Source organism: Leguminivora glycinivorella, chromosome 21 (genome assembly GCF_023078275.1).
Source record: "Leguminivora glycinivorella isolate SPB_JAAS2020 chromosome 21, LegGlyc_1.1, whole genome shotgun sequence".
Taxonomy (NCBI): domain Eukaryota; kingdom Metazoa; phylum Arthropoda; class Insecta; order Lepidoptera; family Tortricidae; genus Leguminivora; species Leguminivora glycinivorella.
In genome coordinates, this window is record NC_062991.1 from 14,917,900 (window position 1) to 15,206,257 (window position 288,358).

A 288,358-nucleotide genomic window follows, 5' to 3' on the forward strand; every position below is an offset into this window, starting at 1 on the left:
TATTAGCTTGCTTAACTTTAAATGTGAGTGTCCAACTAAAAGGGTCCTTATCCTTCAAGTGCAATAAGGACAGTTTTCTTTGTAATTTCATTGAAAATTCGTCGTTATTGTAAAAAAAGCATACTTTTGGACATGGAATGTCACATTTTTTTTTTTACAAATTATGTATCGACGCTACAAAGTGAAAGTCAAATATTTAATGTTATTTCGAAATTACTTTGAGATTATTTATATTTTTTTACTTCATTTTTAACTAGTTTCTAGTTGCGTGTTTGAACTTCAACGCTTGTGTAAAATAATTATAAATTGTGGTTATGTATAAAAATATACCTGAATTAAGTTAGTTTAATTTTTTTTTCCTGTAGGTAGGTATTACTATGTGATCGACCTTTTTTTAAAATTTTTACAAAATTTTACAAGACTTACATTATTAGAGTGGAAATTAAAACGTGGCAACATCGTACTTCGCAGTATCGTCCCGTTTCCTCACACATATTTATTTGAAAGGGATGACACTACAATGATGGCACTATTTAATTTTTACTGTTTTGGTCAGTCTATAATTTGAACATAGTACTGTACTGACTGTAAAAAAGAAAACACTAGGTTCGTAAGAAAAAAATGTATTCTCTGCCTGTTCTTTTCTCACAAAAAAAAAAATTACACTCATGTATGGTAAGTTGGTAAGTTTTTTTTTACCTACTTTTGTTTTGACTTATTTTTTATAATGAGTTTGTATATTTATTGTTGATGAAAAAATGTTGGTAACACTTCAAATGCGTTTGTTTTTTTGACTTTCATGGGGTATATTTTCTTACATAACCACTGTCATGTGCAAAATTATTTAGTAAATATTCTTTTATATATCTATTATTAGTTTCTTATCGTTTCCGTCCATGTTATTTTTGTAAATAATGTTTAGAATAAGCATTTTTCTTACGTTCTCGGCACAGAGGTGATAAATCAGTACCTTGACTTCGTGTGTGGCCCAAACAGTCAACTAAAACTGCTGTGTCAAAATACTACATTTTGACTGTTTTTCTTGTAAAATATGTTTATATAATAATAACGAGTCACCGTCTGCCGGAAATAAAATTGGATACCGTTTTATTAGGCAGGCGTCCGGTTTTTTATCCATAGCCCAGTATTTAGTCCATCACTTTCATCAAAATAGACCAGTTCATTTTAGATTCCATTAACTCTCAAATAGTCCTTACACCCTGGCGGGTGTTGCCTCTGCGTGTGTCCCATGATACGGGCAAGGGCAACATCCGCTCGGTGTACCCCTTACATTTCATTAAAGTATCGAAAGGGCCTCTACGTGTTGGCTTCGGCCCCGCGCACGCCTCCCAAAGGTCCGGAATACCATTGTTCCGTGATGGGAAAGACTTTTTAAATAGAAAAATAACGCTTATTAACTTTTGGCCGAACAATCATTTAACTACTTGTGTACATACAAAATAGACGCGATTTATGTCTCATAATACATTAATCACCAGACAAAAAATGGCGCACTACGTCGGAAACCGGTCATAAGTTATAACCGCCCGCGTGTAGCGATAACCCGCTACTATGCAAAGTTATTTTGGTTTAAATATTATTTAATGTTAAATTTAAAATCTATATTGGAATGAATACTTGTTCTCTTTGTCATTTAGAATTCAGTGCAAGGTTAATCGCTCTGACTTTTATCACAATTTTTTTTATAAATATTATTCTGGGACCGGAAACTACGAAGTCAAGCTACTGATTGCAATAAACTGTGTTCTTAGTCCAATAGCTTGCTTGTAAGGGGCATCCTACAACAATGTTGCTTACTACATGCAATTTTTCTAATACTTCTGAAGACGCTAAGAAAGCGAAGTTGTGTACAACCTTTCATGACGGCAACAAATTGGCAGTATTTTCTCGAGCTTTACGGACTTGATTGAAATAGCTACCATACATAAAAGCATGTCGTAAGCGACATTCTCGTGGAATGCCTTAACAGAACATACAGTGTAGAGAAGCGCCAAAGACTCGTGTACGTCTTGCCCGGTGAAGTATTATGTAAAGCAATAAGTTCTCGCCAAAGATTGTTACAAATTGGTTGCTTTTTGGAATTATATTATACTAGCTTTTGCTCGCGACTTTGCTCGCGTTAGAAAGAGACAAAAAGTAGCCTATGTCACTCTCTATCCCTTAAACTATCTCCACTTAAAAAATCACGTCAATTCGTCGCTCCGTTTTGGCGTGAAAGACGGACAAACAAACAGACACACACAGTTATTTCCCATTTATAATATTAGTATGGAAGCACTATAGTGTAACAGGAAATAATTATAATACCCAATTTATTAACCCCTTTACAAAAATTGACTAATGTTTTAAATCAATTATATGACACAGAAAAAAGTCATACAAAAACAAACTTCTTGGTATGTTGTATCATTTCATAAGTTGATTCTATGTATACTTTTTTAATGTAAATATATTTTTGTAGTTTCAATTTTAGATAAATATATTATGTGATATCTAAAGCCAAAAAGCAACCAATTCAAACCAGCCTCTCCCTACTCATACTTGAATAAAATAATTTGTGTAGTCCTTATTTATTAAAACAATTATTAATAGTTATTTTGAACTGCTTTATTTCTAAAAGCATATCGAGTTAAGTGATAAATCTCACTTCATTGTAAGGATAGCTGACTTGTTTAATTTGTACTAAGATATATATAAGGCAAACGCACCAGTACGAAATAAAGGCATATGAGTTTATATAAATATATATCTTTTATTTATTTAAAAATTTATTTTACCATCCTTCACTCAAAAGCGAATTGCATCAACCACATTTGAAGACCATCATCGTCACGCAGCAGGCGTCTATGAAACTTCCCATACAATAAAAATTTAACAAACGCTTTAACGATGACAGAGGGTTTGATGCAACCGGCCCTAAGTCGATATAGCGACCGATCTCGCCACGGTGACGTCGCCCGCGCTTACGCCGAACCCCTTGCGCCTATTGTCCTCAGAGTCGTCGGCAACCGAGAAGCGCCCGCAGTATGCGTCGCGCTCTCGACTTTTAAAGCTGTGCTACTTTGACAACACACTTGTAATTGAACACAGAAACATGTCGAACGCTATATCGACTTAATACGTTAGTAACCCGCTGTGAAATAAATTTTTAAATATGTCCATGAGTTACGGTGAGCTTTATCAGGCGGACCTTTTATTTACTTCACATCGTGAAACGATCCTTCACTCAAAAGCGAATATCACGGTACGCTCAAACTTCAGACTGCAGTATTACCGCGTAGTTTTACCAATTCCCAATGGTTCACTATTGGGATTTTTTTCCCAATAGACTTACTGATTGTAAGACTTTGCTTTTTTAACACTACGAAACCAGACGCGACAACCTGTTTCGACGGCCGTGGTCGCGGAGCTGACGTCCCAGCAAAGGAGTCCCAGGTGTGACTGTGAGTGCTGTGTGTCGTGCGGTTTCAATAACTAAAAGTTTGTTTGTCTACCCCGAACATTTATATAAATTAATATCGATTTTGTTTTTTACCTCCGGTTTTGCGGGCATCTATCCGCGACCACGGTAACTAACAAACCTAACCTACCTATTGCCTAGCCCTTACTATTAGGGAATAGCCTAAAAATTTTACCAAAAAATCTCGTCTCACTTTGCCGGTGGAAAGCCTAAAAATTTTACCAAAAAATCTCGTCTCACTTTGCCACCTTAAACATTGTGGCACTTGTTCAATGAGTATTATTAGAGAGTAAATTTATGGTCTTTTTGTGGACTATTCATAAGGGTATTTATCTTTTAAGGGCCATTACGGGGTCAAAAGAATTTTGGCCAAGATGAGACACTCTGACAACACTGATTGTCCTATGTGTGGTGAAGAGAAAGGGACCGTCAGTCATCTAATGTGTGAATGTCACGCCCTCACCAAACAAAGAATGAAGAGTTTTGGAACAGGTTACCTGGAACCAAAGGACTTCAGAGAGCTACCCATGGGCCTCATCATTCGATACGTGGAGATGGTCGAGAAGCTTCTGAATTGCTGAAGGATCTTAGGATCGTAGGGGGTAATTGCACAAAAGATCCCGATGGGTCGAAGTGTATCCATAAGGGCCTCTGCAGATTTAGGTAAGATGAGGTTTAGCCTTACTTTAATGCGAAATGCAGACTATTCTTAACCTGGACAACCTCCATGTAAATCAAATATACTTATTGTAAGTTCCTTTATTATTAACTATGCTTTAGTATGTTAGTTTGGGAAACGTAAAAGCTAAATTTGACCCACTTCCCGGTTTCCGATATAGCTGAAATTTTGCACACACACACATATGTAAATTACGTGACAATGCTATGTTATGGTATCATAGAGCTGATCTGATGATGGAGCAGAAAGGTGTTCATAGGAACTCTGTTATGAACTGTCGTATCCCCATTGAGTAAGGGGTGTTTAGAAACGTCTCGGAGAGCAGTAGATGACTGTCGAAAGAAAGGTACAGTCGGCGATAAAAGCTTGTGCCAAAAATTAAATTTTTGCAAAAAAACTTATATATTTTAATAGATTTAATGTAAACTTTAAATTATAACTTGACGGATGGTTGCTTTATCATTTGTCTTGTGGAGTAAATTTATGACAGGGATCCACCTTTTTGCACTTCTTCTTAGCGTTGGCCGACTGCTCGCAAGGGTTGTGAGGGTTGTACTTCTTCTTGCATTTCTCTTTTTCAGCTGAACCGCACTTGTTCTCCTCCTCCTCCTTTTTTTTGCAATCCTTGTTTTCTGTGGTGGGAGTGGCGTGTTCAGACATGTTCCAGTTTCAATGAGGCTTTTATAATCGGGTTGTTTTACTGCGTTGATTTTATTGGAGATGATGATTTGCGTTGATTTTATTGGAGATGATGATTTGATAGTTTGGATGTGACGTTTGAGTTCAAAGATAATAGAATTTCTGTTTGTTGATATCATAAACGTTTTTCGACGATTTATCTAAGTTCTGCGCTATGTATTGCATAGTGAACCATTGTGGAAGTAAATGGAAACCGAAATCCGACGTAAAATTTCACAAGTAAGTACTTATTTTACAAAAATGTTCATAAACCTCGCTGGCAATAAATTTTCTGCTATTTTGCTTGTAATCTTGGTTAGTTCTTATCATTATATTGTTTTCATTGTCTCAAATTATATCAAAATTCCCACGAATAGGTTTAGAACGATAAATATGACCTTTAAAGAAAAATAATGCTATGTGTGATTTTACGACTAGGGTGACCAATCTTTTTTCTTGCATGGTATTTACTCTTATTGAATGGAGCTAAATCTATCAACTTGGTACGGTTTCTATGTTCATAGTTCATATCACAGTATAATAATACCAACTTTATTGTTTATGTCTTTACAATTAACATGAATAATATTAAATTTTTCAGTGTTCCAAAAGATGAAGGAAGGAGGCAGCGTTGGCTGTCGATTGTACCGATAAAAGGAAATGTTTCAGAGCGTTCGACAATTTGCAGATTTGCACTTTAAGCCTGAAGATTATGACACAGAAAGAAATTTTAAAAATCGGTCCAGTAACGACGGAGATATCGTGGCATAAACATTAAATTGAGATACATATATATACAGGGTGTCCCAAGACCATGGGACATGAAGGGAAAGTACCTAAAATATCACAGATAGGATATATTGCTGAAAGAAGACTTTATTTTATTTTTAAAACTTGGTAAAACTGCATTAAAAAAAAATTTTTTTTTTTTTTAATGTATGGACAAATTTTATGGCTAAGGAGTCTGCCATGTAAAATGTTAAAATTCATGGTCTTCCTTTTATCTCCGACACTATGTTATTTAGAGAAAGATAATCTTTATGATGAAGCCTATCGATCGGTATGACAAAATTACAGGATGTTTTTTTTTTCTCGTGTAGCGGGTTTGATTCCCGGTTTAACCATGTAATTATTTAAAAATCTATGAATGGAGTTTTACTTAGTTTTAAAAATAAAATAAAGTCTTCTTGTAGCAAAATACCCTATCTACGATATTTAAGGTACTTTCCGTTCATGTCCCATAGTCTTGGGACACCCTGTATATATATATATATATATATACATGCGAAGAGAATTGAAATACGTACGAATTGAGAACCACCTTCCTTGAGATTTGGGGCGGCGCTTAAAAATAAAGATACTGTTTTAAAACGTCCTAGTATTTCATTATTTCCCCATTGACAAATACTTCCCTTATATTTTTGTGGCTATTCCCACTAGTTACCACCAAGTTTTTACCTGTCCTAACTACTGGGATTTTCCCCACATTGTCAATTACCACACCGGGGTTGATAGCTACTGGGATTAGTTTTCCCAGTAGTTACTACCAAAATATTATTGTGATAGTTTAAAGTGACTGAAACATTTTTTAATAAATACAGGTGTCAGTAAAAGAAAAGTTATATTTTAAGCCTCGTGTTGCAACACTCACCACGCTCTTATTCTGGAACGGTTCTGAAAAAAAAATCCCAGTAGTTTACCACTGGTAAAAACTGTACCGTATTTTGTGGCGTAAGGCAAAGTAACTGCAGAGTGGTATAGAAATGGACCTTATTGGCGGTTGACAAATTAGTAAGATGCATTAGAGTAATTCCGAATGACAGAAATGTTCAGATAATTCCGAAAGGGGAATCTTGATATGACGGAAATAATGGTGATTTCTATGCGACTTTCCTAATTAGACGACTTTCGGAATTGCCCTAATGTACCTTACTTTTTGAGTTTGTGAGGATGGATGTTCACTTTCGTGATAAAACGATTGATCGGATTTGAATTTAATAAGTTACAAAATTAATCAGTCGTATAAACGTAATACGTCAAATTCCGCGGGATATCCCTAATGTATGCTTAATCATGGACACCCTAAAGAAAGAGATGCAAGACCGGCGTGACGTAATTCAAGGTCAAATTTTCTGGCTTCAACGTAATGTTCGGCACGCAATATCCATGGTATATAATATTCTTGGTAGATATCATAGATTTTTTTTTTCAAGATAAAAAATTTTGTTTCTTGACGAAAGGTTACAACTTTAGACAAACTTTAGAACCCCTCTTTACCAATATTTATTATTTTTACATGATTTAGACAGTAAATTGGAAAAAAAAACCATAGAAGTAGAATATACTCTGTCAAACAAGCGAAATATAGGTATCCTTTTCTCTAGCACCATAAGGAAAAGGATGGATATAGTTTTCTGTGGGTCTGTGGAAAATTCTATGCCAATGACAGACTCATAGCTGACAGCATACCAAAAGTAAAAAAAAATGTCATCTAAATAAAAAAACCAAACAAAAAACATGTTTACAAAATTCAAATTCAATATATACGAAACAACAATGAAAAACTAACTAAAAATAAGAACCATGTCAGGGCACGATTTCTCCAACCCCCACGGCAACAGGCCACAATGTCACACCGCAAAGAAAAATTGCACAACAACATCAGCAGACCCTAGAAGGAGATGTAATAAAACGTGTAAGCCTAAGAACCCACTAAGCAGTGCTGACACTTCGGAAAAAACTGAACAGACTGCACCCAAGAAACCGTGCAAGCCAAATAAGTGCCACAAACATACGCCTAAGTAATAGAGATTTATTTGAAGATGAAGACTAACTCAAAATCAGCAGACCCAATGAAACAAAGATAACATAAGAACCAGAAGGATATGTAAGCCTGTAAATCTGCGATATAGTGCTGACACTGGAAAGATCTGAGCATACGAAGCAATGTAAACCGAATAAGTGTCACACAAACAATCAAACATACGCCTAAGTGATGAATATTTATTTGAAGATGATGAAAGATAGTTCAACATGTGCAAATAAACTAAAGAAATGTAAGTTATGAACACGCTACCCAGAAAAGATTTAGATATATTTGAAGATGATGATGATGAAGGAAGAGTAAGCCTAGAAGTCCTTCGGAAAGATCTGAGCATAAGAATTAACGCAAGCCAAATAAATGCCACAAACATACGCCTTAGTAATAAAGTTCTATTTTAATATGAAGAAGATGTGAATATTATCAGCAGAGCCCAGAAAGAACCCTAGAAGCAAGCTTTGCAGCTCCAAGAATACGGAAAATTCTTTGCCTAAAACACAGTGTAAGATACGATACGTCGAACATGCAATAAATCAATTTACTTAATATTTTGTATATTTTTTATCTTTCGCCCGGAAAGGGTCATATTACAACATTACAAGCCCTGCGGAAAACAAAGTTACCCTTTCCCGGTTTTGTCGAAAAAAGCTACGCTCTCGAAAAGCCTAAGTCACTCTCCATCTCTTCAACTATCTCTACTCTCTCCGTGGAAGACGGACAAATAGACAGACACACACATTTTTCCATTTATATTATTAAGTCAAAATAATATGAGGTTGACCGATTTGGGCACCACGGCCTTTCCTGCCAACGAAGCGCTGGCCGCTTCTCGAGGCATGCTGCCCTCAACGACGTGATCCGCCAGTCTCTTGCGTCAGTCAATGTGCCGGCCCTTTTACAGCCGACCGGCATATCCAGGACGGACGGTAAGAGACCGGATGGGATGTCGTTGGTTCCGTGGAATATGGGATGGGTGCTGGTTTGGGACGCAACTTGCGTTGACACACTGGCCCCGTCTCATCTCCACCGAACCGCTGTGAGGGCAGCGGCAGCAGCAGAGGCGGCCGAGAAAATAAAGGTAGGAAAATACAACGGTCTCGGCGCCGAATATATTTTTATTCCTTTCGGCGTCGAGACCCTTGGTCCGTGGGGCCCTGGCGCTCTGAGTCTCTTCAAGGACTTATCGAAGAGACTAAGAGACGCCACCGGCGACCGAAGAGCTGGCAGCTTCCTCGCTCAGCGTATTAGCTTGACAATCCAGCGAGGAAATGCTGCCAGCGTCTTCGGTACTATGCCACAGGGGCCGTTTTTAGATTTACTTTAGTTTAATTTTAGATTTAATAGTTTAGTTTTATTGTAAGATAATTTTATGTCCCTAATGTTTTATTATAATGTATCTAAACTTAAATAAATAATTTTATATGGAAAGTACTAGGGGTGCTGCCATCTATATTATACTAGCTTTTGCCCACGGCTTCGCTCGCGTTAGAAAGAGATAAAAAGTAGCCTATGTCACTCTCCATCCCTTCAACTATCTCGACTTAAAATATCACGACAATTCGTCGGTAAAAAGGACGGACAAACATACAGACACACACACTCCCATTTATAATATTAGTATAATAAAGCTTTTACATATGGCAACTATTTTGACAGTTCTGTATAGGAAAAGTAAGTGTTGCTATGATGAAAAAAAAATTGTTTTGTCAAGCTGTAAAATGCATGCCAGATTTTTTTTTTATTATGTCTGTGAGGTGTGTGACATGCTTAAAACCAAACTTGAAACCATGGAGAATAGAGGTATTCTCTATTATCCATATTTAAAACGCCACAGAAGACTGACACACCAATAGAAATTCCCAAATCATCCCCAAATGTTAGTTTATTTTTCCAAAAGATTCTTCCGAAGAAATCACAAAATAACTATTCCAAAAATGTTCTAAATTGAAGTACAAAGCAACAGGATCAGAACAACTATCACTAAAATGCCAAACCCAGAAAAAACTGAAGAGAATCCATGCGAGATTGATTTTAACTGTGCAGGGGCAGCGAACAAATCCGATGATAAAAATAGTCCATGTGAAGTGAAGATAGAAAAAGGGGAATCTCCAAAGGGATCCAAGGATGAAAAACAGTCAGCCAGTAAATCATCATCATCAGTAAATGCAAAGAACCGAGATGATGAACAAGCAAGGATAATCAAGCAACCATGCCCAGGTTCGTTTTATTTCATCATCATCATCATCATCATATCAGCCGAAAGACGTCCACTGCTGGACATAGGCCTCCCCCAAAGATTGCCACAATTTAATAAAGAAATATTGCAAGACATAAATAAATATTAAAATGCCGGTAAGAGCGTGCGACTATCAATCCGGGGGTCGTGGCTTCGAACCCCGGCTCGTACCTACGAGTTTTTTCGGAACTTATGTACTTAATGTCATTTGATATTTCGAGTTGGAAGGTGTGGCAGTCCTTTCGTAGAACTAGTGCCTACGCCAAATCTTGGGATCTTGTCAATGGACCCCATGATCCCATGAGCCGTGGCGAAACCCGGTATAACGCAAGAAGGATGATGCAGGCAGTCTTATTATCCCATCGACATAAGCATTTGCATCAGATTCACCCCACGTGTGGATAAAATGCAACTTATTCATCCATTTTTGAATAAATTTAAATCGATACGACCTTCAAGAAAAGAGCGTACACTTCTCTTAAAGGCCGGCAACGCACCTCCCACACACACGCACACTCGCACGCACGCACGCACGCACGGCATCCTACTAGTATTTGGTGTACTAGTTATTAATTACATTTCTTTATTATGTATCTTTATCCGTACTAATATTATAAATGAGAAAGTGTGTGCGTCTGTTTGTTTGAGCGTCTTTCACGGCAAAACGGAGCGACGAATTGACGTGTTTTTTTTAAGTGGAGATAGTTGAAGGGATGGAGTGTGACATAGGCTACTTTTTGTCTCTTTCTAAGAGCGAAGCTGCGGGCAAAAGCTATTTCCAAACAAATATTTTTTATTTCCTTAACATCTTATTTTCACCTGTGGTCTGACAATACATCTTTTCAAGCTTTATTAAACATGTAAAATCAGGTAACTCACGTAAAATTTTAGAAGGTTGCTCGACATGTTTCGCTCCCTAACGAAGAGCATTTTCATTGAGCACGCTCGATGCCGATGGTAGTCCGACGCAGACTGCCTGCCGCAGCTCGCTGCGACCGTCATTACTTATACATGTTTATGTCAGTGTCTCACAGTAGTTTTATCATTTCAAGCTTTATCAATTTCAGATCAATACACTGCACCAACATGCGAAAAAGAAAGAACGATGCCTCCAAACCCACGCCAAGCATTTTCAAAAAAGAAAGGGAAAGAGACAGATGATGAAACCCCTAAAGAGGATGCCAAAGATGCGTGTGTACCGGACCCTTGTTTCAAAGCCCTGGAAGATCCAAAAGCAAAAAAAGATGAGGATGAGAAAAAGCCATGTTAAAGTTACATTCGTAGGTTTCAACGTGGAATAGGACAATGTAAAGGAAAAGTTAATTATACTTTTGAAGATATATAATTTGTCATTATCGTACCTCTTTTTCTTAAAACCTATTTTAAAAATCCCGCTATTGATATGTTGCGTTCCATGTTTAAAGGGTCCACGTGTTTTATGTGCTAGAAGGAATTTTTAGCGTGGAAAGTCACATGTAAAGTTGTTGTAACTTAATAATAGATGGCGCTGCATTCTAAAATCTTGTGCCGTACCCGAATGGCATTTCTGCGACGTGAAACGAAAACGAAACGTAGGAGCTCTGTCGCGCCAATATGCACGAGCGATAGAGATAGATATCTACGAGCGTTTCGTTTCGTGAGCGTTTGTGCCTTTCGGCTACGCACCCTTGACTGATAACTCTATACCATACCAATGAGAATAGAGTCTTATATACTTAAGTCTTAAGTTTGTCTTAATATATAAGTTATATAGGTCTTTGACCATACTATTCAATATACTCTATGGATGTAAGTATTAGACTAAGAGCACTGCACCCTAGACTTCAGCCGCTAGACTTTCCAAATTTCTCAAGGATTTATAATCGATCCGGACACCATACTTACTTTAGTTTAGGTATATTTTTAGGTATTTTGAAATTCATATCCTTTCTCGTATATCGTAAAATGGAACGCATATCCATTAGCGACAGTACGTAGGGTAGTTTTTTCGAATTGATGGCTGCTCATTGCCCTGTGCGCAAGCTCGTTCGTCGCGAAAATCAAAAACTCGCTATAATTGTCGATTGAGGTGATCAAGGCCCTCACCGCGACGTCTCCAGCACCAGCCCGCCATCGAGGAGAGTCGGTGCCAACCAGCTGTTCGCCGAGCGGAGACAGGGTGAGTTGGGTTCTCGATTTGATTCGCGTTCACTGACATAGATTGTTAGATTCTCTCAACTACAATTTCCCTACTCGAGGGCGATTGTACAATGTAATTACATACATACATACATACATATAATCACGCCTGTATCCCATAAAGGGGTAGGCAGAGCACATGAACTACTAAGTTTCAGTGCCACTCTTGGCAAAAAGGGGTTGAAAGAAATCCAAAAACAATACAATACAATACAATACAATGTATTGTAAGAATACAATGTAATTTTGGGATAATAATAGAATTAGTATCGACGTTTTTTTTATGAGATACAAGTGTGATTGTATGTATGTAGATATGTGTATTTTCTAACGTGAATAACTTTAAACTTACATTTTATATTTTTAAATTTTATTATTGACTTGCTAGCCCAGCTAAAAGCATAGTCCATCTTGACTGAACTATAGATATGTAAGTAAGTATACATGGACTAACGACTTTGTCATCTTAGAATTTACTTGACTTATTGCCGGTTGCATCAAACCGTCTGTCACCGTTAAAGCGTTCGTTAAACTTGATTGAATGGGAAGTTCCATAGACGTCTGCTGCGTGACGATGATGTCGCACACCTAGATCAAAACAGTATTAACTCAAAATTTATGTATTTTGAGTTACTAGTATATTCGTAATCTACGAAAAATGCCGCGTAAGTCAATAAAACCGAACCAAAAATGCTGCAGAAACTCGCCGAGAGATGGCTCTGTAGGGCCCTTTAACTGACGCGGCGGCGCCTCACCCCCTCCCGCAAGACCGTCGCATCGTCAGTTGCCGACTGACCACAACGTTGACTACATGCTACTGGTTTTATTTAAAAGTGTAGTATTTCGAGTTGAAACGATTTATCTGAATTGATAGTGTGTTTATTTAAGTATTATTACGAGTTGCTGCTGTTTTGGTGATTTGACGCCGTGCAACCAATGAGTTTAAATTAAAGTTAACACTGTTTAGATGACCCAGGCAAGTTATTTATTTTTAATTATTTCGAGTTGCGCCTTTTTTCATGCTTTGAGTTTTTGATTTTGAATTGCATCAGTTTTGCAAAATCATAATTTAAAGTTTATTTTCTTTTCAATTAATAGGGCTAGATCCCCCCTTTAAGTTACCTAAAACCGTGTTATGACTATAGAACATAATTAAATTTATGGCATATTTTTTAAATTGCTATTTTTCTTTAAAATGAATAATTTATGAGTTAATACGCTTTTCATGGTTAAGGTGTCAACATTAATTATTATAAATGCTTGTTTTAGGAAAATAAAAGGCCGTGAACGTTTATTTGTGAAAATGGTCACGGAAACTGGAAAAGAAAATATTACCCGTAATATTCCTTCTTATGACACAGAATCACAACAGATGAAAGACACATTAGAAGACGATTTACCTGTGTTCACTGCTCAATCGGAACCAAAACTATCAGCCGACTGTGATGTCATGTTCCCGATCATTCCGATAACTCCTAAAACTCGTCAATCGGCCAGGAGTGCTTTTAATCACTCGCAGATAATTTCCAGGGAATTGCAGCGAGATACACAGAAAAAAATCCTTTTTCTACTCCCGAACTGTTATTCGTCATTTAAAGGGTCGTGCACAGATTTTTCAAACCCTGCATAAAAGTCTATTTTATTCCCCAAAGCCAGCGTCCGTCGGCTTTCCGCGCATGCGCGCAGTATTGAAAAAACTGAAAACGAATTGTTTGCCTCTGTAACTATGGCAACGGATTGTTAAAAAGATATTGCGCGCATGCGCGGGAAGGCTTTGGGCAGCTGAGCTGACAGTGCAAACCTTTGCGTCAAAATACAGGAAACAGTGTGAATTTCACGAAAGTTATTCAAGATAATTACTTAAAAACTAAGTGCCTGGTCGTAGAAAAAGTATTGTATGCAACGGTGTTTAACTGAGTCAAAAAATACTCGTGGCGTCTTAATAACAATTTTCGGCTTCGCCTCAAATTGTTATTGTTACCCACGCCACTCGTCTGTTTTGACCTCCATTAAACGACTTTTGCATAAAATACTACTATCGGCTGCGAAAAAGAAAGACATACAATATTTAATTGATATATAATATATATGCTATTCCTGGCCAATATTACGAATCCTATTATAAAAATGTTTTAGAGTACGATATACTTATCTAATAACCTATTCTTGATTTAACTATTTTATAAAGTTTTTAATTTTGTTACTAGTAGGTACTGTTGATTTTGATTACTTTTTTATCTCGTTTATGCCATAGGTATTATGAGACTGCATTGATTGTAAGAGTACTTTATGTTCTAATACAGTAAGGGTTTTATTGTTAATAAATCTATAAGGTTTAGGATCTCTAACGCCGTGTCTTGCGTGGGCGACGGTCGCGCGACCGTCGCCGTCGCGTCTCATACTTCCATATCGATAAGGTTTCATTTCGTATGCGTCGCATCGCCGTCGCGCGACCGTCGCCCACGCAAGCCACGGCTTAAGTATAAAGTAAATGCTTGTAATCATTTTATTTTTTTCCGAAAAGTCTACAGTAGTGTTGTAATTGTGATAATTAGTATTTAAAGCATTTTAGTTTATCTATAACTCAAAAAGAAGAGAGTACATTAAGTATTTTTTCTACAATTAAGGTAAGAATATTGTTACGATTATCGTAGAGGTAACATAAGTTGATAATAAGAAATAATAAATATATTGTATAACAAAATATAAAGTTTTTTTTTATAATTTTCCTTATAAACCATTCAACTCTAACTTGTACTCCTATTTTGATGAATTGTGCACTGACATATTAAATTGCACCAAAATAAATTAACTCTAAAAGTAAGGTGCAAAACAGTTTTAACTAAAAATTATTAAGACAATGAAACGTCATTAATTCGTAAAAACTGTAACAACTAGGAAAATGCATTTGTAGACTCACTTACTTAATTTAAAACTATTTACTAGAAAACAATTAACCTATGAACTAGACCTGTGACATAAAATTTAACTAAAGAGCTTGTATCTTAATTAGTTTTTCCAAAACAACATTTTTATCTTTTTTGAAAAAAGTGTTTTTTTGAGTTAATACTCTTTTGATCTAGGTGTGCGATGTGTCTGTCAAATGTGGCTGATGCAACTGGCCCTTAATGAAATAAATCTGAGCTATCAATTAAAACACGTATAATGTTTTTATATTATCATTTAATATAGTTAGAGTTAATTAATACCACCAATATTCTTACGTTACGAGTACACAAAACATACACAAATGTACCAGCACTGTAAAATCTGTAGGTAAGCGAAACACCAAATTACACATACTTTCATACACGAAATTAAATTAAATTAAATTAAATGATCACCAAAATCAGTATACCAATTTAATGTAGGTAAAGGTATAAGGCACTGGTCCCACCGCGAGATAGTAAGCTATGAGCTATCGGCTATAAAAACGAACAAAAGATAATCACTCCCGTGCAAATAAAAGAGACACGACGATGTTTATAGTTACTCGCCCAGCGGTGAGCTATCAATATCGCCGTGTCTCTTTTATTTGCACGGGAGTGCTTATCTTTTGTTCGTTTTTATAGTCGATAGCTCATAGCTTTCTAGCTCGCGGTGGGACCAGTGCCTAAAACCAAGGATGATTTATATAGGACTGACAATCTTCATACTAAGAATCGTAGCTACTTCTATGTTTTAGCGCCACCTATTGAATAATATCATAACTACACTGAAGATTCATACAATTTTTTTAAGTAAATGTGTATTTAATTGAGGTGATATCATGATATTAAAATATTCTTATAAATAATAAAAACGCGTAAAAATATTTGGGGACATTATGATTTTCGCCATTTCCAGGCTGCAAAACAGTGTCATGGTATATATCGTCCTTGGTTATAACCAAAAACATTTTCTTTTAGTATCTTATTAAAGCAAATGATACCTAAATAATCCCAATTACCCGATTGTAAAGTAGTACCATATGTCGCTACTGAAAAAAGTTATTTAACCAACTATAACAAACACTACGATTCAGCAAATAAATATGGCGGTTGCGAGTTCGAATCTCACATAACGCAACGATTTTTTTAGTATGTTTACCATGCGCAGTATTGAAAAGCAACACATCACGAAGTTTCACTTCTCCCGCGCGGAGGAAGTCCACGCACGATTTTTCTTTTTAACCCCCGACGCAAAAACGAAGGGGTGTTATAAGTTTGACGTGTCTGTCTGTCTGTCTGTTTGTCTGTCTGTCTGTGTGTGTGTCTGTCTGTGGCACCGTAGCTCCCGAACGGATGAACCGATTTAGTTAGTTTTTTTTTCTGAAAGCTGAGTTAGTCGGGAGTGTTCTTAGCCATGTTTCATGAAAATAGGTCCACTATGACGCAGTCGGGGTTTTTTCCAAATTTTAATTTTGTGATTAGGTTATTATTTTCGCTCTTTTCCGACACCGGCACAAGCTGCTCTGCACTCTGCAGGAGTCTTGAAGTTTTTCCCGTCGTTCACGTCACACATGCCGTAGTCGACGGCTCGGCATTTGCCTTTTTTCCTGATGAAGACTATCCTGGAAAAAGGACCAAAATATGATAGCCGCACCGATGCAAAATGTTATATTATCTACAATATCTACATCCATATCATAATTTCATTATGAAACTATTAAGAGTGACAAAGAAATGGCTTAATTTAGAAATCTATATGCTAGTACATTTTATTTTCTTACTTTAAGATATCGGCAACCGACACTAAAATCGCCGTTTATAGAAATTGTCAACAATGTAAACAAACTATTTTATAAAATATCAATATATTAGCGCAATTTTATTATTTTAAAGGTTGAGGAATGAGGAACATAATGTGAGATGAATTGATAAAATAACACATAGATTTAGCCAGTATCTGATGAGTTAGAATGTAAATTTTTTGACTACAAGGTTTGTTACATTGTTCACAAATTTTATTGACGGCAACTTTAGCAGTCATATTTGCAAGAAGCATCAAATACGACCCTGATTTTGGTAGTGACCTTGTCCTCGCAAATCACGGCATGATGAGCTAACTAGATTCCTTTTGTTTTGGTCGGTTTCTGTCACGGGAACTATGTAACCAAGCTGTTCTAGATTCTCTTATCACTTCAGAGTATCGTACTTTGAATAGTGGATCCCTACTGAACTTTTTTTCTAAAGTGTGTAACCTTTTGACAGCTGTCTCAAGTTAATTTCCTGAGCAGATTGCCAGTTATAATTTAGTGTTTGTATAGTTATTTTGAAGTATTTTAAGTTTATAATTGTTGTTAAATAAAGAACATCAACCGATAGGTACTCTAATTACATTTAAAACAACATTCTGTCACAAATAAAGAAGGATAATATGCAATTTAACTACCTGTTTTCAAAGAACAAAGTAAACCTTTACTAGTTAATGATGTGGTGAAAAACAAATAACCATTTTCAGGATGTTTAGGCTAAGTTTTGTATTATAATATATCTTGATGGATACCTTCTGACATCACTAGTACATGGTCCTTTTCTTAGAGGTTCATAGCACTTAGCTGTAGCATCTGTGAACACACAAGCAACTATAATAAGAGTACATAATTATATTATATAATACAATATCACATTGTGTATTCAGGGCGGAAAGTGAAGGATTACGAACGAGAGGCTGTTTTAAGCCCGACGCCGAATGTGGAGGGCTTTGATAACTCGAGTTTGTAAGCCATCCGTAATGTACACAATGTTTTTCATCACACTCGCGGAGTGATAAGCAAATCTTAATTGTGTGTTCGCGATAAAAGCAATAACTATACACCGTACACCCGAATAACCCGAAAATTTTAACCACGCATTTTTAATGTAAAAATAAACAATAGTAATAATTAGTAAAAATATATGACTTCTGTAATTAGTGGAGAAAAAAATATTTTTTTGTACTTTTTTTAGATTTTTGAATACTTTTACATGGGTTATGATAAGCTACAATCAAAAAAATTTGTTGAGGGGTTTGTTCCAATTTTTTTGAGTAGGAGGTTTTTTGCAATATTTTTTCTTTTTTTTACTAATATCTGTAAATAGGTAGAAAAAGACTTGAATACATAGTGGTGTAGTTATGAAGAAAAACAGTTTTAGAGAAAGATGTAATTATCTCTGAATCACACACATATTTCATAACATTATAGTCTCTAAATATGGCCAATACACTGTTAAAATCTGTCTGGTTATTCAGGCCCATATTATTTGTTAAGTTTTTATGTGAATTGGTTAAAATATGACGATATTTGAATTGGAGAAAATACCGTTGGTTAAGGGTACATACAATCACGCTGTATCCCGTAAAGGGGTAGACAGAGCACATGAAACTACTCAACTTTCAGTGCCACTCTTGGCAAATAATTGAATGAAAACAGCTTTTATCTCTGCCAAAACCATTCCTTCTTCATTACTATATACTTTCATACAAGCTTACTTATACTTACTTTCACACATGCTTTCATTAAACAGAAGATTAAATAACAAAAAGCAAATTATTAACTTAACAAACATTTTTTTTTAATTAGCACCTGCGTTGGCTCCGGTTGAAGTTCAGTTCAAATATGTATTGTTATCTATTCACTTCAACTTTTTTATAATTTTCTATTTAGAGGTAATTCGTTTTTTTTGTATTTTTTTGCCTAATAATAGTTATTAAGGATTTGCTGTGACAAAAGCCTATAAAGATTATCAATTAACTTCGTTTATTTATAATTATCGTAATTATATTAAATTTGTCCTTCTGGAACTAATAAACGTGCGACCACACCGCTGCTCAAATGACGGCGACGGTACGGAAACGCACGACGTGTAACATACGAAAGTCCGTATCTTGAGCAGCCGTACCGTCTGCGTATTTTGAGCAGCAGTGTGGGGAGCATGTGGTAAAAACGGTACGGATACGATGCGTCACTGCAATTCCGTACCGTCTGCGTATTTTGAGCAGCGGTCTGTGGAGCATGCGGTAAAAACGGTACGGATACGATGCGTCACTGCGATGCCGTACCGTCACCGTTTTTTAAGCAGCGGTGTGGTCGCACCTTTATGCAGGAAAAATCAGCCAAGTGCGAGGCGTACAACGCCCAGTGTAGTGTTCCGTAGCTACCCGTCCGTCACAATAAGTGTTCCCACTTAAGAGTTAAAAAACAATTTTATTCGACAATTAATTAATTATTTATTTATTATTATTTATTAATTCACCTCATACCCGTGCGGAACCCATCAACTCAGAATAATCCTTAACAGCGAGAAGTAGCTCAAAGTACAGCGCCATCTCTCGGGAAATAGGTTACTAATATAACTACAACCTAAACGGATTCCTTATTTTTAATTTATTTATTGGGTTTTCTGTGGTAATTTTCGATTGCGTAAACCGATTTTGATATTTTTTTTATTTAAAGAAAATGCATACTTTCATGACAATAAGTATAAAATTTCTTAAAATGTATTTTTCAGATTTTTTTAGTATTTCCAGTGTATAGACAGCTACAGTCTAAGAAAAAAACATACCTTAGATCCATATAGAAATAGGTACGGTGGCCTAGATTGCGTTACACCTTTGGGGAACGCTCGGCTAGATGGCGCTAATATTATTATTTGACATTTTAATATATACCAAGCTAAGAATATGGGCCAAATTATCAAAACTGAGGTTTAAAAGTTTTAAGCTTGTGTCGAGAGATGGCAGTCTATGCACTATGATTACATATTATATTTTGCCAGTTGCATATTTTAGTTTGGTATTTCCAAAGAGGACCGAGTATTATAGAGAGTTACTGTCAAAATCAAAAGTCCTTAGGCTGCCAGTGCCAGAGACTGGTAGACAGTAATGGCATTTTTAGCCTCGTATAAACAGTTTTTGAAGACAGACCAGCGCTGGCTGCCAGCACTGGCAGGAATAGAGCGCCGGCCTATTTTTGAAGCCAGTGACCGTTGCCCGCATGCCCCGCAAGTCCCGCAATCCCCGCACCAGTGCTAGGAGCGTGTAGACACATCGTGAGCGTCTGAATGGCGGGTGTACATCAAGCAATCCTGGTGTGGTATATGTCAGGAGTTAGTGCTAGCAATGTGCCAAATGTGCGCCAAAATTCGAGCAATATGCTCTTTGAACTCCAGAGATATTTATGATATTAATGACACCCGCCATTCTGACGTCAGGTTGGCGGGTGCACTTCCAGTTCTAGCTAATGGCTGCCTACTCAAGGGTGAAAGTACTGCCTAAGGTTAGTGCTCGCAATGTGATTCCACATGTATGAAACACAAACTAATTCAGAGAGCCGTTGAAGAGTAATATGGGATTGAATAAATATATCTATAAGTATCACTTTTTTGTCAAAAGCGCCTGCATGTTAATGCTGCATTGCAGGCAATGAACATTGCTATTTTATTTCAGCAGGCGTTATAGATATATTTTTTCAATCCCATATTACTCTTCAACGGCTGTCTGAATTAGTTTGTGTTTCATACATATGGAAGCACATTGCAAGCATTAACCTTAGGCAGTACTTTCACCCTCAAATAAGCAGCCATTAGCTAGAACTGGAAGTACACCCGCCAACCTGACGTCAGAATGGCGGGTGTCATTAATTTCTTAAATATCTCTAGAGTTCAAAGAGCACATTGCTCGAATTATGGCACACATTTGGCACATTGCTAGCACTAACTCCTGACGTATACCACACCAGGACTGCTTGATGTACACCCGCCATTCTGACGCTCACACTTTGCCACCGAATGAAACACAAATGTTTTACCACACAACGTACAAAATACTGGCTATAAAACATCAAATTAAATCAAATCCATCAATTCATTCAATATTTATGATTCAAAATCATCATTTATAGGTAAAATCTATCGGCGTAGAAACTCTAGGTCCATGGGGTCCCAGTGCGAACAAGTTGTTCACAGAAATCGCGAAGCGCCTGGTTGAGGTAACTGGTGACCGAAGAACTGGCGACTTCCTCGCACAACGTATCAGTATTGCGATATAGCGAAGAAAATGTCGCCAGTATCCTTGGTATAATGCCTCAAGGGCCCATTTTAGACTTTAGCTAGCTTTTAAGTTTAGTCTTATTTACTTATAAATAATTATGTAAATATAGACATCAAGTTAAAATTTGTATGATATTACTTTGCACTCTTGTGGATAAAATGCAATATTGCTATCTGTTTTCGAATAGCAAAGAGAGCCTTTACCAGTTGGTGCGGTGAAAATATCTTAATGTAATGACGACCGGCCTGGCTTAGTCGGTAGTGACCCTGCATGTTATGCCGCGGTCCTGGGTTCGAATCCCGGTAAGGGCACTTATTTGTGTGATGAGCACAGATATTTGTTCCAGAGTCATGGATGTTTTCTATGTATACAGGGTGCCCGGTAATTAATGGACAACCTTTTAACCACCAAGAGGGCACCTTATACTGGTCCAGAAAATCGACTTTAAGGTTATTAAAAGTCGCCTGGTTTTCGAGATCTGGACCAGTATAAGGTGCCCTATTGGTGGTTAAAAGGTTGTCCATTAATATCCATTGAAATTTTAAAAAGTGTTAAAATCTCGAAAACCAGGCGACTTTTACTAAACCTTAAAGTCGATTTTCTGGACCAGTATAAGGTGCCCTCTTGGCGGATAAAAGGTTGTCCATTAATTACCGGGCATCCTGTATAACTATGTCGCTTAGCGCCCATAGTACAAGCTATTCTTAGTTCTAAGTCATTGATGTATCATTAGTACTAGATACACAGTCAGGCGAAAAAAATGGCTACAGTCAAACTCTAGATCTTACGAAAAAGTACAGAGTTGGTGACTTAGTCATTCGCCGACCGGCGTCGAATGACAATGTCGTCGTGCTCGGTTAAGAATTGTAAAAATAGCACAAAAAAACACAAGAAAGACAGTGGGATGAGTTTTTTAACGTAAGTAATTCAAATGTATTGACAAATTATGTATAAACTCGATGCAATTTCGTGTTTTAGAATAAATTTAATTAATTGCAAAAATAAAGGATTTTCATGGAACAAAAAGGTACGGAGTCGCTATTATTTTATTTACATCTACTTACATGCGTTTTCTTATACATGTGCCTATTGACGAAAAAGTAGGTAGGCAGTGTTCAGTAGCCATCAAATATATGGCAACGAACGAGATGTTCAAAAATAGCTGAACATACACTCACACGTTTTCTGATATCTTTGAGTAACTCGTACGTTGCGATATATCTGACTGTATATTTTTAAAATACGTGTAGCAAACTTGAAATGGCAGATTTCATCACTTTGTCTCGTATGTACTTTAATAGCGTTATATTTTAATTCAAGATTCCCTCGGGATCCCAAGGTGGTGACAACACCGTCCGTCTACATTACTAATTAAAACTTAACCAAATATACTCAAAATAAACTAAGAAATGCCATCAGCATCCTCGGTTAAGTGGCTCTAATATAGGCCTATATTAGAATTAAGTTTTTAGTTTCATTTATACTGTAATTACTCTGTATCTATTTTGTTAGGAAGTATTAGTTTCAAGACTCATGTCTACTTGCTATCCCGAATCCCTTCATTATCGTAATTGGAAGAAAGTATACCTACCAGTGCACAAATTACTTATTCACATCACCTTCCGTCCTTAAATGGACTTTTTCTTCCCCGCTAGGAGAGATCAAAGTAGTACTTTTCTTCCCTGCTAGGAGGGATCAAAGTGACACTTTTCTGTTCAAGAACATTTATTTGCCGGTATAAAATATATTTCTTTGATAAACTTGTTGATTTGTTGAGTAATTATCTCATCATCCCCCTAGCGTTTTCCCGGCCTATGCCTCAGCTCAGGGAGAGCCTAGGGGTCCGCTTTGCTGAGTTATTATCTAATAGTATTAAATAAATCTGTTTCATCTCTATGTTCCTTCATTTTTCTCTTGGGTGGTGTGAAAAGCAGTATGTGTCACACGGTAGCAAAATTATTTTCACCTTGGGCGTTATTAACACTTGAATCCCTCATTAAGCTCAGGATTCCATTTTAGAATCCCTCGCTACGCTCCGGATTCTATTATATAATCCTCCGCTACCTTTAGCATTCAATGTACGCCCTCGCCGTAAATTTATCATTTTGCTCCCCTGAGCTTGTATTTATCGAAATAAATATTGTTGCCGGTTTTACAGGTGGTTAAAGGTTTTCACGATTGTTGTATGGGAGCCCCCTTAAAAAACATATTTTATTTTATTTTTAGTATTTGTTGTTATAGCGGCAACAGAAATACATAATCTGTGAAAATATCAACTCTCTAGCTATTACGATTCTTGAGATAAAGCCTGGTGACAGACAAACAGGCAGACGGACGGCTAGACGGAAAGTCTTAGTAGTAGTCTTAGTATAGGGTACCGTTTTTACCCATCGGGTACGAAACCATAAAAAAAGATTATATTTACAATGAAAACCTAGGTATACTGCCAATTTGGCAAACAAGTGAATTTGTTTATTATAATAGATGTCTTAAGATAAACTTAGATGTGTAAATAAACTTATTTTGTTATAAGAGATAATTAACTAATATTATTTATGCGACTCCATGCATCCGATATTCTGATGACTTGTAGTTTTGATATTGATTGTTTTTCTAATGACGTTTCAGTAGTTGCCAGTATCGCGGTGATCGGACGAAAACGGTTTATATGTTACTTATTTGAAAACTCGTATCGAACGGTTCACGAATTTGATTCTTACGGCTTACATAACAAATTCCGTTTTCAAAAAACAGATATATTTTGATTTTAGGTTTAAGTTAGCGTTATTTGCACCTATCTGAATTGTTGAAAGTTGGAATGTCATTTGAGGCCATTTTTTTCGACTTTTTTGTTCGGGACTGTGTGTCTATAGATATTTAGTTTAAGTTCTAAGTTGATCTGTGTAAGATGTACCCAATATTTATTTATTTAATTTATTTATTTAATCTCTATAAATGAAACCTTTATTTACATGAACATATTTACATAATTATATAAGAAACTAAGACTAAACTTAAAAGCTAACTATTATAATAAGCCCTTGACGCATTGTACTAAGGATACTGGCGACATTTCAATTCTGATACGTTGTGCGAGGAAGTTGCCAGCTCTTCGGTCACCACTTAATAAATAGCTCTATAAATAAATTCAGCAATAATAGTTATTTATTTAATTGAACTTATTGTCCATATCTGGATCTTTTCCGACGCCGTCACAAGCCGCTCTGCACTCCTCGGCAGTCTTGAAGTTTTTCCCATCATTCACGTCGCAACCACCATAGGAGATTGTTCGACATCTGCCGAACCTCCTATCGTAGATAACCCTGCAAAAAGTCATACTATATTACATACATACATACATACAATCACGCCTGTATCCCATAAAGGGGTAGGCAGAACACAAGAAACTACTAAAGCTTCAGTGCCACTCTTGGCAAATAAGGGGTTGAAAGAAAAAGAAACTGTGACATACTATAGTAGCATTACAAAAGACGATATATAATGTATGTAAACTTAATAATGGTCTTTCAAAATAATGTAAAATCCGTTTAGTCACGGGACAGGCTCTGCCTAGTGTGATACACTAACCGCCTTATTCATAAACGTACACTAAAGTTATCAAGCCGATAAAGTTCGTTTGTCCCTTTCTATCACACCAATACGTCGGAAAGGGCCAAACAAACTTTATCGGCTTGATAAATTTAGTGGCCGTTTTATGAATAAGGGGGTAAATATATGACTAACTAAATGTCTTATTTTTGAAATAAATTTTACTCTCTCTTACTCTCTTTAGCACACAGTCTAAGCTCGTGTATGTGAACGCGTACTAGTGATGTGCAAGTTGCGAAAACTTTCCAAAAAAATCTTAAATTTCATGAAAAATTCACGAAAGTTTCAGGAAAAATAAAGGGAATTTAAATTTATGAAATGGAAAGTTTCCATCAATACAATTGTCCATACCAAGAATGGAATGTTTCCGAAGTTTTCCTATGTGAAAATTTCAGAAATTTGGAAACTTTCCGTCGGCACATCAGTAACGCGTACTATGCTTGTATGAGTGTCGCAGGTCGACTGTTAGCGTTTTTGACAGACGGTAACTGTGAGGTAACCGAGAGGGGGTAGGCGGCACTTTCAGCGGGGAGCGGGAGTGGCCATACTGTACGATAGTACTCTTTATTATACTGTGCTCGTGCGTTTGTCCGTCCGTCTGTTACAGCCAATTTTCTCCGAAACTACTGAACCAATTAACTTGAAATTTGGTACACATTTATGTTAACCTATGACCCAAAGAACATGTACAAATAAGCTTATAAGCTTCTCAAAAATATTTATTAAATATAGAAAAAAAGCCCTTCTCATGGACTAAGACTATTTATATACAAAATTTCAACTAAATCGGCTCAGCTGTTCAAGCGTGTAGGGATAACACACACACACACACACACAGACATAGTTTTACAATTATAATATTAGTATTGAAATCACTTACTGTCACACAAGCGTTCATTGAACAGTAGATTAAATAATATAAAGCTAAATATATAAACTTGATAAACATTTCTTTTATAGATTTGCACTTGCGTTGGCTCCGGTTGAAGTTCACTTCAAAATATGTATTGTTATCTATTTATACTTCTAAGTATATTTATTTCATTATTTTGCAATCAATATGTTTTTGCCTTATAGTTGTTATAAAACTGCTTTATAATGGATTTGCAGAAACAAACGCCTGTAAAGATTTTTAATTAAGTAACCTTATTTAATTATTTTTATTAAGTATCATAATAATATTAATAGTGTCCTTACCGCACAAATAACACAAGAAACAATGGGCCAAGTGCGAGTCGGATTCTTTTTTTAAACGAAGGCTTTTCAATCTGTCATTTTGAAATGAAAACAATCATCATAGTAATTATAACAGGATTTTTTTCAATACCTCAATGGCCTAGAAAGGCCACAAGAAAATTAAATGGATTAAAAAAATTTAATTATTCCAAAGACCATAAATAAATAGATAAGGAAAGGAACTAACCTAACCACAAAATTAAAATTTTGAAAAAACCCCCGACCGCGACATAGTAGACCGATCTTCATGAAACATGGCTAAAACACTCCCGACTAACTCAGCTTTCAGACAAAAAAAACTAAATCTAAATCAGTTCATCCGTTTGGGAGCTACGATGCCACAGACAGACACACACACAGACAGACAGACAGACAAATAGACAGACAGACACACACAGACAGACACGTCAAACTTATAACACCCCGTCGTTTTTGTGTCGGGGGTTAATAAAAAGGAATTAAATCCAATATTTGTATTATTTGTAATAATTTGTGGAATAAAGGTTATAAATATAATACATATATAAAATAAATAACTCCGTAAAAACAAATGAATTCCAATAAAAAAACATACCTCTAAACAATGTTGGTTTTTAATGAAATATCTGATGCCGGTATTCATAATTGCCCGTTTGGTGACGGGTTAAGAATTTCACCACCCCCTTTCTTCCCGTGGGTGTCGTAGAAGGCGACTGTGGGATATGGGTTAAATTGTGGCGTAGGCGAGAGGCTGTCAACCTGCAATGTCACAGTTTCGTTTTCTTTCAACCCTTATTTGCCAAGGGTGTCACTGACCCCTTCATGGGATACAGCCATGATTGTATGTATTGTATTAATAATTATTTAGTGATTGGTGCATGATAAAAAGACGACCGTTTTTCTATGAAACGAGAAGAACTCGCACGAAGCGCTTTGCTTCTTCATTTCTTTTACGTACTGCCAAGGAGTGGAACAGGCGAGAGGACTAAAAAAACCGGCCAAGAGCGTGTCAGGCCACGCTCAGTGTAGGGTTCCGTAGTTTTCCGTATTTTTCTCAAAAACTGCTGAACCTATCAAGCTCAAAACAATTTTCCTAGAAAGTCTTTATAAAGTTCTACTTTTGTGATTTTTTTATGGTTCAAAAGTTAGAGGGGGGACGCACTTGTTTTTCCTTTAGGAGCGATTATTTCCGAAAATATCACTAATATTAAAAAACGATCTTAGTAAACACTTATTCATTTTCAAATACCTATCCAACAATTTATCACATGTTGGGGTTGGAATGAAAAAAAATATCAGTCCCCACTTTACATGTAGGGGGGGTACCCTAATAAAACATTTTTTTCCATTTTTTATTTTTGCACTTTGTTGGCGTGATTGATATACATATTGGTACCAAATTTCAGCTTTCTAGTGCTAACGGTTACTGAGATTATCCGCGGACAGACGGACGGACGGACAGCCAGACATGGCGAAACTATAAGGGTTCCTAGTTGACTACGGAACCCTAAAAACGAATAGTCCGTCAGTTATATTAAAAAATTTTAGACACGTATTTTTTCTTTTTTATCGTAAACGAAAAATGACGACGGTACAGCACTGAAATAGGAAACCTATATATAGGTCTATGCGGTACAGTGCGTTAAAGTTTCGCGTGACGTCACGCCTAGGTACAATTTTACTTAGAAGTGACGTCACAAGCCCCCACTCTGGAACGTTGATGCTTTATATCTTTGTATTTTTTCATTCATTAGAAAAATCGAAAAACATATATTCAGTATTTTTGGACGATCTAAGTGACGAACTAAACAGAATGCCATATTTTACGTAGTCGTCATCCCTATTCATGCCGGTTTCTATATTTTCCAGCTCATATAACTTCAAATAATATAAACTACCAAGAGTGATACAAATCAAGGGTGAACTCATCTTCTGGGCGAGCTCTCTTCATACATCGTAGGCCACGTCTTCGCCTCGGCTTATCTGTGACCATGTGTATCATAATCCCCTTTTTTTTTTCATCTTCCTTGCGTTATTCGGGCATTTACCACGGCTCATGGGACCCTGGGATCAGCTTTGACAACTATACTAAAACTAGCCTTTGCCCGCGGCTTCGCTCGCGTTAAAAAGAGACAAAAAGTAGCCTATGTCACTTTCTATCTCTTCAAGTATCTGCATTAAAAAAATCACGACATTTCGTCGCTCCGTTTTGCCGTGAAAGACGGACAAACAAACAGACACACACACTTTCCCATTTATAATATTAGTATGGAAGTATGAAAGTATGGCTATTAGTTGAATAAGTAAACAATAGCTCAGGTTGCTGCAGCTGCAGCGCAGCACGGGTTCGGTAGATGTTCTACGTTTTCGCAGAACTAATTTTGGCCGAATTTCATTTGACAACTAACGGTCAACCAATCAACTAAGAACGTATAAAGAACGGTTAGCAACTTCTTTGGAGTGTCGGCCGGCCGCGTCTCGGTCGATTACGTCAATCAAATTTGAAATTTGATTAGAATAAAATCAAAATTCCAACGACTCAAATATCAGTCTGGCACTGGAGTATGTTACCATAGACAGAAAAAAAAATTCAGTCGAATTGAGAACCTCCTCCTTTTTTTGAAGTCGGTTAAAAAATATCTAGGTACTATCTATGTATCTCACTATGTCACCTGTCAATAATGAAAGAAAAACACAAAATGTTTTTTATTTAATTTAAACTTATAAACCCAAAAATGCCGGATCCCAATAGGAAAATCTCCACTCCATCTCAAGAATCGCCATGTGCGGAGATAAAACTAGCTTGTACTGGACGGCTTGGAGGTGACGATAAAAATAAAACCTGCGAAAAGACTATCGAAATTGAAAAGGAGGCGACAGACAATAACAAAACCCAAGACCAAACCAAAAAAACTAAAGACACCAAAAAGCGTAAAACTTCAATAGACACGGAACAAGCTATATTGAATAAAGAACCGTGCCCTTCAGGTCAAGGTCAGTATACTTGTATGTTTGTCATCATCATCTCACGTCTGTATCAGAACTTGGGGTCTTTTTGATTCTTTATTTGTCATGCCTTTTTAACCTAGACCCACAACTTACTCGTAGTGTCGTTACTGAATACTTAGAACAACCCAGCAAATTGGAACTTGTCAACCGTTTCAAAAGTGCAACACTCTCTATATACGTATACTAGCTTTTTCCTGCCGCTTTGACCGCGTGCTAATCTAATCTTGTTTTCCCATAAAAACTTTCGACCCCCATTTCACTCCCTTTTTTTTACTATCCTATAATTGTGTCCCACTGCTGGGCAAAGGCCTCTCCTTTCTTCCGCCACCCATCACGATTTGCCGCCTCCTCCTTCACTCCCTTAGGAGGTAAATTTTTAAAAATCCTTTCTTAATGCTCATTTACAAACTAAAAGGATTTTTCTGCCAAATTTGAAATCTCTAGAACCAGCGGTTTCGGCTGTGAGTTGAGATATAATTCATTTATTGCATTTGTAATCATGTGTTTCACAAGACCTTACAATAGGCTATTTATAGCAAAAGATCACACGCACGATATACAGCAATATACTTACTTAACTAAGACTAAAACTATAACTATTTACATAAAATGGATTTTTTAAATAACATGCATTTTAAGCAACGTTACACGGACATGTAGCGGCAAAAATAATTTTGAAATTGATAAAATTTATTGGTACATTTTAATTCAATTTAATTTATAGACATTTTCATTTTTAGGTTTTACTTAATTAATACTAATAAATAATACTTCATTAATGGAATTAAAAATAGGTATCCCGAAGACGTGAGTTTAAGTCAGACAGAAAGTTTTCCATTTTAAATGGAGTCTTAAGATTTTGTGTGGATTAAGTTTAGTACGTTATGATACTTATTTGAAATGAAATGAAATGAAATGAAATATTTATTTTCCAAGTAGGCATATTACAATGCGCTTATGAACGTCAAATAAAGCTACGCCGGCTCTATAACCCTACTCCTCAGCCTCGAGAAGATTTCAGTCCCCCCTCAGTTGGAGGGGGGTATCCACTATGGGACCGGCAAGAAACTCGGCGGGCCACTTCTTTTCAAAACATTACATCTTATAATTAACATGCATTAAAAAACAAGATACAATTTAATCAGCAAAAGTATTCATCAAAAAAAGAAATATTAACAGACTAGGTACCTACTCTATGGAAATTCATTTCAATAAATTATACAAAGTACAAAGCTACTATGATTAATAAGAGATGTTAGAGATGTATAGAGTCTCTAAGTGTTAAAGTACATCTAAAAAAAGAAAAATTATACATGATGAAGATGAATTTATTAAATTCAATATTAAAAGACATGGCAATATTGTTGTAGGTATGTAAATTGATTCTGTTTTCTTATTTCAAGGAGTCGGCTGTCAACTAGCAAGACCAGATCACTCAGAAGACCCAATAGCCAGAATAGATAACAAAAAACCCGGGTGTATAGATTTTGAAGCGTGTGACGAAGACGAGGTCCAAACTGAGAATAATAAAGCAGAAGAATCTGGATGTATAGACTTCGAAGACTGTAATGAATATTTGAAGGAAGAAAAAAGAAAATTGAAGGAAAAGAAAGAAGAAGAAATAAGGAAGAAAAAAGAGTTGGCGGCGAAAGCAAAAGCAGATAAGAATAAAAAGGAATAAATTTGCTTTGATTGGACGCGATTTGTTATTATTTGCGGATTCTTTTTTATATTAAACAGCAGCCAAACTGAAACACCTAAAGGCATATAAGATGAGGGTGTGCTCACTTCTTGGATATTTTAAGTCTATTTCGGTCTAGAATAACCTAACTTAACCACAAAATATTTTTTTTGAAAAAACCCTGACATGGTGGACCGATTTTTATGAAACATGGCTAAGAACACTCCCGACTAACTCAGCTTTCAAACAAAAAAAACTAAATAATCTAAATCGGTTCATCCGTTTAGGAGCTATGATATCACAGGCAGACACACACAGAGACAGACAAACAGACAGATAAACAGACAGACAGACAGATACGTCAAAGTTATAACACCCCGTCTTTTTTGCGTCAGGGGTTAAAAACCAGGGCTATTGATACAGTCAACCTACGATAAGTTCGCAACAATGTAGACAGTCTCGCCGGTGCAACTGATTTTTTGTACGTCAAACTTCGATGAAATTAAGACGATCACTTAACCACTTAACTCTTAGGGCAAACTTATCGTGGGCTCTATTGACGGCGGAGTCTAGTAACACTTTGAGTCGCCATCGCTAAGCCAGTGAAGTAAACTAGTACTTATTGATATTGATGAACGGCTGGCTTAGTAGGCTTATGAAACCAATGGTCATAGATTAGACACTCGGTAAAGGCTTTGTCTCATAAAAGACTGATAAACATAGATATTGTTTCTTAGGTTATGTCTGTAAAAGGTTGTATGGTAGGGCACAGTACAGCGGATATCATCTCGCTCGAATCTAGAGCAGAGCCCGACTGGGGAAGTACCTCCGCCTTACAGAAGACCACAGCCAAATATCACTAGACCCTACCCAAAGTGTCGTGTTACTGCCGGTGAGTAAGGCTGCCAGAGCTCAACGAGGGTGCGGTGTGCTGGTTATGGAAGGACCTACGGAACTAATTTGTTCCGTCTATTGTCCTTTGAGTCGTCGGCAACCCAAACCCTCCTTACAACCTGTACACTCCTTTTTTGCTGTGTACTTAACACAGCAAAAAGAGTGTAGGTACAAGTCTCTAATGGGTTGGCCACGCGCACGTGACAAGTGAGTTGCAGGCGTCCATAGGTGACGGTGACCGTTTCCCACTAGGCGGACCGTATACTGGTTTGCCACCGACGTAATATTAAAATAATTTTTAAGAAAAAAAACCGCTTTCCTTTGGGCTTCTGGTGATAAATACTTTCAAATTTTGGATTATGTTATCAATTCGTCTGTATATTTTTTAATGTTTGTTATTCGATATCTCCATCATTTCTGAACCAATTTTGAAATTTGGATGATTCTGAAGTACTTACAGATGAGAATGAATCATCAGAACGGAACTCTAACCAGGGGCGGCTCACTCTCCATCAGCAGATCCACTGCATCAAATGTCACTGTTCTGGACGTAAGTGCATGCTGTTCTTATAAAAATACCAAAGTTACTATAAGTGTGCCGTTCAGATTTGAGGAGTTCCGTTCTGACCATCATCAGCAGTTCCACTGCACCAAATGTCACTGTTCTGGACGTAAGTGCATGCTGTTCTTATAAAAATACCAAAGTCACTATAAGTGTGCCGTTCAGATTTGAGGAGTTCCGTTCTGACCATCATCAGCAGTTCCACTGCACCAAATGTCACTGTTCTGGACGTAAGTGCATGCTGTTCTTATAAAAATACCAAAGTCACTATAAGTGTGCCGTTCAGATTTGAGGAGTTCCTTCGATTTCTCCAGGATCCCATCATCAAAACTGGGTTCTGAGAAAAATGGGACCAATCTGTATGCATATACATTCAATCAAACAAAATTTTCAAAATCGGTTCAGTAACGACGGAGATATCGAGGAACAAACATAAAAAAAATAAAAAAAAAAAACAAAAAAAAATACAGACGAATTGAGAACCCCTTCCCTTGAGATTTGGAAGGCGGTTAAAAAACCGGCCAAGAGCGTGTTGGGCCACGCTCAGTGTAGGGTTCTGTAGTTTTCCGTGTTTTTCTCAAAAACTACTGAACTTATCAAGTTCAAAACAATTTTCCTAGAAAGTCTTTATAAAGTTCTACTTTTGTGATTTTTTCATATTTCTTAAACATATGGTTCAAAAGTTAGAGGGATCTCCGAAAATATTAATATTATCAAAAAACGGTTGTAGTAAACCGTTATTCATTTTTAAATACCTATCCAACAATATATCACACGTTGGGGTTGGAATGAAAAAACTTTTTATTTTACCACTTTGTCGGCGTGATTGATATACATATTGGTACCAAATTTCAGCTTTCTAGTGCTAACGGTCACTGAGATTATCCGCGGACGGACGGACGGACGGACAGACAGACATGGCGAAACTATAAGGGTTCCTAGTTGACTACGGAACCCTAATAGGCCCACATACATAAAAAAAATATCAAACCTCTTCCTGCTGCGTAAAGAAGTCGAAGAAAAAAGTTAATAATCAAGAACTTGGCAACCAAAGATTGGCAGCTTATTTTGACTTAGACGTTTCAGTTAATGGAATAGATTTTTAACAAAAATCCTGACAATGTTAAAAACGTAGTAAATAAACATGTTTACCTCAAATCTAGCACAAAAACTTACAAAAATTCTATAAATAATCCTTTAATTCCTTTGTTTGCTTAGTTATTAAATTTTGCTATTTTTAATTTTTACTCATAACAATATTACAAGACAATCAAATCAAAATGGTACTTTCTGTCCAATATTCATCTCATACTGTAGAAGATAATTTAGAAAACGTGCCAGAAGAAAAAACTAGTGATACTGAAAGTATCGACACATTGAAGATGAACACAGAAAATGAATTGCCTCCTAGTGATCTTGAACGCCTAAAGACATTCACCCATAAAGTAGCAAGATGTGCAGCCAAATCGTTCTGCGAGACTTATGTTCGCCCTTTGGTCATCAATAATCCCAAACCATTACCATGTAAATCAGAGGCTATAAATATTCATAGGCAAGAAGATCATTTAGATACTACATTAAATCCAGCTGAAGATCAAGCCGAAACAGATGATCCGAAACAAGAAAATAAAGAAAACGAAGTCACATCAGTACAAAATCAAAGAAGGGACATGGAAGAAGAAATGTATAGAAAAGCAGCAGTAGTCAATCCGATTAAAACTGAAGACCCAATAGCTGCCACAGTTAACCTATTACAAGAAAAGGGAATGGTTACATTGAATAAAGAAAAACCTAGTCTGTCCTTTGATATTGCAAATATTCTATCGTATATACCTTGCAAATCTTTGTATGCTTCTTGTGACCAAAAAGATGAAAACAACGAAGACTTGAATGAATTAAAAGCAACTGAAGAAATAGAGTCCTTTGATATTAATTCTAACGGTTCTCAGTCCAGCACTTTAAAAAAAAACAAAAGGTGATGAAGATACAAACGATAATAAAGAAGAAGCGTCTCCACTCAAAGAAGAATGGGAGTAAATACACTAAAGTCACAATTATAGAGCAACTTTACGTTGATGAGTATTTTTTGGGAATAACAAATAGAACTTGCAATAAACTAACAATATTATACCGGCTTCAATATCAATCCGTATGGACCTCACTCAGTATTTAAAATAAATAAAAAGTAATAATGGTAATGACTAGAAAATTAGGAACGTGTTAATAATATTCAAATAAACCTTTAAACACATTATGATTTTAATTTATTTGACACATATTTAAATACAGTCTGCACAAAAGCTATTAATACAGCCAAAGTGCCAAAGATATACAGAACTGTTTCGCCTGTACATTAAGGTGGGTATACATATTTTTGGCACTTTGTATTCACAGCTAGATTTCTGACAGTAAAAAAGTTCGCAAGAAATGAGATGTTCGTAGATGAAGCTTTTTAACTTTTTGACCGCCAATAGACAACTGTTATTGTTATCGTACAGTCAAGTACAGAGAGATGTATCCATTTTTTCACCTTATTGCATTGTAATAAGGTGAAAAAGTGTATACATCTCTTTGTAGTCGACTACGTCTTTCCAAAGATAATTCAACTTCAGTTTTCTGAGTCATCCGAGGAAGTATCCGAAACCGAACTGCAATTTTGCCCAGAATGCTCTCCAACAACACTTCTGTCGCCGAATAATCTAAATATTGTAGACTTTAAAGCGGTAAACAAGCCTCTTGTTGGCGGCAGAGCAAATGTATCACATACTGGTACTGGAGAAAATATTCTATTTATTTCAGAGCACGGTCTTTCTCTCATTACACTTTTCTCACTAATCCTATCAAGATTTTGTTTTTTACAGTCTCTGACTTTCTGTTTTTCCGCATCACATTCAGAAATATTATCTTCCGTTTTGAATAATTGCATTGTAATAAGGTGAAAAAGTGTATACATCTCTTTGTAGTCGACTGTACAGTCTTTCCAAAGATTCTAAAGACAACTACATAACAGTCGTCAGCTTCGTGCATGCATAAGAAACTTACGCGTTAGTCTGTAACGATCAATGTGCCATAATTAGCACGCCTAACGAAGACATTTAACTGTCCGTCGGCGGAAATAATTCGTGTATAGGCGAATTTTGGCATAGTTGTAGGGAATGGTGTTCTAATCCACATACTCAAAGTACTGATGGGTAGGGGAGGAGCTAACGGGTGGAGGGGGGTGTAAAGGTCCCTTTTTTTAGTTTTTCGCGAATAACTCTTAAACTGTGGCACATAGCAAAAAATGTTCTGAAACACAAGTAATCTTCATAATATTCTCTACAAAAAAGTCTTATACACTTTTTATCTGGGACCAATCATTGATGAGATATGGAAGGAAAAAGATGGACAATAAAGGAATAAACTCATTTGTTTATGAACAATACGTTTATTCTTATAGAGACGCGGTAGCGTGTCAAGCCAGGTTCAAGTAACAAAAGTAGCAAGCAGCACCGTGTGTAATATTACACGAACTGTTTGGAGCCACATTTGACCCCCTTCTAACTCAAAAACTATTTCACATAAACGTGTTATAATGCAACGTAAAAAGAAACCAACGCGCGTAGTAAAGTATGAGCTATAAGCGCTCCTCAATAAGCCCGGTACTAGCAGCCCGCCTTAGTGCGTTTTCACATTATCCGATCCGATATCGGATGTCGGAAGGATTTCAAAGGCAAAAATCCAAGACGGCGCCTTAAATGTACGTGATATCGGTTCTACTTCCGATATCGGATCGGATAATGTGAAAACGCACTTACCCCGCGCGCGCGCGCAGCCCTTTATAAGCCACCGCGCGGCCGGCGCTCTCTCATCCCAGTCGTCCTCAAAACGTCGACGTAAGTGCGTTTTCACATTATCCGATCCGATATCGGATGTCGGAAGGATTTCAATAGTAAAAATCAAAGATGGCGGCTTAAATGTATGGGATATCGGTCCTACATCCGATATCGGGTCGGATAATGTGAAAACGCACTAAGACCGCCCCACAAGGATGGGGCGCGACCAGATACAGCCCTCACAGCGCCCAGCGCGGAAGGGGCTACTCACACCCCAGCAGGGGTGTTGAACGACATTACAGCAGCGCTCTCTCAGTTTGTCTCGCGCAGCGATCCGATCACATTGTAGCTGACTTGACGAGCAAAGCATCACGACCGCCCGGTATTGCTTTGATGGGATAAATTCATAAATAAAATTCCTAACTATCTTCCATCTCTACTTCGATGGGAGCTCCGTTAGTGCATGCTCCCGAGCATACACCACAGACACTGGAGCAGGCAATTCCTGCTTTTCGGCAGCCGCATCGCACCCCACACTCAGTCTTGCATCGGCAAAATATAGTTTTGAGAATGGTGTCAGGTGCCACTGGGTCGTTGGTTGTCACTAGCTTTAATATGCCATCGCCTCTTCTAGTTCATCCCCATTCAGTAGGTGGTAAATAAATTGTACGTTAAATACAAAAATATTTGTACGCCTTTTTTTTCGGATTCAATAAGTAAAATTTTCCTAAAATAGAGGTAAGTTTAGCACGTGCATTCAATATTCAAGCAGGCGTACAAATATTTTGTATTTAACGTACAATTTATTTACCACCTACTGAATGGGGATGAACTAGAAGAGGCGATGGCATATTAAAGCCAGTAACAACCAACGACCCAATGGCACCTGACTCCATTCTCAAAACTATATTTTGCCGATGCAAGACTGGGTGTGGGGTGCGATGCGGCTGCCGAAAAGCAGGAATCGCCTGCTCCAGTGTCTGTGGTGTATGCTCGGGAGCATGCACTAACGGAGCTCCCATCGAAGTAGAGACGGAAGATAGGAATTTTATTTATGAATTTATCCCATCAAAGCAATACCGGGCGGTCGTGATGCTTTGCTCGTCAAGTCAGCTACAATGTGATCGGATCGCTGCGCGAGACAAACTGAGCGAGCGCTGCTGTAATGTCGTTCAACACCCCTGCTGGGGTGTGAGTAGCCCCTTCCGCGCTGGGCGCTGTGAGGGCTGTATCTGGTCGCGCCCCATCCTTGTGGGGCGGTCTTACGTCGACGTTTTGAGGACGACTGGGATGAGAGAGCGCCGGCCGCGCGGTGGCTTATAAAGGGCTGCGCGCGCGCGCGGATAAGTGCGTTTTCACATTATCCGATCCGATATCGGAAGTAGGACCGATATCCCGTACATTTAAGGCACCGTCTTGGATTTTTGCCTTTGAAATCCTTCCGACATCCGATATCGGATCGGATAATGTGAAAACGCACTACCGCGGGCTGCTAGTACCGGGCTTATTGAGGAGCGCTTATAGCTCATACTTTTACTACGCGCGTTGGTTTCTTTTTACGTTGCATTATAACACGTTTATGTGAAATAGTTTTTGAGTTAGAAGGGGGTCAAATGTGGCTCCAAAAGGTTCGTGTAATATTATTACACACGATGCTGCTTGCTACTTTTGTTACTTGAACCTGGCTTGACACGCTACCGCGTCTCTATAAGAATAAACGTATTGTTCATAAACAAATGAGTTTATTCCTTTATTGTCCATCTTTTTCCTTCCATATCTCATGAATGATTGGTCCCAGATAAAAAGTGTATAAGACTTTTTTGTAGAGAATTTTATGAAGATTACTTGTGTTTCAGAACATTTTTTGCTATGTGCCACAGTTTAAGAGTTATTCGCGAAAAACTAAAAAAGGGACCTTTACACCCCCCTCCACCCGTTAGCTCCTCCCCTACCCATCAGTACTTTGAGTATGTGGATTAGAACACCATTCCCTACAACTATGCCAAAATTCGCCTATACACGAATTATTTCCCGCGAGATAGGCTTCATTGAGTGTGCTAAATCGCTATTACCTGGCGACCAGTGCACGACATAGTCCTTTGCCGTTTAGCACTGCAAAACTTCATAGTCTTCTTTTTATACTAAGATTTATTTAAACTCATGTGGGTGTGTTTAGTAAAACGTCCCACTTCGTCGGTTACCATCAAGGCGAGATTTACTTGTATCTTTATATGAATAACCTGAAAAACCGGCAATCGACAAAGTGGGACGTTTTCTCGTGCACATTCATAGGCATTAAGTCAAAGATAATAGAAGAAGATGTCTTAGTCTATGCATTAAGTAAATACATCAATTCTTGATTCAAACACAAATCAGTCCGTCTGTACAGTACCGTCGCCGTTTTTTAAGCAGCGGTGTGGTCGTACCTTAAGAAAACCAATATTTTTTTAAAGTAACACTATGCCGTGCATGCGATGTTTACGACTGACAACCAAGTGTCAAAAGTGACTTGACTCAACACAATAATGGATTTTCTTTAACACTGTTAAATTACCGTTAAAATGCAAAATTTTGTGCAGACACACCAAACATCGTTTTTAGTTTTAGATGAACTAGAATCTCCAAACTATTATGCTTCCTATAAAATACAGAGAAGAGGATAGCCTTCTAAGTGATTTTTCATTTCATTCAACTTATGATAAAGAAACACAAACAGATCCGAAATGCAGCAACGAATGTAAAAAACAAGTAATTGTTACAGAACCTGGTGTTACTGGGCAAGATATTGAAAAATTATTTGAGTACCGTGATGTTCTTAATGACACAGGAATTATCGATAAAGAAATTCGTATTGAACATATTAAACAACACAAACCAGGCGTCCTAAGTGCGCATTCATCACAAGGGACTTTCTTCGTTGGTAATATTCTTACGCGGGAACAAGAAGATTGCACTGGAGCAACCCTAAGTAAATATTGGAAATTGGACGAAAGTATTGAAAAAGAATACTTCAACCGTGGATACGTCTATATTCCATGCATTGAGGCAGAAGAAGATAAAAAAGATGAAGTTTCGGATACAGTGTGTATATTTATACCTAATAAAGAAACGCAAGAAAGTGTAGATGTAGAAAATAATGATGATATAAGCAACAATAAACTTATTGAGATATCTATAAGTCATCCTACGAATAAGTCTTCCTTTCTTTTGAAATCAAAACCAAGTAAAGAAAAAGTATCTGCACACATAAGCTTTATAGGTATCGCAGTAGAAGATCAAGCAATTCGTATTGACATAAGCAATACGGAAAACATGTCAGATAAAAAAAGTAGCAATGAACCTTGCGACCGGATTGAGCGTCTAAGCCGTTTGGCCCACGGAGTAAAGGATTGCGTTTCTAATACTCTATCGGCCATTGCAAATCCTATCTGTAAAGACATATGTAAGAAGCCTAAAGAACTTAGATACGAATGCAAGAAACAAGACGTAACTGAAGAAAAGATAGTCAAAATACATGAAATTCCCACATCGGAGTCTCTAAAAGAAAAACCAAAAAAAGAAGGAATATTGCCCAGATTAAAAAAATCTTTATCCAGCTTAGTTTGTACCGCTGCTCATCACGGTAAAGATAAATCAAAATCTTCCACTGAACCTCAAATCGAAAATCCACCCGAGAGTAATAAAATAGAAGAACAAAAAAAGCCTTCTTCTTGTAAAATCGAAAATCCACCCGAAAATAAAAAAAAAGAAGAAGAAGAGGATCATTCTGTTCCGAACAAAGTAGGTGGTCCAGCAAACAAAAATCTCTGTCCGTCTCCGCCAAAACCTCGGCAGTGTTGTTCTGACACAGAATCTACAGGAACATTGGAGGCGCGACCAATTACACCTCTCGTTAATGAAATAAGCCCAAACAATGAATTTGTTACTGAAGATTACATATTTAATAACAATATAGAAGTAGACAAAGAAGATACAATAAAAAACAATGAGAATAATTGTGACCCATTTACAGGAGCGTCTAATGCAATGGATGATTTTACTAGTTTCAAAACAGAAGATAATATTTCTGAATGTGAAGCGGAAAAACAGAAAGTCAGAGACTGTAAAAAACAAAATCTTGATAGGATTAGTGAGAAAAGTGTAATGAGAGAAAGACCATGCTCTGAAATAAATAGAATATTTTCTCCAGAACCAGTATGTGATACATTTGCTCTGCCGCCAACAAGAGGCTTGTTTACCGCTTTAAAGTCTACAATATTTAGATTCTTCGGCGACAGAAGTGTTGCTGGAGAGCATTCTGCACAAGATTGCAGGTCGGTTTCGGATACTTCCTCGGATGACTCAGAAAACTGAATTTTGGACAATTTGAGAATTAAAAAACTTTTATAGACCGTGATTACCTTTTTTTTGCCTCCGCACCCGATATTTCGACGCAGTTGAATACGCGACGGCTGCGTTCACTTTCAGCGTTACCACTGGTCGCATTCACAGTTGACAGCACGCTGCCTACGCAACTTTGATATCCATCCATCCGCTTTCTTCAGTTTTCAAATATCGGGAGCTCGACAAAAATCAAAAAGGTAATCACGGTCTATATCCCGGTCAATATAACATACATACAATAACGCCTGTATCCCATATAGGGGTAGGCAGAACACATGAAACTACTAAAGTTTCAGTGCCACTCTTGGCAAAAATGGGTTGAAAGAAATCCAAATTGTAACATTGCAGTGACAGGTTGCCAGCCTCTCGCCTACGCCACAATTTAACCCATATCCCATAATCGCCTTCTACGACACCCACGGAAAGAAATGGGGTGGTGAAATTCTTAACCCGTCACCACACAGGTCAATATAAGTCCAATGAAAATAAACGTGAATCACTCAAAACTCTTATTAAAAAAAACTGTCTTCGCGTAACCATTTTTAAGTTCATGTATGTTGCAATAATCCACCTTTCAAGATGTTAGTTTCATAAAATTATTATAACTGTTTTTGAGTTGTCTTTTATTATGCGTAACGCCTTAATATGCGGGAAATTATTTTGAGCAATATTGCCATTATTTTCTGAGATAAAACAGAAGCTAATTTTAGTGTATATCTTAAAATCTAAAATAATATCTCAAGGACTGTTTTATGGTCTTCTACATAGTTTCTAAGTTAGAATAATTTTGTTTGAATTGCATGTTTGCAGAAAAGACTAATTCTCATTCGAAACGAAGCATTTTGAAATCGTTGGCCCTTCTGCGTAGAGTACTAGCGCAAATACTTCGATTGAATTGAAGAATATCAAGGAAATCACAAACTATTTATACGCAAATGTTTTAGCTGCATTGCGAACTGTTGAACCTCAATTTGCTGAAACTCGATCGTATCTCGAACCGAGTAGGCCTTCAGTGACACGACTGGTAACATGAGATTTATGGAGATTAGAAATATTGATGAGATTATGCGTTCAGTGGCCTATTTCACAACAGTTACAATTGTCACCTGACTGTGCCACTTGTGCCACTTTGCCGTTCATTGCCTGTTCAACAAGGTATTTGATTGACGCTGAGTAATAATAGATAGATAGATAGAATACTCTTTATTGGCACACCTCAGCAAAAGATACAGTGGAGACAAAACAAATAATTATAAATAGAGGCAGACAACAGGCGGTCTTATCGCTAAAGAGCGATCTCTACCAGACAACCTTTGGGTAGCGGAAATAACAAACATAATCAAAAGAGTAGGTGCTTCGAAATAAAAATCATAATTATTCTAATGTCCAACACACAAATAATGTTACATATCAACCCAGAAATAGGCACATAATTGTTAGTATCCAGTGCCAATGTCTCGGTGAAATACCCCACAGCTGAAGAATATTTTAAAATTAGTTGAACTAAAAAGGTCTTACAAAATTACCAACCAGTGTCCAGACATTGTGTGAAAAAAAATCTGTCAACTTCACTTATTATTCATCCGTCATTCCCTTTGATCACTTCTTCTATTTCTAATTTTACAAAATTTCCAAAAAAATGTCCGATAATAATTGTCATAAGAACATCACCTGTGTACCTTGTAACGACATTATAGAAAAGTTAAAAGATGATCCAAAAAAAGAAAACGATGGGAACTGCGCGAATTGCATATGTGGAAAAAACTGCTCGAACACAGACAATATGAATAGAAAGGAAGATCAACCCAAAAACTAAAAAGGTATAATGAATAACTATAATTTGCTAGTAATGTGTTGTAAGTACTATCTATTTTGTCACATTGATCCAGATGTGAATCTTGGCCTCCGAAACGAGAGCCCGCAACCTGTCCGGATCCTGCGCGGCCTCCTGCCAGTCACTGAAGCTGTAAAGCTGACGCAGATCCGCCACCACACTGTCACACCTCGGACACTGGCGATCAAATATATTGAAAGAGGCGCATTCCTAGCACACAGTCTTAGCTCGTGTAGGTGAACGCGTACTATGCTTGTATGAGTGAAATATGACAAGTCGACTGTTCGTGTTTTTGACAGGCGGTAACTGTGAGGTAACCGAAAGGGGGTGGGCGGCACTTTTAGCGGGGAGCGGGAGTGGCCATACTGTACGATAGTACTCTTTATTATACTGTGACACTGTCCTCTCAGCGATACCTAGCTGCAGGGTTAGCACATGATTGCCGCGAGATGACTACCCGTCCTTATGTCATTAGTACGGTTAGAAAAAGGGGAACTACTCTTGCGGCGATCATGTGCTAGCCTACTGGTCCGACCCACAGGACGGTCACCGGTGAATTGTACACTCCTTTTTGCTGTGTTCTTAACACAGCAAAAGGGAGTGTACATGTTTCTAATGGGGTGGCAACGCGCATGTGACACTGTTTGAGTTGCAGGCATCCATAGGTTACGGTGACCGCTTTACATCAGGCGGACCGTATACTTGTTAGGAACGCTCTTAAATAGCCCGGTCATCTCTCATTCTAAGCGTAGTAATGATTATTTGACATTATTTGATTTGAAAATGCACAGACGACATTTCATTTAAATTATACATTCCGTAGTTTTTTTCTTTTTTAATAAATGGGTAAGCCCATTTCGTTGGCATAATCTAACTATCCTCGTTGATAGGTGTCAAAAATAACTAGTAACTCATTGCAAAAAAAGTATTTTTTAGAAAAAAAAAATATTTTTTTATTTTAAGTGCCAGTGCCAAAAAAAAACGAAAAAAAATTACACAAAAAATTTTTTTGGCGAAATTAGCTTGACGTCATATAACATTTCATCTTTATTTTGCCCTTAGAAATATGTAGTTAAAATCTTTCGGTTCTCTTATGTTACACCCTGTTGACAATGGTGAAGGAAATGGACTCCAGGTAGCAAGCATCTTTTTTTTTTTTTCAGGGTAACAGTACTTATCCTTTCTGTTGCAGAGTCGAAAACCATCGGAATTGGAACCTAGATCATGGAATTCGAAGAAATGGTAAAATAGTTGGAAAAGCAAAATCTAAATTAAAGATGACTGTGTAATAAATAGATTGGACTTGTTATAAGTTGTTTTAATTATGAAGGCGACGACTATCCTTAACGCATTCATCGTCACCCTCTTCCCACTTTGCTGTGTGCCTACTGATGTGCCGACGGAAAGTTTCCAAAATTCTGAAATTTTCACATAGGAAAACTTCGGAAACTTTCCATACTTTGTATGGATGGAAACTTTCCATTTCATAAATTCAAATTCCCTTTATATATATCGTGAAGTTTCGTAAATTTTTCAAGAAATTTGAGATGTTTTTGGAAAGTTTCCGCAACTTGCACATCACTGTGTGCCCCAAACGCACATGTGAGTTCAATCGACTATTGCCCAGTGCCTCCAACGCACATACGATTTCATACTAATACAGGAACACTTCAAAATATAATATGCGTCTAAGGCACGGGATGTAAGTCACTACATACTATGAATTTTTTTTATTTTTTTTTTATACTACGTCGGTGGCAAACAAGTATACGGCCCGCCTGATGAATGACGCGTCTGTGCGTTGAAGGTTTTGGGTGAGAGAAACGGAAACGCGTATGTGTCGCTTAGCTTAACTTCAAACTCTGGTAAATCCATTCTGCTAAAAGGTTGAGTCTTTTTCAGATTATTATATATTTTTATTTTGGGTGTCCAGCACGATGGCGTCCAATCGGTTTTCCCAAGTAGGCCCGACTGCCCGATCTTCTCCCATTCTCTCAAGGTGACCTAGCCAATGGAGACTACGTGCTTTGGTTTCACCTGTTATATTTGGCTCGGCTACCAGTTTTCAATTTCGGAATTTTTGCGGATCCTCCCAACTGCCATCGTCTCTTTCATTCGTTGGGCGGATAGAGTGGAGGTTGATCTCCGTGAGTTCGGCGTCGGCGAAAGCTGGCGCGATGCCGCTCAAGACAGAGCAAAATGGCGTGCTCTTGTGTTGTAGGCCAAAACTCATTTTGGGTTATCGCGCCAGCCAAGTAAGTAAGTATATATTTTTATACATTATCAACCTTAAAGCAGAATGTATTTACCAAGAGCTTGAAGCGACACATATACAGAGTGGGGCCTGTAACAAAGGCGAATAATTGAACTCTAGGCTATTCTCCTTATACTGATCAACATTTGTTCGGCGACTTTTAAAAATAACTTGTATTTTAATTTTTATCACCCTTGAAAGTTTTTTCTAAGGGTCCCCCCACATCTAGCGTCTCGCGAGCGTCGCGTCGGGCCAACTGTATGGAAAAAGACGTCGCGTCGACGCGACGTCGACGCCGCGTCAGGCTTTGCCCATACAGTTGGCCCGACGCGACGCTCGCGAGACGCTAGATGTGGGGGGACCCTAAGAGTTAATGTATTGCGAATTCTGTTAAGTCTAAAGTGTGACAGACAACGTCAATGACAACAATAATGGCGTACATTGAAGCTAATATTTATTTTGTATGAAAAATTAAAAATTTTAGGACTTCATAATTTTTAAAAGTCACTGAACAAATGTTGATCAGTATAAGGAGAATAGCCTACAGTTCAATTCTTCGCCTTTGTTACAGGCCCCACCCTGTATTATGCGTCGAAGGCACTGAATGAAAGTCACTACATAATTATGAACGCGTCTTGTGCGTTGAAGGCACTGGGTGAAAGCAACGAAATCTTTAGTTGCCTCTTTTATTTCGCACGTGCAAAGTACGGAGACGGTTGGTATATCACAGCACCCATATCCAAGGAAACCCTAAAAGCTTTAACCGGAATGAGGTACCTTCTAAAACGATGTGATTCAATGCTCTTTGCTGAGGTGTTCCCCATGCGCTACTTCAAGAAACAGGTTTTAGGGTTTTCAAAGGTCGGCAACGCATAAGTGGCTCCCCCGATGCAAAGAGCATTAAATCACTACGTCGGCAACACGCAAGTCTGGATTTTCAGGCGTCGATAAGCTACGGTGACTGCTTACAACCAGGTCAGCCATCCTTTTTTGTTACCAATGTGTGGCACAAAAAATCTAATCCATAGACAATATTCTTTAGTCTAGACCTTCGTCATAATGACAATTGATATTTGTTAAAAAAAACTTAAATCTAACTTGTCAAAACATGGCCGAAAAGCAGGGCAGCTCAGGCGGACACATCAAACCCATCTCACCCGAGGCTCTTCATCCGTGCTCCAAAAAAAAATTTCCAGAAAAAGGTGACATCCTAAGATTGAAAAAATGCGACATACCTCCAGACCCGGAACCGATACTACCGACCCCGTGCCAAATACAGATTAGGGAGCAGAAGTTAAAAGCAGGGGTGATATTCTGTCCAAAACCCCCGCCGGAACCACATCCACCCGTACCTGAATGTGAGGCTATCTGTATAGAAAAAGTTAAAAACCCTCCCATTTCCGTCCCACTAAAAGAAGTGCTACCCAAATGTCCTGTGCAGAGAGTAGAAACTGGATTCGCAAGATGTAATAAGATAAGAGACGCCACAGCCGCTCACGAGGACCCACCGTGGCCTGGCTGCCCTCCCGAACCACCCCCCATACCCCCTAAGTTACCCACACCTTGTGAAATACAGACAAAAGAACAGGCCGAAGCGAGGTGCAAAGCAAAGTATGCACATTATTATCCACCACCTAAAAAGCACTGAAGAAATAATATTTTGAAAAAAAAAAAACCCTATTGGTAGGTAACCGAGAATGTCTGATTCTCAAATAAATATTGGACTAAACGCCCTAACAAGGGTTTTTTATATTGCAAATATGCCTGAAGAAAAGAAAGTGATACACGATGATAATCTTGAGGACGATATTGAAGAACTGAAAAAGGAATTACACCAAAAAATGGAGAATTTAAAAGAAGTTGACCATGGAACCGACTACACCGTTGTACAAGAATACTTGAATAATAAACAAATTACCAGAAAATAAAGCAATTACGAATTATTTGTCTTTCTTATTTATGACTACCATGTAAGTAATCAAACTTGTAATGTCTGTAATTAGGTTTTCCCCTCACTAGCTCGGAAACACATGTTTTGTCCTTTAATACCAGCGGGTAAAAACGCATTTTATCCACTAGTGGGTAAAGTAATTTGACCTTGAATAAAGTCAAATTAACTGCTTTAAAATTTATAAAAGTAGGTGAATCTAGTAATAAAGATGATTTACCACCTGTGGAACTACTGGAAGCAGTGATAAACGCATTTTTTGCGTTGTAGTTTCCTCGCTATTAGTGAGGGGAAATTAGGTTTTTTTATGTACATATATGTGATATATGTAGGTATTACACCGATTAGCGAACCTTATCACATTAGTCTGCGCAGCGCGACCTTTCTTGCCCGCCAAATATCATTTTACATTCAAAACTTGAAACCCACACTTTTTGTTGTGTACTTAACACAGCAAAAGGAGTATACAAGTTTCTTATGGGTTGACAACGCGCATATTGAGTTGCAGGCGTTCATAGGTTACGGTGACCGCTTTTCATGAGGCGGACCGTATGCTTGTTTGCTACCGACGGGGTATATAAAAAAACAAGGAGCTAATTTTTGATTTCAACTGCACTATCATTGCGTATAACATTCTATTCTATTCAACTACCTAGTAGCCTTAAGGTACAGCGGGGCAAATATCGACTGGGGGGCAATTGTAACTAATCCAATTTTTTCATGTTTTACAATGTTTTCATTATTAAATAGAGTGTCAACCGTGTCAATAGTGTAATAATGGAAAAAAGAGTCAGTTGCAATTGCCCCCCAGTCGATATTTGCCCCGCTGTACCTTACCTTATTCTTGTAAGGCAAATTGAAAACGAGTGGTCACTACCATAAGATTCCCGTGTATGCCTTAGCTTGTTTATCAAAAATAGCACTTCACCATTTTCCACAGATCGAGAAATGGAAATTAAAAATCATCTACAGTATGCAGCACACGCTGCAAAGAGGGTGCTGTGAAGGGTGTTTAAGTAAAAGGTAAGAACAAATTTGTTGCAACAATTTTATTCACAATAACAATACCTCCATACAAAATACAACATAAATATACATTTACATAAAACTCTTCCAAGCAAGCAAACTGACTAGACTTGCATCATTAAAATTAGAAAAATACCTACATTGGTTGAAATATTACATAACAATAATAAATATACGGTATCATTTAAATTTCAATAGCAATAAATACAGAATAATATAAATTTTTACTAATATGAAGTAAACATTTTGGCACATTTTTACTATATAATAAATATTTTATGGGGCCACATTTTTCACAGTCCGACACTTAAACACATACTTCTGTAATAATTAAGGCACATACCCATTAGGTACATATCATTATTAGTCAATAAAATATTCATAATTATTATTTACAATAAAATCTCAGGCATTTGCGAAAAGCGATCAAAAAACTAGAATCATCTAAAATTCACTTTTAAAATTTAGAATATTTTTAAGTTTGAAAATATCCATGGCATTCAAAATATTAAAATGCTAAAGTGCTTAAAATTTAAAATAACATTACAAGCTACGCTGTCCGTTAAAATCTTTTGCAAAATCTTCCAAAAAACCCGGGCCGGGTTCAAAAAAGGGTAACACAAACCCTTTGAAAGGGTAAGCCGAGTGCGGTTACCACACCGCACCGGTGGAGGGTGATCCAAGTATAAAAGTACAAAATATCATTTTCTCTGAGGCGGCTGCATCGGGGGCTGATGGAAGGGGTGGTACTGCCTTGAGAGTATGCTCTCCTGAAAATAAAATACGGCTTATCTGCATAGGTTCTTTTACAAGAGAGAAATAAGTTACATGACTCATGAGAGATTATTATTATTATTTTTTTTTTTCTTCAGACACAATAGTTACATTGATATTACAGTTTACAAAATACCGCCAAACTGCAAAACAGTTTGTTGGCAGTTATGTTTGCTCTTGATTGATTACTGAGTAGGTACAAGTTGTGTCAAGTTATACATAATATCATGCAATGTTTAAATCATCATTAATAGCTATACTAACTAAGCATGCAACGTTAATTGTTTAAATTAATTCTAATTTTACGCTATAGGTACTGAATGACGCCTTCAGGGCCAGCAAAGATAGGTCCAATTATTATAGATTAGATATATGTTACGGATGAAAAAGGGACCCCGACCTCCCTATTAGTCATCAAATCATTCCAGCTCCCTACAAGTCATTCCGGCGCAAAACTACCCAACTCACTCGAACCTTTCTCCCATTGAATTGCGATGGATAATCTTTGCACCAGTTAGGTGTTTTTGTCAATACTTTAGACACAGTAATACAAAAACACATGCGAAATATACAATGAAAGCATCAGTCAACATAATCACCCCCTTCCCCCCGCGTCATTCCAGGCGCAAAGGTGCCCAACACGCTCCCAGCATTACCATGTTAAATCGCGATGGACGACCTCTGCACCCTACGTAGCCGAATGGCACAAACGCTCACAAAACGAAACGCTCGTAGATATCTATCTCTATCGCTCTTGCGTATTGGCGGCACAGCCAGACTACCTTTCGCGGCGTTTCGTTTTCGTGTCGCGTCGCAGAAATGACATTCAGCTACGTCACCAGGGTGGCTAGCCGAATGGCACAATCGCTCACGAAACGCTCACGAAACGAAGCGCTAGTAGATATCTATCTCTATCGCGCTTATCGCGGCCAGGCCCCGTAGCCGAATGGCATTTCTCCGACGCCAAACGAAAGCGATACGCCGCTGGCTCTGTCGCGCCAATACGCAAGCGCGATAGAGATAGATATCTACTAGCGCTTCGTTTCGTGAGCGTTTCGTGAGCGTTTGTGCCATTCGGCTAGCCACCCTGGAATGACCCGGAGCGGGAATCCGGGCCCCTGTTCCTCAAACGGTTGATACATTGGTTTCTAGTAGACACTTACCACGTTGTTAGGCAGCTGCTGTGATCTGTTCATCTGCCGCTCTTGCAAAATGATAAGATTCGCAGCGCTGTGAAAAAAGTTCAATTTTAACAAACACGACTCAAAAGCAAACTTAAAACTCTTAGAACAAATTAATTTATTGTCATAGAAAATAATTTAATTTGTATTTTTATTAGACACATTACTTTTTACAGACACAGACACAAATAATAAATAAAATAGTAGTGTGTCTACTAAAAATACAAATTAAAATATTTTCTATGAGAATAAATTAATTTGTTCTAAGAATTAGCACGGCAGCGCCATCTCTCTTCGCTAACTCGTAATCACATGGGGTTGATTCAGTTAGGAGGTCGAACTAGTTTCGGTTCTACTTCAGAGATGGCCGTGGGGGCGCCATAAGCCTTCGGTAATTGTGTCATATACTTGAAAATTTCGACCCTTGCCACCGTGTCCGAATGGCCGAGTGGTTTAGGCATCCGTCGCGATAACGGAGGACGTTGGTTCGAATCCAGCTTTGAACACTTGGAGGCCTTGGTCACTTTTTCTTTGTATATGACATTTATTTCAGATCAAACTTAAAACATGAGACAGTTTACATTATTAAACCTAAGATTAAGTATACAACATCCCATCTAGTTCAACCATTTCCGCCGGCTGTAACTTTTACCAGACACTTGAAAATCTCTCTAACTTTGTCCTAATTTTTCAAGCTATACGGCACGCGGAAATGACCAGGAAATGATGATATCAGTTCCTTACAGTATTTTCTAACACATGTATAAAAATCAGCCTTGATTGAAGGAAACTTAGGTTTTAAAGAAAAAAGCCTTGTAGCAAAAAAAATGGCATACCAGTCGAATAAATATGCAGACATTAAACGTACTAACTCCCATCCCAAAATATAATCCTTGAGAAAATTAGGAAGGTCAGTGGCCCGTTTCTCGAAGCTACAAGTTACAATTTACAAGTGGTAGTCACTGTCTAATAGGTATGACAGGTTGAAGAGAGTCTTCTGCTTGTAAATTGTAATGTTCAGCTTTGAGACATGGACCACTGTACACTGGTGGCTTAGTCTATAATGCCTTCTGACTAGGCTTGTGTCGTTCACGAACTATGAACTGTTAGGAATAAAATCCCATCAATGACCGAAATGAACTGAATCTTTCCGTGCTCTGTGAATCGGTCTTTGCTCATTTAGTTCAGTATAGGATCGGCGAGCGCGAGCGGTTCGGAACGAGAGTTTGCTGCGCCAACCGGGAGAGCTACTTAGCAGAGCAACACAAAAACGTCAAGTTTTCATAGTAAGCTTCGGTTACTTACAACCTTTCGGCCCGGAATGTTATTTATTATCTGTGGACTATTCGTATCATTTTGACACTATTCGTTCCCATTCGTTCTGATCTTTTCGACCGCAGTGGTCGCTGGTCTGGCTGAACTAAATGAGCAAAAGACCTAAAAGAGCGAACTAGTTCGTGGGAGCGATTGAACGAGATCGGAGCGCTCCGATCAACGAACGAAACGGCACAAGCCTACTTCTGACGCATCTCATGCGAACTAGACAAACGATTTGGTGCAAAGTTACCCAAGTGGACAAAGTCAAACGACATTTCCTTACGTGTCCATCGCCTCCTGAGAGAGGCCTAAAGCCTCCTGCATCTCATGTGAGGTACTCTGGAGAAAATCGCGGTCGCAATATTTGCCGAGACCCTGGTCTGTCAAAACCTGAAACAATATAAGAATTATTTTAACTTTTCTGTTTTTCAGTTTTGTGTAATATCGTCACTACTTTGAAAAAAACTTGTATCTTCGTCTGTCAATGAAAAGAAAATTGTAGTAAGTATGTATGGAATGCATATAGACTTACTGTGTTTTAACTTTGAGGAGAAGCATGAGATACGAGATTTTTTCAAAGTAGTGACGATATTTGTGTTACAAAATACGAGTACGTCATACTCCACGGCAGCGCCACCTTAGCTTTGATGAACATAAGTATATGGGAGAATATCTATACAAACCCCCTTATTCATAAACGTACTCTAAAGTTCTCAATCCGATAAAGTTCGTTTGTCCTTTTCCACTGATACGTCGGAAAGGGACAAACGAACTTTATCGGCTTGATAACTTTAAAATACGTTTATGAATATCACGGAAAAACTGTTTTTAATATAAGTCTAATTCTAGACTAGTTAAAAAAATATCTAAAATTAGGGATTTCGTAAGCTAGGTCAATATAAAATTGTTATAGAATTATTTGAAGCCATATATGTGCCTGTACCATATACAGTAATTGGTATTTTATGGTGGCGCTGCTGGGGACTATGCTCTACAGCAGAACCACAATGTATTAGAGAGCACACAACGAAACTAGTAATATAGATATTTTTTTAACTAGTCTAGAATGTTATAGACTTTGTATAGATATTCTCCCATATACTTATGTTCATCAAAGCTAAGGTGGCGCTGCCGTGGCACTACTTAAATAGAAATGAACGCCCAATATAAAGAAAATTTCACGAATTCCACATCAGGGACAATAGCGATCAAATATATGAATGAGGCGCGTTCCTACGCACACTGTCTAAGCTCGTGTCAGACGAACGCGTACCATGCTCGTATGAGTGAGATAAGATAGGTCGACTGGCGTTTTTGGCAGGCGGCAACTGTGAGGTGACCGAGAGGGGGTGGGCGGCACTTCCAACGGGAAGCGGGAGTGGCCACACTGTACGATAATACTCTTTATTACTTACAAGCTCTTATTTACTTTCACTTGTCCCGTTGTCTGTAATCAAATCTTGAAAATTAAATTTGACCCACTTCCCAGGCCCCGTAGCCGAATGGCATTTCTCCGACGCCAAACGAAAGCGATACGCCGCTGGCTCTGTCGCGCCAATACGCAAGCGCGATAGAGATAGATATCTACTAGCGCTTCGTTTCGTGAGCGTTTCGTGAGCGATTGTGCCATTCGGCTAGCCACCCAGTTTCCGATTGAGCTGATATTTTGCACAGACACATATGTAAATCACGTGACAATGCAATATTATGGTATCACTAGCTTTTACCCGCGGCTTCGCCCGCGTAATAAAAGTATTCTTATTGAAACGTTTACAAAAAATAAGATTTTCATTTGGATCCGTAGATTTCTTTGTAGGTACATCTGTCCGCGATTATTTCGATTAAGGTAAAGCGGGGCAATTCTCGACTGGGGGGGACGGGGGACATTGTAACTGATCTATTTGCTGTACGGTCAGCCAAGAAAGTGGTTTCCCACTTTTCGACTCTATTGATCGAAAAGTGGTAAACCACTTTTTTGGCTGACTGTACCTTACACATATTACTATTGTTTTAAAAGAAATTCTTGCAATGATTGTAGAATTGTTACACAGCGACCACAGCGTAGTAGGTACGAATATGTATGTATTTTACCTATATAAATATTTATACTGGGGAAACTTCATACAACCCACATAGCCAGTATCTCGATGCTATGGTCGGTAGGGTAAAAAGTACTTCCTTGCATTATCGCTTACAATTTTTTCCATTTTGCTTATACTTATTGCAAACGTAAACATATAAAAGGCAAGCAAACAACGATCTTCTTACAGCACATTGAATGTAATAGTTATTACGGATGCAGGATACTCGCCGATGCCTACTTACTAATCCCTTCCCACTGAGCCACCTGCATTTTACACTGCCTAGATATCGATTGCCGACCGATTATTCCGACCCCAATCCCTATTCTTATCCCCGTCCCTATCTCTATCCTTGTCCTCGTCCCCGTCCCCGTCCCGTCCCGTCCCGTCCCTGCCCCCGTCCCTCCCCTATCCCTATCCCCGTCCCCTATTCCTATCCCTATTTCTATCCCTATCCCTAACCCTAACCCTAACCCTATCCCTATCCCTAACCCTATCCCTAAACCTATCCCGTCCCCGTCCCCGTCCCCGTCCCCGTCCCCGTCCCCGTCCCCGTCCCCGTCCCCGTCCCTGTCCCTGTCCCTGTCCTTGCCCCTGTCAAATTATCATGCTAGGAGGTGAACTTTGAAAAATCCTTTCTTAGTGCTCCTCTAAGGAACTTCCGTGTCAATTTGAAATCTCTTGAACCAGAAGTAAAGATGAAAACTAAAGCTATACTTATGGCTATTTTGGATATTTTAACCCCATTTCACAACAACAGGGGAGAAAATCTCTTTTCCACGTCATTAGATTTTAAAATCGTTGTATTTATCGTGATCAGCGACCTGATAAACCATAAAAACGATACCCATATTGTGTTTTTGACTTTACCCCCTTTGCACCCAGTTAGGGGTCAAATTTTCAAAAACCTGAAACATGTACTTAGTCATATTAGTTAGGAATCCTCCTGTGAAGTTTCAAATAAAATAGTCAAACTAATCTTGTTTCCCCATACAAACTTTGAACCCCAATTTCACCCTTTTAAGAGGAGAATTTTGAAAAATCCTTTCTTAGTGCTCCTCTACACCAAATAAGGAACCTATGTGCCAAATTTGAAATCTCTAGGACCAGCGGTTTCGGCTGTGTGTTGATATATTATGTCAGTTAGTCAGTCAGTCAGTTTCTTCTTTTATATATTTTTTGATATTTAAACCCCATTGCACTACACCAGGGGAGAAGGTATTTCACTTCCGCCTCGTTAGATTTTAAAAACGTTGTATTTATCGTGATCAGCGACCCAATAAACCGTAAAAACGATACCCATATTAGTTTTTTGACTTTATCACCCCCTTTTCACCCTTTTAGGGGTTAAATTTTCAAAAAACCTGAAACACGTCTTTAGTCATATATTTTTAGGATCCCTCCTGTGAAGTTTCGAATAAAACAGTGAAACTAACATTGTTTCCCCATACAAACTTTGAACCCCCATTTGACCCCCTTAGGAGGCGAATTTTGAATAATCCTTTATTAGTGCTCCTCTACAGGAACCTACGTGCCAAATTTGACATCTCTAGGACCAGCGGTTTCGGCTGTGCGTTGATATGTCAGTCAGTCAGTCAATATCTTCTTTTATATATTTTTTTGATATTTAAACCCCATTGCACCACATCAGGGGAGAAGGTATTTCACTTCCGCCTCGTTAGATTTTAAAAACGTTGTATTTATCGTGATCAGCTACCCGATAAACCATAAAAACGATACCCATATTGATTTTTTGACTTTATCACCCCCTTTTCACCATTTTAGGGGTTAAATTTTCAAAAAAGCTGAAACACGTATTCAGTCATATGTCATAAGGAATCTTCCTGAGAAGTTTCGAATAAAATAGGCAAACTAATCTTGTTTCCCCATACAAACTTTGAACCCCCATTTGACCCCCTTAGGAGGTGAATTTTGAAAATTCCTTTCTTAGTGCTCCTTTACCCTATATAAGAAACCTACGTGCCAAATTTGAAATCTCTAGGACCAGGGGTTTCGGCTGTGCGTTGATATGTCAGTCAGTCAGTCAATATCTTCTTTTATATATTTTTTTGATATTTAAACCCCATTGCACCACATCAGGGGAGAAGGTATTTCACTTCCGCCTCGTTAGATTTTAAAAACGTTGTATTTATCGTGATCAGCGACCCGATAAACCATAAAAACGATACCCATATTGATTTTTTGACTTTATCACCCCTTTTCACCATTTTAGGGGTTAAATTTTCAAAAAACCTGAAACACGTATTCAGTCATATGTCATAAGGAATCTTCCTGAGAAGTTTCGAATAAAATAGGCAAACTAATCTTGTTTCCCCATACAAACTTTGAACCCCCATTTGACCCCCTTAGGAGGTGAATTTTGAAAATTCCTTTCTTAGTGCTCCTTTACCCTATATAAGAAACCTACGTGCCAAATTTGAAATCTCTAGGACCAGGGGTTTCGGCTGTGCGTTGATATGTCAGTCAGTCAGCTTCTTCTTTTATATAATATTTAGATGGAGCTGATCTGATGATGGATCAGAAAGGTGACTCTGTAATAAGGAACTCTGTAATTAAATGCCGCCGTATCCCCAGAGAAACATCTCGGAGAACAGTAGATGACTGTTGAAAGAAAAGTACAGTCGGCGATAAAAGCTTGTTTTTCTTTTTAGGGTTCCGTACCAAAAAGGTACAAAAGGAACCCTTATGGTGCGACTCTGTCCGTCTGTCACATTTCTAAATATCTCGAGAACTACTTACGCTATCGACTTGAAATTTGGAATAGTTATGAACATTGTTAACCTCTACAAAATTAAAGGATTATTTTTTTTATTTATTAATATTAACTATACAAAATGGCCTTCATATTTGAAAGGGGGGCAAATTGTAAATGTCAAGTAACTAGGTCAAGTGGGGTATCGTTAGAAAGAGCTCAAATTTTATATATCAAAACTATTTTTTATAATTTTTTTGTTGTGGAAAAAAAAAGAATTATGAAGGAAAACGTAAAAAAAATACCGTCCCCCCCCCCCTTATCTCCGAAGTTTACCAACATAAATTTACGAAATTTTCACCAAACATGGCTATTATAATGAACATTACAGGAAAAATAAAATTAGTATGAATAGGAACGTTTGACCACGATCACACCTGATGGTGAGTGATGATGCGGTCTACAGTGCCAAAAGTGTAATTTTAGCGAATGTTATTTTATTTTAATACTGTGATTAGGTACTGGATGCGGATGGCAATGGACCGACAAGCGTAGAGGAATGGAGAGGAGGCCTATGTCCGAAGACGGGCGCTTTAAAGGCTGCTATAGATAGATAGATAGGTACAAAAGTGTGAAAAGATGTAACATTTGGAGCCCTAAAATACTTACACGAGCAATAAGCGTCTCCGCCGGGTTCTCCACACAATAAGGCACGTTGTTGTTCGGGCTCGACCTTTGGTCATGATCTGGAATGTTACAAACAACCACTATGTTACACATGTTGTCTGGACTCGATCGCCTGCAACCATTTCATTACATGGCGCGATAATCAAAATTGATGCTACCTCCAAAAAAATCCAAGATATAATCTGACTAAATAGAGTAAAAATTAAAAAGTGGCAACATCGTAGTGTCGTCCCGTTTTCTCACATATATTGATTTGAAACAGATGACATTGCAGTGTTGCCACTTTCTAATATCTAGTCTTTTTGGTCAGGTTGTAAGTTGGTAGGTTTTTTTGTCAGCCTCGATGATGAAAATTTTGATGAAAATATCATTTTAAACGTCAAACTTCGATGGCATTATGATGTTTACCCCTTGCAACATCCTTGCAAAGGTAGGTCTATTAAAATCAATGGCAACTTTTCTTGGGCTCATTCTAGTCAGCAATAACGATTACCTTGTATCGACATTATCAGATTATTTTTTTTTCTACTCCCGTACTATGCCGTGTTATTCGTGAGTTACAAGGTCGTGCATAGAACTTTAAAACCCTATATAAAAGATGTCAGGACAAGTCTATCTAGTCTATACCCTGAAAACATTTAGTAGCAGTAGCACGATATAGCTGTTACAGTTCAGTAAATACATTGCTACCAACTTAACAAACCAATTCGCAGAGTCGAGACTCCTTCGTTTTCTGCTGCGTTCATTGGCGACGCGTCGAATCGCATTCAAATGTATGAGAACTCGATTCAACTCGGCTCGATTCGTCTTAGTGGCCAGGCTTCAAAGAACCATACCATAGACAGTTTTATTTTCATGTTTGCACTCAAACTGCATATTCAAAATGGTAGGCGGTCCACTAGATAACTAAGATGACTGAAAGTAGGTATTTGTTGATTTATAATTTTCTTTCAAAATAAGTGCTTGGTCGTAGAAAAAGTATTGTATGCAACGGTGTTTAACTGAGTCAAAAAATATTCGTGGCGTCTTTATTAACAATTTTCGGCTTCGCCTCAAATTGTTACCCACGCCACTCACCTTTTTTGACCTCTTTTAACCACCAGTTGCATAAAATACTATATAAATATAAGTACCTATTACCACCACTCCAGGAAAATAAAATAAAATAGAAAGGTAACGTACATTATTGTTTGGATTATTTGTTAAATTTTTGTTAATAATTTTAGTGCAATCGCCACAATAAAACAGTTAAATAGTTATTTGTTATACAAGAGAGCAAAGTTGTATTTTAACGCCGAGTGTGGAATTGAAAAACGAGCAAGTGAAAGGATTCTATATTAGTTGAACCACGAGCGAAGCGAGTGGTTCGAGAATAGAATCCTGAACTTGCGAGTTTTTTTAACACACGAGAAGTGAAATACATTTGCACCCGAGTGTAACACAAAACTTTTCCCCTCACTACACCGTGTTTCACATAACACTAAAAACCTGAAAACCGTTTGTTCAGAATCGAGAGTAGAATCGATTGAACTATATCTTGATGGGGGTAATATTTTTTGTTTTAATTTGTATTATTAGTTATTGTTTACGTGTCCATTCTACAAATAGGTAATACAACATTGTGCATATCATATTGCTAGAGGTTGTATAACTTTTTCAGTATTTATGGGTATTAATACTGGCTGGTTACTTGGACGATTATTTTTTCCGCTACGAGTTTGACGTTGTGCGTCACTTTAATTTTAAAGTTTATCATAAGTCATAACAAATTGAACTCTTACCTAATTACAACCTTGTCATTTAGAATGTTAGGTTTAAATTTGCTTACTACGTCACCTGTCCAATTTGAAGTTTACTGTTTACTGTGACACAGTTTAACGTGCTTTACAGTGACATAGCTGTCTTTTGGTAAACCTTATGTCGTTGCAGTAACGTACACAATTAATCAGTTTTAAGGTTTACGATGGTAGCTAGCAATTATTTTATTGAGTGTAGAGTTAAAAGTCGAGTAGAGCTGCACAGAAAATTAAATATTCAATTTAAAAAAATAATAATCATCAAAAAAATAAAAATCAGTTGGGGTGTCTAAGGTTTTGAGTGATACCGGAAACACGGTGTATAGCGAGGAAACTACAACGCTAAAAATGCGTTTATCACTGCTTCCAGTAGTTCCACGGGTGTTAAATCATCTTTATTACTAGATTCACCTGCTTTTATCAATTTTAAAGCAGTTAATTTGACTTTATTCAAGGTCAAATTACTTTACCCACTAGTGGATAAAATGCGTTTTTACCCGCTGGTATTAAAGGACAAAACACGTGTTTCCGAGCTAGTGAGGGGAAAACACTTTTTGCTGTAAGTAGAATGTAAGTATTAGTACATTTAATAATTAAAATACTTACATTATGACATGAAGCAATAATGAAAATAAATATTGAAAAGGTACAAGACAATAAATTAGAGAGGTAGGTACATAAATTTGCATAGAGAGTGATTCGTTTTTAACAACAAAAACTCACCCAAAGATACCCATCAGACAGCATTAAAACTTTTAGAAGCTTTTGTTTTGACATTTTGACTGGTATCTGTTCAGATATATAATCAGTACCGCCATTTAAACAAAAGATGTGGCGCCATCTAATCAAGAACACATTTTTCTTACGCCGTGGCTTGCGTGGGCGACGGTCGCGCGATGGTCGCGCGACGGCGATGCGACGCATACGAAATCAAACCTTATCGATATGGAAGTAGACGATGCGATGAGACGCGACGGCGACGGTCGCGCGACCGTCGCCCACGCAAGATACGGCGTTAGTGTTTCCGAGGTAAACTTAGACTTTATTTTATTATAAAGAGTTCTTTCAAATTAGTGAGTTTTCGTTGCTAATAAATTGAGATATATAATTATAAATATAGTAGGTAGATATATAATCACAACACACTAAAACTTACGTCGGCCTCTCATCGTCTGGATTAAGTCATTCGAAGTTTTTCTGCGAACATTTCATCTTCCTTAACTACTTGCTTGATTTTAATGTGCCATGATTGAGCTCATTTCAATACAATAAACCACAAAAACAAAGACGAAATAAATTACATAATATTCTTAAGCAATTAAATATCGAATATAAGACATGACAACAACGACAAAGCTAAAGCTAAATATTGCCTTGGTTACTATTTACACTACTAATCAACAATAATTCAAACTAAAAGTATTCTTTATAAATAGTTGCGCCGTAAAGACAATCGTTCACGCGGTTATATAGACGATAAACTACTTACTATAATAGAACCCTTTAGAACTTAAATAATGAATTTATTATAACAGAATAACTTTAGTGAGACATATTTATAATATGGTCACGATTCTATTCACTCACGTTTATTGTATCGCTGGAGCAGACTAGCTACAGACCGGAAAGGATGGACAAACATGGAGGAGGCTTTTACCGCCACAGGCGGTCCTTACATTTAGTGACAATTTTATTGGCAATGAAAAACAAAAAAAAAATATATATAGACATAGTAATCAATAATTTGACCAATGCATGCTTACCAGTTAAAATTATTATTAAATTTATTAAATCATAAGTATATTTAATGTGACATTTGAAAAATATCCAAATGTAAGAATGAAATAAAGCTCTTTTTTTTTATTGGCGACAAGTTTCGAATCATGCGGTGATCCTTCGTCAGACAAGAGTATTCACAGCGGCTACACTTTTTTTTTTTTTAATACTACGTCGGCGGCAAACAAGTATACGGCCCGCCTGATGTAAAACGGTCACCGTAACCTATGGACGCCTGCAACTCAAACAGTGTCACATGCGCGTTGCCACCCCATTAGAAACTTCCGTGCCTTGTTTTAACCCCCGATGTAAAAACAACGGGGTATTATAAGTTTGACGTGTCTGTCTGTCTATCTGTCTGTCTATTTGTTTGTCTGTGTGTGTCTGTCTGTGGCATCGTAGCTCCCAAACGGATGAACCAGTTTAGATTTAGTTTCTGTGTTCTTAGCCATGTTTCATGAAAATCGGTCCACTATGTCGGGGTTTTTTCAAAATTGTATTTTTGTGGTTAGGTTATTGTGTCGCTAAGAATGATACGATAAACGTGAGTGGGACCGTGCTTTTTCAATATTTAAAAAATAATAACTTACTCGATAGCATGGAATATCTTCTCAGAGTCTTTCCCACGAAGTAGCGGCTCCATCGCAATCTCTTCGTCGCTCGGATCATGGTCGTCATATTTTCTAAAGAAACAAGTTTTTTATTCAATTATTTCAAAAATAGAGGTACAAATTATTAAAAGTTAGGCTGGTTTTAGTGTCACACGGACCGACTGCGCGGAGCGATCTCCATGACTAAGTGCGTTTTCATATTATCCGATCCGATCTCGGTTGTAGGAAGGATTTCAAAGGAAAAAAATCAATGATGGTGGCGTAAATATATTGGTCCGACATCCGATATCAGATCGGATAATGTGAAAACGCACTAATTGGTAATGAAGTTGATGTTGTCGTCCGCGCGGACCCCTCCGCTTTACTCTAAAACGCTTCTTTTTACATTGTTAGTCCAGTAAGGATCGCTCCACGCGGTTGGTTCACCAGCCTTAGAGGACTACATATGATGCTGAAAATCGCAACCAATGACAGTCATAGTGTTGTGTTCCTGGTTCCAGCCGGTGAGTAATGTTGTCAGAGCTTAGCGAGTTTTAGTGACGACTACTTGCTAATAACACCTCAACTAAACTGCTGGCGGCATAAGCTATGGATATTCCTTAATATCAGGCAGACCGTATTCTTGCTTAGCACCGACGTAGTATTAAAACAAATATCTGGGCGGTTCTATTTTATTATATCACGGTTTTAGATAAAAAAAGTTATAAATACCAAAAAAAACTTTATTTTTGGCCGGGATTCGAAACCCTGATACCCGCGATGTCCCTGCGAACATTATACCGACTTTTTACGACTGAGCTCCGCTCAGCCGACGCGCGATCGGCGAAATTAACGACCATATTTTGCGTTTACTAACGCGAAAGAAAAGCGCACGAAAACTCGAAAATTCGCGTTTTCCGGGATCTGGCTAAGCCAGATCGATTTTTCACCCCCGCAAAACCCCCACATAACAAATTTCAGCGAAATCGTTAGAGCGGTTTCCGAGATCGTCGGTATAATAATAATATTTATAAATATAGAAGAATTGCTCGTTTAAAGGTATAACATTAAGAAATATTCGATTTTGGACTTACGATGTGTCTTCTTCAGGTATTCGGCCATCCATTCCGAACTCTCGTCTCATCATTGAGCCCAAATCTTGTTTTTGTTGAAGATCTGGAAATTAAAAATAATACTGTTACTGGATTAGCAGAAAATAGGTCATTGGTCATTGCCTACGACTAACTATTTTCAAAAAAGCTACATAAAAAAAACATGAGTTCCTAGTATATACAAATAAGTGATTTCTATGTTGTCGAATGTTTATAGCGACCCTGCGGCTCTCCACCCAAGGCGGAGACGGAATTCGTCGGTGGTTTTAGACGGTACGAGGGCTGCTACTTATGTTTCCGGAATGGGCCATTTACAGGAACAATATTGAATATGTTTATATAAGAAATAAAAATAGAACTCTTTGCAAGTAGAATACAGTTTTTTCATATATCTATCAGCCGGTTTTACATTGTAGCATCATTTTTAAAAATGATTGTTTCATCTTCAACGGATTTACTAGTGAAATTTTTCGGCTGATGTTTTCTTTTACGATTTTCCTTGGGTTTACTCAGAAATATCGCATAGATCGGATTTTTTCAACTTTCTCGTAGTCCTAGACTGGTTAGTTCGTCATCGCCCCTAGTTCCCCAGACTGAGTGGCATTCTTAATTGCGTAAATGCATTTCTCCGACATTAAAAAATATTACAAATAGGTGATTTAAGTGCTAGGTAGATATGATTAAAAACCAAAATAATGCGAGTCGGAAAATTGGACTCGTGATTCGGAAGGCCAAGATTTAATGGACATCTGCAACAATCGTTAGACTAATTACATTAATTTTATATTCTTCGATCTTAAAATATGACTTACTAAGTTTAACAGTCTTTGGTGTCCTTTCCGGCGGTTTGTGCATCTCGACCCGCCGGTGCCTGGAACCCCTGAAGCTTTGCAGCACTCCGAACAGCGGATGGGTTCGCTATAGGGATAATAATCAAATAAACTTGGTTGCATTTGAAACATAATAAAACCTAGTAGCTCTGTTAGCTGAAGACACCTAGTTACAAAATGTTAAAAAAATATTAAGTAATGTGACAGACAGACAGACGGACAGAGCGGCACCATAAGCGTTTCTTTTGTACCTTTTTGTTACGGAACTCTAAAAATAAACACTCAGTTGCGTGAGTCGTTAAATCATTTTGTTGCCAAATTCCTCAATTTTGAAAAACTAATCCTCACAATCGGTTGGAATTTTCGATATGTATAAGAGAACATCCACCTACGCTCCAGTCAGCGAGTAAATGAATGATTGGGGTACACTCTTACATAGCTAAACTTTCCCTACACTAAGCAAAACGATTGTCAGTAGGGCAGTAGGCCCTCTGCGTTGTTGCCATGACTCGGGGAAGGGTAGAATCCCTGTTTCTTGACTTTGGCTCCATATATCTCAAAGGTTTGGAACACAATCTGTTACATACATACATACATACAATCACGCCTGTATCCCATGAAGGGGTAGACAGAGCACATGAAACTACTCAAGTTTCAGTGCCACTCTTGGCAAATAAGGGGTCGATATAAAACGAAAGTGTGATATTGCAATGACAGGTTGCCAGCCTCTCGCCTACGCCACACTTTAACCCATATCCCACAGTCGCCTTCTACGACACCCACGGGAAGAAAGGGGTGTTGAAATTCCTTAACCCGTCACCACACGGGCTCACACACAAATTGCTCCACACGGGACACAAATTGTTCTGCGATGGAAACTACAGTATACAAAATTTAAACTGAATGTACCCGATGCGTAGGCTCCACGGCTTCAGCCACCAGCTCATCGAGGTTCCCTGATATGGCCCTCTTTAGCTCTGGACCCGCCTCGTGCAGGGTCCGCAGACCAGCCTGCAGCGTCATCTGATTCGTCTGGACTGACTCTGCTGCTGCTTGCTCCTTCCTTTTCCTAAACCTTTGGTGGGAAAGAGATGGAATTAATTATCTGTAGTGAAGGAGGTGATGTTAGTGATATATGAGAAGTAGGAAATGATAATGTACTATTGGTTAAAAACGCAAAAGGAGACGATGTCGATGTTTGTCTATTAAATAATAGTAATTTCATAACTGATTGTTAGAGTGATGATGTTGGATATAATAAAGATAAAAAGTTATGCGATCTTTAGATAGTAATCGAAATCCCTGATACATTACAAGGTACAATTAGGAAGAAAAATGAATTTTCATAATCAGTATAAAAAATTAAAATTAAATAGTATTGTGTGTGTGTACATGTCTTCTCTGTGTCAAGTATTTACAATCAAATGCAAAATTCGAAAATAACTAACACGATATAATGAGAATCAAATAAGCGAGTCGAAACATGCAGAATTTGGAAAGCACAAAACTTGAACTCACCAAAACACTCAAAACCAAGGGAAATATAAATGTGTGTAAAGATGTGCATTTTTAAAAGCAAGTGATTGTAAACAACAAAAAGATAACACTGAGAAAATATGCTTCTTAAATCTAGCTGATAGGTAAATGAGCATGCTTAAATTAGCTATTAAAAAGGACTTTTCCCCTCACTAGCTCGGAAACACGTGTTTTGTCCTTTAATAGCAGCGGGTAAAAACACATTTTATCCACTAGTGGGTAAAGTAATTTGACCTTGAATAAAGTCAAATTAACTGCTTTAAAATTTATAAAAGTAGGTGAATCTAGTAATAAAGATGATTTACCACCCGTGAAACTACTGGAAGCAGTGATAAACGCATTTTTTGCGTCGTAGTTTCCTCGCTATAGTGAGGGGAAAAGTTTTGTGTTACACTCGGGTGCAAATGTATTTTACTTCTCGTGTGTTAAAAAACTCGCAAGTTCAGGATTCTATTCTCGAACCACTCGCTTCGCTCGTGGTTCAACTATAGAATCCTTTCACTTGCTCGTTTTTCAATTCCACACTCGGCATTAAAATACAACTTTGCCCCCTTGTATAACAAATAACTATTAATGAATCTTGACTAAAACTAGAAAAACGACAACATGAGGTGCTGATATTTCTAATTATTAAAAGTAATTTTTATTGCTTCAGCACCTCATGAAGTAGCAACTAAAATATTTGTAATGCCAAACAAATCAGTAAATCCAACGTATTGCTCAGCTAATGAACCCTATAAATCGCAAAACGGGGAGAGCAAAAGATCAAACGACACTCGTTGGCAATAAAAAAACTCAAAAAGATGCCAAAGCAAAAATTACAGCAGATCGGTCTTCGATATAGTTGCTTAATACTGAATAAACTTACGCATGGTTCCTATAAAATAAAAAAAATATGTATTAATGTAATGACTAATGAAGATGAGAATGAAGAACATTGACTAATCTACACAGAAATTTACAAAATTCTATCTACATAGCAAACGACAGTTGCACTCTCTAAGAGAGTGCATTAAAAGCTTACTAATTACTACATTAACGACTATATAAGATAAACATTCTAAAAGATGGCCAAAATTGTTAAACTGCGATAACGAATTTGTAGGAAATTAGAGTATTTTTTTAAACACATAATTGCTATCCACAAATAAAACGACAGATACTCGTACGATAACAAAAAAAATCAAATAAATGAAGAATAAGAAGTTAGATCAGCGACATTTTTTTTTACTCGACATTACCAACTTTGCTTTTATAAATAACAGTTATCACTAAACAGTTGATAATAAAGAAAAAATGTTAATCAAAAATCTTGAGACAGCTGAAGATACTTGTATAGCCAAGATCATACTTAAAATAACCAGCATACCTCCGTTTATTACCTCCTAAAGTAGTCTTGTATGAGGAATGTAGCGTAGAATTTGCCAACAGTGATCTCGTTGGGGTCACCAGGGGGCGGGACCACCTGATCGAGGACCTTGTGTGAGGTGCGTTTCCACACCTTTTTGATGATCGCTCGCAACTCAGTATTGCAGTCATCGATGATACCTATGTAAATATTGAAGAAGATGGTATATTTTGAGCAAACATAGAGATATTTAAAAATATTTTGAGCGGGTTTCTCACGCATTAAGTCGATATACAGATCGATATCGCCGCGCTCCCGACGAGTAAAGGCGTGGTCGCTGATTTGAAAAAGATCCTCGGAAATTGATCGAAACATGTCGACCGTTATATCGATTTAATACGTGAGTAACCCGCTTAAAACATGAAAATAAAACAGATATTTTTTAGACATTCAATTAAAACGCAGGATTTCGAGATAAGTTTCAAACAAAATATTTAAAAGGTTCTAAACGATATTCCAATTACTAACAGCAAAACTTAAAATTAATATCCCAAATTATAAAAAGAAAATAAGTACGTTAGATCAAAGTGGATGGTGATTGATGTATTGTCCCTGTTCAGTCCAAAATTGTACAAAATGTATCACATGAAAATAATTTGGTACCTACATGAAAATAAATTCCTTTGAAATGTTGCTACTATTTTTCAACTTTTTAGAACGCTTAGTCAAGCGTCAGGCCTACGTCACTGGCTCGCAGTCGCACGTTAAGGGGCTGACAACACCCAATTCCGTAAAATTGATGTTACTTGCGCAGTTTTTTAAGACAAACTATTAGTCTTAGTAAGGCAAGTAAATTATATGTTATTACTTATTCATTATATTTCAAAGAACATAGCCGTACTCGATACACGATTTAATGAAATCGGCTCGATAGAAAAAAATGCAAAGATTGGTCTCGAGTTCGTCATTAAACGGTTGTGTGTCGTTCAATTATTCACTTAGTTGTCTTTAGTTAATATTATAATAACAAATATATATGTCGCAGTAAGATAGATAAAGCCGTTATATAGTTATAACCCTAGGGATATAATTATATGTCGTAACATAGTTAAACGAAAGCGATTTATTGCTATCTTACTAGGAATATAACTATAATACGTTACTAGTTTAGTCAAATAATTATATGACTGGATTCAGTTTAGTGAAATGATTGTAGACAGGAGTGTGGCGGTGCGGCGGAGGTATAGTTATAACCCTTGGGATATAATTATATGCGTTAAGCAAACAAACCACAGTGAAGAATTGTTTAGGGCAAGAATTTGTTAATTATTTCCAATTCAATGTGCTTATTCTCTCTAAACACACAGACGGATGGACAGAGTCGCGACATAAGGGTTCCTTTTGATTTTTTTTTGGTATAGAACTATAAAAAACCGGGACTTCCGGTTCCAGTCCCACTTAGAGACGTATTATAATTATATCCCTAGATTAATCCAGTGATATAATTATATAACTAAACTAGTACCTGCCGTATTATAATTATATTCCTAGTAAGATGGTTATGAATCGCTTTTGTTTAGCTATGTTACGGCATATAATTATATCCCTAGGGTTATAACTATACCTCTGCCGCACCGTCGCACTCCTACCTACAATCATTTCACTAGACTGAATCCAGTCATATAACTATATGACTAAACTAGTAACGTATTATAGTTATATTCCTAGTAAGATAGCAATTAATCGCTTTCGTTTAACTATGTTACGACGTATAATTATATTCCTAGGGTTATAACTATATAACGGTTTTATCTATCTTACTGCGACATATACATATCTAAAACACTATTTTTGTACAATGTCGGCTGCTCACGTGCGGTCCGTTTGTCAATGTAGGTAAGAATTTAGATTGGCGGCATTTTGAGAACATTAAAGGAGTGAGCCTTCTGTACTTGTACTATTATATATTCTGTGGTATTAGTTAAAAAAAGCGTAGGTATTTGTCGTTTTACGGGCAAGTGAAGGATCTGTTACGTTAGTAACTAATTAATAATCTATGACTTAGTTTCCTAGAAACATACCAACAGTCTTGATTCCCAGCTGTGTTCTCACCACCGCGAACAGCGTCGCATTAAAGTTGACCGTCCCGTCCGAGTTCAGAGGCATGTTCATCGAGACTAGACGCTTACACGCCGTCCGGTGGGGACACAGCTTTCCGAAACCTGAGGTATAAAAAGCATAGAGGAATAAGTAAGGGTAGAGTAGTAACTCACTCCATACATCAGTAAATGCGAGTTATTTGTATATGCATAGTTATAGTGACATCTAATAAAAGTTGTAAATTCGATCAACGGTAAAGATTTTCAAACTCGTCTATTGCGTAGATATGGGTGTACTTTATTACTTATCACTCAGAGGTGAGATGGCTTTCGAGAGGAAGGGTTTTGACACGCGTTATAGAGCTTAAATCAGAATTATTGATGTTTTTACAATATTGATGCTGATTATGTCACGATATTGAAAGTAGCATATCTTGCCGGTATCTATAAGCCGGTAAGTTGACGGAATTCAATAAAACCGGCCAAGAGCGTGTCGGGCCACGCTCAGTGTAGGGTTCCGTAGTTTTCTGTATTTTTCTCAAAAACTACTGAACCTATCAAGTTCAAAACAATTTTCCTAGAAAGTCTTTATAAAGTTCTACTTTTGTGATTTTTTTCATATTTTTTAAACATATGGTTCAAAAGTTAGAGGGGGGACGCACTTTTTTTCCTTTAGGAGCGATTATTTCCGAAAATATTAATATTATCAAAAAACGATCTTAGTAAACCCTTATTCATATTTAAATACCTATCCAACAATATATCACACGTTGGGGTTGGAATGAAAAAAAAAATCAGCCCCCACTTTACATGTAGGGGGGGTACCCTAATAAAACATTTTTTTCCATTTTTTATTTTTGCACTTTGTCGGCGTGATTGATATACATATTGGTACCAAATTTCAGCTTTCTAGTACCAACGGTTACTGAGATTATCCGCGGACGGACGGACGGACGGACGGACGGACGGACGGACGGACGGACGGACGGACGGACGGACGGACAGACAGACAAGGCGAAACTATAAGGGTTCCTAGTTGACTACGGAACCCTAAAAACAGGGTGTAGAAACGAGTTGAATGTTTCTCCTTACCTAAAGGTGGATTAATTTTCCTGAGTAACTGGACAACGTCCAAATGCTTGATCCTCCCTTTCGCATCTGGATCGTATTCACTCCATAATCTGAAAAATTACGTTAAATGAAAATAAAACGAAATGAAAATCTTTTTTACGTCGTTTTCGCTGCCAATTTCCTTGATTTGAAGGAAGAGGCTGGAGGCAAAAAGACTAACCCCCTTATTCATAAACGTACTTCGTTTGTCCCTTTCCTACGTATTGGTGTGATAGAAAAGGACAAACGAACCTTATCTGCATGATAACTTTAGAGTACGTTTATGAATAAGGGGTTAAGAGTTTTTTTTAAATTATAAACTGACCAGTGATTGACCTTAGTCGCATCTGAAGACCTGATGGAAAGTGGTAGTAGTAGTAAACATTTTATTGTACAGAACAAATTACAAGTACAGTGATTAATTATAATGGTTATGTACAAAGGCGAGTTTATCCCTTTAAGGGATCTCTTCCAGCTAACTGAATTAACAGAAAGTGACGACAACGCCGAAGATGTAGCTCACTGGTTCAGTAATAGCCTATTCACTCTTGACTTGAATCCTACACCCAGATTGTATTCAATCGGGGATACAGTTGCTGGCCAAGTATTAATACTGCAACTCTTCATTTCCCTGCTTCTTTGATAATGTGCATGTCCATGTCATTTACCTCACAAACTCATCAAGGTGATGTGGTCCCAGGATCGACCAGTCCCTGGTCAAATAGTCAAAGTTGTCCATAATAACGGCAACGAATAAGTTGATGATCTGAAACAGATATCTTTGCTAAATTATTATTATTATTAAGAGGCCATATTGTCCCACTGCTGGGCAAAGACTTCTCTCAAATTCCTGAAATCTCCCACCAGTCTTTGTCAAAGGCGTCGAGCTCATCACGCCATCTCTGGCGTCTACCATCTCGGCCTTACAATTTGTGGTAGCCAACGCTACCTGTGCCCACAGGGCATCCGGCAGACGTATTCCGCCCAGTCCCATTTAAGCTTGTTAAGTTATTTTTCGAAAAATCAATTTCAAAATTTGACCCGTATGTACAAACATAGGTAAGTACATACCACTTAAGAACCCTGCACCCTTGACTAGGCAGAAATGGCTCTAGACAGAGAAGCGTTTCGAAATCCAAAAAATCAACTTTTGGTTGTTGCACCTCAAACGATCTCAGTTACTTGCATTAATAGGTATAAATAGTGCCTTTCTAATTTCAAGGCTAAAATCTATAGAGGATACGGTAGCGAAAATGCTAAAATGGAAAGGAGCCCCCCTTTCAACTTGGGAATTTTAGTTAAATATACAAGTGTTATTAACTAGATTTATCGAAAAAAAATTGTCCATTAAGAACAACTCAGTCAAAAGATATTTCAAAAAAATATTTAAAATCGAGGTTCCGCTCTTGACTCTTTCCTCCTTCAAAACTTAATCAATCGGAACGAAATTTGAGAATCTGAATAACAATGAAATAATCTATGTCGGACCGTTTAGCTTTTTTGGTTAATGTGCTTTTGGTTACAGAATGAAATAAAATTTAAAATTTAAATTTAAGTTAAAAAATAAAGAAATTGGTGTTACCAATCTTGAGTATCACACCTTTTTTTGCGCCACAATGAAAAAGGCCGTTTTTGGAAATTTTTGATTGGCTCTAGAGTCTTTAAAAAGCAGAATATCAAAAAAATCAAAACGGTCCGACACAGATAAAAATAATAACAATCTGTGTTGAAAAAATCATTGCTCTATCTTCAAAAACCAGGGAGGAAATAGTCGAGAGCGTTTGTATGGAGAATTGACCCCTACCGTATCGTCTTAATGGGTAAATGTGTGTGTCTGTTTCTGTGTCTTTCACGGCAAAACGGAGCGACGAAGTGACGGAATTTTTTTAAGTGGAGGTTGAAGGAAAGTGGCATAGGCTTATTTTTGTCTCTTTCTAACCCCCCACTTACTTAAAATAGGGGAGGGGGTGGAAGTTTATATAGAGCATTCCGCAATTTTCGAATTTAACGAGAGCGAAGTCTCGAGCAAAAGCTAGTTCCTAATAAAAATAATACGCAAACATTCGATCACAGAGTCCTCTAAAGAAATCTCCAGAGTTCTCCATACATCAGGATGAGCCTAGACTACTCACCAAGAAAGTGCAGAGCAAAGAAAACGATATGAAATACGGAAAAGCGAGCCAGTTGCCGCATCCGGTGCCGTCCGGGTCAATGTCGGACATCTTTTCGTTATTCGGATTGTAGCAGCCGGCCGGCTCGCCGGGACGCTCTGCATTGTTCCGGGAGAGAGCCATCATGATTTCCTGCCATGCTTCACCTGGAAAAAATAGGAGACATGTCACAAAAATCGAATAAGAACAGAATAATAAAGAGTGCTATCGTACAGTATGGCCACTCCCGCTCCCCACTGAAAGTGCAGCCCACCCGCTCTCGGTTACCTCACAGTTACCGCCTGTCAAAAACGCGAACAGTCGACCTGTCATATCTCATTCATACAAGCATGGTACGCGTTCGCCTACACGAGCTTAGTAGACTGTGTGCGTAGGAATGCGCCTCTTTCATACATTTGATCGCCAGTGTCCGAGGTGTGACTAAAAATGAAATAACCAAACTAAACTGTATACCGGGTATCTCTAACATGATAGGGGTGATAGGACATCTCACTAGCTATCAGCAAATTTGACCTGAAAATGAAAATGTCATGGTTTTTGAGATATTGGCTGAGGACGAGAGAAAGTTCGATGTTTGTTGCGTTTTCATGGTATTACAATGGTCTTAAATTACATGGATCTTGGACCATAATTATGATATTTATCATCATCATCATCATCATATCAGCTCTTTATCGCCCACTGCTGAGCATAAGACCTCTCTTCTAGTACGCCACTTTCCCGTCCTCTAGCCGAATCCTGCTCAGCTCACGAAACGAAGCGCTAGTATCTACTATCTATCTCTATCGCGCTTGCGTATTGGCGCGACAGAGCCAGCGGCGTATCGCTTTCGTTTGGCGTCGGAGAAATGCCATTCGGCTACGTCTCATCTAGTTGAGTAGTCGTCAAGCTCGTCACGCCATCTCGTGACGTATGATAAACTAAGTTACACAACATACCTCCTTATTCAGAAACAGAGATTTTAATTTTAAAGTAATTGAAACAAAAGTTATTACCAAAAAAAAAACAGTTTTTGACCCTAAAATTGTTCAAGAATAATGAGCTGTGAAGGAATTATGAGATACTGTTTTATTTAAAGACGATGCTTTCAATATCATAGGCTTTAAAAACTATCATAATATCAATGGATTCAAATGGAAGGTCATTGGCGCAGGGAACGCCCTTAAGCCTCCACTTTTGTTTAAAATTAGTTGAATAAATTTCTTACCTGTAGCAGATCTGAAAAGTGCCATCAAAGCAGAGCCAAATGATTGGAAATTGTTATGTTCCGTTATAGTTTCACCGTCTACGTCAATCTTTCCAAATAGCTGAAACAGAAATACATAATATACGTTATAAAATTGATTAAAACAATATTAATGAGAATAAAGTAGGAGTAGGAATAAGATGATTTCCCTTTTTGTGATGTCATTAAGACAAAAAATACAAGTAGGGGATGAAGAAAATGATGAACAAAGCAGCCCAATAAAAACAACAAAAAAAAAGCAGTAAATGTGTGACGGACCAAAAATTAATCTGACGCCGTTGAAGGGTACACAAGGATACAAAACTAGTTGCTCCATGACACCATTGCACCAATCTGTCGCCAGAACCGCTACCTTTCAACGGCCAAGTCACACAACATTAACTATAACAATAAAGAAATCGCAGTAAGGAACCTTAGACTTGGCACGACTTTGTCTAGATTTCATTACTTTTTAGAGATAAACAAGCAGGTCCATCGAGACTTGGCTAGTTTTTTACAGAATGTTTTTGGTGGGTATTTTTGTCTGGAAAATAAGTGGAGACGGGATAAGCTATACAGTATACATGTGACAGTACGGACGGACAGCCAGACTAGACAGACAGGACATGACGAAACTATAGAGGTAAAACTTGTTTGCTTTTGGTAATCTGGCACAGAACTTTAAAGTAGTTGCTCCACCTTACCTGTATTCCCAGACAAAGAATAAAGAACTTTGGAGCAGGTTACCTGGAACCAAAGAGAGCTACCCATAAGCCTCATCATCAGACTCATGGAGATAGTCGAGAAGCTTAAGATAGCTGAAGGATCTTAGGATCGTAGGGAGTAATTGCACAAAAGATCCCGATGGGTTGAAGTGTATCCCCAAGGACCCCCGCAGATATAACATAAGTTACCTGCATTCCTACGACGGCATAAATGAAGAACAGTAGCACGATCAGCAGAAATACATAAGGCAGGGCTTGGAAAGACTTGATGAAGGTCCACAGAAGCGTCCGAATTCGTTCCCCTCTGGAGAGCAGTTTTATCAATCTCATCGCTCGGAACAATCGGAAGAATGCCACGTATTTTAATACGGAACCTTTGCTTTTATCAGGTGACATCTGAAAAAAGGGGTAGTATTAGGGCCATTTTTTTTTCAAAGTTGTCAACCCCACTTTTTTCGTAACATGGGTATTTTTTAATTCATACTCAGAATCGATTGCTCTTTCGATCCTGATAGATGTCCCAAGATTTCCAACAAACGTTACCGCCATACAAAATGTATGAAAAAATGGTAACTGGGAAAAAACCTGGGACACTTTTTTCTCCTATTAGATTGAAAGAGCATTCTGAGTGGAAAACACATAAAAATTTCCAAATACAAAAAAAAAGTGGGATGGACAACTTTGAAAAAAATGGCACATTAAAACTTGCGGTGATATAAAACGTTTGCTATAGAATAGTCCCTGGTAGCTAGGACGTTATCCTTCTCCATCATATCTGCTTTTTCAACTCTGCGATCAATGATCATTGGTTATGAGCGTTATGGGTGCTATAACCCTATATTTCTGATGAGTTTTTAACCACATTTTTTTGGTGAGCTCCATTGTCATTACATGTAATGGGATTGGCATTTAGTTCGCTGCATGTAAGGAACTGATGTTTACGTCATGGTAATGTCCTTAGATTATTTAGAAGTGAAAAGTGAGCGCCGAAAAACGAATAACTGACAAAAATACAAATACTAACACTTATTTAATTCAATCGATTGTTTAGTTAGTTAAATATCTTGCCGAGTATCTTTCGGAATACTTAGTTGGGAGCAAATCATTATTTAAAGATAGAAAATAATGCTTATACTCACATTAGGATCCATCTCATTGACCTGCGTCACGACAATATCGATAATACTGCCGACGACAATGATGAAGTCGAATGTGTTCCACGCGTCACCGAAATAGTTCTAGAAAAACATTATCGGGTAACTTTCTTGGTTGTTCACGAACAAATTAGAAAATTATTCAATTTTATTATTAAAATCTTAATTTTTTGAAGTGAAACTTCTAATTCGACGTCCAGACTGATTGTGTTAAACGTTAGGGTTAGTAAGCCAGAGTAATTTCTGTCTTTGCAATAAGGTACAGTAGTCTAGAGGTGTCATCTCACGATAGTTTTATTATTAAAATAGTGGTGCACAACTGACCCTCTAGCATAACTTGCCTTGTCGCGTGCGAGTCCATACCATACTGTGTCGCGCGGCGATCAAATATATGTCCATACTTCAAGTCGCGCTTGATGTATGGACTCGCGCGCGAGAAGGCAAGTTGTGCTAAAGAGTCAGGTTACCTATTTACGTCGACTCGCTATAAGTCTCGGTGGCTAGGCGATATTCGTGCTGGAGTCACAAGACAGAGGTCCGTGGTTCGATCCCCGGCACAGGTGTACTTTTTGTTTGTTTTTCGTTTGTGTTTGTTTGTATTAGAAGTTTCACTTCTTCGCGCGGAGGGAGTCCATGCACTTTTTTATTTTATTTTTTTATTTTTAAAGGTAAGGTACAGCGGGGCAAATCTCGACTGGGGGGGCAATTGTAACTAATCAATTTTTTCCATTATTACACTATGATGTTGAGTTCTACATGTACAGTCAAGTGTAAAAATATGGGTGTACACATCTTACTCAAAAATATGTCCCAAAGCATCTTAGTCCGGTGTAATAAGAGCATAGTGCCATATTTATAAGACGATTTTTTCGATACATAAATAAATATTTTATTATAGGACATTCTTACACAGATTGACTGAGGCCCACGGTAAGCTCACCCACAACGATATATATAATATATAAATACTTATATACATAGAAAACATCCATGACTCAGGAACAAATATCTGTGCCTCACCTTATATAACCGGTGGACACTACCGACTGCGCCAGACCGGTCGTCAAACACACATATTTTTGCAACTTATGAACAAATATAACACACTTTTTAAAAAACATGATGAAAAAAATGACCAGTTTCATTTGCCCCCCAGTCGAGATTTGCCCCGCTGTACCTAATGTAAAATTATCGCAAAACTTACTTTAAATTTGAAAGCAGCTAGTTTGAAGACAAACTCCAGCGTAAACACTGTAGTTAAAATCATATTTAAATAATCTAGAAGCTGAAAGAAACATAATTAAGGTCAATTACATCATAAGTTTTATAAATAATAAAATTACATGTCCCACTCTACTCAGTTTTATATGAAAATTATCTTGACGACCAAACAGCAACATTCATAGGTTGTTTTCTGACTACTTAGAGTACTTAGTCATATAGTTTAGTTTACTTAACTATTTCCAACATTGCGTGAGTATATCGCCGCGAGATAGACTACCCGTCCTTATGTCATTAATACAGTTAGAAGAAGACTTGTCATCTCTCGCGACGACATACTCTCGCGGCAATCATGTGCCTAGTGATAAAAAAAATTGTCACGAAATTTTTAGGAGCATTCCACGTGCTGTCGCTTATACAAATTTAATGTTTAAGCCAAACGTTTGCATAGTGACTTTTGCAACATTAGCACAGTATAAGGACGACTCATGCAGTATTATTCTTCTAACAAATTTTGCACCGCGCGGTTTGTCCTTGAGTGGCGCTCGCACTCAGCGAGGTGCAGAGAGTACATGCGGAACCGGATGATGCCGGTCGCGTCAGTACTCTCCGCGCTGCATGGCGCTGCCAAGGTCGCGCGCGGCGCGTGCGAAAGAGCCAAATACCGATCGCAGAGAGCAACTACTGAGCTTACCATAACCGGTTTTTCATAGACTGAGTCGTCCTTATACTGTGAGATTAGCCTGTATGTTGTAATGTTTACCGTTTGATACCAAGGTTTAGCGTCATGGAACTTCATCATGAGTGCCAGAGTGTTGATCACGATGAACGTGAATATAAAGTATTCGAACGGCTCTGAGGTCACAAACCACCATGTCTTGTACTGTATGCGGTGTTTTGGAATGTATCTGCAAAAAAAGCCGACACCAAACAATAAGGTCGATTCTAATATAATAATAAAAGTATCTTTTCAAATAAGTAACAACCTCATCATGGGCTTTCCTTAAGTAAATTGTATGTTTTTATAAATGAAAAGAAAAAATGAAAAGAATATCAATTTTAGAAAAAATTTATCCCGGCATTCCGCCACGGCTCGTGGGAGCTCTGGGTCCGCCTTGACAACTAAACCCAAGGTTTGGCGTTGACATTAGTTTTATTACGAAAGCGACTGCCACCTGACCTTCCAACCCGAAGGGTAACTAAGGCCTTATTGGAATTAGTCCGGTTCGCTCACGATGTTTTCCTTCACCGAAAAGCAGCTGGCAAATATCGAATGACATTTCGCACGTAAGTTCCGAAAATTTTTGGTACGAGCCGGGGTTCGACCAACGACCTCCGGATTGAAAGGCGCACGATCTTACCGACAAAGGCCACTAGCGCTTTTTTTAAACAGGGATGCAAAAATTTCGTACCTCCGACTTGGCTTTGCTTTTAACGCAAATTCCAAACAGTTTCTTTGGTTCTTTTCCAATTGACAATCTTTAAATTCTTGTTCTCCCTCCTTCTGGAACGTGACTATGACAAAACCTACGAAGATGTTCACCTGGAATAAGAATAGGCTCATCATATTTGCTGGTAATAAATCACTACATAGTTTAAAATGGTACTTCCCGTTATCTGGCTGTCATATGTACGCTTAGATCTTTAAATTTACGCAATGGATTGATGCGGTTTCTATAGTCAAAAGGAAGGTTTTTATGTATTAACCATGCGAAGCCGTAGTGAGTCGCTAGTATCATTATAAAGAGTGGAGGTATACCTCCATGAGCTCGGCTTCAGCGAAAGTTGGCGCGATACCGTTCAAGACTGAGTAGCGTACTAGCGTAGTCTTGTGTTAGAGGTCAAAACTCATTTTGCGACATTATGCCAATCAAGTACTTATCACGTTTGTCTTCATATTACTCCTTTTGTACGTTATGTGCTAGTGTACAGATGTAGGGCGAAAAGGTTTTCCTTCTCGTGTTTTTCCGGAAACGTTCGTATTTGTCATGCTAGTTCAAGAGAGTGTCAGTATGCTTTGTACAGAGACTGACTGAAATAGCATGACACGGTCGTACATTTCCGAAAAAATACGATTAAAACCACTTACCATGAAGAAAGCGATGACAATGATGTAGCTAATGTAGAAAAATGCAACCAAAGGTCTCGAATTTTCTATGGGACCCTTATCTTCTTCGTGCGAGTCCATTGATACTGACAGCAAACTGGAAAAAATCGTGCCAGAATGAAAACAATTGATTCAATTGATTGACTTTAGCAAGCTATTTCCTGACCAGCGGGCCGACTTTTGAGTCTCACGCGTTCGAATTCAGAAAATTGTCACTGAAAATAATAAGCAAGTCACCGTTTTCAACCGGTATTTTAGTGACAAAATTCCGTATGCGAGATTCAAAAATCGCCCTCCTGACTCAGAAAAAAACTTTACACAACCTACAATGATTTATTTAGAATAGATTTGTGACCATAAATTCGAACATAGAGGTTTTCAATAGTTCTAAAACAACCTATAAAGTGAGGGCAGCAAAAATATAGCTAACATATCAAAGGTTGAATTTCAAATTGAATCACAAATTCATAGTTTAGGAAAAAAAAAACAAAATAGTTTTGGCACCATTTGATTTGACTATAGTTTCGACCCAAAAACGCTGAGGGATTTTTTTCTTAGGTCATCCTGCAATTTCAGCTAGATAGCTGACTTAAGAGTTCATAAATTTTGTTATACAGCGTGTGTATTCCATACGGGCGAATATTTGAATAACGATTAGTATTGGACCTAAGGAGCCTAACTACATGGTTTTTTTATTGAATAGATGAGATATTTTTTTTCATACATAATAATTCAGCACGCAATGTATTACGTCCACATCAATTAGTATACCTACCTAAACGTCATTACGACATGACGTTTATATCATGTCAAGTTAATATGGACGGCGTACATTGCTGCTTGGTCAGATTTAAAAAATTAATTACTCTTAATTAATAACACTTTTTAATAAAATGATTGTCCTATATGATTCGTTTGATTAGATACTATAACTGGATACATTATTCGCCCGTATGGAATCCACACGCTGTAGATTTGTATCGAATAAATTAGTTCTCACTTTGGCCATCCTTCAAATGTAGATACGGTGAAGAGAGTCAGCATCCCACTCAGGACATCGTCGAAGTTCCATTTGTACTCCTTCCAAATTCGTTCCATCCTTTGTGGCTCATTATTTTTATATATAATGTATGTGCCCCTAAAATATTTAGTAAATAGGTATGAAAATCAATATCTTAGTACAAAATCACAAAGTGCCAGCTCAGGCATTGTCAAGTAGAGATACAGGACAAAGTTTGCGTTTTAGAAATGACGTAACTATTTTAGAAGTTGCGTTTTTTTTTCTCCTTCGAAATTAGGTATTTCTCTGCACGAATCTCATTAACCATTTATTTTGACTATACATACATACATACATACAATCACGCCTGTATCCCATGAAGGGGTAGGCAGAGCATATGAAACTACTCAAGTTTCAATGCCACTCTTGGCAAATAAGGGGTTGACAGAAAACAAAACTGTGACATTGCAGTGACAGGTTGCCAGCCTCTCGCCTACGCCACAATTTACCCCATATCCCACAGTCGCCTTCTACGACACCCACGGGAAGAAAGGGGGTGGTGAAATATATTTTGACTACATTGCATTAAATACTTATATATTTCAACTTACTCAAAGTTAATCAAGCCATTACAACGTTTTGAAATGCATTATTACTTACTGACATTCGTCTTCAGTCAATTTTGTGGTATCGGTACAAAAGAAGAATTTTCCCTGAAATAATACAATAAAATCAAATAATTGTGTAAAATTATTAAAGCTTTCAATAATAATGTGCACATGCTTGAATTTAAAAATTACAAAGATTTAATACTAAGAAATAATTTTCTAGCAGTCCTCAAATACAGGCTGATTCAAGAGACGAGAACAGGATGAAAGCAACATTAAATGGAAATAAAATGTCACACAGCTTAAAAGAGAGATACGACTTTGAAATAAAATGTCACACTTATCCACGTGGATAAAGCATCCGTCACGCTTTAGGAGTATGTCAGTGTGAGAGTGACAGATGTCTTATCCACGTGGATAAGTGATAAAATTGGCAGCATGATGCGTCGGCTGGCGTAAATATTATGTTTCCAATTTTATCACTTATCCACGTGGAAAAAATATCCGTGACGCTTTGGAAAGTGTCAGTGTGAGAGTGACAGATCCATGGATAAGTGATAAAACTGGAAGCATGATACGCCGGCAGACTCTAAGTACAATCAATTTGACAGCATCCATACTAATATTATGAATGGGAAAGTGTGTGTTTGTTTGTTTGTTCGTCTTTCACGGCAAAACGGAGCGACGAATTGACGTGATTTTTTAAGTGGAAATAGTTGAAGGGATGGAGAGTGACATAGGCTACTTTTGTCTCTTTCTAACGCGAGCGAAGCCGCGGGCAAAAGCTAGTATCCTATAAAACAAATATGAAGTACAAAACAGCTCCTTATAACTTATTGAATGTGCAGGCTTGATCCTGCTTACGCTTCCCGAATCATCATGTATACTATGTTTAAAAATCTTCATTTTGTATAGTTACCTCCTCATTACAAACACATTCGTATGCAATACTGTAAAATACATCATTAAATTCTTTAGTTTTGATAAGTACTTTACAGAAACAAGTTCTCTTTTCATTTTCTTTATTTACTTTATGTCTGTTTTTAGATGTATTTCTTTGTATTTCATCTTCGTCTTCAATTAAAAAGTAATTGATAGTCATAAAGTCACATGATCTCGTTTCTATAAACCAAACACACGGACAAACTACATTTAGAAGTAAATATTCTATAGGCATTTTACTATTTACTCAGCATTCTACATCTACTATTAGTTTTGATTGTGGATCTCGATAGCGAGTATGTCGTAATTTTAACAATTTCTAAAATGCCTATAGAATAAGGCAAGAGAAACTATCTAACAATAAATATTTTTTGTTACAACGATAAACAATAAAACATAAATAAGTTTTACCTTAAACAACTGAATTCCTACAACAGCAAACATAAATTGCAAGATATGATTTATTAAAAAAATATTTCCAATCGATCTAATAGAAGCTATAACACATTTCACAACATACTACAAATACATATTGCAATACATGATGCGAAAAAAGTGCGTCATTCAACAAAAACAAACGAGCCACATTCGACAATACAAGTCAAGAAAGTATCATATATAAAGAAGAAAGAGATGTTAGTACGTTCAACATAAAATTTACCAAAATCACAGGGTTTTTAATAACATTGTCAGCGTGTGTTCCAATGTGTAGTCGTGGTGTAGACATTTGGGTAAAAAAAAAATCAAAAACATTATTAGGTAATTCAAAAATATTCCAAAATGTTACATACATGGCTCACGTTAGTCCTTGGTTTCGAAAAAACATTCGTTTAATTTATTTTTTATTTAACTTGCCAGCGTCCTGATCTGACTTGAAAGCTTTAAAAAAGACCAAAAACACTTAGTTAAACCAAGTACCTTTCTCCTAGTAAATGAGCGTAAATGTCAAGGTAGGGTTTGGGCAAAAAAAAACACAAAAGCTCGTTTTGAGTCCAAAAAATCTTGAGTTCCAATCAAAATATACGCAACACCTTTGGGTTGATTGAAAAATGAAATGGCATGCTTTTAATGTTAGCGAATTTTTTGGACTCATACGCGAAGCAAAGAAATGTTAGTATTCTAATTTCCAAAATGGCACGATTAAAGCCTCACACATAAAAAACGAAATCAGGTGATTGTGTGTAAAAAAAATATTTGAGGGACAGAAAATGAATACACAAATAAAATTAGTGTCTGCTGAGACCCAAAGGTGTCGTAAAAAGTTTGCGTTTCTTTTGAAAATTTTGTGGATATCCATTACCGTTGTACCCTACCTTGAACATTTGCACGCCCATGACAGCAAACATGAACTGTAGAAGGTTTGTCACCAACAAAATGTTGCCGATGGTTTTAATCGCAACGATCACGCACTGAACTACGTGCTAGAAATTTAAACAAATTTTAAAATTATCGTGTAATTGCCAAACAATTTTGTTTAAAAACTTTGAAACGTAGAAATTTTATAGGGCCAAGGGATTACAAGTGGCGGCATATAACTTTAGCGCTGACAGTTATAGCGTAGAAGTCAAAAACGGTTCTCTCAGGGGATTACAGGGGACGAAGGGTATGCGTTCACATTTCACTCCACGTTAAACTTATGTGCCGCCACTTGTAAGTGAAATTGTATAATTAACTAATTATTGATAACAATCAAAATCATGTATGTCAAATAAAATAGCGCAAAACAAAATAAAGTCATAGAATATTATCAACAATGGAGTTTGATAAACACAAAACAATGCCTTAGATATAAAAAAATCCCTTTGTTCTTATGGATTCACATAAAATCATTTCGGTTAAACATCTACTCATATGTAGTAAATATATGCACTTCAAGTATTTATTTTGCTTTATTCCTACTACATATTACTGTTACTACAGATCATTAATCACACAATGTCTACTTTTTATGAGGAAACTATTTTTGAAGTATGTGAATAATAAGCAATAAAATTATGGTTACTATTTAACCCACTGCCAGACTGACAGTTCAAAAATCTGATTAATAATCGAATTGGTTTGAAGTCCGTATGTGAAAGTACTTCTTTTTTAATCCTTCAGCTGATTACGGGTTAAAACAAGTTATATCAAATACGAAAAATAGATATATTAAAAAAAAACAAGTTAAATTCTTCTCGTAATAAGACGTTTCTGCATGATAAAAAAAAACATTAAGTGTCGTCTCATTGGAATATTCTAGTGCTAAGAAGGTATATAACAATATACAGGATGATTCATGAGTCGTGAGCAGGAGTGAACAGGGTACTGGGGAGGGTCACGCTGAGCAACTTTCATAATGGGGCAACACTGAATTGTGATTATTTTTCTTAACTATGACTTAATTGATAGCTAATTATCAATTACGTTCTAATTATGACTTAATTGATGATTAACTATCAATTAAGTCATAGTTAAGAAAAAAAAATCACAATTTAGTGTTGCCCCATTGTGAAAGTTGCTCAGTGTGACCCTCCCCAGTACCCTGTTCACTCCTGCTCACGACTCATGAATCATCCTGTATATTCTGTGGTATTGTCTAAAATAAGTATTAAAAATTACTGACCTTTAAGCCTTTGGCTCTGTTAATGGCTCTCAAGGGCCTTAACACCCTGAATACTCTTAAAATCTTTATGAATCCGAAAGAAGACCTGTAACAAAAATGTTGTTGAATGTACATATTAGTTATACCTAATTATCTACACCTACTTATATCGTGAACGCGAAAGTGGTCGATTTAGTTGAAATTTTGTACAGATATAGCTTGAGTCCTGGAGATTGATGTAAGATAGTTTTTTGTTTACTAAATAATCCTTTAAGAGGGTAAATAATGTTATGTATGTATATGTTAAGGTTAATTGATTGAGGCAATGTTGTTAATTGATGTGAACATATTTCTTCAACTGCAGAATTGCCTTTAATTTTTTAACAGGCGCTATCCCTAAGTCCACACTAACGAATTCCTGGGCAAAAGTAAAAAAAATGGCCAAAGAATATAAAATAATTTAGAAAAGGAAAATAACTTACCCAAATATGGACACAACGGACACAACAACGACCAACAGATCAAGAAGGTTGAAGGCAGATCTGCAGAAAGCATCCTTATGGAAGAGGAATCCGTAGGTGATCAACTTGAGGCACAGCTCCAAGGTGAAGACAGCCGTGAAGAAGTAGTCGACCTTCTTTAATGCCTGGAAATAAATAAACGTTGGTACAGAATAAGAAGTGGCAAATGAAATAGTAAGTAGTAGTAGTAAAATACTTTATTGTACCAGAAAATAATACAACACACAAGAAAAATTGACAGTAATGAAAGGGTAAGCGAATGCGAACGTCACCCTCATAGTACAGTCACTGGCATAATTAAGTGATGATTTCTATACCTTGTCACATTAACGTCTTGTTTGAAATGTCATACGAAATTTTCAAACGATTAAAAACAAGGTATAGAAGTCATCGCTTATTTATGCCGGTGACTGTAACGTAAAATTAAGAGACTTACTTCAGCCGTGGCTTTATTTTCCGTTTTTGGCACAGGCTCTTCCAAAGCCAACATCATTGAGGAGATCAGGATGCAGACGAGGATGATATTTTTGAACACAGAGTTGTTTTGGATGTTGAAGCACATCACTCGGAAGCTGTTGGAAATACAAAAAAAATAGTAAAATCAAGTAACCGAAAAACTACCTCAACCGTATAGTAATCTTAATCTTATAGTTAATACTTCATTGCCTGTTAAATATTTGATGACCCTTAGATAGTGTCCCCATGCTAGGCAATAATATGAGTTTGTAATATATGAGTGTATTCAAGCCAAGTGAATAATCTACTCGTGAAAGTCTGTCTTTTTTAAGCATTGTATTGCTGTTGGAAATACAAAAAAACTTACGGGTTGGTTTTCGAGAAAAAGAAGAAGCTGGTGCCATCAGGGATGGGTTTTTCCTGATCCTTGACTTCGACCTCTGAGAGACGGCGGGGGCGGGCGGACACCGTCGGCTGACGTTTGATGGGAGACGGCTCTTTCTTTATATCCCCTGCACAAAAAGTTTCCAATGATATAGGAGAAAACGAGACACTTTGCAGTTCATTGCCTGTTCGACAAGGAAATATTGACACCGAGTAGACACAAATAGGCACAGAATTGTCAGTGTCAAGTGTCAATCTCACTGTGGTCAAATAGCCCACTGCTCGTGCTAATATCGATATGGACTAAGAGCCCAGAGTCACCAGACCTACATTTTCTCAAGGATGAAACAAGGTGTTATCTTATCTTAAATCTGCGGGGGCCCTTTCGGATACACTTCGACCCATCGGGATCTTTTGTGCAATTACCCCCTTCGATCCTAAGATTCTTCAGCTATTCAGGAGCTTCTCGACCATCTCTACGTATCGGATGATGAGGCTCATGGGTAGCTCTCTGAAGTCCTTTGGTGCTAGGTAGCCTGCTCCAAAGTTCCCCAAGGTGTTAGAAAATACTGTATCTGTAAAGATTTGAAAATCATCATTACCTGACCATTTCCGCCGGCCGTAACTTTTACCAGACTCTTGAAAGTTTCTCTAACTTACCCTCATTCCTCAAGCTACGGCCGGCGCAAATGGTTTGAAAATGATGATTTTAAATTCCTAACAGTATTTTCTAACACATATATAAAAACTAGCCTTTAGATTTTAAGGAAAGATAGTGTTTAAAAAAAAAACCTTATAGCAAAAAAATGTCCGACGAGCCGAACTGGGTAATATGCAGACATTAAACATATTTTTAAATTAAAGGAAAAAATGGAAAAATTCACACCTCCGGCAGGACTCGAACCTGCGCCACGGAGGCAGTTGGGAGCGAGAGGGCCCCGGCAAGGCCAAAGGTCGCAGGTTCGAGTCCTGCCGGAGGTGTGAATTTTTCCATTTTTCCTTTAATTTAAAAATATGTAATATCGCTCGCAGACGTTTCTGCATGATAAAAAAACAAATTCAGACATTAAACGTTGATACGAATTCTACATTATCCCAAAGTTTCGTCCTTGAGAAAATGAGGAAGGTCTGGCAGCTCTGGGCTTAAGAGCCCAATGGACTAAGGTTCAATACCCAAGCTAGCGAAAAATTCCAATATTTAACCTATTAAACCGCAAGCGGTGGATTTTTGAGCTTTCCCAGGGTTTTAAAGCACGAAGGTTAAATTTATACCATCGAGTGAAAGACCAAATCTTTCATCAAACGAAATCGAGGGTGAAATGCGACTAAAGTAATTAACGATTGAGTCATAACGCGAAAGTTAAATGCACGGTCGAAAATGTGACTAAAACTACAAAAATAATAAACGAAACAACGCGATATTTAAATGCAGAAATCGACTAAAACTTACAGCCACTTGTATTACTGTTAAATTGAGATCGAGGTGAAATCATTCGGTGAATTACTATTAGTTTGAACAAAATAAAATTCAGTTCTCTCATCCGTTTTTGAACTATCAATGAAGAGTTTACTAGTTATCATGATAAAAATAAATTCAATCAAAAACTCTCAAAATACCGTTTTGATTGATCTGCTGATTCTCCGTAGTAACAAGAACGGTATTCGCTTCTCCTCTTTCTTCTGCGTCTTGCTCATTCACCTCTTCTTCCGATCCAGTTTCTTCATACTCGTGGTCTGATCTGTATTTATGTTAAAAAATAAAATAATTTTAGTAATTTTTCATAAATTTAGAGTAAAAAATATGTTTCTAAATGATAAAGGCGCCTATTACGCCGTGTCTCTAAATCGTCTACTTCCAATCGATAAGGCACTGATTTCGTATGCGTCGCATCGCCGTCGCGCGACCATCGCGCGACCGTCGCCCACGCAAGCCACGGCGTTAATCTAAACTTACTACACATTTTTTCAATCAACCAAAGCACTGTTTTAAACATTGCCGGTTATCCAGCACAATATTATTCCGTTTTTGGGAATGCGATAGTTTTAAGCATTTTACCCTGAATCATAAATTAAATATAACCAGATCATACCATCCCATACATTAAAATGCGACCGCCTACGAACGCGCTTACACTCCACCACACATAGATGGCGCCACAAAAAATGCCTTGTTGCCACCGATTATTTGTAGATTGGCATTAAGTGTCAATTCCGAGCCGTAAATCTATGTCAAAAGTGACACTTAACGCCATCTACAAGTACAATCGAAAGCTACAAGACATTTTTTGTGTCGCCATCTATGTGTGGTGGAGTGTAAGCGCGGTCTTAGGCGGTCGCATTTTAATGTATGGGATGGTATGATCTTGTTATATTTAATTTATGCCTGAATTAAACTTTTACAAAGAAATGCGCATGACTCTTAAGAATTTAGTAATTGCGGCAATGGTAACGATGCTGTTACGATACAATCGATAGTTACGAATACAATGCTGTGAGTCTAGTGAAAAAGGGTATAACTCAAATTGACTCGGTGAAAAAGGGCATAAGTCCCACCTCGGACCCTTTTTCACTAGACCCACAGAATGATTCACCACACAATAATATCAAAATATAAATTCAATAAATAAAATGTAAATTGTACCTTGGTATCCTCTTATACCTCCGATAAAGCAGCCTTAAGAATGACATTGAGTTAAAGTAGTGTAAATAACTTATTCGTAATCAATTTCATGCTAAGCAGAACAGTCGAAAACGTATGTACCTACATTTGAAATTATGACGTTTTGCTTAACCTTTGTACAGGTTGCTATCAAAATCACTTTCATTGCTTTGTTGTGACTTTGTATATTTACTTACCCCTCGTCTGAATAGATTTCTTCTTCGTTTACATATTCATCATCTGTCTCTCCTCTTTCCGTGTCTTCGTCAAGTTGTGGGTTACCTGCTTCAGGATTTTCTTCTGCTCCCTACAATTTGATTTTAGTTATAAAATCGGCAAAAATAAAAAAAGTTTTTTATTTAAAATCAAAAAAGTTTTTAGTTTTATTTTCAAAAAAGTTTTAAAATCAAAAAAGTTTTTAGTTTAGTTCAATCATATGCTCCACTGCTATAATTTAAGAAATTACATTTATTGACGAATAAATCTTAACGAAGAATTAAGTACAAAGTTTCATTTCATTACATTTATTTTAGCATGCGTAAGCATTACAGTGTTAACCAAAGCGCTTATACATACATATACTAGTCACAACACACAAGTTAGTAAGTATCTTTTGAAAATGTTGTGCGGGTTGTGCCTAAGTGGCGTCATACCAAAATGTATGTTACTAGAACGTTTCAAACAAAACATTTTTATTCCATTTCATCTCATTGATTAAATAAATATGTAGTCTAAAACAAACTAAGATTGATTTTTTTCATTCATAAATATTAGACAAAAAAATACTTACATCTGGTTCTTTTTCAACTTCTTCATCATCATCATCATCTCCAAGATTATCGACGGCGATAGCCAAGAACACGTTTAACAAGATATCTAATATATGTTAAGAAACTATTATGAAAAACACAACGTTTAACATAACGTTTATGGTATATTATTGTAACAGTTATATTGTATGTATGTATAATACTATAATATATTGATTTAGTCATTTTATCAAACTAAAATTAGAAATTTCAAACTCGAAATTTCGTGTGTGTTTCATTGCAATGATGCAAAAATCAGCAATATATCTAAATTAACAAAAACCTTTGTCGAACAAAAATAAAATGCTGACCGTTACACTAAAATTAAAATAAAATCTGTAACTAAAAATAAAATGACCCTTCTTCTATATAAACATTCACATAAAATTATTATAACCATTTAAAAGGATACAATTACCACAGACGAAGATGATAATAAAATAAATAGATGCAATCATTCCAATGGTACCAGCGCCGCCGTATGCTTTAATACCCTCGTACATGACCACGTTCCAATCCTCACCAGTCAAGATCTGTCGAACAAAGAAGAAGAACAAAGAAGAACATCAATACTATTTCTAAAAGTAAAGAAAAAGTCAGTAGAATTGAAAATAAAGATAATGAAGAATATAAATAGTTCAAAAAGATCTTTGAAATTACAGTAAAAGTCCACAACAAAAATAAAAACCTTCTGGATAACAACGAAACAATAATTAGAACTCCTGAAAATTTCTTGAAAGAAAAATTTGCAATTTTAGTAACTTTTCTATGTCACATTAATAATCAGGAGATAATTTACAGGGAAACGAATAAAAAAAAATAAACAATGGTTTATATTGGTTACTTGTTAATTGTTTCATTCAAATAAAGCTTTAATGTAGTTATTTGGGGCAAATTTTTCAAGGCACGAAGGTTAAACAAATTTTGCCACCGAACTAAGTTGTCAAAGCGGTCCCCTGGCTCCCATAAGCCGTGGCAAATGCCGAGATAGCGCAAGAATGATGATAAAACTTAAACCTACCTGGAACATCGTCAACACAGCTTGCCAGAATGTATCAAAGTTGTGCCTCTCCTTCGGTTCCTCGGGCGCGTAACTCTCGAACCTCCCGCCGAAGACTTGCATCCCGAGTAGCGCGAAGATCATGATGAACAAGAAGAGAAGCAGAAGGAGAGAGAAGATGGATTGGATGGAGTTGAGGAGAGAAGTTACTAGATTGGAGAGAGAGCGCCAGTATCTGAAAACATGAGGAAATGTAAAGTTAAAGTAAACACTTGAGAGGAAATAAGAACAGACTGATTATTTTAAAAGATTTTGAATGAGAATAGTTTTATCTCAAAAATTTCGTTTTCGGTAGAAGCTTTTATCGCCAACTATACTTTTCTTCAACGGTCATCAACTGAGAGCATCAAGTCCGAAGCGTCCAATTGAGCTGAAATTTTGCACACATACTATTTAAATCACGTGACGATGCAATATTATGGTGTATCATGGAGCTGATCTGATGATGGAGCAGAAACGTGGCCAAAGGAATTCTGTAATCAAATGTCGTATCCTCAACGAGTAAAGGATTTTTATAAACGTCTCGGTGCAGTAGATGACTGTTGAAAGAAAAATACAGTCACCGATAAAAGCTTGTGCCAAAAATGATTTGTGAAAAAACTTATTTCGAATAAAATCTTCAAAAGAGGTAGACTTACTTGGTCACTTTAAATACTCTGAGCAGCCGAACACAACGCAACACAGAGATGCCCAGCTGTGGGATGGTGTCCGTGGCTGTGAGCACCAGCTCCAAGACTGAGCAAATCATGACGAAGCAGTCGAAACGGTTGAAGAGAGATACGAAGTAGCCCTGAAACAGAAATAGTCATATTATCAATAGTTGATTGTTGTTGAAACTAAAATGGAGTTGAGCGGGACATGTTGCTAGGCAGAGTGATGGCAGGTGGACTAAAATGTTAACCGAATGGTGGCCGCTTACATCCGTTGGCTCGATGACATCCGGAAAATAGCGGGTCACAACTAGATGAGACTAACCCAGGATCGGGAGAAGTGGCGTACTAGAAGAGAGGCCTATGCTCAGCAGTGGGCGATAAAGGATTGATATGGTGATAATGATGAGCTGATTGTTGGAACTATTGACATTCTGTTTATTTTTAAGACCACGAGTATGAAAATCACAGATTCAACTCTTGATATCTGAGGACCGACTTTTCAAAATTTCTTATTTCTCTGTGTCAACAGGGCTTATTTTTCTGTTTTCATGGAGAAACAAAAGTTGAAAACAACACTCAGATAATTTAAAAACATTTTTTTAATTTAATTTTTCAAAGAAAAATCCAAATTAAAAATGTAGAAAGAGACATGCCTATTTGTCTTATGTATATAATAAAATACAGTTATGAAATAGAAGTGAAAAACTATGATTAGGAATACTTACTTGAATGCCCAGGGCATACATTTTGACCAACATCTCCATAGTAAAGAGTACAACGAACACGTAGTTCGCACAGTCCTGGAACGTGTTGAGCCAAAGCGGTTGTCTGAAAATAAAATAAAAAACGGGTTATTTTTAAATATTCATATTACAATACTTCATTTCTTTTGTTCATGGAAACATACAAGCAATACCAACCAAAACACTTACATGCTACCTTCATAATCTAACATTTACAATAAATTTAGAACTAAATTACATTCATATTTGGCCCGAGAAACTACAACTATATTTACAGTGTAATTACTAATAATAATTACAGACAAAAAAAATTATATTTAGACATTAGAAACTTGACTTTAATGAACTTAATACACTTTATGAACATTAATATTCTAGCTTTTGCCCTAAACCTGTGACAGAAAAATTGAATACCTCCTCAATGAGCGAATGAAAAGAGCGAAAAATTCAAATACTTGAGCAGACTTAGTTACGTTTTTATGAAATATTATTAATGTAATATTAACATAGTTTAATCACTTACTTATAATGTTCTGTTGCCAATACCATCGTGTTCAAAAACACAAGTATGATGATGGCCCAGTAAAAGCTTTGAGATTTGACAGCTAATCTGCAAGCTCTTCGCATACGACGGTTCACCTGCAATTAGAAATTGACACACGTTGAATATTATCATAAAATTTAGCTAAACATGAGGCGTCCATTACAAATTAGTAAGGCGATGGAGTGGCGTGTTCGATACTTAGTCATGTGATCTTCTAATCTCTGCACAGCGTTATATTATACAGAATTTTATTTTAATAGTGAATTACCTACCTTATCAAATCGTTTAAAGTAAACTTTGCAGGTGCCCGTGTTTTCAGTTTGGTCGACATTAGTTTGGGATCCCTCGTTGCTAGTTCTCTCGAAATTGTTACCTGTAACCAATAATCAGAATCAGAACATTTTCTTTGCAGCTAAATATCAGAGAAATTTATTGTAGCTGGTATTATTCTATAAAATGTTGAATAATTTCATTATAAAAAAATCCACATTTCCGGCAGTATTATTCAGATCTGCTGAGCTAGCCGAAGTGATAATGGTTGACGCTAAGTATGTGGCGATCGAATTGCAGTTTGACTCTGTCAGGCCTCTACAGAATAGCGATAGGAATATATGATTCCCTAGAGTCTCATTTGGAGCGCCGTCGCGAGCGGTAGCGTCGTCGAGCTTTTTAACGTGGCAAAGCCTGACGTTGACGTTGCGTCGATGCGGCGTCTTTTTCCATACAGTTGGCCCGACGCTACCTTCGCAATACTTTAAATAAGGGGGGCCTAACCCTTCGGGTTGGTTGGCAGAAAAAGCACTAAAGCTTTTTAAAATCCGTTTTCTAAACCTCATATATCCCTTTAATGGGATATGATTTCAGCAGCAGCAGTGTGAACCGAGAACACCTTTAGTTAAAGCTAGGATCATATTCACCCTGTGAATCCTCTCCTTCATTCTCTTGTTTGGGTTCATTCTCAAGGTCCAGCGTCTCGGCAACGGTGATCCAGTTGAGGTACCCCTTCATGTCTTCTTCGAACTCCTTCCTTTCACGTGATTTTTGGAAGTCTCCGCGGTTCTTCGCCTTGTTACTCGCTTTCGAGAATTCTCTGAAAGAATAAATATCGTTGGGGTGATAAAGGGATAAGGCCAGGTTACCCTTCGGGTCAGATCTCAGAGGAAAAAATTCAATATCATAGAGAGGACAAGCCGCGCGCGGCCTGGTCGCAGATGTAGGCCCATTGGGCCTACACCGCCGCCAGTTCGCCGTCCGCTGTCATCGAGTGTACACGCGCGCTGTTCACCGACGAAAAACGAGTTTTATCAAAAATGCCGAAGTGTGCAATAATAACTTGCAAACATCGCAGTGACCTGAATAATTTCCAAGCCGATAGGATAACATTTCATAGGTAAATACTATTTATTTCCTTTTATTTCACATAAAACACGAATTCAACGTAATACTCCGAGTTGTACCATGTAACCTTACGTTTGCTTGTGCTTTAAAACGTTCATTATACATTGCGGCTACACAAGGAACATATTGTAAACAGTGTAGTGTTTTGCGCCGCAATGAACGGTGTACAAAACGATTCACTCAGTGAGACATTTTTCTCGGAAACGAGGCGAGGCGTTCCCGCTATTTATCGTTGTGTGCGTGCGCGATCGCGCTCGCTTATCGTTCGCGTGTACACATACATTGAAATCATGCGCGTGTATTGCGCAATAGGAGCGTCCAGCTACAAGTGTGTGTGGATTAGGTGTGTGCGTGCATTATCTTTACAATTACTGGTGCTTTGTGTGGGTTGCGCAGACCTTGCGACAGGCGTATTCTATACAAATCGCCCGGCATGACCTATCTCCCGAAATCTGTGGGTCAGATGGTCAGAGAAACTAGTGCCTACGCTAAATCTTAGGATTAGTTGTCAAAGCAAACCCCAGACTCGCATGAGCCCTAATAAAGGCCGGGATAACGCAAGGAGGATGATGATGACTACTCATCCGTTCCATTTCGTACCTACGTACGAAAACATACAATAAAATCAACGAAGCTAAAAAAAATACGCACTGACATCTAAGATACTAACAGACTATAACCCAAATGATAACGTCATGTTGCGGTTTCTAAAATTGAGCGTTTCATTCAAGATGGCGCACGCATATAAAAAATCTAGCCCTAAATGTACTACCTAGTACATGAAATTCGGATAACTTGAATTCGGATTTTTTCTTGATTCGGATTGGTTGACGTAGAGAATGCTTTGATCTTGAGGCATTAAGTCCGCCATTTGTACCTTATTTTGTTGTGCAATAAAGATTAAATAAAGAAATAACTTACCCGGATAACACACCAAGAATTAAGTTCATGACGAAAAAGTTTCCAAAGATGACCAGCGACACGAAATATATCCAGGGCCAGGAAGATCCTTTCACGTCTGATATCTGCAATAATACAAAACATTTGACACATCCTTTTAATCATTACATACCTATATTAAACTCATTAGGAATGACGACTACATAAAAAAGTAGCATTCTGTTTAATCCGTCAGTTAGATAGTCGAAAAATCCAGGACACATTATTTTACGCTTTATCTTGTTTATGAAAAAATACTAAGATACAGAGCTTCAAAGTTCCGGTCTGGGCTTGTGACGTCACTATTAAAAATTGTACCTAGGCGTGACGTCTCGCGAAACTTGTGAAACTTGTCATGTATATGTAGTATAGCATATACAATAAATATGTTGCCAGCCCTAATAGGGTCCATTTGCACGTATACCTTCTTTGTAACATCTTATAACACCATGGATGCAATAAATAAATATGAATATGAATATATATGAACTTCAAGGCACTGTCTGTACCTTCGTCATTTTTCGTTTACGAGAAAAATAAAAAATATGGGTCCAAAATGTTATGATCGTCTAACTGACGGACTAAATAGATTTATTTAGTCGTCTCGCCTATTCCCAAGAGATTTAGGCAGTGCACATTAAACTGCTCAAGATTCAGTTACAACTTCCAGCAATAATAGATTTTTTTAAAGTGAAACTTTTAATAGTTCTAATGCGACATTCAACTGACAGCGCGTAACACTCAGTCAATGTTTCGTTGCGTTAAATGCCGCTTACTCAGCGCGTAACATTCAGTCAGTGTTAGGGACTATCCACGTCGTGCGTTGCCTGAGTAGTAGATTTTGCCGCTTACGTTGCGCAACTCAGTCAGTCACTCACTCAGTCAGTGATAGAATGTTTTTGAATGGTGGAAAGGTTGGTTGGAATGTGTGTGTTTTGTATTTATTTGCGTTTATTTTTTTTTTCAATCATTTGAGCAAATAGCAATGTAAAATATTTAAAACAATAAAGAAGATGGACGTAACCCGGCTTTGCCGGCGGCTATATTTCTGAGCTCATATAATCCTGCAACCTTGAAATCAAGCGTAAACAGGCATCTTCTGGGCGAGCTAACTTAATCGTAGGCCACGTCTTTGCCTTTGGCTAATCTGTGGCCAAGAGTAAGCCCATTTATAAATTTAAAAAATAAAATAATATGACTTACCCAATACATAATATCAGTCCACCCCTCAAGCGTGATACACTGGAAGACCGTCAGCATAGCATAGCCAATGTTATCAAAGTTGGTGATCCCATCGTTGGGCCCCACCCAAGGCGGGTTGCCTGCCACACAGACCTCGCCTTCTTCAGCGTTACAATTGTGGCCTACGTTAAGTTCCACGCTGCAAGGTCTTTCATCTTCGCCCATTATGTATTTGCCACCTGAAAAACAATGTTATTCTTACATACTATCATTTATAAAGACTTTTTTTTAATACACACTTTCATAATTGTATAAGTATTTTTGTTTTGTTGAAAAGCTCTGGTGGCCTAGCGGTAAGACCGTGCGACTTTCAATCCGGAGGTTGCGGGTTCGAACCCCGGCTTGTACCAATGAGTTTCTTGGCACTTATCTGCGAAATTTCATTTGGTGTTTGCCAGTCGCTTTTCGGTGAGGAAACCGGACTGATTCCAATAAGGCCTAGTTACCCTTCGGATTGGAAGGTCAGATGGCAGTCGTTTTCGTAAAACTAGTGTCTACGTCACATCTAATCTTGGGGTTAGTTATCAGTGCGAACCCCCAGGATCTCATGATTCGAGGCGAATGCCGAGATGATGCAAGGAGAATGATGAAGGAGACTATATCTCGTGACAAGACAGAATAAAAATATAAAAAATTCAATCGTGAGAATAGCTTCAAACTATCAAATGTATATATAGAATCCAGTGATTTGTTTGTGTAAAAAACCGGTGAAGTCAGAATCGAATAAACGTAGTGCCACTGTGAGTGTAGTGTGTTTGGACGGACCATCGAGTGTGAATGCAACCAGTGGTAAGGCTGAAAGTGAACGCAGCCGACGCGCGCGAAGGTCTATCGCGCGCTGTCTACGCAACTTTGAGTCTTATTCAGTTTTCCGTGACCATGTTGCATGCAACTCCGTCGAAATATCGCAAGCTCGACAAAAATCAAAAAGGTAATCACGGTCAATATCCCAGTCAATATAAGCACAGTTTATTATTAAGTTACTAACGTAGAGATCCTTCACTTATGTCAGCAAAACGAAAAATACATACGCTTTATTTAACCAATACTTCTAAGTTACTACGTAAAACTCAGAAGAATACCTACCTACGTACGTGCCATACGACTACACAGGCGGGCGCGTGGCGCCCCTCGGCCACTTGTTCATTCGAATGAACGGCTAGCGGGTAGGTACTTAACGCACGGCCGCAAGCGAGTGACGTAGACCTGATTGATATAAGTCTAATGAAAATAACCGTGAATCATTCAAAACTCCCAAGACAGTGGAAAAGACCACTCACTCTCATTCTTATGACACGTGTTGTGCATCACTCCAGAGAAGAGCTCCAGGCCGATGATGGCGTAGATGATGATGACGAAGAGCACCAGAAACGCGATGTGGCACAGCGGGATCATGGCCTTCAGGATGGAGTTCAGCACGATCTGGAGACCTGGAAAATAGAGTGATTTCTTTAATTTATTTTGTAAGTACCTTGTCAAAGCGGACCCCAGGCCCCCATGAGCCGTGGCAAATGCCGGGATAACGCAAGGAGGATGATGATTTAGTAAGTACCTTGAATTCAAATTGCGCCAAACTGTGAGACAGCTTGTTGGCGTAGCGCTCAATAAAACTTTATACTAAAATAGGTAGGTAGGTTAGGTAGGGGGGTAAATAAAAGAGACCATGCAAACTTTGCATAGTGAGTTTCGAGGTCATAATAAACAACTTTTATGATGGGACCAATGCTGAAATCGTGAAAAAAAATTTGGCTGTGCTGAAAAAGTGAAAATGTAAGAAACAGCCCAATTTTTTTTTGCGAATGCTGACATTGGTCCTAATAAATCTTGTTCATTATGAGCAAATAGGTACTTTCCTTTAAAACCTGGCAAACTGAGCATTTGTTTTTGTGTTTTACTCTTGGCCACAGACTAGCCAAAGGCAAAGACGTGACCTACGATGGAGTGAGCTCGCCCAGAAGATGCCTGTTCACCCTTCATTTGAAGGTTGCCGGGTTATATGAGCTCGGCAATACCGACGCATGTCTCATAAGCACATCCTTTCGGAGCTTTACTCTTCCATGAGCTGAAGGAACCATGCTTACTTGGAACACCGGACACCAATCGCAACGGTCGCAGCACTCTGAAGGCTCTAAGCGCCTTCACATCGAACGCATCTTTGAAGAGGACTTGCAGCGATTGACTCATTATACTGAAACATAATAGCCATTCCTTAGGCACTGGTACCAAAAGCAAGTAAGCTATGAGCTATCGACTATAGAAACGAACAAAAAATAATCGCTTCCGTGTAAATGGATGTAGAACGTCTAGACCAGTACAATCAGAGGGTGCCACGTGACTCAAACCAAGAATCCGCTAAAAATTGTAAGTGATGTAAGAACAATTTAAACTACTTTTGAAAAACGGGAGAGGTCTTCTGCCCAGTAAAATAGGATTGCAAGAACATACATACACATACATATAATCATGCCTGCATCCCATTAAGGGGTAGGCAGAGCAAATAATGAAACTACTCAAGTTTCAGTGCCACTATTGGCAATGAAGGGGTTGGAAGTAAAAACAATTTTGACGTTGCAGTGATGGGTTGCCAGCCTTGCGTACTGCACAATTGAACTCATATCCCACAGTCAACTTCTACGACACTCGCTTTTCAGTGAAGAAGAAAAAGGAAGGAAAGTCATATGGCAGTTGCTTTAGTAAAACTAGTGCCTACGCCAAATCTTGGAATTAGTTGTCAGAGCGAACCCCAGGCTCCATGAGCCGTGGCAAATACCGGGATAACGCAAGGAGGATGAGCTTCTACGACACCCGCGGGAAGAAAGAGTGCAATAATATCTTACCCAATAGTGACAATGGTGAAATCCAAACTGTTCCACGCGTTCCGCAGGTAAGCTCCGGGATGGAACAGAAAGCCATACGCGATGATCTTCATGACGCACTCTCCGGTGAAAATCACCATGAATATCCATTCTACTTTTTCCTGAAATTATACAAAAATACTCTCTTAAACCAATACACTTAACCCTTAAATTGCCACTCTATGACCGCGCAGGATTTTTATAATGAAACTTGGTGTTTTGGGTTCAGTTAGGGTAGATTAAGGGGAAAATGTGTGAAAAAGAAACATAAAAAAATTGGAAGTGGTTTATTTTAAGCGTCACTTATAAATGACATTGCCAACTACTGCTTAACATAAAGACGTCACTTTGGACGGACATTGCCAACTACACATGCACATTGCTAACATAGAAAAAAAAACGTAAACTTAATAAATTACATTCAACATTGTCCGAAACTACACGTGCTACCTCTTTATGTCCGGCGCAATATCTCTAAAGTAATCTACGTCATGAAAAATGCTCAAAACTATGTTGACTGTCCGGATCTGCTGTCAAGCTTGAAGTTCCCACTTCGTAGTCCCCTTACGCCTTGCGTCTCGCACTAAACGAATATTCCATATCCTCGCCACTAATACTAACTTCAGAAAAAACTCCTTTATTATAAGAGTCACTAAATATTTCAATCAAATTTGATTTGATCATGACCCCATTGATCTGATCTCTGACAGTTTTACATCAGTACGCAAACTACTGACCCAAGACTTCACCCGCTGTTAACTCTCAAATAACACTATAAACAAGTTACTGTTTTTTTTCCTTTCTTTTATTGTTTGCTCTCAATCATTGATTGAACTCATATATAGATATGTATTACATAAACTTTAAATAAATTACACAATTTTCTGTAATTTTGCACGCATGTACTTTGCCCAGTTTCTATCTGTGGAAACTTGTTATTGGCTCATTGTTTCTATGTTATAAGCCTAATAGTAACTTTATCTGTGAGTTTTCCTAATAAATAAAATAAAAATATAGTCCAGGCAAAAATAAACAGGTACCTACACTCTTAGGAAAAGAAGATTTATTGCTGCAGTCGTCTCTAAAAAACTATCTAGCTAAGATTCTCATTTTTTCTTCGTTGTCTGATTCTAAATCGGAGTCTTTAGAAGCTGGAGGTGGTAGAAGAGCTATTATCCTCTTTGACCTCAAACGTTGCCCAGCCATATTATTGTAAAAATGCAACTAATGTTAACAATACATAAAAAAATATTCGTTTAGAAAAGTTGGCAATGTCCGTTACAAGTGACAAATGGAAAAAACACAATATTTAGTACTAACTGGCAGTGTCACTTTAAAGTGACATATATTATAACTTCAAAAATAATAATGAAATGTTTGTCATTTATTCACAATTATGACAATAAATAGTAAATTAATTACTATTTCAATAAAATTCAGTGAAAAATACGCACAAATTACTAAAATACTTACATAACAACGACATTTGTCACAAGTGCAAAAAGACCTCACTGTTGTAATTTTTAAACTGAGTATTTTTTTCAAATTTTGATAGGATAAAGCGATGCGATAGTGCGTAAAAATAAAAGGGATAGACTCTAGACCGTGTGGATCACGCCACCTGCGCCGGAGTGCCTAGGAATCTGAGTTAGCCTAGACTTTATAGGACGTCATTTAAAACGGACAAAAACAATTTAAGGGTTAATAGATGAACTTTTAAGCAGCGATACAATTGTATTATAAATTGCTTATACGCCACCCTTAGGCATAGGAAGGGTATGAAGACAGCCACAGCTATGCAGTTTCACTCAATAGATGGCGCTACTATGTGGTTCAAGCGTACTCAAAACGTTTTATTAATAAGTTTTTAATCAACTTACCAATATACCGTTAGTATAATTTGTGTCTCCAGATGGGAAGGGTGTGAAGACAGCCAGGGCTATACAGTTCGCGAAGATTGTTGTGAGAATCATATACTCGAACGGTCTGGGATGGTGCTAAGGAAATATATAAACAAAATACATACACATAACCGACCGATTCCCCGGGTTTTGACGACCGGTCTGGCACAGTCGGTAGTGCGCGCCCCTTTTAGACTTAAAACTAGATGGCGCTGTTTCGCAGCCTGGTAGTGGCCAAGTAGTAAAGCAGTATTTATTAATTGATTTTAATCTCTTTTTCAGTACAAATGGTGCTTTTTTACGCACTAGTGCGAGAAGTGGGTCATTTCTTGTCAGGTCGAAACTTCGGAGGTCCATCTGTGCTGAAAAACGTCGTACGATACACGCGCGAAAAGGGAATTCGTAACTCGTGTTGATTTAAAAACACTCCTTTCGGTCGTGTTTTAATTTATCGTCACTCGTTTCGAACTTCGTCTTTTTCGCACTTGTATCGTAATGTACTATTTTATCTCAGACTAGACGAAGCAAGGACGCGTAGCCTACTATGGAGTGAGCTTGCCCAGAAAGTCCCTAGTACCTAACTAAAAAATAATTTTGTTTATTTCAATTTATACCTATACTAGCTTTTGCCCGCGACTTCGCTCGCGTTAAATTCGAAAATGGTAGATTTGAAATTCGAAAACCATACAAACTTCCACCCCCCATTAGCGAAGTGGGGGTTCTAAAGAGCCAAAAAGTAGCCTATGTCACTCTCCATCCCTTCAACTATTTCCACTTAAAAAATCACGCCCATTTGTCGCGAAAGACGGACAAACAAACAGACACACACACTTTGGGTGTGTAATGATTGGTATAACTTTTTTTGGTATAGTAACATTTGATATAACAACATTTGGAATATATTTAACGGATATAATCACTCATTCGATATAATTAACGTTTGGTATAACAACAAAATATCTACTTTTATTTTATATATTCATCATTTGGTATAACACTTATTTATAATAACCGTTATATGGTATAATTATCCATTGATATACAACTAGTATACTATAACTAGCAAAAAGTATAAAGCATTTCATGAATCAATTTTATTCTTTTTTGAAGGGATTACAGTTCTAACCTAACCTAACCTACTTTTCTGATAGCAGTTATTCTAACTGTGTTTTAGAAGAAATCAGTGTTATACATTTTATTTATTATCAGAAATAAGCATTATACTCAAAGTATGTTATAATAAATGTTGTTCGAAAAAATGATCATTATATTAAATAAGAATTATACAATTTTTGAGTATATTATTTGTTATTATACGATTCAATAATTATATCAAATGATCGTTATTACGACTAAAAATATAACAAAAAAGTTATATCGACCGTTACGCACCCACACACTTTCCCATTTATAATATTAGTGTGGATGTCTAAGTGAACATCTGGCGATAAGTTTACAAACACAGTTTTATTAGGGTTCCGTAGTCAACTAGGAACCCTTATAGTTTCGCCATGTCTGTCTGTCCGTCCGTCCGTCCGCGGATAATCTCAGTAACCGTAAGCACCAGAAAGCTGAAATTTGGTACCAATATCGATACCTCTGGGTTCAATTGGCGTAAAGGACATTTTGGCGAAAATGAGTTATATATACAGTTTTGTTCAGAATTTCAAGCGCTATCGATCTGTGTAGTTAAAATTTCGATATCTCTTAAAAAGTTGCCTTTACGACCAAGATTTTCTACTATGGACTTGCAAAAATAGCTTTTCTGAAGGGGCGTAAATATCAAGTCATTAATTATAAATTATTATTTGTGTCGTAAAGGAAATCTACAAATAAAAATATAGTCGTAAGTCACATTGTTATAGTGTTGCCCTATAAGCCCTTACTTTCTAAGGATCACTTTCTATAGTAGTGTGATAAAGTTGGGCGTAAAGGACAAGTTTTTTTGTTCTTCGTCCTTTACGACCAGCACTAAAAATATTTTATCCGCAACTGTAATCGATATCTTTGGGTTCAATTGTCGTAAAGGACATGTAATGCAGGTTTCCAAGAGAAAGATAAACCCACTTTTTTGTTTTTTTGACCTATATTTGTGACGTGTATAAGAAAAATATGCAGATTACGAGTATCTTTAACCTAGTGTAGCAACCGTAGTGATAAACTAAACGATTTAGAAGATAGATGGTTGTAAAGGACACGTCAAAATGTTATAACGTCCTTTACACCCATGATTTGATAGGGTCGTAAATGACGGTCTTAGATGATTTTTATACAAAGTCGGGGCGTAATTGTAACCGAAATGGTACAAATGTTGTTCTAAGTTTACAATTAAAAACTGGAAAAATGTATCAAAACATACTTAATATGGCATAGAATAGCTCTACATTTATCTAAGCTATCTTAGCAACAAAAAAGAACAAGACTAATATTTTATATCCAGTTTTGTAATAAAGAAACAATATTTGCTTAAAAACTATCTAATACTTTGGCAACAAATTCAAAGTTATTTTTTTAGTATTCGCCGCTGTCTGAATAGTCAGTAGGTTACGCATTCAGTCTTTAATTCTAGCAGGGAAACGCTTTCGTAGTATTATTATACTGCGGCGAGATGTAGGTAATTAAAAAAAACATTATGGTAATCAGGGTACGTACCCAAATGCACAAACGCTCACGATAATATCTATTTCGTAGCTATACATCTTTATCGCTCTTGCGTATTGCACCAGACTGCATTTTTGTCGGCGTCTGTCGTCGACGATTGCCATTCAGCTACGCCGGCAGTAAACTTTAACAGTAGACTATACTAACATTTAGTGCGACAATAACAGGTGCGTTTCGCTAACGAATGAGCGTTAGCGTTTGGTGACTTGGCTATGTACCCAGGTACTTAAAGCATTGACTATAATATTTCTAGGATTGAACTCATAATTAAGATTATTCTTATTTAACAGGTTTAAGACTAAATAACAATCTTTTGTTTTAAAATTATCAAAAATATGAATCCACATAGTAGGTAACTAGTCTTGACTACAGTTTGTATACGCGTCCTAACTTGCGTTTATAAATAAGTACTTAACTCTTAGTTGTTCTTAAAACTTCTTTCTACTTTAGACTTAAAATTACTGTCGTATTAATATAGTCTACTATTCACAGTTGCTGATTAAAGTTTACGTGATTACAATTAGTGTTTTACTTAAACTACGAAAGCGTTTCCCTACGTGAATTAAATACTGAATGCGTAACTTATTGCGACAGCCGAGCGGCGAGTACTAAAATAATAACTTTCCAAAATATTAGATAGTTTTTAAGCAAATGTTGTTTCTTTATTGCAAAACTGGATATAAAATAGTCTTGTTCTTTGTCTCTGCTAAATATTTAGATAAATATACACTGTAACACTAATGTGGCTATTCTATGCCATATTAACTACGTTTTGATACATTTTTCAAGTTTCTCAATTGTAAACTAAGCTAAAAACAGTTGCCATTTGTACCATTCCGGTTACATTTACGCCCCGAATTTGTATAAAAATCATCTAAGACCGTCATTTACGACCCTATCAACTCTAATTGTTCAAAAAAGTCGTGGGTGTAAAGGACGTCCATAGCATTTTGACGTGTCCTTTACAACCATCTAACTTCTAAACCGTTTAGTTTATCACTACGGTTGCTACACTAGGTGAAGGATACTAAAAATCTACATATTTTTCTATATACGTCACAAATATAGGTCAAAAAACAAAAAAGATATAAACATTTTTCTAAAAAAAAAGTTGTTTTTTGCTTCTCCTGAAAACCTGCATTTTGTCCTTTACGCCAATTGAACCCAAAGGTATCGATATGTATATCAATCACACCAACAAAGTACAAAAATAAAAAAATGGAAAAAAATGTTTTATTACCCCCTACATGTAAAGTGGGGGCGGATATTTTTTTTATTCTAACCCCAACGTGTGATATATTGTTGGATAGGTATTTAAAAATGAATAAGGATTTACTAAGATCGTTTTTTGATAATATTAACATTTTCGGAAATAATCGCTCCTAAAGGAAAAAAAAGTGCGTCCCCCCCCCCTCTAACTTTTGAACCATATGTTTAAAAAATATGAAAAAATTACAAAAGTAGAACTTTATATTTTATAAAGACTTTCTAGGAAAATTGTTTTGAACTTGATAGGTTTAGTAGTTTTTGAGAAAAGTACGGAAAACTACGGAACCCTACACTGAGCGTGGCCCGACACGCTCTTGGCCGGTTTTTCTACTGGATTTACATTGGCATTTTTATCTCAGTCATTAACGTGAAGAGAAAACGCTTATTTCTACTCATTTGCGTCGTGTTGACGTCGATAAGCACGACAGGAATAGATCATTAACGGCATTATAAAAATGGCTAAAAATACCCGTCATACCCGTCTCGTCCTAAATAAAAGCGGGAAAACATCCTTATGTTTTGATTCTTGCAACGAAACAGGAAACACTACAAAAATGGGGGGTGTATACATTATGATACAAGTGTGAAAAATTCTTCTTCTTCTTAAGGTGCCATATCCTAACGGATGTCGGCGATCACCATGCGAAAATCTTCTCTGTGTTTAGCCACTCTACTCAGAGTGGTAGCGTCTGCAATACCGGTCCAACTCCTTATATTGCCACACCATGATGTTCTTGGTCTTCCTCTACCTTAATTTGCTTTAATTGCAGCGAGCCTGGCCATACGGCTCGTAAATGCTTAAAACCTATTAAGCGTTGTGGGAAATGTTCGCGTCTTGGCCACGATACAAATCGTTGTACTGAGGGTCAATATCATGTTAAATCCACACAGTCAACCGAAAAGCCGAGCAATGAAAGTGGCTCAGCTCAAACGGTGCTACGAATAACTAGCACTGGGAACGCAGATAGTAAGTATTATAAGACAATAACTATTAATAATGTGCCATGTTCGGCCTATATAGATTTCGGTAGTCAGTGCACGCTTGTTAAAGAATCGATAGCTAGACAGTTAGGGTTAATATTAAATAAGACACAACTTCCCCTTATTAAAGGTTTTGCTGATGGGAGTGTTATGCCACAAGGTAGGGTGATAGTTAATATAAAGATAGATACCATAGACGCTGACGTCGAGGCCTTAGTTGTTGCAGACCATTTGCTTAAAACCGATACGCTTATCGGGCAAACATTAACAGAATTACCGACGGTAGTGGTACATAAAACAAGTGAAAAATTAACATTTTATTGCGATTATTCAGATGTAGATCGGACAAGTGTAATAATTACCGAAAACGTCAACGTTATAGGACTGACCGATATTAGTGTTCATACAGATGACGAGTATACGGGCTTGCTATTCATTCCGGGAAGCGTATGTTTAAAACCAGACAACGAATACATTTTATTACAAGGAATTTATCAATTTCTAAAGGGCAAGGGCCGTTGTATGTTAATGAACCCAACTTCTAAGACTGTTTCTTTGCCTAAGCTTAAATTAATCGGACGTGCGGTTAAACTAGATAATAAACATGTTTATGTTCCTGAGTTTGATCAAAAATGTGTTAACAATATTAATGTTGAGACTAGAAGTGAACATCATGGTACCAATGATAATTCACTACAGGAACCAATTACGCTAGAAATGTTAAATATTGGACCTAATGTATCAAGTGAGCATAAACACCGTCTCCTTGAGTTACTAAATAATTTTAGGGATTGTTTTGCTTTTAATATGAAAGAGTTAGGCCTCACTACTATTACGGAAATGACTCTTAAGCTCAATGATAGTATACCCGTCACGTATAGACCATATAGATTACCGTATAGCGAACGTGCAAAGGTAAGGGAAATGGTGGGAGAATTGTTGGCAAACAACATCATACGTGAGTCTCAGTCCCCGTACGCTAGTCCTATCGTATTAGTGCGCAAGAAGAATAACGACTACAGACTTTGCGTTGATTATAGAGCGTTAAATAAGAAGACCATAAAGGACAGCTACCCTATGCCAGTCATAGATGACCAACTAGACCGGCTTAGTGGGAAATCCTTCTTCACCAGTTTAGACTTGGCATCTGGGTACTATCAGATACCAGTGGCGGAAGAGTCTCGTTATATAACGGCATTTGTGACACCTGACGGCCATTACGAGTATACAAGAATGCCGTTTGGGCTCGTAAATGCGCCAGCCGTGTTTCAGAGCATGATAAACAAGGCACTAGGGTCCAAACGTTTTGAGCTGGCCATCCCCTACTTAGATGATCTACTATCGACAGGCAGTACGATAGAAGAAGCGTTTAGTAAATTGGGACAGATATTGAAGCTCTTGCGTGAGGCTAAGTTAACACTTAATCTCAAGAAATGTCACTTCTTCCAATCAGAGATAGATTATCTGGGTTACGAAATAACAAAAGCGGGACTTAAACCAGGCAGTAAGAAAATACAGGCAGTCGCAGAGTTTCCTAAGCCAGACAATGTTCATCAAGTCCGACAGTTTGTCGGCCTTGCTAGTTACTTCAGGCGTTTTGTGCATAATTTTGCTTCGATTGCACAACCCCTAACTAAGCTAACGAAGTCAGGAGTAGTTTGGGAATGGGGCCAAGATCAGGAAAATGCATTCCAAGAGGTAAAGTCTAAGCTGATTTCTAGACCATTACTGGCATTGTATGACCCGGAATATATAACCGAGGTTCATTGTGATGCCAGTAAGCTGGGTGTAGGTGGGATCCTTCTACAAAGGCCAGACGAAGAATCTCCTCTCAGACCGGTCACCTACTTCAGCAGGCAAACAACTCGTGAGGAAAGCTTTTGGCACTCCTACGAGTTGGAAACCATGGCAGTTGTGTTGTCTCTCAAAAAGTTCCGAATTTATTTGATCGGAATTCGGATTGGAATTTAAGGTGATTACCGACTGTAATGCCATACGGACAACATTGACCAAAAGAGATTTGATTCCTAAGATAGCGAGGTGGTGGTTGCTTCTGCAGGAATACAATTTTACAATTGAATATAGACCAGGACACAAAATGCAACACGTCGATGCCTTAAGCCGGAATCCAGTGTTACCACCAGAAAACCAAGACGAAGTAGAAATCCTGAACATTACCACGAATGATTGGCTACACACAGTGCAGATGACAGACCCACGTGTTAAACACATAAAAAGTATTTTAGAAACTAGCCAGGATGATGTTAAGGATATTACAACATTTACAACCAATTATGTACTCCGGGACAATAAAGTTTATCGGCGGGTAGGTACAAAACTAAAATGGGTCGTCCCAAATTCTGCCCGCTGGAAGATATGCCAATTAAATCATGACGAAGCAGGTCACTTTGCCTTCGACAAGACACTTGAAAAAATACAAGCCGACTATTGGTTCCCCAAGATGAACCGTTTCATCAAGAAATATGTTAATGCATGCATTAACTGTGCGTATAACAAAGAACTAGGTGGTAAAAAATCTGGCTACCTACATCCGATCCCCAAAGTTAACGCTGTATTTCATACGGTTCATATGGACCATCTTGGACCTTTTATTAAAAGCAAAAGGGGAAATTGCTACATACTCGGTGTTATCGATGGGTTTACCAAGTACATTTTTGTCAAGGCTGTAAATAATACAAAATCAAAAACCACCATAAAAGTATTGGATGACATATTCTCATCATTCTGTAGACCAAAAATTATTATATCAGATCAGGGTTCCAGCTTCACTTCGAAAGAGTTTAAAACCTATATTGAATCTATTGGAACTAAACATATTGTAGACAACGCGTTAGACTGGACCTGAAAGAGAAAACCTGAAACATAAAACTTAGTGATTAATAAACAAATATATTTAGGTTTAATTTATAAAAATAGTATGAAGGTACTTACCAGATTTGTTTCCTATGTATGTGTGAATAAAGTGTGCGCGAGAGCATGCATATGTGTGCAACAAGCACCGGCTTTCGACCAATCACCGTCAGTTCCCATTTCGCTGCCGTGCGATACACGCATGTACATGCGCTCTAACACTTACCTCTAAAAAGTATCTCCGTTTGTTCTTATTTCACTCCTCTGGACCCATGCCTACACCCGTCGTCTACACATGGTCCTATCAAACCGGCTCCTGAGAAGCACCGATGTCAGGACAGAAAGGAATGTTTCACACCCCGCCGCGCACTATGGTTAAAACGCGAGCCGCTCTCGAACGAGAGAAACAGAAACATGCCATGGATACTCAGAGTGAAGTGCAATCGCATAAATCGTGCCCAAACAACTCCAAAGAAGAAGATGGATCACGCAAGCCTGTTCAACGCGAAGGCACTTAGTCTACAAGACCCCGCCTATAAAGAGGGTAGCATCAAGACTGAGACAGAACAAGGTCATCATCGATCTAATACTTCGAACAAAACCTCTACGTCTTCACTGCAAGCAAAAAGAAGACAATTAGAGTTAGAAGCCGCTGAAGCTAAAGCTAGGATTGAGAAGGAGTTAATAGATAAAAAGCTAGACGCTGCGCTCGCTAAGCTGGATGAAGAATATTCTCAGAAGTCCCGTTGCAGCGGAGAACGTCGATCTATTTTGTCCGAAACATCTAAAAAAGTGGAGGAGTGGTTGGAGAAAAGTCGCCAAGACGATCAAGAAGAACGCGTTATCGCGACACCTTGGCAGGAACCTACCGCCGGACCGAGCTCACTTCAAAACCTAGCACACGCGATGGAGAAACTGGCTACTACAACTCAAAGTGCTAATACTCGCCTATTATCCCGATTAGCCACGTCTAAGGACTTACCGTTATTTTCTGGTGAATCACTCGAGTGGATACAGTTTAAAAAGTCGTATGAGCAGTCCACGAAGTTATGTAACTACAGTGATACTGAAAATATCGCAAGATTAGAAAAATGTCTCCGTGGTGAAGCTAAAGAAACGGTATCATCTTTATTTACTACTGATACGTCACCACGCGCCATCCTAGAAGCGCTAGAGCTACGGTTCGGTAGACCCGACCTCATTATAAATAAAATCTTATCGCAAATCAAGAAATTGCAACCTTTACCGCAAGCTTATCACGTCGAGCTGGTGAACTTCGCTGTCAAAGTGAGGAACTACGTGGCAGCCGCCGAATCTATTAATCAGACCGATCATCTTCGAAGCCCTGAGTTACTAAACATCGTTATATCTAAGTGTCCAAGTGCGCTTATCAACAAGTGGGCAGACTATATATACGAACATGGCGATACACATAAGGCTAAATTGCAGTTATTTTCTGAGTTCCTGCACAAAGAAGCCACGAAGATCGCCGCCGCAGGTGTAACTCATATTCATTCTCAAAATGAACACAATAAGTTTTCTAAGAAGATGGACGACCGTAAATATCAAGTTCACCCCATATTAAATAACGATAGTGATACAAACACAAAGTGCAAATTTTGTAAAGTGTCTTATCACCCGCTGACTAATTGCATAAAATTCAAACGCGCACTCCGCAAAGATAAATGGCGTTTCGTTAAAATAAATAGATTATGCAATAAATGCCTGTTGCTAGGCCACGGGAGAGAAACCTGCCCGGCCGCGTCGTGCGATATCGACGGCTGCGGGCTTCCCCACCATCGCCTGCTTCACTGGCCGTCCAAACCTGCCACGGCCAGCGCAGCGCCACGCCATAGCAGCACCAATGAAAATCAAAACAATACGCCAGCATTAAGTGCGACAGATGAATCTACCAATAACAATAATAATCCCACGACCGAGGTCGTAACAAACACCGTCTTGGCTCCCAGTGATAGTGTATACCTAAAGTCTGTACGAGTGAACCTACATGGCCCTAGCGGCACTATCGATACCTACGCCCTATTGGACGATGGGGCCGCCGTGAGTTTAATATCAGCTGATCTCGGTAACTGTGTCAACCTTCAAGGTCAGCCAGAAACAGTACGTATGAAAGGTGCATTTAAGTTCAATATCGAATGCATAAGTGAAACTGTGAACTTTAAACTCTCGAACTCAAGTGGTGAAACGTACGATTTACGCGCGCGAAAAGTGAGTGAGCTAGACTTACCTACACTGGACTTATCTAACGTGAACCTAGACTGTTACGATTATTTACGTGACTTAAAAAGTGTTTTACCATGCAGTAACATGGAACCGAAGTTATTAATCGGTCAAGACTTTTATCATTTAATAAGGCGCTAAAGACTGTTTATCGTGGTGATTTTGAACCCTATGCCACATTAACAAAACTCGGCTGGTGCTTAAATGGACCTGTACCTGCAGCTGCATTCGGTCGACCTTCGACCTCCAAGCATGCCTTGACAACAACGCTGTATGAACGCGCGAGACCTGCCGCCGAAATCTGCAACGCATGCACTCCGCCCTCCTTCGCCACCCCCGCGGACGTACTTACCGCGCGGCGGGAGACGCACACATGCACGGACGCAGACACGCACACGTGCGCAGACGCAGACACGCACTCATCCCTACAATGGTCAAGCGAAGCACCTAGCGACAGCGCCGATAAGCAACTACATGAACTCGTCCGCCGATCGTTTGCGCTCGAATCGATTGGAGTGAACTCTAAACCACGCGTAAATAAGGACGACATTCGTGCTGTCAACATCATCGATAACTCTGCAAAGTTAATTAACGGGAGTTATGAGATATGTTTACCATGGAAAAATGATGATTTACTTCCTTCGACTCTTATCCTACTGCCTATAAGAGATTTCTCGCTGTCGAAAGAAGAATGATATCAGATGAAGGATACGCTTCTAGGTATAAAGAGCGTATAAATCACTTACTTGAGAACAATTACGCACGATCGTTATCAGACGAAGAATTGTTGGCGCCGCATAAACGCGTATATTATTTAGCCCATTTCGGCGTCGATAACCCAAATAAGAAACAATTGAGACTGGTGCACGACGCTTCAGCTGCTACCGCAGGCCGCTCCCTGAACGACTACCTCCTTCAGGGTCCCGACCTACTTCAATCTTTGCTGGGCATCATGCTACGCTTCCGAGAGAAACCTATCGCAATCATGGGCGATATAAAAGAATTCTTCCTTCGCATGAAGATATCGAGAGAAGACCAGCACGCGCTTAGATTTTTATGGCGCGAGAATAAAAACAGCGAACTAAAAACCTACGCTATGACGTCATTGTTGTTTGGAACAAATTGTTCTCCTTTCATTGCACAACATATTAAAAATAAAAATGCAATGCGATTCCAAAACGAAATGCCTGAAGCTGTCGACGCCATCCTGAAGTCACATTATATGGATAACTACATCGAGAGTGTGGACAACGAACAGCTGGCTATCAAGATGATAAAAGAAGTTTCCGAAATCCACATACAAGGTGGCTTCGAAATAAGAAATTGGATATCTAATAAACCAGAAGTTTTAGAATGCACGCCAAAAGAAACCTTAAGTGATAAGGCAATAAGGTTCAAAACCGAGTGCGACAACACACCAGAGAGAACGCTCGGGTTGTTATGGTACCCGGCCAGCGATACATTCGGCTTTGATCTCTCACTTAAGCGCATTCCACCTGAGATAATTAACCTGCAAAGAAAACCCACTTAACGCGAACTCCTGCGCATCTATATGTCAATATTTGACATTTTTGGATTTCTCGCACCATTTACTGTAAAAGCAAAGATAATGCTACGAAATATCTGGAGAACGGATACAAAATGGGACGATGAAATACCTACGAGTGAATACACAGTATTTCGCAACTGGATAACGGAATTACAAACTTTAAAGGACTTGCGAATTCCACGATTTTATTTCCAATGCGAACAAATAACGAGCGAGTGCGATAATACTGATAACGCTCACTGCAATGCCTTGCGCCAGAACGAGACGACTACAGAGTCTACAAAACTTGAACTTCACGTTTTTTGCGACGCTTCCCCTACTGCATACGCTGCCGTCGCTTATTGGCGTAAAATAAAGAACATTAATGAAGTACAAGTTTCATTCATCGCAAGTAAATGCCGCTCGACACCTGTGAAGAAATACATAACTATATTACCTAAACTTGAGATGGAATCGGCAGTGATAGCCTGCCGCCTCGCCGACACGATAGCGCGCGAACACCGGTTGACCCCTGACACAAGGTATTTCTGGTCGGACTCTTTGATCGTTTTACATCAAATAAAAAACGATACGCGCAACTATAAAGTCTATGTGGCTAATAGACTCGGCGAAATTGATGAATTGTCGAGATCCTGTGAATGGAATTATATACCTACCGACTTGAACATAGCTGACAAAGCGACAAAATTAAATACTTACGAGTTGAGTAACGACTGCGACTGGCTCCGCGGCCCTGAATTCCTGTACGCGCCGCGCGACGCCTGGCCGAAGTTTGACGCTGCAAAACATAATGTAAACAAAGATCAGCTGTTACAAGTACATATGTTACATGAGATAAGGGAAGAAGACTTACCTGGTGTATTTGATGACACTGACCTGTTCAGAAAGAAAATGTGGAGAATAGCACAAAGACTTACCGATGCATTTTGGCGGCGTTGGATACGCGAAGTATTACCAAATCTTCTACCACGACAAAAATGGTGCCAAGAGGGCAAACAGCTAAAAAAAGGCGATGTCGTGGTAATCGTAGACCCAGCTATGCCTAGAAACGTCTGGCCCAAAGGGCGAGTTCACGAAGTCCACGCTGGCGCCGACGGGCGCATTCGAATCGTCGATGTCAAAACGCAATCCGGAATGCTTACCAGACCAGTAGCACGTCTCGCCTTGCTCCCCACCGCTGATGATGATGATGATGATTGTCCTTGACGGACAATGGGGCCGAGAATGTAGACAACGCGTTAGACTGGACCTGAAAGAGAAAACCTGAAACATAAAACTTAGTGATTAATAAACAAATATATTTAGGTTTAATTTATAAAAATAGTATGAAGGTACTTACCAGATTTGTTTCCTATGTATGTGTGAATAAAGTGTGCGCGAGAGCATGCATATGTGTGCAACAAGCACCGGCTTTCGACCAATCACCGTCAGTTCCCATTTCGCTGCCGTGCGATACACGCATGTACATGCGCTCTAACACTTACCTCTAAAAAGTATCTCCGTTTGTTCTTATTTCACTCCTCTGGACCCATGCCTACACCCGTCGTCTACACATATTTTGAACGCTGTCGCGACACCACGGGCTAATGGGCAGATCGAGAGATATAACCGGACGATACTAAACTCTCTCTCATCCATGAACCACGGCCTGGATGAGAAGGACTGGGATTTACACGTAAATAAGCTGCAGTGGAGTTTGAATAACACCATCAATAAAAGTACAGGGAAATCGCCTGCTGAAATTATGTTTGGACAAAGAACTACAAGCCAGAGTGAAGGTATTCTGAAAGGAGCTTTAGAAACAGACGAACAGATGTCAGATACAGAAAGACAAGAAATGAGGGAGAAAGTACAGAAGAGGGTAGAGGAAGGACAAGCGAGAATGAAGGAATACTACGATAAAGACAGGGCCATGACGAAACAATTTAAAGAGGGTGATTTAATAATGATACCTAACCATAATCCTGAAAAGGGGAAAAGCAAAAAGTTGGCACCTAAATTTCGAGGACCATTTAGAGTAACATCTGTCTTGGAAAACGATAGATATGAGATATCAAGTATACCAGGTCACGCTCAAAAACGGTATAAGAATGTGTACTCAGCAGATCAACTAAAACCATGGGTTTCAATTTGTCTGTCACCAATTGCTAGCGAGCTTAGTGACAATTCAGAAACAGATTCAAGTGAAGAATAAGTTGTTTTTAAGGAAGTTGTAGAGCGTTGTTTTTCGGCATTTTAACCTTAACGTCTGCGTTTATGGATCTTAATATTATTTTACATTGTTTTAGACAGTTTAAGAAATCGGACTGCCTATTTGTTCTCTTGCTGTTTATAATTGTAGTGTTAATTATTGATTGATGTAATAATCTGACTTTATGACAGCTCCCTATTCCTGTTCTAACAGTTGCAGCGTAGATATAAGAAACGTTGGCTATCCCCGGGCAATCGGAGAGTTGTCGGGACGCACATGGGAGCGTGGGTGTCGCTGAGTAATCGGTGTTTGCTCAGGTCTCCTAAGAAGTTATGGCCGTCGCTGGGTAGTCGGAAATTACCCAGGACGAGCAAGGAACTCGGGCCGTCGCTGGGTAGTCGGAAATTACCCAGGACGAGTGCAGAAGTGTGGCCGTCGCTGGGTAGTCGGAAATTACCCAGGACGATCGCTGAATAGTCAGAAACTACTTACAATAGTTCTTACAAGAAACAGAGATGATTAATGAAGACTGGCTCTCGGGTGGCTTAAGAAGATTTACAGTTCTGATTCTTTGGATGGTTGAATATATGATAATGAGTATAATGAACAATATGTTTATTGAATTATTTGTGATTTAAGTGATAATATAAATTAGTGTAACTTAATAGCAAATATTATACGATTGAATCCCAGTTTAAGTCAGCTTCAATGTTATTTTGCTAATAATAATAAATGTCTTTTATCTTTTCACATTAAGTAAAATAAAAATGTCAAATTATTACATTAATACTTTGTTGCATTATGATTGGTTCATATATTAAACGTGTAATTATTTACCTATCTTGAAATTCCAAATCATATCTTTAAATAAGAAAGTATCCTTATATTGTTGTTTTAAAAAAAAATGTTGTGTTTTTTTTGCGTATAATTGTGTATGTTAATTACATTCATTTAGGTATGGGGCCATACCTTAAGCATTTAGAATGGCCGAGCTATGTCGGAACGAGGACATTCCGATTGCAGAATGGCCGACTGTTAGCATCCTCTCTAAACGCACTATTAAAACATAAAGGGTAGTTGAAGATTGAATATAGAAAAGTGGCGGTAGATGTGCGCAGGGCGGCCATTAGGCGATTGACGAAGAACTCGAGGGAAATAGGATAGACAATTGTATCTGATGTACTTATAAATAAGATTATCAAGAATACAAAGTACTGTTTCAAAGGCGTTCGTCTTATTTATCCAAAGACTCCTCACATATGTATATCAATCACGCCAACAAAGTGCAAAAATAAAAAAATGGAAAAAAATGTTTTATTACCCCCTACATGTAAAGTGGGGGCGGATATTTTTTTTATTCTAACCCCAACGTGTGATATATTGTTGGATAGGTATTTAAAAATGAATAAGGATTTACTAAGATCGTTTTTTGATAATATTAACATTTTCGGAAATAATCGCTCCTAAAGGAAAAAAAAGTGCGTCCCCCCCCCCCACCCCTCTAACTTTTGAACCATATGTTTAAAAAATATGAAAAAATTACAAAAGTAGAACTTTATAAAGACTTTCTAGGAAAATTGTTTTGAACTTGATAGGTTTAGTAGTTTTTGAGAAAAGTACGGAAAACTACGGAACCCTACACTGAGCGTGGCCCGACACGCTCTTGGCCGGTTTTTCTACTGGATTTACACTGGCATTTTTATCTCAGTCATTAACGTGAAGAGAAAACGCTTATTTCTACTCATTTGCGTCGTGTTGACGTCGATAAGCACGACAGGAATAGATCATTAACGGCATTATAAAAATGGCTAAAAATACCCGTCATACCCGTCTCGTCCTAAATAAAAGCGGGAAAACATCCTTATGTTTTGATTCTTGCAACAAAACAGGAAACACTACAAAAATGGGGGGTGTATACATTATGATACAAGTGTGAAAAATTCTTCTTCTTCTTAAGGTGCCATATCCTAACGGATGTCGGCGATCACCATGCGAAAATCTTCTCTGTGTTTAGCCACTCTACTCAGAGTGGTAGCGTCTGCAATACCGGTCCAACTCCTTATATTGCCACACCATGATGTTCTTGGTCTTCCTCTACTTCTCTTTCCGTCCATCTTTCCCTCTGCAATGTTTTTCAGTAGGGCATATTTGGTGTTTCTGTAAATATGTCCAAAATATGCGGTTTTTCTTCTTTTGACTGTCAATACAACTTCCGTTGTCTTTTTCATTCTGTCCAATACTTGTTTGTTAGATATCTTATCTACCCAAGATATTCTCAGCATCCTTCTGTATATCCACATTTCAAATGCATTTAGCTTGTTGACTATTGATTTATTTAGGGTCCATGCTTCCACTCCGTACATCAGAATTGGCAGAACAAAACATTTAACCAGTCTCCATCTGAGATTCAAGTTTATATCTTTATTTGTGAATAATTTTTCCATTTTTATAAAGGCACTCCTGGCCATTTCTATTCTTACTTGGATCTCCTTTTTAGGGTCCCATTTTTCATTGAGCCAACATCCCAAGTACTTATATTTTTCAACCCTTTCTACTGGTTTACCATTTGTATTTAAGGATTCATCCTTTTCATGTTTTTTACTAATGATCATGTATTTAGTCTTAGATATATTAATCTTTAAGCCATATTGTGAAAAATAGGAAGTTCGAAATTACCGTCGCGCTTTTATCACCGCACCTCCCGCCAAAGAAACAAAGTTCATCCTCACTTTCTCGACACGTGGCAAACCAAGAACAAACGGGCCTCTCGCTTGTTTTTGCGTAGAACATGCAAGTTGTGAAATGAGCTAACTTCTGAGGTGTTCCCCTTGCGCTATGACATGGGGTTCTTCAAGAAGCAGGTATTTAGGGTTCTCAAAGGTTGGCAACGCATAAGTGGCTCTCCTGATGTTGCTTATGTCCATGGGCGGTAATGACCGCTTCCCACCAGGCGGCTCGTCTGCTCGTTTGCTTCCTATTTCATTAAAACAAAAATGAGTGGCGATAAATTAAATCACGACCGAAGGGAGTGTTTTAAATCGACACGAGTTATAAATTTCCTTTTCGCACGTGTGTCGTACGAAGTTTTTCAGTATAGATGGCCCTCCGAAGTTTCGACCTGACATATAATGAACCACTTCTCGCACTATTTCGTCTGGCGCACCGCTATCATTACGCTCCGCTAACGCTCAAAACGCGCCTGTGTGGCCGAGCTCTAAGGGGGTAAGTTAAGTATACGTATAAAGCCACGGCCAAACATAGTGCGTTTTGATAGCGTAGCCGAGCGTTAGCGGAGCGGAATGCGCGCTGCTTTGATTACGCTCGTAATCTGATCCATCCGGCGCACCGCCATCATTGCGCTTCGCTAACGCTGCGCTCTCAAAACTCGCATGTGTGGCCGAGCTTTAAAAGAATTGCTCGTTTAAAGTTATTAGATAGATAGATTCAAAGGGTTTGAAAAGGATACTTCCATTCCACAATAGCATAGCACAGCCGTCTCAGCGGGTTCTTAAGCCCGAGACACAGCAGGCTCCGCTTCGGTTTTTCCGGCTGCGGCTTGCCGCGCGAGCGAGCCTGCTTCTTCGGCGCGGGCGCAGCTTCCTCCGCGCCGGGGGTCCCGGGGGTGGGCGGCGCGGGGGTGGGGGTCGCTGCCTCCGCCATTGCTGGAACAAAAGAAGGATGGTGTTCAAGATAAATTACATTAGTCTTTAAGCATGAGGTTTTAGAACCATTTTTTGATTTTTTGACGACCGGTCTGGCCTACCGGGTAGTGCCCTGCCTTCTAAGCCGTGGTCCCGGGTTCGAATCCCGGTAAGGGCATTTATTTGTGTGCTGAGCACAGATATTTGTTCCTGAGTCATGGATGTTTCCTATGTATATAAGTATTTGTATATTATATATATAGTTGTCTGAGTACCCACAACACAAGCCTTCTTGAGCTTACCGTGGGACTCAGTAAATCCTGTGTAAGAATCCTTCAATATTTATTTATTTTATTTATTTATCCTATTTGCGTCTCCCGGAACTCGTAGAAACAGTTAGAAAACGGGTAGATATCTGACGTCATCATTGCGCCAATTTCTATTCTGGCAATATATTATCCATACTAAATATTATATATACCTATGGGAAAGTGTGAGTGTCTAATCTGTCACTTTGTTCGTCTTTCACTGTAAAACGGAACGACGAATTGACGTGATTTTTCAGTGACATGGGCTACTTTTTGTTTCTTTCTGACCGATTAAGAATTTCATACGTGAGAGCGAGAAGCCGATATTTTTTCTCTCTCTCACAGGCATCTTCTGGGCGAGCTCACTCCATCGTAGGCCACGTCTTTGCCTTTGGCTAGTCTGTGGTCAAGAGTAAGCCCATTTATAATTAAAAAAAAAATTAATGACACTGACATACCTAGGCACTTGCACGAGCGCCGCCTAGCGGGATAAAATGTCAGTATGCCTCCTCATTAAGGAGTGTATAATTGTTGCTCTTAGGGATAGAATTACACTAGAACAATGTTTTCGTCATTTACAGGGTCGTGCATTAGGTAGATCTTTAAAACCCTATATAAAAGTCTATTCCCCTAAGCCAGCGTCCGCCGGCTTTCCGCGCATGCGAGCAGTAACGAAGAATTTGGAAACGCTTTGTTTGGCTCTGTAACCATGGCAACGCATTGTTATACGATATTGCGCGTGAGCGCGGGATGGCTTTTTGCAGCTGCACTGGCAGTGCAAACCTTTCCATTAAAATACAGGAAACAGTTGAATTTCAAGAAAGTCAAAAAATTAAAAACTAAGTGCATGGTCGTAGAAAAAGTATTGTCAACGGTTTTATTAAAAAAATACACGTGGCGTCTTTATTAACAATTTTCGGCTTTGCCTCAAATTGTTACCCACGCCACTCGTCTTTTTTGACCTCCTTAGAACGCCTGTTGCATAAAATACTATAATTTTCCTGGAACAATCAATCTTTATAAAAATGTCAGTATCGCAGCAATTGATTCGACACTGTCGTCCGCCGCCAGCATTCCGCATTCAAATCTGTACACGTTTGCATTAATGGCCCCATAAAGAGCCGGTAGCTCTACCACGAGAAGATAGCCACTGTTGAAACTCACAGAAAAATAACATTTTCAATCATTTTGCATGAACCCCGCGAATTCGCACGAGCACGAGCACGAGAAAGTACTCAGTTGTACTTTTTTAGATTACCTAAATCCGTTTGGGAGCTACGATGCCACAGACAGACACACAACCACAGACAGACAGATAGATAGACACGTGAAACTTATAAACACCCCTACCTGTAGAAAAGTAGCGTGAACGACATCTCCAAACCCATGGTCACCGTACACACATAAATTGAGACATAAATGTATTATTATCGAGCGCTAATGTAGGCGAGACATAACTAGTAATGGCGGAAAGCTTTGGATTACCGGCCTGTCCTGTTAAATTACTGTCTGGGCCGTTAAAACAAAGAACATTGATGTTGTCAACACTAAAAGCTCGGCCATACATGAGCGTTTTGTTAGCGTAGGCGGAGGGGAAACGGGGCGTAACGATGGCAGTGCGCCGGACGAACGCTGGCGTTGCGCGGGGAACTAACGAGCGCGGATTGCGAGCGGAATGCGCGCGGATTGCGAGCGGAACGCCAGCGTTCGTCCGGCGCACCGCTATCATTGCGCTCCACTAACGCTACGCTATCAAAACGCTTCATGTGTGGCGGAGGCTTTACACTTAGTCTTAAGAAGCAACACTTAAGTTAAGATATAACAGCACACTAAGTTCTGCATTACTGCTACTCACGTGCCGCTCATGACAAAATGTCTCGGGACTCGTGAAGTAATGACATACTTCTCGCACTTATAACGAAATGTATATACTATTATGTTAAGGACATACAAGTCTCGTATTATTAACCATACCTACACTTTATTTGTAAGTATTAGTGTATTGCCCAATCAAAACTACGAGTTTATACTTCCGTGTACAAACACATGGCACGTGTTTATTTTAATGTCCGCGTACAAACTACTAATATTACTCGTACTATAATTATTTCAATCCTTTGAACTAAACTCTCGAGTAATAAAACATTTTATTTTACATTGCTACCTACTAGCTCACATTATTTTGCACTCGATCGTAACATAAAACACACACTAGTTAATGAGTAAAACAAATTAATTACCTATTCACGAAGCGAGACCGCTAAGATGGCGCTCGAACCAGAAGTCCCACATTCGAACCATTTTGTCAAGTGACCATCACGTTTAGTTACGTCTATCTTCTTAATATAAAACACAGACATTCCAACCAACCATTCCACCATTCAAAACCATTCTGGGCATTCTGTTCTGTCACTGACTGAGTGAATAAGTGAATGAATGGAATGAGTGAGTCGCGTTGAGCGCAACGACACTGACAGAATGTTACGCGCTGAGTGAGCGGCATTTCACGCAACGTAACAATGACTGAGTGTTAGCTGTCAGTTGGAAGTCACATTAGAAGTTGCACTTCAATAGTTAGGTCAGTTTTTAGGGTTCCGTAGTCAACCAGGAACCCTTATAGTTTCGCCATGTCTGTCTCTCCGTCCGTCAGTCCGTGGATAATCTCAGTAACCGATAGCACTGGAAAATCACGCCGACAAAGTGGTAAAAAATGTTTTGTACAAAGTGACAAAGTGGTAAAAAACGATCTGTAGGGCAAGCAACCACCACGCAAGCCACGGCGTTAGACCGCTCAATAAAAGAGTGATTTCGTTTTAGAACTGTTTTCACTATTCAACTGTCAATGACAAAACTTCTGCCTTTTAAATGTGTCCTATATTCTATTAACGTCACAGACACACCTGCCATCCGATTCAAAACACATTTTATGTAACTCGACCAATGTACCTTGACCTCTAGATTGGAAGTTATTAAAGAGGTAAAAGGGGTCATGAATAAAAAGACTTCTGTGGCATATTAGTTAGCTTTGAAATCGTCTGTTAATCGTCTTAGTTATTTTTAGTTTTAAAGCTTTAGCTACAATAATAAGTATGTACCTAAGGAGATTATTTTGTAGGAGTAAAAAACAATTTTTGCTAATTTGATTATTAATAAACGTAACTTATAAATACAGCACAATGTTATAACGCCCACTGTGCCGTATTTATAAGTTACGTTTTTTTTATTAATCCAATTAGCAAAATTTTTTTTACTCCCAGCAGTCTACTTACTAGACTAGACATTAGACATGTCTAAAGTCGATTGCTCGATACAATACAAATTACAAGCTAAGAACGTTTTCAGATTATCTATCATATTTATTCCGATATATAAAAATTAAAGATGGGTCCTTTTTTCTAAAGGATACATTCGATATGGATCGGATAGTGTGAAAACAAACTAATACTAATTAGTTACTAAAAATCGCTACCAATTGTTAAAAGAAAACCGGCCAAGAGCGTGTCGGGCCACGCTCAGTGTAGGGTTCCGTAGTTTTCCGTATTTTTCTCAAAAACTACTGAACCTATCAAGTTCAAAATAATTTTCCTAGAAAGTATTCATAAAGTTCTACTTTTGTGATTTTTTCCATATTTCTTAAACATATGTTTCAAAAGTTAGAGAGGGGGGGACTCACTTTTTTTTTCCTTTAGAGCGATTATTTTCGAAAATATTACCTACTTATAATATTATCAAAAAACGATTTTAGTAAACCGTTATTCATTTTTAAATACCTATCCAACAATATACCACACGTTGGATGTCGGGGACCCTAACAAAACATTTTTTTCTACTTTTTATTTTACCACTTTGTGGCGTGATTAACATACATATTGGTACCAATTTTCAGCTTTACTAGTGCTAACGGTCACTAAGATTATCCGCGGACGGACGGGACGGACGGACGGACAGACAGACATGGCGAAACTATAAGGGTTCCTAGTTGACTAAGGAACCCTAAAAACAGCTGAAGATGAGATTAAGAGTTAATCGTACTTGAGAATAATATGAAATAAGTTTAAATGACTCGTTTAACTTCAGTTTTAATATGATTAAATCCACTTCAGCCTCTTCGAAAATACAGGGTGTCCCACGGCTATGCCAGTACCTTAAATGTGTGTAATTTTGCTCTAATAATAAATAGCCAAAATCTGGCAAAAAAAAAGTTTCTTTTAATACTCGTAGTAAATGAATTTAACTTTTAGAACGTGACATTCTGACATTACGACAGGCCGAATATAAAGCCTAACTAGAAATATAATATATGCTTAATTGTCAAGAGGGCACTGTTATTCTGATGTATGCGGGTTAAAAACAGTTCTCAGCAATTCCCGTCAACTTTGTACAATGCCACGTCAGCAAATTTTAATTGATCCTATTTTGTTACTAACATTTAGTAATATAATTCGACTTTCGTAAGATAGATACAGGATAATTGTTATAATTAAGAAAATATAGATACTAGAGAACCTTAACGACGAAATAAAACTTAATAAAATCTCAATTAATCAACAAAATCTTGGTAACAAAATAGGAATTAATAAAAACAAATTTAACTTTTCCCTTAATTTTTGTACAAAGTTGACGGGAATTGCTGTTCTAATGAAATTCCGCAACATGGCGTACGGCGTACAACGTAGTCTTATATTTATGGCCAGCATTTAATCGTAAAGATACTACTATTTTGTTTTGTTTTGTTTATTTTGTCTTATTTGTATATAACTATCACTTCCTCGCCCCTCCTCGTCCTCCTATCTCTATCTCCGTCTCGATATAGTATATTTTATTTTCAACCCCAAAAACAGTTATAAGTTTGACGCGTCTGTCTGTGTCTTTGTTTGTCTGTCTGTCTATCTGTCTGTCTGTCTGTATGTGTCTCTATTTGTCTGTCTGTCTGTCTGTGTGTGTGTCTGTCTGTGGCATCGTAGCTCCCGAAAAAAGGCTTTCAAAATTCGCGATATATTGAGAATAATAATTTTGTTGTGTCTGAAATTGTGACCTTGAAGATCGCTCACGATTATTTGTGAAAACGTAAGTAATGAAGACTTATAATGACACATAAAATTATACAGTGTGTAAATTTAATAGGGGCGAATTTCCCTAAGAACAAATTAAATTATTTTCATAGAAAATATTTTAACTTGTATTTTTAAGTAGTAACACTACTATTATGTTATAAACATTAAATAAATGTCATATACAAAGAAAAAGTGACCAAGGCCTCCAGCTCGGAACACTGGCATTTATTTAAGGGCGAATTTCTTAACGTTGGTTAGTATCGGATATAAGAAACGTAATCAGATAACTTTTACATGGCATTGAAATTAAATTATTATCCATACAAGATAATTCGGCCCGCAATGTAATGCAAACACACACGCATTAAACGCTCGTTGACAGTTGTCATTGTCACTGACTGCAGGGTTAGCAGATGATTGCCGCGAGAGTATGTCTAGATCTAGACCAGCCATTCTCAAAGTGTGCTCCGCGGACCCCTAGGGCTCCGCAAAGCCTCTCTGGGGGCTCCGTGTGAATTTTGGGTACCTGATATGCAACTTCAACTCTCTTCCATAAAACCAAATATTCACCAATTGTTAAAAAATAAAAAACAGTTTCATGTAATACCTCACATTAGAATCTAGTGATTAGATTTTACTATCATGATTGCTTATTAAAATAAAGATTGCAATAAAAAAATAGTTATTTGTTATACAAGGGGGTTATACAAATAGAATCCTGAACATGCGAGTTTTTTAACACACGAGAAGTAAAATACATTTGCACTCAAGTGTAACACAAAACTTTTCCCCTCACTGTAGCGAGGAAACTACAACGCAAAAAATGCGTTTATCAGTGCTTGCAGTAGTTCCACAGGTGGTAAATCATCTTTATTACTAGATTCACCTACTTTTATCAATTTTAAAGCAGTTAATTTGATTTTATTCAAGGTCAAATTACTTTACCCACTAGTGGATAAAATGCGTTATTACCCGTTGGTATTAAAGGACAAAACACGTGTTTCCGAGCTAGTGAGGGGAAAAATAATTTAAGGGTTCCGTCAGATGTTTTACTTTCTAAAAGGGTTCCATGGGAAAATAAGTTTGAGAACCGCTGGTCTAGACTACCCGTCCTTATGTCATAACGCCGGTTAACGAAAGATAAAATTAAAAGATCTTGATGCCTTATCACACTTGCGACTTGCGGGTGATTTGAAAATTTTGATAGCGAAGCGAACGCGCAGCGAGTTCGCCTCGAGTGCGCAGCGAGTTGACCGCGATTCGCCTCGAGGGGGGTGCGCCCAGGCCTCAAGGGGGGGGGGTCACGTGGTCTATTTGTTGAACCGCGAGGGGGTATTCCCCGGCGATATGTATTGCAACCATAGAGGAATAGGTAAGGGAAAAATTGTAACTCCATACATCAGTAAATGCGGGTAATTTGTATAGGCATAGTTAAGTGACATCTAGCGACAAACACGCGTCAATCTCGCGTCAATTAGCCTAAATTATCAGTACTGCTACTTGTCAATAGATGTCGCGACGACGAAATATTACATTATTACAATAGTATTAATCAGTATTCTGTTTTCAATTCCTTCTGCTTGTAATATAAGTTCGAAACTGTTCTAATATTTAATTTTTGGCAGACGAGACACAGTTGCCACCTAGTATCGAGTACTGATAATTCATGCTATTTGACGCGTGATTGACGTGTGATTATCGCTAGATGTCACTTAACTATGCCTATACAAATAACCCGCATTTACTGATGTATAGAATTACAACTCTTCCTTTACTTTTAGTCCTCTATGATTGCAACAGTGTTTGAATCTTCCCACGGTGCCATTATTATTGCTTGTCTATCTGCCACATTCGTAGTTAATAAACTACTACATAACCTAACCACAAAATTAAAATTTTGAAAAAACCCCGACTGCGACATAGTAGACCGATTTTCATGAAACATGGCTAAGAACACTCCCGACTAACTCAGCTTTCAGACAAAAAAAAAATAAATCTAAATCGGTTCATCCGTTCGGGAGCTACGATGCCACAGACAGACACACACACAGACAGACAAACAGACAGACAGACAGACGGACAGACAGACACGTCAAACTTATAACACCCCTTCGTTTTTGCGCCGGGGGTTAAAAATATCGACTTAAACTAAAGTGGATAGACATTTTTTTTTTTATTTATTTAGAAATCAAACAGCCTTTTACAAGTACGGTTTACAAAAATATATATAAATCTAGGCCTAGAGTTTCCTACATATTTTGCTGACGAATACAGCATGACGTCTCTACTCTAGATGCAGCGAACAAGCTGCGCGTTCGCTTCGCTTTCAAATCGCAAGTGTTATAAGGCCCTTAAAGCTACATCATCCTCCTTGCGCTAACCCGGCATTTGCCGAGGCTCATGGGAACCTGGCGTCCGCTGTGACAAGTAATCCCAAGATTTGGCGTAGGCACTAGTTTTACGAAAGCGACTGCCATCTGACCTTCCAACCCAAAGGGTAACTAGGCCTTATTAGAATTAGTCCGGTTTCCTCACGATGTTTTCCTTCACCGAAAACCGACTGGCAAATATCAAATAACATTTCGCACAAAGGTTCCGAAAAACTCATTGGTACGAGCCGGGGTTCGACCCTGCGACCTCCGGATTGAAAGTCGCACGCTCTTACCGCTAGGCCACCAACGCTTACTGTCCTTAATGCCCTTAAAGCTACGATTTACGTAAAAAGGTCAAATTCCAAACGAAATAAATAAAACATTTACGTTAGACTTATATTGACCGGGATATAGACCGTGATTACCTTTTTGATTTTTGTCGAGCTCCCGATATTTCGACGCATTGCATGCATCATGATCACGGAAAACTGACGAAGGCGGGTGGATGTTAAAGTTGTATAGACAGCGCGCGATCTACCCTCCTTCGCGCGCGTCGGCTGCGTTCACTTTCAGCGTTACCACTGGTCGCGTTCACACTCGATGGTCTGTCCAAACACACTACACTCACAGTGTCACTACGTTTGTTCAATTCTGACTGTGGTATTCTAATAAATGGCGGTGTACTGGCAACACGCAGTTGCTGTCAAGATGGCACCAAGTGTGTGAGGTCGGAGAATGCCGTACAGAGAAATAGTTGTTTTATTTATTACAGAACTCCTCCTTTTGATATAATATATTAAAAGAGGACAGTACAAGTGGCGACGAGGATGAAAACGTAAGTGAATATTTCAATATTCGCAATAGAATGCGTGCAAGTTATTTCTGAAATAAAATTTGCCGCCATTACGGCTTTTGTTGCAAATGCAAACAGCCGGCGATGTAAAACGGAATAGGTAAGTAATTATCATCCAAGAACTATTTCGATTGAGCAAATAAAGTACAAAACAATTAAGTCATGTAAAAGAAAAGAAATAAATTAGTGATTTACAGAACTTGAAGTTCTGTTTGCTTGTTACTAAAGTGGGTCCATTGAAATGGACCTGGAAAATTTCATTTGTGTGCAATTCAACTATTGGTCAGATGACAAATGTTAGATTTTACAGGCATAAAACAGTGTTGTGAAATAGACACATTGCTGAGTAAATAAACAAAATTAATTGTATAATAATATATTTTGTAAAGTACAAAGTTGGATTGGGACTTAAGTTTTATGTTTTTCAATTTTTATAAAGGGAAGGAATTTTTATAGATTCTAATTGGTCTCATTGTATTATTTATCTTCTCACTATACGGTATTCGAGTTTACAAACCAATGTACCTATGGAATTGACATAATTTCAAAACTGTAATACCTACAAGATGTTCTAAAAAATATATAATAGTGAACATTAACTGAAGAATCTTTCTGATTTCTTTATTGTATGGACTTTTTAATATTTATAACTGATACAATCCCTAACAGTGTTTGTCATCTACCCTATTCTATGCAAGTATACAATGTTATTATAAGCACAGCAGGAATTGCATATCCCTCAAATGTTGGGACAATTGTGAAAACAATAAAAAGTCAGAAATGACTGGAAGCCTCCAGCGGGCTGGACAAATTGTCAAAATCCTTAAAATTAAGGAGACGCCTTCGGGCCGGATAAGATGTCAAGTACATCATAAGTAAATCCCTTTAAAAGTCGGGAAAATCCTTAAAATTAAGGAGACGCCTTCGGGCCGGAAAAGATGTCAAGTATAAATCCCTTTAAAAGTCGGGAAAATCCTTAAAATTAAGGAGACGCCTTCGGGCCGGATAAGATGTCAAGTACATCATAAGTAAATCCCTTTAAAAGTCGGGAAAATCCTTAACATGAAGGAAATGGCTTCAGGTCAGGTTAAAGGGCTGTTAGAAACATAAATAAATAAATCAGGTGAAGTATCACTGGCGCAGTGGTGAGTATCTGTTTGCCTTGGTTGAACTCAGCTCTTTGGGTTAACATTGCTCTGACTATCATCAGTATATGCACAACTTATGAGTACTCATTTACCCATAAAATAAGAGTACTTGAGTTTTGATAACTCTAAACAGTCCATAGAAAGGAGACAATAGTTTTTATGACATTTCATCTTCTCTTGCTCTATACTGAAGGGTTCTAATACTGAGTTACTATTATCCAGTAACAGAAAATACAGATAAAAGGTTTAAGCAAGGTCTAAATAACATTATCTCATGCTTTATACACTAATGAAGCACAACATTTAAGTATTTCTATAATAACTTAAAGTGTCTCTTACCGTTTTCTGTCCAATTTTATGAAAATATGAATGTTTGGTAGCCAGTTGGCTATCAGAAAATTTGCCTGTCTGTAAAATATTTTGTACTTTGCACAAAATAAAGCATCAGATACTTATGAGAAAAGTGTAACAGTAGTTATTCTTGAATCCGTATAATCCATTATCTATTTTTAAGAAAGATAAGTTGGATAGAAATATAAACATAAAGTAAACATGTTGACCATAATGTCACTGATCTTGATTGCATGAAGTTCCATATCAGCAAATCATTCAAATTCGTTGACAGTTCTTAAAAAGAAGCTGGTTTGACTAGAAAGAAAGTAGCCTATTGTTTAATTGTACCATATAAGCGATGCCATGGCAATATCACATTTCTGCCATCTAGGGTTTCTACCATCTATGATATTATCTATTCTGTGCTAGTGTATCTGTCATTTTGACAGATCAAAAATAGTAATAGCCTTACAAATGAAATTGAAACAATGGTGTTGGTCTAGTTAAATGTGATAGAAATAAAGCAAATGTGGACAGGTGATCCATGCACGCACGCTGTACAATGACAAATCTCGTTCAAATTATCGCTGAGTGGTGACACATATGTTTTGAAAAGACAGGCCTGACAGGCAAGGGAATACAACAATCATAATAAAAGTTTATTAATATAAAAGCTTTGTGTGAAACATGCATGAATTAACAATTTGTACAAGTTTTCAGATTGATTTGGCTTACACCACTGGTATAACACTAGTTTCCAGAACTAGGTACTGAAAAATAATATGGATGTGGATGGTGGATGTAACTTTAAAAATGCATTTCAGCATGTTGCTTGACTGAATGTAAGCAATAAGAAAAGGAAGCTGTGATTGGAAATTACAAAGTACTTTCCTAAATGTCTACAGAAGTAAGATTTGTAAGTAAAACACTTTTAAGTGAAGAACAGAACGGTGAGTGGTATTTGTAAAACAGCCTGGTAGTAAAGCCAAAACTATGTCTGACATTACATTACAATAAAATGACACGTACTGTCATAGTTTGGTTATTATGCCCAGTAAAATATTTTCCTACGGGATAGAATGAATGAATGAATAACCATTTACCAAAGTGTTATATTTCAAAGCAGTTATTCGGTTAGATGCCTTATATCACGACAAATTATTACATATCAAGAGAAGTACCAGCCGCGAGACCCGAGGTCACAGCCTGAAACTGATTTGCACTCCTACTACTAAAGCTGCATATCATTCCCTATCCAATCGTGTTGTAGCGGTTTGGAACAGCCTACCGGATAGTATTGTAACTGCTCCCTCAGTGAATGTGGCTTTTAACAAATAAAATAGTGACATGACTTTGCTAACTATTAATCATGAGACACTGTGTGAGATAGGCTCATCAGCTGAATAGCTGCTCGCCTATAATTGAATAATATCAGTGTTTTCATATTAAATCTGAGCTAGGCTACAAATCTGTTGGGGGTTACAAATCAAACTGTTTTTATCCTCTGAGATATTCATACTAGTTCTATTTATCTTACAGATTTCTTCCAAACAGGTCACACACCTAGTAATATGGTGGAATATGGCTGAGATCAGCCCATGTCAGTCATTTTGGAAACAGGAAATTGTGCTCTAGTTCGCTAACACCATACTGTGGTGAAAGGTCTGTGCACTATTATTTGGTTTAAAAGTTAGCTAACAAGGTTTCAGTCAAGCAAATAAATATTTTGGTCTGTGTTTCAAAAACAGGTGATTAAATATTATACATTTTATTTAACTGATACCAATGTTAAACAAATATAATAAAATGAAAATTACAAGTATTTTAATCTATGTTTCACATCATTATGAGAGTTGCTGTAAAAGTTTCATAATATACCTACTGTTATTAGTAAAGTTGTTCCATTTTGTGGAATACATTTGATACAGTAGATCTCACAACAAAAGCTCATGTATAAAGGTTAGAACTCTGTTTTGCCTATTGGCCACAAACATTCATAAGTACTTAAAATAATGGTTATTCATTATAACAATGTTAGGTCCATATCTGAAAAGTTAAATCAGTATAGTTATTAGTTACATGGTGACACCAAAGTAGTAATAAGTTTGACTATGCATATTTGTTTAAATTTTAATAAGTACTGCTTGTTGTATTGCATATCTAAAGATAGTAGTTATTTGAGTTCAGCTATATAGGTACATTTTACAAATTCTACAAACTAGAATATTAAGTCTCTAGTACTAACAGCAACACTCTTGGCTAACCATCGGTAGCCTTTATGCCCTTGTAATAAGGATTACAAATGTATGGCTAACAGTGTTGTCGATGGTACTTTATAGTCAGTTGTAGCCAAACTCGATGTGACTGTGATGTTGGATACTAGCAAACTAGGAAAAAATTGTTTGTAAACTGTAAATAATTGCATTAATAATACAATTGACATGATTAATATAATATATAATCTTTTATGCATAGAGATACATAAAGACAAAGGATTGATTTATTTAATTGTAACTTTCTTACACAATACAAATGTGTCAAGGGTGGACTTCTTCTTCTTATCGTGTCGAGGTTCCTTTCTTAATGGTGGACTTAATGCTAGGATGCATTCTCTACCCACAAATTTTAATTAATGATACTTAGTAGTAACCGGGACTACTAACCTTTGTTTAATTTTATGGTATGTTTTTGACTATTGTTAAGACAAAATTCATTGTTCTTATTTTTATGATATGAAATTGATTATAACCCATAACCCCATACCCATAATTCATTGTAACTACTAACAATGTAGAAAATATTGTAGGTAGATTTATTCATTTCAATGATGACTAATCATAATTAAATTTCAAAACTAGCCAGATTATTAGTTAAGATTGCGGTATGCCTTCACAGGGCATTATGTACTCACTTACCTGCCTCGTTTATTCACCTGCATTTTAATGTAGGTACATAGATGTACAGTAGATTAATGAAATATGGAAAGTTAACTACACCTAAACTGCATTCATGAAACATTGTATTAGATTAGGCTAGCAATTAGCAATGTAAAATGTTGGTTAGTAAAAAGTTTGAATTTGTGGTGTTCAATGGTTAACTTCAACAATAATCTTTGTATGTCATAGGTATGTTTATAAAAGACGGAAATTACTGACATTAGTTACCTACAGAGTGATTCACTGTTTGATGTGGACGTACTAAATATTGTATGAAATTTGTATTCTAATATCTATCTTATTCTACATGGCCACAGGAAATTAATCAATAACTGTTTTATGTATAATTGTATATGAACTTGTGAGAGGTAGCAAGTAAAGATTGTTATAAAATTTAATTCATTTAAAGAAAAGGAGAGGAAACGGGAAGGTACCGAGTAAATGTCATTGGGGATTCCTACAGCAGATCGTTATTTCCAAACCAAATATTTACTGGATGTGGACACAGTCATTGTACAGAATCTACTTAAGTGTTAGTATCTTGTATTTAATAATATTAATAGATATAGTATACCTTGTGTGTAGTCTATTTTGACTCTTTAGGATTATTCTTAAGACTCAAAGATTCATAATATGTTATGCTACTAACTAGTGGTTGATATTTCTAGCTCTAGTCTAAAGTCATACACTTGTGTTAGTATAAGGACTTACCATGGAGTATAATTATAATGTGATGTGATCAGATTGTTACTTAATAGAAAAATATTTGCATCTGACTTCACCGGTTTTTTGTATACACAAACAAATCACTGGATTCCATACATTAGATAGTTTGAAGCCATCCTCACGATTGAAATTTTTATATTTGTGAATCTCAATGGCTTCTCTTACCAATCTCGGTATGTATATCCCGGTCAATATAAGTCTAATGAAAATAACCGTGAATCATTCAAAACTCTTAAAACATTTACGTTATTTCCCTTTGAAATGTGATGTAAGTAACACATTTCATACGCAAAGTAAATAAAGCTGTAAAAATATATACCTACCTATGCAAATAAACTATGTTCTTTTGCACGAAAACGTTATATTCGCAGTTCTTTCATGTGAGTAGGCATTACGTGTCACAGAGATATACGAAACAGACTACGCATGACGAAATAATTCACTTGATATTGAGTTTATCTCCAGCTCTTTGCAACTATAAAGTACCTACTATTAATGAGTAAGTTAATGAGAGTAATGACGAGTCTTATACGCCCTGTTTTTATTGAATTCCGTTAACTTTAAGGGAAGATTCATTAGTTCTACAATCAATTTTTCTTAGAAACTAGCCTCTTAACTCTTACGGTTATCGAATTATTAAAAAAAAATTAATTACTGAACACGCGTGTGGCATCCCTTACCACTTACTAATGTTATTTGTTTTGACATGTGCCGTCAAACACTTGACAATGACTTTAATGTTATGATTAAGGTCCTCTCTCTCTCTCTCTCTATGGAAACAAAAAAATATATTTTATTCGAATTTAACAAAAAGCAATATATAGGGTGGTTCCTGATGATGAACCTAAATGCGTGTCGAATTTAACGGAAAACAATAAAAACACGGTATAAAATAGATATAATTACGTTTGTTTTATTACCACACTTATAAAACTTTGGTTTACATATTTAAGATGACGAGACAAAGAGTCCTCGGGGGTTCGCTTTCAAAATGTTATTTTATGCGGTTAAATCCCGTATGTCAAACTCAGTCTCATTATGATGATGTAGAAGTCGACTCTGGTGCATGGGTTCTATATTGTAGTGTGGGCAACGGGGCTGCCAAACTGTCAATGCAATATCAGAATTTCATTTTCATTCAACGCTTTAATTGCGAAGATTGCTGGCATTGAAACTTAAGCAATATCATGTGCTCTGCCTACCCCGATTGGGAAAACAGACGTGAGTTTATGTATGCATGTCAAAGTCAGCGTAGACAGCAATGCACTTGTACCATCTATTCATACTAAAATATATCTGGCCTCATTTCCCTTTAGAGGCGCTCCGTCGCGTCGCGCTGGGATATCGATTCTCGTGTTTTAGACTAGATATGTTTTACATGTATTCCCACAAGAGGTAGGCAGAGCACATGAAACTCCTCAAGTTTCAGTACCAATACCAATTTTGATCTGTGTAAGGTGTCCCCCAATATTTATTATTTATTTATTAAGAAAAGTAATGAGTGTAATGACTAAACAATGACGAAATTACTTAAGTACTTATATCCTATACATATATGATATATTTTCCTTATACTCGTAGACATGAAAGCCAAGTTTTGTAAACAAATCCCTGCTGTGAGATATCCCGCTGCGATCGATCTACCCACGTTTTAGAACCGACTAGCTTTTGCCCGCGGCTTCGCTCGAAATGCATGAGCAGTTTGGCGAGGAACTTTAAATATGTAATATGTATGTTACCTTTAAATTAATTAATTTAAAATAAAATAAAATTGCGGAATGCTCCAAAAATACTTCAACCCCCCATTTCAGGGAAGTGGGGGGTTAGAAAGAGAGATAAAGTAGTCTTTGTCACTCATACCTTCGACTATCTCCACTTAAAAAATCATATCAATAGGCTTTTGCCTCCTAGTCAAATCAGCTTCTTTTTAAGAACTGTCAAAACGAATTTGAACGACTTGCTAATATGGAATTTATATGATATCGAATTGAGAGACGTCACGGTCAATTCAGTTACTTTATATGTTTCTACCTGACTTATTAAATAGAAATTGGATTTATAAATAACTTCTGTTCATGTTTTTCTTACAATTATCTGATGCTTTATTTCGTGCATGGTATAATAGTTATTTCTTATACAAGGGGGCAAAGTTGTATTTTAACGCCGAGTGTGGAATTGAAAAACGAGCAAGTGAAAGGATTCTATAGTTGAACCACGAGCGAAGTGAGTGGTTCGAGAATAGAATCCTGAACTTGCGAGTTTTTTAACACACGAAAGTAAAAACATTTTGTGTAACACAAAACTTTTCCCCTCACTATAGCGAGGAAACTACAACGCAAAAAATGCATTTATCACTGCTTCCAGTAGTTCCACAGGTGGTAAATCAAATAATTTTAAAACAGTCAATTTGACTTTATTCAAGGTCAAATTACTTTACCCACTAGTGGATAAAATGCGTTTTTACCCGCTGGTATTAAAGGACAAAACACGTGTTTCCGAGCTAGTGAGGGGAAAAATATTTTATTTTGAGAACAGTCAGGTTCCCTATTCGTGTTTCCGTTTTGCCGTGAAAGTCGGACAACAGACACACACACCTTCCCATTTATAATATTAGTTATGGATAGAGGGAGCTGCTACCATGCACCTATCATAATATACCAAGACTAAACGTAGTAGGTAGGGGAGATCCGCCATCTTCTTCTTCTTCAACCTAGCGTTTTCCCGGCCTAGCGCCAGGGTCCGCTTTCCTGCTCAGCCTTCTCCACTTTGCCCGGTCTTCGGCATCCTGAGGTGAAAGATTGTTCTCTTCCATGTCCGCTGTCACGACGTCCAGCCAGCGCTTCTTAGGCCAACCGCGGCCGCGGGGAGATCCGCCATAAAAAAAAATATATCGCAACTAGTACAACCATTACAATTTTAGATTTTATGCAATTTTAAATCAGTTTCCCTGTGTGGTGACGGGTTAAGAATTTCATCACCCCCTTTCTTCCCGTGGGTGTCTATGTACTCGATGGTGTCGTAGAAGGCGACTGTGGGATATGGGTTAAATTGTGGCGTAGGCGAGAGGCCGGCCACCTGTCACTGCAATGTCACAGTTTAGTTTTCTTTCAACCCCTTTTTTGCCAAGAGTGGCACTGAAGCTTTAGTAGTTTCATGTGCTCTGCCTACCCCTGTATGGGATACAGACGTGATTGTATGTATGTTAAATCAGTTTGCAAGTATACGATATTTTTTACTAAACTCGTGAGTAGGTTCCACAGTCGAGTTCATAAATATGTGTCAATTTTTCACTTTATAGCAGTGTTTTTCAAAGTGTGGGTCGCGACCCCCAGGGGGGTCGCGGCACTTATCCTGGGGGGCCACGAAGTTTAGGTTTAAGAGAAACTTATGACAGGCTGATTTGATTTTTTCTAACTCAATGAAGTCAAATTCTTATACCTTTTTTTGTTTTTATATCTACCATTGTTGAAAATGTCAGCTCACATAAATATGAAGTAGCAAATGGGATCAAGCCATTATTTGAAAACCAATTGAAATGGATATGTTGAGAATTGGTTTTTTTAACTTTGCAAGCTCTCCACCATAACAGAAATATGGATTTCTACGTTCACGTTCATATTGTGTAAAGACGTTGTCCACAACTCTATTTTTGCTATAGAAACCCGTTAACTTTATCTGTTGTAATTATGTTTTCGTCAAAGATATCGCGGCAAGATACTCGTTTGCTACTTTCAATAGCCAAACATAATCAGAAAATAAATCTGCAAATCCAGTTTTGTTATAATTGATATAGCTAATATTTGGCAAAGAAAGAGCTATGGGGGTCGCGAAAAAATTAAGGAGTCATAAAGGACCGTGACACCATAAAGTTTGAAAACCACTGCTTTATAGCAACAAGCTAGGGTAAAGAAATGTACACATACTTATGAACTCGACTGTACAATGTGCGAAATAGTGAACTAAGTAATGGCCGCCGGGATCTGTCATTATTGTGGGTTACGTATATGGTCATCAGCGTTGCCAATAACCAAAAGACATGAACATGTTCTCTTTGATTTTTTTAAAGATATGGATAGATAACCCGTTCGTCCGTTCATTGCGTATTCCCCCTATGTCTACCTATACTCTGTCAAACAAGTCTGTCAGTAAATAAGAACAAAAAAAACTATATGCATCCTTTTCTTTAGGGTGCTAGAGAAAAGGATACCTATAGTTTTCTTTGTTCTTATTTAGTGACAGACTTGTTTGACAGAGTATATGCATTAATTGACAACGTTTCAAAATTTTCAATGTCCCTAAATCGAAAACCATTTCGAGATATACGCTTGTAGATCACATAAATTTTTTTTTTTTTTTTTTCCGTATTTTTAGTATAAAAAATCATAAAAATAGTTTAAAGGGGAAGTGACGTCAAATAGCTGATTTAGAGCTGCCACTATAAGAAAAAAATCTTCCAGTTGGGATGTCCCTTGAGTTTGACAGTGACACTTATCACAGTTCGTAGCAAAGATATTAAAAATTTCATGGCTTAGTCTATGGTTCGTAGTTATTCACTATGGGTTGACAGTGACACTTGACAGTCAAACATAGGTGACTGTTAAAACTTTTTTTTTTTTTTTTAAGATTTTGTCGTTTTCTTAGGTGTATGAAACAACATGTGACGTCACGAAGCTGCGTCTTGACGTTTGTAACTTACGCTCTTTCTGCTCGAAGTAGTAATAAAAAGGGATTTTCTCATTAAAATAGCAGTTTTTGGAAAAATAAAAAATTCGTGTATCTTTTAGTATTAAGTTCCTTCAAACCAAACAATAAAAAGTAGTACTCAAAAATATGAAAAGTTGTCAATTGGTTACTTCGCGTGCCAAAAGTCATTGACCCCCGTTTCATAACAGTAAGAGTTCCACTCCACCCAATTAGCGTTTTTAGGGTTCCGCAGAACTCTTACAAGTTTGATTGTGTCAAACAATAACGTCTCTTATCATAAGAGTTTTGAATGATTCACGGTTATTTTCATTAGACTTATATTGACCGGGATATAGACCGTGATTACCTTTTTGATTTTTGTCCAGCTCCCTCAAAGCTCCTTGTCATAGGTAATCACTAATCACGGTCTATATCCCGGTCAATATTATGATATATTTTGACGACCGGTACTGGCGTAGCGCGCTAAGCCGCGGTCCCGGGTTCGAATCCTGTTAAGGGCATTTATTTGTGTGATGAGCACAGATATTTGTTCCTGAGTCATGAATGTTTTCTATGTATATAAGTATTTGTATATTAAGTATATCGTTGTCAGAGTACCTGCCACACAAGCCTTCTTGAGCTTATCGTGGGACTCAGTTGATCTGTGTGTGAATGTCCTTATATATTTATTTATTTAATGGATCAAGAGGGTCGAGAATATCTTCATCGGAAATAATTAACACTCAAGTGAATCAATGATTACTACTTTATTCGGGTAAATTATAACAAATTAATTTCAATCAAACTTAGGTAACCTAGGTTGTTCTGACGAAACGCGGTACAGTTCCTAAGAGACTAGCGCACTTCAAGACTGCTGGAAGCAGAATGGCCTCTCGCCACTATCGTGCCCTTCTCTTAGACTGGTCACAGATGGCGCTTGCGTTCCGCAGCAACTTCCGTTGAGTCATGAGTACGGACTCGTGACTATTTGAGTCATTTGATCGTCCGTAATTATGACCAGGATGCGACATATTTATTATTATTTATTATCCTATACTTAATTTTTTTATCCATTCGAAATAAATCACCCCGCAATGTATTGCGAACACACGCGCGTTAAACGCTCATTGACAGTTGTCATTGACTGTCATTGCAGCCATGTTTGCAGTAAATTGCTGCTGAGTAATTAAAAAAAAAATGTAATGGGGTATATAGGCAGAGAATATGAAACTGTAAGTGTGTCACTTTTGGCAAATTAATAGGTTAAAAGAAAACGAAGGCTGCTAGCCCATCGCCACCATCACAATGGAACCTACTCGTATATCCCACAGTCGACTTCTGCGACACCCAAAGGAAGAAATTTGTTTGGATGTCGCAGACACCCAAAGGAAGAAATTCCTTTGGGTGGTAGGGTAGTGGGTGGTGAAACTCTCCCCACCACCACACAACTCTCCACCACCACACCACCACACGAAGAAATCTCATGGTATGGTAGAGACTCTAAATATAACCACAGTATAGTAAAGAGTACAGTATAGCCACTCCCGCTCCCCACTGAAAGTGCCGCCCACCCGGTCTCGGTTACCTCACAGATGCCGCCTGTCAAAAAAGCTATAGAAGCATGGTACTGATGGTACGCGTTCACGTACACGAGCTTAGACTGTGTGCTAGGAACGCGCCTCTTTCATATATTTGATCGCCAGTGTCCGAGGTGTGATATAACACAGAAAAGCTAGCTACACTTAAAACAACTCATCTATTTTTGCCACTCAAATAAAGATAAACTGAACTTCATTATTTATGCCTACTATTAGAATTAGCTCTCTCAACCTCATACGACGCACTGACAGACGATTTTATATACATCTGAAGCTGTAGTTCAAACGTTTTATCAAGGGCATATTGAAGTGAAACTTAGTTTTTTAAAAATAAATGGCTTCAGTCCATTATTGGGACTATTTCGTCATTATTGGATTAGATAGGACTTAGATTAAGTAGATTTTTTTTTTAGTTGTGACATTTAGAGTCATTTGCAGTTTTAGACATTTTTTTTTTGTATTTGTACATATTAAAATTTAGGTGATATTACATCTCTAATTAATTGTATAGAGTTAACTTTAGCTTATATTAATTATCAATTGTAATTTCAACTCAATTTTAAATATTTTTTTAAATACCTATGATTTTGTGCCCCTATTTGCTGAATAAATTATTTTGATTTTTGATTTTGATTTTGATATTATGAGCGATTTTGGTACGGTAAGTACGACAGTGTACGGTGAGTTAGCACTTGTAAATTGTTAGCTAGATTTTACAAGAGCACGTGGACTACCGGCCGTTGACGACAAAAAGAGGCTAAACGCGTTTCGAGATTGATTCTTCATCAGCTTCTCACTAACTACAAAATTAGTTTACTGCATAATAAGTTATCGATATTACACTTTAAACAACATTAATGAGCAAAAGAAAAAGAAATTATTCACGACACGAGACCGCTAAGATGGCGATCGAACCGGAAGTCCAAGTGTAACTTCTACTAATGCGACTTCCAACTGAAAGCGTTAAACGTTTAACGCCAGCTGACAGCGTTTAACGTTTAACGCTCAGTGTTGCCAACTCGAATTTTGAAATACCCCTTCCTATTTTAATTTTGACATTACTGAAAATGATAGCAGAGCGTTTCGACTCTGACATTTTGGGGCGATATATCGAATTACATGTGTACAGACATGTGATTCGGTAAATCACTCAATTCACTTTGTATTAGGCATTAAAATATGTAAGTAAATTATAAGTACGTAACTTAGCATGTAAGTGTTCACTAACAACTATGGACTGTAACTGTCTGAAAATAAACAATTTTAATTTTAATTTTAATTTTTATTTTATTTTTATTTATTACGAAGTTTCACTTCTGCGCGGAGGAACTCCACGAGCTATTTTTTTAAATATCGTTCGAACTTGTCAATATAACTATCTTAGCATGTAAGAAGTTGAAAAAAAAAAGGAAATTTTAGTGACAATACTGTCAGTTAGCTCCTCACGCACACACCATTCCACAGTCGACTTCTACAACACCTACGGGAGGAAAAGGGATTGTGAAATTATCAACCCGTCACCACACACGCAACGGGTCCTACCTATAAATTATGAAAAAAAAAAGTTTTGTTACAAAATCAATAGGCTAGTTTCCTATACTTAAAATAAAATATTTTATGCACCACATATTTAGAATAAAAATATGGACAATATTTATTTTTAAACATAATTTCTATTTAATAAATCAAAGAGACGTGACGTCACTCCTCGGCATTTCATAGTTATTCCATATTAGCAAATCGTTTTGACAGTTCATAAAAAGAAGCTGATTTGACTAGTTCGAAACTAGCCTATTATAATAACCTCCCGAGTTTAATTTTTATAATGCTTCGCCATTGCTAGTTTGTCAAAGAACTCAATTTCTGCAACCAATAAGCATCCGCTCTAGTTAGTCGATACCCATAATTTTCTTCAAGACATAAACTAGTAAAACTTTCTCTATATCTACTACATAACGTCCTTTTTCAGCTGCAACATCATTTTGAACTTACGACTTTTCTTATACAAGCAAGTTGCTACAGCTCGGAAGCAAAAGGTCATAAGTCAAGAAGAAAAGAATTTAATATAAGACATTTTATTATTGAAATGTGGTTTATAGCAGTTTGCTTTTAGTGTTTTTATCAGAGGAAGCGATTAATACGAGATTTATACAGTTTCAGTCTAGGGTTGTAAATAGAAAAAAAATTAAATGTTTTTTTTCAGAACTGTGAAAAAAAAAACATGAAAAAAAACCGAGCACCATGGTTTTTTTTCTAAATATGGTTTTTTTTTTCAGATGAACAAATAATACGACAATAACGGTTTTTCGTGAGTTGTAACGTGTTTCAATAACAATAACGTACATTTTAATTCAATTAACATTCAGTATACAAACGTTTATTGGGGAATCCCCGATGCTGCGTGTAGCGTGGAGAGGCGGTGGTGTTGCCAACAGTAAATAGTGATAACTACCAACTACAAATTTCGTAAAACTTACTTTTATAAGACCAGAAATTAAAGTTATTTGATTAAATTCGTTTAATAGTTAACATTGAATCTAAAAAACCGTATAAAAGTATTAACTACTTTGCAAATTTTGAGTTTTCGTACTTTAGAAAAAAAAACATACTCCAGAAAAAAAACTGTTTTTTTTACGGTTTTTTTTTCATGTTTTTTTTTTCAAGCCAGAAAAAAAACCGTTTTTTGCAACCCTATTTCAGTCCTTGTGCCGAGTGGGATAATGATGTTTCTTTAGTTAAAGAGTTTCTTGACCCAGTTTGAAGTAGTTTCTGTTTTTAGTCTTGTTTTTCCGTTATCTGCAACATCGACCCTTTTGTCTCATTTTTCGTGTTAATTTTTCTTTTTTTATAGACCGCGTTTTTTTTTGTTTTCCGTTAAAAAAAATGTTTGGTTCATTATCAGGGATCACCCTGTATTTAGTTAAATTAAAAAAATCATCGTTTTCATACATAATAAATGAATTAGTGTGAGAGACCTTTAAGAATAATATTCAAGTTAGTGTCAAGTGATTGACGGCACGTGTTAAAACAAATAACATTGGGAAGTGGTAAAGGCTGTCAAACACGTGTTTAGTAATTATTTTTATTTTTTTTAATAACACGATAACCGTAAGACGACGCTAGTTTCTTAGAGAAATTAATTATATAATATGTATTTGATCTAAAGAACGGTTCATCCGTTCGGCAGCTAGGATGACACAGACAGACACACACAAACAGATAGACGGATAGACACGTCAAACTTATAACATAATAACACCCCGTCGTTTTTGCGTTGGGGGTTAAAAAACGTAAAGGCTTTTTTTTTTTAATACTGCGTCGGTGGCAAACAAGCATACGGTCCCCCTGATGGAAAGCGGTCACCGTCACCTATGGACGCCTGCAATTCAAAGAGTGTCACGTTGCCAACCCATTAGAAACATGTACACTCCTTTTTGCTGCGTTAAGTACACAGCAAAAGTGTACAAGTTCTAAGAAGGGTTTGGGTCGCCGACGATTAAAAGGACAATAGACGGAACAAATTAATTCCGTAGGTCCTTCCGTCACTAGCACACCGCTCCCTCGTTAAGCTCTGGCAGCCTTACTCACCGCCCAGGCTGTCCATGACCAAAATTAAACTTACTAAACCAATCATCAATGTTCCATAACCGTTTACGACTAGACCAGACTAAAGATCGTGAATGGCTAGATTGGTTAGGCTGGTAGTAAACCGTGTTTACACTCACGCGCACGTCAGCACACCATAAATAGCTGGTTTGGACATAAATATACACAGGAAACCGATTCAGATACAAAAATTTGTAACGGTCAAGGTGCTATTTTGATTTGACCTTGAAGTAAGATGATTGGTCTGACCTAGTCGGCACTGACCCTGCCTGCTAAGCCACGGTCTTAGGGTTCGAAGACAGGTAAGGGCATTTTGTGACACAGGTATTTGTTTCTGAGTCATTTTATGTTTTCTATGTATATAAGTATTAAATTTGTATATTATCTGCGTACCCACAACACAAGCCTTCTTGAGCTTACCGTGGGGTTTGGTCAATCTGTGTAAGAATGTCCTATAATATTTATTTATTTAAGTCTGCTAAGGATTGGAAGACGCTCTGCCATCGGTATGCCCTACAAATCAAATCTTCATTTAAAAAAAAAATGAGAAAACCCCCGACCGCGACATAGTTATACCACTTACCCGCGCACGATGCAGACCACATGTTATAAACATTTCACAGAGATAAATCACAAGTATCAAATTTAATAGGTAACAATAAATATTTGCCTACAATCGTACGTTTTACACATTTACAATTAATCTCCGAGAAGGACCTAGAGAATTTTCACATGACAAACAAAAGACTGTCGGATTTTTTTAGTTTTTTTTTTTACCACTGGCCAGCACGAGCAGATCTGATGGCTGTATGCAGGTTTGTAATTTAAATATTTATACTACGTCAGTAGCAAACAAGCATTTTGGCCTGCCTGATGGTACCTACGCAGTCACTAACCTATAAACTGCAATGATGGTACCTACCGTTTATCGTCCGACACTTTTTTAGGGTTCCGTAGTCAACTAGGAACCCTTATAGTTTCGCCATGTCTGTCTGTCCGTCCGTCCGTCCGTCCGTCCGCGGATAATCTCAGTGACCGTTTTCACTAGAAAGCTGAAATTTGGTACCAATATGTATGTCAATCACGCCGACAAAGTGCAAAAATAAAAAGTGGAAAAAAATGTTTTGTTAGGGTACCCCCCCTACACGTAAAGTGGGGAGTGATTTTTTTTTTTCATTGCTATCCTTACGTGTGATACATTGTTGGATAGGTATTTAAAAATGAATAAGGGTTTACTAAAATCGTTTTTTGATAATAGTAGTAGTAGTAGTAGTAGTAAAACACTTTATTGTACCAGAAAATAATACAACACACAGGAAAAAGAGCTTATTATAAGTACAAAGGCGAACTTATCCCTTCAAATAATATTCATATTTTTGGAAATAATCGCTCCTAAAGGAAAAAAAAGTGTGTCCCTCCCCCCTCTAACTTTTGAACCATATGTTTAAAAAATATGAAAAAATCACAAAAGTAGAACTTCATAAAGACTTTGTAGGAAAATTATTTTGAACTTGATAGGTTCAGTAGTTTTTGAGAAAAATACGGAAAACTACGGAACCCTACACTGAGCGTGGCCCGACACGCTCTTGGCCGGTTTTTTAATGGCTGGCAATAGTGGCAATGCAAAATACTCTTTATTGCCCGCCTCAGTACAAAAAAATAATAATTACTACAGCAGCTAAACATGAGGGAAACAACAGGCGGTCTTATCTCTAAAAAGCACGCTCTGCCATCAACCATAATTATCTATCTAGAAGAAAACCATTTTTTATGCGATAGGAGGCGAACGAGCAGACAGCCTGATGGTACTCGATCACTGCCGCCCATGGACACCCGAAATACCAAAAGTGTTTGAAGTGCTTTCTCGGCCTTTAAGATGGGTGTATTTAAATACGTTCCAAGAAAATCTTAGTTGAATTGTTTAAGTAGTAGCCCGTGCTAATCTCAGATGTAGGTATATAATTAGGCCCGGGCTTTTATCTATCACCAGCTTATCTAGACCTCCATTTGCCTATAATGTTAAAGAATCTACAGATCTCATTATAATGGATTCTTGGTGTTTCGTGAACGAGAGAAGTAAATATATTTAGGTCTGAAGTGAGGGATTTTCCTTCTCCTATGACGTGAGTTGAGTCATACAAAAGTATTGTGCCAAATAAAGACGTTTATGATGTCATGGGGATTGTGTGACATGGTAGGAGTAAATTTGGAGTTAAGTGGCGAGAATGGAAAGAATGAATTCTGTAAGTATTCAACAGAAACGGCAAAAAGAAGCAACTGACTGTATCTTTCACAGATCATATGATTACAGAAGCAAGTCATACAATGCTTTTGGGTATTTGCTTGGATGATAAAATGTCATGTTTGCTCACTACTCAGATATGGCATTATCCTCTGGGGTAATTGAAGCCATGCCAGACGCGCACTTTTAGCGCAAAAGCAGTGCGTAAGGGCGATCTGTAACGTAGACTTCTTAGCATGTTGTAGGCCCCTATTTAAAGAACTGAATTGGCTGACTGTGCCATGTATCTATATACACATGGTACATATATGAAGTTTTTTTATTTGTCAAGGCTCATCCAGAACTCTTCAAAACTTTTAAAGACATAAGCAACTTTCCTACAAGGTACCCAAATCGTCTCGCCGGTCCTGGGCGGATGACACAATTGTACAGCAATAATGCATAATAATATTGTAAATCCATTGACATTTTTAATCGCCTTCATGATGACTTTAAAGACTTACTTACCTATTAGTTTATTTAAGCGTAAACTTAAGAACTGGTTTATCGAACAATGTTTTACTCGGTTGAAGAATATTTTGATTATTATAGACATCACCCATATAACCATAATCGGTCGCCGTTCCTACGCAAATCCTCCTATTTTGTGTACACACAGGTCTTCGGGTCTCAATGCTTAGTCGCAGTCCGGTCGACGTTTAGTCGCGGCGACCCAAATGGGGACGATTGGTAACAGGCACAAATGGTCACAGAAGTGACAGAAGTGTGCACTACGCGTGCACACATTGTTACCGTTTGGCGACTACTTTCCCAAAATCATTCGTTCATTTCATTCTTTTCAAATGGCGACTGTCAGAGACGTCAAAGTAAAAAAGAAATAAAATCATTTGACATTAAAATGTAATGGCGTAAGAATTTGTTAAAGATAAATATTGTTTGCATTTGTAATATAATGTGGGCTAATTACCATGGCCAATTAAATTGCTCGAGTGATTTCATAAAATAAGTCTAAATTTATCAACGCGCCATCAATTTACCTCAGTTTAACCAGTAATAATATTATTGACTACTCGGTGTTTGCGTGTTATGTATATTGATTGGTGAAGTTTTAGTGCTCCGGTGCATATACTATAATAAAAATAATGCCTAGAAAACCAATAAAGTTGTTAAAATATGGATTAAGACGATAATATTCCATGTAAAAAACAGTCGCCAAACGGTCACCAAACGGTCGACAAACGGTCGCAAAATGGTCGCAGCGTACACGCGTGACCGAAAGCAGTGAATATTTATTATATTTTCAAAATGGCTTCTTGGTATAATTTTTTCCAGGTATCCTCAAACTTTATAAACAATTAAATATGCCGTCGTACTCAGTTGCCCTCACTAAAGAAGATTAAAAAAAAATTGTAACGTGCGTACCGAGCTGCTGGGTTGTAAAGGAGCGGGGATCATATTATTATGGTCTTCTATAGAGCAACTAGTATTTTGCGGCATTTCACAATTGACACTTGTTGAAGTAGTCGTCATTAATATTACTATCAACATTAATTTCAGCGATCTGTACTTCTTTTGTCAAGATTTTTGTATAGATAAGTGTCTACAAATTTGTAATGTTAAAGAGACATAAATAAAACGTAGTAGAGTAAATAATGTGTTTTTTTTGTAACCCAAACAAAATACTTGTAGATACGAGTGCGGAAAAGAGGAAAATCGATACGAGTAGCGATAAATTAATACACGAACGAAGGGAGTGTTTTAAATCGACACGAGTTGTGAATGTCCTTTTCGCACGAGTATCGTACGACGATTTTCAGTACCTAAATCTAAGCTAAGAGTTTCGACCAGACAAGAAATGAATCATTGCTTGATTTGCTCGCACTACTGCGTTAAAAAAAGCAGCATCTGTACTGAAAAAATCTATCATTGCGCAACAGAAATTCTATTAATATCACAGTAAATACTCTATTTCATTTGATTCCTACTTTTATTGTGTAAAGCAACACTACACTTCATTTTTATCAATAAGAATTAAAAATTATATATTTAATATATTAAGTAACTATAAAGTGCTTATCTATTTGTATTATCATTCTGCACTTTTCTTAACTTTCCCACATTTCTATAAAATGTCGAAGAGTGCTTAAATGGTCGTCGTCGCTTATTATTATTTAATTCGCTCATATTTAAATGATTCAAAGCAACCAGTCCACAACTTCACAAGACAGTTTGAGAAACCTTCGTATTTCAGATTGTCATTTGCGGATACAGTGGTTTAGGAGCAGTTCGGTAATCAGACCTACACATGTGTGTACAAATTCTGTCAATGTCACTGTCAGAAACCGTTCTGACAGTGACAATGACAGCCACAAATTCGTCCACATGTTACCGTTATGTGTGCAAACGTCGACTAATAAAGTGTCGTTAAAAGTCATTCTGACAGTGACATTGACAGCCACAAATTCGTACACATTTTGTTACCGTAACGAGTGCACACGATGACTACATTTTGTTATTGTATCAAATCGGTCGCATTGTTTGCACGACGTTACCACGCGTTATGTCACATTTGACAGTTAGTTACTGATTTGAAGATTTTGCGACTGAAATGGTTGTATGGGCAAACTAACAAACAGTTTATGATATATTTATTAATTAGTTGAATGTGTATTGTAGTTGTGTTGTATTAGTAGCAATAAAATTGTAATTTGGACATTTTTGTAAAACGTTAAATATAGTTGATGCGTTTTCTTATTTAAGTTGTATAATAATTTTGCAAGCCAGTTTCTGGTGGACTGTGTGTGACTACAATATATTTGAACATCTCCTGTACCACATTTTAAAGCGAAATAAATATTTGATATTAGATTGTGTATGTAGAGATAATTAATGGTCTCAGAGAAATCCGTAATTACTGTAAAGTCAGATAGAAAACATAGATGTTTTGGTGACAAAAAATACTTATATAGTTGTCTCTCTTCTTCTTATTTAAGAGCTATCTAGCTCTTGTCGGTGGAGTATGCGCCATATTTCCTTATTCTCCGCTTTCCTCTTTAGTTCTTGATACGACATGACACCGGCCTTCTCCTTGAGCTGGTCAACAAAACTCCTCCTGGGTCTTCCTCGCCCTCTTCTTCCTTTCACCTTTCTAGGATATTTTTTATAGTTGTCATACTCTCTAAATTATTTTTCGCATTACTGGTGTGGGACGCCACATGTGTAGACACCCTAGCCCCGTTTCATCTCCACGGCACATCTTTTAAGGTCGGCGCAGCGGCTGAAGCGGCCGAAAAATTAAAGAAAACGAAATACAAGGGTCTTGGCGCCGAATACAATTTCGTACCTTTTGGCGTTGAGACCCTTGGCCCGTGGGGTCCGAACGCCTTAAATTTATTTAAGGAACTATCCAAAAAACTGTCAGAGGTCAGCGGTGACCGTAGGGCTGACAGCTTCCTCGCCCAAAGAATAAGCCTAGCGATTCAGCGAGGAAATGCTGCCAGTGTCTACGGCACCATGCCTAAGGAGTTCCCCTAGTTTTTAATATTTTTAGTTTAGTTAGGTATTTATTTTTAGATTAAGGTTTAAATTATGATTAGTATTATTGTTTTTATTTATAATTTTGTACCCAATAAATGAGTTATACGTACGTATATTTTTCGCACTACATCCACATTCGTCAATTTCTCTTTTGCCTTGTGGTTCATTGGTAGCATAAATGGCGGACTTAAGGCATTAAAATGCTCTTTCTCTAGTCATTCTTCCTACATATTACTCCTTTATCTAAAATGGAATTGGGCGGGGCATGTTGCCAGGCAGAGTGATGGCAGGTGGACTAAAATGTTGACCGAATGGTGGCCGTTATCGGATGTAAGAAGCGCCTGGCATCCGTTGGCTCGTTGGGTGGACGACATCCGAAAAACTGCGGGGTACTTCTGGATGAGATTAGCCCAGGACCGGGATAAGTGGCGTACACGAAGGGAGGCCTATGCTCAGCAGTGGGCGATTAATGGCTGAAATGATGATGATGATGACTCCTTCATCCCCACACTAAACGTACCATTATAATGTTAAACTAACCGCGTCTAGACGGCGACCTCGCAGCCCTCGCACTTTACGAGTTACGTGCCATATATGCAAGCAGACTCCATCACGAGATAATATTCCATATTACTTAGGTATAGCAAGAATTATTTATGTAGGATTCACATACTTAAATAAATAATAAATAAATAAATAAAAACTAGTGCTTAGCTTTCGTAAAAACTAGTGCCTACGCCAAATCTTGGGATTAGTTGTCAAAGCGGACCCCAGGCTCCGATGAGCCGTGGAAAATGCCGGGATAACGCAAGGAGGATGATGAAATAAATAAATATTATAGGACATTCTTACACAGATTGACTGAGTCCCACGGTAAGCTCAAGAAGGCTTGTGTTGCAGGTACTCAGAAACGTATATATAATATATAAATACTGATACATAGAAAACATCCATGACTCAGGAACAAATATCTGTGCTCATCACACAAATAAATGCCCTTACCGGGATTCGAACCCGGGACCGCGGCGTAGCAGGCAGGGTCACTCACTACCGACTGCGCCAGACCGGTCGTCACTACTTACTACTAAGAATCTAAGATACTTCATACTAAGAATCGTACCTCGATTTTTTAGCGCCACCTATTAAATACTATCATCACTACACTGATGATGCTTATAAATTTATTTTTTCAAAATGTATATTGACGTGATATAATGATTTTAAAATAAAGAAATACCTATGTCATATTTCTTCTTATAAAAAACAAAAACACGCAAAAATATTTGAAGAAAATATGATTTCGGCCGCCTCCAGGCTGCGAACAGCGCCATCTAGTTTTAAGCCTAAAAGGTCCAAACATTTCAGGGGTACGCTTTTGGGAGTGGCTTTGTCAGTCCAGTATTAACTTGTTCTTGCTAGTATGAGAGGATTCATAGAATAAAAAATTTCAACTTATTTTCAGATCTTCAGGTTTCAGGGGGGTTACCATGACGTACTAAAGACGTTCAGTTTAGGTTGAGAGAAAGGGACACAGCTACAGCAGTTACATAGATCCGTCCCTCTCTCTCAACCTAAACTGAACGGCTTTAGCACGTCATGGTAAGTTGGTAACCCCCCTGGGTGGCTAGCCGAATGGCACAATCGCTCACGAAACGCTCACGAAACGAAGCGCTAGTAGATATCTATCTCTATCGCGCTTGCGTATTGGCGCGACAGAGCCAGCGGCGTATCGCTTTCGTTTGGCGTCGGAGAAATGCCATTCGGCTCCGGGGCCTGGGTTGCTAGCCGAATGGCACAATCGCTCACGAAACGCTCACGAAACGAAGCGCTAGTAGATATCTATCTCTATCGCGCTTGCGTATTGGCGCGACAGAGCCAGCGGCGTATCGCTTTCGTTTGGCGTCGGAGAAATGCCATTCGGCTCCGGGGCCTGGGTTGCTAGCCGAATGGCACAATCGCTCACGAAACGCTCACGAAACGAAGCGCTAGTAGATATCTATCTCTATCGCGCTTGCGTATTGGCGCGACAGAGCCAGCGGCGTATCGCTTTCGTTTGGCGTCGGAGAAATGCCATTCGGCTCCGGGGCCTGGGTTGCTAGCCGAATGGCACAATCGCTCACGAAACGCTCACGAAACGAAGCGCTAGTAGATATCTATCTCTATCGCGCTTGCGTATTGGCGCGACAGAGCCAGCGGCGTATCGCTTTCGTTTGGCGTCGGAGAAATGCCATTCGGCTCCGGGGCCTGGGTTGCTAGCCGAATGGCACAATCGCTCACGAAACGCTCACGAAACGAAGCGCTAGTAGATATCTATCTCTATCGCGCTTGCGTATTGGCGCGACAGAGCCAGCGGCGTATCGCTTTCGTTTGGCGTCGGAGAAATGCCACTCGGCTACGGGGCCTGGTCTTATTAGTCAGGGACCAAACGACCTCTTTTACAAAAAGTCGTCGACATCTCTTCTAAATACCTAAAACAGGTATGGATGTGTTCCTCGTTATCTCCAGATTACGAATTGACCTGTTTTAGTTTAAGGAGGGGGGGACGGGTTGAGAAAAAGGGGGAGAAAGATGGCGGCCGACCATCATAGATATTTATTCACATCTCGAGTCCTATGCCACCAATCTGTTCGTGCAAGGTGTCGTTTGAAAGCTTATTAAACCTACTTTAATTGTTTTTAAATAACTATAGTCATAAAAGTAACCGTTTACGAAATATTTGAAAATATGTGTTTTTTTATCGCGCATTAATTGCACAAGTACTAGAAAAAATGCGTCTAACTCAATAAACAATAACTTTACCGCAATTGATGTTATGATAAAATTTTTGCGTCTATTCATGCTCTTTCTAAAAATATAAGTTTCATTGGTATATGATAATATATAACCATGTAATTACGAATTTGGTTTAGCAGTAGTCACTCTGCCCGGTCGCAGAAATGGGCGCTGACCGTAGTAAAGTATTCAATATTTTTGAGGTCCTATTTTACGGATCCATATGCGAGAGGTATCGTTTCAAAGCTAATTAAACCTACTATATTTTTTTATAAATAACTATAATCATAAAGGTAGCTGTTTAGAAAATATTTGAAAATATGTGTTTTATAGACCATGAGTCGCACAAGTACCTACTGGTAAAAAATGCTTCTTAATCAATAAACAACAACTTTCCGGAATTGATGTTAGTATAAGATTTACGCGGAATTTTGTGTGCTTTCTAATAACATAAATTTTATTGGTGTATGATATTATATAACCAAGTAATTACAAATATGGTTAAGTAGGGGCCACAGCGCCCGGCCACGTATGGATGCTGACCGTCACCAAATTTTCTATATTTTTCAGATCCTATTTTATTGAACAGGAATCTTTTGAAAGCATATTATGCGTACTATCATTGGTTCTCAATAATTTTAGTTGTAACTGTAGTAGCTAACAAAATATTTGAAAATATGCATTGGAACCGATGTGAGTAAAACATGCTTCTAGCTCAATGAATTATATTTTTTCCGCAATTGATATAATAACAAAATAAACGGCGAAATGTATGACCTTTTCAAATAATAAGTTTTGTCAGTATTGTATAAAGAATTAATGTTAATTTATCCATCATACTCACTGCGCACCGTCATATACATGGATGACCATTTTCGTTGCCGTTTTCATAATTTTTAAGATTGTATCTTGGTGCATGACCAATAAACAATAACTTTACCGCAAATAATGTTATGATAAGATTTACAGGACATTTCATATGCTTTCTAAAAATATAAGTTTTATTGATGTATGATATTATACAACCAAGTAATTACGAATTTGGTTTAGCAGGTGTCACTGCACCCCCGTGACGTAAATAGGTGCTAACCGTCGCCTAATTTTATGTATTTCTCAGATCCTATTTTTTAGTGATCAATTTGTGAGAGGTATCATTTGAAAGCATATTATGCGTACTATCGTTACTTTTTAATAATGTTAGTGTTCAATTGACGTATGAGAACATATTCTCGTCTGATTATATTGTTTTTATTTAAGTTTAGTTGTGGACACTTGGAGACCTTATACATCTCCAAGATTATGTGTTTAATGTTTATCTTACTTTAATTTTATTGTATAAATCTATATTTCCTTCCTTTGTAACATACGAGCACAGAATATAGTGTCTTACAGCTATGTTTTATTATTTGAATATTTAATTTAGCCTGGCAGCTTGAACATGTCATGCACACTTAAAAGTCTTTGCTGCGGTGGCGTTGTTGATCGGGTCGCCACCTTCCCGAATAAAGGTTGAGGGAGGCGATGGCTGAGATACGCGTCATACTCGTGAACGGGTGCCGTCTGTGAAGACCGGTCTGTTTAAGCTTACTGGGGCTGTTATAACTTAGTAACTTTAATTCTAATTTTTATTAAATTAGGACACTTTGTTCGGTTGTCGTTTGTTTCCTTTCTTTTAGTGAATATTTTAAATATATGATTTGACTCATGGAGACCATATACATCTCTAAGGAGAATTAGATTAAGTAGATATACATTTTATTTTTAGTTGTGACATTTAGAGTCATTTGCACCTCTAAAGTAATTTTAGACTCTTTTTTTTTTGTATTTGTACTTTTTATATTAAAATTTAGTGTAGTTCTTGGTTGTAATTCGACATTTAGAGACCTTCTACATCTCTAATTAATTGTATAGAGTTAACTTTAGTTAGAACTTAGAATTAGTATATAATAGTATCAATTGTAATTTCAACTCAATTTTAAATATTTTTTTAAATACCTATGTACATGTGACGTGTAAAAGTGCCCCTGTGGCCTATTTGCTGAATAAATTATTTTGATTTTTTTTTTGATTTTTTTTTGAGTCGTAATTGTAGAAGTTTACAAAATATTTGACAATATGTGTATTTTTACTGTATATGAATAGCATTCGCACTGATACGAGTGAAACATGCTTCTAGCTCAATAAATTATATTTTTCCGCAATTGATATAATAACGAAATGAACCGCAAAATGTATGGCCTTTACAAAAAATGAGTTTTGTTAGATTTGCTTAAACAATTAATGTTAATTTGTCCACCATACCCACTGCGCACGGTCAATCGTCATATAAACGGATGTCCACCGCCGTTGCCTTAATTTCTTCATCATTTTACAGATTTTATTTTACTGATCAATTAAGTATATAAGTAAATTCGATACGTGATAGATTATATTTATTATGAATATACGATTAGTGAAATAAAATCTGAAAAATCATGAAAAAAGGCAACGACGGTGGACATCCATTTATATGATGGTGCGCAGTAGGTGAGCTGAACAAATTCAAATTAATTGTTCATGCAATACAAACCAAACTTATTTTTTGTGTAAGTCATACATTTTCCGTTTATTTTGTTATTATTTCAATTGCGGAAAACTATAATTTATTGAGCTAGAAGCGTGTCTTATCAATGCCAATGCTATTCATGCACAGTAAAATACACATATTACTAATCAAATATTTTGTAAACTTCTACAGTTTCGACTTGAAATATTAGAAATAAAGATAGTACGCATAATATGCTTTCAAATGATACCTCTCACAAATTTATCAGTAAAATAGGATCTGAGTAACGTAGAAAATTTGGCGACGTCAGTCAGCACCCAATATCGTGACAGGGCGCAGTAACACCTGCTAAACCAAATTCGTAATTACTTGGTCATATATAATCATACACCAATAAAACTTATATTTTTAGAAAGCGCATGAAATTTCGCGTAAATTTTATAAATAACATTAATTGCGGTAAAGTTATGGTTTATTAAGTTAGAAGCATTTTTTATCTGTATATGTGCAACTCGTGCTCGAAAAAAAACCCATGTTTTCAAATATTTTGCGAACAGCTACCTTTATAACTATAGTTATTCAAAAATAATTATAGTAGGTTTAATTTGCTTTCAAATGATACCTCTTACATATGGATCCGTAAAATAAGAACTTAAAAATATTGAATACTTTACTACGGTCAGCGCTCATTTTTATGCGACCGGCGGAGTGACCACTACGAAACAAAATTCGTAATTTAATGGTTATATTATCACTTACCAATAAAACTTATATTTTTAGAAAGCTCATGAATAGTCGCGTAAATTTTATAATAACATCAATTGCGGTAACGTTATTGTTTATTGACTTAGAAGCATTTTTTACCAGTACTTGTGCGATTCATGCTCGATAAAAAACACATATTTTCAAATATTATGTAAACAGCTACCTTAAATACTATAGTTATGTGTAAACAATTATAGTAGGTTTAATTATCTTTCAAACGATACCTCTCACATATGGATCCGTAAAATAAGACCTCAAAAATATTGAATACTTTACTACGGTCAGCGCCCGTTTATGCGACCTGGAGGATAACCCCTGCCAAACAAAATTCTTAATTATATGGTTATATATTATCATATACCAATGAAACTTATATTTTTAGAAAGAACATGAATAGACGCAAAAATTTTATAATAACATCAATTGCGGTAAAGTTATTGTTTATTGAGTTAGACGCATTTTTTACTAGTACTTGTGCAATTCATGCGCGTTAAAAAAACACATATTTTCAAATATTTCCTAAACGGTTACTTTTATGAGCATAGTTATTTGAAAACAATTAAAGTAAGTTTAATAAGCTTTCAAATGACACCTCGCACGAACAGATTGGTGCCATAGGACTCGAGATGTGAATAAATATCTATGATGGTCGGTCGCCATCTTTCCCCCTTTTTCTCGACCCGTCCCCCCCTCCTTAAACTAAAACAGGTCAATTCGTAATCTGGAGAGAACGAGGAACATATCCATACCTGTTTTAGGTATTTAGAAGAGATGTCGACGAAAATCGTGAAGGAGACGACTTGTGGCCAAATTGGCTCTAGACTATATTTACATTTCAGAGGCAAACAGTCAAACAAGTTGACGACCGGTCTGGCTCAGTCGGCAGTGCCCCTGCCTGCTAAGCCGCGGTCCTGGGTTCGAATCCCGGTAAGGGCATTTATTTGTGTGATGATTGATGAGCACAGATATTTCCCAACAAACAAAATATCCTTATAAAATCAATCTATAAGGGCTAAACACTCATAGTAGTTTTAAAATAGCATTCATTATGCCAGAGTTCCTTATAGCGGCTCATTATAAGAGAATTTGGCCTAATAGTACATTTACTCTTATAATTTGGCCATGTACACGTTAATAAGTCAAATTTATATGACTACAATAAGGGTTTAAAAATATTTACTCTTATAGTAGCTCATTATAAGAGGATTTGGCCAATAGTACATTTACTCTTATAACTTGGCCATGTACACGTTAATAAGTCCAATTTATATGACTGCAATAAGGGTTTAAAAATATTTACTCTTATAGTAGCTCATTATAAGAGGATTTGGCCAATAGTACATTTACTCTTATAACTTGGCCATGTACACGTTAATAAGTCCAATTTATATGACTGCAATAAGGGTTTAAAAATATGTATTCTTATAGAAGCCATTTAAAATGCCTTTTCGCTGTATAATATTCAAAGCACTATAAAAGCTTTTGTTATGGCCAATTATTCTTATAAAAGTAATGCATAAGATAACTATGATGCTTTATGTCTCATAGGAGCATATTATAAAACGTCTATCCAGCAAACAAATTATAGCATTTTATAAAGTGTTTAAAAGAATTAAAGCAATACATTTTCTCTTATACAATAATTATAAAGGCATTATTCTTGAAAGTGTCGTATTAAAAGTTTTTATAAAACTTGATTCGTCATTTTGAAAATCCAGCGAATGTGAACAATCTGATCCCAACTTATCGATTAGTGGTTCCGTAGAGGATGCCATTATGGAATAATTATAAGAATATGCAGGCAAGCAGCAGTGACAGTAATACAGGTATATCGTTAAATGATGAATTGAGTTTGGATTTAGCTTAATAATTATATTTTTTGTTCTTATTTAAGGTGTCTGTAGCTCTGCGGTGAAAAATGTTAAGGTATATACAGCGGGGCCGCGGGGCAGATCTCGACTGGAGGGCAAATGTAACTGGTCCATTGTTTCCATGTTTTACAATGTTTACATTATTAAATAGAGTGTCCACCGGTTATACCAGACTAGCATGCACTCGGAGGTGGCCAATTATACATAACTGAGCGTATAGGAGATTATTACCAAGGCACTCAGTTTTTTTATCCATCAGTACCTACTAATATTAATTTTTAAGATTAAATTTATTAGAATAAGTTCCAAAAGTGTATTCCTTACTTTATGGACTTTGGTCTAAAATAAAAAAAAAAAATTTTATTGCGGATTATCATTGTGAATGTTGGACGATCTGAATAAGTGAATACAATGTTCGGCTATTTTAAGAAGAAACCGATTTTATATGTAGTCCTTTTGGGACTAAGACAGATTAAAATTGAGGACAAATAAAGACAAACTCACTGTTTTTAGGGTTCCGTAGCCAAAATGGCAAAAACGGAACCCTTATAGTTTCGTCATGTCCGTCTGTCCGTCTGTCCGTCTGTCCGTCTGTCCGTCTGTCACAGCCGATTTACTCGGAAACTATAAGTACTACAGTGATGAAATTTGATGGGAATATGTGTTGTATGAACCGCTACAAAATTATGACACTAAATAGTAAAAAAAAGAATTGGGGGTGGGGCCCCCCATACATGTAACTGAGGGATGAAAATTTTTTTTTCGATGTACATACCCGTGTGGGGTATCAATGGAAAGGTCTTTTAAAATGATATAAAGTTTTCTAAAAAACATTTTTCTTAAAGTGAACGGTTTTTGAGATATCAGCTCTCAAAGTCGTAAAAAGTATGTCCCCCCCCCTCTATTTTTATAACTACGGGGTATAAAATTCTAAAAAAAATAGAGGTGATGCATGCTAATTAACTCTTTCAACGATTTTTGGTTTGATCAAAGTATCTCTTATAGTTTTTGAGATAGGTTGATTTAACTGTAATTTTGGTTTGCTGCTACGGAACCCTTTGTGCGCGAGCCCGACTCGCACTTGGCCGGTTTTTAAGATATTTATTTATGTGCAACGAAACCAAACCGATACAAGTAACTTTATAAGATTAATATTTTCAGTTCTATTGCTCACGATGTTGCTGTTTCAATGAGTCTACATACTTCAAAATATTAATATATTCTTCAGAGCGCCTACACGGTGGTAGAAATTGTAATTAACCTATCAGTATATTTCCAAAATAATAAGTAGTTTCCTTTATCGAGGTCTTCATCAAATTCACAAAAGATATATTGATTTTCGTTTTCTTGTTTTGAATTATCAGCGCCATCTTTGCTTGGTGTGATTTTCTTACACTCTAAACTATTTCCTGCGTCCTCTTCCATTTTGCATGTTTTTTGATCCACCACTCCGGGCTTATTTTTGGGTGTAAGTAATGATTGTGACTGATTTTCTCCATCAGAATATGTGCCGTTTTGTAGTTCATCTGTAATTAAAAAAAAAAAATTATTTGAAGTCTTAGGCTAGGCTGTTTATAGTTATCGACACAAAGTCCATTGTGATGGCGGTACTGAAATCGTCTGTGGTTTTCAATAGCACTTACTTACTAAGAGGAGGAGAAGAGTTGTCATCTTCACGTCACTAAAAACGGCTGACTATGTATCTCATCCACAGATTCTGTAACAATAACCATAATAATAAATATCAAATAGAGTATTTGACTCAGCATTTACAATAAATCAATAGGAAGTAATAAAATAAGGCACCAGAAGATTAAATATTCCGAGGCACAAGTTAGTTTTAAATTGAAAATTCTAGGTATAACTTCCTAATGAAATATTGAAAATATCAGTATTACCTGACACGCTGCGGACTACACGGTTTTATTTTGTTCTATGCCGGTTAATCGAACCAAACCTTTATCAAAGCGTTCCCCAAAATACCGGTTTAAAAAGAACGGTCTTTCGAACAAAAATGCAGTTTCAAAGTTTTGCGCCAAGTACATGATAACTAGACAGCGGATTTCAGGTAGCGATTTAAATATTAATATGGATATGACTAGTGCAATTTTTTAAATACATGTCATGTGGTTTATAATCTATTATTATTACCTACATCGCACACCACAAACTTCACTGAATAATTAGATTAAATTAATGTTATTTTTTCAACAAACTACATTTAAAAAAAAGTATTTTATTCTAAATAATGGACTTTCAATTTAAATATATATAAGAAGCGAATTATTTTCATTTTTATATTCTTTGAGCCATAATAGAAGTTTTTACTGTGCAATGCGCAGAAGAAATATTAAAGAAATAAGTATAAATAAATATTTTTTTTATTTTTATTTATTATCATTATAATTTTTGCCCAATATTCACAAAAGCATCCAAAAAGGGTTTTACTTTTATGTTCCCATACATTTTTTCGTGTGTAGAAAAAATAATAAATATTGTATGCGAGTCATATTCATAATATTATTAATATTTAAATCGCTACCTGAAATCTGATCTCTAACGATAACGTTATGAATTTTTAACTGGTATCCGTTACAAATATTTAACTAGATGGTAAGGTTCGGGATTTCACTAATTGTGAGAAGGAACCCTAAAGATATATAAAATGGCGAATCTTAAGTAACACCGGTGGCTATTATAAAGTGTTTACTCTTATAGAGTATTTGTAAATGATGTGCTTACTGCTTTTACTCTTATAACAGCCTTGCTTAAGATAAGGTAACGGCGGCTATCAACGCGGGTATCGAAATCGACGTCCATTACCGCCGCATTTGCAAATACGCATTTTATAGGCAAACCGACCAATTTCTTAAAAAAAGTTACTCACACAAAGGAAGCCTGTTTAGTTGACTAACGCACATATAGACAATAGAGAGTGTGAATGAAAGAAGACGCTCGCTATTTGACAGTTTTTGCCACGGGGCCGCGAGAAGAGGTTGTGTCATACTGACGTGTGACGCTAAACCTAAGTGAACTCCAATCTCATTTAGTAGTTTACGTAATAATTATGGCAAACAGGTGAAAGTTATGCATTTCAAATTATTGTTTATAGTTTTCTACATGACTTCTGAGTACTTTTTACGTATTGTTTAGCCTGGAAATGTGTTTAAAGTGGAAATTAAAAGACAGCGGTGAAAGGCGCCATTTCGTGAGTAGATTCTATTACTGTGGTATACCACAGTAATAGTTAAAGTAGTGATATTAGTTCTTTTTGCTTTATTTTAAGTATATGTGATCAGTTATATAATGTCTTACAGCTGTTTCAATCTTGATATATTCGCGCTATCAAAGAACTATTTACGCGGTATGAAAATTATTCAACAAAACCTTAATTTTTAGCAAAAACTTCATGACTGATTTCGTAGTTTCTATGAAAACCGTTAATTTGTCAATTTTTTTAAACATTGACATAAAGTCTGATGCTTACTTACCAGTTATGTAAACTTGGTTTTAATATAAGGTTGCAATATTTTATTTTGATTTGTAATGAAAATACATCTGTATGACTTTGTTTTTATGGGTCGGAATTAGATTTTATAATACTCCAATTTATGCCTATTACCGATGGTACGATCAGATAACCCTCGGTAATAGAATATATAAGAATCTATTACCGATCCATGCAATATTTGTTTGGGTCGGTAATGGGTTCCTATAGAAGTATCTATTACCGAGCGACATATTTAGTCTTGTATCAAAATATGACATTTAGTGTACCGTAAGTACAGATTTCTTAGGTGAAACTGAGTTTTCTGTGGGTATTCATAAAGGAGGATAGTATTGGGATATGTATTTGTCATAATTTGTATATTCAACCGTCGGTATTAAGCTCCGAATTTTGAGATGGGTTTCTATTTACCGATGGCAGAAAAACACTGTCATTCATACCCTCGGTAATGAAATCTCAATTCGCGTTAATAGAACTGCAGCCTGTTCATTAACACGGTAATAGAAAATTTAGGTATGTTGGCTTCAATAATCATTTTATGACATATAAGAAACTAAAATGATCCTAAAACTCTTCAAAACTAATAGTTCAATAAATACTCTTCCATAAAAAAAATATTTGTGGTCGTTAATGAGCTTTGATACCCTTAATTTTTTGGTATCTTTTGAAATCTTCCTTAATACCACGTTAATAGGCGCCATTACCTTATGTCAAAATTAATTAACCGCATTTTTAGTACAAAACCGTTGAAATACAAGGGCGCATTAATAATATAACACATTTTATATCACATTTCACCATGAAATTGGATTCCCACACAGTTTTCATAATAAATAAGCAAATAATTGTAATATGTAAAAGTTAACTTACCGTTTACTAACTTGCAAAATGGATGACTTGATGATGATGTACACATAAATCACTACGAAAAGCACAATAAACTTTTAAAACAGCATCCTGTTTCGCCGTTATGAGTTTTACTCCCTTATATCTGATGATCACAAAACGTGTACAAGAGCTATTGCCCTTATTAAAGCTTTGAATATGATTCTTACAAGTATAATTGCCTTTATTAAAGCTTTAAATATGATTCTTATTAGTACATTAGCCTTTTAAAAGCACTTTTCTTGCCATTATAAGGTTAACTTTCTTATTGCATGCCATAATAAAGCACGTACAAGATAAGAAAGCTAATAATATAGCAACTACAAGGGGGATATAAGGTTTTTGGCCTTATAAGGTGTGCCCAAATGCCCTCTTGTAAAGGGTTTACAAGGTTATTATAAGAGTACTATTTTTGGCATTATAAGCCACTATAAGACTAATTTTTGTTAGTTGGGTTGTTCCTGAGGCATGGATGTTTTTATGTATATGTATGTACATAATATATGTATCTACATACTTAAGTATGTATATCGTCGCTTAGCACCCATAGTACAAGCTTTGTTTAGTTTGGGGCTAAGGTGATTTGTGTAAGGTAATGATGGTGTGTAATATTTATTTTTTATTATTTTTATTTTAAACAAATCACCTGATGTACAGCAATCACAGTAGCTTATGGATACTTCTACCACGACTGAAAGTCTTTTAAGATGACAGTACGCTTTTTTCTTGAAGGTAGTTTTATCGCTGTCCCGGGTTCGAATCCCGGTAAGGGCATTTATTTGTGTGATGAGCACAGATATTTGTTCCTGAGTCATGGATGTTTTCTATGTATATAAGTATTTGTATATTATATCATATCATTGTCTGAGTACTTGCAACACAAGCCATCTTGAGCTTACCGTGAGACTCAGTCAATCTGTGTAAGAATGTCCTATAATATTCATTTGTTTATTTGAAACAATAAATTTCAAATTTTTAGATTACTGTTGCTGTGTTTACAACTATACATTTAACTATATTTTATTTTATTGTAGAATAAAGTAAAGTTTTCATAATTATACTAAGTAGATCAGTTTAAAAACTCTCCTAACGAGCTCTACTATAAATAAATTTCCAATAGCTCCTAGAATGTAGGTTAAGCCGTGTAGGGTTCCTAGGCTAGCCCATTCGAACATTGTTCTATATCAAAATGACATCTAACTGGCCTAGCCAAGTCAATAAAATGTTTCTCTGACGCACTAAGGAATTGGTCCCACCGAAAGCGAGTAACCGAAGTCAAACTTACCCTAGTTCTGTGGAGCACTGTATACATACTTACACTATATGAAATGGAATGAAATGAAGTGCTACCTTTGATTGCATTAATTAAGTAAATAAATATCGATGATAGAAATAAACAAAAGACAATCGCCCCCGTAAACCACGGAACCTACTAGATTAATTTGGTTTTAGTTTTAGTAATTTTAATTTAATTTAGTTAATTTATTATGTTTTAGTAATAATCTATGGAATGTATTTCCGGCACAGAACTTTATTTATATAGAAGAAACAAGTTCATCTATTTGTATAGGGGCCGAGCGTGTCAAATTTTGTACTGAAGTTGTTTCTTGCCTGTAATTTTAAATATGTCTCAGGCTCTTGATTGTTCATAATTTTTGTGTTGTTGCAATTGAATATCACGTAACGAGGCATTTTTTATGTTTTGATTGACTTCAACTTACAAAAATTGACGCCCGAAAGCTGCAAGCTGCGAGTAAAGACGGACAACTCAGTGGATTTCACTGAGTTCATTTGACACGCTAAGTAGATACGTTTGCTTGATCTATGGTATATATGACATCTGTGGGTCACACATAACGCATTATCACTAAATAAAACTATTCAAATATCAATCTAATATCAGTGGTCGTTCGAATTGCCCTGTACGGAGCTGAAAAGGCTCTATATAGAGTGCACGCTCTACATATAGAGCTAATACTAGTTTGCAGTTAAAGCATTAAATAAACAAGGCTCTACTTCACGTTGGAGAGACTCTATGTTGTTGTTTTAAACTTTGCATGACGTGTTTTAACGCCGCAACGCTGTTCAGTATTTTTTCTACTCCCGAACTGTTATTCGTCATTTACAGGGTCGTGCATAGATATTTAAAACCCTACATAAAAGTCTATTCCCCAAAGCCAGCGTCCGCCGGCTTTCCGCGCATGCGCGCAGTATCGAAAAAACTGAAAACGCATTGTTTGGCTCTGTAACCATGGTAACGCCTTATAACGATACTGCGCTCATGCGCGGGAAGGCTTTGGGCAGCTGAGCTGATAGTGCAAACATTTGCGTCAAAATACAGGAAACAGTGTGAATTTCACGAAAGCTATTCAAGAAAACTATTGAAAACTAAGTGAATGGTCGTAGAAAAAGTATTGTATGCAACGGTGTTTAACTGAGTCAAAAAATACTCGTGGCATCTTAATAACAATTTTCGGCTTCGCCTCAAATTATTACCCACGTCACTCGTCTTTTTCGACCCCCTTTAAACGCCTGTTGCATAAAATACTATTTAGTTGGTTATTCTGACTATTTAATGTACAGTATTTTTAGTAATGACCCTTTTATGGTTCCGTACCAAAAAGGTACAACAGGAACCCTTATGGCGCGACTCTGTCCGTCTGTCACATTACTAAATATCTCTAGAACGACTAATAACTATCAACTTGAAATTTGGAATAGTTGTGAACATTGTAAACCTCTACAAATAGAAAGTTTCATTTTTTAAATTTATTATTTTTAATATTAGAAAATGGCGAAAATGAAAGGGGGGCAAACTGTAAATGTCAAGTTACTAGGTCAAGTGGGGTATCGTTAAAAAGAGCTCAAACTGCACATATCAAAACTATTTTTTATAATTTTTTTGTCGTGGAAAAAATCGTTTTTTGAAGGAAAATGTAAAAAAAAAACACCTTTCCCCCTTATCTCCGAAGTTTACCAACGAAAATTCATGAAATTTTTAACAAATATGGCTATAATAATAAATATTACAGGAAAAATAAAATTGTACACGTATCTTGAAAACTTTTTTTTTATTTATAAAAAACCTTTCAGATTTACATTTTCAATTTCACCGCCCTTGCGGGCGTTTATTGTACCTGTAATTTTTACATAATAACAAAAAAAGTACCTGCTTTCAAATACAGGAAATGGGTAACAATTTGAGGCGAAGCCGAAAATTCTTAATAAAGACGCCACGAGCATTTTTTGACTCAGTTAAACACCGTTGCATACAATACTTTTTCTACGACCAAGCACTTATTTTGAAAGAAAATTATAAATCAACAAATACCTACTTTCAGTCATCTTAGTTATCTAGGTGGACCGCCTACCATTTTGAATATGCAGTTTGAGTGCAAACATGAAAATAAAACTATCTATGGTATGGTTCTTTGAAGCCTGGCCACTAAGACGAATCGAGCCGAGTTGAATCGAGTTCTCATACATTTGAATACGATTCGACGCGTCGCCAATGAACGCAGCAGAAAACGAAGGAGTCTCGACTCTGCGAATTGGTTTGTTAAGTTGGTAGCAATGTATTTACTGAACTGTAACAGCTATATCGTGCTATTTCTACTAAATGTTTTCAGGGTATAGACTAGATAGACTTGTCCTGACATCTTTTATGTAGGGTTTTTAAGTTCTATGCACGACCTTGTAACTCACGAATAACAGTACGGGAGTAGAAAAAATGGTTAAAATCGGTTCACGCAATAAGTAATTATCCCATAAAAGTCATCTTCCATACTTTAAGCTCGCGCACATTAGTTTACTTAATTTGACGATAGATGTCGCTGTACGTTGAACGCTCATTTCCTACATCGCGTTTTTTCTGATATAATGGGGTCGGGTCAGGATCAGGAGCTCACTCTCCATCCCTTCAACTATCTTGACTTTAAAAAATCACGTCAATTCGTCGCTCCGTTTTGCCGTGAAAGACGGACAGACAAACAGACACACACACTTTCCCATTCAAAATATTAAGTATGTTCGAATCCAGCTTACCAAATAAAAAGCTTTATCACAAATTAACTTTTATCTCGTCGTGATAAGAATCATAATCGCTAGAAAAGTCACCGATCGATATGGGTATTAGTCGTGTTAGATAAGATAGTACAAACAAGGCATAAATAAAGGGAAGTGGGGATATGACGGCGATAAATTGTGAAAGCCGTATGGCGAAGGCCGAAATACGAAGATATACCGAACTTCTACACAGAGAAAATACAACCAGTTTTCATGTTCGTTCAACAAGTTTTTTGGTTAAAATAGCGCCTACGTGCTCTTTGGTTCAAACAACAAGCTACTTGTCATTTGAATCGGCAATACTTTGTCAACATCGTATTTTATAAAAACAACTTGTAATACATATTGTTTTAAACATACGTTTGGCTGATTCAAACGGATAAACCGCAACAAGTCGAACTTGTTAAATTCACAATGCAAATTTCTCTCAGTGTATCCGTCCGATATCGGAACCTGTCGGACCGATATCCCAAAGGTACATTGTACAGGCGCGAACTGTCAAATCTATGATTTTTCATTGAAACACCTTCCGACATCCGATATCGGATCGGATAATGTGAAAACGGCCTAAGCCTGTAAAACTCTTTGTGCAAATAAACATTATCCATACTAACCAAGTAAGGCCCAATGTACATTACAATGTACATAGTTGTTGCAATCTAATTTAAATCTTTCATGAACCGAATAAAGTAACATTTCTTTCGTTTCATTGGTTTTTGAAACAAACGAAATTCTCACCAATTTACTTATAGAACTGGGTTCAAATTAAATATGGGAAAACTAACTATGGTGGGCCTTACGAGGCTAATATTATAAATGAGAAAGTGTGTGTGTCTGTTTGTTTGTCCGTCCTTCACGGCAAAACGGAGCAACGAATTGACGTGATTTTTTAAGTGGAGATAGTTGAAAAGATGGAGAGTGACATAAGCTACTTTTTGTCTCATTCTAACCCCCCATTTCCCTAAAATGGAGGGTGGAAATTTGTATGGAGCATTTCGCAATTTTCTAATTTAACGCGAGCGAAGCCGCGGGCAAAAGCTAGTTATGTTATATATTATATTATTCGCTACGTGTACAACAGTACGGCAGTATATCTATCACGCCTTCCCATAAGCGCATTTTTTGTGGAAATAGTTATTTGTTATACAAGGGGGCAAAGTTGTATTTTAACGCCGAGTGTGGAATTGAAAAACGAGCAAGTGAAAGGATTCTATAGGTGAACCACGAGCGAAGCGAGTGTATTCGAGAATAGAATCCTGAACTTGCGAGTTTTTTAAAAACTTTCCCCCTCAGTATAGCGAGGAAACTACAATGCAAAAAATGCGTTTATCACTGCTTCCAGTAGTTCCACAGGTGGTAAATCATCTTTATTACTAGATTCACCTACTTTTATCAATTTTAAAGCAGTTAATTTGACTTTATTCAAGGTCAAATTACTTTACCCACTAGTGGATAAAATGCATTTTTACCCGCTGGTATTAAAGGACAGAACACGTGTTTCCGAGCTAGTGAGGGGAAAACGTCATTTCCTCTCTGACCTCTTATAAAAACTCTATACTCAAAAACAGCTAAATGGATTTCCATACGATTTTTTTTATCGATAGAGTGATTCTTGAGGAAGGTTTAAATTAGGTTAGTAAGTTCTATGTTAATAGGTTGAAATATTATTAAATTAAAACGGTACTTAATCGCGTAAAACTTATGTATGTACGTATGTAGGCAAAGTGGCAACCCTAGTGTAAAATGACTAATGAGAATCAAGTGCGGGTAGTTCGAAAAACTCGTACAGCTAGAAAATGTTGATTCAACTCCCAGCCAGTCTACCCGTGACCACGGACGAAATGTCACGTCCGAAACGTCGGGTTAAATATAAACGTCAGTTTTACGCGATTAAGTCCCGTTTTAATTAAATAATATGAGTGAAAATCGTGTTAGTTTAATATACAGAGTGGGGCCTGTAACAAAGGCGAAGAATTGAACAGTAGGCTATTCTCCTTATACTGATCAACATTTGTTCAGTGCCTTTTAAAAATTATGAAGTCTTCAAATTTTTAATTTTTCATACAAAATAAATATTAGCTTCAATGTACACCATTATTGTTGTCATTGACGTTGTCTGTCAGAAGTTTTTTCAGTTTCATTATTGTCTGTTAGACTTAACAGAATTCGCAATACATTACCTCTTAGAAAAAACTTTCAAGGGTGATAAAAATCAATATACAAGTTATTTTTAAAAGTCACCGAACAAATGTTGATCAGTATAAGGAGAATAGCCTAGAGTTCAATTCTTCGCCTTTGTTACAGGCCCCACTCTGTATAGGTTGACATTTGGCGATATTGTCAGAAAAAAATCACGCTGACTAGTAGCTGTAATCTAAAATGTTGCCTAATCCGAGTGAGCTATAATCATATGTGTATCGTACGACGTTTTTCAGTATATAACTAGATGGCCCTCTGAAGTTTCAATCTGACAAGAAAATCAAGAAATGAAGCATTTTACTCACGAGTGCGGGCAAAAAGCACTATCTGTTATTATATGTACTTATTTATCTACAGTATTTTGAGTTTTTCATGTTATCTTCAGTCAGCCCTACTATACTATTTTGCAAAAAAATTCTCGTTGATTGGACTAAACCCACTCATTCATAAACAAACAAACATGCAAGTTGTTTATCCAATCAGTGCTGGCTGTCTGTCGATAGGTACAACTTTGCTCCATATCCAACTTGTGCCGTTGGATTATTGTCCAAACTAATTGTATGAGACTAAATAAGTGTTCAGCTAAAGTTTTGTACGGTGGAAAACATACGATAAGTATGTTAGATCAATCAATATGAAATAGTACATCACGATACAAGTGCTAAAAAAGGAAGTTCGAAACGAGTGGCTATAAATTAAAACACGACCGAAGGGAGTGTTTTAAATCGACACGAGTTACGAATTTCCTTTTCGCGCGTGTATCGTACGATATTTTTCAGTACAGAAAGTTTCGACCTAGCATATAATGAACCACTTCTTGCACTAGTGCGTAAAAAAACACCATTTGTACTGAAAAAGTACTTAATGTTATGTTTAGGAACTCAAGTCAAAAAAAACGATGGTTCAACTATTAGAATAATGTAAAAGTGCCCCCAAATGCAAATTAACAAAGGCTCTAGAAACAGCATAGTTGCTAAATCACCACACTATAAAGGATTTAGGCCCAAACCTGAGAGGACCTACAGTGACAGACAACACTTCGAACGTTGTTCGCGATGGGACCTCAAAAAGAGAACTACAGAAAGGAGACCCCCTGCCAACACCTTTGAAAAAAAAATGATAAGGGTTTACTTACAGTAATCATGACTGATTATGTTAGATTATGATTATGTTAATTTTATGCAACACTTTATTCAAAATTTTAGAATGTTGTTATGCGATTAATTGATTATATTAATTTTATGTTACATTATTTTCTCTTCAAAAAATATTTCTAACACCTATTTTACTAACCAAAACTGTACCATATTCTCAGAAGTCGAAAGAAGACAGAAATTTCAAAGAGTTTTTTATAGAATAATCATTCAAATTGAAAACAAAAATGGCATCTAAGTACACGATGAGTCAATAAAATCAATCATGGAGGATCAATGAACTTTAAGTGCGTTTAGATGTATCGCATCCGACGGTATTGATTTAAAACTGTCTCGAGTGGACGAGCTTATAGTTCACTATACATTCTATCTGCTGGTTGACAGTACACAGGGTGATTGTTGGCGACTGGCTGGTGCGCGACCTCCTTAATAGTTTAAAATTATGTCACTTTCAAAAACTGTTCTCATGTTATGAAATATGATTGATTTGTCTTCAGTCTGCCTTCTGTCACGAAAGTATAAATAAGCTTATGTTTGTTTACCAATATCAATAATTAAAATTAGTGCTTTTATTACGTGTTTTCATCATCGTACGTCAGTAATTACAGTCCACAACCCCGCTAGCTATCAGTGATTTTGTAACTTTTGTCAGTACATACTAGCCAAAATTTGCATAGTGACTCAGGTCTTACAACGATGGATGGATCGTGTGGAAAAGGATATGAGAAAGAAAGAAGTAAGTGCTGAGATGACGAAGAAAGAGAAGAATGGAAGAGGAAGACAAGTCCCCTTCTTCCTCCACTCCTCTCGATCTTGAGCTACAACTGGCCAGTCTGTCAAAAAGGGGTGCGTACCGATCGATATAACTTTTCTTGATATATTTTTAGTCGTTATAACGATCATTTGATATAATTATTGAATCATATAACAACAAACAATATACTTACAAATTGTATAATATTTATTTAATATAATGATTATTTTTTCGAATAACATTTATTATAACATACGTTGAGTATAATGCTCATTTCCGATAATAAATAAATTGTATAACACAAATTCTTTCTAAAGCACAGTAAGAATAAAAAAAATTGTACGATAAATTAGATCCATCATTTACCAGAAAAGTAGATTAGGTTAGAACTGTGACCCCTACACACAACGCGTTGCTACCAGAAAAATAGGTTAGGTTAGGTTAGAACTGTGACCCTTAAACATATGTACTGCTATCAGAAAAGTAGGTTAGGTTAGGTTAGAACTGTGATCCCTTGAAAACAGATTAAAATTAATTCTTGAAATGTTTTATACTGTTTGCTAGTTATTATTATAATAGTCGTATATCAATAGATAGTTATACCATATAACTGTTATTATAAATAAGTGTTATACGAAATAATGATTATACAAAGTAAAAGTAGATATTTTGTGGTTATACCAAATGTTAATTATGTCAAATGAGTGATTATATCCTTTAAATATATACCAAATGTTGTTATATCAAATGTTACTATATCAAAAAAAGGTATACCAATCATTACACACCCGTCAAAAAGGAGTCCAAGTTATCCCGCCATCGCCGGCGAGGTCTGCCGGATCCTCTGTTCGACTCATGGGGCTCCCATTCCGTGGCTATCTTGGCCCACAACTCCCACAAGTCATTCGGCATACGGCAGACATGTCCAGCCCAGTCCCACTTTAACTTGGCCGCTTTTCGAGCTACATCAATTATCCGAGTTTTTGAGCGCAGCGTGGTGTTTCGGATTCGATCCCGTAGTTTCACACCTAATATGCTGCGCTCCATAGCTCTCTGGCAAACCCCGAGTTTGGACTTCTGAGCTTCCGTCAAAGACCAAGTCTGTGCACCGTAAGTGAGGACTGGAAGTATGCACATGTCCATGAGCCTACGTTTAAGTGACAGAGGTAGGTCTCCCTGAGGTGTTTCATTGACCAATAGCTCTTCCAGGCGTTCTCGGTCCGTCTGTGAACTTCTTTTTCTTGTCGCGCCTGGAAAGATACTATTTGAAGAAGAAGAAGCAGAAGACTTTTATTATGGGACCAATGCTGAAATCGCGAAATTGGCTGTTCCATAGAAATGAGCGGCATCACGTCAGCCGAAATAAATAATAAATAAATAAATAAATATTGGGGGACACCTTACACAGATCAACCTAAAAGCCCCAAACTAAGCAAAGCTTGTACTATGGGTGCTAGGCGACGAATATGTGAATATTTCCCATTATTAGAATAATAATGTTTAGCTGGGATCTATGGGACATCTGTATGCATTTTTTTTATTTAAATAGGTAGACGTTTGACCACGATCACACTGATGGTAAGTAATGATGCGGTCTACGGTGGAGCACGCTTACCTGTGAGATACGTATTTATTCCCATACATTCTATTTGATTTAATTTACAGGATTATATTGCTATTCAACCCTTCATAAAATAAAACAAGCCTATTTATTATCACTTCTGTCATTTTATTTCATTCTCACGATCATAAGGTACCCTGATGTTTCCGTCAGTAATTTAATGATTTAGAAGAGTTTTACGATTTTAAATTGATTTTATTTTCCCTTGTTCCTCGTAGATAACCAAGTTTGATAACTGGTTTTGTATGATGAGGAAAAATCATTCTTAGCGAACTGGGTTATGAAATAAGATTTTTTTTTCTTCGTAGAAAACCATTATTTTTTGCAGTTTTCATATTCGGGTAAGCTAAGAAGGAAAAAATCTTCGTAGAAAACTGCGTACAATAATGGTTTTCTATGAGGAAAAAAAATCATATTTCATAACCCAGTTTTTTTTTTTTTTGATAGCCCGTTTATGTGTCCCACTGCTGGGTAAAGGCCTCTCCCCGTGATTTCCACAGCTCCCGTTGGTGTTCATAACCCAGTTAGCTAAGAAGAATTATTTTTCCTCATCATACAAAACCAGTTATCAAACTTGGTTATCTATGAGGAACAAGGGTATTTTCCTAAATCAGTTAAACTAGGTACCTACTTAGTAAATTTTTATTTTGAGAGTTCGACGAAACTTCTAAAAAAAATACTTTACATGTAATTATTTTGGTGTTCAGCAATCAAGTGTTGAACGTTTCAAACACGTTCCTACAAAAGTAACACAATGTTTAAACGCTTACATTTCGCCTTCGCTCCAATAATACTCTCACATAATAAATAATTAGTCCAAACGCTTGCCAAAGTCCACGCCGATCGGTAGAAGTGGGTCAAAATCAAGCAACTGAACTAAATGAAGCCAAGAGGTTTGTCACTAGGCGAAACTGAATTACGAATAGCAATGTACGGTCACCAGCATAAAGAAGTGATGATTTCTGTACCTTGTCGCTTTTAATCGTTTGACAATTTCGTATGACATTTCAAACAAGTTTGTAATATGACAAGGTACAGAAGACATCACATATTTATGCCGGTGACTGTACTAGTAATTTTAATAGGCTAGTTTCCTATAGTTAAATAAAATATTTTATCCAGTGCACGAAATAAAGCACCACATAATTAGAAGAAAAACATGAACAGTAGTTATGTTTAAACATAATTTCTATTTAATAAGCCAAAGAGAAAGATATAAAGTAAATGAATTGACCATGACGTCACTCCTTAGAATTTCATAGTAATTCCATATTAGCAAATCGTTTTGACAGTTCTTAAAAAGAAGCTGATTTGACTAGTAGGAAACTAGCCTATTCTCATGCAAATTGCCAATGAGGACATTCTCTTAAAGATAAGGATGTATCTACGGAGTGTATTTTTGATACAATCATATTAAACTTAAACGAACAAGTTAGAAAGAGACAAAAAGTAACCTATGTCACTCTCGATCCCTTCAACTATCTCCACTTAAAAAAATCACGTCAATTCGTCGCTCCGTTTTGCCGTGAAAGACTTACAAACAAACAGACACACACACACGCTTTCCCATTTATAATATTCAGTACTAATTTTCGCCCGCAGCTTCGCTCGCGTTAAATTCGAAAATATAGGATTGTTCCATACAAACTTCCCCCCCCTTTTTTAGGGAAGTGAAGGGTTAGAAAGAGACAAAAAGTAGCCTATATGTAGCCATATCACCACTTAAAAAATAACGTCAATTCGTCGCTCCGTTTTGCCGTGAAAGACGGACAAACACACAGCACACACACTTTCCCATTTATAATATTCACTATGGATACTCTAGCTAGTAATTAACCCTTTTTCTCAATCATAGAAAATCATATAACCACTTTAATTAACTAAGTGATCCAACCATCTAATAACCAGGGCACCCCATTCCCATTCCCAACAAATAACTTTTTTCTTAACCAGTGTAAGAAAGTGAAAGCTTACATACTAATCTAATACAAATAGAGGTCATGTTAAACTGGGCACCTTAGTTAGGATAAGGATTAGTTTCCCCCCATCATAAATATTCAGTAAAGAGACACGACAACTTATATAAACAAAAGTAAGGACTGATGTTTTCTGATATTGACTTTTTTGTAGATTTAAGTTGGAAAATCTATAGGTATACAGCGTGTATATTCCATACGAGCGAATATCTTAATAACGATTAGTATCGGACCTAAAGGAGCCTTTAGTATGAATAGGTAGACGTTTGACCACGATCACACCTGATGATAAGTGATGATGCGGTCTACGGTGGATCACGCTTACCTATGAGATACCTATTTACTCTTGCTTTAAAGAGACCTGAAGTTTGGTTATCTTACAGTTACCGCCTATCAAGAACACAACCAGTCTGTCTTATCTCACTCACACAAGCGTGGTACGCGTTCACCTTAGCCTACACGAGCTTAGACTGTGTGCGCAGGAACGCGTTTCTTTCACACATTTGATCGCAAGTGTCCGAGGTGTGCTTATACTGACGCCTGAATTCTTGTAAGGGGTAGCCAGAACAACAAACTGATCAACTTTCAGTACCACTTAGGGCACATCACATCAATCAAGGGGTTGAAAGAAAACAAAACCTTTTAAAAAGACCAGGCCCCGTAGCCGAATGGCATTTCTCCGACGCCAAACGAAAGCGATACGCCGCTGGCTCTGTCGCGCCAATACGCAAGCGCGATAGAGATAGATATCTACTAGCGCTTCGTTTCGTGAGCGTTTCGTGAGCGATTGTGCCATTCGGCTAGCCACCCAGTCACTGCAATGTAACAATTTTCGTTTTCTTGCAGCCCCTTTTATGTGCCAAGAGTGTCACTGAAACTTGGAAAGTTTTATGTGCTCTGCCTGCCCCTTATGTGATACAGGCATGATAGTATGTATACTATGTATGTATGTAAAGAAGACCATTATAACTGGGATTAGCCTTTTCAACTTTATATTTAGGGCTGGTTTTTCAATCGCCAGATAAATAATATCTGTCAGATAAATGTTAGCTGTCATTGTCATTTATACGTGTGATGAAAAGGATAGTGATAACTTTATCTGGTAGATATATTTGTCTGGCGACTGAAAAACCGGTCCTAAGTCATATTAACCTACTCTTATTGAAACAGAGATTCTAATTTTTAACCCCCGACGCAAAGCGATGGGGTGTTATAAATTTGACGTGTCTATCTGTGTGTGTATGTCTGTGGCATCGTAGCTCCCGTATTTAGTGATTTTTTCAGATTTTTGTTTGAAAGCTGAATTAGTCTGGAGTGTTCTTAGCCATGTTTGTTGGAAATCGATCCATACGTCGGGGGATTTTTCATTTTTTTTTATGAGACAGACTTTTATATCTGGCTAACTGAGACCCCTACCTTTTAGTGCGTTTTCACATTATCCGATCCGATATCGGGTGTAGGACCGATATCCCATACATTACAGGCGCCATCTTGGATTTTTTCCATTGAAATCCTTCCGACATCCGATATCGGATCGGATAATGTGAAAACGGACTAAGGGCCAGTTTCATCAACCATATTCGACAGACACATCATCGTCACGTCGCAGAAGTCTATGAAACTTCTTATACAATATTAACGAATGCTTTAACGGTGATAGACGGTTTGATGCAACCGGCCCTGTGTAACAAAGTTTCTCGTCACTTGAAATCCCATTTATCCAGGTTTCACTCTGACCGCAGACGGATTCCTACTGTAACTGTTTTTGTTAAACACTGAGTTGGATATTTTTGGAACTTCTCATTATAGAAACACGTGTGTACTTGCCGAAGTGGAACAGCTGATAGAAACTATGAAATGTTTATGTTAGACTGGGTCCTTATTCGACTGCCGGCTTAGCCGAAATGACAAACGTCTAATTTTATAAATAAAAATAATTGATTTTTTTAAGCACATTATTGCCAAAATGTTTTACTTTTCCTAGGTCTCAGATAAGTAGACATAAAAGCTTACCATGAGCGTCTAGACATGAGTCTGAGCTTGTTCTAAGATTATTTACTGTTTTATTTCGGTATTTGAACATGCACACATGCATTTTATCACGTTTATATCAAAGTTTCTATGCAGCAATTAAATTTTTAATTATAATGTAGATTCTACTACCCACGGTGATTTCAAATATTGAGCGAGTAGGTAGATAATAATATTCCATTCCAGCACTATGTTTAATATAGCTTTTTTATAATGCATCTTAAAATAAATACCAATAACAAAAATTACTTACCAATATACTAATCCTATTCACAACACACAAGCACACACCATCACTACACTTTTCCAGAAAAAAAAACAATCAGGCCATATTCCGGACAGCCAAAATTACCTCGGCCTCGGTGCTATTTTGTCACCGAAAGCGAGCACTCCTAAAAATAACCATTACGAACACGCGCACTTTTTCAAAAAAGGAACGTTAACTTTTTAATTTTACTGAACACTGGCCGGTTGTGAAAAAAAAATGTTATTTTTGAATTAAGAACGGCGGCCGGGCGCGTCCGCGAGCGGAGCTCGGAATTCGAATTTAGGTTAGAATACGCGGGTATGGCGCCACACAGACATGCGCAGATGGGCAGACGGGACAAAGATTGTGGTGGAGATGCGACAGAGCTTTGTTTGAGCTTTCAGGAGCTGTGACGTCATCAAGTTTGTTAATAAAATGTTCACGACTATTTTGTGTAAATTGATAAACCTTATGACTTCAGTGAGACATGCATTTGTCACATTTGTTCGTAAGAGATATATTATATAGAAAGTTAGTTTTAGTTGCTATTACGATTGTTAGGATCTACTTTATGAACACAACAGGGTACGTACCCGAATGGCAAAAACGCTTACGAAACACTCACGAAATGAAACGCTCGTAGATATGTATCTTTATCGCCCGTGCGTAGACACGCACGACAGAGCCAGATTACCTTTCGCGGCGTTTCTAATCTATATCTCCAGCCGGCCACCAGCCGGCCTATCCAAAATGACAATCGTTGACGCTAGACGCCGATCGAAACGCAGCCTGGCTCTGTATACGCTCTGGCGCCGTAGCCAAAACCAGCGCCGCGCAAATATGCAAGAGCGATAGAGATAGATATCTACGAGCGTTTCGTTTCGTGAGCGTTTGTGCCATTCGGCTACCTACCCTGTTACGCAAATACGTACGATATTATCGTAAGTGTCTGTGCATTTGGCTACGTTCTTTGGACAAAGTGACAATTGTCGACGCTACGTGGCAACGCTATGTTGTGCCATTACAGAAAAATCATAAGAAGAGCTAGTTACGATACGCTTGCGAAGCGTAAGCCTTTCCGGGCAAAAATTATGTAATACCGTATAGCCGGATTAAGTCTAAAAAAACGTACCTCAAAGCCTTTGGGGGACGCTCGGCTAGTCTTTCCGGGAAAGTAGCATCTACGAAATCTACTCTGTGGGGACACAGGTCCCGGCAGACTGGTCGGCGTTTGCTTTCCGAGCTGAAACACTCCGCGTGAAGTTAGCGGCGCAACTTCACGGCGGTCAACGTCATCTGTGACAGTACGCAGAAATAGATTTTGTCACAAGGGAACATAACCTAACCACAAAATCTAAATTTTGAAAAAAACCCCGATATAGTGGACCGATGTCACAGTTTCGTTTTCTTTCAACCCCTTATTTGCCAAGAGTGGCACTGAAACCTGAGTAGTTTCATGTGCTCTGCCTACCCCTTCATGGGACACAGGCGTGATTGTATGTATGTATGTTGTATGTATAGTGGACCGATTCCCATAAAAAATGGCTAAGTACATCCCGACTAATTCAGCTTTCAAACAAAAAAAACGAAATCTAAATAGGTTCCTCTGTTCGAGAGCAACGATGCTACAGACAGACATACCGACACGTCAACCTTATAAAACTCCGTTGTTTTTGCGTCAGGGCTTATAAATGACATAAATACGGTCAAACAAATCTTGTCACTAAAAGGACGCGGCAAATTGGAAACAAGCTTCGGGCCGGGAAAGTGTGTGTGTCTATTTGTTTGTCCGTCTTTCACGGCAAAACGGAGCGACGAATTGACGTGATTTTTTAAGTGGATATAGTTGAAGGGATAGAAAGTATACTTTCTTAGCAGGATACTTTTTGTCTCTTTCTAACACGAGCGAAGCCGTGGGCAGAAGCTAGTAACAATATACATAGGTAACTTTTTACTGTTTACTCTATAAAGGATGTAAATTTTAGATGTCAATCTACAAACTTTAATCAAGGTGTAACAGATAAGACAGACACACAACAGCCATAATTTACAATTAGAAATAACAGCCTAAGTTCGTCCAAAACTTTTAAAGCTCGGCCACACATGCGCGTTTTAATAGCGTAGGCGGAGCGGTAGCGGAGCGTCAGCGGAGCACAACGATAGCGGTGCGCCAGACGAACGCAGCGGACGCCGGCGGGAACTAACGAGCGCGGATTGCGAGCGGAACGCCAGCGTTCCCCCGGCACACCGCTATCACTGCGCTCCGCTATCAAAACGCTTTATGTGTGGCGGAGGCTTTAGTGCCAAAAACTGGGTGGGTTGTTTGTTCAGAGTCGTCTTCCTTTACAAAGCGTAATAACGCTGGAATCCGCTACGAGCGTAAAGCTACGGAAAAGTTGGTAAAAATGCATAAAAAAATGAAAAATGAAATGAAATAAAAAAAAATATTTCAGGCGTAATCCCATAGATTTGTTAGTAGGTAGTTAAAGTCATAAACGTTTTCAACCTGATAATATAATATTATGTCTGAATTACAAAATGTTTCAAAACTCATTTGACAAAAACTGGTCATGTGAAATGTAATTAAGCTAACAGGTAGATACAACGAGTTTTCCATCGTTAGTTATCTTATCTGATAAGCGTAGAGGGGAGGCAATATACTTTGGAACCCTGTGTACACGGCACACGTACACTTTAAGTGCGTTTTCACACTATCCGATCCGATATCGGATGTCGGACCGATATTCCATACATTACAGGCGCCATATTGGATTTTTTCCATTGAAATCCTTCCGACATCCGATATCGGATCGGATAATGTGAAAACGGACTTGGGTTGTAAAGAAAATGCATCACGTCTAAATGGGCAATTAAAAAAAATTGGGACTCAAAATTAGTGAAAGTTGTTAACAAACATTAACTCAATGCTTTTGTGACGGCAATTAAGCATGAGATTTCAATAAAAATATTGCTTTTGTGTTAATTACATAAACTATAAGCAATAATCTACATTTAGAACATGAAGAAAAGTAAAATTTTGCATAGAATTTATTTATTGCATAGAATTGAAGAATAGAAGTTGGTTTTTGGACAACTTTTATTCTTAATTGTAGTCACAAAACTGACATCGGGTTAATTTTTGTTGACAACTATCACTAATTTGGGTCTCGGTTTCTGAAAATTCCCAAATCACCCTAAGATAGGCCTCTACGAAAAAGTGGCTACAATGCTACGGGTTTAGAAGCACTACGTAGAGCCATTCATCTTAAATTGTTATCTGAATATTCTGAATATGATATTTTGTACAAACATAACCTAACCACAAAATTAAAATTTTAAAAAAATCCCCGACTGCGGCATAATAGACCGATTTTCATGAAACATGGCTAAGAACACTCCCGATTAACTCAGCTTTCAGACAAAAAGAAACTAAATCTAAATCGGTTCATCCGTTCGGGAGCTATGATGCCACAGACAGACACACACACTAACAGACAGACAGACAGACAGACAGACAGACAGACAGACAGACATACAGACATACAGACAGACACGTCAAACTTATAACAACCCGTCGTTTGCGTAGGGGGTTAAAAACTTAAAGGACTCATTCCAAAAAAATAAAATAAAGAAAAATGCTTTGCAAAAGAAATCTATTCTACAGCGTTCGAACTTTATTTTTTAAAATGTTTAACAAGAAAAATCCCACTATGTAAAAGAAGTACTTATGATTTCTGTATATCATATTTTCAAAACTATTTTTTAGTTTAAAAAACTACTTGAGTTATATTTGGTTTTAATAGTAAATTTGGTTGAAAAATTAAATGAAATGAAAATGAAATATTTATTTTTCAACTTCAAGTAGCCATATTACAATGTGCATATGAACGTCAAATTAAGCTACGCCGGCTCTAACCCTACGCCTCAGCCTCAAGAAGATTTCAGTTCCCCCTATGGGACCGGCAAGAAACTCGGCGGGCTACTTCTTTTCAAAACATTACATCTTATAATTAACATACATTCAATAACAAGATACAATTTAACAGGCAAAAGTATTCGTCATTAACAGACTAAGGTACTTTATAGTTTAATCAACTTTTCTCAATTCACCTTCCTTTTCACGAACTAATAACTACACAGATAACATGTAATAACACTCTAGCTTCTAATATATCAAATATATGTTATCGTGTTTATCATAACATAAGGAGTGCTGGAAAAATCAATACGACCTTCTATCTTTCATGAGTTTCATGCTTTCATAACTTTGTGACAAACATACTGACACATACAACTGGGATTAAAAGAGGGTCGGTAAATTTTTATTAATGAATCTTACATCGTGACATGAATAAACCGTTTTGAATGATTTACGGTTATTTTCATTAGACTTATATTGACCGGGATATCGACCTTGATTACCTTTTTTCTACTTATCGACTGTAATCTGTCAATTAGGACACCACAGACTAAACTATAAGTGCTAACTTTTCAGTGTTGGATACTCTATGGCAGTTCCGACTTAATTATAATAAGCTCATTATAGTTGACTTTAGTTAACTGTAATAATTTCAAAAATAGAACTTCATACAATTTCTATACTAATTTGCAATACCTGGCAAATTTTCCTGCATCTGAAACACATTTTTTTTTATCTGTCGCGTTATCGGCCAATCAGAGACGGTTATTACAAACAATTGGTTGCTAGGTAATTCGATGTTGATACAACGGTGAACGACTCTATTAAACATTAATTTTAACTTGCATGAATGATGATATTTCCGTCCATTGATGATGAAGATGATGACTCGTTGAAAAAGTATTGTATACAATAGTGATATAATTAAGCTTTTCACTCTCGTACCGTACTATTAGGTCACTCAGCAAGCTTCGTGGCCTAAACATGGTACTCGACTGAAAAGCTTTGTATAAAATACTATTAGATTTTCGTCGAGCTCCCGATATTTCGACGCAGTTCCGCGGCAGTATCGTTGTGAAATATCGGAAGCTCGACCAAAATCAAAAAGGTAATCACGGTCTATAATATATCGCGGTCAATATAAGTCTAATGAATAAACCGACTATGTTAATCATGTTTCAGCCGAAAATATATCTCAATAAGCTTATTAAATATCCATATCCATAGTATAGTACAGTATTATATATAATATAGTATAGAAAATTGTAAATGGGAATGTAAAAGTTTCTGTTTATACTGTAAAGCAGAAATACCGTCACGCTACCATGACGCGCCATGCTGCGGCCATAACAACTATTTTCTTCATACTATACTGTTAAGAATCGTTTAAAAACCCCAAGTTTTTAATCCTTTATCTTATATTCATTTTTTATTATTCAGTAATTTTCATTTAATAGTTTTAATTAATTTAGAATAGCTGTCAAATAATAATTATATTCAATTTGCATATTTTTTAATTCAAATATTCAATATTGTATTCAATCAAGTTGACATTACGCATTTTATAAATCATTTGTATTATTTTTAATTCATTAAGCATTCATAATTCATTATTTATTCAATTTGTATTTTTTAAATAAAATATCAGTATTTTTTTAACTTCTGATTAGCAGAAACGTCTGCAATCGATGCCGTTAGGCTTAGAATAAATTTAAAAGTGGAAAATGTCTGCCTTGGGTGAGTTTTGAACTCACGGCCTCTGGATCGATACTCCAGCGCTCTGCCAACTGAGCCACCAAGACTTCAACCAAGCCAGCGAAAAAATATCAGTATTGTTTAAAATCCTTTTAAAATCACATATGTAATTCAAGTTTGTATATTCAAATTTCACCTATGGCAATGTTTACAATTTAAATTCAAATTTGACAGCTTTTAGAGCTTTCAAAAACTTACGATTTTGTTACTGTTCGTTGTTATTCCGCTCTCAAACGACAACATTCACTGTACCACTTTCTTTATTCTTACAATTCGGATTAAACCAGCACAAACTACAGTCCGCTTATCATTTACCACCATCAAGAACACCTGAGACCAGCGAAGATTTTAGCCAATACTGAACTGTCACCCCATACAGCAGAATAACAGCGCCATCTTGACAATAGTCATATCGTCACTACTTTGAAAAAATCTCGTATCTCACGCTGCTCCTCAAAGTTAAAACGCAGTAAGTCTATATGCATTCCATACATACTTACTACAATTTTCTTTTCATTGACAGACGAATATACAAGTTTTTTTTTTAAAGTAGTGACGATATATTTTCGGGTCAGGCTTCAATTATGCAGAATTTTTGTCAAATGATAATCATCAATTTTTTCAGTCTTTAAGGCAACGGGTTTTCGAGATAGAAAACTTGGATAGCATATTACTATACTATATTCTTTTAGTGGCTGTACCACAGATGTCATATATACCATAGATCAAGCAAACGTATCTACTTAGCGTGTCAAATGAACTCAGTGAAATCCACTGAGTTGTCCGTCTTTACTCGCAGCTTGCAGCTTTCGGGCGTCAATTTTTGTAAGTTGAAGTCAACCAAAACATAAAAAATGCCTCGTTACGTGATATTCAATTGCAACAACACAAAAATTATGAACAATCAAGAGCCTGAGACATATTTAAAATTACAGGCAAGAATCAACTTCAGTACAAAATTTGACACGCTCGGCCCCTATACAAATATATGAATTTGTTTCTTCTATCTAAATTAAGTTCTGTGGGCTGTACATTTTTAAATTGGTCACTCATCGTTAATTCGCTTCTACTCATTTCCTCAAAGGTTGACTGGAAGAGATCCCATTAAGGGATAAGTCCGCCTACATTGTATACTACTGACTCTGTAACTGTGTCTCTTTTGTTTCCTTTATGTACAATATAGCTTATACATACCAGTGGCGGCTGGTGAAAATTTCTGCTAGGCAACACGGAGCAAAAAAAAAACTAAACATTAGGTACTTTCCTAGTACTTTATCAATTTTAGGCAAGCCGATGGGAATCGGCTTGTATGGACCAGCCGCTGCTGATACATACAGTCATACATATATACATACTATTTCTTCTGTAACTAAATGTGTAGAAATACAAATAAGCAGTTCCTCATTTGACGCAATACGATTTCAATGGATTAAAATCTTTGTATAATATTTTTTGGAAGTTTACCATGACTTCCAAACGAACTTATTTACAATCCACTGTTTACAATGTGTCCAAACAATGCGTTTATGTTTTATAACGGCAGCGGGACGTTTTTACGACGTTTACGTTGCGGTCGGTGACGTCATCAACATGGCGAACGAGGCTGTCTTCTCCGAAAAGTTTATTTATAGGCTAGTTTCCTACTAGTCAAATCAGCTTCTTTTTAAGAACTGTCAAAACGATTTGCTAATATGGAATTACTATGAAATACTGAGGAGTGACGTCACGGTCAATTCATTTACTTTGTATCTTTCTTATTGACTTATTAAATAGAAATTATGTTTTACATAACTTCTGTCCATATTTTTCTTATAATTATGTGGTGCTTTATTTCGTGCACTGCATAAAATATTTTATTGTAAGTATAGGATACTAGTCTATTATTTTTGAACCAAAAAAGTCACGTTTGACACTGATAGATAAATCAGGGATGTAACGGAGCTCTGCTTCTGCTTCCGTTTCTGCGGAACTTCCGTTTTGTGGTGGGACATGAGCGGCGTACATCGTTATTCGTCATCTCTCCGCTTGCCACGTGCTGCGATAATCAATTATTCCGTTAGTATGATTTAGTGGTGCAGGGCATTACACCAGCAATAGGTAAAGCCTGACCAGTAATTGACTACGCGCCATCTTGCGGAATTTCCTTAGAACTATTTTCTTCATACTAAACTGAACTGTCACTCCATACATCATAATCACAGCGCCCCCCTGATAATAGTCATATATTTCTGGTCAACCTTTGGGTCCCCCCATTTCTAGCGTCTCGCGAGCGTAGCGTCGGGCCAACTGTATGGGCAGAGCGTGACGCCGCGTCGGCGCGACGTCGATAGTCATATGTTTCTGGTGGACCTTTGGGCCATATCTAGCGTCTCGCGAGCGTAGCGTCGGGCCAACTGTATGGGCAAAGCCTGACGCCGCGTCGACGTCGGACCGACGCGGCGTCTTTTCCATACAGTTGGCCCGACGCTACGCTGGCCAGACGCTAGATATAAAGCCGATATATTGTCAGTTTTCACGTTATGCCATGATCTTTCCGTCAATGGAAAACAACACTATGTCCACATCTTTATTTTTCTCATAGCATTCGTTGAGTTCGTTGTAATACGATATTTATCGTAAGTTGCAGGCGTCCGGACGCGTCCATAATTGGTGACGATGACCGCTTTCCATCAGGTGGACCGTATGCTTGTTTGCCACCGACGTAGTATAAAACTTAGACTACCAAGGGTAGCAGCGGTTTTGACAATATACAATATACGATGATATTTGAAATATTTAACCCGTATTAAGTGCGTTTTCACATTATCCGATCCGATATCGGATGTCGGACCGATATCCCATACATTACAGGCGCCATCTTGATTTTTTCCATTGAAATCCTTCCGACATCCGATATCGGATCGGATAATCTGAAAACGGTCTAAGGCGGGGCTATAAAAATCGTTGCAAACTTAACCTGGTCCAACTCTAGGCCCCCGCCGTCGATGACGTCACCTGATATGACGTAAACAACGCTATCTCGTTCGAAGGACGAAATCGGTGTTTTAGCAAGTTCAGCCTCCCCTTTTATCAGTTAATTTCGCTTAAGTATGCCATGACATAATTTATGTATATGCATCTAATCTATACAGAGTGGGGCCTGTAACAAAGGCGAAGAATTGAACGGTAGGCTATTCTTCTTATACTGATCAACATTTGTTCAGTGACTTTTAAAAATTATGAAGTCCTTAAATTTTTAATTTTTCATATAAAATAAATATTAGCTTCAATGTACGCCATTATTGTTGTCATTGACGTTGTCTGTCACACTTTAAAACAGAATTCGCAATACATTACCTCTTAGAAAAAACTTTCAAGGGTGATAAAAATCAAAATACAAGTTATTTTTAAAAAACAAATGTTGATCAGTATAAGGAGAATAGCCTCAATTCGTCTTTGTTACAATGTAAATGAAACGCTGGCGGCCTAAAATTGCATGCGACTTTAGATCTGGAGGTCGCGGGTTCGAACCCGGCTCGTACCAATGAGTTTTTCTGAACTTATGTGCGAAATGTCATTTGATATCTTCCAGTCGCTTTTCGGTGAAGGAAAACATTGTGAGAAAGCCAGACAAATCCCAATAAGGCCTAGTTACCCTTCGGGTTGGAAGGTCAAATGGCAGTCGCTTTCGTAAAAACTAGTGCCTACGCCAAATCTTGGGATTAGTTTTCAAAGCGGACCCCAGGCTCCCATGAGCCGTGGCAAATGCTGATAACGGATGATGATAATCTATACCTTTAAACACATCGGGATGTTTTTACACAAAAAAATAGTATCGTTTTCTGAGTGCATGCAACATGGATGTTTTCTATTGCGTGATTGGCGTGAACATCCATGATAGGAACAAAAATATCTGTGCTCTTCACACAAACAAATGCTTTCACGTGGATTCGAACTTTGAACCCAGGACCGCAGCTTAGCAGGCAGGTTCTCTACACACTATAGGCTAGACCAGTCGTCACTGTAGTACCTATTGTTACTGCAACGTTGACAAATCATCATCATCATCATATCAGCCCTTTATCGCCCACTGCTGAGCATAGGCCTCTCTTCTAGTATGCCACTTCTCCCGGTCCTGGGCTAGTCTCATCCAGTTGTGACTCGCAGTTTTCCGGATGTCGTCGACCCAACGAGCCAACGACAAATGAAACTAGTTTTCTCCTATAAATGAAATAGCAAAGATTAAAAAGTAGGTTAATAATTTATAGCTGCAATCTGCGATTATTTCGATTGCACATAATACTTTTGCTTGCAATGATTGTAGAAATATTACACATCGACCACAGCGTAGGTAATTCTATATACGCTGGGGAAACCTTTATAAACATCCCACATAGCCCGTATTTCGACACTATGATCGGTGGGTAAAAAGTACTTTTTTCTATTATCCCTTACAATGTTTTACATTTTGCTTATACTTATCGCAAACGTAATCTTCAAGCAAGCAAACAACGATCGTCTTAGAGCACATTGATTGTAAGAGACCGCCGACCGATTATCCGTATCCCTCTAACATATTATCCGTATCCGTATCCGTATCGCTATCGCTATCGCTAACGCTATCGCTATCGCTAACGCTATCGCTATCGCTGTCGCTGTCGCTGTCGCTATCGCTATCGCTATCGCTATCGCTATCCCTATCGCTATCCCTATCGCTATCCCTATTGCTATCCCTATCGCTATCCCTATCGCTATCCCTATCGCTTTCCCTATCATTTTACATGGTTTACTACTTAGAACAAAGAAAGGAGCAAAATGGCGGATATTGAAGTAACAGCGGGCTATATTTCGTGTTTTATAATAGTAAAAGCATTCTCACATTATCAGTTTGTGAATCGGATGTCGGATATGAGTATAATTATGACCACAAATAAACAAAATGAAATTGTGATTTATGGGCCATTTTTTTTTCACTTTTTTTGTAACATGGGTATTTTTTACGCGATTCATACTCAGAATCGAGAGGTCTCGATCCTGATAGGGGAAAAAAATGTCCCAAGATTTCCATACACTTTTTCGAACCTTCCATTCCGTTACCGCCATACAAAATGTATGAAAAAATGGTAACGGAATGGGAAAAAACCTTGGGACACTTTTTTTCTCCTGCTTGCAAGAGCTCGCGATTCTGAGTGGAAATCACGTAAAAGTTTCCAAATCCAAAAAAAGTGGGGTGGACAACTTTGAAAAAAATGGACCATGTGCACATTTGACATTACAAATTGAATCCCATGATCCCATCCCTCAGTCGACTTCTAAGCAAAATGAAATTGCGATGATTTTGTCCTTGCACTACAAATAGAAGCCACACACACGGCAGGATAATACATACTCATCGCACATACATACAATCACACCAGTTTCCCAGAGGGGTTGGAAAAGGGTTGATAACATTCTTAACTCGTCACCACACAGGGCAATTTATAAATGCCCAATGCAATTATTAATTTGTTTGGAAGATGATCATGCCTCACGCTTAGAATAAATTTAAATGCCTCAACATTTATGAGTTCGTTCGACTTATAGCCTAGGAACCATCCGGTCTTGCTACTACTGGGAAAATAACTTAATTCTATAACAGTACTTTTTATGTCACCAAAAATTAAGTTTGGTAATTTGAAATAGTTTTTTTAGTTAAGCCACCAAAATTTGTGACAAAAAACGTATAATAGAATAAAAAAAATATTATTTTAATTCACTAAAAATCAGGCGAAAATGGAATCAGGACTTTTGTTTTAAATTCGACTACTTTAATTTATGACCTTTATAACACATTAAGAAACCACCTATTTTTGTGAATGATACTTCGTAGTAGCAAAAAGCGGACTAATTAAATCAGTTATGACACAAGCAATAAAAGGACAAGTGAAGTTATGGTTGTTTTGTATATACATTATGTGTTGAAACACTATGAAAACTGAAACCACCCCAAAAACAAGACGGATGTTCAATATTTTACTAGCTCGGAATAACATTCACGGCAAAAATTACATAAGCAAAAAAATTGGAACAGACTTTTCGTTAGGATCATAATAAAGAAGAATAAAAATTAATCCACCTTTAAATGCTCGCCAAGAAGCGCTAAAACCACATACGTACGTACTGAAATAAGTATTTTCATATTCTTCTTATAGCCTAGGAACCATCCGGTCTTGCTACTACTGGGAAAATAACTTAATTCTATAACAGTACTTTTTATGTCACCAAAAATTAAGTTTGGTAATTTGAAATAGTTTTTTTAGTTAAGCCACCAAAATTTGTGACAAAAAACGTATAATAGAATAAAAAAAATATTATTTTAATTCACTAAAAATCAGGCGAAAATGGAATCAGGACTTTTGTTTTAAATTCGACTACTTTAATTTATGACCTTTATAACACATTAAGAAACCACCTATTTTTGTGAATGATACTTCGTAGTAGCAAAAAGCGGACTAATTAAATCAGTTATGACACAAGCAATAAAAGTACAAGTGAAGTTATGGTTGTTTTGTATATACATTATGTGTTGAAACACTATGAAAACTGAAACCACCCCAAAAACAAGACGGATGTTCAATATTTTACTAGCTCGGAATAACATTCACGGCAAAAATTACATAAGCAAAAAAATTGGAACAGACTTTTCGTTAGGATCATAATAAAGAAGAATAAAAATTAATCCACCTTTAAATGCTCGCCAAGAAGCGCTAAAACCACATACGTACGTACTGAAATAAGTATTTTCATATTCTTCTTACCTACAAACTCTCCACCATTGACGATGTAATTTCCTGCATTATTTCAAAAGTGACTCATGTGTTCAACCGCATTTTCATTACATCATGGTATAATAATATATTTCGTCGCCACTACTATCGCTTAAATAGCTCAGGTTGTACAGCGTAACGTAAAATGACGGACGGTTTCACGGTTCTGATGTCGTGGGTTCGATCCCCGGCAGTCGAAATGAACTTTTTTTGGTTTTTATTTTATTTTTCTTTTACCGCCTTTTTACCCCCTTTATTTAAAATATTGTTTTTTTTTTGTTGTATATAACATTTTATTTAATGCTGTGAGTAATTTAGGTACAGTCAAGATATTTAATTCACTAGCCATTTTAAAATGTTATTAGACACATGTAATGCAATAAGGTCGAAAACTGTATTTCAGTATTAGTATTGATTGAAGGTAACCTAAGGTTCAACATCGTTCCTCCCCGCAACCGCAATACTCTGTCTTAGCTAACCATCGCTAGACGTTATGCCCTTGTAATAAGGATTACAAATGTACAGTGACAGTTGTCCGGTATGACTCATAGATTTATATAATTATTATTAAGCTAGATTGAGTTGTTAGGCCAAAAAGTGTGTCCACATGAGAGGGTAAAGTTGGGGCTGGTGTCCCTCTCGCACTTATTGCCACTGTCAAAATTATTTGAATGACGTCATCACTGTCATTATTTGGGGATACCAGTCAATATTCAAAGTTACTACCAAATCTACTAATACCGAATTATAGGTTTTTTTAATTGCGCAAATCTTTGGTTTTATGGCTTCATAATAATGACTTACCAATTCGCTACAAGGTATTAATATCCTTGCCTCGATCGATATAATACAAAAATCATTTAAGAAGTTTATTAACTTAGTTATCATACAGGTAAAAACACTACTACTATAGTAATCTCTTTAACACTGGTCACACGTGCGAGAGGGACACCAGCCCCAACTTTGACCCTCTCATGTGGATACACTTTTACTATCCTAATAAGAACGTTTTTCTGCACCGGTGATAAAGTTCAATTTATTATGGCAAAAAAAGTGTGAGCTCAGTCCCTATTGAAAGTCCATGGTATGACTCAATGAAAAATTGGCTAAATAGTAATCTGAAAATAAGCAAAAAGGGTAGAATATATTTCTATAGGTTATTTCGTTGGATTACATTACAAAATGAATGTATAATACATTATAATACTCGTTGTAATTGTATAGATTTAAATAAATAATTTTATTAGTTCAAATTAATGACCGTCAAGGAACAAAAACTAATTGAGTCGCTATTAGACCGTTTTCACATTATCCGATCTAATAACGGATGTCGGAAGGATATCAATAGATGAATCCAAGATTCCGCCTGTAATGTATGGGATATCGGTCCGACATCCGATATCGGATCGGATAATGCGAAAACGCACTTTGGTCTACATTTTACACTTTTGAAAACCAAGATTAATTAGAGTCAGTTGTATGGTCGGTATGTAGTGTAAATAAAAAGTCGAAAAGTAGTAGGTTCTTTCTATACTTTTTGCTATGTATTTTATATTTCAATAGGCAGGCTTCTGTCTGTACCCATATTACAGTACTTTCAATATGTGCTATCCTATAATTAAATTCGGACACTCGCGTAGACACTTCTAATATTATTTGAATGGCATTATTACCAACATTAAATCTCCTTTTGAAAATAAATTTTAAAGAATATCCCACTATCAGATCAGAGCCAGAGAGAGAGAGATATTTAATTTAAAACAAATGACTATAATAAATAAATCCGATTAACCTTTGGGTTGTCTGCTGTCGAATTTAATTATTTTCATAGAAAATATTTTTATTTGTATCCTTCCAGCTCGAGATTCTTGGAAGCCCTGTAAATTTTTCTCTGTGACAACAAGATATGACATGTCAGGAAATTTACACATACATACATTACATACATTTATTGTAATAAACGTAGTACAAGTGACCAAGATAAAGATGATACAGTAGGGTATTTTTAAAGTTTATGTAATGAAGAAGTAAAATTGCGGCCTTTTTTAGGTATTTCTATTTATGAAATAAATTGGAAATATCTAATACCTACATACTTATTATATATTGGTAGCGGCTCCATTCGTTCAATATTCGTTCGCAATTCATTTTGACATTTAAGTCATTTGAGCATATTATGACAAAAGGTATTTTGATAAAGAGTTTTTAGTGTGTCGCAGTTCCATTTGCAATTTTGATACTTAGGTCTTTATATACTAAGTTGGTTATGGCATGAACGTTTTTTTTCCTAAGCAGATAAGAAGTTAACGTTATTAGCATCAACAAGAATGTTATAAATGCAATTTAGACCCAGCTTTTTAAAACATTTTTGTTATGAATTGTGCGTCCTTGTATTTAATGTCATTGCAGTAGCTTGTACTTATCAACTTATAATATAAATAAAACATAAAAAAAATGAATTAAAAAAGCTGTAATATCTACGGCCTATGTATGCGACGACTGAGATTTGAACCCGTGACCTGTGGCTTGTAAGTCTATCGATAATCGCCGGGGCTATACCTGGCCGTGACATATGGGTCGAAATTAGACTTTGCATAGCTTTCGCGTGTTTGTAACAAGCGTTGCTTCAACGATTCTGAAGAATGGAAGAATACATTTCACAAGATGACGGAGATCTGTCAAATGGTAGAAGAGAAAAACGTGAGATAGATGTATGTACTGACAAGTATATACTCTTTTCGACGACTGTCAAATCGCATGCCTAAAATAAATATGTAATTTTTTAAATTACTTTGGACTTTATTATCGGTGGGAAACGTCTATTTTTAATCTACCTAAAATATTACTTATGTAGAAATAGGCATGTAATGAGGAGGAACACTCAAAGGATACGACAGATGGCGCCACCCTATTAGTCCGTGAGACGTGACAGCGAGAAGCTGATAATTATGTTTTTTTCTCTCTCTCTCACATATGAATGACAGTGACATGCCTAGACTCTTGCATAGGCGCCGCCTGGCAGGTAAAATGTCAGTGTACCTCCTCATTTACGTTAATGTGTAATAGAAGAACAGAATAAAAAGCATGCGACACGGCTCATCACCTACTCTCGGCCCAGCGCCACTGGCGTGGTGGTTTGCTATATGGATTCCTAAATGTAAGACACTAAGGTACAAACCAAACCACGCAAAAAATGTAAATATATTATTAAATAAAGGTCAAACTTATTGGGTGGATTATCATGCTGTTAATATTGTTAAATAGGGACAGTAAAAGTCAACCTCGTACTATTATCTGTTCCTAATTTGCCCGGTCAAATATTTAGATTTTTTTATTTCCATATAAATATATTGGTGGTTTTTATATGCTAAATATCTGAAATATTATGTGCTATTCATTTCTGCTTAAAAATATCTGTTGTTATATTTGCTCTAGAGCACGTTAGAAAAAATTCAAAAATTCTATATCATTAAAAAAAGTCTTATTTCCCGTCATATATTTAGGTGGCTTCGGGTTGTAAACCTTAAAACTGATTTTTTTTTACATGTGTCCACCATTAAATTACTGTGAGGTATTTTGCTGAAAGAAAACGCTTATTTTTTGGACGAGTTTTTTTTAATATCTTCCATTCCAAACTAACCTAGGTTTTTTAAATTGCTTAAACGCTGTATAGAAAAAAAACTAGAATTATTTTCAAAAATATCGCACCGTTCTTAGGCTATTAGTGCCTTGGATGAGACGAACTCATAACCTCTGGATAGATACCTCAGCGTTCTGCCAACTGAGCCACCAAGACTTCAACCAAGCCAACGAAATTCTCCAGAGGCCGTGAGTTTAAGTCTCACCCAAGGCAGTAATTATCCACTTTTAAGCTTATTCTAAGCATGTACGAAAGAGTCAACCATTTTCCAAGTAGGTTAACAGTATTATGACTCGTCTGCGTGTTGTGTGGTTCATTACTTACGGCACTGAAAAGGAAGAGCCGATAAAAGCAATTGCAGGGCGATATTTCACAAAATGTTTGCTAATAGCTATTGCAAGCGAGGTTATGTAGAGGTATGTTTGTACGAGGGCTGCGTGCGTAGCCAAATGCACAAACGCTCACGAAACGAAACGCTCGTAGATTGTTGCGTATTGGCGCGACAGAGTCAGACTACCTTTCGCGGCGTTTCGTTTTCGTTTCGCGTCGTAGAAATGCCATTTGGCTACGGGCTCTGCTACTTATGTTTCCGGAATGGACCACTTACGGGAACAATATTGAATATAAATAAAAATAAATATTGGGGACACCTTACACAGATCAACTTAGCCCAGCAAAGCTTGTACTATGGGTGCTAAGCGACGATATACATACTTAAATAGATAAATACATACTTATATACAGAAAACATCCATGACTCAGGAACAAATATCTGCGCTCATCACACAAATAAATGCCCTTACCGAGATTCGAACCCGGGACTAGTCTCTTTTCTCTGCTACGCGCTAGATCAGACCGGTGATGATAAAGTTTAGGGACAGCGCCATCTGTGTACGCTAACGCAAACTAAACACTGCGTTGGTTCTCTTTATAGTCATACTCTGTCGCCCCTCGCTCGAGTCTTCATGGAACAATGTGACCAACGGCTATTAGGACGCTGCGACTAAGTATGGATTCACCCGGCAATAGATGTCGCCACCTGTTACATTAGTATTGTTTCGTTAGTACTGGGTATGTGCAAAGTTAGTAGTGAGGAGAGGAGAGTCAGAACAAGATATGTATTTTGAACCCTCATCTGAACCCTTGAGCGTAATAACAATTTCATAGGGGCTTGATGTTTAGAATAACATAAACTTGGTAGTTTTTTTTGCATAGGTACCTATGTAGTAGAGATGTGCCGAATATTCGGTAAATAGTCGGTATTCGGCATTTTTGGCAAGTTTTCAATGTTCGTATTCGGCCGAATAATTCGGTTGCATTGCCGAATATTTAACGAATAAACAAAGTAAATAACTAATGAAAATCTTACGTATTCCGTTGGATGATAAGCTCCTATTTTAGTAGCTTTCTATTAAGGCACTACTAAAAAGAGATAATTAATTACCTATGCGTCAAAATGTAAATATATTTTTTTTGTAAAAAAGTTAAAAAACCGTAGAGAGAAGAATTCAGAGTAAGTCATAGTTGTAACAAATGTAACCTTTATCAATCATTTAATAATTAAAATATGGCGTGACCGAATATTCGGCCGAATGTTCGGTTAGGTAAGAGCTGGACCGAATGTTCGACCGAATAATCGTATTCGGCAAAGTCTATATTCGGCCTTATTTCGGCCCATCTCTACTATGTGGTGATAAAGACTTTCGTGTGAAGGTTTTATCATACTATTTTACAAAACATCAAACAAGCCTGTATGATCTACAACTAGTATGAATAGCAGAGCAGATTTATGATTTAGGTACATGATGAATAGGATAATTATATTTACCTAAGTAAGTCATCACCTTAATCAGTCATATCGTCACTACTTTTAAAAAAAATTGTATCTCCGTCTGTCAATGAAAAGAAAATTGTAGTAAGTAAGTATGGAATTCATATAGACTTACTGCGTTTTAACTTTGAGAAGAAGCGTGAGATACGAGATTTTTTAAAAGTAGTGACGATATGTAACTCCGTATAGGCGGATAAAGTCTAAGAAAAAAACGTACCTCAAAGCCATAGAGAAAAAGGTACGGTGGCCTAGATGGCGTTACACCTTTGGGGAACGCTCGGCTAGATGGCGTTAATATTAATATTTGACATTTTAAAATTTTAACACATATCAAGCTAAGAATATGGGCCAAATTGTCAAAACTGAGTTTCAAAAGTTCTAAGCTTGTGTCGAGAGATGGCAGTCTGTGCACTGTGATTACACATTTTACTTTGACAGTAAGTCTCTATAATATATACTTGATCCTGAGTTTCCTTAATTCTACTTAATTCCACAGAAAAGCAAATGCTAATTATCCACATATATTTCAAGAAAACCTGGTTTAGTGAAAAAGTCAGTCCTTTTCCACCTGGCCCAGAACGAACTCAACTTAAATTGCCCATAAATTCTAAAATAGGCCAAGAATGTACTATAAAATATTCCTAAAAATTCAGCTTACAGCAGAAACCCCGCGCAAATTTATCGTGCAGTTGAAAAGTTCTCTACCGTCGCGGTTTGTGAATAAGTTTGTACTGGGCTTGCTTAGTTCCGGCGTTGGCCACCCGCAAATGTAAATTTGTCAAGTACAATAGAAGTGATTTGCAATGCAGTGCTACGAAATTTTGCGTTTTTGTGGGAAATTCCGTGGGAAATAAGGAGTTGAATGTACGTGTTCGTTATTGTAAGGATTATTATTTATTAGCCTAATTGTTCCTCTGATAAGGAATGGAATGAACTTCTGTTTTCTGTTTTCCGTAACAAAAATATTTCTATTTTTATTACTCAGAATTCTTCATAATGCGAGTAGGTATAACTTGTACGTCTACCTACCTTGTGTATGCAAAATTTAATTTTTTGTGACTTGTCTATTTAGATTTAGAAGTTAAAAATCTGCTACATTGTTATTTATCATTCTGTTTTCCAGTGATTATTACAAATTTTCGTAGACTGCTGGTTAATTAGTAATATATAAAGTCGACTAGCAAAACTGCTACATAATTTTGATACTGCCTTACTTTTTTCTGAAAATTTTGTTGGCCTCCTAGACTATTGCAGTGACTTGGAAATCGGAGCTGCATTGCGCCAAACAAACGGCCCAGTTTGTACAATCCACCGATAAACACTCATAAAACATAAATAAAGCTATTGAGAAGAATAACTTGCTACAGGAAATAAAATCTACGGATGTTCATTTTTTTCTTATTTTGTAGGTAGTGACTTATGTGACCTTTTTGAAACTTGTCGCTTTCCATAAAGACGAAATCCCCTTGTATCTTAATATGAATTACTTGTGAGGTCGGCCTTATGTTTAACAACAATGTACATAGTACTTTTTGCTTGAAACCGGCACATATTAAGACGATACGGTAGGGGTCAATTCTCCATACAAACGCTCTCGACTATTTCCTCCCTGGTTTTTGAAGATAGAGCAATGATTTTTTCAACACAGATTGTTATTATTTTTATCTGTGTCGGACCGTTTTGATTTTTTTGATATTCTGCTTCTTAAAGACTCTAGAGCCAATCAAAAATTTCCAAAAACGGCATTTTTCATTGTGGCGCAAATAAGGTGTGATACTCAAGATTGGTAACAATTAACCAAAAAAACTAAACGGTCCGACATAGATTATTTCATTGTTATTCAGATTCTCAAATTTCGTTCCGATTGATTAAGTTATGAAGGAGGAAAGAGTCGAGAGCGGAACCTCGATTTTAAACATTTTTTTGAAATATCTTTTGACTGAGTTGTTCTTAATGATCAATTTTTTTTTCGATAAATCTAGTTAATAACACTTGTATATTTAACTAAAATTACCGAGTTGAAAGGGGGCTCCTTTCCATTTTAGCATTTTCGCTACCGTATCCTCTTAAGTGGCGCCTCTGCATAGAAATTTGTTCGTCAAGGAGGGTCAGTTTTCTGTACTTTCGAGAACGTTGTTACGTTGTATGCAACACAGTCGAGATTTGGACCCACAATTTTCGGTCACCACAATCATGTATATATATAACCATATATATCTATGTGGTAATGAAGAAGATCTAACCTACAAAAACGCATGCTAACTGCACATCATAATATTTATGCTTAATTGTGTATAGTAAAAAAAGCAACAGCTGGGTAAACTGATAGCAAAATCCTATTTAGGTATATTACCTATTTTATTTTCGCTTGGATATGTACAGAATATAAAAACTGTACAAAACTAAAATAAACACAAATAGACACCGGGGCAATCTAGATAAAGGCATGAAGGAAATGTTTTACTTAACTATTATTTTGTTCCATCTTTTTTCGGAGACACCCGTAGAAAATAACGTAACCTCCAAAACGCCATCTAATAAAACCCATGGAATACACAGTTTATTTCAATCGACAGACAACTTTAACGACTAAATAAATCATAATGCCGGGATAAAATCGATAAAACGATTTCCTAACTATTAACACTGCCAAATGTCACTTTTCGCGCCGAAACGTCAAACGTCATTCCGCCATCTTGGCCCGTTATTGGCGCGTTCATAGGGGTTGTTTCGTGGCAGCGGACGGATATACAGCCGTCCTTCTCTAGTTACATAATAAGGAAGTGGGTGAGCAGTGTTTAGTTTTGGAGCGACGTCCGCATGCGGCTCAGTTAGGGGGAGTATTGATTTTACAAGGAGTTTGCGGCAGTACCCCACACGCCGGTGTCAACGCGAAAAACACATCTCCGCGCGACGCGAAAACACTGTTCCTTTTTCGAAATCCGATTCGAAATTTGAAATTACGAAATTGGAAAAAGTAACGCGGGTACCGTTCGAAAATCAGTGGAAAAATAGTGCTGGGAATACATTTTCGTAAGTTTGTCTTGTCTTTTTTCTAATTCAAGGCCCCATTTTAATCAGTTCTAAGTAATGATGCGTTTTATTACTATCTTTAATTTACTAAGTGTATTTTATTGGAAAAGTAAAAGTGATTGGACGTTGACTTGGCTTTTACTTCATTCAATTAGTAAAACAGCTGATTTATCAACTGCTGACTAAACGTCAAAAAGCAAAGCAAATACGCCCTTGTAATTCATATTGACATCTTTTTTCTTTACTTTTCTATTATAAAATATTTCTTCGTCTTTTTCAAATAGAAATTGTACTTACCAATTAATCGGCACTGTCACATGTTCTATTATTAATCTATAATCGATTCACTTCACTAAATTTTCATTTCATCGAATCAAACATTCTGTATTTAAATATTTAAAACATAATTTACCAACACTGGCAGGTAAGAAAAAAAAACTATTTCGAATTCTAATTTTAAAACGCCATCAGAGGCTGATAACGGCAGGAAACTGGCATCCTTCTAAGACAGATCTGAGATGTCGCATGGGATATGACGTCATGGATCGTTACCAACACCATGGGTGATGGGTGACGTCACATGTCCTTCTAATAACCCATTGATGGACACAACTATATGCGCTAGCTATGCTATCAAATTTGAGGGCTTATTGCGCATTTATTGACCTGAGTTTGGCTAAGAATCATTTATTGGGAGCGAAGCCAAAGAAAATCATAGTTTATTTTCTTGTGCTAGTTTTATAATACCCAAGAAAAGGAATGTGTGAGTAGAGTAGTCATTTTTATTAGTCTCTCAATGACGAAACTTATTTGCCATAGTAAATTTTGTGGTTCTACCACTGTCATCATTGCCGAACGTCCCTGAATATTTAATTTGTTAATTTTAGACTTGTGATTAGAAGCCTAACAGTGTCAAGAACTTCAACTACCACCGTCATCCTTTGTCCGTTTTTGCACATTAAATGGAACTTATGTAAGACATTGATATATTTGATATAATTTAAAATACGAGTATTTTTATGCGATAATACAATTTACGTCAGTTAAATTCGTATAGAGATGAGAACTATGGGTTGTCTTGTAGAAATGCTTTTGCTTTTAAATGTTTCTTCTTCTTCTTCGGATCAAGTAAAACTAAATTTTTGACTGACTGTATGTGGAAAGAGAAGACTTGTGGAATATAAAACCCATAGATTCTATGACTTTGCTTTCCGCTTAAACACTAGATTTAACACATTGTCAAAACTGTCAAAGCTTTAATGCCTAATATGCCGATAGACATCTTTTCTTTTTCAGTGGTATTTATATTCCTAATACCCTATAATATTGAATATAATGCTAATGAGATATTCGATAGAATCGAGTTGTGCCTAAGAGGCCACAGTACTGGCTGTTGAAGGAATACTGTCATATTTTGTATTTGGTATAGCAACCGATTCTTTGATATGTTTGTTTACGTTTTGTAAGTCAGTCGGTCAATAACAGTTCTCATGTAAACATTGAATAAATTCCTGGTGTACACTTTCTTGGTTTCCTTGTGCTATAGATCTCTGCTATATAGTGTTAGACCTGTGGGATATCCCCCACAGTGGTTATGGTCCCTCGTACGAATCAAGAATTGTGTTAACAGTAAAAGGAAGAAATTTTCAGCGGAAATGAGTAGTACTGTGAAAATTGACCAACTCAACGAGAGTAATTATGAGACGTGGAAGATCCAAGTAGAAGCAGTGTTAATAAAAAACGACGCCTGGGGATACGTGAATGGGAGTATCAAGAAGCCAGCTGTAGAAAGTGGAGAAGCCGAAGTAGCGAAATGGGAGACAGGAGATTCCAAAGCTAAGTCTGACCTAATTTTATCCATAACTCCGAGTGAATTGAGGCACCTGAGAGGTTGCAAGACATCGCGTGACGTATGGTTAAAGTTAAAGGATATTCATGCTTCCAAAGGACCTGCGAAAAAGGCTACACTGTTGAAAGAGTTGTTACTGCGTAAATTGGATGAAAACGGCGATTTGAGGGAACATGTTTTGAGATTTTTCGAAGTAATAAGCCAATTATCTGACATGGACATTGAAATGCCTGACGATTTGACATCTATAATGCTTCTGTATAGTTTACCGTCCAGTTTTGACAATTTTAGATGTGCAATAGAATCTAGAGATGCATTGCCAAAGCCAGACGCACTGAAAGTGAAGATTTTAGAAGAGGAACATTCCAGAAATCAGAAAGAATGTGTAGATAAGGCACTTCTTGTAAGAGGAAAGAGATCTTCTAAGCCAAAGAGTGGCATAGAGCAACGTCAACGCGCATGTGATGCCCCAGAGCAGGCTAGTTCGAAATTCAATTATAAATGTTTCAAATGCCATTTACACGGTCATAAAGCCTCGGATTGTACTCAAAAGAAGAAGGAACAACGTAATGATAGTGCAAAGTATGTGTCGAACTCAAGTGATTTACATGATGTTGATTCCAATTTTGTAACATTCAATTGTGTTTCAGATGCTAATGCTGTTGGGAACGAGAATGGAAATTGGATCGTTGACAGTGGGTGTACGTCACATTTGTGTAACGATGCAGATAAATTTGGTACTTCATTACTACCGTTGTCCGGTAAGCTAAATTTAGCAACGAATTCGAGCACAGACGTACAAGGTAAGGGGACAGTTAGATTTTCTTCATGTGATAATGGTTCTAAAACTGAAGTGCAATTGCCAAATACATTATTTGTTCCGGATTTGCGATGTAACCTGATTTCAGTAGCAAAAATTACCGATCAAGGTTATAGCATTACGTTCAACAAAAATATAGCTAGTGTTCAAGATAGCTATGGTAATACTAAATTGGTCGCAAATCGTAAAGGTAATTTATATTACGTCGAGGAACATTGTGGTGTAGTGTCAGCGATTTCTGAGCGAAAGGTTGACGTATGGTCGTGGCACGAACGTCTTGGTCATTTAAATGCGAAAGATCTTGTCCGAGTTTTAAATAAATCTGGCATGAATTTAAAGATGTCAGATGTAACTGAATTGTATGATTGTGACATTTGTGCGAAAGGAAAAATGAGTAGGTTGCCATTTTCTAGCTCGAGTGGGCCATGCGATGAGAAGTTAAAAATCATACATTCTGACGTCGTAGGACCCATGCAACACACGTCAATAAATGGAGCGAAATATTTCGTAACATTTATCGATGATCATACCAGATGGTGTGAAGTTTATTTTCTTAGCAAGAAAAGTGAAGTCTTCACTACGTTCAAGGTATTTAAAAATCACGTTGAGAACCTGTTCGGACGTAAAATAATTTATCTTCATACAGATAACGGAGGCGAATATTGTAATCGAGATTTCGACGAGTTCTTGAAAGAAGAAGGAATAGCGCGAAGATTGACAATTCCTGGAGTTCCTCAACAGAATTCGGTAGCCGAAAGGAAGAACAGGACCCTGGAAGAGATGGCGAGGTGCATGCTGATTTCATCAGGACTTTCCCCTGGTTTCTGGGCAGATGCTGTAGCAACAGCTTGCCACATAAGAAACCGTTGTCCAACGAGAAGTCTTGAAGGTGAGATACCCTATGAGAAATGGTTTGAACGACCTGTGAAGTTAGATTACTTACACAAGTTCGGATCTAAGGTACATGTCTTGGACAAGTCAAGCGGGAAAGATAAGTTTGCCCCAAGAAGCCTGGAAGGAATCTTTGTAGGATATCCTCGAGATCGCAAGGGTTACAGAATATGGATGCCAAAGCAACGACAAGTTATCATGTCAAGAGATGTGAAATTTCACGAAGCAAAAAGTGAAGAAAGGGAGAACGTGAACATAAACGTGAAGATTGATCCGTTTGAAATCGATAAGAAAAGATCGACAAATACTACAAATCAACCTTTATCGGTAGATGTAGAGTTCCATCCGGCTCAGACTAGTGGAAATCCGGTAGAACAGATCTCTGATCACGAGGATGTGAACATAAGGTCATCGAGTGGTCGTGATCCTGAACCCGAGAGAGAAGAGGATATTCCTGTTGAAGCCCGTCAAATGACAGATGTTCCAGGTACTGTCGCAGAACCATCTCAACATGATCATCATCAAGATGAAGTTCATGTTGATGGGGGAGGATAGTGAAGAGAGGTCCAGGGCGACCGCGGCTGGAAAGAGGTCATGTTGGGCGTCCTCGGAAGATATACAACACAGTTATCGTGGAACCGGATCCTGTTATCGTAGAGCCAGTGATTGTCGTAGAGCCAGAGATTATCGCAGAGCCAGAAGTTGCCATAGAACCAGAGGTTTCTGCGGAAGAAGGCTTTGAGTCAACTGAGGAGTATGGAGACTGCGAAGATTTCGTTGGAGTTGCCGAGATTAGTCTGAAAGAGGCCTTATCAGGTAACGAGCGAAAAGGATGGAAGGATGCAATAATGTCAGAAGTCAAAAGTTTAATTAAAAACGACACTTTTGATATCGTCAAGAAACCCATGGGCCGAAATGTCGTTGGTTGCCGATATATTTTAACGACGAAGTTAAATATCGACAAGACTGAGAAGAAGAAAGCTAGACTGGTGGCGAAAGGCTTTAGCCAACGTTACGGCGTCGATTACCAGAAAACCTTTGCGCCAGTCGCTAGACTTGATTCAGTGAGATTATTAGTTGCACTTGCAGTGGAACTGGATCTTGAAATTCATCAGTTGGACATAAATACGGCATATTTAAATGGATTATTAGAAGAAGAGATATACATGAAAGTACCAGATCTTCTTGACGAATGTTTGCAAGATTTAACACGATTGGAGCAGCCAGGTTCATTCATATATGAAAGAGCTAGCAAGTTGTTATGCGACCTGAGGTCTGGAGGCAATGTATGCAAGCTCAAGAGGTCGCTGTACGGCCTAAAACAAGCTGGTAGACAGTGGAACATCAGACTGGATGAACAGCTGAAGTGCATGGGATTGCAAGCATCTTTAAATGAGCCATGCCTTTATTTTAAAAATATAGACTCGCAAACTAAACTCTTTGTATTAATTTATGTGGATGACATACTCGTCGCATCGCAAAGAGGTGAATGCATCGAACATTTCAAAAAGGAACTGGCCGAAAAGTTTGAATTGAAAGATTATGGCATTGCGAAGTATATGTTAGGCATAGAGTTTGACAGATTTGACAATGGAATGAAATTGTCACAACAAAAATATATTGACGATTTGTTAATTAAATTTAATATGAATGAAAGTAAACCGATATCTACGCCTATGGAATTTAAGCAAAAGATAGAAAAACCGGTGAATAAGTGCAGTGCGCGTGAACAATACCCATATCGCGAAATTATAGGTTCGTTGATGTATCTTTCTACGGGAACGAGACCTGATATTACGAATACGGTGGCTGTATTGAGTCAATTCCTGGATTGCCCTAACGAGGAATGTTGGAATGCAGCAAAGCGTGTCTTGAGATACCTGAAGCATACGAAACAATATGGACTTATTTACAAAAAGACAGGTAAATCATTGCATGGTTATTCGGATGCTGATTGGGGAGGTTGTTTGATAGATAGGCGTTCTTATTCTGGTTATGTTTTTATGTTAGGAGCTGGTTGTGTAAGCTGGAGATCAGAAAAACAGAGATGTGTGAGCACTTCATCTTGTCAATCGGAGTATATAAGCTTGGCATCGGCAATGAAGGAAGCTATATACCTGAACAGTTTGCTTACTGAAATTGGGTTACGTAAGTATGCACCATTATCTTTACATGTAGATAATCAGGGGGCAATATGTCTTGCGAGCGATCCAATGTTTCATTCTCGGTCCAAACATATTGATATAAAGTATCACTTTGTGCGAAGTGTATTAAAGGACAATAAGAGTATTGAGTTAAAGTACTTACCGACCGACTCAATGCTCGCCGATATATTAACGAAGGCTTTGCCTAGAGAAAAGCATTATACGTGCATGCGCGGTTTGGGCATTGCTTGTTAATTGTTTACATTTTTAATAGTTGTTCTTTGATATCACTTTAGTTTGTTGTATGTTTTATTGTGTTACAATTTATTTTGAATATGCACATTAAGGGGGCGTATTGAATATAATGATAATGAGATATTCGATAGAATCGAGTTGTGCCTAAGAGGCCACAGTACTGGCTGTTGAAGGAATACTGTCATATTTTGTATTTGGTATAGCAACCGATTCTTTGATATGTTTGTTTACGTTTTGTAAGTCAGTCGGTCAATAACAGTTCTCATGTAAACATTGAATAAATTCCTGGTGTACACTTTCTTGGTTTCCTTGTGCTATAGATCTCTGCTATATAGTGTTAGACCTGTGGGATATCCCCCACAAAGGGCATCACTTCTTTAACGCAATAAATTATTCTCAACTTGATGACTACGTGACCATTGTATTCTTAGACTTACAGTCACCGGGATATAGACCGTGATTACCTTTCCCGTTTCCCGTGATTATAATACATGCAACTGCGCCGAAATATCGGAACCTCAATAAAAATCAAAAAGGTAATTACGGTCTATATCCGGGTCAATATAAGTCTAATGAAACTAACCGTGAATCATTTATTCTCATTGTATTCTTGTAAATAGAAGCGTAATTTATCCAACTCAGTAACTTTTATGTTTCGTGCCCTAAAGTCACAACACAAACACACACAGGTAGGTAACTTTTGTCGCGCACAACTTCAGTAAGTATTATGCGATACGAGTAATGTTGGGTTTTTGTCAAATGTTACACGAGTTCTGGAATTATTTTGTGAGAGTTTAGACAGTAGTTTCTTCTTTGTATAACATTTGACATGACTTATGTTTAGAGGTGACATTCAGGCTGTTTATTCACTATAGTAACAACACAAGTAACTGAATAAATAACCTTCATATAAATGGCTTCTTGCGAAGTGTATGGAGGTCTTTGACATTTCAATTTTCGATTACTCTTTAAAATATTCATTTAAATTGTATAATGTCATTTGTGTTTAATACGATTAACTCATTTAATTTCATAAGTATTAATACTATATCCGTAATAGCTTCTCTCCAATTCTGTACCTACCATCTCCAATTCTCCTTCAATAAAATTCCTTAAAGGTTAACTGGAAAAGATCCTTTAAAGGATATTGTATTATTTTCTGGTACAATAAAGTGTTTTACTAAGCTACTACTACTATTACTACAAATACCACATACCATATGAAACCTCCCCTTTTAAAGTCAGTAAAAAGCATACGTGAAAAAAATGCAATCTACAAGACCAATACCGCTGCACCGACAAAGACACTTCCACTAGGTTGCCGGTAATTTGGCTTTCTTCCCGGGCCTGTAAGTTTTACTCTATTTTTATTGCTGTCCTATGCTTGTAGATTACTTTTCTCTGTTTATAGCTTGTGAGTTTTAGTTATAAGACTTTCTTTTGTAAGATCTTCCACTTCCCCAACATCATTAGGTATACTCTTAGAATAAATTAAATTATCTTCATGAAGAATATTTTAATTTGTATTTTTTAGTGGTCACACTCACACTACTATTTATTTCAGTTTATCGTTAGGTACTTTCTTGTTCACAATATTTATGAAGGCAGTGTGTTTCATAGTTCATTATACCTTTATTAATACCTGTTGCAAAATCTGACATAATGTTACCTGCAGTGATAAGAGAAAATCATAAATATCATTGTCACAATTTTTGTTAGTGTGTGTCTGTCTGTGGCATCGTAGGTAGGATGAACCGATTTAAATTTAGTTTCTTTTTGTTTGAAAGCTGAATTAGTCGGGAGTGTTTTTAGCCATAATTAGTGAAAATTGGTCCACTATGTCGCAGTTTTTTTCCAAAATTTTAATTTTGTGGTTAGTTTTAACCCAACACAAATATATTTGTCTGTATCTTATTTTATGTGTCTGTCACCGTAAAATTGTAAAAACCGTTAGTTTATAATTTCACTAGCGAGATTATGAACTAACGAAATATTGTGAACTGTAACGTACAGTTCACAATTTGACGGATTATTTTTACGTTAGATTATAATCTAACGAAGCGAAACCGTCAAATTATAAACTGTCATGGCGTCGGAATGAAGCTAGCGCTCTGATTGGTCGGCTTTATAGTAGATCGTTCTGTGGACATAACGTGACTGACACAAATACGGTTCACAATATTTCGTTAGTTTATAATCTCGCTCGTGAAATTATAAACTAACGGTTTTTACAATTTTACGGTTACATGTCCATCGTGAGCAAAGCAATCTTTTCCTTGTCCCCTTGTAAACGAAATAGTGTATCGACAAGCCTTGGAATTGAATCTGTATTTGTCTAAAGAGTTCTGTTTGCTAAAAGAATGTCTTTTAAAGTAAACTCTACGTCTTCCGAAATAAAGTCTTCATTGGAAAAACCTTAAATAACTATTAGAATGTTTGAACTTGTGGGCAACTTTCATGTTACATTTTCAGTCAGATGAAAAAGTTATTTAAATCGCGCTTTAGGTTTAATTTTATACAGGATTCCGCCTTACAACTTTTTTGAATGAAACCATTACTGTAATATGAAATCTACGTTGTTATATTTATGTCTTTTTACCGACATTTTAGTTTTATATTCGATTCAAGTTCCGACGTTCTATTGATAAAATTGTAAGCAGAGCTATATCCCTAAATACATGAATGTGTGATATTAATATAAGATTTATTACTGTATCTCATAACGTTGACATCATATTTCTAAGAAAGTGCAACTGTCCGGGTTGCCATGTAAATGAAACTTTTAAGCATCATAGACATGAAGGGATAAAGTCCTTTTAAATGTATTTTTTTCTAATTTTATCCCAATTTTGATCTTTGTTACAGCGTAGGGGCACATGCACGTAGACTTCTGACCAGACCGTTACGTAGACGGCCCGCAAGGCTGCTGCCAAATGATCGGCTCAATTTGTTAACATTAACATAAGAATATTGTCCGAATTTCCTTACTCTGTGCAAAGCTATTGTCTTACATTGTCTGGGCCGCCATTTAAAGCAAACAATTCAAAATAGTGTAGAAATTTCCAGAAAACTGCTCAAACACCCAAGACTCAAGTAATAAAGTCCTTTTCACACACAAATCTACCCTGATTTAGACTTTAGACTTGTTTGTTGCAGCGGCACATGCGCGTAGCCTCCTGACCAGACCGTAGACCGCCCGCGAGGCAGCTGCCAGATGATCGGCTCATTTTGGAACCTGTGCCGTGCATGTCCGTCCATGCCCGTCGATAAGGTGAGTCTAGTTTTAGCCGTGTTTGAAACCCACGACAACACCTGGCAGGCAAGTATGGTCGCGCGATAAATGATAAAACATCTGGCCGTCGCTGTCGCACTTACTAATAGTGCGATAGGGACGGCCTGATATTTTATCGTCTGTCGCGCGACCATGCTAGCCCAGTAGGCCTAGCACATGATGGCCGTGGGAGTATGTCGCCGCGAGATAGATGACACGTCTTTGTCTAATTGTATTAATGACATAAGGACGGGTAGTCTATCTCGCGGCGACATACTCCCGCGGCCATCATGTGCTAGGCCTGCTGGTTTCAAGACTTAGCCATAAAGCGTGCAAGAAGACACAATGGGGCTATGGCGCATGAATTTGCCACTAGAGGCGCGCGTGAGGTCCAAAAAAACTACTACTACTACTGGTTTTGGCGGGCATCGTGACATAAATTATAATTTCTTTAATTTATCACTTCAAAAGTGATCTCTTTCGTGAAATCATCGCAAATATGGATTATTTGGCGATGATTGTGAACGCTTTGAAAGCGGAATTAAGAAAAAAGGGGCGTTAAAATATTATGATAAGTTATTTATAATTAATAATCCAGATAATAATATCATTTATAATTAATTAATGATATTTAAAACATCTCTTCTCTTCTTATAACTCTTATAAGTCACCTTTAACTTTGACAGCTGCTTTATCTCTGGACCTTACTCACCAGTGGCGCCAACTGGTGAGCAAAAAAACGATAGTCCCCATTGCGATACTGTCTCTTCGACGATGGGGCATCAATTAACGTGTATGAAATGCGGACGGATAGGTCTATACATATAGCCACGAAAAGAGTTGTCTCTCGCATTCAGACGCTGTATAAATCATCTGTCAAGATCATAGAGGACAAGCGCGGATCCAGCTTCATGCCCAGGGGGGGGTCACGTGGTAAAGGCCCGGGCCCCAGGGGGGAGGGGGAGGGGGAGGGGTCACGTGGTCTATTTGTATGGCCAACTTAGGCTCCAGGGGGGTCATGACCCCCATGACCCCCCCCTGGATCCGCGCATGATAGAGGAATAACTAAGGGAAGAGTTGTACCTCCATACATCAGTGAATGCGGGTTATTTGTGTAGGCAATTAGGCATAGTTAAGTGACATCTAGCGACAATCACGCGTCAATTACGCGTCAACTAGCGTAAATTATCAGTACTGCTACTTGTAAATAGATGTCGCGACGAACGAAGAGTCTAATGCTCACCAATTTTTGGCTAATATTACAATAGTATTCATCAGTATTCTGTTTTCAATTTCTTCTGCTTGTAATATAAATTGTAAACTATTCTAGTATAATTTTTTTTGCAGACGAGACACTGTTGACACCTCGAGTAGTGGTATTGATAATTCACGCTATTTGACGCGTGATTGTCGCTAGATGTCACTTAACTATGCCTATACAAATAACTCGCATTTACTGATGTATGGAGTTACAACTCTTCCCTTACTTATTCCTCTATGGTCAAGATGTACATTAAAATCTCTGTCAATAGAAATTGTCAACAATGTAAACAAACCATTACATAAAATATCGACATTTTAACACCATTTTATTATTTTAAAGGTTGAGGATCATAATGTGATATGAATTGATTAAATAACACATGAATTTAGCCAGTATTTGATGAGTTAGAATGGAAATTAAACTACAAGGTTTGTTTACATTGTTCACAAATTCTATTGACGGCGACTTTATAATTTATAATTTTTTTGTTAGATAAGTAAGCCAAAAGAAACAAACTAAAATTATATTGCCTTTAATTCTAAATGCGGAGGCAGGTTTTGGTACCACAAATTTATTTTAAACTGCTCATGAGAACATTTCGAATTCTAGAAACTTCTCTTTGGTGCATTGCTAAATACAACACGAGTGGATACAATTGTAAGGTGCCAAATGAAAGCAAACATTCTAAGTTATTATTATCACCGACATGTCCAGTTTATCATTTATCGCGCGACCATACTTGCCTGCCAGAAATAGGTAATCATCATCATCATCATCAGCCAATCGCAGTCCACTGTTGGACATAGGCCTCCCCAATTTCATTTAGGGGGGTTTGCCCATAATCGCCACGCTGGGCAGACGGGTTGGCGATCGCAGTAGGTTGGTGTTGTGCTGATAGTTGACGGCGCTGCTGCCCACCGCCAGCATGTTGACCTTAGTCGCCTCTTACGCCTTCCACGGAAGGAAATGGGTTGAGCCTATTCTATGCCGGGCCCACGCAGCCAATTAAACAGGTAATATCATCACGTTAACACCTCAAACGAGGCAACTCTGCCGAACACTTTACGGAAACGACCCATTTTGTCCTTACACAAAAACGTATCCTTTACCAGGCTATTTCAAATGTCATAGAACTGGATAGCGATAAATCAGACCTAGCCCATTCCAAGAGTACGTTGATTTGGATTTCATTTTGACATCGTTCGTAGCGTTCAGAGCGTTACTGCAAGAACTTTCATTCCCGCTCAGCTGAACTGTGACATTAACTGTCAGTTATGATAATTTCAGCCCGCTCGACCGATACCATATTCAAGCAAAGAGCATACTACTGTCTCATGGCAGTTGGGTATTCACAAATAGTGATAAGTAGTACCAAAGACATATAAACTCCGTATAGACAGACAAAGTCTAAGAAAAAAACGCACCGCAGTACCATACAGAAAAAGGTACGATGGCCTAGATGGCATTCAACCTTTGGGGTACGCTCAGCTAGATGGCGCTAATATTCATATTTGACATTTTAAAAACATATCAAACTAAGAATATGGGCCAAATTGTCAAAACTAAGGTTCAAAAGTTTTAAGCCTGTGTCAAGAGATGGCAGTCTATGCACAGTGATTACACATTTTTACTTCGACAGTAACTCTCTATAATACTCGATCCTCTTTGGTAGTACCAAGTACAACTAGGGAACAAATCAATAGTTATTTGTTTTTCAAGGGGGCAAAGTAGTTGTTTAACCGCACGTGCCAATATTGATACCCAAGTAAGCGAAAGATTCCAATATTAAACCGCGAGCGTAGCGAGTGGTTCAAAAAGTGGAATCTTGAGCGTTGTGAGGGTTTCAAGGCACGAAGGTTAAACAAACTTTGCCACCGAGTTAAACACAATTTTTTTTACCACACCAACACGAACAAAATATTGACTACAAAACATTAAACTAAGTAGTTTTAGTTAGTTAGTTACCAGTTGGTGTGGTGAACATTGTTTTATTGAATATTTTTGATTTGTACTTTTTTTCAAGTAGTCACACTACTATATTATATAATTTATAAATTGAAACAGATATCATACATCAAAGAAAAAACGGCAAGGCCCACTACCGAGCTGGGAATCGAACCCGGGTCTTCAGCTTACGCGGCTAAAGACCCGTGTTCGATTCCGGCTCGGCCACCAGTGGGCCTTGCCGTTTTTTCTTTCGTGTCTGATATCTATTTTTATTTATAGTACCAAGTAGTACTGAATAACTACCAAGCCGATAGCTGTCAGCTCTTTATTTAATGTTGAGAGTGTGCAATGTAGAGTCTAATTGCTTGACGGCTGATATAGCGATTCGTCTGTTCATTTGCCAAATAAAAAAGTCAAAAATAGCAGTAGAACATTCCACATCCGGAACGAGGAGTCAAAATAGGATCAAACGTTCCAATTTTCGAATGCGGCGTTAAAGGTTCGGGTCTAAACGAGGTGATGATTTGTCTTTTGCCTGACTACTTCAGAGGGTTGTATTAGGACCCTTACATTATTATATACGTGAGGTAAGTTTTGAGTATTATTATCTACTAGATTTTGCCCGCGGCTTCACTCGCGCTAAATTTGAAAATTACGGAATGCTCCATACAAACTTCCACCCCCAATTTTAGGAAAGTGGGGGTTAGAAAGGGACATAAAGTAGCCTATGTCACTCTCCATCTCTTCAACTATCTCCACTTAAAAAATCACGTGAAATCGTCTCTCCGTTTTGCCGTGAAAGACGGACAAAAAAGACACACACACACACTTTCTCATTTATAATATTGAGTACTAGCTTTTGCCCACGGCTTCGCTTGGGTTAGAAAGAGGCAAAAAGTAGCCTATGTCACTCTCCATCCCTTCGACTATCTCCACCTAAAAAATCACGTCGATTCGTCGCTCCGTTTTCCCGTGAAAGACGGACAAACAAACAGACACACACAGTCACACACTTTCCCATTTATAATACTAGCTTTTGCTCGCGGCTTCGCTCGCGTTATAAAGAGACAAAAAGTAGCCTATGTCACTCTCCATCCCTTCAACTATCTCCACTTAAAAAATCACGTTAATTCGTCGCTCCGTTTTGCAGACAGACACACACTCTTTCCCAATTATAATATTTGTATTTGTATGGATATATAATATATGGACGAAAGGGTATTATTATTATTACTTATACGCGATCGAGCAGAAAGGATTAATGTACCTTCGTTATTAAAGGATGTATTTTTCTGAAAGATCTTTTGATCGCGACGCGACGCGACGAATATGGAACAGGGTGGCTAGCCGAATGGCACAATCGCTCACGAAACACTCACGAAACGCTCACGAAACGAAGCGCTAGTAGATATCTATCTCTATCGCGCTTGCGTATTGGCGCGACAGAGCCAGCGGCGTATCGCTTTCGTTTGGCGTCGGAGAAATGCCATTCGGCTACGGGGCCAGACTGGCCTATTATAAGTTTAAGAAAAGGATCAGGCCCCGTAGCCGAATGGCATTTCTCCGACGCCAAACGAAAGCGATACGCCGCTGGCTCTGTCGCGCCAATACGCAAGCGCGATAGAGATAGATATCTACTAGCGCTTCGTTTCGTGAGCGTTTCGTGAGCGATTGTGCCATTCGGCTAGCCACCCTGGATAGGGATTCCTATCTATCAGCTGAAACAGTGAAGTAGAATTTAAATCGCTAGTAGTGGATAGATATTATCAAGGATAATTTGTATAGTATTTACAATCTTCATACTAAGAATCTTACCTCATTTTTTTAGCGCCACCTATTAAATACTATCATAACTAGGTACACTGATGTTGCTTACAAATTATTATTTTTTTCAAAATGTGTATTGACGTGATATCATGATATTAAAATGAAGAAGCATACGTCATTTGTTATTGTAAAAAATAAAAACAAGCAAAAATATTTGGGCAAAATATGATTTTGGCCACTTCCAGGCTGCGAAACAGCGCCATCTAGTTTTAAACCTAAAAGGCCCAAACATTTCATGGGTACGCTTTTTTGTATAGGCTTTGTCTGATGTCCCGGTATTATATCGTCCTAGATATTTCACGAAATCGAATGGTCGACATTCAAAAATCGGCCCCCAGGTTACAAACCAATCAAAAACATCCCTTCTGACGCTGCAAATTTTTACGCTGTGGTCTATCATATCATTGACCAAAAATTGTCCTTATTTCTTTACTATAACGTAGTTATTGATAATTTATTCAAAACCAATTCATTAATTACAACATAGTAAAAACTTACAACTAAACACTAAACTTATACTACAAATCTTACAAATAAAAACTTATACTAATTGTTTGAGCCAAATAAAAATTTGGCTCAAATAGTCGCCAGTGGGTAAGATGGCTGGCCGCATTGCCCCGCTGGATAGCTATACTTATCCGCTGAGCGAAATACTGGCCAGCCCTCTGGTCACCAGATGCGTCTATGAGGCGCTTGGACAGCTCCTCATAAAGGCGACGCGCACTAAGGCCCCCACGGCCCCAAGGTTTCAACCCCAAACGCCGCAAATATATAGCTACTGCCGAGGTTGGCATACTTGCGACGTTTGAGGTCTTCAGCCGAGGATGCAGCCGCACCAGCACCAACTTTAGTGCTTGGAATATGGGACGGAGCTAGGGTGTCTACACATGTAGCATCCCAGACGAGCGGCCGACCCATACTTCCATACTATAAGGTTGACAAGCAGTATCTGATATAATATATACTGAGCAAACCATAAAATCACTTACAAAATTGAACTTTATTCCATTAGGTTGTCCAAGAGAAAATCATGTTATATGCCAAAATGTCGCTCCGCTGGACTTAGCCGTTTAGCATGTAAGGCTTCGAAAAATGCCGGCTGTAGGTTACATGCCCTTTTAATTTAACTGACTAGTTTTAAACCTTAACACATTGACACAAAGTCTACCATTAGTCAGCAGATGGTGTCCACGGTTATCTAACTGGTTATAAACGATAATACATTGACTTTTTTATGAGAGATAGGAAAATCATTTCACTCGATGGAAAGTGCCGATGCAGCCTAGGATGAAGCATGTTTACCCGAAACATGTTTATTCACTCTTGATTTACTACTACTTAATGGCGCAGCGACACAAAATGAGTCTTGGCCTCCAACAAGAGTGTTCGCCAATTATCTCGATCCTTAGCGACGTCCCTCCAGTTTTCTGCTTGGAGATCGTGCAGATCCGCTTTAACGGCGTCACCCCTACGATATCTAGGTCGTCCACTTGGCCTCCGTCCTACTGAGAAACCTAGCCCTTTTCGCGCCACGATCATCCTCCATTCTTAAAACGTGGCCGAGCCAACGGAGACGATGGGCTTTAGTCTCGCCGATGACTATTTAACATCATGCAGTGCAGCCACAAGGTCTTCAATTTCGGCATTTTTGAGGAGCCTAAGACTACCATCCGCTCTCCTCACGGGGCCGAAGGTCTTTCTTAGCACTTTCCTTTCTGCCACTAGTAGCTTGTTTTCTTCTTTAATGGTCAGTGTCCAAGTCTCGCATCCGTACATGAGTATTGTGTCTTGATTTAAAAAGATCAAAATTATAGCACAGAATATATAATAGTACAAGTACAGAAGGCTCACTCCTTTGATGTTCACAAAACGCCGCCACTCTAAATTCTTACCTACATTAACAAACGGACCGCACGCGTGCAGACGACATTGAATTATATTGCGCCGCGCGAAGGTCATCGCCACTGAATGGGCCGCGAACTCGCGGCCGCCGGCATGTACTTGTAGCGCGGCGAAAGGATCGCGGAGTGAGCCGCCCCTGATTATAGTGGGCTGGAAAAAGACATGCAGGAAGTGAATTCCACTACTTACACAGCCGTTCGCATTATAAATCTAGATGCAACTAGTTTAGCAAAGATTATTATTAAGGGCGAAAATAAGTTAGTTATTGTGTACGATGTTCATGGATCAGCTGGTTTGGAGACGGTTGCCTGTATAGTAAGGCTACTTCCTACGATTGGAATGTTTACTTACTTACTTACTTGGCTGGCGCGATAACCTAAAATTAGTTTTGGCCTCCAACACAAGAGCACGCCACTTTGCTCGGTCTTGAGCGGTATCGCGCCAGCCTTCGCCGACGCCGAGCTCACGGAGGTCTACCTCCACTCTATCCGCCCAACGATATTTTGGGTGACCAGCAGGACGGCGTCCATTCGGTCTTCCCAAGTAGGCTCTTTTGACTGCCCGATCTTCACTCATTCTTTCAAGGTGACCTAGCCATCGGAGACGATGCGCTTTGGTTGGAATGTTTGGTAAATTGAAATACTTATTGGATACTAACGGCCCACCCGATCAATACGCACGGGGATTAATTCGTGAAAATCGTTAAACCTTGTTAAAAGATGCGACGAGTGGAGGGACTGCCTTTTAAGAGGTCGTGAAACCCATGACATGTGCTGGTTTCAAAACTTAGCCCGAAAACGGGCAATAAAGGCTCATCGAGGATCGCGCTGGTGCAGACTCTAATTTAGGTTTTTTGTGACAGATGTGGCATTTTAGGAGTAAAACGGATTGACCGAATCCGAAACTCTACGCTGCGCTTAAAAACACGCATTAGGTATTGATGTTGGAGTCAAGACCGCCAAGCTGAAATGGGACTGGGCAGGCCATGTTTGCCGTATGCATCCACAGAGGTGGGCTAAAGTAGCCACAGTATGGATGCCGTAATACGGACGAGGATCTGGCAGGCCCAGGCGGAGATGGCGGGATGACCTGGACGTGTATCTCAACTGGCCGGAGATCGCCCAGAACCGGGACGAGTGGAAATCAAAGGGGGAGGCCTTTGCCCAGCAGTGGGACACAATATAGGCTTGAAATAATGTGGCAGATTGTGCTGATCACGAATCGGGCTATATAGCCACAAGCGGCATTGTCGCTCGATCAGAGATGCATAACATCTCATACTTCGCTGTTCATTGCCTGATCAACAAAGAATAAGGGTTCCTTTTGTACCTTTTTGGTACGGAACCCTAAAAATTGACGCTGAGTAATAATGTTACTCGACAGAATTGTCAGTATCAAATGTCAATGTTTTTGTAGTGGAAACAGACCACAGGTCGTATCAAAACCATTTCAAACTTTCAACAAGTTTTGCATTAAGAATCTACCTCGAATGAACCTTGCCCTTTACGAACCTATTTACTTTAAGGGATATTTACTGAAGTCAACGCTCGCCTAACTTTGTATAGATACTTGTGTGTTCCACTGAGTAAATAATACCATTAAGTAAAGTAATTTTCACCTCATTAGCTCGGAAAGGACTTTTTTATTCTTTCAAAACAGATAGCAAAATCGCATTTTATCCACAAGAGTGCAAAGAATATTTGAAATCCGAACGTGTCATTAGTTACTTTTTTAAATATAATTTCTTGTAAAGGCATGTCCCAGACAGGACAATTTTCTCCCTGTGCTTAAATTGTCTTAACAAATCATGTGATGTGAACGTAAAAATAATTTCATATCGAATTGTGTCCGACTAAAAACATTAAATTCAAACAATTTTATAACATAATACAATACAATACAATACAAATCCACTTTATTGCACAACCTCAGAAATGTACATAGGAACACACACATTACAATAAATTTTATTACAGAGGTAAACAACAGGCGGCCTTATCGCTAAAGAGCGATCTCTTCCAGGCAACCTTTGGGTAGTGGAAAAATGGTATTCATAACTTTAACTAATTAGGAGGTGCAAAAAAACTAAATTAAAAGTAATTAATTGTAGCTAAAAAGCATATACCTACATAATACATATAATACCTACACATACATATACATACATACTACTTACATATTATATACCTACATACATATATTATAATACATACAATATTTCGTGCCAAACGTGTAAGTGGAGAATTTACAGAGACACTAATGAAGGGACAAATAATAGTCTTTCAGATGGGATTTAAAAGTAGCAAGGGATTGAGCGCGTCTCAATTCGACAGGAAGAGAGTTCCAGAGCCGTACAGCCCGAAAAGTGAAAGAAGAATTGTAGAACATAATTTTACCATAAAACACTTGAAATCGTACAAGAAATTGTATTCTTGACTTTTCCACTGTACTTATTCAGAACGCACCTTAAGTAACATTGCAATCTCATAACGCGTGAAACGGAACGCACCCAAATAGATTTTTCATCTTGGTTCTTAATTTGAAACTTTTGTGGTGTCGGTGGGTGCATCGTAGAAATTGTAATAAACGCAAATTGACTTATTTCTGTGCAATTATGTTCCAGTTGTTTTTATTGCGTGTTTCCTCGCTTTAGTGAGGTGAAAAGTTATGTGTTACACACGGGATGCAAAGTTATTTTACTTCGTGTGTATTGCAACACTCTCTACGCTCAGGATTCTATTTTTGAACTACTCGCTTCGCTCAGGATTCTATTTTCGAACCACTCGCTTCGCTCGTGGTTCAACCGTAGAATCCATTCGCTAGCTCGTAGTTCAACCCTAGAATCCATTCGCTAGTTCGTGTTGCAATTCCACACTCGGTTAAAATACAACTTTGCTCCCTTGTATATATAACAAATAACTATTTCAGTACAAACGGTGCTTTTTATCGCACTAGTGCGAGTAGTGTGGTTCATTATAACGTACGATACACGTGCGAAAAGGAAATTCGTAACCCGTGTCGATTTAAAACACTCCCGATTCGGTCGTGTTTTATTTTTAGCCACTCGTTTCAAACTTCCTTTTTTACGCACTTGTACCGGAATGTTCTATTTCAGTAGATGGTGCTTTGAATATGTTTTATTTCTATGTTAAGCACAGAACTCGGAAAAGAGGGATTTGCCTTATAATATAAGACATGTCATTATTAATATATACTAGTAATATATAAATAATTGATCCTGTCCATTGGTTTATACGTAAGTAGTCATATAGTTAGTTAGTTAGTTTTATTGGGCATTTTCCGCAAGTCGACAACTATTGTGCCTATTTTGCGTGATAGTAGTCATATATTTCATTTATTCTGAAAACGATTTTTTTTATGAAATAAAACTGAAAGAGGATTATATCGCGTAGTATAATGAACATTAATATATGCGATATAATCTGAAGTTAAAAAAACTTCTTCTGGGCTGGTGACGTTTGCCGAATGCCTAATGAGTTGTGGGCCAAACTCACTACAGTGTGGGAACCCGAAAACTCTGATCGGGGATCCGGCAGACCCCGCCGGCGATGGAGGGATGAACTGGACTCCTTCTTGGAGGAATGGTCAGGAATAGCACTGGATAGAGATCAGTGGAGAAATTGGGGGGGAGGCCTTTGCTCAGCAGTGGGACACAACGGGGTCCAAATAAATAAATAAAAAAAGTTCTATTTTTTACGAATAGATCTAGCATTCAGTACGTATATTAATAGTAATACACATTTTAATAATACTTGTAAGACATCAGTTACAACAACATAGTTAATTAATTCGCAACGCGAAGAACACTTAATCCTAAGGTCTAAATACACGTAGAACGTAGACCCTTGTAGCCTGGATCTACAATTAATTGTAATACAAGACAGGTGTCCACGTAATGTTGTAGGATTAAGTCAACGTATTATACACAGAGTTACATTAATTGTAATACAAGACAGGTGTCCACGTAATGTTGTAGGATTAAGTCAACGTATTATACACAGAGTTACATTAGGAACCCGAAAGATTAACCAAGTATACTTGTAAAACTTACAAAAGAAGCGCTGGTATTAGCCTAGCGGTATAAATAGCGTGGACTTTCAATCCGGAGGTCGCGGTTTAGATCCGCGGCTCGTACCAATGAGTTTTTCGGAACTTATGTGCAAAATATCATTTGATATTTACCAGTCGCTAAGGAAACATCGTGAAAAAACCGGACTAATCCCAATAAGGCATAGTTACCCTTCGGTTGGAAGGTCAGATGGCAGTCGCTATCGTACAACTAGAACCTACGAAAAATCGTGTGATCAGTTGTCAAAGCGGACCCCAGGCTTCCATGAGCCGTGGCAAATGCCGGAATGATGCAAGGAGGATGATATTTGTAAAACGTATAAGCATCATTTATAAAACCTTGTTAAAAGTTAAAATCCATCGATCGATTGCGGAAATTAAATTACAAATCATTAGTCTTCTTAATGAAATTCCTTCGATTCGTCGCTCCTGGCTTTTTCCACGGAATAAATTAGAGGGTTATCAACCCTGGGAGACACCCGGTAGGGCATTTATTTACTTGTGTGATAAACACAGATATTTTGTTCCTGAGTACTGCGGGCGTAGCCCGGACTAGTGAGATAAACTTTATCGCATCGGTGCCTCCCTATCGCACTTACAAATCGTGCGAAAAGGACGACCTGACGTTATATCGTTTTCCCCTCACTAGCTCGGAAACACGTGTTTTGTCCTTTAATACCAGCGGGTAAAAACGCATTTTATCCACTAGTGGGTAAAGTAATTTGACCTTGAATAAAGTCAAATCAACTGCTTTAAAATTGATAAAAGTAGGAGATTCTAGTAATAAAGATGATTTACCACCTGTGGAACTACTGGAAGCAGCAATAAACGCATTTTTTGCATTGTAGTTTCCTCGCTGTAGTGAGGGGAAAAGTCTTGTGTTACACTCGGGTGCAAATGTATTTTACTTCTCGTGTGTTAAAAAACTCGCAAGTTCAGGATTCTATTTTCGAACCACTCGCTTCGCTCGTGGTTCAACTATAGAACCCTTTCACTTGCTCGTTTTTCAATTCCACACTCGGCGTTAAAATACAACTTTGCCCCCTTGTATAACAAATAACTATTATCACGCGACTGCTTGTCTGCCTGATGGTTTTCTTTGTAATAACTATCCTGTGCGCAACTGTGGTACCCTCCCATTGTAGACATTTCTTTAGTCACCACTAGCATTATACATACATACATACAATCACGCCTGTATCTCATAAAGGGGTAGGTAGAGCACATGAACTACTCAAGTTTCAGTGCCACTCTTGGCAAAAAGAGGTTGAAAGAAAACTAAAATTGTGACATTGCAGTGACAGGTTGCCAGCCTCTCGCCTACGCCACAATTTTAACCCATATCCCACAGTCGGCTTCTACGACACCCACGGGAAGAAAGGGGGTGGTGAAATTCTAAACCCGGCACCACACGGGCTAGCATTATGTACCTATTTATGATTACCTATGATTTTTAGGTCCCAAAATCTTGTGCCAATTTTAGAAGTGAAACTTGTAATGCGACTTCCAACAGTTCCAACTGAGAGCGTTAAACGTTTAACGCTCAGTGTTGCCAGCTCGAATTTTGAGAAAATGCTAGACTGATGCCAGGAATATGCCAAAAATATGGCAATTTTTGAAGTGAAACGTTTGAACTTAATAATTTTAAGTTTATTACGAATAATTAAAATATTTATTTGTAATAAACTTAAAAACTACACATTATGCACAAAGTGTGACTAAAAACTACAAATGTACAAGGGATGTACAAGGATGGGATGTACCTACAAATGTACAAGGGTCACAAAACTTAAATTTTTGTTAACAACTTACGCTCATTGGGGGGTCCCAAATTCTGAAAATGCCCACACCCGTAAATAACAGAACATCAAAAAAATCCAATAAAATTCTTCAAACAATGCCTTTATCAAATAAAAACGCACCAACGTCTTTTGAAAGCGATCGAACGCTCTATTCAAACGAGTCCATTATTAGCCAATGAGAGCGCGGCTCGCGGGACGCTGATTGGTCGCATTTCCATTATCGCCTTACGGCGCCCTCCCATTGGTCGAGGGCGACGACCTTTGCCTTGAACTCCGTTTTAATCAACCCGAGTTGCAGATGATGAGTTCGGAATCGATTCAGTAGGTAGTGTTTTTTTTTTCGGAAACGTCCAACGTGGTCGGAGCCTATGCTAAGCTGTTTCTTTCATGCCAGTTCTCTCTTGTATTCTTCTCGCACTTTCTTTCTGCATACATTTTCTTTCTGTCATTCTTCATCTTTTGTACTGTCTGTGGGTGGGACTCCCACCTAGGACAATCTAAAAGTAACAAATGAAATAGGTATAGAGGTAAAGGTTTGTGAGGTCTGCTGATCACCGTTATAGTTGTTGACATTACAAAAAAAACTGTTAAGTACTTAAAGAAGTTTGAAAACAGCTAAACTCTCTCATCTAAATATATAAAAGAAGAAACTGACTGACTGACTGACATATCAACGCACAGCCGAAACCGCTGGTCCTAGATATTCCAAATTTGGTACGTAGCTTCCTTATAAGCTGTAGAGGAGCACTAAGAAAGGATTTTTCAAAATTCACATCCTAAGGGGGTGAAATGGGGGGCCAAAGTTCAACGTTTGAATAAGATTACTTTTAGTACGCGAGAAAAGCGCGGGAAAACGCTAGTAGATACATACTAGTAGATACATAGATACACCGTGTTTTTTTTGTTTTCCGTTAAATTTGATACGTAGCTAGGTTCATTATCAGGAACCACCCTATATCACTTTTAGTTAAATTCGCAAAAAAAAATTTTCATCATTTTCATACATAATAAATGAATTTATTAGTGTGAGAGACCCTTAAGAATTAAATTCAAGTTAGTGTCAAGTGATTGGCGGCACATGTCAAAACAAATAACATTAGGAACTGGTAAAGGCTGCGGCACACGTGTTCAGTAATTATCTTAATATTTTTAATAACTCGATAACCGTACAAGTTAAGACGCTAGTTTCCCAGAGAAATTAATTGTAATAATTGATCCAAAGAACTTCCCATACAGTTAACGGAATTTAATAAAAACAGGGTGCAGATAACGCTAAGAACAAGGAGAGAAACAAAGAACAACACAAATAACTCAGGTACATACGTTTTTGGCCCCGAAAACCGGGCTATAAATATGACCTAAGTCTAGCCCCGTGTAACCCACACAAGTGCCATTGTCGCAAATAAGCTGCATATTGTCTATGTTAAGAATTTCACCACCCCTTTCTTCCCGTGGGTGTCGTAGAAGGCGACTATGGGATATGGGTTAAATTGTGGCGTAGGCGAGAGGCTGGCAACCTGTCACTGCAATGTCACAGTTTCGTTTTCTTTCAACCCCTTATTTGCCAAGAGTGGCACTGAAGCTTTAGTAGTTTCATGTGTTCTGCCTACCCCTTTATGGGATACAGGCGTGATTGTATGTATGTATGTATGTATGTATTGTCTATGTGGAGCGTGAAATCTCAGATCCGTGCACAATGCCAAGATTTTAGCGGTGAAATATGCTCTGTTTTACGGCTTCAAATGAAAGTATTTTATGAGGTTTTTTTTTTAGAAGGGTAAGTAATTCATTTCAAGTGTAAGTATGCAGTTTGTGAACCGTGGAAACATATGTAGTGCCTGCTGTTTTATTGCAATGTTTTTATTGTATATTTGATGGCATGAACTTAGCCGTGTTATGTAGAATAATAAAATTATTTTGACCACAACAAATGATTAAGGCTTACTTTGCTATTCGAAAACAGATAGCAAAATTGCATTTTATCCACAAGAGTGCAAAGTAATTTCATACAATTTTTAACTTGATATCTTGCGCTGGCTGGTAGAAATTACCTATAAATGATGATTTTGAATTATAAATATTGAACAAATTGATAGATTTGATTTAGTTTGATGTTTTATAGTCAGTATTTTGTTCGTGTTGGTGTGATGAAAGATTTTGTGTTTCACTCGGCGGCAAAGTTTGTTTAACCTACGTGCCTTGAAACCCTCGCAACGCTCAAGATTCCACTTTTTGAACCACTCGCTACGCTCGCGGTTCAATATTGGAATCCTTCGCTTGCTCGGGCTTCAATATTGGCACGTGCGGTTAAATAACAACTTTGCCCCCTTGTAAAACAAATAACTATTACCCTCGACACCCATACACTAGAAAGTCACGTAGTTGTACAAAATTCGGCGCAATACTTTCCAAGCTATCGATTTTAAGAAGTTAAGAACGTAGCGCTCACAATTTTTAAATGTGATGTGTAACACCACACCCCTTAGGCTAGCGATGTGCCATTCTCGAAATTTTCCCGAGAACAGCGTGCGTATCCAACAGCACAAACGCCCACGAAACGCTCACGATAATATCTCTTTCGTAACTATCTATCTCCATATCGCCATCGGCTACGCCCCCAGAGAAATTTATCAGAAATATCCGGAAATGTTCTCTGGGAGCTACCTTTTTGTCGAAAGCTTGACAAATTTTACTCCTTTTTAATCGCTTAGTAAAACAGAATGTTCTCAAGAAGGTTGGAAATTACTTCGATAATAATTCTCAGAAATGAAAACATTCTCATCGGCACATCACTACTACTCACCTCGACTTTTAGGGATTCCGACGTAAGCCCTAACGTGTTACCCTCCGCTGCCCAATGACCTGTATAAAGTACCGATAAGTGCCTGTAATCAACCGCTTACGGGTTAATGGAGGATTTTACTTCCATTTTCCCTATATTTTACGGTAAATAGTTATTTGTTTTACAAGGGGGCAAAGTAGTTGTTTAACCGCACGTGCCAATATTGATACCTGAGTAAGCGAAAGATTCCAATATTGAACCGCGAGCGTAGCGAGTGGTTCAAAAAGTAGAATCTTGAGCGTTGCGAGATATTGGTATCAAGGCACGAAGGTTAAACAAACTTTGCCACCGAGTAAAACACAAAATTTTTCACCACACCAACACGAACAAAATACTGACTATAAAACATCAAACTAAGTTAAATCCATCAATTTATTCAATATTTATGATTCAAAATCATCACTTCTAGGTAAAATCTAGCAGCCGGATTAAGACATCGAGTTAAAATTTGTATGAACTTTGCCCCCTTGTGGATAAAATGCAATTTTGCTATCTGTTTTCGAATAGCAAAGAAAGCCTTTACCAGTTGGTGTGTGTGGTGAAAAGCTATTTTTAACCCCCGACGCAAAAACGACGGGGTGTTATAAGTTTGACGTATCTGTCTGTCTGTCTATCTGTCTCTGTGTGTGTGTCAGTCTGTGGCATCGTAGCTCCCGGACTGAACACGCCTACCGTATATAACCGGTGGACACTCTATTTAATAATGCAAACATTGTAAAACATGGAAAAATGAACCAGTTACATTTGCCCCCCAGTCGAGATTTGTCCCGCTGTACCTTACCTTCGTTTTAAAGGAGTTTTTGACTTCATTCATATTAGTCAGCTTATTTGTATAGAGATCCCGTATTCTATTATTAATGTATCAATTAATCAATTACTTGACACCTATTCTAGAATTCTATTATCTCTCCAACAACTTAGTTTTTCATGCCCACGTTGAATAACTTATAACATTACTAGCTGCCTGAAGGAAATAAAGTTCTTCCGGTCCTACAGTGTATAATGGAAAGCTTTAGGCTTAACTTCTTGAATAGACGGTAAAGTGCGCTTTGCTGGCTTTAATTAGAAACGCCAAGTTTCCAGGCGCGAAGCAGGCAATGAGTTGTGAGGTTATCTTCTAGTGTTTTGAATCAAAATGTTTGCTTGTATAGTCGTGCACCTACTTGCAAGTAAGTCAAATTACTCGTACCAATGAGTTTTTCGAACTTCGTGCGAAATGTCATTTGATATTTGCCAGTCGCTTTTCGGTGAAGGAAAACATCGCGAGTAAACCGGACTAATCCCAATAAGGCCTAGTTACCTTTCGGGTTGGAAGGTCAGATGGCAGTTGCTTTCGTAAAACTAGTGCCTGCGCCAAATCTTGGGATTAGTTGTCAAAGCGGACCCGAGGCATGAGCCGTGGCGAATGCCGGGATAATGCAAGGAGGATGATGATGACACTTGTAAATACACTTCCCCGTATTCTAACGGGCTAAGAATTTGACTATCACCTTTTCTTCCATGGGTGTTGTAGAAGTCGACAGCGGGGCTAAGGTTCAGTTACTCGTATAGCGTGGATGGACCGGCTATGAACTTGTCACTGATTACTACATAATTGCTAAGGGTGGCACTGAAACTTGAGCCGTTTCGTGTGCTCTGCATATCCCTTTTGGACAAATAGGCGTGAATTTATGAATCTACATATATTATTATTACAACTAGGGAACAAATCAAATTATTTTATTGATTATTTTTTGATTTGTTCTTTTTTCAAGTAGTACGTCGCGTCACACTACTATATATAAATTATAAATTGAAATATAATTATATCATACACGAAACGTCTCGGCGGCGGGCGTGTGGTCTAGTGGTAAAGACGTTAGCCGCGTAAGCTGAAGACCCGGGTTCGTTTCCCGGCTCGGCCACCAGTGGGCCTTGTCGTTTTTTCTTTCGTGTATGATATCTATTTCAATTTATAATCTACATATTTATTATGTAAATACACTGTTGAATGATGATATAGTATCAATGTCAATTGGCTCAAAAATAGTCGTAATTTTTTTTTCAATTAGTAGATGTATCCCTTAGGCCCACTTGCACCAACGAAAATGGAGGGTTAACCCATCATTTTGTATGGAATTTGACAGATGACAGCCCACTAACCCTGAGTTAAGTGGTTGGTGCAAGTGGTTAAAGCTATCAGTCAAATATTGAGTCAAAAGAAATTTGTAGTTGGTAGGTACACCATTTTAAGCTAACTTTGTTTTTATAAACACCTATTTTTCACCGACTGATTTAGACTTTTAGAGTCAGCTTTGCCCACGTTTCTGGCTCGGCCTTAATCCATTAATAATCCCGGTTTTATCGCAATATTTATTACCCACCGCGATAAAACTTAGATAAATCCTCGGTAAGTACGACCGTAATAGGAATATTACGGTAAAATTAAGTACCTGCAGGAAATAAATAAAGAAATAGTTATTTGTTATACAAGGGGGCAAAAGTTGTATTTTAACGCCGAGTGTGGAATTGAAAAACAAGCAAGTGAAAGGATTCTATAGTTGAACCACGAGCGAAGCGAGTGGTTTGAGAATAAAATCCTGAACTTGCGAGTTTTTTAACACACGAAAATTTAAATACATTTGCACCCTAGTGTAACACAAAACTTTTCCCCTTACTATAGCGAGGAAGCTACAACGCAAAAAATGCGTTTATCACTGCTTCCAGTAGTTCCACAGGTGGTAAATCATCTTTGTTACTATATTCACCTACATTTATCAATTTTAAAGCAGTTAATTTAAATTTATTCAAGGTCAAATTACTTTACCCACTAGTGGATAAAATGCATTTTTACCCGCTGGTATTAAAGGACAAAACACGTGTTTCCGAGCTAGTGAGGGGAAATCAATATTGTGGGGACACTTAAACTGAGCAATCTAGCCCCAAACTAAGCAAAGCTTGTACTATGGGTGCCAGGTGACAATATATACCTACTTATATACATATAAATTACGCCTATATTCAAATTATTGTTTCATTCAAGTCATCGCTGTCATTAGATAATTATAAAGATACCTTAATAAGGCCCTAGGAGTATTAATGATAAGGCCCGACCCATGGAGACGACTTGCTGGCTTGCTGCACGCAATGTCACTCAATATGTCGTTAAATACAAGATGCCTCAATAAGGCCATAGGAGAACAAAAAATAAGGCCCGACCCATGGAGACGACTTGCGGCACGCAATGTTACTGACAGTTAACGACTTACTTTCAAAGGGCACTGGGTTTCATTTGCATTTTTGTCACTCAGGGATTTGTCGATAGGCGCTTGGGGTACGACAATGAATTTAACAAATTGTAATGAGAATAAGTATTATCCATACTAAAATTATACTAGTAGTAGTAGAAAGTGTACTAGTATGTGTCTGTTTGTTTGTCCGTCTTTCACGGCAAAACGGACCCCCTGCACTAGTCTGCAATAAAGAGTTTTTAGTAACTTCGTAAAGACCCATGCCAATTTTGCTTGTTTGAATTGGCACTACTTTTTCCTCTGTGACAGCAGCCAAAAAAGAGTTCGAAGTGATTTTTTGGTAACCTTCTGAAGGCTTTAAATTGAACGTATAGGTATACAAGTATCTTGATATCTATAATGATAAAATTAATATACTCAACACGACAACCTTTGTAAGCATAGTTTACTAAGCCAATGCCAATGTTTCAAAAACAAAAACAGCATTTGGCAAACTGTCTAAATAAATAGCTTCATATTTTTCAGAACCGTAGTTCTCTTGTTACGCCTACTCTCGTGAAACCCTGAAATACTGACATTTAGAAAACCGCGCCACATTTCAACAAAGGCCTTATTTTTCCAGTAATTTGTCAAAAACATTCCCAGTTCCATTGTGTCCCATTTCCTCACAATGGGCACCCTACCGAGTGGCCACATATTGCGTGAAAGGCGGGACAGTGCCGAAAGTGATTTATTTGATTACAATTCTGTTATTGATATTGCCCTTTATGAAAAGGGAAGAGAATAAGAATTTTAGAATACAGTTATAGGACGTATTAAAGATATTGAGGTGCAAACCAATATCGTATAACTTTAAACGAGCAATTCTTGTTTATTTATTTACTTATATATACCGGCGATCTCGGAAACCGCTCTAACGATTTCACTGAAATTTGTTATGTGGGGGTTTTCGGGGGTGAAAAATCGATTTAGCTTAGTCTTACGTCAAGAAAAACGCGAATTTTTGAGTTTTCATGCGTTTCTCTTTCGCATTAATTAACGCAAAATACGTTCGCTAATTTCGTCGTCAGAGCATGGGCGACGCGTAGCTCCGTCTTAAGAGCGTCGGTCTAATAATAACAGGAGTCGGGGTTTAAATCCCGGCCAGGAAAAGGTTTTTTTTATTATAGTTGGTTAGTTAGTTGGTACCCGACGAAATTTCTCTAGTGTATGTTATCTCTGATAAAGCTAGGCGCCTTTAACCGACTCTAAGAGCAATGTGTGATTGCACACATTCCCGATTTCCGGCTCGGTCACCAGTGGACCTTCGTTTCTTCTTTCGTGTATGATATCTATTTCAGTTAATAATTATTCGTATAAGATACTAGCTTTTACCCGCGGCTTCGCCCGCGTAATAAAAGTATTCATTAAGATTTTCATTTGGATCCGTAGGGACCGTAGGTTTCTCTGTAGGTATATTTATCTGCGATTATTTCGATTGCACATAATACTTTTGCTTGCAATGATTGTAGAAATATTACACATCGACCACAGCGTAGGTAATTCTATATACGCTGGGGAAACCTTTATAAACATCCCACATAGCCCGTATTTCGACACTATGATCGGTGGGTAAAAAGTACTTTTTTCTATTATCCCTTACAATTTTTTACATTTTGCTTATACTTATCGCAAACGTAATCTTCAAGCAAGCAAACAACGATCGTCTTTGAGCACATTGATTGTAAGAGACCGCCGACCGATTATCCGTATCCCGCTAACGATACCCATATTATCCGTATCCGTATCCGTATCGCTATCGCTAACGCTATCGCTAACGCTATCGCTATCGCTATCGCTATCCCTATCGCTATCCCTATCGCTATCCCTATCGCTATCCCTATCGCTTTCCCTATCGCTATCCCTATCGCTATCCCTATCCCTATCCCTATCCCTATCCCTTATCAAGATGTTTAATGATATAACACTTTAAGTTCTCGCGCTTTGTACACATATTTAAAGTCACATACAGGTCGAACGCGATTAATTAACATTATTTTTACCTTTTTTCCCAACGTTTCGGCCAGGTTGCACTGGCCGTGGTCGCGGAAGACTGACGTCCCAGCAAAATGTCACCGGAGATGTAAACAACACAAAACTACCCGATATTAATTTATATAAATGTTCGGGGTAGACAAATAAATATAATCTACCCGCTTTTAGTTAATGTTTATTTCCCACCATGTTTATTTTAAAGGTAAAAATTATGTTAATTAATCGCGTTCGACCTGTATGTGACTTTAAATATATGTTTAATGATTTCTTATCAAGTGCTAAAATATAAAGTTTCATGGTTTTATCATTTAAAATTAAGAAATCCCATACAAACTTTCAACCTCTTTTTCAACCCCTTCATCCCTTTTTTTCGAAATAAAAAGTAGCCTATGTTCTGTCTCAGGGTCTAAAGATTGTCTGTTCCAAATTTCATCAAAATCGGTTGCGTGGTTTAAGCGGGAAAGCGTAACAGACAGACAGACAGACAGACAGACAGACAGACAGACAGAGTTACTTTCGCATTTATAATATTAGTATGGATGTAACATTGCATAAAATAATGTATATTTGGTATATGTTGCAGGAAGCATGTACCTAGAGTCAGTCCAACACAAGTTGGTAACGATTTTGACAGCGTGTCTGGTACCAATATTATTTTAAACATCTAACTTCGATGACATTATGACGTTTACTTCACCCTTGCAGATTGCAAGTCTGTCAAAGTCATTGCCAACTTACGTTGGGATGACTCTACCCCTTGTGTATTGGATTCAGGGATTTTGGAACCAGCCTTTTTTTGTGCAAATTTAAAAACTCTTACAAGGAGTTTTATAACCCTTAAATGCATAGTGATGTATATATGCATCATGCATTTTTGAGTCTATTGACAGCATGTCAAAATTCAAATTTGAATAAATCTTTGTCAAGGTCATGCATTTAAGGGTTAAGATACTGCTCGTAGTGCTTAGTTAAAACTATCGTCTGCTAAACTTAAAAGTATAAAGTTCTAAAATGTTTTTAAGCCCGCTACAGATTTATACTGTTTCCAATTCGTAATTCCAGTAAACTTTTCGTTTTTTCTTTCCGAACTTTATTTTTCCTTATCACATCGCTTTTCTCGTTGCATTCTTATTAAAAGCGACTGAAATAAACTTAAAATTATAGGTATATGGTTTGGAGCAGTAGTTTTCAATATATGTATTATGTAAACATCACAAATACTCGCGACTATAAAGAATAAATTATTAACTTTGAGAGACTCATAAAAATCCACTAAAATTTTAAAATGAAACAACTTTGACGCAGTTAATGCGACTCGAATACGGCCCCAGGTTCGACTCAATCAAATTATCAACCTTGTCCGATGTGATCCCATGGGCTTGGATTTCGCCTATCATTAAAATAATTAATTCGCATAATTTGAATTTTGCAAAACAGATTTATCGGTAACATAATTGTTGACAGCGGACGGCGAACTTGAATAAGCATAATGGGCCTAAATCTGCACCCGGCCGCGCGCGGCTAATCCTCTTATTTTTATGCTCTGAGGATACACATGAATCTGCATAATTGATATTTCAAAAACCTACCTTGTCATCCTTAAGTTGAAGTCCAATATAAACTAACAGCGATCGACGTGAGAGTCAGCCAGAAAGTTGCCAGATTTAAAGTGCTGGCAGGCATATGCGGGATTATCGATTCGAGTGTGATGCCAAATGTATCGGCTCGGAGTCGGATTTACTTACTCATCTATACTCTGTACTTTTACGTATTTTTTACACTACGTCGGTAGCAAACAAGCATACGGTTCGCCTGATGGAAAGCGGTCACCGTCACCTATAGACGCCTGCAACTCAAGGAGCGTCACGTGCGCGTTGCCAACCCATTAGAAACTTGTACACAAAAAAGAGTGTACAAGCTCTAAAGAGGGTTTGGGTTGCCGAGGACAATAGACGGAACAAATTAGTTCCGTAAGTCCTTCCGTCACCGGCACACCGCACCCTCGTTGAGCTCTGGCAGACTTACTCACCGGCAGGAACACAACACTATGAGTAGGGTCTTGCTAATTGGCTGTGGTCTTCTGTAAGGCGGAGGGTACTTCCCCAGTTGGGCTCTGCTCTAGATTCGAGCGAGATGATATCCTGTAGTGTGCACTGTACGTTACACACACCTTCACGTAATCTCTCTTTATATTCCGTAGGTTAAGGATCATATATCAGTAATAAAGCATACATCCAACCAACAAGTTGTTTCCATCAACGCTCCTCCTTTACATGGCGACCCCGCCAGTGCGACCTGCTGCTGCACTGGCAGCGCTCAAGGCCGCACTGGCAGGCCTCCTCCTTTACAATCCGATGTGCTGTGCCTTACCACACAAAGGGGAATATCATTCGCTATGCTCTACCCCCTACAAAAAACGTATTTAAAATAACGTGTTCTTGACGTTCAATAACTAATTTGTCAAATTTCGGGTAATTAAATATTTATCAGTTATACAAAAACCAAGCAGATATGTCACTGAGCGACCTGTTTTTATAATTTACGGTACTTTTTTAATTTTCTAAGGATATAATGTTTTTGGATTCCGTACCAAAAAGGTGCAAAAGGAACCCGCTCTGTCCGTCTGTCTGTTTTTTTTTATCGACTTTTATTTCTTATATAACCGATCATTGGATTTTAATTTAGACATTAAACAGTTTTCTGTTTATCATAATTCGATATCGTAGATATAAGGCCCGTGCCTAGATACCTAGGCAACCCAGCAGTGATTTTGGGATTGGTAGAATAAGGCCCTCCTATGTTCCTGGATGTTGGCAGAAGACCGGACGAGTTGGAGTTGAACGTTTACCGACAAGAGCACAAATCTTGTTAGAAGAAATCGTAAACTAGAACTGTTCCTTTGCTAATCCGCGAATAGGTCCTATTCAGGAATTATCTATTCGCGAGAACGTTTAAGGAAGTAAGTTTGCACAATTTATGTAAATAAATAAATAAATAAATTTTGGGGGGGACACCTTACACAGATCAACCTAGCCTCAAACTAAGCAAAGCTTGTGCTGTGGATGCTAGGCGACTATATAGTATATACATACATGGCTCAGGAACAAATATCTGTGTTCATCACACAAATAAATGCCCTTACCGGGATTCGAACCCGGGACCGCGGCTTAGCAGGCAGGGTCACTACGCGCTAGGCCAGGCCAGACCGGTCGTCAAATTGTCATCAAATCATTGTATTGTTACTAATGTAATCTGTATTATCCTATCACTATCACATATTAGGTACTTCTGTTGTTTCTCCGAGAAAATAAAATTAAAATTTTGAAAAAACCCCCGACCGCGACATAGTAGACCGGTTTTCATGAAACATGGCTAAGAACACTTCCGACTAACTCAGCTTTCAGACAAAAAACTAAATCTAAATCGGTTCATCCGTTCGGGAGCTACGATGCCACAGACAGACACACACACACACAGACAGACAGACAAACAGACAGACAGACAGAGAAACACACAGACAGACACGTCAAACTTATAACACCCCTTCGTTTTTGCGTCGGGGGTTAATAAAATCTTTCAACAATTAATTTTCACTTAATTGTCAAATGTATTTAGTTTAGGTACTCGAAAACGAACAGTAGTAAATGCATTATTCAGAATCCTAAGAAAAACCGTCAAAAACACAGGTGACTGCACCCTTATCAGACCAACATACACAATTAACCAACAAATAACATTCATTATTATGTATTTAGCATTCGCACTGCGGTCAACCACCGGCCGAAATAAAAAGCTTTAAAAACTCAATCATTCCATACACACTTACGACTTTTATATTTAGTAAGGTTACATTTTAGGTTGAAACGTACTAAAGTGTATGGATTTCATAGGCTCTTATGTCGTTTTTCTGTTGAGATGGTTACTCTAGGCTAACGGCACTGCTGCACTAGTAAAGTTCTAACTTTAAAAAGGTCTTATGTTAGCATGAGGTTTGTATAAAGATACAACGATTATAGTGTTACCGTCGTTATTGTCAAAAGGTCGTATGTAAGTAGGGCAGTAGTATGGAGATACGACGTTTTAGTTGTAAACTGAGTGGAGGTCGTTAATCCTGTCAGCCGTAGAGAAATTTTACACGACTTTTATAAATTTTTAGAGACTTTTAAGATGTTAAGAAGTTGTTGTAGATAACTAACCACGGTAACTTTGCATTTATTTTAACACTTAAGCAAAGAGTAGTCTTTTCAGGAAGTAGGTCGGAGTCGGACATTAAGGACTATGGTTGTTAGTAGATACCTTGAGTAGGTATCCTTTGTAACCTAAATAAATGCAAAAATGGTAGGTACAAACACTACGAACCCAGTTCCCATAAATATTTTTATATCATTTACTTTTACATGAATATGTAGGTAAGTATAAGAAACTAAGACTAAGCATAAAACTTAATAGCTAATAGTTAGCTTATGTACAAAACACTTTCATTTAGGTGAAAAAAGTACCTTGAAATAAAAAAAATATTGCACCATAGTCATTGAGGTATATGTACTACGTACTAGAGGCGACGTTGCTAAGAGAATTTTTACACAACGCACTGCGGTCCACTGGACCGCAACGTTGTCAGTCCTTACCGGGTCCTTGCGGTGCAGTGACGTGCCGTGATGCATTTACTTTCCACGTGAATAATGCCTTCTTGTGTGTTTAAAAATTGTACTAATCACTCGAGGAAATCAAATAAAAGCCAAGGTGTGACATTTCATCGGTAAATTAAACAAAAAACTCGTCTATAATATTTTAAGATTGAATATTCTACAAACTCGCGAGCGGGCGCGACACTGCCGCCATTTTGGTGACGCAATCATAGACTATAAAAAGTTAACCGCGCAGATGTGCCATTTACACTGTTCCTACTACATATGTAATGTGTTTCATCTCTAATAGAGTTGCGAAATATAAATATTTCTATTTGGAAAATTAATAAGTAACTACTTACTATTTCATTAATTATGTTACTAAAATATATATAAAATTTTTTTTTAATATATATAGTTAATAGTTTTTGAGTAAAATTGTATTTTTAGCACGCTCACTTTTTGCAGTTTTCTTCGGCCTGGTCATGAAAAAATGGAACAATTTATACGCTTTGTCCAAAAAAATCGTGCTGAGGAAACTTGGTTACCAACTGACCACACATATATATGTTCATTGTGTATTTTAAAGAAGAAGATAAATACAGCACATTTATTTTGTATTAATCTGTATTGTTTAAGTTGTAAATAAATAAATAAGTTTGACTAGAATATCCGTATTTAACTAGAATGTAAAATTCCCGTTAGGCAGAATATAATAATGTGTCACATCTGGTGGTAGACCTACTCTACGCGTAAATAACCGCTCCCCGCACCCCGCGCATTTGTCAGCATGTGCAGTGTTTTTGCTTGGCAACGTCGCCTCTAGTACGTAGTACATATACCTCAATGACCATAGTCTTAAAAATTAAATATAGGTAGGTACAGGCTATATTTGACGTTTAGTTACGAGGCTTTGATATAATTGTTATATGTATTATAAATCCATACTAATATTATAAATGGGAAAGTGTGTGTGTCGGTTTGTTTGTCCGTCTTTCACGACAAAACGGAGCGACGAATTGACGTGATTTCTATAGTGGAGATAGTTGAAGAGATGGAGCATATGTCACTATATAGGCTACTTTTTGTCTCTTTCTAACGCGAGCGAAGCCACAGGCAAAATCTAGTATTATAATAAAGAAATTTCCATACACAGAAAGAATTATCACTTTAAATATCATTGGGTGGATTAGGTTGTATTCGCGAATTAGCAAAGCAGAGTAGGTAATTTTCTACATATTGATGGATGGATTTTCGTAAAGTAACGCCTGATTCCATCGATTTAACCTCGTAAGGCCCAATGTACATTACAATGTACATAGAGATGAAATCTAATTTAAACCTTCTATAAACTGAATAAAGTAGAATTTTGCATTGTTACATTGATTTTTGAAACAAACGAAAATCTTACCTACCAATTTATTTATTTATTTAAACTTTATTGCACATAAATAAATAAAAATGTACAAATGACGATCTTAATGCCTAATGACATTCTCTACAAGTCAACCATCGGGCCAGAGACAAGTAAAAATGGTGCAAAGAGAATGAAAAATAACAGATTAGAATTAATCGAAAACAGCTGAAGTACTATACAAAATAGTGATAAAATAGTGATTTATTTACAGAGTAAGGTTCAAATTCAAAATGGGAAAACTAACTATGGTGGGCCTTACGAGGTTAATGCGTGAAAATACCACACAAATCCGACATAAACTCATCACGAAAGGTCTCATTAATACTTAATATAAATCGCGCGATAAGCCCGCCTCCTCTGCGCCGAGATTTACACTATTAACGCGGTACGCCGGTAGCTTTCATGTGTTAATAGTTCATTTCCGACCGAGGATGTTATCCGGCTTGCCTGTATCTAACATTCTTGGGAAATAATTAAGTAATCTACGTTTGTACACGCGTTATTATATCGCTATTGCTGCGACATGTTTCGGGACAAATTTGGAGGACCCTCTTCAGCACATAGGAGTTCTCGCGGCGGCTAAACTCCGTGACTGCACGCGCCGGTCGCTGCTCCGCTCGCTGCGCGCGTGTTGATAGGCGTTCAGTCCAAGCCAGAGTTGTGCCGTTCTCGAGAACGTTCTCATTTTACTATGGAGAATATTCTCTTGAGAGAACATTTCCCATACAAACGGGAGAACGTTCTTGGGAATGGCACAACAACTCTAGTCCAAGGAATTTTATCCACCGCGCCGCGTGAAGTGAACTCCTATGTGCCTGAAAAGGGGTCTCTAAATTGGCCCGAAACATGTCGCAGCAATAGCGATATAATAACATAAGTATAACCGTAGATTCCTAAATCATTCTTGGGAAATTATATTTTGTTCAAAGTTAGATTTAGATTGAAATCAGAGTAAGATCAGTTATTTTGTATACCGTGACGTTACAAACAAGCATGCAGCCGGCGTTGGTAAGCGGTCACTGCAACTTTAGAAGTAGAACTCCTTTTTTGAAGAACCCCTTACTGTAGATGTATTAAGACTCAGGAAAACTCAAAGATGAGCTGAGGACGAGCTCTTTGCCGCAGTTTTCCACAACCGGCCTCCCGCGGCATGTGGGTAACGATTTTGCAAGCTCAGATAAATAATTTGGAGCATAGTCTATCTTACTTAGGTACTTAGCTGGCGATGGCGCTATGACCCAAAATGAGTCAGGGTCCCCAACACAAGAGCACGCCATTTTGCTTGGTCCAGCAGTTAGCTAAATGACTAGGTAATTGACGCTACGCTACTTGTCGATCGAACGCAGGCTGGCTCTGACGCGCCATCTACAGAAGAACGATATGAACAGATAGCTTGCTACGATACGCTAGGTGCGTTTGTGAAGTTGGCTGTTAAGGTGGTGGTATTGCTTTCGACATAGAGTATCGTATGAAACCTACAATCTACGGCAGGCACGCGCAGGCACGCGCAGGCTCGCGCAGGCCCGCGATGGCTATAATGGCAATTTTTAGTGTAAAAGGGTCAGGGCGATTTCAATTCCCTCCCCGCTCTGCCCATTCACGCTCTGCCGGTGGAAAACCACCTTTATCAATGACATATGTAACTCCGTATAGACAGATAAAGTCTAAGAAAAAAATGTACCTCAAAGCCATAGAGAAAAAGGTACGATGGCCTAGATGGCGTTACACCTTTGGGGAACGCTCGGCTAGATGGCGATGGGTTTGAATATTTGACATTTTAACACATATCAAGCTAAGAATATGGACCAAATTGTCAAAACTGAGGTTCAGAAGTTTTAAGTTTGTGTCGAGAGATGGCAGTCCATGCAATGATTACACATTTTACTTTAACAGTAACTCTATAATACTCGATCCTCTCTGGCTGTTATCCAGCCGGGCGATTATGCTTCCAATTTTGTCAATTATCAACGTATTTTAGACGAGACACCTGTCACTCTCCTACTGACATACTTGCCAGAACGTAACTGATGCTTTATTCACGTAGATAAGTGATAACATTGGAAGCATAATAGGCCTGCTGAGCGACATCTGCCGGGTTAGCCGAAATGACAATCTTTGACTCTAAACGCCGATCGAAACTGTCTCTGTCGCGCCACTAACAGAAGAGCGATCATGGAGATCAGCCTCACTCCATCCACCCAATGTTATTTAAGTGATAGTTTTTCTATATTATAATTATGGAAATATTTATTAAAAATAACCCTGTTTCATTGTTGTTGAGTTTTCAATGTGGTCACGAGTTCACCATTAAGCCAGAAGCCAGATGATTTTTTTTCTTTTTTAGATAGCCCGTTTATGTGTCCCACTGCTGGGCAAAGGCCTCTCCCCGTGATTTCCACAGCTCCCGTTGGTGTGCTATTTCTGGCCAATTAGTCATGAAGGTGTCAAAGTCATCCCGCCATCTCCGTCTGGGCCTTCCACGTCCGCGCTTAATTTGAGGCATCCACTTGGTGGCTATGCTGGCCCACCTATCCGGGTGCATGCGACAAACGTGGCCTGCCCAGTCCCACTTTAGTCTGGCGGTCTTCTCCCCCACATCAGCTATTCGTGTTTTGGAGCGCAGTGTAGTGTTTCGGATGCGATCCATCCTAGTAACACCTAAAATACTGCGCTCCATTGCTCGTTGGCAAACCTTCAATTTGGACTTCTGACCCTCGGTGAATGACCACGTTTGGGCACCGTAGGTGAGGACAGGCAGAATACACATGTCAACGAGTTTGCGCTTCAGTGACATTGGAAGGTCGCCCTTCATTAGCTCTTTCATGGACCAGTAGCTCTTCCATGCATTTTGAACTCGGCGCTCAACTTTTTTTTTTATTTTTATTTATTTATTATTTAAATAAGTTACATTTATTTTATTTTATTTCCTTTATTTATCTTTTCTCTTAGATTAGGCTATTTTATAATATGATTATAAAAGTAAAATACAAAACCACATACAAAACAATACAAAATATATAAACACATTATAAAAAACCTAACCTAGGGTGCCGCCAGCAGCGGGGCAGGGCCCAAGCTGCCGGTGGTTAGGGCTGCAGAGAGAGGAACCGTCGGACTATCCGCGCCGTGTCCAAGATCACCGCCTTCTGCATCTGGCCCTTGATCCAGCCACCTAGCGAGAGTCTCTTAAGATGTTGGTCGAGACTCTTCGCTATGAGACCGTTCGCTGAAACGACTATCGGAACAATGATCGTTGAATCAACATCCCACATGGCGGTTATCTCGTGAGCCAAGTCTAGGTACTTACTGGACTTGTCCTTCTCGGCTTTCACGAGATTCTCATCATGGGGGATGGTGATGTCAACGAGCACTGCCCGGCGTTGCAGTCGATCTATTATCACAATGTCAGGCTTATTGGCTACAATAGTCCTGTCAGTGATAATAGATCGATCCCAATAGAGCGTGGCACGACCATTTTCAAGAACTGGCGCAGGTAAGTACTTGTAGTACGGTACTTCGCGGTCCACAAGGCCGTATTGAAGAGCAAGTTGCTGGTGAATAATCCTGGCTACGAGATTATGTCTGTGCAAGTACTCGCCGTTAGCAAGATGAGAACAACCGGAAATGATATGCCTGAGTGACTCTCCGGGACGGCGGCATGCCCGACAAATGTCGACCGTACCGTCCTTCAGGATATATTTCCGGTAGTTGTTCGTCATCATAACTTCGTCCGCAATTGCACAGGCAAAACCCTCGGTTTCTCCGAAGAGGTCCCCGAATCGTAACCAGTTCACCGATGCGAGCAGGTCTACATCGGGTCCCGTGAGGGCCTTGTAGAACCGCCCGTGTAGCTGCTTGCTCTCCCATACCGCCTTGCGGTCCGCAGTACTTAATACCACAGGTTTGCGCCAGTTCTCTTTCGCCAAGGAGAGCGGCGTGAGGTTTCCGTCAACTGCCACCACATCACGATGCATCCCACACTCGTTGTTAAGGAAGTAATTCCTGAGATTGTACACCTCATGGTTGTGGAGATCTTTGGCGTTTAGGAAGCCTCGACCTCCGCACTTCCGTGGGATGTACAATCTCATAACAGACGAGCGCGGGTGTAACATACGATGTGTGGTAAGCAGTGAACGGACCCTCCGATCCAGGGCGTCCAGCTCAGTCTGGGTCCACCGTAGTATGCCAAAGGAGTATGTGGGTAGAGGCATTACCCAGGTGTTAAAGGCGCGCACTTTGTTGCCTCCTGACAAAAAACTGTTAAGGACTTTTGTGAGCCGACTGAAAAAGCGCTCCTTCACCGACCGTCTAATGCCAACATCCTCAATACCCAACGACTGTGACATACCAAGGTACTTATAGGTTTCTGATTCAGAGATAGATCTGAACGACATCGTCTCAGAAAGTTGTAAATTTTCTGAATTTACAACCTCCCCCCGCTGTACATGCATGACCGCACACTTATCGACACCAAACTCCATTCTGATGGTGGTACTGAAAACTTCTGTGGTTTTCAATAGCACCATCAGGATTTTATTTATTATTATTTATTTATTATTTAAATAAGTTACACAGCATAACAGTAAAACCAAGGCACTGTGAAACTAAAAAATAAAAACAATAGGTATAGCACATAAATAGTAAAAAACAGATTAAAAACAGACGAGAAAAAAAAAAACAATATTCTATTTAGGCGACGACGTAACAGCGTGGCTCCGTTGCGTCGTCTGACACGGCGTAGGGTTCGGCAGGTTGCCCCGGAACCGCCGAAACACAACGCCCTTCGGCCAGAAGTCTGCACTCGCGATGGTGTCCTGCAGCGGCCGCGGCACTCGCAACACAAACGAACTGAAGTGCACGTAGTGGCGCGACTGTAGCTGGAACACCCTCAGGTTGTAGCCAGTCTTCTGGCGAACGTACTCCACCACCTCATCAGCCCCGGCGGAGTAGTGCAAGCGCGACACGTAGAGCGCCCTACTCGGTGTAGCAATCCGTAGACCTGAATTCACTGGTTCCGCAGTGCCACACATAGTCTTACGAGGCGCCCTACGCGCCTTGCTCTTCTTTTCCACCAATGTGAATCCCTCCTCATCCACATTGGTGCGGGCAGACTTTTCCACATGAGGAGCCCGTGATACCTTTACAGGTGCATTTACCCGGTTCGTTGCGACGGACTCACCGACGACGTCAGCATATGCACGCTGACGCAAGTTCGTTGGGACATGTGGCGGACGGACGCGCGGGGGGCGCGCGGGCGGCGGATCGGCGCGTGCGGCACATTTTACTGCGCCGGCAACAGGCAAACAAACCGACTTGACACGTGTGTCAGCAGGTCGATTATCAGACTTGAAATTTGAAGCCGCAGTCTGAGTTGGGGCAATTCGCAAATATTTTACTTCTTCACGTAACTCAGAAATAGTAATTAGGCTAGCTTCAAACTTCGTATTCATTTCCGCTAAACTTGTTCTTAGGGCCACGATTTCCTTAAACAAGCTTTTGACGTCGACGTTGTCCGGATTGTACGACGAAATGTTAGAGATATCCGTCGCCACGAACTCCGGAATCCGGTCGTTGAACTCTTTGAGGATCTTCATTATGTCCTCCAGGCTCTTCTTCCCAGTTTCGTCCCCTCTTCGGTGAGGTACATAGGTGCCGGCTATTCCAAGGAACTCACACAACATTTTCTTCGCTACACAGATGTCTTCAACGGTGAACTTCGACGCGCGCGAAGACATCTGAACAGAAGTCACTGCATCCATCGCTCCTTCCCGCAGCAGTTTATTTTTCTCTTGCAGAAAGGCGAGGAACTCATTTACGATGGGTTGACCCCGTTTAGAGTCTGCCATCGTGTCGATTTGCCGGCAGCGGCAGAACCGCGCGATTTCGCAATTTATAATTAAATTAAATCATCAATGCGTCTACGTCGCTGCGCGCATTGGACACGACTGCCGAATGATATCTGCCGCAAGGTTTTAGATTTGTAGCTTTCCTTCGGAAAAGGCCCTCATATTTCATCTGCGGATGGTAAGCTACATTGAATGGTAAGTATTAAAAAAAATAACTTAACCCTTACTATTTCTGGCTGAAATCCAACGTCCACCAATATTACTTTATGGTACCAATTTATGACCACTCTAATTAAGATTTGTTAAAAGTAGGTTACAAATATACAACCATTCGTATCTTGTTCTTAGAAAATTGTTTCTTAGAAACCATGTAGCAATAACAGACTAAAAGCCGCTACACAACCCCAGACACGTGTAGCAATAAACACACAAAAAACCCATAAAAACTGTCTACTTTTCCGTGTACGCCTATAATAATCCCAAATATAGCCGGCATCATTCACATAACCTTACACTCCCAGCTTTACCTACTGTAATTCGACCTCAATCATCTTGAAATGATATCTAAATTATAGTCAAAATTATACTGGCTAGTTTTATAGCTGGCCAGTAAGTTTGGTGAACGTGCGTACGCCCTAGACTGTGGTATTGATCCCACCACCGACCACCACTCCCACAGCGGTTTCCACAGTCGGCCGGCGCCACGCAGCCACACCACTCGAAAATTAAAAACAAACAACCATCTTCGCGCGCGTTCCATTTTCAAACGCATTTTTTAATTTGTTACTTTTTAAAACCAAGTGACGTTCGGATTCCAGGTGATAGTTGCGTGTGTAAATAAGTGTGTTTTATAGCGTGTGCGATTATTACTCAATTTAAAACGTGAATGTAACACCTTAATTGCAACGTATGAGTCACGATACGACCCAATTTACCTAGTTAGTGCTAAATTGGACTGAAAGCGGCCAAATACCAGTGTCAATTGAATATTTTCACAGCTTATCCGTGCATGCAAAGGAAGATATCAACTATCTGATGCAAATTATCTCGGTTATCGCGTCCCCTCGCTCTAGTAAGCCACTCGACCGTCAGTTTATCGCTATCAGCTGATGCAGTGAGTAAAAGCGGTGAAGAAAACTGATTTCTTTGAAAAACAATAGAGATTTACATAGTCTGCTCACATAGCAGTGAGTCAGTCGGCTTGGCGAGCTGCGGACGCGGGTAATTGTAATTGCCTAGTTTTTTGCGGTTTTTAAAATCGAACGCGTCTTCCTAGTTTGAATAGGACGCGGTGACGAAACGAATTCTTTTTTCGAACATCGATTTAGTTTTTTGTGTGTTTCTTGCTTGGATAGTGCAATGATGGTGTCGTGATCAGCGTTTTTGCCTTTCTTATAATGGAAAGAAGCGTTTTGGCGGACACTAGACACGTTTCCTGGGCTTCCGAAGTGAGTACCTATTACGAAATTGAAATGTAGATAATTGAATTAAGAATAGCTTATTAAGCATACTTGTTATTTTGATTATGTTTTACATTTGAAGGCCATGGCTAAAAACCGTCTAAATGTGTATCTTCCGGCGAGATGTTATTGACATGCATTCTCATCTGGTAATTATCTGTATTCTGCTGCTGTTTTTTTCGAAACTAAATAACTTTAAAATACATAGTCAAACATATTATACGTCGGAGGTTAGACAATTGTCCTGCTTTGTCACATACCATAAGGATGACATTTCCTTGTATTATAGTACGAATAGCCTGTCCAAACGTCCTTATGGCAGTAGAGGAACATTTTGCTTGGAAACAACAGATATTATTACATGCTCTTATATCTCTACATACAAGATATCTGATATTTTTGCTCAATTACTTACGCAAGAATGTTACGTTAGACATATCGGAATTCAGAGCTACTTTCCACAAATAGTTTATTGTACTAATTAAATTTCAGCAGTAAGCGGATCTAGACGCGTCAATCACGCCTATCAGTTCCTGAATCTAGGCTATTGTTTCACGAGATATAACTATACCTAGTCCGTACAGTGACCTTTGACCTTCCGCACTTGGGTAACAATACCGTTTCTGCCTTAACCGTGCTACTAAGACACAGTATAATAAAGAGTAATATCGTACAGTATGGCCACTTCCGCTCCCCGCTAAAAGTGCCGCCCACCCGCTCTCAGATACCTCACAGTTACCGTCTGTTAAAAACGCGACCAGTCGACCTGTCATATCTCACTCATAAAGCATGGTATGCTCGTTCACCTGACACAAGCTTAGACTGTGACTGTGATCGTAGGAACGCGCCTCTTTCTTATATATTTGATCACCATTGTCCAAGGTGCGGCTAAGATGTTACTATTATGACGTGGTCCTGTCAACATCAAAAGTGATGTCTTCAAACAAACGTCTTTAACACTGACATTATCGTATCTAGATCTAATATTTGACGTAATGTTAAAGTTTGAATGGAACCGTATACGTGCGAACTTTAAAATTCATTGGAATGTTTTCAAATACATACCTACTTCTTTATGAAGGAATTCATAATTCATAATTCATAATTCATAATTTATTGCATATCATGTGGTACAAAACAGGTGTTACAATAAAGTAGGTTCACACATGAACCCTGTTAGGGTACAGCAAGTGTTCCTTATAACTAAATTACAACTAGGAGGTGCAGGTACAATTCATAAATTACTGTTAATAATAGGTGTTACATTAATTAAGACAGTGAGTCATGACACCCTGTAAGGGCACACAATAATACCTACTTATTCTATAATAATTTAGTCCATGCATGTTACACATAAATGAATTAGTAGGTGTATTAGTAGGTTATGTCTAGGTTGTCTGGAAGAGATCGCTCTTTAGCGATAAGACCGCCTCTTGTTTTACCTCTTGTTGTTGTTTATACTTGCTATGTTGTTTCGTGTATTGAGGTATGCAATAAAGAGTATTTGTATTGTATTGTATTGTGTATATGCAGGGCCTATATAAACATTGGCCAACAAAAGCAATCAATTACTATATTATGACAGTGTTATCTCACCATATTGGATATTGACAAGTGATGTAGCTTTATCAGATCGTAGATAACATATAAGAACGATAAACTTTGCGAGAAAATAGGTTTATTTATCTTGGAGGGAGGATAAATACTTCGATTGTTTGTACAAAACTAATTACTTGACACATACTTAGTATACTTCTTTGACCCTAAAGTAGACATACCTACATTTCATATAGCAATAGTAGCAATGTAGTGTATTTTCACCCTGTCCGTTTTCACATATCCGATCCGATATCGGATGTCGGAAGGATTTCAATAGAAAAAATCCAACATGACGACTGTAATGGATAGGATATCGGTCCTACATCCGATATCGGATCGGATAATGTGAAAACGCACTAAGGCTGAATAAATGCAATTTTCTTCCCGGTCATAGTCTTTCCAGAGTAAGAAATGTAAACTTTCCGAAAAGGGTAAAGGCACCTCACATAGGGGTATTTCACTAACAACGCTGGCCATTACTCGATACAAATAAGAAAAAATAAAAATAAATTAAAATAGCATATTTGGATTGACACAATGGAACTACTTATAAAAATGTACATAAATAATTTTGGCCAGATTTTTTAGTCAAATACCCCTATGTGCACCTTATTGTTGATGAAGGCGTTATGATATTAAGTCTATACTAACAAGTTCTATGGATTTGTAATTAGTCCGAAATAAACAATTTTTTTTTATGAGCAATGTTCGTATAACGCGACGCCAGTATGGCCACTCCCGCTCCCCGCTGAAAGTGGCTCCCACCCCTTCTCGGTTACCTGACAGTTACCGCCTGTCAAAACCGCGAACAGTCGACCTGTCATATCTCACTCATACAAGCAAGGTACGCGTTCACCTGCACGAGCTTAGACTCTGTGCTAGGAAGTCTAGGAACGCGCCTCTTTCATACATTTGATCGCCAGTGTCCGAGGTGTGGCGGGACGTAAGCGCCACCGACTATTTATGGCCGGTTCACACGTATTAAGTTGTCAAGTATTTAACTAAATTTTAACTTAATTTTAAGGTCCCTTTACCCAGACAATTGCACATAAATATTTAAAAAGTCTTTGCCTACGGTGGCGTCGTTGATCGGGTCGCCACCTTCCCGAATGAAGGTTGAGGGACTTGATGGCTGAAATACGCGTCATACTCGTGAACGGGTGCTGTTTATTAAGACCGGTCTGTTTCAGCTAATAGGGGCTATACTATACTATATCTACTTGTGACTTTAATTTTGAGTAAGATTACATTGAGGAACTTTGTTCGGTCCTTGTTTGTTTATTTTCTTTCTGACTCTTGGAGACCATATACATTTCTAAGAAGAAAATCAATCTCTAAGAAAAAGAACGACACCACCTCAAGCAAAGACTTTTAAGCGAGCATGACATGTTCAAGCTGCCGGGCTGTATTGAATATTCAAATAATTAGAAGTCAATAACGTACAACTATTGTAAGACACAACGTTCCGTGCTTGTATGTTACATATCTTAAATTGACGTAACTAAAACATAATCTTGCCTTTCATTTACATGCCTTATCATCGTCCTTGCGTTATCCCGGCATTTGCCACGGCTCATGGGAGCCTGGGATCCGTTGTGACAACTAATCCCAGGATTTGGCGTAGGCACTAGTTTTACGAAAGCGGCTGCCATCTGACCTTCCAACCCAAAGGGTAACTAGGCCTTATTGGAATTAGTCCGGTTTCCTCACGATGTTTTCCTTCACCGAAAAGCGACTGGCAAATATCAAAGAACATTTCGCACATAAGTCCCGATAAACACATTGGTACGAGCCGGGATTCGAACCCGCGACCTCCGCATTGAAAGTCGCACGCTCTTACTGCTAGGCCACCACCGCTTTTTTTTATTAACGTGCCTACCTGTCAAAATCGTTTACAAAACAACTTTAGCCATGACAAATTGCAACACGCACTTAACAAAAAGTGCATAACGCGATTGTCTACGCCGCAAGAAGTTAAATGAGATCTCAAGGCCGTCGGTGAGTAATACCAAGCCATGACGAATTTTATGAAATGAAGTAAACTGTAGAAATCTAGAATGCAGACTAGCAATGTACCGAAAAGAAGTTTCTAAAATATGGATGACGACTACATAAAAAAAATGGCATTCTGTTTAGTCCGTCAGTTAGATCGTCCAAAAATACTGAACACATATTTTTCGCTTTTTCTAATTAATGAAAAAATAATGTGGGGATTTGTGACGTCACTTGTAATTAAAAATTGTACCTAAGCGTGTGACGTCACACGAAACTTCAACGCACTGTACCGTCGTCATTTTTCGTTTACGAGAAAAAAGAAAAAATACGTGTCTAAAATTCTTTGATAATCTAACTGACGGACTAATTAGTTTTTTTTAGTCGTCTCGCCTATATCGAATGTTCTTGAGGAAATTTCTTCGAACATTTATTAACCATCTTTAAGCGAGGCGTAGATCCGTCCCTGTCCCTGTCGCACTATTTGTAAGTGCGATAGGGACGGCCTGATGTTTTATCAGTTAATCTGTTGTCTAGTATTACAAACTGTGTTTATTTTAGGGCTAGGTCGATTTGTGTAATATGCATAATTTGATAGATATGAATATATATTATATACATATCTACTACTCTAATAACCACTTAAAGAAATAAAAGCAATAAAATTTAGCAATTTCAGTTCTAATTGTGTAAAACAAAGAAATGTGGGTCACTCAGAATTGGGTAAATTATCGATTACAGTGTAGCAACACTGGCTCGTTGGCACACATGTTACCATCTTAGATGTCAATACAAACTTCTATTGTGTATATATTTATACATTAACTCAAGCCTGTGTTCCCAAACGGGAGAGGCAGAGCACATAGAATTACCTAATTTTCAATGCCGCTCGGATCTTGGCAATTAAGACGCTACAGGAGCGAAAATGCTAAAATGGAAATTTTTGTTAAATATACTAGTGTTATTAACTTGATTCTATTTAGAACAACTCAGTTAAAAGATATCGCGAAAAAATCTTTCAAATCGAGGTTCCGCTCTCGACTGTTTCCTCGTTCAAAACTTAATCAATCGGAACAAAATTTCAGAATCTGAATAACAACGAAGTAATTTGTGTAAAAAAAATGTAATAGAGACATAAAGTACAGATTCTAACGACCAATGTTGTGACAATAAATAATTTATCTATCTTTATCTATCTACTTTATTTATTTATTTGACTGTGTGGTGACGGGTTAAGAATTTCACCACCCCCTTTCTTCCCGTGGGTGTCGTAGAAGGCGACTATGGGCTATGGGTTAAATTGTGGCGTAGGCGAGAGGCTGCCAACCTGCAATGTCACAGTTTCGTTTTCTTTCAACCCCTTATTTGCCAAGAGTGGCACTGAAGCTTTAGTAGTTTCATGTGCTCTGCCTACCCCTTTATGGGACACAGGCGTGATTGTATGTATGTATGTATGTTATCTATCTAATACGTTGTGCGAGGAAGTCGTGGTCAAAGAGCTAGTCGAAGAAACAATGACTGAAGCTATGTGGCGAACAAAACGCAGTGTGTCTCTGTCATACGATACACTTACTAAGGCGATTGTGACCCAACCTTTCGATCGCCAGTTACGTCAACCAGACAATGTTAGTCGGCCAAAGTCGTTTCGCTTGTGCCAATGTACTTTTGGACAAAACAAAATTATTGTCCCGAATCTGTAAGTTCACATTTTTGACACATTTGTTTTGAAGTATGTTGAGATGTTAAATAGTTAAGACGTATCATTTGCCAAATCTAGCGATTAATTTCGAATTGGTTGATTCGATTAGGCCCTATGTACAAGGAGGCGCTTAAACAAATATACGATTTCTATCAACTTAGGTACTGAAATGTCATTTGAATCGAAATGACAGTCTCTACTCAAAAGTCGTACATGTCAATAGTACATTGCTACAGAGGCCGGGACAAAGGCCATTTCCCGCCGAGGTATGTATAGTGTTTTTCTCAAACATGGTATGAAATAAATAAAGTCTACTGAAAATAGTAACTTTGGATGGCTGTATCTCCTAAACGGTGCGTCGTAGCGCAAAAATAATCGAATTTTCGTTCCCCATTGATACCCCGTATACGCTTATAAAAAAACAAAAAATTAAAAAAAAATTCAATTCATCAAATTGTACGAAAACGCACCCAAAATCAAATATTGTCTAGGGCCCGTACCAGTTGCAGTCGGCACGTCTATAAAGCCCCTTATAGTTTTTTTGTAATTGGCTAAATACCTGGATGTTATGTCACTATTATCTGTGTTTGTAAATTAAAAAAAAACCGGCCAAGTGCGAGTCGGACTCGCCCACCGAGGGTTCCGTACAAACTTTCTTTCAAACTACCTAGTAAAAATAATCTCATATTTTCATATAACTCCAATGACTTGACTAGAAGACAAAAGTATAGGCACTAATGAGTATTATAGTGTATAGCGCCATCTCCCGGTCAATTTGCTAACTAATTTGCACGACCTGGTTTTTCAGGGATAATTCTTTATAATATTAACCGATTTAAACAATTTTTACTTTATTGGACAGAAGATGGTTTACGTAACATCTCGTATTAATTTTAAGTACGATATACATCCGCAAGGGTGGGTAAATTGAAAGTAAAAATCTGAAAAGTTTTTTGTGAATTAAAAAAAAAGTATTCAAAATACAAACACGATTATATTTTTCCTGTAATATATAGCATAAAACCAATGTTTACTAAAATTTTCATAATTTTTCGTTGGTAAACTTCGGAGATAAGGGGGAACGGTATTTTTTTTTACATTTTTCTTCAAAATTCTTTTTTTTCCACAACAAAAAAATTATAAAAAATAGTTTATTTACGTTCAATTTGAGCTCTTTCCAACGATACCCCACTTGACCTAGTAACTTGAAATTTACAGTTTGCCCCCCTTTCATTTTGGCCATTTTCTACAATTAAAATTAATATATTTAAAAAAATTATACTTTCTATTTGTAGAGGTTTACAATGTTCACAACTATTCCAAATTTCAAGTTGATAGCATTAGTAGTTCTCGAGATATTTAGGAATGTGACAGACGGACAGACAGACGGACAGAGTCGCACCATAAGGGTTCCTGTTGTACCTTTTTGGTACGGAACCCTAAAAAGAGGACTTTGCCGGCCTTGGCCTGCAAGGTTTGTATGAAATTCCATTATCTATCAATCGTCCTAGCCGCACCTGCAATGTCATACTTCGCTGCCAATTATAAGGCACATAACATCAATATTTCATACCATGTTTGAGAAAAATCATTTTAAAACTGTATGAATAAATGATATTGGTAGATCACATGATCACATACATCAAAATTATTTACTACTAACTTTTATCCGTGGCTTCGCGCGCTTTAAATTCGAAAATTGCGGAATGTTCCATACAAACTCCCACCCCCATTTTAGGGAAGTGGGAGGTTAGAAAGAGGCAAAAAGTAGCCTATGTCACTCTCCCTCCCTTCAACTACCTCCATTTAAAATAACACGTTACGTAACACGTTTTGCTGTGAAAGCCAGACAAACTAACAGACACACACACTTTCCCATTTATAATATTAAAAATATGGATATGGACATTATAAGGTATCTTTTTTTCTATCTTCTTGGTCCGACACAAAAAAAGCGTGTTACAAAACACGGAGAAACTAAAAAGCCAAAAATAATAAACCTTCGAATTCAGATTTCTTATCGGAATGCAATAATCTAAACATCCAAATTATAAACAAATCAATTATTTTTGTAGTCGGTACCAGACCTGTTCGTCGCCTTGCTATTGCCTGTTTGCCCCACCCAACCATACGCAGGCTGGCCCCGACTCCAAAAATAATTGATTTGTTTATAATTTGGATGTTTAGATTATTGCAATCCGATAAGAAATCTGAATTCGAAGGTTTATTATTTTTGGCTTTTTAGTTTCTCCGTATTTTGTAACACGCTTTTTTTGAAGGCGGTTTTATTTTTTGTTAAAAAGTTAATTTATTTGTTGATTTTTAGTGGTTCCTAGTGATATTATATGTATCAGTCCGAATATATGTACAGTAGTGAAAGAATTATCCTTTAACTCCTAACCATTGAGGAGTTGACCTTCCATCATCAGCTCAGCCACATAAAATTATTACCATCAGGCGTAAATACTGGTGTACCTTTGAAAAATACACTAAAAACATTACATGTGCCTATAACATTTGAAGAGTTCCCTCGATTTCTCCAAGATCCCATCATCAGACCCCGACTTGGTGCCAATGGGACCATCTCGGGGTTATACCCGTTCGATCAAAAAAAAATTTTGAAAATCGGTCCACGATTCTCGGAGATATCGAGTAACATACATACAAAAAAAAAAAAATCAGTCGAATTGAGAACCTCCTCCTTTTTTGAAGTCGGTTAAAAAGACTTCACATACCTAACTATTATCAACTTTGTGTAGGCACCTACTTTCTTACAAAGCATTTTCTTATAACAACCTAGTAAAACTTTGTTTTTAAAGTTATCGTAATGGACTGAAACACTTCAGTTTACTTCCATTTCATCTTTTAGAGTAATTGCTTCACAGTAACAAAAGTCATTTGTGTCTTTACACGTTATTATCTAAAATTGTACACAAAATACTTTTCTCATGTAGGAAATTGTATGTTAATTTCTACTCAGAACTCAGAAGCAATGCTAACTCTTTCTTTTTAAAATAAGTCGAGAAAAAAATAAGCTCCAGGGGGCCGATTTTTGAGTCTCACGGCGTTCGAATTTAGAAAATTGTCACTGAAAATAATAGGCAATTCACCGTTTTCAACCGGTATTTTAGTGACAGTGAGACTCAAAAATCGGCCCCCAGAATGCTCAATAGATACATTTTTTTCAGTCCATTATCGCTGTTCGTCTTGCAAATTCAATAAAAAGTGGTAAAAAGAAATAGGAATAACTGAATTTTCTTTCTACTACCTACTTAATTCAAAAGTATGTTCTTAATTTGGACAAGAAATAAATAGAATGCGATCTGGGGGCCGATTTTTGAGTCTCACTGTCACTAAAATACCGGTTGAAAACGGTGAATTGCTTACTATTTTCAGTGACAATTTTCTGAATTCGAACGCCGCCGTGAGATTCAAGAATCGGCCCCCTGAACCGATGTTTTGAACATGTTTTATCAAGACTAGACCGGATCATGTTACATTTCTTCAACTTTATTTACCTATTTTGGGTGTTCTTTATCTACCTATATGGGTGCCCTGAAAATGCAGTGTCTCTTAGACACGGTTTACTCTGAGCGGTATCCTATTTGGTACACCGGTTCACTTTTTTTGTATTGTGTTGTATAACCTATGTATTTTTCTTATACCAAATATATATTTTTTATTCTTTCTTTTCTATTTTAGTTGCCTAATACGGTATCAGAATTCATAAATCCAGCGGCACTTTCCCAAGTTAAATTATTTGGTACACCGGTTCACTTTTTTTGTATTGTGTTGTATAACCTATGTATTTTTCTTATACCAAATATATATTTTTTATTCTTTCTTTTCTATTTTAGTTGCCTAATACGGTATCAGAATTCATAAATCCAGCGGCACTTTCCCAAGTTAAATTAGGTTGTTACCTAGTCATAGAAACGAAAATGAAACCCCACTAAACAAGATAAACTGTGTGAAGTAAAGTTCAAAAAGCATTGTTCGTTGTGAGAATAAAGTAACGTGAGAATATCGATGAAGTTTCTCTTGGAAAGCAAGAGCTGTCGCTGGGGATATGAAGAAAAGTGTCTTCACGTTTATAAATAGTACTTATTCTGGCCATTCTGGGAGACCTTACTGAAACTCAATAATGTGCCTATTTTCCAGAGGTACCTTGCTTCACTCTGTAGTTTTATATTTGTATTTATATATTTTTTACATTTTGGCTACAAATAGTGTCAAATGCTCCAATGTCCTATCCAAAATTATATATTTACATCACTTAAAAAAATCAAATCTATTAAATTAATTAATTAATTTGATATGAAAAAAAATGTACTTTATTCTTTATTTTAATAATTCTATTGTATTTGACGACCGGTCTGGCGCAGTCGGTAGTAACACTGCCTGCTACGCCGCGGTCCCGGGTTCGAAACTTCGAATCCCGGTAAGGGCATTTATTTGTGTGATGAGCACAGATATTTGTTCCTGAGTCTGAGAGTGATATTATAATATATATCATTGTCCGAGTACCTACAACACAAGCCTTCTTGAGCTTACCGTGGGCCTCAATCTGTGTAAGAATGTCCTATAATATTTATTTATTTCTTTATTCTACGGTAAAATTGTATTGTATGTGCCTAATCTATAATAACCTAGTTTTAAGATTACTAACAAAGATATGGGTCGATAGGCGTGAAATAAAGAATTACAATTTCAATAATCCAAAGCCCGGTGTATCTATACATACCTATAGACATATGAAAGAGATTGTAACAAAATTAAGAAAAATGTGACATTTAAACGCTATAATGAGATAGGTATTAATTAGTATCTGATGTGAGACAGGTAGAGGATGCTGTTAATGACTGCAGGATGGGCATCCGGTCGCCATCTTCGTATCCAGGCAGGGAACAGTAGATTGTGTAAGTAACAAGGGAGTAAAATGATATAGGTATTTACGGCGAGGGCGTACATTGAATCCTGAGCGAAGCAAAGTATTATGCAATCACATTACTTATGAAGAAATTTATGTATAATAATATGTTATATAACCATACAAAAATTAGGTACTTATGTAAAAATTTCAAAAAGGTGTCCATTGACAGAAAAGTATTACTTTCATAGCAGGGAAGAAAAGTGCCATTTTGTTCCCTCCTAGCAGGAAAGAAAAGACCCCTATCCGAAATGGTGATCTGAAAACTTGTTGTTAACTTTGAATTTTGTTATTAAACAAAGATTGATAGTACATAAATACTGGATCTATTTATTTACAATATACAGACAAATACTATAATTTAATTAAAAGTAACTTAAAATAAATATTTACAAATAAACTAACTATTAAACCCTCTCCTTATCGTTTCTGGTGCAATTGTACCCATAATACTTATGGCGTTACCCCTTTGGATGGTTATGGATAACTTTTGCACCAAAAACGAGCGTGGGCCCTCTCCTTTATGCCGCGCACAAACTCTTTGACAATGACGTAATGTCATTTAGTATTAGGTTTGTCAGTAGCTTTTCTATGTAGTAAAACATCGTGAAGAAACCAGAGTACAACACAATACAAATAATTTATTCGTAGGTATAAACATACCCATAACAATTTAAACACATTATACTTAAATTATAGTTTGCTGAAGCGCTGGTAGCCTAGCGGTGAGTGCGTGCGACTTTCGTTCCGGAGGTCGCGGGTTCGAACCCCGGCTCGCACCAATGAGTTTTTCGGAACTTATGTGTGAAATGTCATTTGATATTTGCCAGTTGCTTTTCGGTGAAGGAAAACATCGTGAGGAAACCGGACTAATTCCAATAAGGTCTAGTTACCCTTCGGGTTGGAAGGTCAGATGGCAGTCGCTTTCGTAAAACTAGTGCCTACGCCAAATCTTGGGATTAGTTGTCAAAGCGGACCCCAGGCTCCCATGAGCCGAGGCAAATGCCGGGATAACGCAAGGAGGATGATGATGACTTAAATTATAGTTTAAGTTTAGTCTTCGTGCGTTTTCACGTTATCCGATCCGATATCGGATGTAGGACCGATATCCCATACATTAATACAGGCGCCATCTTGGATGTTTTTCATTGAAATCCTTCCTACATCCGATATCGGATCAGATAATGTGAACGGACTTAGTTTCTTATATAATTATGTAAATGTGTTCATGTAAATAAAGAAATTATAGTTTACCACGGAATAGTCCCACTCAGCATATTGCTAACCATAAAGTCGACGCTGATCTTCCGCCGAAACCATTTGTGGCCCACGGACGCAATCCTGCGACATGGCCTTGACAATAAACTTGAAGGCATCCATAATAAAGTACCTAATGCCTGAAGGGCCTAGCCCACTAGGTGGGAAGGTCAGATGGCAGTTGAATTCTTACGTAACTGGGGATTAGCTGACGACGCGGACCCCAGGCTCTCAAAAACCGTGACAAATATAATATAGCGCAAGGAAGATAGCTTTCTTAAGAGGGCTTTCGTGTTAAAAATAGTGAAATCGCAACCGAGCGCTTGATCATACCGTGTGTGGTATCAAATTAAAGGGCTTTGCGAGTAGTTTATAAATATTTATTTATTTATTTATTTTATTTTATTTTGATTCATGGAAAACCAACAGCGCTAAATGTATCTAGAAATTACTATAAAAATACAAAACCAATTACAGGTTTTCACTATATATATATATATATATATCACATTATAGGAGTTTTTCTACTTGGTCTAACAAAATATGAGAAAATGTCCAAAAGTGGTAATAATTGTACCGGTGAAGGCTCGTTTTCAAAAAATTGGCAAAAATCAATAATAGCAATTTATAATCACTAAGGCATAACAGCAATTTAAGTAAACGTTACAGATTAATTTAGTACAAAACTTACTTCGATGTGATGTAGATTTTCAAAGAAATTGTCACTTAATTTTAGGTAATTTCTGAAAAAATTGAATTCGCCTTAGGCTAGTTTACTCTTTTTCAAAAACTTAAAATAAAAATCTAGTCTGAAATGATTGTGGTACAGGATATACGAATTATAAATTTACCCGTTTTAATATTCAAAATTGTCCAAATTTTACAAATAAGATCGACTGATTCAGCTCTATACGTGCGTTTTTCTAAACGTGCATTAGAGAAAAATTCATAATTAATTTAGTGAGTTAGTTTTCAAAAATCCAGTCTTATAAAAATCAAGATAATAAGATGCTCTAACTGGAACTTGAATTAAATAAATCTATTGGATAACGGAAAGTGTAGTATTTCACCGACTAAAACTATCAATTTTACATTCTTTTGACGTTTTTCACACCCTTAAAGAAAGCCTTAAAGAAAATTAACCCTTTGTATACCGAAACGTGGATACATTTAATACGCATTATAGAGAAAATTGTAACCTTACAGTGCAGCCTTCTAAAATTTGTAAGGATAATTTTCCTTTATTGATGTTAATTGGCTAGCTTACAAGCGCGCAATTGCTGTATTTTACGCCTATTTTCTTTAATGTTGCTTTAAGACGATACGGTAGGGGTCAATTCTCCATACAAACGCTCTCGACTATTTCCTCCCTGGTTTTTGAAGATAGAGCAATGATTTTTTCAACACAGATTGTTATTATTTTTATCTGTGTCGGACCGTTTAGATTTTTTTGATATTCTGCTTTTTAAAGACTCTAGAGCCAATCAAAAATTTCCAAAAACGGCCTTTTTCATTGTGGCGCAAAAAAAGGTCAAAAAGGTGTGATACTCAAGATTGGTAACAATTAACCAAAAACGTTAAACGGTCCGACATAAATTATTTCATTGTTATTCAGATTCTCACATTTCGTTCCGATTGATTAAGTTTTGAAGGAGGAAAGAGTCGAGAGCGGAACCTCGATTTTAAAGATTTTTTTGAAATATCTTTTGACTGAGTTGTTCTTAATGTACAATTTTTTTTTCGATAAATCTAGTTAATAACACTTGCATATTTAACTAAAATTCCCAAGTTGAAAGGGGGGCTCCTTTCCATTTTAGCATTTTCGCTACCGTAACCTCTTAAAAAAAGTGAGAAAACTACATTTAATAAATATGATTTCAACATGTCGCCTAATGAAATACCTATGCTTGTTACATGTCGGTCGTGAATCAATAGGTACTTAAGTATTATATGTAGAATCAAAGCTTACACGCGAATAAAAAATGAGCAGAAACAATTTCAAATTTGGATCTTTGCGCTCTTGCGAAAAAAAATCATGAGCGCTCTAAGGAATAAGGGCTCTTAACCCACAGATAAAACATAAATAAAAGTGAACTTGAATGATGAATGCTGCCAACCTGACAGCGATGATAGTTCCTCGTTCATTTGTCTAGTCTATGACAACATTGCTTTTTGTTCGATTCAAAGATCGAGTAAATGAGAAAAATAATTGCATATTGTTGGGTTGAATTGTGTTTAAATTGGATTTTATGTGTCATTGTGTTGAAGGACAAGAGGCCAGCAGCAGCTACTAAGATGTGTTTTCTATCATAATGTTTTATAAGATTAAAACCAAGATATAGATTCCAATTTACTATACTGGGTCGTCACCACGCCCGCCATTTTTAAACCACAAACATAAATTAGGAGCCATGTATGAGCTGAAATTGTAGATGTGGTCATTATACAGTATATAACGTCGATATAGCTAAATAGGAATCTAATATGTATAGTCAACCAATTGTACCTATAGGTACATACAATTTTTTTTTCCTAAATTATAGACGTTTTTTACCTTCATACTACTCTTTATATAACTAACAATTTTTCGGAACGACTAATTCGCGCCCTTGAAATCTTCATAATTAGTCCGTTTTCACATTATCCGATCCGATATCGGATGTCGGAAGGATTTCAATGGAAAAAATCTAAGATGGCGCCTGTAATGTATGGGATATCGGTCCTACATCCGATATCAGATCGGATAATATGAAAATGCACTTAAAGAACCTAAATTACGTTTAGCGTCATTTTATATATTTGGGCGGTGCAATAAAATACAAGATAATGCGAAGTGCTGATATACTTTTATCTGAGATCATAATCACAAACTCAGGACATGTTTATAGCCACTTGATGGTCTCCAGTTCTGATAATAATGAGTAATCTTAGCGCAAACTCCGTAAACTTTAATTAATGACATCATCCAACCATAACATCTCTTTATCAGGAAGGTCAATAATTACGAAGGAATGTTAGATATGCGGAATGTATATTTCCATATATTTAATGGATAAGTAAGTATACTTTATTGCACCACAAAGATAACAGATTCAAAAATAACAGAATTACATTAATCATATAGGTAGCAACAGGCGATGTAAGCGATCTCTACCAGACAACCTTAGGGTACCAGGAAATAAAGAATAGATATGTATGTTGGGAATAGATGAAAAATCTCACAGTTACGGACGAGAGTCATCGAACAACGGAGAGATGTTCATCTTAGCCTTCATAAATATGTTGCCCTGTGTATACTTTATATACAGTCAGCAGCAGAAGTTGCGTAGCGGCCAAGGTGTTCAAAATGAACTTGACACGATCTTATTTTTAAGACAATAAGAGCGTGTTAGGATCATTGTGAACACCTTGCCTGCTACGCAACTTCTACTGCTGACTGTACCTATATGTATAAGTAGATAATAACAACAACACAGGTATCAAACGAGTCGTGAGTGTAGCCTAATTTTTTGCACTTATATAACCAACGATTTAAACCATTAAAATATCTCTTAGAGTTAAAATAGCTTCTCTTATTCGTAAAAAAACGCGGTAAAAAGCAAAGAGCTAGCCCATTACACAACTTGAGGTCTCGAGACTCTCGAGATCTCTCTAGCGCTCGGTCTACGCGCTCTCGCGAGAGTAACGTGACACAACTGCTGTTGATGTTGACCCAGTTGGGCAAGGTTTTGATTGTAGGATAAATGAAGAATATGTGGGGATAGTGGGGTTGTATGTCATCATTTTGTGGATTCGATAGAATCATTTTCACCACACCAACATGAACAAAAAAACATCAATCATATTTATTCAGTACTTACCTATTTATGATTAAAAATCATCATATTTATAGGTAAATTCTACCAGCCAGCTTAAGACATCAAGTTGAAATTTATATGAAATTACTTTGCACTCTTGTTGATGAAATTACCAGTTAGTCATCACCATCCTCCTTGCCGCAGCTCATGGGAGCCTGGAGTCCGCTTTGACAACTAATCCCAAGATTAGGCGTAGGCACTAGTTTTTACGAAAGCGACTGCCATCTGCCCTTCCAACCCGAAGGGTAACTAGGCCTTATTGGAAATAGTCCGGTTTCGTCACGATGTTTTCCTTCACCGAAAAGCGACTGGCAAATATCGACATTTCGCACATAAGTTCCGAAAAACGAGCCAGGGTTCGGAGCTTTACCATTTAGTTCTACCGTGTGGTGAAAAATAATTGAGCTCACTAACAAAAATGGAAGTCTATTTTGCTCCAAAGCTGTCCCAATTCGAATTAAGGACTCCACACACATTCGAGCACCGAATAAATATTAGCAGTGCCATTACCCCCACTCCCAGAGGAGTCGGTTTACCCCCATTTCCTCATGACGGACAGTAATACGATATTACGGAGAATATGCATGGTATTTTCTTATAAGGTTATTAGTTTTATGATAGGAAAATAAACACGAGCAAAAATGTGCGCAATGAAATTAAAATAAGATTAGATGTTTATTCGTGATAATAAAATTGCAAATATGTAGGTAAGTACGAACATCAAATGCGAGACATTTTCTTCCATTCAACTATATGTGGAGTTAATGCGGAAAATAATCCCTATTTTTTTCAACAACTCGACTAACTAATCTATAGTCTATACTAATATTATAAATGGGAAAGTCACACACTTTCCGTTTGTTTGTCCGTCTTTCACGACAAAGCGGAGCGACGAATTATCGTGATCTTTTAAGTGGATATAGTTGAAGAGATGGAGAGAGACATAGGCTACTTTTTGTCTCTTTCTGACGCGACCGAAGCCGCAGGCAAAAACTAGTAATATTATAGGCAAAGTGTGTCTGTTTGTTTGTCCCTCTTTCACAATATAGGTACATTATACAAACATTGAAAGCTCAGTAAACTCACAACATGCCGCATTATCATCTCAAAATGTAAAACCAGCACTCAGATTCTAGCTCAAAGCCTAAAAACCTGAAACCTAAATCTGAGAGCAATAACCCTTATGTAAGCAGCGAGGTATTGCGGCTCACTAGTGACGGGGGTATCGATAAAATGGGGAAGGTTTTAACTCTTTGAAGTTTTTCGTTGAGAGTCGGTATTAGGTTTCTACTTTTTAGTCGTTTAATAAGACGTGGATTAGGTACCTAAGTATAAAGTAGCACCAAAATCTACTGTAACCCATATCTACTGTATAATATCTACTGTACTGGACTTGCCGGCTGAGAATAGTACCACCCCATCACCTCCCGTGGGTGTCGTAAGAGGCGACAAAGGGATAAATAAAATAAAACCGACGGATGGGCAGCATTGCAGCGTCCGTCGAGGATGTATTTACAGCAGAGCTACTGCGGTCGCCAACCCGCCTGCCAAGCGTGGCGATTATGGTGTTTCCCTCCAAAGAACATCGCTTTGCGATTCTTTAGAGAGGCCTTCGTCCAGCAGTGGACGCTCTCTGGCTGATGATGATGATGATGATGAATATCTACTGTAAAGCAAAATCAAAAAATATCAAAATAATTTATTCAGCAAATAGGCCACAGGGGCACTTTTACACGCAAGATTTGGAAGCAGTCGCCCAGGAATCCCAGGATCGTGAAAAGTGAAAGATTCTTCTAAGAGCCCTATGCCCTATGCCCCTAGTGAGGGATAACAGGAATACATCATCATCATCATCAATTGCAAAAAAATCTAATCTTCTTTCTGTCTTAAAAAACTTTTTTCAATCTTGTGTGAGTGTGTTTAGTAAAACGTCCCACTTTGTCGGTTACCATTAAGGCGAGATTTACTTGTATCTTTATATAATAAACTGACAAAGCGGCTATAGCAATCGACAAAGTGGGACGTTTTTCCGTGCACACTATCACAATAATAAGTCTTAAAACTAGAGAATAGTTAGTGTATTCGACAAATAGATATGCAGAAATACTTAAACAGATTAAAATAAAATTATAAGATGTCAACATATAAAGCCTGACCAGAAATTTTTTTTTTTTTGAAAAAAAAAACAACTTAAACTAATTTTGTACATGAATTAACTTGCCAAACTGTTACGTTTAATGGCAAGATGCGCTCATTTTTTAAACAATCTTAAATTGTACAATCTTAAATCTTAAGTTGTAATTGTAATTGTATGACTCCGCGCCATCTTGCGGAATTTCATTAGAACTATTTTCTTCATACTATACTGAACTGTCACCCCATACATCTGAATAACAGCGCCCTCTTGACAATAGTCATTTATTTCTGGTCAGTGTGTGTAGTCGAATGCACAAACTCTCAAGCTCACGATGATATCTCTTTCGTAATAGCTATCTATCTCTATCGCTCTTGCATATTGGCGCGACAGAGCCAGATTACATTGCTGCGGCGTTTCGGATCGCAGAAACGCCATTCGGCTACGGGGCCTGACTTCACCAAAACATTAAACTCATTAAATTCATTTCTAATGGGGTGGCAACGCGCATGTGACACTGTTTGAGTTGCAGGCGTCCATAGGTTACGGTGACCGCTTTACATCAGGCGGGCCGTATGCTTGTTTGCCACCGACGTAGTATAAAAAAAAACATACTTTATCGATATCGTTGTCCCATCCCTAGTGCAGGGCAATTTCGACGGCGTATCCTCTGAACCCCAATAACCTGGTATTGGAGCGGTAACCTAATACTTGTCATATGAGGTTTCTGTCCATAAGCGGCGCTAAATTTTAGGCACACCTCGGACACTGGCGATTAAGTAAATATATGAAAGAGGCACGTTCCTAGCACAGGTCGACTGTTCGCGTTTTTGACAGACGGTAACTGTGAGGTAACCGAGAGGGGGTGGGCGGCACTTTCAGCGGGGAGCGGGAGTGGCCATACTGTATGATAATACTCTTTATTATACTGTGCTTTAGGTAAACTCTGGAATGAAGTGTTACGCGCTACCTTGAGTTTGGAGCACTGATTTAAACTTTGAAGATTTACACATATATAATAGTATTTTATGCAACTGGCGTTTAAGTGAGGCCAAAAAAGACTAGTGGCGTGAGTAACAATTTGAGGCGAAGCCGAAATTTTTGACTCAGTTAAACACCGTTGCATACAATACTTTTTCTACGACCATGCACTTACTTTTGAATAGTTTTCTAGAATAACTTTCGTGAAATTCGCACTATATCCTGTATTTTGACTTGTCGGCCTCCCCTGTGTTCCTGCCTCACCCTGTCGCTCGCACTCCCCCGCACCGCCGCCAGCCCCCGGGCCCCGGCGCCCCGTGCCCCCGCTATATCCATTAAAGGCTTCCTAACAATGCTTTAAGAGCTATATCGTATGTGTAGGTGCGCGGGGCGGTGGCGGGGGGGGGGCATCTTTTATGTAGGGTTTTAACGATCTATGCACGACACCATAAATGACGAATAACAACACGGGAGCAGAAAAAATTGCAAACGAGACTTAGTGCGTTTTCACATTATCCGATCCGATATCGGATGTAGGACCGATATCACATACATTACAGGCGCCATCTTGGATTTTTTCCATTGAAATCCTTCCGACATACGATATCGGATCGGATAATGTGAAAACGGACTTACTCGCTTACTACTTATGTTATGTTATTTATTAGGTGTTGAACGCCGTGTTCTTCTAGGCGAAGTAACGAATGCCAAAAAAGATGTTGGGAGGCCATTGTTTCGCTTCAAAGGCTGCGCCAAGAGGGACATGGCAACCTTAAAATCGACTACCAAAACTTGCGGAGAAGCGGACGGAGTGGCGAAAGTGCCTTGGAAATGATCGTAAGTTCGTCGATGAGACCTGGTTTGCGGCACTTGCTGACAAAAGGGAAAGAAGACACCATAGCGATACGTCGCAATGGGTTGCAAGCGTCCCTTGTCATCAGCTATGTGGCAAAATATGCCGCTCTCGCATAGGTCTCTAGTCATCAAAAGCGATGTCTCTTGGACATTACACCATAAATCGTCTGAAATAGACCCTAAGGCCAGTTGCTACCTAGTGTTAAAAACATTTAACGCGATTAAGTCCTGTTTAAACATGAATTTTGAGATATTTATACAGCCTGCCAAAGTAGAAATGAAACAATTTTTTTTATCATAGCAACACACTAGTTGCCACATGCAAAGCGTTGTACATGTACATAAACCGTGGCGCCGCTATTAATTTCTACTCGGTTTTGACAGTAAATACTACGTCAGTAGCAAACGTATGTTATGTAGGTGTCGGTAATTGCTTATTGTCGGGCGATACGTCTGCCCTTTTTCCTCCTGTACAACACTTAATAGGTATGCCTAGAATATGAGTACAATCACATCTACACACTACGCGGACAAAAATATCTGAACACAACTCTAAAGCCTCCGCCAAACATAAAGCGTTTTGATAGCGTAGCGTCAGCGGAGCGCAATGATAGCGGTGCGGCGGACGAACGCGTGGCGTTCCGCTCGCAATCCGCGCTCGTTAGTTCCCGTCGGCGTCCGCTGGGCGCAACTCCAGCGTTCGTCCGGCGTACCGCTACGTCCGCTACCATTGCGCTCCGCTAATGCTCCGCCTGCGCTCTCAAAACGCGCTTGTGTGGCCCAGCTTTAAGACTTATCCCGACTATAGACTCGTGCTTATCCATTTGTTATCCAGTGGCCATTAGCCACAAAAGTAGAACAAGATTACGGTCACTGTCTCTTGCTTTGATAATAATGAGTAATCTTCCTTAATCACGCTAACACTAGTTAATTACATCATCTATTATCAAACGTTACAATTATTTAATTAATTCTTTTCTTCGCCTTTTTATAAAAAAAAATATCTGAGAGTCGGACTTTCCCACAGAGGGTTCCGTCCGCAATAACAAAAATATTTTATGCGGAAGTCTTCAGCACAAAATAATTTTGTTATCTTTTACATTAGGTTAGAATCTAACCGTTAGATAATCATTTTATTTACTAATTTATCGTTTTAGATTATATTTATTCATCTAAAACGATAATTATTACTTGCTACGTATACATAATTATATGCTTGCTACGTATACGTATACATATGTATATAACATAGTTTTAGTCAACCTACCTACGACACCTACGTGTTGAAATAAGTATACACACCTCTTTAAATATAAAGCTCCACACGAGTCTCATTTAATTTATTTTTTACAACTTCAACAAATTAAATTTTGAAAAAAAAAACCCTACATAAATAGTAGACAGATTTCCATCAAACATGGCTAAGAACACTCCCGACTAATTCTGCTCTCAAATAAAAAAACTAAATCTAAATCTGTTCAATCCGTTCGGGAGCTACGATGCCACAGACAGACATACAGACAAATAGACCCCGTCGTTTTTGCGTCGGGGTTAAAAAAAAGGGATCTCAACACGGACGAGCAAAAAAGTAATCCTAGAGACTTCCGTGTTTTCCTTTCCAAATACGGAACCCTAAACTAAATCTCTTGAAACCTGCAGATATAATAACAGTACATTGGTCTTGTAACTCTTGTAATTAGTTGAGAATTCGCACGGAATGGTTCTCGTTGTAACAGTTATTTAATGATGCTGCACCGGTTTTTTTCACTACCAATGTATTTTAATGTATGAGCGACACTTATCTTTTTTAGTATAGTTATTTTTAACTTTGTAGGGTTCCCTAATCAACTATAGTTAATTAACCCTTAGATATATACGTATTTTTTCCTTTTTTTTGTCTTATTTCTGTAATGAGAAATTGAATGTCGTTGGATGGGGCTTTAAAAATGCTTAAGGGTCTCCAAAACCTATTTAATATTAACCAAAAAGAAATAAAACATTTATCCCTTTCCATCATTTGATCAATGTAATGAGAAATTGTAAATGTCTTTCTATAGGATGGGGCTTTAAAAATGCTTAAGGGTCTCCAAAACCTATTTAATATTAACCAAAAAGAAATAAAACATTTATCCCTTTCCATCATTTGATCTATGCTCCAAAAAAAAAATATGTAATATAAGCAGAGCTTGATAAACACATTTAATTAAAACTAATATCATATTCTAAAAAGGTACACGGTTCACAAATTATTCGTTTGCAAAACGATATCTACTTATCTCCATACTACTACTGATACCATAATAATTATGTACTATGACTATATATTATGTGAGTGTGTTTAGTAAAACGTCCCACTTTGTCGGTTACCATTACGCCGATATTTACGTGTATTTTATATGAATAAACTGACAAAGCGGCTGTAGGTATAGCAATCGACAAAGTGGGACGTTTTCCCGTGCACACTCACATATGATATTATACTGATGACCATAGTAATAACAAATCTATGGCAAATACATTACAAGTAGATATTTATTATGGTCCGGCAACCTAGTAATCTATAGATCTCTGCGAATTTTTATCTGTCTCGACCTAAACTAGGCTAACGTAGCCTGGCTATAAAACGTAGGCATATATAAGACTGTTTAGGCTATAAAAACAGGCACGTAACACGACTGTCGTGCCAGTGACCTCTCTCGAACTCCGCAGTGGTAATTCTGACGAGTAGGAGCAATTACACTGATTAAGTGGGAAGAAACTAAGCTAGTACTAGGCATATCGAGTATGAAGGGCCGGGACACCCACAGCTCTGCGGTGACAGAACACGTATTGGATTCGGACACGACGCACTATGTAAGATTTGATAGGGTAGCCGTACTGGCGCGAGAAAAGTTCTTCGTTCAGCGGAAAATACGGGAAGCTATAGAAATTAGTCGTCATCCTAATTTCAATCGTGACAGTGGTTGGTCGGTGCCACCGAGTTGGAAAACAGTTCTAGGCACTACGTCGGTCCCCAGTGTAAACGCACCCTTAACAAGTGACGTAATAAGTGTTGTGTGCAATCCTGCTTTTGACAAAAGTAACATAGTGGGTAGCTCCGATCTCGCCACGGTGACGTCGCCCGCGCCGCCGACCCCCCCTGTGCCTGTCCTCAGCAGCCGCGCGCACCGAGCAAGCGCCCGCAGTATGCGTCGCGCTCTCGACATGTAAAGGCGGGGTGTCGCTACTCTTGAGAAAGGCTCTCGAAATTGAGCCGAAACATGTCGAACGCTATATCGACTTAATACGTGAGTAACCCGCTTAAAATATTTTTAAATATATCGAGTATATATTATATATCGTAATGTATAATAGATGTGGGTGCTAAGACAGCCAAACTTAAGTGGGATTGGGCAGGGCATGTTTGCCGGATGCACCCGGAACGGTGGGCCAAAGCGACGACTGAGTGGATACCGCAAATTAGCCGGGGCAGAGGACGACCAAAGAAGAGATGGCGGGACAACCTCGACGCAGCACATTTTGCAGACTGGTAAGAGCGGGCATCAAACCGTGAGGACTGGAGAAAGGAAGGGGAGGTCTTTGCCCAGCAGTGGGACATCACATCATATAGGCTAAAAAGAAAAAGTAAGAGAAAACCCCTAAAATATTGATATATTTCTTTAAAAAATAGAGTGACATATATGCAACTATAGCTGCGAATAGCACACTAGTTCGATAAATTTTATCGCATCGGTGCAAATTATGACGTTTACTTAACCCTTGCAGAGGCGAGGTTATTATAGTTATTTGTTATACAAGGGGGCAAAGTTGTATTTTAACGCCGAGTGTGGAATTGAAAAACGATCAAGTGAAAGGATTCTATAGTTGAACCACGAGCGAAGCGAGTGGTTCGAGAATAGAATCCTGAACTTAGCGAGTTTTTCAATACACGAGAAGTAAAATATATTTGCACCCGTGTGTAACACAAAACTTTTCCCCTTACTATAGCGAGGAAACTACAACGCAAAAAATGCGTTTATCACTGCTTCCAGTAGTTCCACAGGTGGTAAATCATCTTCATTACTAGATTCACCTACTTTTATCAATTTAAAAACAGTTAATTTGACTATATTCAAGGTCAAATTACTTTACTCACTAGTGGATAAAATGCGTTTTACCCGCTGGTATTAAAGGATAAAACACGTGTTTCCGAGCTAGTGTGGGGAAAAAATCTTTGCAGACTATCTTGGCCGGATTGCCACATTTTACGAAGCAAACATCTTTTTATCAAATCACAGTCAACTCAACATTTTCTCATAATTAACAATCCTCTCATCTAACCAACCAGCCGTGCAGTAGCTCGTCTCCATACTAATTACAGACACATGTTGTTTAATTAATGGCGTGCATATGCCTGTGCATTCTGTTGCTAACATGTGTTCTGAATTATCATAGTCTGACCAAGGTAAGATCGTAACAATTTTGATAGCTGTAGCCCCGCCTAGGTTTTGGAAACATAGCTTTTCTAAACAAATCCGTTCGAAACCGAAACGTACCAAATAAATATTAGCTTCAATCTACGCCATTATTGTTGTCATTGACGTTGTCTGTCACACTTCAGACTTAACAGAACAAATCAAATTATTTTTAACAAATATTTTTTTTTGTGTTTTAATGAAATAGTCAATTCTTCGCTTTGTTACTATATATAAATTAAAAATTGAAATAAGATGTCATATATACATGTTTTTTTCTTTAATATATGACATCTTATTTCGATTTCTAACCACAAAATTTAAATTTTGAAAAAACCACTGACATAGTGGACCGATTTTCATCAAACATGGCTAAGAACACTCCCGACTAATTCAGCTTTCAAACAAAAAAAAACTGAATCTAAATCGGTCCATCCGTTCGGGAGCTACGATGCCACAGATAGACACAGGCAGACAGACAGACGTCAAACTTACAACACCCCGTCGTTTTTCCGTCGGTACATTTTGTGATTAGGTTATTTTGGTTTGTAATTAAATTTGCAGTACAATCTTCCGTACGAAGTATACGTTGTCCCTATTTATGTACGTCTGTGTAGGTTCAACTTAAACCTTGAAAACACCCTTAACGACTTAAACCATTAAGAAACGATTTCTCAAATATAAACGCCGGAAAGGTACATACTCGTATTTGATTTGAACACCATCCTTCGCTTTCGCTGCTGTAGGGTTTATTTTTAATACAGAAAACAGCTTTATAGCTAAATGCATGTAATAAATAAATAAATAAATAAATAAAATAAATAAATAAAAATATTTTTATTGCCATAACTACCAACATGAGAAAAACAAAATTGATAAAAAACTTAAACAATGTAGCAGTAGAAATAAGAATAATAAAAAAAAAACCTAAAATTAACATCAACTACATCTTAAACTATATTTACAGATAAACATTTGGTAGGCTTAGGCAATGGGTACCCGTCTCAGCTTGTTGCCAGATATATAGGTACATATACCCAGCGCTGGTTTTCAGATGGGCCCCTTTTCCTACGGGTCGGTCGTTCAGTTTCGGGATGCATAGGACAGACCCCCGTATCTTCCCCGTCTATTGTGCGTGTGTGTGCGTACGTGCGTACGTGCGTGCATGCGTGTGTGCGTGCGTGCGTGCGTTCGTGCGTGCGTGTGTGTATGTGTGTGTGTGTGTGTGTGCGCGCGCGCGTGTGTGTGTGTTGTGTGTGTATATAAATATAGATATATTATGTATGTGTGTGTAAAGTACAAAGTGCATGTAAAGTTGCTACATATATAAATTGCGTATAGGTATATATAAATGTATAGGTATGTATTACTTAGTTCTTTATGGGAGATTTCCTTTCTGTAATTTAAGTAAATGTGCTCTAATCAACTTCTTAAATTGCAGCAACGGCATAGGATTTCTTAGTGGTGGTGGTAGATCATTCCATATTTTCGTTGCTGCATATTTGAAACCTCCCCTAAAGAACTTTGTTTTGTGCTTAGGGATAAGCAAAGCGTACTGTCTGTGACTTCTTACTGGCTTATTTGCATCGTTTGCCCACTTCAGTTGCTCATAAAGATAAAGCGGTTTCCCCAACTCTAAGATTTTATGTAATGTACACGATAAATGGAGGTGTCGTCTATTTTCCATTTTTAGGATGTTTTTGACATTTAAATATGGTGTAATATGTGCTCTCTTAGGGATATCGTAACAAAAACGTGTACAAGCGTTCTGAACTCGTTGTATGGACTTTTTTGTTTTTGCTAATAACCTAGGACCATAGACAGTGTCTGTATAGTTAAATGGGGATAGTACTAGAGATTCCACAAGGATTTCTCTTACTTTTTCGGACAGGTATTTCCTACAGCTGTATAAAGTTTTTAGACGAAAGAATGCATTCCGTATCTTGATATCAACATGATGTTCGAATCTTAATTCTCCATCCATAATAAGCCCCAGATTCTTAGCAAATGGCACCTGTGGCACAGACTCCGAACCTATAACTCGGAAACAAATCAAATTATCATCAGGCATCGTAGCTCCCGAACGGATGAAACGGTTTAGATTTAGTTTTTTTTTTGTTTGAAAGCTGAGTTAGTCGGGAGTGTTCTTAGCCATGTTTCATGAAAATCGGTCCATTACGTCCATTATGTCGGGGGCCTTATCAAAATTTCAATTTTATAGTTAGGTTAGTTAACATAAATTTTGTAATTAATGTTGTGCTGTAATTTACTTCTTTATGGTTTCGAGGTACGTTTTCATTTCTTAGATTTTATCTGTCTTTACGGAGGAAGATTTTAAATACTTTTTTTTTCGAAATTTCCGATCCGTTTCGCCATCTTTTACCTAAGAGTATGAAACGTACTAAAACTAAAATCACCTACTAAAATTTGTAGTCAATATTAGACTTCGCCGTACGGAACCGAGTCGACCCATATCAAACTTTATATAAGTAACTTGAGTAAGTCCACGATGGGTCTAGTAGTTGAGTAATATGATTGATGTTTTTGTCCCTTTCAATCTATATTACGTCAATGTTACCGATCTTTATTATGTTAAAATATAGATATTAAGCTAGAAAAGATCCCTTCTAGGGATAAGCTCGCCTTTGAACCTCTAATCCTGGAAGTTCTACATTATATAAAGCTGTTGTAACAATAAAAAAATATATAAAAAGTATGTGATGTGCATACTGAAATATGTGTTATGTGGTTTAGGTAGTCACAGAGTACAAGTATTAACTAACTAACTATTGTGGCTCAGTGATCCAAAGTGAATCTTGGCCTCCGAAACGAGAGATCGCCACCTGTCCCGATCCTGCGCAGCCTCTTGCCAGTCTCTGACTTGAAGCCGACGCAGATCCTCCACCACACTGTCCTCCCAGCGGTACCTGGGTCGACCCGCCGGGCGGCCACCAGCCGGTCGACCCAAGAACGCTCTCTTGACAGCCCGATCGTCTCCCATTCTGAGTAAGTGACCGAACCAGCGAAGTCTGTGGGCTTTCGTTTCGCCGATGATATTGGGTTCGGCCACTAACTCCTCGATCTCAGCATTTTTCCGGACCCTCCAGGTGCCATCGTCTCTCTGAATAGGTCCCAGGATCTTGCGAAAAATCTTTCTCTCCGCTACCAGGAGCTGACTTTCTTCTTTCAGTGTTAGTGACCAGGCCTCACAGCCATACATAAGGATAGGCCGTATGACGGTTTTATATATCCGTAGCTTGGTATGTTTGCTGAGAAGCCTGGACACTAACACTTTATGAAGGGCTGCACTGCACCGCAAGGAGTTTTGGATACGTATTTGGATTTCCTCCTCTCTGGTGTTAGTGTCAGTTACAGTGCATCCAAGGTACCGAAACTTGTCGACTCCACGATAGACGGTACCTCCTACATGAAGACTATCTCGCCGGATGCGTGTGTTCTTGTAGCGTTTCATGTGTAGGTATTCTGTCTTTTCCTGGTTGATCCTGAGACCTAATCTAGACGCCTCTTGTTCCAGGACACTGGCTGCCTCCGCTACTTGTTCACGGCTTTCCCCTAATAAAGCTAGGTCATCTGCGTACCCTACCACCTTGTGCTTACCGTTCAGCTCTACCCCAATGTTCAAAGTCAGAACCTTCCGACCAACATGTTCTAGGGCTAGATTGAAGAGCACAGGTGATAGGGCATCCCCTTGCTTTAGGCCGGTCATAACCGTGAACTCTTCCGACAGTTCATTCCCTACTCTAACTCGCATTCTGCTTTCCCTGGTTGCTGCGGTGATTATGGCTACCAGTTTTTTGGGGATGTTAAAGTTGATCAGAATGGAGTATAGAGTACCTCTATCGATACTGTCGTAGGCCTTTGTGAAGTCCACAAACAATGAGTGCATGCTTTGTGCGTACTCCCATTTCTTCTGCATGAGTTGCTTGAGCAAGAAGATCTGATCCGTCGTGCTGCGGTTTCTTCGGAAACCACATTGATAGTCCCCTAGGATTCTTTCAGCGTGTGGCTCCAGCCTCTTTAGCAGCACGTTGGATAGAATTTTGTACGCCGTTGTAAGTAAAGCAATTCCTCGGTAATTTGCGCACTTCTTTTTTGAGCCTTTCTTGTGGACAGGACAGATAACACCCACGTTCCATTCTTGTGGCTGTTCCTCGAGCTCCCATATTTTTAGCAGAAGCTCGTAGATTTTCGATTGGACAGTGCCACCGCAGTTCTTCCAAATCTCGGATGGTAGCCCATCAATGCCGGGAGCTTTATTGTTTTTTAGACGCATGATGGCTTGGTGAACCTCCTCCGAGTACAAGTATTACCAGGAAAAAAAGGTCTCTGCTTCACATACTTGTAAGTGCAAAATTACTACCACTAAAGCAGTGCCATTTTAATAAATCCCTAAAAATCGGTAAATCGTCATAAAAAATTGCCATTTGTGTTTATAATCACACAACCAGAATTTATCGATTCGATTCCTGTGTAGAGTTAATTTAATCTCTTTTTGTATCCATCTTTCTCTCTGCTTAAAAGCTTATCTTATTTGCAAAGTTTTTATGAAGCTCTCTGAACGACCTACTAAGTAGTAAGTACCTAGGTACTATAGGTAACTACGTTTTAATAGGTCATTAAAACCATTACCATAATACGCCATATTAACGCACGACCAAGCAATTGCTTGTAGCAACTTACTTCAACACTATATGAAAAAGCAAAACCTTTTTAACATATAAATGGCACAATCTTCGCCCAAACCGCTGTAACGAGCCGATAGTGATTGGCAAAGATATCGATACCTTTACTTATATTTATTAATACCGGTAAGGCTTATCCGCCATCTTTGACAATATCGTTTACTACATTTTATATCGATATCGATGGACGATGAAGCTGGATATTTCACACTTGATAATTGGAAAATAGTTTATTTGATCTGAATTTAAAAAGGACTTTAAAGTTAAATTCAACAATCCCACAAAAAAAATAGGTATCTTAAACAATATGTTTTCTGTTTTCAAAAACGCAATTTAGATAATATATTATATGTAAAGATTATTTTTTAGACTAATTAATATTTGTTCTTACATTTTTATTTTCCATCTGTTTATGTTAGTAATTGCTCAAATTTTAAACTGTAAGAACAGGAAATATAGGAGAGAGATTGTCCTATATTTCCTGTTCTTAGAGTTTATCTACGCCATAAGTCTGTTTTTTATAATTTGGCTAAATTATTATAACTATTATCAAAAATAAGACGTGGTATTATTACGTTTTTAACTGTCTATGTGAATAATTCTGCGCTTTGATATGAAAATCGACGGGATTAAACCAGATCTATCTAGTTCCAACAAATATTGTTTGCTGACCGCCTGACACAAAGCAAACTTTCCATAGAACTACTTATTTCTACTCAAAATATAAACGTCAACTAAATGTATAGATCGAAAATAGGTAACATTTTGAAGGCTGTAATGACATTTATGCCCTTGTTCTAATATAGAGTACAAAGCAAACGTAAATAAACATACAACACGTGCTGGCCATAACTATAAAATTATTACGGGTATCGGAAATCGAAAGTTATGTCCAATATATGAATAGTTCCATGTACAGATGCTCACTCATAGTTACTCGCGCATTATGACAAGAGGTATAGACACTGACACCATTTTATTAATAGGTCAAGCGATAGGCACTCCTAATGCCGACCTAATGGACCAGTTTTTAGTGACTAAATGTATACATATATGCCTACCCACTTAGGGGACGAATTAACCTATTTTAATATAATTTTATGTTTGTTTTTAAGTAGCCACATTATTATACAAATAATTGTCTGGAATATATTATCCGAATTGCAGAATGTCACTTAGTTCCATAGATTTCATGTATTCGAGATAATTGACATTTGGATTAGCCTCTTAACTATAGGAAGAATGAATCCAGCCTCCAGCTCCGAGAATTTACCACATTCTCTTTAGTATATTCTATCCATTTCAGCTTGTTGTACCTGTTCTTTTTCTTTTGTTTCGTCAGTATCTAAAAATTCTTTATTGTTTCTTTTTGTATATTTTTCTTAAACTTAAAGAGTTATTAACCGTGAATGATTAAAATTACACATAACCGACAGTATTTTATATCCACATGTTTTATAGTATTTTACACGTGACTACAACAGTATTATTGTACATATAATATTTTAATCACACTAGCAATCAAAAAATATTAAAAAAAAATCTTTTTTCATAACTCCCTAGGGATTAACCCTTTTCTACGTATAACCCCTGCTACTCCTACGTGCAATCGCTCACTTACCAATTAAGTGTGATTTTTTTTTCTACTTCCGAGAACTAACCACTTTGTACTTTGTGTTGTGGAATTTATCATAAATGACTAGAATAACACTGACGAGGCGGAACGACATGCAAACTTGCTTTCTCGGTTTTTGCGAGATCAGCGTCATCTTACTTTGATAAATTCATTATTAATTGAGACGAGAATATTATCTGACTTCCGATCGGATAAGACTGTAAGAAGTAAAGTTTTCTTTAACATTTTTCTGGTAAGAGTAATTTGTAGTTTAATTTGAAGTCTGGCACGCCTGATGTTGTTTGTTTACATTTTATTTCGATGTACATAATAACGGATAAAAGTTGTGTAAATTAAAAAAGTCGTCCCTTCACGAGGATGAAATTATTAGGTATATAAACGTAGTTTATTCATTTTTGGAAACTTTACTTCTTCTAGAAGGTAAACAAAAGACTTGAATTTCATTTTTTAACCTATTAGAGTGTCCCACTGCTGGGCAAAGGCATTTTCCCCTGGCTCCATCCATAATTCTCCATTATCCGTTACTTCATATTCTACTAAACTTTACTCCACCACGAACTCTTTAAAAAGGATTGAATATTAAAATTAAACCAGTAAAAGTTGCATCTTGTCGGGATCAAGTTGTCTGCTCAACCAAGCCAGCGAAATTGAAAACATCGATAAACCACTTTACATCACTAGCCCGGATATTTTATCGCCCGCCCATATCGACGACCTATCGAATTACGCTCGATACTTGTACGAGTACCTACCTACCTATACGGATTATATTACATCACATCACTACACTAAATACTCACATGTACATCATCATTATATCAGCCCTTTATCGCCCACTGATGACCAAACGCACTTCTCCCGGTCATACAAATACAAATAATTTATTATGAATAACATAAGTGTACAGTGGTTTCTAGACTAAGAATTTTGTAAGGGATGATTTATACAAATGCCTAAGCTAGGATAGTTCCTGTGTTTCGGGCACGTAGCCGAATGGCACAAACGCTCACAAAACGAAACGCTCGTAGATATCTATCTCTATAGCTCTTGCGTATTGGCGCGACAGAGCCAGACTACCTTTCTTGGCGTTTCGTTTTCGTTTCGCGTCGCAGAAATGCCATTCGGCTACGGCACCTGAGCTAATCTCATCCAATTTTCCGTATGTCATTGACCCAACGAGCCAACTGAACGGATGCGAATAATATATACATACATACAATCACGCCTGTATCCCATAAAGAGGCAGAGCACATTAAACTACTCAAGTTTCAGTGCCACTCTTGGCAATTAAGGGGTTGAAAGAAAACGAAATTGTGACATGCAGTGATAGGTTGCCAGCCTCTCGCATACACCACAATTTAACCCATATCCCACAGTCGACTTCCACAGCTCCCACGGAAAGAAAGTGGTGAAATTCTTATCCCGTCACCACACGGGCCTGTCGCTACAGTAAATAGTATGTCCATAATCATGATTGATTTTTAAATGCTGCCTTCACATTGCTTACGTCGTACATATTCCCCTCAGGTAGTAGGCTAAACATGAAAATCATATCCCGTAGACCACACTTACCTAGATTACCATCTAATTTTATACGTCAGATTATCTGATCTTATCACATTGAATAAATATGAGAAGATTAAATTCCAATCTATAAACCTTTTTGCACTATTCCTATGCTAAGTAGCTACATCTTGTACAGTCAGCATAAATCAGCGGATCTCGGATCTCAGAGCATAACCAAAGACATACCTATATAACTCCGTATAGACAGATAACGTCTAAGAAAAAAACGTACCTCAGTACCATACAGAAAAAGGTACGGTGACCTAGATGGCATTACACCTATGGGGTACGCTCAGCTAGATGGCGCTAATATTAATATTTGACATTTTAAAACATATCAGGCTAAGAATATGGGCCAAATTGTCAAAACTGAGGTTCAAAAGTTTCAAGCCTGTGTCAAGAGATGGCAGTCTATGCACTATGATTACCTACACATTTTACTTCGACAGTAACTCTCTATAATACTCGATCCTCTTTGGCATAACTAAGTATAATGGTCTGATCTATATTCATTGTTTCCTGCTACCTAAAGGTTGTCTGGTAGAGATCGCTTCTTAGCGATAAGACCGCCTGTTGTTACCTAGTTATTAAGTGTGATCCATCTTGTGTATTTTTTTTTCTGTATGGTGCACAATAAAGAATATTATTATTATTATTTGTCTGTCTTTTCCATATCTCGGGACGATGGGGTCCCGGACCTTTGGGGGGCATGCGTGGGGCCGAAGCCAACAGCACAGAGGCCCTTTTAGACATTTTAATCTATAGGCAAGGGATACACGTGGCGGATACCATCCCCGAGCGCACAATATGATACAATCGGAGATGGTCCCCGCCAGGTGCAAAGACTATTGCAGTGCAGCACTTTTGTGCTGCGATGGGAGCTAAGGTCATGGGTTATTGTTTTGAAAGTTGGATGAACTGGTTAAAGGGCTATGGGAGGAGACTATCGGACACCTGCCGTGACAATTAGTCTCACAATTATAAAAGGCAGGCGGTGACTCGCCAACTCATTGAGTGGGCCCTGCAAAACGGCCGCACGCACGGTGCGACAACAGAGCAACACTTGAGAGTGGCTAAAAGGTTGTCGAGAGGTGAGTCTGCGGTAGCTTGGTTCCTGGTGTTCCATTCAGCAGGCCGCCGGCGTTATGACATTTTACACTTCCAACCTGGAGCATAGGTCCCGCTCTTGCGAATCCACTCTGGCCGGCCGGTTAAGGCAAGCGCAGAGGCGAGGGCTAGATGGAAGTGCCCTCTGGAATAGGGGTCCGCGGTGTCGCCACTCACCGTCAGCTCGCCACAAGCTGCCTCCGCGGGCTTATTATTATTATTATTATAATGCTAGAGAGCGGACAAGCATTCATATGTACACAGACATGGAAATGATGCGCGTAGTGTTTTGCGCAATAGTCTGATAGGTGTGACTGATGTGCCGACGAAAAGTTTCCAAAATTCTGAAATTTTCACATAGGAAAACTTCGGAAACTTTCCATGCTTTGTGTGGACAATTGTATGGAGGGAAACTTTCCATTTCATTTTAAATTCCTTTTATTTTACGTGAAAGTTTCGTGAATTTTTCAAGAAATTTACGATTTTTTTGGAAAGTTTCCGCAACTTGCACATCACTAGGTGTGTCCATCTACAAGTGTATGTATGGGTTCAAGAACTTGCAACAGGCGCATTCAATACAAATCGTCCAGCCCGGCATCTCCGGCATCTCCAATCGTCTTCCTTCTTATATCTGTGGAACAGATGAAACAAAGCACCAAAAGTATCATGACAACCTGTATCAAAAAATCCAGGAATGGAGTCCGGGAAAACATTGTAAAAAATGGAAAAAAAAATGGACCAGTAATTACAACTGTCAAAATTCACAATGGATAGGTTTCGCTTGTTTATGCTAATATACTAGAGTGTATTGAATACATATTGTTTATAAAAACGAGGTTAATATGTGATAGATTTTCTAGAGTACATTTGCGAGTTCAAATATGAAGCGAAATCTAAATAGTGTATGCATGGAAACAGTTACGTAAATTTTCATGTGTGTTTTCTTCTTTTCGCCGAAAAAAGCCAATTAGCGATTGTCATTTTGACAGTTTTGTTTGTCCTCTGCACTCTTATTAAAGACCATGCATTCTTCTAAAAGTTGTATTTTTAATGATTACCAAGTGAATGGTTATTGAATGTCCTTTGAATGGTTGGCTGGCGGTTTAGCACAATGCTCTCGCGCGCGAGTCCATACTTCAAGCCGCGTTAGTGCGTTTTCACATTACCCGATCCGATATCGGATGTAAGACCGATATCCCATACATTACAGGCGCCATGTTGGATTTTTCCATAGAAATCCTTCCGACATCCGATATCGGATTGGATAATGTGAAAACGGACTTAGATGTATAAACTCGCGCGCGAGAACGCGAGCTATGCTAGCCCGCCTGTATCATTCCTTGTAACTGAAAAACTTTACATTAAAACAACTTTCTCATTGTTGCAGCTACACTCGGAGTACCGAAGCACATACAGATGGCACCAGTACCGAGAGCAGCAGGGCGTGGTGAAGCAGCCAGCGGCCAGCCCGCCCTCCGCGCTGCCCATCCCAAGGGGTAATATCGCATTTACATTCAGCCGAAGTGGGTTGAGAAGTGGGAAATACGAGTGTGTAAACTGTAAACTCGATACAGCTCCAGTACTGCAGCAGGGCGTGGTGGAACAGCCGCCAGCTCGCCCTCTGCGCTGCCCATCCCACGGGGTAACTTCTTCTCTTCTGCTTCAATCATTCCCTCAATACTGAGGACCACAGGGTCTGTTGAAGACCACAGGGTTTGTTGAAGACCACAGGGTCTGTTGAAGACCACAGGGTCTGTTGAAGACCACAGGGTCTGTTGAAGATGACATGATGTTATACGATCCTGTACTTATAGAGGGGTATTCAAAAGGGGCTTATCATTGGGGTAATTTACTCTTATTTACTGATCTACTTTTTTTAACCAAAAACATCACTGTTAACACTGGGAGATCATCAGATCACATATCGGAAACTATAACTTCGATTCGGGCAGTTAGGCAGTAAACTTTGACTCGGTGACCTAAGCTGAGAATTAGCCTGTTTTTGTGTGTTTGTTTTTATTCTTGTAGAAAATCTATATAGCCAACGATTACAAACAGGATTTAAATCAGACCAATCCAGGACTTATCCACTCAAATTAACGATCGTTTATCTTCAGGTCCCATGGAGCCGGCGATGCCCCGTCGCAAGAAGTACCCGGGCGTGGCCTACCAGACCAACCAGCTATTCGACCCGGCGCCTGCTGACGACATCAGGCCACAAACTTCAGCCGATAGGGCACGGGTAAGATCTCTATAATTATACTCTAAGATCCAATACGATTCCATGAGGGTATGTCTTGGTAAAAGCACCAGACCATCTAGCTCTTCGATATGCTGACGACATCAGGCCACAAACCTCAGCTGGTAGGGCGCGCGTAAGATCTCCAATATACCCTAAGACGAAATAGGATCCCCTGAGGATAGGGCTTGGTAAAAGCACCGTCAACCAGCTATTTCATACGGATTCTGCTAACGACATCAGGCCACAAACCTCAACTGATATGACACGGGTAAGATCTCCAAGAATATATCCTAAGATCCAATAGGATCCTCTGAGGGTAGGGCTTCGTAAAAGCACCAGGTCAACCAGCTATTTGATACGGAGTCTGCTGACAACATCAGGTCACAAACCTCAGCTGATAGGGCATGGGTAAGATCTCCAATATACCCTAAGATCAAATAGGATCCCCTGAGGGTAGGGCTTGGTAAAATCACCAGGTCAACCAGCTATTTGTTACGGAGTCTGCTGACGACATCAGGCTACACACCTCAGCTGGCACGGCTAAGATCTCCAAGAATATATCCTAAGACCCAATGATAAGGCTTTATCCACGTGGATAAATGATAAAATTGGAATCATAATACGACAGCAGGCCACGCACCTCAGCTGATAAGGCAAGGGTAAGATCTCCAAGAATATGTCCTAAGACCCAATAGGACCCAATAGGTCTTGGGAAAAACACCAGACACAGCTGACCAAGCCGAAGTAGCAATCGATCACGCTCTGTTGCGATCGAAACGTAACCGCCAACACGGAAGTCCGAAAGAGAAAGATAACTATATAACGGTAAGGACTTAAGGAGCGTCAAAGATTTACCTCTTGGCTGGATGGTCAAGCAAAGTGATGTTATATTGCTCGGTTTTAATTATAAAGACAGCAGTTCTTGCCACGTCAATAAAACAAGGCAACGTCATAAATCTCACAAGACAAAAACGAAACCCTAAAAGTAGGCCACGGCCGGCAAGAAACATGATTTATGATAGACTTGACACCTTTGAGACAAGTGAGACAAGTCGGAAATCATAGGCATCATTGGCATCGTTTGCAATTGAGACTGCTATGTTTAAGTTTGCAGAAGAATCTCTTACATCCTCACATGCTTATAAATGATTTAGGTACCTAGTAGTAAACAAGCACATATTTCTTCGGCCCTAAAGCATTTACCCTAAGACCATTTTCAAATTATCCGATCCGATATCGGATGCAGGAAAGATTTCAGGAAGGATTTCAATGGAAATATCGGATAATGTGAAAACGCACTAAACGCACTATAATGTGCGAAGAACAATACCGTGAACTTTCCAAGAACGTTCGCAATTTCGGAAACTTTAAATCACTAACAAAAGTCCTTTGATTAGGTACCTACTTCTATCATGTGAAAGATGCCGCACTTGTACAGACTTCTGACACATTTTAACATTTCTTGTAAGTATTTTAAAATACTAGGGTACTACTGAACATACTTCAGCTCAGGTTTTGAAACCATTAAACCAAAAAATGTCATTTGTGGTACACTGAGCAGGATATTGACGTACGAGTAATAAATTCTCTGTTATTTTTAAAGTAAAGCTTCTAAAAGGCTCGAAATATAAAAATCAAATTCTTGACTTCTGGAACACATCAGAATAGCTCTGCTTAAAACCAGAATCCGTAGCCAAGAGTACAATAGTTAACGTTCCGTAGCGTATTGATACAAGAAAGACAGGTTGCGTATCGTTCGGAATGTTCACGATAGTTCTCTTGACTACGGGCCCAGGACTGATCAAAATGTAGCACATTAAAGATTCAGTAAACCACTGAGCCATCATAGTTCCGAAGCGATGTGAATGTTTCAGTGCCAGCTTGAAATACTATTTTAGCTCCAATATGCATAAGTGCTTTCACAAGATTGTCATCATTAAAATGACTTTTAAATGAATCCTGTTCTATGAATTTAAATTTACTTATACCTAGGGACATTTATTTTAAAGCACTTTTATTCAGCAGAATATGAAAAAAATAATAACTTATGGTACTATAAACATGAACGGATTAAAAAAAAAACAAAAATGATTGCTATTTCAATAGTACATTACTACAGAGGCCGGGACAAAGGGGGAGGCCGGATAGGTCTGAGGCGGGCAACCCCATTTCCCGTCGAGGTATGTATAGTGCTTTTCTCAAACATGGTATGAAATAAATAAAGTCTACTGATAATAGTAACTTTGGATGGCTGTATCTCCTAAACGGTGCGTCGTAGCGCAAAAATAATCGAATTTTCGTTCCCCTTTGTTACCCCATATACGCTTATAAAAAACAAGAAGTTAAAAAAAATTAAAAAAAAAACGAAAAAAATTTTTTTGTATGAAAACGCACCCAAAATCAAATATTGTCTAGGGCCCGTACCAGTTGCAGTCGGCACGTCTATAAAGCCCCTTATAGTTTTTTTTTTAATTGGCTAAATACCTGGATGTTATGTCACAATTATCTGTGTTTGGAAAATAAAAAAGAAGACTTTGCCGGCCTTGGCCTGCAAGGTTTGTATGAAATTCCATTATCTATCAATCGTCCTAGCCGCACCTGCAACGTCATACTTCGCTGCCAATTATAAGGCACATAACATCAATATTTCATACCATGTTTGAGAAAAGTATTTTTCAGTACAGATGGTGTTTTTTTACGCACAGTGCGATATTTTAAAAAACTTCGGAGGCTATTTTAAATGATATCAAAAGTTTTGAAATGCAATGCAATGAAATAGATTTAAATATAGTTTTTCCGTGTATTCTTCTTCATTCTAATGCACTGAAAGTCAGCTAAAAAGTAGTTTTTCCGACTGAAAACTCATAAAGTGGTTTAGATGTTATTGTGAATGTCAGCTCTACGCAAATGTCACTTCCCAAAAAAATTAAACTAAGTTTTTCGCGCATCCATAATAGATGTGATGTCCTGATTGATCTTCATTTAGTGATAAATTGTCTCATAGGTACTTGAGTTTGTTCTCTCTTTTCCATGTAGAAGAATCGTAGCTAAGATATTAATAAAATTGATTGTTACAGAGTGCTCAGAGGAACGAAGTCGACCGGGCCGGGCGACGTAGCAAGTCCGAAGGGCCCCGACAGCCGCGATGGACGGACACCGTCGAACCGAAGGTGAATACTGAACACACTGAACAAACACACGGATACTTATGACATACAACAATTGAAGGCATGTTTACAAAAACAACATAACTAATTTTTTTTTTGCGAATTTGAGTTATTGGTATCATAGCATTCGTCTAATAAGGATCTAAAGTAGAGCAAAAGTTAATGTCCAAATATGACCCCAATTATCCAAAATCAGACCCCAAAAATATACCCATTTTACAAAAACTACGTACTTATCTACATTGCGGATGTGAGGATTAAAATAAATCCAACAGTTAACTAAGATAAACTTGTACCTCTCTCATATAATACAAAACATAATTTCTATAGAAACTTGTTTTATTTTCTTACAAAAAGAACATAACTAACAAAAACAAAAAGGGCCATAAGTAACGAACTTGTTTTTTTTTTTTAATATATAAGTAGTCTAGTATTTGAAATGTGTTATCGTATATTTCGGAACTATCGGCCCCTTAATAAAGTCACCTATACAATTTTATCTCCAATAACTAATATACAAGTGGGGCCTGTAACAAAGGCGAAAAATTGAACTCTAGGCTATTCTCCTTATACTGATCAACATTTGTTCGGCGACTTTTAAAAATAACTTGTATTTTGATTTTTATCACCCTTGGAAAGTTTTTTCTAAGAGGTAATGTATTGCGAATTCTGTTAAGTCTAAAGTGTGACAGACAACGTCAATGACAACAATAATGGCGTACATTGAAGCTAATATTTATTTTGTATGAAAAATTAAAAATTTAAAGACATCATAATTTTTAAAAGTCACTGAACAAATGTTGATCAGACAAGATGTTGACCGCGGTAGACTAACAACTTCGAATGGAAGGTACATGCAAAACAATTCCTGCTATAGTGTTCGTTCTTGTATTGGATCTTGGTTAATTAAAAATAATCCTTTTCCCAACTATGTATTCCACCTCCCAAAATACAAGATGGTACAACAAGAAACTGATGACTTTTTCGGAACTTATGTGCGAAATGTCATTTGATATTTGCCAGTCGCTTTTCGGTGAAGGAAAACATCGTGAGGAAACCGGACTAATTCCAATAAGGCCTAGTTCCATCGGGTTGGAAGGTCAGATGGCAGTCGCTTTCGTAAAACTAGTGCCTTCGCAAAATCTGGGGGTTAGTTGTCAAAGCGGACCCTAGGCTCCCATGAGCCGTGGCAAATGCCGGAATAGCGCAAAGGAGGATGACAACAAGAAACTGATGGGATGTAACCTCGATCGGCTATTAAAGAGCGAAGGAAGTTTTTCAACTTAGGATACGAGGCAAAGGCCCAGGAATACGTTAAAGTAAAAAAGTTCCATAATGTCTGGATTACCCTTCAAAAGTTTGTGCGCGAGATTGCAAACACCAGTCTTATTTTTTATTTTATTAAGAACGGTTTATGAGTCAACTCGCGGTTATAAAACTGAAATTACACTAAGAAAAAGTTCTCTAGCTTTTGGATGAACGTTGAACGATTTTCACCCTAATACTTAGTCGTAGTGTAAATATCCTGGTATATAAATTAAGTATCCGACTAATCAGCACCCTTTTATCCCCTCCATTGCTAAAGATCTAGAAAACAACAATGGTAAAGGTCGTTCTGTCGAGTTCTAACTACGAGAACACTTATAGTACTAGCTACACAAATCACCCACCTTTTCTGTAAAGGATATTTTCCTTACACAACAGCTTTTATTATCTAACAGTACGCTAAAGTTTGTTCAGGTCGGACACAAAACGAAACGGCCAGCGCAAAGCAAACAGTGCCAAAATCAATTAGGCCACTGGCCGAAACTGACTTAATTATCCAATAAATAATACGAACGGACGGTTGACCCGTTTAATCGGGTTTCACGGAGTTTTGCTTCGTTATTGTTGTTTTGTCGCTAAATTTTGAGCGTGGTGTAATTATTGAGTTAAAATTTAATGCGAATTGTTAATAAGGTTTTTTGCTGTCAGTAGCGCTGTCAATTTAGCTGATCATTTAATAAAACCGGCCAAGAGCGTGTCGGGCCACGCTCAGTGTAGGGTTCCGTAGTTTTCCGTATTTTTCTCAAAAACTACTGAACCTATCAAGTTCAAAACAATTTTCCTAGAAAGTCTTTATAAAGTTCTACTTTTGTGATTTTTTTCATATTTTTTGAACATATGGTTCAAAAGTTAGAGGGGGGACGCACTTTTTTTTCCTTTAGGAGCGATTATTTCCGAAAATATTAATATTATCAAAAAACGATCTTAGTAAACCCTTATTCATTTTTGAATACCTATCCAACAATATATCACATGTTGGGGTTCGAATGAAAAAAAAAATCAGCCCCCACTTTACATGTATGGGGGGTACCCTAATAAAACATTTTTTCCCATTTTTTATTTTTGCACTTTGTGGGCGTGATTGATATACACATTGGTACCAAATTTCAGCTTTCTAGTGCTAACGGTTACTGAGATTATCCGCGGACGGACGGACGGACGGACAGACAGACATGGCGAAACTATAAGGGTTCCTAGTTGACTACGGAACCCTAAAAATGATGCTACGAGTAAAACAAGAAATGACAATGGAGCATTTTATGAAATACAGATGTAGTGCGACAAAAATTTCCTTCGTATCTTTACGGAAACGCACGAACGTGTCATGTTATTTCAGGCAGTATCAGTACAAGACGTACAAGACGTTAAAATAGCATGACAAATACGAACGTTTCCGGAAAAATACGAAGGAAAAGCTTTTCGCAATACATCTGTATTAGTCTATCGTCGTTGTCCCGTACAAACGCGAATTTTCTAAAAATTGACTAGTGTAAGAGGATCTTTATCTAAGGCATGATGCAGAATTTACTTATACAGGAAAAGTGATCGCCTGCTTCAAACGGCGAAAAAAATCACAACACACGAAATATAATGCGTTACTATGGTACAGCTCATGGAATGCTTCTAATTTACAATGCGGTTCCTCCTAATTCCTTCCTTAATTATGCTCCTCATCTTCCAGGGTACGAGCGCAGCACTAGGCGAGCCCATGGCCCCGAAACCCGAGCTGGTCAGCACGGAGTACCGCAACCAGTTCGCGTGGCCCAAGGAGACGGATGCACCACGTAAAAGCATCTCTATGGGAGCTCTGAAGAAGGCTGCGGTAGCTGAAGGTGGGTCACCTTCTATTGATATAAAATATTGACTGAAATTCCAAGGTCGTCGCTCTAATAGATGTAGGATGAGGCCATAGCCAAATTGATGGATCCTCTCTGTAGATGTCAGGGGATGATGTGGCTCCAAAGAAGAGCCATGTACACCGCAAGAATATCTCCATGGGGACTCTCAAGAAGGCTGCGGTGGGTGGAAGGTAGGTCTTATCTCCGTACCTGAGAGGCGTAACACTGTAAGTCTACTTTTCGTTTTTTTTACATTTTTTGACGAGGGTAAAGGAGCCCACACCGGTGGCACCTAAGCTAAACACGTGGAAGACAATCAACATCTTAGTATAGACATGAAGGTGCCTTGTTGAGACCGAATGGCATACGTTGTAATTCGTAAAGTTCATTCGCTGTAAAAACGCAGTTTTTTTCGTCTTGACATCTTGTTTGTGTACTTTCTTCGTGGCAACATAGCATTTTTATAGGAATAATACAGAGGGGTAAGATTTCATGGAATAGGTACACAAGAGTTACCAATATTTTAGCGGCGCATGAAAATTCAGGCAATAAATTTACGATAAGAATATCGAAAACCAATTTCTTCATCTTTATCGAGATAAATTCTGTACGTATTCTAGTCAGTCAATATATATTCATGAGTGTATTTAAAATGTAAACCTTCTCAATATCTGTTGTTCTGATTCATGTATTATGTAACAAAGCTTTGAACTCAGATTTCGTACTTAGCTCTGACGTCGTTGCTGGTTCGAAGTTTCATCTCAGGAATGTTTTTGGGACGCCGCCATTAAAATTAGCATATAGACTTTTCCTGAAATTTACTCGTACCTACTTATGTACTTTCTTATATTTGTACGTGTATTTTTTTACTTTTCTACTAATTTCTGTAGAGTGTTTGTGTTTAAATTAAAATACACATATATGTACTAAAAGCGTAGCAGAGATATTAAAGTCAAGATCAGTGTCGTAGCTTACATACCTATTACACTACAACATAAGTAGCCGATGTAAAAATAAGAATCTAAACTTTAATTAAATACCTAATTTCTTTACAACAGATTTATTTATTTCTCCTACCAATTTCACAAGGAGAACCAGAACGAAATGAACAATACCTCCAACTTTTTGTTTCGTCTGACTTAATATAAGCCACAGCAGAGATGGCGCTGCTGCATCTCAAATTTATGCAGATTCGCTTATTGTTTGCGACTAGCTCGCGAATTTTCTGCTTCATTTGAATTCAGCGTTATATTTTTGACTATACTTTCACGTTGCACTTAGTAAACAACACAATATATTTGACTGTATATTTTTTTTTATGTAGGTAGGACACAGTAGGTTTTGTTTTGTTTATTTATTTATGTAGGTAGGACACATGTATACATAACCTTACGCCTATACTCCCAAAAGGTAGAGCAATTGAAATTGCTCAAGTTTTTTAGTGTCACTTTTAGCAATTAAGGAGATGAAAGACAACGGAATTGTGATATTACAATGACAGGTCGCCATACCGTCATCACAATTTAAACCCATTAACATGTTCTACGACATCCGCGGAAGGAAATGGGGTGGTGAAATTCTTCATATGTATAATTCTTCTAATACACTACACGGGGTTCCGGCAAGCTGATAGTCACTCATCCCTTAAGTGTTTTCCGAGAAAATCTACTTATTATTACTAAAAAATACGCATTTCCTGTAGCATAAAGAGTACTTCAGAAAAAGGTACCCCGGTATGGCCTTGATCTATCGAAGTACTGGCGTTAACCTCTAAAAGGTAACAATGGGTCTCGGAATCGATTTAGTCTTATAGTAGTAATAAAAAACTGAAGGCCAAACTATTTCTTACATTGTGTATAACCAGTCTCAGACTAGACATTTTCACTCATTGTACTGTGTTTGTATCTCTGATGGTTTAAAATGCGTCAAATGTATTTATATTAAAGAAAGCTAATTAAGTTTTGGGACTAGGCCGCACTCTGTGAGATGTTGTCCCCCAATATTTCGTCACTCTAGTTCACAATCGTTCACAAACGCGGAAAAAAAGTCTTTTACTTTATGTTTAAATGCACTACTGTACCTACTAATTTTTACAAATTTGTATACAAGGGGGTCTACTTTTCTCTGACTGACTGTATAACCGTGAACAATGGTATCGATTTATTTATTTATAAAACTACTGATGTATTCCATTGTGACTTTTCTATTACAATCCTTAAACTATCAAGATACTTATTCTACTACTATTCGACTTCAGGTCACGTGGAAGCGGAGCCGCTCATGAACCACGCGGACGAGCACGACGGCCGCTACATCGAGGATTACCTCTGGAACGGACAGAAGCCTGGCGTGCAAAGGTCAGTTAGTTAAATTCATACTAAGGGGAAGATAGTTACATGAATAGTGCAACATCAGCTAACCTGGAGAAATGATCGTGACAACCGGGGAGCATAACTGTAAAGGCTGGGCGTCCGCTTAGGCGGAATCGTGCCGCGTCGAATGGAATCCTCATACATTTGAATGCGATTCGACGCGTCGCTAATGGACGCAGTTTCCCAAGAAATAGAATGCATTTCTTACGACGCGTCGAATCGTATTCACCCTTCTTAGGGCTCGATTCGCCGCGGCTCAACTTCGCCTAAGTCCGTTTTCACACTATCCGATCCGATATCGGATGTCGGAAGGATTTTAGTGGAAAAAATCCAAGATGGCGCCTGTAATGTATGGGCTATCGGTCCGACGTCCGATATCGGATCAGATAATGTGAAAACCTAGCGTCTCGCGAGCGTAGCGTTGGGCCAACTGTATAGCAAGCCTGACACCGCGTCGGCGCGACGTCGCCGCGGCGTCTTTTTCCATACAGTTGGCCCGACGCTACGCTCGCAAGACGCTAGTAGGGACACCAGGGTGGCTAGCCGAATGGCACAATCGCTCACGAAACGCTCACGAAACGAAGCGCTAGTAGATATCTATCTCTATCGCGCTTGCGTATTGGCGCGACAGAGCCAGCGGCGTATCGCTTTCGTTTGGCGTTGGAGAAATGCCATTCGGCTACGGGGCCAGGCTTAAGGCCTGAGTGAACGCTCGCTTGCAGCGGGGCGGGCGAGCGTACGCCCACCCTATGAAGCGTCGACTCAGGATACTTGTATGAGCTTCAATCGTTTGACATGCACTCCGTACGCTCTGGCCCAATTTTAGCATGCACACAGGCCTTACACTAAATAACGAGGTGTATTCCTATTGATCTTCGATACGCGGTACACGTTGCTTGTCGCAACTTGGGCTGTTTAATCGGAGATTCTAAAATTAAGCACCAATTGAAACTTTGAAGTAAATGTTGTATGAAAATGGTGACGAGTTATTTCGTCCACTAATATGTTGCATTTGTGTTTCAATTAGTGTCTGTTGATGAAAAATTGTTATCTACTTACAGTACCCTTGATACTTTTGACAACGGTTAACTGATGTTGTGTCAAAAAAATATAATCACATTCAGCATGACTATTACTTAATAAGAAAATATTTAAAACCATCTGTTTCAATCTACCCGTCTGGAAAATGGTTGAATAAAACTAATCAGTTTTAAACTAAAAAGTAACATGATTTTCAGATCAGTAAAACAAGTTATTAATAGTCAAGCCGGAACGCACTGATAACTTGTTATATTTTATATGACTATTATATGACCCCTTTAGTTACTTTAATAATTTCTAAAGATTACTAAAAACCCGTCACTTTTGTAGCCCCATTGTCTACTTCGTTAAAAATCACGAAAATGGCTTCAAGTTAACTTTAAAACATAAGTCACATCAAGTTATTTTTTCTTGGTATTCAATAAAAAAAAATACTTATTCCTATAAGGTCAATACGGGTAAGTGTGTCATAAAGCGAAGTGTTTCTGGCTTTCACTTTTTGCCTTTTTACTCATTGTCAGGTGGGTTTGCGAGTTCATACTTTTGCTACTTGCTATTCACGATTAGTGGTAGACGTATTGAACTCTCAATAAACACTGATCATTGTTTAAACAGGCCTAATGGAAAGGCCAGACACATTTCCCCCTATGACGCACTTACCCTTAACTTTGATGTCATTTTTATTTGCACATAATGAAGTAGACCTCACCTTGGAACTAAAAACTTGGTTCTGACACGAATTTCCAACCCTGTAGCTTCAGCTTATACTATTTCTATAATATTGTGCTTTCATTATATTTCATCCGTCATATTTTTAGATTGTTTCTTGTATATTTTCATTCGTTAGTCATTTTACTTATTAGATACCTATTAATTTTATTCATAGCAATATGAGTAACAATTTTTATCATTTTATGTAATGCGCATGGTAAATTTATTGAATAATTGTAAAATAACAAGTAATTATAAATTACAAGAAACAATTTATTTCATATCTTGTCCACGTATTTTTGTCAGTATTATATCATTTATATCAACCATCAAACAAGCTTTGCTTTTGCTAAAGCAGCTTATTCGCAGCCACTTCGAACATTTGACAAAATTAATAAAATTTAACACCAAACAATTAAATCACAACACACTTATAAAGCAAACATTATATATATTTATCTATTTTATATTAAAAAACCCGTCAATATCCGGACATATCCATGTATTATATTTATATAAAATAGTTCAATCTACTTTTAACCCAGTCATGTACATAAAACCTTTTCTTTTGTAAAAGTAATATTTTAAATCCCCAAACTTTTTCAGGTGAAGGAAAAAAGAGAAAAATCACTGCCGTAGCTTTCAATTCTATATGTCTAGCTTTGTGTACTACTAACCCGAGCGTGCGGGAAGCCTTTAATACGATCACGTTGCTACCATTTAGTGCTATAGTTGTCGTATAATAGCTATATTAGAGAAATAGTGCGTTGTTAGTGCTTAGTGTACAGTGCTCCTGTGACAAGCGCTATAAAGGTCGTACAAGAGGCTCCCCGCACGCCTGTTCTGCCATATCTCCTTCTCTCAATATGCTACTGGGTACCGCAGAACAAGTCTAAATTTCGTTTTTGATATTTGCTTACAACTCTCGACACGGTGGCGGTTCTAGGCCGTTTAGTACTAACACTAGTCCGGAATGACAGCTAATAGTTACATCTTTTATCAATATCGTTGTGTCTTGCACTTTTGTCGATGTGAACGTTCATCAAAATTTTTGTTAGATTATTGTATGTCGATGTATCACCTAACAACACCTGTAACACGTACGCAGCGTCGGCCGGCGCCGGCGCTCCCTCTAGACTCTTCTAGGAAGGCATCCTAACCTCACCATGCGAGCTTAACAATTATTTGAAGCATGTCTCCTCACTGACCCGGCTCGGCGCGAGCTCTTTCTTTTGCCGCATCATCATCGTAAACTCAAACCAAGCGTCTAAGACATGAAATGGAATTTTGCAGAAAATCGACGTTCCGTAGCGCGCTATCGGCCCTCATATCCAACGGGGAGGATCGTTCCAAAGATAATATGAAACGTTACAAAAGCGAGTACAAAAAGAAATTTAGACCGTTCTCTCAGTACGTGTACGAGGCGTCTAAAGGGACGTTTACGAAATGCAGGGGGAAAGGGAAGGTTGACGAGGCCAGCGAGAGGATGTTGAAGGAGTCCGAGGGGGCGAAGGGTGGCGCGGGGGCGCGGGTAGCACCGGCGGCTCCCCCTCCCGCCGACGACAGCGCCGCCACGCTGCGCGCCGCCGGCCTGCAGCCGCTCGGCCTGGCGCAGGGCGACTCCTGGTACCGCGAGGTGCTGGACCTGCGCAAGCGCGCCGGCGAGTACAAGGTCTGCGACCCGAACAGGGATGTTCAGTTCATCGTTTACGATGCCGGCCGAGGCGAAGCTCGACACCCGCGAAGAATCCTCCCAGAGAATCAAAAGAATCGACCGTAACTTATATTTCGTAAAGAGACTGTGCAGAAAAAAATTGCCAGCGGCATTTTTAACCATGAAGTGAACACCCTACATTAATAGAATAGCAGCCTTAAAAACTAAAACTTGAAAAATACCTAATAAATAATAAAAATAAAATCATATCATTGAGACATCACGCAGTAGTCGTTCATGCTTGTAATGTTGCCATTATTTGACAGTACCGCGGATGGGGGACCGAGCTGGCTCCGGAACACATCACACAGCTATACAATAAGCAAATCGAGCTCTGGTACCAGGTGTCCCGCCGGTCCTCCCTATCGGCCCTATCACTCGCTTCCACCAATCACAAGTAAGTGATGCACTGAATGACCACGGGGGACCAAAAGTAAAAGTCGTATACGAGTTTTATAAAGGTCAAAATAATTTTACAATGCCGTTAACACTTCAAAGGGTACCTATAAACAAAGAAGTAGTGAGTTTTAAGCAAATGTATATAATTGGATATATGTCTATTAATATAATATTATATGCTATATTTTTGCTTCTGGTCCTTCAAACCGGATACGCTTATATTTTTAAGTTTGCAATAAGGCGATAAGCATAAGGATGGCTTGTCGCAATGAGCCGAACACATGCCATGTAGCTTAGTTTATCATCAGCCTTGAATCTTATTATCTTATAGCACCTTTATAAGCTATTTATATGACCATTATCGAAATGCAATGTAGTAAGTCAACATGAGCAATTGAGCATGTCAAAATAATGAAGAAGGTCAATTACGTATTATTTATGACCATTAACTTTTGTAACAGTTGATTTTACCAGTCACAACTGTTTTATATATATGATGAAAGTGTAGAAGGATCAACGAATGCTTGTACACTTCACATACTATTTAAACAGATAAATTTTTTCTCTTGACCCTGTCTTTTACCCCAAATAAGGTTTTACACTCCAAATCAATCTAAACAGTCTTAAGCTGTGAAAAAGAGCAATGCAATAAAGAAAAGTTTCCAAAATTGCGAGTGTTCTCATGAAAATTGATTGCCAAGTTTTAGGATTAATTTCTGGGGTATTAAGTAGATGAGGTGATAACAAATGCCGATCAAAGGTCAAATGAAACGATTACCATACGTAACCTTAAAGAAAATATTTTCAAACACAACTTCCATGAGAATTTCCTCATGAAAAATTCCAGTCACCCGTTGACCACGAGCGCTGTAAAGTGTTCAAATCGTCGGGATGTCTTGTAAATTCATTATAAGCGATATAATCCGTTTCCATAGTTTTATTTCATGAATGAGGTGGCACACTCAAAGGTTATGACAGATGGCGCCACCCTATTAGTCCATTGCACAGATAAAGAATTTCATACATGAGAGCGAGAAGATGATGTTTTTTCTCTCTCACTCATATGAATGACAGTGACATGCCTAGACACTTGCACAGGCGCCGCCTGGCGGGATAAATTGTCAGTGTGCCTCCTCATTACCAGTAATTTACAGAGATTTGGAATACGTTCTGCAACTTGTACTTACATTGCTAGTCATACGGGTTTTCTCTCTAGGGCGCTACCACGAGACGAGAAAGACGGGAAGGACTCGAAGAACCACTCACCCAAGAAGTACCGGTCCTTCCGTTCAGCGCCGCACCAGTCCATCCACGCCAAGCTGCAGGAAGCGCGGGCGCAGGAGCGCTCCCCGCACAAGACATCGCCGCAGAAGCAGAGGAAAAAGCTGCAGGGGCACAGCTTCGATGAGGGGGCTCAGGACGGTAAGAATATTCTTCTTCTCTTCTTTAACTTAGCGTTTTCCCGGTCTAGTGTCAGGGTCCGCTTTCATGCTCAGTCTTCTTCACTTTGCCCGGTTTTCGGCGTACGTCCAACCAGCGCTTCTTACGGCCCATCAACATGTGAGCGGCAGCCATCTTTCCCATCGCTGTGTCTCGCTCCAATGTTCGGCCGCTGCCCACTGCTATCGCGCTTATACCAATGCCGTGAATGATACGTTAACAATAGTAATAATAACACAGGCGTAGGGATGTGATGAACTGATGACCCCATCGCCCTACTGGTTTTCACCAATCAGTCAACGCAGGGCAGCTTGTGGCGAGCTGTTGGGGAACAGTGACTCCAACGTACCCTGGTCCTATATCGAGTGGTCCTGGAGAGTGCTATTAGCAGTAAGGTGGTATCATTTGTCACCATATCTGTCACGTTCTAACAAGTATATAAGTGCGAAAGTGACGTATGACTGTAGAACGAAAGGTCAAATAAACTCACTTTTTATCAAACCTAACATAACTAACGTTGTTTTCATGCCTCAAAGAACAGACACTAGGCACAAGTGAAAAAAATTCTCCGGGATAATCTCAGTAATAAGGTAGCCGCAACAAAGAAGAAGTAAAAGCTGTCATAATTAATTATAATTAACAGCGCAGTATTAGTTCTCATCTACAAAAATCTAATTCGCATTTCTACAACATGGCAACACTTTTGGCTGGCAACATGGTTTGCCAGATTGTTTTTAGATCTTGGGAGCCTGGGGTCCGCTTTGACAAATAATCCCAAGATTTGGCGTACGCGTAGTTTTACGAAAGCGACTGCCTCTGACATTCCAACCCTTGTTAACTAGGCCTTATTGAAATTAGTCTGGTTTCCTCACGATGTTTTCCTTCACCAAAAAGCGACTGGCAAAGATCAAATGACATTTCGCACATCAATTCCGAAAAACTTATTGTTACGAGTCGGGGTTCGAACCCGCGACCTCCGGATTAAAGTCGTACGCTCTTACTGCTAGGTCACCAGCGCTTCAGGGGACGTCATGGCAGAATGCTAGCGATCCCTAGACGTCCCCTACACGACAGTGCAGGCTAAACCGATGTGGGTTTAGTGGGTAGGACGTTTCCCCCCCTTTCTCAACAAGATAATGGTATGGGAGATGAGAGTCCCACATAACCCCCGAAATCAATGGGGGTATGCGTAACAGCATTACCACATCGTTAAAAAAAAAAGGTCACCAGCGCTTAATCTAGGCCACCAGACCTTATTAACCATTACATCACTATTTCCAGGGCCAAAGACCGGCGAGCCGCGCGAGTTCCGCTCTCCGCGGCGGCGCCCGCGCTCGGCCGACCCGGCGCCCGCGCACGCGCCCCCCGCGCCCCCGCGCACCCCGCGCCGCGCCACGCCGCCGTCGCCAACGGACACGACGCGCCGCGCCCGCCCAAGCCCACTGGTAATTAATGACACTAAACAATACACGTTAAACTTTCCTGACACATATTCAAATAATTCAGCAATTCCCGAAAAGTTTATACATTAGGATCACGTCTCCAATTTTGATAAAAATTGGTAGGCTGATAGTAGTGATAGTCCATGATGCTGAACAAGATCCACTAGGTTTCCCAAAATCTCCTAGGTAGTTTGTATGAAACCTTCCTTTTTTGTTACTGAAAATGTATAGAAATCTGGTAAACAAGGAAGGTTTCATACAAACTACCTGGGACATTTCGGCAAACCTAGTGGATCTCGCTCAGCATCGTGGACTCTGTCAGCTTACCAATTTTTATCAAAATCGAAAACGTGATCCAAATGTACAAATATTTCGGGAATTGCTCAATTAATGAATCTACGGTTGTACTCACGTTATTATACTACTACTGCTGCGACATGTTTCGGGCCAATTTTTTAGAGGCCCCTACAGGAGTTCTCGCGGCGGCTAAACTCCGTGCACTGACCGCGCCGCTCGCCGCTCCGCCCGCTGTGCGAGCAAACAAAATGTCGCAGCAATAACGTGAGTACAACCGTATATTCATTAATTGCAGTAAACAATCATTCACGGATAATTTCATTAGACGATTTTCTTCTGAAGAATGTGCCCGAAAAATATCATAGGCCAACACACACAATATAATTATGTAGGATCAAGGGCGGCTCACTCCGCGATTTTATCGCCGCGCTACAAGTACATGCCGGCGGCCGCGAGTTCGCGGCCTAATCAGGGGTGGCGCGCGTTCTCACGGAACGCACGTTCGCACTTTCTAATGTTACTTTACGTCGCGAGTTTTTTTTAAGGTTCATATGCGATGTCCGCGTGTGGAATGGCTAATAATGCTTAGTTAAATAGATATCATGAATAAAATAAATACCATGGGACATGTTTACACAGATCTACCATTGATTAAGGCCCCGAAAAGATTCAATAAGGCTTGTGATATTGGAACTTAAACAAAAATTTATAAATACTATATATTTATACCTAGAAAGTACCCACGACTTGAATATAATAGTATAACATTTTATCTGAGTATTAAATCGTTTTAATCCGTAGGGAACCCTATCGCCGGGCGTCGCGCACGTGCGGCTCGTTTCTTTGTTAGAATTTTGTAGGCATTTAAAAAGGCGGCATGTCGTGAACATCAAAGCAGTGGGCCTTCTGTACTTGTACTATTATATATTCTGTGGTAGGATATTGATCGTGGGCGTCTCCTGAAGTCCAAAAACTTAAGTTCACTTTTATTGCAGAAATAGTCGTGAACGTAAGGACAACCTATCATTTTCTAAATGATTCTACAAGTTTGCTTAATATTAAAATATTAAGCTCCCCCCCCCCCCACACTCTAGCGTCCAAGCGTAGCGTCGGCCAACTGTATGGCAAAGCCGTCTGCCTGGCACCGCTGATAGCAGCAGGCCCAGTTGGCCCGACGCTACGCTCGCGAGACGCTAGATGTGGGGGGGCTAATATGTAACAAGAGACTGTCAAACCACAAAATACTCTTACCTGTATTTAGTTAATAATACTTCATACTTTTAGACGCCAGTTCTAGCTAACTTTCGTTGTCTATTTATCATACCATAGAGAATGATTCAAAACTTCTTCAGTGTATAGAAGAGTTCCAAATGTTGTGCTCCTGCCTGATGCCTGTACCCTACCCCATGTCATCTTTATAATGAGAATATAGCTCTACTGTAACTAACCATTAAAATCCATTGGGTCTATAGATTTTGCACGAGAGCTTCGTGACAATACCTCATCCTCGATATAGACTGTCTCTTTCTGATTAATACAATTAGAACAAGTAAGGTAGTCTATTTTACTGTCACGATGCTCCTGTGCTTTTATCTAGTCCCTTAAAGTTCACAGTAATGAACTAGAAAAACAATACGTTCAACTTCACTGAAAAATGAGAGCTTAGTCTTTCCCGTTTTTTGCTGCAGAACTCTTTGCGACTACCAGACCTGTTTACCTACCAACCACCCCCATGAAATGATTTTCATTTAGCTAGCTAGTA

The 288,358-nt window shown here is 37.9% G+C and overlaps 3 protein-coding genes and 1 long non-coding RNA gene across 8 annotated transcripts in view; 3 read left to right on the forward strand and 1 right to left on the reverse strand.

Moving 5' to 3' along the window:
* The first annotated feature begins 9,590 nt into the window (after nt 1–9,590).
* Nucleotides 9,591–11,165, forward strand: LOC125237335. The gene is made up of 2 exons (XM_048144329.1): nt 9,591–9,876; nt 10,963–11,165. Exons 1-2 carry the CDS (start codon nt 9,645–9,647, stop codon nt 11,163–11,165), a joined length of 435 nt encoding a protein of 144 aa, XP_048000286.1. The 5' UTR covers nt 9,591–9,644.
* A 30,580-nt stretch (nt 11,166–41,745) lies between these two features.
* Nucleotides 41,746–43,394, forward strand: LOC125237402. Its single transcript, XR_007178323.1, has 2 exons — nt 41,746–42,073; nt 43,280–43,394. It is a non-coding gene; the product is annotated as an uncharacterized LOC125237402 (long non-coding RNA).
* A 3,929-nt stretch (nt 43,395–47,323) lies between these two features.
* Nucleotides 47,324–171,678, reverse strand: LOC125237588 (voltage-dependent calcium channel type D subunit alpha-1-like). Of its 5 annotated transcripts, none has more exons than XM_048144723.1 (47): nt 171,363–171,677; nt 115,393–115,588; nt 98,143–98,248; nt 96,245–96,384; nt 95,489–95,595; nt 94,688–94,837; nt 93,369–93,586; nt 92,148–92,251; nt 90,746–90,918; nt 90,101–90,201; nt 89,808–89,923; nt 89,267–89,369; nt 88,527–88,678; nt 87,850–88,063; nt 87,241–87,361; nt 86,810–86,895; nt 86,217–86,326; nt 84,978–85,099; nt 83,344–83,488; nt 82,957–83,092; nt 82,482–82,645; nt 82,021–82,105; nt 79,830–79,937; nt 78,529–78,581; nt 77,869–78,006; nt 76,851–76,965; nt 76,174–76,304; nt 75,525–75,669; nt 74,745–74,825; nt 73,526–73,624; nt 72,576–72,782; nt 71,644–71,743; nt 70,398–70,582; nt 68,934–69,031; nt 68,248–68,336; nt 67,138–67,278; nt 65,091–65,256; nt 64,577–64,585; nt 63,082–63,247; nt 62,155–62,260; nt 61,325–61,406; nt 60,231–60,323; nt 59,021–59,061; nt 56,051–56,127; nt 50,871–50,977; nt 49,253–49,319; nt 47,324–48,085 (listed from the first exon to the last, which is right to left on the reverse strand). In XM_048144723.1, the coding sequence occupies exons 2-47, from the start codon at nt 115,584–115,586 to the stop codon at nt 48,017–48,019; spliced, it is 5,520 nt and encodes a 1,839-aa protein (XP_048000680.1). In that variant the 5' UTR covers nt 115,587–115,588; nt 171,363–171,677; the 3' UTR covers nt 47,324–48,016. The 5 variants fall into 5 exon arrangements, 4 of the variants coding, with proteins under 4 accessions (XP_048000680.1, XP_048000679.1, XP_048000681.1 ...); XM_048144722.1 differs by lacking the exon at nt 79,830–79,937 and adding an exon at nt 80,732–80,839; XM_048144724.1 differs by lacking the exons at nt 64,577–64,585; nt 79,830–79,937 and adding an exon at nt 80,732–80,839.
* Nucleotides 171,679–192,155: 20,477 nt separating this feature from the next.
* Nucleotides 192,156–288,358, forward strand: part of LOC125237336 — a 106,169-nt gene continuing 9,966 nt past the window's right edge. The window contains exons 1-11 of the mRNA XM_048144330.1: nt 192,156–192,319; nt 201,435–201,549; nt 269,995–270,103; nt 270,725–270,849; nt 273,927–274,019; nt 277,024–277,174; nt 279,438–279,537; nt 282,598–282,976; nt 283,285–283,415; nt 284,634–284,839; nt 286,139–286,294. Coding sequence (XP_048000287.1) covers nt 201,493–201,549; nt 269,995–270,103; nt 270,725–270,849; nt 273,927–274,019; nt 277,024–277,174; nt 279,438–279,537; nt 282,598–282,976; nt 283,285–283,415; nt 284,634–284,839; nt 286,139–286,294 — 1,507 coding nt within the window. The 5' untranslated portion in view covers nt 192,156–192,319; nt 201,435–201,492. The remainder of the gene's footprint in view (nt 192,320–201,434; nt 201,550–269,994; nt 270,104–270,724; nt 270,850–273,926; nt 274,020–277,023; nt 277,175–279,437; nt 279,538–282,597; nt 282,977–283,284; nt 283,416–284,633; nt 284,840–286,138; nt 286,295–288,358) is intronic.

What these genes read in the sequence shown, in the direction of transcription:
- LOC125237588 (XM_048144723.1), bottom strand. Translation starts at nt 115,586, where the DNA reads ATGGCGGAGGCAGCGACCCCCACCCCCGCGCCGCCCACCCCCGGGACC. An exon ending in GGACTGATATTATGTATTGG is followed by an intron (nt 92,252 to 93,368) that starts GTAAGTCATATT and finishes GTATTATTGCAG; the next exon opens with ATATCAGACGTGAAAGGATC. An exon ending in CATCTTCGTCTGTGGTAATT is followed by an intron (nt 86,896 to 87,240) that starts GTATCCTTTTAA and finishes AACATATATTAG; the next exon opens with ATATCTTGTTAAACGTGTTC.
- LOC125237335 (XM_048144329.1), top strand. Translation starts at nt 9,645, where the DNA reads ATGCCAAACCCAGAAAAAACTGAAGAGAATCCATGCGAGATTGATTTT. An exon ending in AATCAAGCAACCATGCCCAG is followed by an intron (nt 9,877 to 10,962) that starts GTTCGTTTTATT and finishes TATCAATTTCAG; the next exon opens with ATCAATACACTGCACCAACA.